The 284381-nt window shown below is 43.6% G+C and overlaps 10 protein-coding genes across 24 annotated transcripts; 5 read left to right on the top strand and 5 right to left on the bottom strand.

The window, feature by feature from the left end:
• Nucleotides 1–9359: 9359 nt before the first annotated feature.
• On the bottom strand, nucleotides 9360–10472 carry GPR15 (G protein-coupled receptor 15). The gene has a single exon (XM_065656402.1). The coding sequence runs from the start codon at nucleotides 10470–10472 to the stop codon at nucleotides 9360–9362; it is 1113 nt and encodes a 370-aa protein (XP_065512474.1).
• Nucleotides 10473–17653: 7181 nt separating this feature from the next.
• Nucleotides 17654–27379, top strand: CLDND1 (claudin domain containing 1). 2 transcript variants are annotated; one of them, XM_065641816.1, is made up of 6 exons: nucleotides 17654–17717; nucleotides 18293–18469; nucleotides 22475–22773; nucleotides 23982–24089; nucleotides 24472–24609; nucleotides 24724–27379. In XM_065641816.1, the coding sequence occupies exons 3-6, from the start codon at nucleotides 22485–22487 to the stop codon at nucleotides 24942–24944; spliced, it is 756 nt and encodes a 251-aa protein (XP_065497888.1). In that variant the 5' UTR covers nucleotides 17654–17717; nucleotides 18293–18469; nucleotides 22475–22484; the 3' UTR covers nucleotides 24945–27379. The 2 variants fall into 2 exon arrangements, with proteins under 2 accessions (XP_065497888.1, XP_065497879.1); XM_065641807.1 differs by having other exon boundaries at nucleotides 22472–22773; nucleotides 24724–27378.
• An 18351-nt stretch (nucleotides 27380–45730) lies between these two features.
• On the top strand, nucleotides 45731–59626 carry LOC135992809 (phospholipase A2-like). Its single transcript, XM_065642245.1, has 4 exons — nucleotides 45731–45773; nucleotides 48962–49127; nucleotides 54715–54821; nucleotides 59463–59626. Exons 1-4 carry the CDS (start codon nucleotides 45731–45733, stop codon nucleotides 59624–59626), a joined length of 480 nt encoding a protein of 159 aa, XP_065498317.1.
• A 1474-nt stretch (nucleotides 59627–61100) lies between these two features.
• On the bottom strand, nucleotides 61101–69723 carry LOC135985152 (synaptogenesis protein syg-1-like). Its single transcript, XM_065628166.1, has 4 exons — nucleotides 69535–69723; nucleotides 64917–65360; nucleotides 62406–62546; nucleotides 61101–61226 (listed from the first exon to the last, which is right to left on the bottom strand). Exons 1-4 carry the CDS (start codon nucleotides 69599–69601, stop codon nucleotides 61222–61224), a joined length of 657 nt encoding a protein of 218 aa, XP_065484238.1. The 5' UTR covers nucleotides 69602–69723; the 3' UTR covers nucleotides 61101–61221.
• A 4219-nt stretch (nucleotides 69724–73942) lies between these two features.
• GRAMD1C (GRAM domain containing 1C) lies at nucleotides 73943–130319 on the top strand. Of its 11 annotated transcripts, XM_065647770.1 has the most exons (19): nucleotides 74770–74852; nucleotides 76420–76548; nucleotides 87599–87758; nucleotides 93554–93638; nucleotides 97456–97559; nucleotides 99236–99331; nucleotides 100636–100716; nucleotides 107260–107378; nucleotides 108497–108617; nucleotides 112496–112658; nucleotides 119738–119884; nucleotides 120652–120770; nucleotides 121741–121883; nucleotides 123601–123704; nucleotides 124412–124591; nucleotides 126106–126163; nucleotides 126667–126777; nucleotides 127635–127740; nucleotides 130074–130318. In XM_065647770.1, the coding sequence occupies exons 3-19, from the start codon at nucleotides 87642–87644 to the stop codon at nucleotides 130149–130151; spliced, it is 1932 nt and encodes a 643-aa protein (XP_065503842.1). In that variant the 5' UTR covers nucleotides 74770–74852; nucleotides 76420–76548; nucleotides 87599–87641; the 3' UTR covers nucleotides 130152–130318. The 11 variants fall into 11 exon arrangements, 9 of the variants coding, with proteins under 9 accessions (XP_065503859.1, XP_065503871.1, XP_065503807.1 ...); XM_065647735.1 differs by lacking the exons at nucleotides 74770–74852; nucleotides 87599–87758 and adding an exon at nucleotides 73956–74586 and having other exon boundaries at nucleotides 130074–130319; XR_010607237.1 differs by lacking the exons at nucleotides 74770–74852; nucleotides 87599–87758 and adding an exon at nucleotides 73958–74445 and having other exon boundaries at nucleotides 126106–126122; nucleotides 130074–130160.
• A 1301-nt stretch (nucleotides 130320–131620) lies between these two features.
• On the top strand, nucleotides 131621–135359 carry ZDHHC23 (zinc finger DHHC-type palmitoyltransferase 23). The gene is made up of 4 exons (XM_065657516.1): nucleotides 131621–131727; nucleotides 132027–132725; nucleotides 133495–133662; nucleotides 134499–135359. Exons 1-4 carry the CDS (start codon nucleotides 131621–131623, stop codon nucleotides 134764–134766), a joined length of 1242 nt encoding a protein of 413 aa, XP_065513588.1. The 3' UTR covers nucleotides 134767–135359.
• Nucleotides 135360–141883: 6524 nt separating this feature from the next.
• Nucleotides 141884–163029, bottom strand: CCDC191 (coiled-coil domain containing 191). 2 transcript variants are annotated; one of them, XM_065637005.1, is made up of 17 exons: nucleotides 162854–163029; nucleotides 162410–162448; nucleotides 161438–161579; nucleotides 158985–159116; nucleotides 158266–158444; nucleotides 157535–157758; nucleotides 156571–156727; nucleotides 154522–154712; nucleotides 153514–153763; nucleotides 151526–151980; nucleotides 150921–151015; nucleotides 149258–149340; nucleotides 147800–147901; nucleotides 146502–146645; nucleotides 145181–145333; nucleotides 144644–144798; nucleotides 141884–143167 (listed from the first exon to the last, which is right to left on the bottom strand). In XM_065637005.1, exons 1-17 carry the CDS (start codon nucleotides 163001–163003, stop codon nucleotides 143035–143037), a joined length of 2784 nt encoding a protein of 927 aa, XP_065493077.1. In that variant the 5' UTR covers nucleotides 163004–163029; the 3' UTR covers nucleotides 141884–143034. The 2 variants fall into 2 exon arrangements, with proteins under 2 accessions (XP_065493077.1, XP_065493086.1); XM_065637014.1 differs by having other exon boundaries at nucleotides 161438–161525.
• Nucleotides 163030–163100: 71 nt separating this feature from the next.
• QTRT2 (queuine tRNA-ribosyltransferase accessory subunit 2) lies at nucleotides 163101–176427 on the top strand. Of its 3 annotated transcripts, none has more exons than XM_065649367.1 (8): nucleotides 163101–163343; nucleotides 164501–164556; nucleotides 165581–165657; nucleotides 168376–168585; nucleotides 169514–169713; nucleotides 172346–172497; nucleotides 174034–174151; nucleotides 175133–176427. In XM_065649367.1, the coding sequence occupies exons 1-8, from the start codon at nucleotides 163147–163149 to the stop codon at nucleotides 175392–175394; spliced, it is 1272 nt and encodes a 423-aa protein (XP_065505439.1). In that variant the 5' UTR covers nucleotides 163101–163146; the 3' UTR covers nucleotides 175395–176427. The 3 variants fall into 3 exon arrangements, with proteins under 3 accessions (XP_065505439.1, XP_065505446.1, XP_065505453.1); XM_065649374.1 differs by having other exon boundaries at nucleotides 163295–163343; nucleotides 164506–164556; XM_065649381.1 differs by lacking the exon at nucleotides 164501–164556 and having other exon boundaries at nucleotides 163305–163343.
• Nucleotides 176428–188066: 11639 nt separating this feature from the next.
• On the bottom strand, nucleotides 188067–204257 carry DRD3 (dopamine receptor D3). Its single transcript, XM_065651914.1, has 7 exons — nucleotides 204215–204257; nucleotides 201451–201742; nucleotides 194627–194739; nucleotides 192222–192364; nucleotides 190904–191100; nucleotides 189646–189991; nucleotides 188067–188263 (listed from the first exon to the last, which is right to left on the bottom strand). The coding sequence occupies exons 2-7, from the start codon at nucleotides 201730–201732 to the stop codon at nucleotides 188067–188069; spliced, it is 1278 nt and encodes a 425-aa protein (XP_065507986.1). The 5' UTR covers nucleotides 201733–201742; nucleotides 204215–204257.
• A 50972-nt stretch (nucleotides 204258–255229) lies between these two features.
• ZBTB20 (zinc finger and BTB domain containing 20) lies at nucleotides 255230–282865 on the bottom strand. The gene is made up of 3 exons (XM_065640335.1): nucleotides 282682–282865; nucleotides 261282–262889; nucleotides 255230–256724 (listed from the first exon to the last, which is right to left on the bottom strand). The coding sequence occupies exons 2-3, from the start codon at nucleotides 262867–262869 to the stop codon at nucleotides 256306–256308; spliced, it is 2007 nt and encodes a 668-aa protein (XP_065496407.1). The 5' UTR covers nucleotides 262870–262889; nucleotides 282682–282865; the 3' UTR covers nucleotides 255230–256305.
• Between the last annotated feature and the right edge of the window lie 1516 nt (nucleotides 282866–284381).

Raw genomic sequence — 284381 nt, 5'->3', positions numbered from 1 at the left:
CTTGGTTTGTTTTTTGTCTGATAAAAATGTGGACATTTCCATGCAAAAGCTGAATTCAGCATAAGATGGACTGAGATTGGGTTTTGTTGTTGTTTTAGTTTAATTACAAGACTGAAAATGTATACTTTGGTCCCTGTTCACTATGTGCAGCGTTTTGGAAATCCTGTTTTTATTGTAATCTTCCTTTTTCACTTCCTCTGGACCTTTTCACAAGACTTGATTTAGGGCACATACTTTTCTAGCTGGGCTTAAGGCAAATACAGCTTTTTATTTATTTATATATTTTATATTTTTGAGCCACTTAGCCTCACTCTCCACCTCTGACTTTCAGGTATGGCTGTAGGGGGCATTGTCTGGGTGCCATGGCCTAGGGGGGCATCCAGGGGTAGAGCAGCACATCAGCTGTCACCGAGCTGCCTGTTGCCAGTGCCAGAGGTCTGGAGAGCCGGGCTGGTGGCTGACTGCTGCGGGAGGGCTGGGTGTGCGGGGATGGAGATGCTGCTGGGGAAGGATGGCTGCTTTCGTTTGACGAGTTGACAGGGTTGGTGTAGATGAAGAAATGCCAGTGTGTACTTCTGTGTCAGCTCGCAACCCAAACGTACACTCCCAGTGCCCTGAGGCTTGTCCATCCCGTACTGATAGTCCTGTCAGGGCATCTTTGCTGCCCTTGGCCTGTGATTGCTGCATTTGGGTGAGCAGGTTCACAGCTTCTGCTGTTGCATTTGCCAGTGCAAGCTGTGGTGCAAATGAGGTTTAAACCAGGCACAAACTGCAGAGGGACTTGCAGTGCTTGCCTGGGAGCAATCCTGTGCCTGGTGTTGCTCCCTGACAGTACTGGCTCACCTTCTTAGAGTCACAGAATGTCCTGAGTTGTAAGGGACCCACAAGGACCGAGTCCAACTCCTGTCCCTGCATAGGACAACCCCCAAATTCACACCATGTGTCTGAGGGTATTGCCCAATTGCTTCTCGAATACTGTCCCTGGGCAGCCTGTTCCAGTGCCCCAACTTAGCAGAGAACACAGGTGTCTAAATTGTCACAATCTCACTGTACACTTTATCCAGGTTGCTTAAAGGCAATTTAAGGAAGGTGCAGCTAATGGTATCAGGAAACGTAGTTCAGCAGCACAGCTGGGAGTATCTGTTCAGATCACTCTTCTACATAGATCAGTGAGGCCATATACTTAGAGGAGTTTCATGGGTCCTCAAGCCTTTTGGAGATGAATCATTAGCGTGAACTCTGAAAGAGGGCACACTAATCCAGCTGGGTTCGCTGCTGGGTAGGTGGTCTGTGGGTTAGGCTTTCCGACGTCTCATTCAGCCAAACCCCAACTCTCTTGAAGTTAATCGTATAATACTCCAGTTGATTTCAACAAAACCAGCAGTTTCCCCATTGACTTTAATTGGTATTTGGGTGACGGTGGAGGTAAGGACCTATAAGCATCATTAGTCTAGTTGCACGAGTTCTTAAAATGAGAATAATAAGAGGTTACATCTACTTGCATGAATCAGCAGGGATTTCAGATATTTTTAACAGCTTTAGGGTGGTTGCAGCCTCTAAAGTGGCTATGCAAATGTAAGTGTGCCACAGTACCACCCATTCATGCTGCCAAAACATTAGCCCTAGAAGCTATTGGATTATAAAGGTTGTTCAAGGTCTATTCTCTCCTTTTCTCTAGCTAGATCTAGTCCTTTTTGTGTGCAGCAGCTCTGGTCTGAAACGTTCTCTCAAGTGCTAGCTTAGTTTTTTATGAGTACCTTGTTTTAGCACATTTCTTATCTGCCATATATTCTGTACTGCTCTTGCAAAAAAAAAAAAAAAAAAAAAAGAGTGCTCTCCAGATCTCTCCTCACTTTTATTCTCTTGAGTTTTCCCTGACCCTTTTTCTCTCTCCTGGCAAGACAACCACAAGGGCTTTTCAGTTACTTAAGTGTTCCTAAGTGGTCTGAAGCACAATGTTCTTTGACTACAAATCAGAATATCTGGCACCTTATCTACAGCTGAGCTGGTGTGAGATCTTGGGCATGCCACTGCACTTTTCAGTGCATTTTTCTGCCCTCTTTTTGCTGCTTAGAACCTCTCTAACCATGATTTCGTCGTTAGTTATGAGGAGAGCAGAAGTTTATATACATATATGTGCTTCTCGAAAGCTATCAAGCTTCTGCTTTTACCTGTAACATTTCCTTAGGTGGCGTGATTGTACTTATGGCGGGTAACTCCCACAGATTCAAAGTTTTGCAAAACCGATTATGCACCTCTCTCTTTTCTTTTCTTTTTTTTTTTTTTTTTAATCTTTGTGTAATGGTTTGAGTGTTTTGCTGTGTGTGAGGCGTGGGTAGATGTTTCCGTGGTTGCCAGAGGAGGGAGGGTGAGGAGTGGGGGTGATGTGGTCGTGCAGGTGTTTAGGCAGTGCATAGAGGGAAGTCGAGTGGTCAAGTCAGGTGCATGGTACTACACAGGGCAAATATTTGCTGTGTGTGTATTTATACATGGTGTTCCTTGGTGGAAAAACTGCTCTTTGCATTTTAAGTCTGACTTTCGGATCGTTTTGCATATCAGTTTTAAAGCTAGGCTGAGAATTTGGATTGATTTAAAAACCACGGACCAAGTTTCATTCTCTAACTGAGCAGAGTGCCACACAGTTTCGTAGTCTTGGTTTTCTGTGCCTCAATTTCAGGGTAAAAGAAAGGGCATCATTTGATCCTTTGGGTAACAGCTGTTCTTCTATATTCATATTAACTAGTTTTATCAGTTTAGAAAGAAAGAAGGCATCATATTCTGGGATCTCCATTGCACAGTAAGAGGTGGGTTTTTTTCCAGAATTGCCTAGTGAATTTTGGAAACATCCATTTGTTTCCTGATATTATCTAATTCATTAATTTTTGAAGGACCTGCTGTTTAGAAAGTGAGTACTCAGCCCTTTCTGGAAATCAGTGCTTTGCAAAGGGTCTGAAGCTAGGCATTTACAAATGAAAGCCATTGAATTTAGTAATCACTTTGTGGGAAGCATTTTCTTTGAATATACATTCTTACCTTACCTCCTGTGCCCTACTCTAGTCCTCCAAGCAGTGAAATGCAGTGCAAATTTCAAGAGAAACAGTGATCTTTTCTGAGATCTGTTGTTGGGATGCCTCTTGTAAAACTCCATGTACTCTAGAAAACGTAAAAAGTAAACAGTAGAGGAAGTGTGTTCACTAACTAGACTTAGTGAGAGCTTCTGACTAAGAATATGCTCTCTTACTAATAAGGAAACTGTTTTGAAGTTTGAAAATATGTATTTTGGTCACAATGCATTATTTAGATGATTGATACTGATAATGTTGCGTGCTTGCAAACCATAATATGTGGCCTCTATTCCAAAGCCACTGCAATCTCTTGCAAAAACGTAGGAGGGTTGAACTGGGAAAATGAAATGTACAATTCAATTCATATTTAAAAATAGATATCAACCCAACCAGCCTGGCCTTTGTCAGGGCTTTCTTCATGTCACATGTGGAAGTCTGCCTTTCTTCTTGAAGGCTGTTGGTTTCCAACCCATTTCGCTTTCTCATCTCCCATAGCTTGCGTTCTTTTACTTTGTTATGAACTCCTGTTGATCCCTAGATGCCTGGGTGTTCGGAGCCAAACTCTCTCTGGCTTTTACCAAGAGTGGGGTACTCCAAAGCCTCCTGTCACTTGCAGCAAGACTCCAGCAGGATACTGAAAATACACATCTGCAAACTGAGCAGGTGCTTGGGTTATTGAAACGCAGAGTGCACTAATTGCTGGCTTTGTGATATAGCATTAAAATGCTATATGAGATGATATGGGCTTTTTCTGGTTTTCTAGGGCTACCCAGCCACCTCAGTGTGTGACATTTGGTAGCTTTGTAATTACTTCTGAGTCCATTTAATGCACCACCAGTGCATGTTTCCATCAGTTATGAATTCAGGTAGCTCTTTCTTTGTTTCTGTTCATTAATTGATCTCTCCCTTTCTCTGGTGACATGCAGAACGCTGACATATTTGGTAAGTAGCCTTACTAGATGGATTTCCCATTGCAGGATTGTCCTTAAGCCATTTGTGGTCACTGCTTCCTGTTCTTCACTTGCCATGAAATGTGCTCCTTAACAAGGCAAAGCCTTTTAAACAAGAGAACTGGAACTGGTTTTCAGTTAGAAATTTTGGGACATGTAATGATACGTGCTCACAGGTTGCAAATCTACTCATAAGTCCCTGTTGACCTCATGAATGTAAGTGATGACAAAGGGATAACAAATTCGTATTCCAGTAGCGTGTAGCTGCTGAAAGTGCACGCAAGTGTGCCCACCCGTGAGTTGACATCTCTTTGTAATGTATGCCTTACAAGCACCAGAAAAAAACCCTTCTTTTGTCAACGACCTTACTGTTCCTGTGCAGCGCTCAACAAATGTATAGTTTTGAGATCTTTGCGAAGTCAGGAAATGTTCTTATTGTAATTCAGTCTATTTGAAACCTGAGGCACCGCTGAGACATGCTGTGAGGGGTTTTTCATCCCATGAGTCTGACAGAGCCAGGACAAGACCTGCAGATGTAATCTTGATGCTCCTCAGTCAGTGGAAGTTTTCCTCTTAGCTTCCAAGAGCCAACCTTTGCTGCAGTACTCGTGGAGGGTCAGTCCAGTGGAGTAACAACACCACTTATCTTACTTGCTTGAAGCTATTAAGTTGGCCTTGCTCAATTTGGATTTGAGGCTATTCCCGGTGTGAATTTCTCCTCAGTCCTCTGCAACTTGAAGTACTATTTAGCAGCAGTGCAGTTGTCACTGTCGTTAGCACTGAAATGAAGGCTCCAAAAATTCTTTGCCTATCTAAGTAAGCATCAGATCTGGGTGCCATTTTTCTTTGTGTTGAGATGAAAGAATTTGCTTTTGAAAAATGCTGATTCATTGAAGCCAAATGGAGACCAAGACGTGCATCTAACTGGGTCCTGATTTATATCAAGTAGTAGAGGCATTTCAACTTGATTATGCACATTTCAGGGAAGTGCAGCAACATCTAGATTGTTGAGGGTGGTGCTGGTGGTATAGCTGTTTTCATGAAAAACCTCAAAAAGTCTTGATTTCGTTCCAAGGCAGTAAAAAAGCATCTCCGAAATCATCAAAAGGTTTGTGGGATGGGCAGATGAATGTTCCCATCCAGATCTGCTGACAGATTTTCTATTAATGCTTTGCTACCTTTTCATGACAACGAAAGAAGTTAGATTGCAAAAAAACAAACCATATTTCTTAGCTGCAATCATATTTGATTTATTTTAAAATAATAAAAGTGGAGGAAAAAAACAAAACAAACAAACCCAAACAGTCCAAATTACTTACCAAGGTCTTTGACAGGTGTCATATCATAATTGCACCACTTGCATTTCAGATAGCAAACCACTTTGTAGTCATTATGTTCTTTTAACACAGATAAAATGGGCATCCTGTTACATCACAATAATTTTTGTGTCATCCTGAGCTATATTGGTGCTAACAAATGAACAAAGAATATTGACAAGGAATAGTCAAAATTCCAGAAGTAAGTTTGTTCAAGCATAGGCTGCCTTTTCTTTGAAAGAAATAATTGAAAATAATGTATACACTGTTGCGAAAATGTAAAATAGATCTGCAGTTTACAAGAGTAAAATAAGCACATTCATAGGGTATGGTCTTTTGGATAAAAGCCTGAAAGAATCCAGAGAGTTTTGGTTTGTTGAATTAGTTATCTCTTTTGTATTTTTTTTGCTCATGTGGAACGTTAGCTGTGTCATTTATATGTGACCCTTTTCAAGCCTTGCAATATTTAGCAAGTTTATTTGCTTTTTCCAAATGCCAGTACTAAAGCTTTAGGCAATGGAAGGAGATCTTGGTAGATTTCCTTGTTCATTGTTCCAATTTGATCTGGTATTTTGAAGTACTAAAAAAACCAAAACAAAACACAAAATAATCCAGCAGCCCTAACTTAAAATTGTTTAAAGTCTTGAAGATTGATTATATTCCAAAAATACTATTCTGCTTTGGGCGGGAATTGAAGAAATAATGAATGAGTCTGACTTACTAAGATGTGATTTTTTTCTGTAATACAAATCACAGGTTAGTTGAAATGCAAGTCTTAGGCTTCTTTTTGTAATGGAAAAAAATAATTTTCCTGTTACGTATTAGTGAAGGTAGAGGGAGGATAAGAGATTGAGAAGAGACTATTGAGACAGTAATTAATAAGATTAAAATTTGAACTAAGAGTTTTCTGATTTTCAAGCACTGGAAGGTCTGAAAACATAGTTGATGCTCTTCATGCATTTGTAAGCTTGAAAAAGCAGTTTGGCCATTTGATGTGGGGAGAAAAGTCTGTCACGTGGAGGAAGAAAAACAAAATCTTTTAGAAGAGGTAGCAGGGGAGGAAAAAAAAATGCATGCAGTGAAGGGAAAGGAGAGCAGAAAGCTTGTGTGTGTCTCTGTGATGGCCCCCTTGTAGCCCAGGCACGGATCCCGCTACCTTACTGTGTGCCAGCCAGCATACGGTGTCACCAGCAATTGCTGAAAGATGCTTTTGGCTCCGCTGACCCTGTGGTGCCAGCTCTCCAGCTGCTCCAGGGACGCTTCCTCACTTGGCCTCTGCATACAGAGGCTGGGGAGCTGGGCGAGACGTCCGTGCCTGGGTTTCTAGGTTTGTGCCGCCCATGGGTGAGGTAGGTTTTTGTTTCTCTGCCTACATTAAACAGCACAACCGCAAGGTTCAATACAAAATGCAAATACCAGGATTTATTTCTAACACCCAAAATAGTCATCCCTGTTTACAGATCTTTAGAAAATACAAAGGTGTGAAAAGAAGAGCTATAGCAAATGTACTCACGCTGCACTTAGATTAGAGGGATACCTCTTCTGTTTACAATTTTTTTTTCCCCCTGATATCCAGACAGTACTCAGGTCCTCAGGGTTTGCCAATTTATCTCTCTTTTTTGTGAATTATGTTAGCTGGTGTAGCTGTCTTCCCTTTCAAGCTTTGTAACAGGTCTGCATGGATGTAACTGTTCACCATAAAACTCACTGTGTCCTCTTCTTCACTAAGAGGCAGTCACTCCTTTTGGTTAGACCGCTCCCTAATTAAATAAAAGTAACCTTCCATAGATTGGCAAAGTGCCTCATTGTTTTTCTAGGAATAATCCCCTGCATCTGATAGCCTAGCAAACAATTCCTAGCTTCAATAAAATTTAAAAGTCTCTCTCTTCTCTGGTGTTTAAAGTGACGCAGGGACTATTGCTGCAAATCTTTTTGTTTATGAGAGCCTTGTCCTGATGAGCTACAGTATGGATTTGTGTGCCAGCTTATTCCTTCCTTGGCAAAGCTGGGAGAAGGGAACACAGAACCAAACTCCTGAAACACTGCAGCACAGTAAAATTATATGGGATTTGCTATATAATAGATTTCATGCAAGTTGTTCCCAGCTTACTTTGTTTCTTAAAAAGTAGACTCAAATATGTATATTTGCTGACTCTTTCTTTCATTGGCAGAGTTGAATTTGCTTTATCTTACAGGGCTGTAAATACCATTAAAATCTTTTGCTTATTGCAATTCAAGATTTGTTTCCATGTATTTTGTTTTATCACTTAGTGATGACTTCTGCCTCTAGTCAACACCTTTGTGGGTTTTGTGAAAGCTAATTCAAGAGCTTCAAAGGCTAAGTGAAAAAGAGAACAGAGATAAAAATCTTTAAAAATCAGGAAATACAAAAGGAAGGCTTCTAACAGTCTTTTGTCTTAGTCACATTACATATCCTGGATGCTTTATGATACTGATTTATTACATTTATGACAAGCAGTATTATATTAGGCTAAACATTTAACAAGGAAGAGAACAGAATATTAGATGTTGCAACATAGACAAGGTATCCAAGTGCAGTTAGAAGTTTCACTCTTATTTTAAGGCTGCACTTTAAAACATTGTAACCTGGTTTCTTTGTTTTAAGCAACCATTTCTATCAACCATTGGCATTTAGAAGGAAATGAAAGATTTAATAAAAAAGGTGTCATTCACCTTTATAAAAGTCCAGTACCAGTTTTCTGATGAGCTGCTTAACTCTTTGTTCCACATTACAGCCTGTAAATCTAGGAGGTACTTCAGCTGTTAAAAATACAGAGCTTTTTCTCTTCCCCCACCTCATTTGCTGTCAGACTTGACACCAGTTGGGCAACTGGTGTCTTCCCCACAGCATATTAAATGCCAGATCTCTGCATTTCCCAAAGATTGCTGATAAGCCAAGTTTATAGAGCTGTTTTATTTCCAGAGTTGAACTCTATAAATGAACTAAGAGAGCTGTTTTATTTACAGAGTTCAACTGTTTAACTGAAACATTGATCCTTTTTAATTCCCTTTCTGTGAGCATCCCTGCACACAAGGTTTCTCAGCGTTCTCCGTGATTCCCTGGCTAACTTTGCTTGTTGGGGACATTTGCGTTTGACTGTGACTCCAGTGGGAGAAGGTAGCCCTACGGCATGTGTCTTAATATAAACCAGGTTCAGCTAAACCAAGCAGACCTGGGCTTTGAATGGCACACAATCTTGTACTATTATACACATTATACCGCAACTGAACCAGTCATAAATTGTGTCAGAACCCCCCAAAAGTTTAAAAAGAATGAGTGGAGTTTGTTTGTTTGTTTGCTATAGGAAGAAGTTAAATGCAAGATTTCTTTTGATTGTCTTTGGGTTTCTCTGCCTTCCAGTTATTTTTTTCCTGAAATTACAGGGGCTACAAACTAATTATTGTGATTAAAATGAAGATTTAATGCCATAATCAAGAAGCTGAGACTTGCAAAAAAATTGCACAAGACTCAAGTTCTGAGAACTAGTAACATGCAAATTCATTAAAATATTGCATTTCTAAATTCATAAAACTTCAAAAAAAACAGAACTGGTTGGGTTGGTTTGAGGATATTGCGACACATTTGTGGGTAAGTTAGGAACTAAAGAGAAACACTTGTGTTTTTCTTGCTCTGCGTGGAATAAAAACCTATGCACATTTAAGTTCAAAGCTTGATTTAGAGTGGATTTGACTGAATCACATGATTCTGTTCTGTAGTTTGTAGCATTTGTACTGAGGTTCCAGTGTAAGCGTTCGTGGATATTTCTCAGTACGATGGTTTCAGATTTACACCGTGCAGTGACACAGCGATCATGGTGAACCGTAATTCTGTGGTTAAGGTTTCCTATTCCATCTGTCTGCGAATAAAGGGAAGCAGCGTTCCTCCCACCTGGCTGCGTTACACTGGCACCTCTGTCACTTGTCTCTTTTTTCAGCTTCTCTCGCTTTATTCTTTTCCTGCTGTCTTTGGAGAGAGAAGTTCCTTCCTCCGCAGTCCTGGCTCCCAGTCAGAGGGACACAGAGCGCTTCCTCTTCCTAGCAGCATATTCCCCCACAACAAAGTTGGATAAGGAGTGGCTCAGGCGAGTGTCCAGAGTATCGGAGGTGCTGCCGCTGCTGCTGATCTTCACCCGCGGGCAGAGGCACCGGAGCATGGCTCTGCGGATGTAGTTGTCAAAGCAATAGTAGATGAAAGGGTTGGCACAGCTATTGGCAAAAGCGAAAGGGCTGCTCACCTTCATGCCCAGCTGGGCAACCATGTCGGGAAAACAGTCGGGCTGCTTCAGGAGTCCCAAAAGGATGGCCATAAGCTTGAAAAGATTGAAGGGAACCCAGGAGATAACAAAAGCTGCCACTACAATGAAGACAATCTTGATGGATTTCCTCAGTTTCTTATCATGTTTCCCCGCTCTCTGATAATGCACACAGAGTCTCTTGGTGATGGAGTAGTAAAAGGTTAAGATACTCAACAGTGGGAAGAAGAAGGCCAGGATTAAAAGTGTCAGTGACATGATCTGTTTGGCTTCTGTCACATCTTTGTCTGTGCAGTAAGTCTTTCCATATTGCATTTTCAGTTCTCTGGACAAAAGGGTTGGCATCCCTAAGCAGCAGGATAATAACCAGACACAGATGCAGAGTCCACTGGAATAGGATCTTGTTCTGACCCGTCTAGCGACAGAGGGATGCATGATAGCAAGGTACCGGTCAGCGCTCATACAAGTGAGGAGGAGGATGTTGCAGTACATGTTGACTGAGATGACATAGGAACTAGCTTTACAGAGGAAAGATCCTACCCTCCAGCTCCCGTCCGACGCCTCCTTGTCCACCCAGAATGGCAATGTGATGAGGAAGATGAAGTCAGATGCAGCGAGGTTGATGATAAAGATGTCGATCAGCCTCTGGACCCGTTGCTTGAAGGCCAAGGCTACTATCAGGACGGAGTTGCCGATGATGCCCACCAGGAACACAGCAGTGTACAGGATAGGGAGGAAAGTAGACATATGTTGCAGGTGCTGATACTGGCAGTTGTCATCATAGTAGTAGTAGTCGTCATAGTTGAAAGTGACTGTAGTCACGGGCGAAAGCTGAGTGAGTTCCATTTCTGGCCAAGCTGTCCCCATCCCTGCTCTGAGGAAGGCTCTGAGCTCCCCCTACCCTTCCCCTCAAGGTCTTCTTAAAAAACATGTTAGCAAGTGATGAGGGGAGGAGCAAGGGGAGGGAGGAGGAGAAAAGTGGTTTTGGAGGAGTAATTTATATACTTTTAGCCAATCACATAGGCAATGGACAAGCAACGAGAGTCTCTGATTAGTCAAAACCCTGTCTTCAGAATAAACATTTGCTTCTTTTTTTAAAATCAGGTTTAGTTTTACTGATTTTATCTTCATGTATTTGCCTGTACAAGCGAACCAAGTTTGGGTTTTGCTTTTATTTGGGGGGGAGGGGAGGTAGTTTTCAAGATTCTGAACTTTCTTAGGACAGGATATTGCTAGTTGGCAGATATTCGAGATTGTACCAGCTCAGCAGAAGTCAGAGGACAGTGAATTCTTTATCTTTTCTCAAAATGTTTTGTATAAATTGTTTTTTGGGTCAAGTTCAACTTTTCTGAGGCTTGGAGGTTTTTACTTTCTTTGTCTATTTGATTGTTTTCTTTTGAGAGTAATCCTCTCATACGAAAATATTTAGGGAAAAATGTTTTAAAACTACTATCTCCATTCTGCCATGTGGTTATTTGTTCTGTATCAGTCCCAGGCCCTCCCAGGCCAGTGCCCCCTTCCTGCTCTGCAGCCCCTCCACTTCCCCTAGCCCTGGATTCCTCACACTCAGCTTTATTAATGTGTTAGAAACTTACAGGACAGTTTCCAGTGTGTCGTATATTCTTCTGCAATTTGAAATTTGACTTGATGTTCCTATCCCCACACAGGTTTGCTTATCAGCCACAGTCCTGGTCTCCAAATCAGTGGTTTGTTTCTTCTTCTTCTGACTGCACAGCCCACATAGTTCTTGAGCCACTGTGATATATTGTGCTTGCTTCTCTTAAAGAACTATGATTTCTTTCATCTTTCATTTGCATTAGCAATATGTCTCCAGCTGTGGCTTACGTTACAGACAGCCCTTTCAGGGTTGCATAAATCGAATTAAAGTTCTCACTTTTTAAACTCCTGAATTCATTACAGCTTTGTCAGTGCATTCTAATTTGAAACTTCTACTACTGGTCTTCATCATCCTTCTTCTCTTCTGCAGATAAATTCATTTTCTCCTTGCACTTTCTCCCACTTGCTTGTTCACAGACCAGGCTCACCTTCAGGATTCTCAAAGCTTTGAGCAAATTGCTTACCAGAGCATGCTCGAGCCCCGGGCAGATAGACCACATCTGTGTGTGTCTCCACAAGCAAAGAGCAACTCCAAATTGGATGCATAGCAAATTAGTCCCTTTAGTGCACTCTGGATCCACTCAGATTCACTCTGCCCATGCTCAGGTTATGTGCTTCAGCAGGTACCTGATAGAACTCCAGGCATCTGGAAGAGCAACGAGCTGCTATTAAATGGGTAGCTGTTGGATCCAGGGATATTTAAGTGGGCACGCTTTCTTGTATAATATGCTGATGTCTAATAAAGAGCTCGTTGTATACAACTGCTTTCCTATCAGTAGGGCACTTGTGAACTCTAGCTGACTATTTTTCATGGAATGTGTAAGGATTTAATTATCTCAATAAGTGTAATTCAGCCATCACAAACTGAAAAAAGATCAAGGTGTTTAAAAACATCCTGGTTTAGATTACCAATTTGTATGCCACCAATGCAGGTTTGAAGCTGTAAGGAAGCACAGGCTAAAAATAATCTTCTTGCCCTTTGAAGATCACAAAACATATACGTACTTGTCAGCTAAGAGTTGTGTAACAATGCCCAAGTGTCTTAACAGTTTACAGAAATGAATTTTGATGGAGTGAGTGCAGAGGTGAGTTCGGCGTCATCTTTGCTTATTTCTGCTTGAAGGATTGTGGTTCAGGTCTTTTTTTTCTTCTAGAAGCACTGGGAAACAGAGGCATTCTCTTTCCATCAGTACTAGAGTAGAAGATCAGCTGAACCCTACAGTGTGCGGCACAATAGTTCTGCCTCTCTTGCAAAGATGGACCTACATGTTTTACTCTGCACTTGAACCCTAACAGCTTACATGCAGTTGCAAGCTTTAGAAATCAGGCACAAACTTCTCTCCCTCCATCTCACACAGCTACATGTTCCTTCTTGAAATTCACTCCTTCCCTCTCCCCATCCTAGAGCAGACAAAAAAAATGAGTAACTTTCAAAAAAGCTTAATGGAACCATAAAGATAAGCATATGTCCATGTAGTCTTGTGTTAGCAGTTCCTCACTTTGTTGTCTCCCTGTAGTTTAATAGCCTTACTTAGGAAAATAAAAAATTAGATAGTAAGGCTTTCCCAACAGGGATCAACTCTGTTCTCTTGAATATGCTCTGCATTTCTTGAATGCTCTAAATAGACTTGTGGATGTCGCTGTGTGTTGCCAAATTACAGATGGCACACTTCCTTATCTGGACAGAAGATTTGCAAAGATAGTACAAGGCATTGTCATGAGTAATGAAGCGATCTGTATTTATCCCAGTGAAGCAGCAGCAGGCGTATTTGTTGGTAGTCTGTAAGCCCTGTGGTTTTTTATGTGCTGTTGATTCACTTAGGATTTCATTTAGGGTCTGTCTCTTTCCAGAGCTCATTTCCCTGATGTACAGCCAGCTCTCAGAAACACTCAGCACATGGAAATTCCCCTTATAGCCCTTCTGCACAGATATTCCAGAAAGCTCAGCACGTGACATACTAAGACCCAAGAGATGTAGTGAGATGTTTTGTCACCAGGAGGACAGCCTTTACCCTCTCCTCACCCACGTCCTAGATTTCCCTGGCACTTTATTCTTCCCAGACCTTGCCAGACACATGTGAACCCTTTTCCTGAATAAATTTTCTGCTGAAGCCACAGCTTCTGGCTTGGTTTGGGTGTGCATTCTTTCATTCGGGGTACCCATCTTATCCAGCCCTTGATGCAGCTCTGAAAAAGTGCAGCTGTGGGGTGCTGCGTAGTTTTGAACACGAGAGTGAACCTAAAGCTCATGACTGTAATAATGGCTGTGCATTTGGCCAGTTCTGCTTAATGGAAGAAAAAAAAGGTATGTTTCTCTGATGGTCCTGCCTTTCTTAAAGGCACTTGTGAAGTTTGTCATGTTGGTGTTTGTATCATTCCTTAAATCTTCCTCATAGGAAACACCTAGGTGTTTCCAACAGTAGCAAGCAAAAAGATTTCATACCTTTTTTCACAGTTCTGTAATGCTTGTGACACACGTATTATGGCAGCCTTCTAATTTTGTGGCCAAATCAGTAAAAGAGACGTGCAGCAGAACAAACTGCACAGGAAGTGCGCAGGGTCATTGATGTCGTTTGTTACACACACACGCTCCCCTTACACATTTCTGCAGTTGAAGCATTTCTGGTAGCAAGGTGTAGGTTTTGCTTTTTTCTAATTTTTTTACATTCTCTGTTTTACTGGTAGTTTAAATGTGATCTTATTTGAACTTGTACATGTGAGTTATGTAAGCACAGGCAGCTAGGTAAATTAAGCTACGTATCTGTAAATTATTGGTGATGATAAATGCTGAGAAGCACAGAGGTTCATTTGGCTGTAAAAGAAAGTGTGGTACTTTCTAAATGATTGTGCTTCAAAAACCACCTGTAAGGAATAGAGATTTGCAGACCTACTTATAAAAAACAATGAAAAAAACCCATCAAATTGGCTGAAACTGTGCTACTATGCCATAACCTGGGTGAAGGCAGGCTCAGAAGTAACCAGATGAATGCTAACCAACAGAAGTTCCACCCCTGAACAAAGAGGGGAGAGGGTAGAACTGATTCATGTAAAATTGCAAGCACTGAACCAATGCATTGGGATAGGCTGAAATAGTTTGATGCTGAGAGCAGTGATCTTCAAAGTGGGCTGTGGGAAGTAAACTTTTTTGGTACACCCAATAAAATAAATATTTAAATAAAATAAATAAATGAAAATGTATCCTCTTTATCTCATCCTTTTTTTAGTTTATATTTTTGTTATATAATTTTTAAAAATTATACATGCAATGGGTTGCATGCTCAAAATGTTTTTACTGATGGCGTGCATGATAAAGAGGCATGGAGACCACTGACTTAAGAGGACAGGTGGGTATCATTAAAGTGAACCTGTGCTGTTAATTGTATTTGGAAGAAGTACATCTAAAAGGTCTTATTTCCATGAAAATTATAATTTTGGTAAGATTTTCTTAGTGTACCATGTTCTGTGCCACAGATTAAAAAAATACAGAGGGCAGAAATAAAACCAGGGAGACTGGATAAAGACATCTGAGGGGAATCCATGGGATTTTCTGCTGCTTTCTGGCTATATGAAATTCTCACGGATGGTGCCTGAAACACAAAAATTAAAACGGCCCTTTTTATTGTTACAGAGATAATATTCGTTGGGAGAGGCAATATCTTGTAGTAAATACCTAGTAGTATTGGAATAAACATGCAGACTTTTGAGCATCTTTTTCAGGTTTGAATCAATAACTCATAAAGTGAGTGGGATGCATGAAGGTTTTTTCATTTCTCATCCTCTCCCAACTTCTTTTAATACAGATAGTGCTGCCTCCTAGAAGTGTTTATGTATTTCCTTAGACTGAAAGAGGTAAAAACGACAAAAATTTTCTATGAAGATTTGCAACATACGAGGGTTTTGTTTGCTTGTTTCTCATTTGCAGCACTGCTGTTTAACTCTCTTCTCAGTGCCTGAAAATTTCTGTTAGAGGTACTGGCTAATCTTGCACATGATCCAGGTCTGCTATCTAAGAAACTTCACTTCTTCAAAAAGCAGGAACAGCTTTTAAGCTGTACCCATCAGCGTTAGTCCCTTTGTGCTTTCATGTGCAAACTGCCACAGTTCTAAAGCAAACTTTTACTTTGAAAACTTTCCCAAATGATCCTGTTTTGTAGCTAAACTGATCAACCAGTGATTCTGTTGAGGCACAATGAGGAAGTGTGAAAAGAAAACAACAACAAAAAAAGATAGGCGTTAGGAATGAATGGCTCTCTGCCTTGGTTTGTAGTGTTTTTATTGGGTTACTCTTACTATACAGAGGGGTATTTTTCCAGAAAAAAAAAAAAAAAAGAAAATAATCCAGGTGAAATCTGTAGATAAAATTTGAAATTAAGTAAATAAAATGAAAACACCTATTCCCTCTGGCTGTTTTCAAGCAGCTGCACACATTGTATTGATCACGGCAGATTATGAAGAAGAGGTCACTGTAGTCTAATTCAATAATGAAAGTAGCAATGGCTGCAAAATTTTCCAGAATTGATTCTCATTTTTACGAGACCAGATCTTTTAGGAGAAAAACCTGTAAACTTGCCAGTGTTAGATAATTCACTACGATTTACAGCAAATGATTCCAATTCTCCTTATCCCATGGCCTAGAATACAGAAGTTTGGGGGTTGTTTTGCCTTTTTAAAAAAACCAAAAAAACCAAAAACCAAACATTTTCTAGCTTCAACTTCTGCTAGTTTTGCCAAGTATACTGAAAAAAACTGTTATTGATTTTTTTGTTTTCTATTACCATGGATCTTATGGTTTTGCAACTCCTTAGCTCTCCTTCAATAAATTAAATTGACTGACCTTCTGTGATGTGTTTCTTTGAGAGAGTTTTTCTCATTCCTCAGTGATTTTCATGTCCCTTTTCAGGTTTCTTTCTACCTTATCAGGACATCAAAACGAGACATGCTGTTTCAGCAGCCAGCAGCAACTCCAGATGTGATATAACATTTTTCTTCCTTGTGATTTCTCTGTTTATACATCCGAGGTTGCAGGAAAGTTGCTTTTTTGGCCACAGCACCACCTTGCCAGTTGGCAATCCACTGTGACCCATTTGTCCTTTTCATTTTGTGCTTCCCAGGCTAAAGTTATGTCAGGTTAAGTATAGCCTCCACTCTTTGCTCTTAAATGAATGAGCTCATTGATGACCTTATTGAAATGCATGTTTGCTTGCCCCTGGCCACTGATGATCAGGTCACCCTGTACCAGTGCCCTCTCTGTTCATTATTTACCCTTCCATCAGGCTCCGTGTCATCTGTGAAGTTTATCAGCTATGCTCTGCTTTCTTCCAGACCATTGATAAGAATGTTAAATACTTCAGAGTCTAGTATAAATCCCAATCAGTCCCCAAAATATGTCCTTGCAGACAGTTACATTATGAGGTGTTGGTGAGACGGTTCCATGATCTGGAAAGGTGAGGTGTGTAGGCTAAGGTTTCTTAATTTTTTTTTTAAATTTTAATAAACAGATTTATTTAGTTGCACCAAGTTGGAGGAGTTTCTTACATCACTGCTTTCACTTTTGCCATCCTAGCTTGCCACCTCGCTGCAAAAATGTTTCCTGGCTGCTCGGGATGAGGAATTGGACAGGACCGTTCCCCAGAAGTCCTCAGAGATGTGAAAACCTCGGGTGTGATTCTGGTTTTTTCCAAGTATTTGTTTGCTAATTCGGATGTTGGTAAAATCAAAACTGGGTGTGGTAGTCACTCAGCAGGAGAGTTGTTAACGACTTTTGGGAGTCCCCTTGTAATTTGCTTGGGTGTATGTTCCAGGGATGGGGGTGGGGATTGTCCGGTTTGGGGTCTGGAGCCAGTGTCTTTTTTTTTTTTTTCTTACTTGGTGTTCCCAAGTTGTTCAGTCAGGATATTGTGACACCGTTTTTACACGCCATCAAGCAAAAAAGAAAGAAAAGTGAACCTTATGGCCGCAGGGTGAAACCAAGTAGTTGAAATTGCTGCAATGAGAGTTTGCAAAGTGTTTTTTTCATGTTTCTGTAAAAACTCAGGGCTGTTACAGCAGGTACAGGACCTTGGCACCATGACTCCAGATTCCCAAGCACCCGGTATCTAGCAGGTACGCAATTTAGTCATTACCTGGCGCCCTGCCTCACGCCGCTTTGGGGCCTGCAAGTGTCGGCGGGGTGACAGCCCCCAGGCGCCCTGCGGAGGGGAGGTTGGTTGCCCGGCGGCGGGCGCTGGGGAAGCCGGTGGGCTTGGCCTTCCCGGGGGTGGCGGGCGGGCGGGCGACAACAACTCCCAGCCGGCATGGCGGCGGTGGCGCAGGGGCGGGGCGACGCGGGGAACTACAGCTCCCGTGGGGCCGCGCGGCCTATGAGTCGTGGCCGTTGCGGAAGACACGGGGAGAACTACATCCCCCAGAGTGCCCCGCGGGGCGGGGGGGGCTGGCGCTGCGCTGGCCCTGGGTACGGCGGAAGCGGCGCGCCGGGGCCGGGGGTGCGAGGCGGCGGTGGGTGATGCGCAGCGTCTCGCGGGGCCGCGGCGGTTGCAGCCGTTGAAGGGGGCGGTTGCTGAGCGTGGGAGGGGGTAGCTCTCCTCGGGTTTGCCCCCCTGACAACGGCCCCGTGGGGCTGATCCCCCCACCTCGCCGGGCTGTCGCCTGAGAGGCCGAAGTCGCGGGGCCGGGCGGGGGGGCGTTGAAGCGCGGTCGGCCTGGCCCGTACCTCGTCCTGGCGGCGGCGGGTGAAGCGTGTCGGCACCGCTCCGGCGGCTGCGGCCGGGGCCGGAGCGCGGCCCGGGTAGCCGACGGGCTGTGGGGCTCCGCGTTTGCGCGGGGCGAGAGCCGTTCGGACGGTCGCTTACCCCGGCGGCTGCCGGCGCTGCCTGTCTGCCCGTGTGCGGGATCGATCCTGGTGGGGCGCGGTGCTGTTGGCCTGAGGTTTCCCCCTCCTACCCCCCGTACTTTTAAATATTTCTTTCTTAATGAGTAACACTGGGAGATTTCCGTTAAAAATTTTCAAAATTAACTTATGATCTCGAATGAAGCAATGGTCTCAAACTGTTTGGTTTGCTTTCTCCTTCTAGATCACTTTTTGTGAACTGGCAGTGTTGAAGAAACTGAATGAATGGAACGGTTAGGGCAGATAGGAAGTTTGCATTTCATGCTCTCCGCTTGCCACAAGACACAAACAACACACAGTCTCTGAAGTGACCTGGAATCATTGGAGCTGTGTGTCCTGGGGGATCTGAGGACCTCTGAAGGTAAAAAAGTGTTTGGTAGCGTTCTTTCCTAACCCTCCGTTGCCCTGAGTATTAAAAGGAGGATCCAGTTTGGTAGTGTTGCCAGCTCTCTCCCCACGTTTACACCTTCTTTTAGGCCTTCTGCCTATTCTGCTTTCCCAAACAGCAGTCAGGTTCAAGCGTGTTATTTGAGAAAATGCCAGCAAATGCAACCTTATTCTCCTGTGATGTCAGGTAAAATGAGTTTCTTAAATGAGGTGGCGAGCTGTTGGCTGAAGGGAGTGATCGCTATAATAAGATAAAAATACACATGTTCTTGTATTCCCTTCTGCCACGGTACAGTAACTTCTTAAAATGTTTATCAGCTCTCCAGTCTTACAGTTGATTTTTGGCCAGAATGCTTGTTTTTGTGCTGTTCTGTGGGTTTTTTTTCTTTTTCAGCTCTGCTGATTTGCCCTTTTTTTCCCCTTCTATGAAGTGCATCTAGTCATTCCTTTGAATGTTGCTGCTAGTTTGGCCTTTGTCTTCTCTTTTATGAGCTGATGCTTTGAAATTTTTGTGTCTCACTTCTTTCAAAAATGAGTATAATTACAATGTCCTGTGGAACACTTCTGCTTGAGTGCCTGTTTACTACTGCCTTGTGTTGTCTTATATTATTACATAGCATAGTTTCAGCCATAACTTGTTTGAAATAACTTCTATTGTTAGAATAAAATGTAGTGGCAGTACCATATGAACAGACCTTTTGTAAAAACAGTCAGGGTTCTTGCTGACAGCCTATAAAGGCAAAGCATTTCTATTTGTTATCTTTCTGTCTTTATAATTAATGTCATCTTTGGTAGTAGTAATGTTATTTTTTGGTAAGTAAGCTTATTCTAAGGCACCTCCTATATATTCTGAGTAGAACCTCTTGCAAAGTGTGGCATAATCTCGTAAACATGCAGTGTCTTTCTTCATGGTCTTCTCTTGTAACTGTGTCTTCCTGACTAAGCTTACTACTCCCATTGAGCTCTGCCTGGGGCTGGAAGGATGGTTCTCTCTTAAACAGAGCAAAGAGCACCTCATTTAAGTGAGGGCGTGTCCACTGTAAATGAAGATGCATTGGATATACACAGTGAACGGGAAGGGTAGTCAAGCCTACTACACTGTAGCAGGAAGAACTTCTAGTTCAAAATTTGCCTAAAGTGCTGTAAAGTTCTTAATCTCTTCTGTAAGTAGTTGGTTGAAGTTTTAGACAGAAGCATTGAGGAGACCTTTGTTATAAGGAATTGAGGGTGTGCTCTTGCCCTGGCCCTGTCTTGTCCATACTGAAAATCCATGTGTGTCCCTTCTGGGACAAATGATACACAAAGCCACTTGCCAGATTTTGGGGACTGTAGCCGCCTCAGCTGTTTTCTACCTATCCCTGGAGCTGTGCATTACAAGGTTTGAATGTCAGTAGCTAGACATGTCTCTTTGACCAAGTAGGTAATGAACAATGGACAGTGCTTTAATTTACAGTTTCACGTTTAACCATTAAATTTGCTTGTGAAGTGCTGTTGGATGCCAGCTGAAATCTACTCTGCCCAGTCAACTGTATGTATGAAGGCTGGCCAGAAGTGTGTGGTTGTGTTTTAATGATGCTCTGATAGGATTATTTCCAGCACCAGTATTCTGCATCTGCAGCAGTGGTGTTGTATCTGAAAGTTAGATTTTTGAGCCAGTTGTTTTCTTTCTGTATGTTAGGTACAAAGTTGATACATTTGTTACAATAACAAATGACTGCTATTGTAAGCATTTATATTAAAATGCAATGGCAGGAAAGCAATGGCCTAATAATGCCCTGGTTATGTTCTTTTTCACCAGACACTATTCTGAGGATGGAGCTTGTAGGTTCTTATGATTTCTCCTTCCAGAGAGCCCTTTCTGAAGAGAGGAGTCTGTTGCAGAGGGTTCTTCTTGCAGTGAATGTGACTGCAATATACTGGAAAATCCAGATCAGCCTGCTCACCAGCCTGTTCTGCTGCTTGCCCTGAGACTGAGTTCCCAGAGGATTTGCTCAGCTCTGAGCTCAGCTAAGCAGGGAGCCATGCAACACAGCATTGGCCCTGGAGACGCCACTTGCCCCGGTTGCTTTGTGAGAAGTTTGTGAAGGGGAAGGGCTCCCTCAGGAAACTCAGTGGGAATGAATAGTGAGGTCAGCCCTATTCAGCAACTTGCTCTCTCCCTATTCTGCTCATTCAATGTCCTCTGGACCTTGGGCTAGATGCTGGGGTATCAAAGGAGAATGGAAGCACGTAACCAAGAATTAAACACTGCACAGCGTGTTTGCTTTCAAGTCTAGATTTGATTCAATGTCTTCTAGATAAATAAGCCCAGATATGAAGCCCTCTCAGTATTTGTCCTAATTTACAAAAGTCCACGGCTTGTGGATTATTATTTCAGTACAGGTGTGGTATGCAAAGTTTGCTGTATTGTAAATGGGTGCTGCTCGTCAGTTCATCAAAAATCACTTATAATCATGCTCATTGCTAAGTCTGCAGTTAAATGACGCATACTCTCTGCAATATTCCTCCTTGAATATGGAAAATAAGCATAGGGAATGATATGGGTACACATCATTTCTCCTCCCCAACGCTGTTAGCCAGTTTCAACCAAATACACGAACAGATGAGAGGGAAAATAAGAATGACATTGTTAGCAGCAAATATCTGTTGGTGCCTTTGAAACTCCCTACTTTAATTTGCACCTTGTTTCAGAGTTCAGAATTTCTTACTGGCAGGTCTGACTTGAGCACTCATATTTTTCCTTGTTAATGTTGTGGTTTAAGGCATTTGTTGTTTGCACTTGTGGTTCATTCAGCTGCAGAGAAACTAAACCATAATATTTTGATCCAAGTATGTGGGAGAAGGGAGGTAGAACAAGCAATAGACAAGAGCTGATTAGATAGTAGCTGGTGTCGCCAGACTGGCTCTAGCTGCTGAGTTAACTTCAGTTGATTTTTTTTTTTTTTGGCAAGTGCATCAAGTCTGATTCATCATAATCCATAAATTTAATCAGGCACAGAAAACGCATGAGCACAACAGACATCTGAGAGTCCTCTGACGTATTGCGCTATCTGCAAAACATTCCATGTATTAGCAATCAATTCCTCATTAAAGTCATGGTATTTTCATAAGCATAAACATGTGTGGCACCTGTATTTTCCCATGCCTCCTTTGACCCTGAATTTATGCCATTTGTGAGTATGACCCTGCAAAGGATGGCATATGTGACCCCCTAATACAAGAAACCAGAGCAAGGTCCTCATGCCAGCATGTGAAGGCCTTTCAGTTTTGGAAGCTCTTGTCATCTTGTTCCCATGGAACAGGGCACCCCCGTTGCATTGTTTTAGTTCTTCAGAAATGCCACTGTATGTATTGTAGCATTATTGCAGCATTTACCATAATTTCCAAATTTGTCTTTCAGTGCTTCCTTCGTGTTCTGTCTCCAGTGCCTAGACACATTTCTCTGCTTCCCTAAAGGCATTCCAGCACCTTGGCATGGCTGCCCTTTGTGAACAGTCTGGAAGAGTTTTTTTGGCGTGCTTGTGGTTCTTGTCTTTGCTGTAAACACAAGCTGTGAAAGCCATATGGGGTGGCAGGCTAAAAATAACTTCTACCCTTGGTAATCTCATAAGGAAAGATAAGTCTTCTGCCTGGGCCCTGTGGATGGATTCTGTGCAGTTCCCTACAATCAAGATCACAAATGGCAGTGAGCTGTGCCATCTGCTTTGGGGACAGAGTCTCTGAGTCTCAGAGATAGCGCAGTGTGGCTGGGAGAAGGGTGATATCTGTGCCTTGAACTTGAAGATCCAGTGGATGCTGACTAGTACTGTAGACTTGTTCAGTGTTCTTTTGATTCCAGGATGTCGGAAAAGGAAGACGCGCATGTATCCTGAGGGAACATTGTGTAGGAGGAGTGATGTCATGGTTTGACACTGCTAGAATAACTTTGCGTTTACTGTCAGAGGATTTACTCACTTGGCTTTCTCTTTCCTTACAGCAGCAAGGGCGCAATGATGGATAACCGTTTTGCTACAGCGCTAGTAATCGCCTGTGTTCTAAGCCTCATCTCCACCATCTATATGGCAGCTTCCATTGGCACTGACTTTTGGTACGAATACCACACCCTGTCCCCAGCTGAGAATATTAGTGAAGCTGGTAGGAGCATCTGGGAGGAATTTGTCAGCGAAGAGGCAGATGAGAAGACCTACACAGATGCGCTCTTCCGGTGCAACGGCACGGTTGGATTGTGGCGGAGGTGTATCACTGTACCCAAAAACTCTCACTGGTACAGCCCACCAGGTATCTCCAGAGCAATTAATAACTTCCCTAGCTTGCCTGGGGTGGTATGTGCTAACTTCCTCACAACGTATTCATGCCACTTTTTTCCTCCAGAAGGCCTATTTCTAGCTTATGGGGTTTTGTTTGGTTTTGATTTTTAATAAAGGCAGTCTAAAATTTTAAAGAAGTGAAAGGCAAAATGGTCTGTGGCTGACAGTGCTACAGGCTCTGGATTTGACACATGATACTTCATCTAAATTTAGTCTGGTATTTCTTCATTTTGCTTTTGTATCTGCTGTCCAGCTGGGGATACCATTATAGTTGCTCTGCCAGTCACTGTCTTTTTAGGAGAGGTCCTGGGATCCAGCAATGGAATAAAGATATTTATCACGGGGGCACTTGCTCCTTTTGGCTAGTCATTCATGTTGCTCACATGTCACAAATGTCCCACTGTCAGCACATTTTGGCCTCGTACTGTAGTGTTGGATATAGAATGAAATATTTGTGTTCTTGTTCACAGTGGTTTGCGCCTAAAAAAGTGTGGTGTGCAATTATTGTAGTTGCTTCAAAGTAGATTTTGGACACATATTGCGTGTGTGAAGCCCTTCATTTTGAACCTGCTTAAAAATATACTTTCAAATGCTTTTTCTGGAGAAAAGACATTACATTAAATACTTTTTTTTTTTTTTTTTCCCTCTAATGAAAATACCTTGGAAGACACGTAAGCCAGCTCTGCTCAACAGTATTCTCTAAGCAAAAATCTAACTGAGGTGTAAAAGGAGAGGAATTTAGTGTAAAGAAGCAAATATTTTCTGTTCTTTAAAAAGTCCTTTCTATCCCATTTTTGAATGAAGTGTTTAGTATGATACGACATGCTGCACATGGAGATAAGCACAGCTTAGTTAAGCAACTCCGAGTACAGGGATATGTAACAACATAGTTGAGCATCATGTGCCACATTTCTTTCCCAATCTGTCAAGCACAGCACAGTTCTCTGTGGATAACCCAGGTAAGCTTGAAGATCATTGATGTTTGGATGCTATCCCTCATACGCTATGCTAACTACATTATGACAAGGCATCCTACAAATCTGTTTTGAGAGGTAATTTTTTTCTCTAAAATGGAACTCTGAGAAGCTTCTCAGCTTAAATGGTTGGGAAAGGAGGAATTGAAGGGTGGAGGGATGGGAGGGAGACAACTAATGGTAATTTTTTCTTTTTTTGCCTCAGAAACTGATTTGACTACAAACTGCATCAGTTTTTCCCTCTCTGATCAGTTTATGGAAAAGTACATAGAGCCTGGAAATCACAATAGTGGCACGGATTTGAATCGGACTTGTAAGTGTCTTTCACTTCTGGGAGGTAAACAAGTAGGATTAGAAAACCCAGATGTTTCTCAAATACAGTCACTAGTGACGAAAGCATCTGTGTCTTGCACTGCATTTATTGTGTTTTTACAGTAGTGCAGGCAGTAGGTCAAAGTTTAAAAGGAAAACTTAGATGTGTTAGCAAAGGTTTTGCCTGTGAATGCAGTGCAGGAATTTGGGAGTTAAGAAATGAAGTTCTTCCTACTTCAGTAGAGCCTTTGGTCCTTTTTAGCTATGCATGTAGAACATCTGATGAAGCAGAAGCAGCGTGGGTAGAAGGGAATGTAAGATGGTGGGAGAAGATCAGTTTCTAACACATCTTCAACAAACTTGTGTGTTTGTTTCATGTGCAGATCTCTGGCGATTGCAGTTCCTGCTGCCCTTTGTCAGCCTTGGTCTCATGTGCTTTGGGGCTCTGATTGGGCTCTGTGCTTGTGCGTGTCGCAGCCTTTACCCAGCCATTGCTACCGGAGTCCTCCATTTCCTAGCAGGTAGGTCTCCTGCCATCTACCACTTACTCTGGCCCCCACCCTCCAGAAGCTCACAGTGAGAACCAGAGCACTTCAGAGATGAGCTCATTGTGCTTTTTCTGCTTCCTCCCCTAGGGCTTTGTACGCTGGGCCTGGTTGGCTGCTATGTTGCTGGGATTGAGCTGCTCCATAAGAAGCTGCCCCTGCCTGATGATGTGAGGGGTGAATTCGGCTGGTCCTTCTGCCTCGCCTGTGTCTCGGCACCTTTGCAGTTTATGGCAGCCGCTCTTTTCATCTGGGCGGCTCGCACCAACAGAAAGGAGTTCACTCTCTTGAAAGCGTATCGTGTAGCATAAGTGCTGCTAGGGAAGTATGGGATTTCCATGTTATAGCCTCTTCTCCCACAGCCCTTACTACTTTTTTCTTTTAGTCAGAATTTTACGTTGTACTGCATGCTTCTTGCCAGTTGAGACAATTTAGCCTGCAGGCCCTGAAGACAAAGACCTCTGGGCTAAATGACCAAACTCTGCCAGAAGTCTGCAGAAATTGAACAAGTTTTAAAATTGTTGTTTTGGTTTTTAATAATATTATTATAATTTTTTAAGCTTCATTTTGTTGTTGAACATCCTCTTAGTTAGATGTACATGCCTAATTTTATTACTCTATTAGCCTGGAGGAAATAGAAATGGTTTTGTGGGGTGGAAGAGAGATAGGAAAATAAAAGAGGCAAGAGTGGGAGCCTCTTTGCACAAATAATAAATAATCAGGAGCTGTCTGCTGTGTGACCTGAGCAGGCAATACCCACAGGGGGCACTTTGGAGACATGGGGCAACTCAGAAACCTCCGTTATGGAAATAACTGTAGCTAAATCAGTCCTTGTAGCTTCATTTTGGGACTCTTACCCTCACTAGTTTGCTAGTTTTTCTGGCTTCTGCCAGAACTGATGCAGGCAGAGCAGCTGGCTGTGGGAGGGCCTGCAGAGCACAGCATCCCCAAAGCAAACTCCTTGCTTCTGTTTGCCAAGGAGCAGGATGAGTTGGCCCATGTGGAGCTTCATGCTGCTCTAGCTACACTGCTTCCAGCACCCAGGCTACTTTGGTATCTGCACTACGTGTGGTTGTGCACTCTAAATCTTAACTTGTGGTGCTTTGGCTTGCTGTTAAATAAGGCTTTCCCCTCTCTTGTGTTGAAAACGATTCCTCACAAGTCTTTAGTTTTTAATTTGGTTTAGTGTATGTGTGTATATGTACATATATAAACTTAGCTTTTTTTAAAGCTCACCTATTTATCCTATATAGCACCCAACAGGGTTTTTTTTAAAAGGTGCTGCTCTTTTCCCATCTTGCCCCAAACCTATTGTTTAAATGAAATAATAATAATAATAAAAAAAGCTCAGAAATTTTCGGCGTTCTATGAATCTGATGGGAGGGTGAGGGAATGGTCTGAAGTTAATTTTACTAGGGGAAAGAAAAGCCAATATCTAGATCGTTCTCTGTTTTCAGGGAAATCTCACCAGAAACAAGTAGTATTTTTTTTTTTTTAATGAAATTCTTGGACTTCTGCAAACTTAATTTTCTTCTGCTCATTGTTGTGGATGCAACACTCCATAATTTCTAATAAGTTCATAACTTCTGCACATATTTCTTCTAAATCACTGCAACTCTAGCCAGACTGGGTAGTATGTCTTTTCTAGAAAACAGTGTTCCAAGACTGAATTGTTTAATTCTGAGGCCTTAACTCCCCTTGTTTCCTTACTCCATGCTTAATATAAGAAGTATGTCTTAGAAGAAATAAATCCTGACAAAATGTGTAAGTCTGTGATGGCAAGGATTCTGTGAGATAGTTTTTATGCGAATGGCACAGATATAGGCATTTTTATAGTTTTTTTTAAAAATTTTGTTTTGCGAGGTTTTTTTCAGTAGGTACTTCTACCCAGGCTGCGTTTGCTGGGTCAGCAAACAGGCCTAGTCATGAGTTCCCTGAAAATGAGGGATATCCGCTAGTGTCATTTTTTTATCATGTATGTGATAGGGATCAACATCATTGGGATCTTTCCAAAATGGAGCAAAGATGCTGAAGGAAACCAGGATCACTGAAAAAGCAGCCATGGACCATTCAGGATAATCCTCTTTCTCCTGCTGTTGAGTAATTTTTCACCTTTCCACCTAAAACAGCTTTTCCCCTCTACAATATCTGGGCCAATTGTAACCCTGTGAGAGGGGGTGTAGTACTTTTGTGCACTATCTGACAATGAAAATCTGTGCCGCTGGTATGTTATTGATATGGCGCTTTTTCAGAGTCACTGGTTATCTCTGACATAGGTAGATAAGGCCTAACTGCTCAGCTTGTCTGGTTCCTCATTTGTCAGAAATAGTAGGGTGTGCAAGCCTCAGCTCAGATCAGACGGGCTGGAAGGTGCTATTCTGCACTTTGAGAGGAAACACTACTGGTTAATTTATCTAGTACAGTTTGGGTGGGATTTTTCGTTTTTCCAGGAGCTGGCAGAATAATCGTATTCTGTGATTTTGACCTGAACAATGGGAATCCTGTGTGCTTGCTTTCTTCTCTGGTATCAGTACTTATTTGTCTGAAGTGTAAATCTCAGTTTTTAAACATTAGCATTCTTGTTTCGAAAAGAAAGATTGTTATGGAGAGAAAATGAAATATTAGGGGTGCTGTCAGTCCTTTCTTGATCATTTTAAGTATCAGCAAAACCAAGATTGCTTGCTTTGGTCTGCCTCAGATAAATGCTCCTGGTTTTCTCTGCCCTGAAATGAACAAAACAGGCTTTAGTTGGTCCTTGATTTGGTACATTTAACTAAAATGAGTGTTGCCTTTCAGTTTTGGGGGTTTTTGGCTTCACTTGTGTAGAAATTTTTTCATCAGAATGGATTTCAGCGAGGGGCAGATTTCATACAGAAAGAGAACCACCCCTCTCTGTTTTCTGGGGTGCTGGATCTGCGTACAGCTATCTTGCTTTGTAACTGCTTTGCCCAAGGCGTAAAGGGAGCAAGACTTCTTGGACTGCTGGCTTGGGTCCGCTAAATGGTGTTGAAGAAGGACAGAAAAAGCAAGTAGACACTGAGGATGTAGGAATTCCATTTAAAAAATGATTAAGCGCACTAATGAGGCAAATCTTGACCCAGGATGTATGGTACAGGCCGTTCATACCAGCAGATCTTCATGCCACATTCAGAGGCTGCATTCAAGAGAAGCTTGAGGCCTGTATGTGTGTTTGTGGTCACATATGTATATGCAAATGCGACACCCTTGCTCAAGGAAGTGAAGAGTGCTCCAACTCTGGAAGACAGTGGTGAGATCGAAGGCTGATTTGTGTTCCTCAGTATTTCATGGTCTGACTATGGGAGATGTTTACTGGTACTGGTTTAATGTTAGAGGTACGGATGAGGCAGATATACACAGTGAGATCAAAATAGATGAAAAAACGGAATGTCCTTATGTGTCTGTGTGCTCAGGGGAAATGTCACCCATCTGTAACACTTTATGGGCCGGTAAAAGTGAAGGCATATCGAAGGACAAAGAGAAACAAAAGAGGAGCAAGAATCCTATCATACTGAGTGTAACAACCAAGGACTCTTGACGCTGCATTGGAGCAAGCTCCCAGGACTCCAGCGTGAAGTCCTGGTGTGGTACTGTGTAGGCAGCACAGCAAAGGCTACCTCTGCTCCTCCACCACCACCGCCTGCCTGCCCATCCACAGCACCATCACAGTGGCAGCATAAGCAAATGAGTGAACTCTCCTCTAATGAGAAGCCCATAAAGGTTCTGTCTGCCAAATCCAGGGTGGGTGAGCTGCAGTTGTCCTTCAAACGTGTCCCTGTATGGCAATGAAGAAGAACTTTCACAGGCTTGGGCTTGTTTTCCTGCCAACACTGCAAAACCTCTAGGAAAGCAGGACTAGCAGAAAGCTGCACAGTGCAGTACAGTGTTGTGTTTAGGTAGCAGCTGCTTCTTTTTTCCTTGAAGTGACATCTGCACTGTTCTCCCACCTCAAACAGTTCTCAGAAGGGGCTGGTCAATGAGGCTGTGGAGAGGGGTTTTATTGTTGTGGCTGTAAATATAGCTCCCACTGGTATCCGAGGAGAGATTGCTGAAACCAGGAGAATAGACAATCCTGTTTCCTTACTTGAATAAAAGAGCAGTATAGAGCAGACACACCAAAAAACCTTGTGTAAAGGGAACGGTTCATCACTTAGGAAAGGAATAATATGTTGTGGGCACAAGTGATAGTGGAGTCATGGATGACCCAAGAGGCCCTTCTAATCTCTTGTTATGCCAGAAGCTATATGCGATGGTCTAGTTTTCCTTCTGGACTGTGTGCTGGCCAGGTGGTCTTTTCCTCATGGAAGATCTGTTGCAGTCTTTTTGCTACGGTGATAATGAATGCCTCCTCTCCCCTCATCTAAAATGCTCTGAAGTGTGTTTTGAGAAAGGTGTTTGGGTTTTTTTTCATATTTTTTCTGTTCTTTGTCACTTACAGTTGGCACCAAGTTACATACCAGCTCACAGTCTATCTCTTAAAGTGCTGTTTTAGTTCAGTGATTGAAGGCAATGACTTCTGAAAAGGTCTTTCCTGCTCACTAGTGTTGTGTGTATTCAGCCAGCACCTGCTGTTCAAAGAGAAAATCTTAAATGTCAGCAGCTTGTTATCGTTATATCTCGGGCTGATTGTCCACCTCTATCTGTGTGTATTTCCTGTTTGAGTAGATGGTGTATCTCAGCAGAAAGAGGATAACATCTTGAAGCAGCTTTTTTTTTTTTCCTATTTCCTCAGGAATAGCTAGACTTTTATGTATAGAGCTTCTTTATAACCTGTTTTTTAATTGGAAAGGATCAAAAGTTTGAGTGTTTACTCCTAACTTCAATTGCTGTAGAATATTATTCTTGCCCTATATTTTTAAACTATAGCTTTCAAAACTACAGAGTGCGAACTTTGTTCAAGTTGCGGTTCAGATACATGACAGTGGAAGAATGGATGCTCTGTGACTGGAAGACTGTGTAGGTATCTGGATATGGCAATAATGGCCATGTGCAAAATTACACCTAACAAGCACCTGTCTGCCTGCTGATACATGGCAAACCTTTATACAAAGCGACGACCACTGAAAAAAATCTGACAGTGATAATGTATTCCACTCCTCTCTCTCTCCTCCTCCCTTCTAAAATTACTGCTTTTAAAAATAACCATAGGGACAATGTTTTATTTATTGATCAGGTTAGAGCATTGAGTGTCAGATATCTCTGTGCTCCACGCTTTCTGTGTATAGACAAGAGTGAAGATGATAATTGATTTTTGCAGAGGATCCAAGCATCTCTCTACCTTTGGGTTTTCTGAGGTGAAGGCTGAAAAATTTCAAGAAAACTAAAAGTTTTGTTTAGTTAAAATTAATTATTACTTAATCAAAACTCTCCAAAAAAACCCAAGTTAGTGATTTTTTTAAATAGCCTTTTTTATTTTTCCAGCTTTCTCAAGCCTTTGATCTGCCTCTTTTAAATTTTCTCTTACATTAAATGGTTTTAGAATATTTTTTCAGATTGATGTTTGCGAAGAAGACAATCTACTACTGTATTTTGTATCACTATCTCAGAAGAGGAAATCCTCACATATGTAACTCTTTAATGGAGGTGCGCATTACATCTGTAATTTGGGCTAGTTCTCAATATCAGACATGCATACTTCTTTTTAAATTTGGAGTACCTACTAAAAATAAGATTGATCCAAACATCCTTAATAGTCTTTAAAAAAACTAAATAATGCGGAAGTGTTTCCAGAACTCTTTGTTAGCAAGGACTCGTTCTGTCCCATGGTATGACCTACCAAGTGTCTGGACCTTTACAATGCATCCTTTTTCTATTCAGATTCCACGGCTGAATGCATGAGTCTATTTTGCCGCATGTTAACTTGATTGAGCCGTGGCTGAGGACCATTCCTTGTTGTAACTTCCCCTTTTAACATCCTCATGATAAAAGGATTACGGTACAATGCCACTATTCTTAGAAAGATGGAAAAGCCCTATGAAGTAGCAGCACATGGTCTCTTTGTGGAAGAACCATCCTCTGTTAGCTGTCTGCCTGGAGGAACGCAGCCAGACCCTTCCCGGTGGAAGGAGTCCCACTCTGCCAGTGCCCCATCATGTTTCCGTACCCATCAGCTCAGCGGTGGAGACTCGTGTTACCTGTAAGTGTCAGCATGTCCTTTGCACTGTGTCAGGTGAGGGTGATTAGAGCCTTTCCCAGCAGTGTCCAACTGTGATGTGCCATGAGTACGCTCTTGGGCTAAGCTATCAATACTGCATTGAATGTTGGCGTTTTTCCATCCTCTGAGGCCAAGTGCAGCTTGTACCTTTAGCTAATTTGATTCTCTGGGAGATTACTCTCCTGAGTCTGATAGCTGACGCTGTTGGCCAAGTGGCCACAGCAGTACCTTTTTTACGTTAAATGGTTTCTATGTAAATTCACTGAGAAACCTCCTTCAATCCTCAGATTATTTGCCTGTGACAGACGCACATGTAAAGAGCAGCGAAGCTGACCATCCCATATGTTTACACTGATGATGACGTAATAATTGATTGAATCCACCAGTTAATGACTGGACTGATCCGTTTGTTCGAACTGTTCTATTTTGGAGTGCTGGCTGGATGAGAGCAGGAGTGAGCTGAAGCATGGCAGCACACAGTGGGTGCCCTTTTTCTGTGATGCCTCAGCTCTGCCGGAGCCTTCCTGCCTGCAGGCCATCTTGATAGCAGATGCTGGAGAACTGGTTCCACAGCCTCTCCAAATCCTTCCTGGGTCTCAGCCCTGCACTGTACTGGGCTCCCTTACCACTGCCGATCCCCTCATTTGAAGAAGCTACCTGTGTGGGTGATTTTGTGATCCCCGTGACTTTACTCAAGTAATTTCCTCAACCTTCATTAAATTGCTTTGGTTAAGAAAGGGTTGGGGTTTGTCTTCATCAGAAATAAGCTCTGCTTTCTGAGTGCCTTCTGAAGCTGTCGAAGTAGTTTCTTTTGCAAACAAAACCCTTTGTCATGCACTCAAGTGACCTGTTTAACTGATTTGCATTTTGATGTTTACTTCCACGCAACAGCAGCAGTGGTATAAAACCACAGTGTCTGTCCAGTGCTAGAACTGCTTGGGTTCACTGAAGGTCTTCGAGTTCTGGGAAGTGATAAACCATCCACAACTGAGGAGAGGATATCACGAATGGTGTCAGTAGTGGGATGCTGCTGGAGGAGTCACCCCTGCCTCCCAGTGCTGAACTGGGAGATGAGGCAGGAGAAGCTGGTGGATGCAGTGGGAAATGAGCAGTCTCTGAGAGCGGTCATAGGTTCCGGAGCAGCTTCACTATCTGCTTGAGCCACTGCAGACCTGCCCAGGAACAGCACTCACACAACTGTGTCAGCCGTGCGAGACAGTGTGGAAAATACATAGTGATTTCCCCTGCAGGCCTGGGGTTGAAGAGGAGGCTGTAGCAGCCAGGCCTGTCCTCTGCAGGGAGCACAAGGAGGTGTGTAGCGTTATGGGGAGAGGAAGCCAAACCTGTTATGGAGCAGACAGGTGTCTTTTACCTCCAGCCACCTTTGTGAGCTGACAAGAGTGTCATCATCCAGGCGAGACAAGTTCTTCCCCTTCTGTGTCTCCTTGCTTCCTTCTCCCAGCTCCTGCACTGATTCTCCCCTCTCCATTCTCTCTCTTTCATAGCCTCTTTTACCACAATTAATAAACCAGCTACACACTTTAGAGGCACGTTGGGTCATACTCAGAGGACCTTAAGTCTGTCCACATCCCTGTTACGCACCCAGTTGGGTGTGTCTGGAAGCCTGAAGCCAGCTAATTGGGAAAGCCGGGCACAGGAACATTTGTTAGGGCATGTAGCTGTGTCCCGGAATCCTTTTAAAGCACTGGCACCCTTCCTAATGTGGCCTGGATGCTGTTGGCTCTACTCTGCCAGGCACTCAGTTTATGCTTTAAATTATCTGTGTCCAATGTTTACAGAATGAGAAATCAGACCTTAACTTGCAGTAAAAGATTTATGTAGCACAGTCTGGGCTAAAGGAGCTCTTTTTCCTGCCAGCTGTCTGCTTCTCTTATGCTTCCTACCCTGGGTCATCTTCACCCCAGTGGATGCCAGTAGGGAACTGATAGTTTCTTGATATTTGGGCATTGTTCGTGTTCCACAAGCAGGCAAGGAAACATGGATCAGCTGATGGAGCAGTAAAGAAAACCCCCATGGTGCCATCATGCACAATGCAAAGATTCTGGTCTACGGGTAAGGACAATTTGAGGGAATTTTTTTCTCCCATTTTTTCAGGGGCTGTATCACATATTCAGCTCAGGTTTTTCCATTATTGTCATTAACTTTTAGATTAACTGCTAGAGTTTCTAAAAATTATGTGGGTCACCTTTGTGTTCTCACTGAAAAAAATAAGATTTTCAACAAAGATGTCACTAATTTCAAACTCCCTAACTCAAGTCAAAATCCTGAGAGTTACCAACCAAGAGTTGCCAACCATGAAGATTCAAGAAGATTAATTTCAGGCAAAGGTGATGTTTTCTGGAGGTTTCCTATTCTGGGATGTAGTAACTTGGGAGATGCATAAAAGATGCAGGAAATAGTTGTTCTTCATCTGACTATATTCAGCCTTAGCTGATGTTGTGTCTTGAAGTTGTAGGCAGTTGCGGGTAACCTGAGAGGTGTGAACAGCATCTCTAGGTTTAGAAACCATAACCTACAAGATAGGGAGCAATGGAGCTATTACAGATAGGAAAGACTCTTTGGGTGGGGCAAGTAATGCTTTTTACAAAAGGAACTGATGTAGACAATGGCTACTAGTTGTCCACATCCACTGCTGACAGGACAAGAGTTAACCAGCTTAGTTTGTAGTAAAGGAGAATTAAAGTGGTGGACAGAAAAAAACTCTTAGTCTAGGCATGCTTGATCCTTCCAGCCCTATGCTGTTATATTTGTTGTTCAAACCATCTTCAGGAAGCATTCCATCTACCCAAGGGCTGATCTGCTGAGTGTTATCAAGAGATACCATTTCTGAGGAACTTTCTTGGCTAATTCTGTCATAGAATTTATGAAATACAAGTGCTGGAAAAGGTAATTGAGCATGGACCCTCAAATGACTGTTGTGAGATTCAGTGATGATCCATCTACTAGTTTTACCTGAGGCACTGGCTCAAGATGTGTTCTAAAAGGTCATTCATGTAGACTTTCCAAAAACCCATTTATTGTATTTGTTTGAAGTGTGTTTAGTTTGGGGCTTATTTAATCTAGTTTCTAAGTGAGACAAGCCTGAGGAAACGGTGATGTCTATGTATTCATGATTATTGTCCTTCTTTCCTCTTCAGAATCTGTTGGCCAGTTCAAGCAAGAGTTGCTGAAATACTGTTTCTTACAAGTTTCCTGTAAAGAGGCCTCATAGAGGACAGGGACTCTCTTAGTGCCTCCACCGAAGGAAGCATCACCATCTGAGTGCTTACTAGATAGAATAGTAGTTTGTCTAGATTACAGTTCGTGATCGTCGTACTCTTTTTAAAAATAATTGATGTCCCTGTTATACAGTGAATGAGAGGTGTTATGTATCGTGACTTCTTTAGGTGATTTTTCTAGAGCTGAATGAAATGCATTGGGACTTGCTTCTCCTGGTTTTAGAACAAACAGAAGACTAGCATTGAAATCCTGCAGATGCTTGAGTGATGCCATGCAGATTTGATCTGTAAAATTCACAGTCACATAGATATCTAACTGTTTTGAACCTTGGTGCAGCATTTTAAGGAAGCCAGTCACTTAGTGTAATGAGGAATCTCACCTACTGATTCACTTTTCACAATATATCTCACATTAGACTCCTGTCCCATTTATGGCATTTTCTGTAGGGGTGAAATGACACCACACGTACCTAGTGTTTGTAGTGCAGAATTGCTGTCTTTTAGGCATTGATGAATTAGTTCATGTGGAGTAACATTAAAAAATGTCATAAATAGGAGAATAAGAGCAGATGTTTGATCTGCAATGAGACTTCTTTTTGATGTTTGTTCTGCTGAGTCAGACTGAAATGAAAGCGATCAAGGGAAAGCATCAGAAATAAGAGATGACAGAGAACTTGACAAAAGCAAGGTTTGGAAAATAAGTCTGAACTGCAAATAATAAAGCTGATATTCCTTCTGGCCTTGCAGGAAAGAAAGCAGCTTCATGGTAGTCATATATTAATATCTGTTCTGAGATAATATTCTTCTTGAGTTTGTTCACGCAGAAGCACTTGTCAGCTGGTTCCCCAAAAACATCTTTGAAATTTGCCTCTGAAAATGAGGTTAATTAAGCAAGATTTCTTCATTGTTACTGATTTCTGAGGTGGAATTAATTACCTTTCAAATAGGAAATAATTTATTTCTCATCATATTCTCTTTCTATCAATAGATTCTGCTCTATCTGAATTGTGTCCTATCATCACTCCAGTCTTGAGCTCTTCTTTGTTCTCTTTGTTCTTTTTTAACTAAGGTTCTTTCCAACATACGAATGGCTTATCTCAGATGAGATCTTTGAACTCTTTCTCATTCATGTTATCGAACATGGCACAAATCTTCTCATAGTGACAAAACTTAACAAACAAGAAGAGAAAGAGTAATGAAGAGGTGAGTGCATTAAAACAGTGAGCAGTTAAGCCCAAACAGAAGAGCCAGGTCCAACTAGAAATAATGAAATTTGAAGCGAGTTGCTAACATCTTAATGCTACAGTCGCGGGCGCTTTATGTTCTTTGTGGGTACATGAAGCTGAAGTATATGAAGCTGATGCAGTAGCTTTCGTATTCAAAAGTTACAAGGAAATGCTGTGAGTTTGACTCTGGTATGACCAGATCACACATGTAAGGGCTTTAAATATAAATTAAAGGTTTTAGTTGTAGATGTTAATTTTGTTTCAAAATCTTTCCCTAAGGCTTGCAGAAAAATAAGAAGAAACTTGTTGCTTACCTAGAGTCAGTGGTATAGGGTGTTTGTTTTGAAACTGTGTTGTGGTTTTTCAGCTTATGGGGTTTGTTTTGTTTTGAGTTTTTGGTTGGTTTTGAGGCAAAGAAAGTCCTAGTGTGTGGTTCTAAGCAGGAGAAATGTCTCCCCAGGGATCACTGCACGAGCATGTTTAATATCTAGGATTACATTGCTTTGTACATTGTCAGAGTGCATTGAGTCTGACAAATTACCTTGTCTGAGGCTTTACCCTATGAAAGTTTATGAAAATATTGGTGAAGGGAAAGTGTCAACCAATTGAACATTTCTAATCCTTACTTTTTCACAATGCATACTTTTATTAGCCTCTTGAAATCAGGCTCCCAGTTACAGCTCTGTGTGATGGTACAGAGATCAGCAAACGTGGGGGACTATGGTGGGTCCGTGGATTCCCTGACAGAGGGCATGGGAACAGAGATCAGCCTTGAAGATATTAAGGCCTACCTGTGAGAAAGATGGGAGTAAAGGAGTATCTGGAGATATTAAGGTGTACCCGTGAGAGACAAGGGAGTAGAAGAGTAGCATTGATGATAGCAAAATTAGCCAATGAGATGTTACTGCTGTAACTTGTAACCAATAGTGAAGAGACACATGAATTGGTAAAACTGTATAAAAATGCATTTGTGGCAATAAATGGCATCTACTACTTTCATGCTGGAAGAACTTGGTCTATGTCGTCTGTCCGTCTCAACCGCGACAAGCAAATAACACAAGGGAGCCTTGAATATACAAGGAAAAATACATGCACAAGCACAGAACTACAGCAGTGAGCAAAACCTCAGACTTGATGCGATCTCCACAATTCCACATGTAGGAATGAAGAAATACAAATTCAGAAATGTTCTTTTACTAGCCAAGTACAGTAATTGTAGCCAGAAAAGGTATGCAGAGAAGAAAATGAAAGAGAACCCTCTTTTTATAGAAAGTAAGCAGTGACTCAGAAAACAAGATTTTGATCATATCTGGCATTAACATAGTGCAGACAAGCAAAAATTAATTCAGTAGTAGTCTCAGGAAAAAAAAGGCTCCATGTACAAACAGGAAACAAAGCACCAAACATGCAATTTGGCAGTAGTTGAATGTGTGAAGGCGTGCTCAGCGCTGAGCAAGAGAGGGTAGCAAACTTGTCAAGCCAAATTTAAACTAGACAGTGGCCTATTTATCACTCCACCAGGGGAAGCCAAACTGCAATACAAAGGAAAATATAAAGGTTAAAATAACAGAAAACACAGAGATTATGGGAGAAATACATTTTGATTGATGGATGTATTTATTTACAGTTAAACTTCCTAAACCAGTGAGAAATGCCACCCTCAGCAGATCTACAAACAAGTGCAACTGGAAGAGCATGCATGCGATTTTGACTTTTCTGTAACAAAGCTGCAAAAAAAATCAGTGTTTTGGAAAGAAAACAAGTAACATCTGAATAAGTTACTCCAAGAAGTAGACTGCTTGTGTCATTCACTTCAGCAGAACTTTATGGAGTACTTACTGAAAAAAAAAAAAAAAATCTGGATTTCCAAAGAAAAGGAAGAAATTAAGCAAATAGACAGAATCCTTGTCCTGAAGTATGTAAAGCCAGGTGACCAGCTCAGATAGCCCTAGGAAATTCAGCCAAGATGGACCTTTGCCTGGGCCCAACCAATTTAAACAAAACACCCTAAAGAGTTGATTGTTGGATGCATGCAACAAAATAAATATGACCTGATTCAGGAAAAAGCCACATTAGTCTTACAGTTTGGTGCCAAAAATTACTATCAGCAATTTGGATAGAGTGGTCCCTCACCATGTTAAGAACACTAGTAACAGGACAGAGAGGTTGAGAATGCTCCTGGGGACCTGATTTAGGGAATATATGAAGCCTCACAGCACAGTAGCTGTGGTATTAGAATGTCATCTATTGTGGAAATTTATATGACTGTGAGGACAACTGGCTGTGAATGATTCTTGTGTGTCCTAGAAGGAGCCAACAAAGCAAAACTGAGGAATAAATGCAGCATCATACATGGCAGACCTGCTCATCACCAGGGTCTATGACATAAGTCTGGAAAAGTCACCACAAAAAGCCCGTGTCTGCAGCTCTTGTCATATTGTAATATGCTGCCTGCCCAACAGGAAAAGTCAACAACCAAACAAATGTACGTCCTCAGTCCAGTAGAAGTAGGAGTAAATATCAGTCAACCCACCTATGAGCTTATTTCCAGGCAGGAGCCAGGAAGAAACTGTGAGTAGGCAAAGAAGTGGCACAAGCTTTACCAGTGTTCACACTTGTTCTTCTGACTGCAGGAAAGAGAAGCCTCATCTTTTTCTCATGTGTCCCAAAATATCACTATGGATTGAGTGTCCAGTATAGCACCACTTATTAAGAGAATGAAACCTTCATAAATCTTACGTCAGAGAGTTCAGAAACAGATTGCAGCACGTATCAGAGCTGTTTGGAATGAGAAAAATGTTTTCAGGCAGAGACAGACACTGCTTAATGTGCAAATATGCCTGATAGCGGTAAGGGACTTGATGTCCAGTGGCATTTATGTATGGGGCCAAAATGCAAAAAGAGACAATGAAAATGCACAACTTCCAAACATACAATGGAGCAAAGTGGGAAGGATGAGTGGCTTACCTGTGGGAAAACACACTGAAGTTGAATTTAGCAATTTTAGCTAGGGCTATACAGAGCTGACCTACTTTTTGCTGCCCAGCCTAGAGGGCAAGACACCCTACATGAATTTACAGGCTTCTTTATCATTGCAGATCTTTTTCTGCTAAGTATACAAGTATTTTTATTGTGGCAGTTTCTTGGTGTGCTGGGAACTGGGTGAACTCCTGAACTCCCAAGCGGCGACTGGCATCCCTGAAGTGATAAGGCATTTCAGCAGGCACAGCCTGCTATCTCATTCCACCATGCCACAACAAACAACATTCTAATGATAAATTAGCACTTAAAATTATAATTACGCTATCTATGTCCTTCAGCGTGGTCTTAAATTTACTGTAAGTACTGGGAATGGTATGAGAAACAGGCAGGAGAGCCAGGTAAATGTTGAAATTTTCCTATACTTGTGATCAAAAGACTACATGACATCATAACCAAAGTGCCTCGTCAGGATTATTTGCTCAATGTAAAAGAGGCAGTTTGACTGGCAATTAAGAAGATCTCTGCAAGTCTGGGAGCTTCCCATGTTGCAGCTCCTCGCTGTGGCTTGAGGGCTGTTGGTTGCACGAGACACTGGGCTATGAAGCATTCAGACCACAGCAGCATCCAGCCCTCACCTCACCTGTCCCCGGGTGCAAAGGTGCAGGCTTTGATCAGATAAATCCTTGTCATGTAAGGGAGAAAAGGTCTAGCACTGAGACCGCAGAAGTGAGTGGTTACCCACTACAAGCACAAAGCCTGAAGATGAGATGTAGTACACGCAGCATGTGCCCTCAGCTGGGGGCTGGTCAGACAGGAAAGAATCACAAAACAACTAGGTGACCACGATGACCAGCTTGAGCATTGCTTCCCCAGCAGAATAAATTGCAGAGCCGTCTACTCATCTCCTCCTGACAGGTAGAGCTCTTTTGACTGCCATGATGTTTTTTCCTTTTCTTTTTTTCCAAACCTATTTATATACCAAGTATGAAACCCAGAAGACAACAATTTCCACAACAGTGAGGAGGCGATGAGTCACAAAATAAAAACAAGGTTGCAGTGGGAAACACGAATATTGGTGCTGAGGTGTATACATGTATAGACAGAGAGAGGTTTTGAAGGGCCCGTGAAATTATATTAACTGTGTAAGCAGAGTACAGTATTTGAACTTGGGCTTAATAATTCTAATTGTGATTGGGGAAATAGTAAAGAAGAGTTTCCCAATTGGGTACTTTAATCAATATCAGCTTAGTCGTGTGTGTCTCTTTGTGTTAACAAAACCCTGGCCTAACTAACAGCAGAAGGATTCCAGGAACACTTGAAAACTTGCCATATACAGTGCCGGTTGATGTCAAGAAAAGAGAGCAGCTAAATCCTTTTTCTCCAGTGCCCCTCATAATAAATTTGCAGCAGTAACCTTGAGCTCATGGCCAACCTTCAACAGGGCTACAGGAGAGCAGATTGTGAATCATTCTAGTGGCACTTTCAAGGGAATGCTTGATTTCACATATCCTGTGGGAAATGTTACCCTATTATTGGCTTTCTCTTTATATACTCAGGTATCAAACATAAAAGACACTAGGCTGTATACTAGGTGCATCTCAATAAAGCAATCTGGATGATGGAGAGGAGGTAGTGTAACATATATCCTCTTTTCTTCAAGAAGTCTCTAATTGCCCATCCTCTTAAAACAGCGGAAGATTCAGAGCTCCCAAGTGCTCCATAACCTAGACAGGACTGACTGCTGTTATAAATGGAGGCCTTAAATAAAAAAGCACTTTTCTGTCTCTGTTGGTACCTGAGGCTTGAGACAGTACCAGTGTGAGTCCAAGGTATTAATGATGTTGTAGGTGAAAATGGCAGGTTAAGACAAAAGGTGGAAGGAGAGAGATGTGAGATGGCAAGTGCAGAAGCAGCAAAACTTTTAGCAAGTGGGGAAAAAAAAAAAAGGGAAATGAAGCCTGAACAAGGGGGAAATGAGAAGCGAAAGCAGACAGCATTTGGAGGAGATGGCTCACTGCGTGGCAGACTACATAGATGGGCAACACTGGAATATACTGGCAGAGCTGAGAGAGGACGGTAATCAGGATTGAAAGGTACTTGCAAAGGTGGAATAAGAATTTTATATGCTCCTAATCTGTATTACGCCTTCCCCACTCAGGTCATCCTTTCCTCTGTCTCCTGGCAGGAGCTGTGACCACATCTCTGTTTACATTATCTTTACAACCAGAAAAGAAAAATGTAATTTTGCTCTGTTGAGGACTGCCTATGAATTTAAACAACAGACTTCAAAATACTGACATATCAATACAAGTACTTCAGTAGGCTTCAGAGTGTGCATGAGTATCATGAATCTTGGTGTCATTGATATGAACTGGTATCATGGATCTTCCAGCTTTGTCTCTGAGAGGGGTACCTGTTAAATGGACACAGACATTTATTTTAGCCATTCCTTTTCAGGGAACTCAGAGGCATTTCAGGAACTTGTGTTGAATTTCAGAGTGTATGTTCATATCCATGTTTGTGTGTTCCCTGGGCCTCCTATTAGATGGAGCAGCCCAGCCTCTTGGTGGATCTCATAAACTAAGCAGCCTGAGGTGCTATCAGTATTTAAATAAGATGCCTTTATTCAGCCTGTTCCTGTTGTAGATGTACTTTAATGCTGGTTATATTTCCACTGTTTTAAGTGGCAAATATCACCAAGGCTCTAAAACTAGAGCCAGCTGTCTAAAAGTGCTCAGTTGATAAGGGATTCCTCTTTTCAGCCATCTCTTTGCACCACTACAGGCAGCACCTAGCGTGGCTCCAAAGAGATGCCCTTCTCCCTGGCTTGTACCCATGGCAATGTCTCCAGGTGATGATGGCAGCAGGTTCCTCATGCCAGGGCATACTGTGTTTCTGGTGTCCTGGGTACCTGTGCCATGAAAACCTTTTGCAGTCATGGCCCCACTGCCCTGGCAGTTGCGACAGGTGATGTGATGTTCACCGAATCCTGATGGTTTCTGGAGGGCACGAGAGCCCCTCTGTTCCCAAGCAGGCCTGTCCCACAGGCGCAGGATGACTGCTGGCGCTGCAGCAGAAGAGGCAGACCAAACTAGGAAATGGATATTTCTGAAGGCTTCAGCATAAAAGATAGTGTCACTAACACTTAGGATAAGAAGACTGTTAAAGTCAGAAAAGCCTTGACAGTTCTAGTGATGAGAGAACAAGGCAGCTGGGCCTGTCCCCACCTGCAGTGACTGCATTCCCTCACAGCCTGTCTCCACCTAATGAGAGAGCAGGAGGACAACCAGGGAACACGTGCACCCCATCTTCCTTCCATGGTTTGTGTCTCCTCTGCCCATGACTTGGGAAGGGATATGTGAAGGGATATAACTCTGGGTTTTGTGTGCTATGAACAGTTTGACTTTTAACAGATCCTCACAAGGGCTGGAGGCAGCCATGAGGAGGGAAAGGAGCCCCCTGCAGTGGTGTAACTCTTCCCTAGCACAATGTTTACCTCACATCCAGCAATGCTAATAAAGAAAAAGCTACTGCTCCATCAGCACCTCAGATCTACCGCCTGCTTCAACTACCCATCATTTCCTTTATCCCAAGCACAGGACTCATGTCAGCTCTGCATGCCTTCCTTCCAGCACCATTATATGTGTAGACCATGAGGTCAAATCCTTCGTGGCAGAACAACAAGCAAGTGTGTAGCAGGGGAACATTTTATGTAGAAACAACTTCAGAAGGGAAGGTCCCCCACAGTCAGCTCAGGACACAGCATCTTCTGAAACTGTGCTGCGAGAAAACTATGACAGCAAAAGCCTGAAAGAGGTGACCTTACTTCTTCATCACCTGGGGTATATAGACAAAAGCAGGCACTGACTTTGAGAGGGTGCTGCATGCTAGAGCCATCCAGCTTCACTATTCAGAAGTGCCACCATCAAGATGCGCAGCAGTGAAGTTCAAGGAGATACCTACTGGACACTCTCAAACCAGGAGCCACTTTAAAAACTTTCTTTCAAGGCTGAGTTATAAACTGGAAATAATAATAATAATAACAACAACAACAACAACAACAATAACGTCTTTCCTCATCAAAGTTCAACTAGGCTGTATCATCACTAAAGCACAGAAAGACCTTCTGTGCAAGACTATATAAAATAAGACTGTTTGCTTATATTGCTATATTGACTCTATTACTTCTGTAACTGGTTATGTCATGACAAATCACGTGGCAGCCTTAGATATTTTTTTCCCCTCTGGACAGGTAATGTAGAATTTGTTTCCCTTTAGAACTCATTTTCTCTCCTAACTCACAGTATCCAAACTGTCATTCTGTATCCATGAGTCTCTTTAGTCATCTTCCTATAAACCAGTCAGCAGGGGGGCAGTTCCTTTAGGGAACCTCTAATGCCCATGCAAGGAGGTTTCCCCTGCTCCTCATAGGAAAACCCTTTGGCCTGGGCAGCAAAAGCATCATTGAACCTGCTGGTGCCGAGCAGAGACCTCTTCTTCTGGTTAGTGGTGACAGCCACAGAGATGACTGGGTATTTCATTTGAGGAAGTACAGCCTCTATGGGATAAAGGACAGCCCAATTTCTCCAAGAATATCTGATATCTTTAACCTCATTGGGTAAACATTGTTAAAAACTGTTAAGTCCTTATAAATTCTTCTCTCTTTCAACCAAAGACTTTTCCCTAGTAGTGTCTTTCAACAACAAGAAACCCCAGAGCATGAAGTTGTATCATTCCTGAGGGCCAGCTGCTTTGGTGGTGCAAACCAAGGGAACTCTATTTAAAACAGAGCAGGTTCATCTGAAGAAACAGCCCTCCAACAGTACAGATTGATTGCCTCACACAAGTGACCTGAGGCTCAAAGTAAGTTTATTGCATGTGTAGTTTCAGACAGCCGGTAGTCTGTATAGCTGATTTTGCTGAGACAATGTCTAACATCCTTGTGTGCTGCGTCTTGCTACCAGTGAGAAATGGAGCTCAAGCAGGTAATGTGCAAAACGCACATGAGGGGGTGGGATTGGGGAATTAATTTTGTTTCCCTAAACAGTAATAAAAATGCCCTCATGATCCCAGTGCACTTGCCATAACATAGTAAGACCACGATTAGCACTTAATGCAATTTAATAAATACGCTGATTAATTTAGGCAACAGTAGTCAGCAACTGCACAGATAAATAGCAAACCTGACCAGACAGCAGTTCGAAACAATCATAAGTAAACAATACATTAATTTTGCTTTCCATTTTAAGGTTGAATTTGGACACCCCTCCCTGATATTCTGCAGAAGTCTTCTTCAAACACTGCAGATAAATTTGGCTATCAAAGGAGTCTGTATTTCTTTATTTTGTACTTATTGCTGAATGGGGGACAAAAAATTAATCTATTTTTTGGGGGCAGGGGGCTGTGAGAAAGGGAAGAATAGAATTAACTTGTGGTCTGGAAATTTATAATGTCTTTTTTGATCAGGTCTGTAATTCAGGAAGGCTTTGGAAGAACAAGATTAAATGTAGGTTCTTAAACCCAAATGACTCTGATAAATCCAAGTCATAGAGTAGACACTTTTGGCACCTGAAGGCAGTTCCCTGGGCTCAGGGACCCCGGGAATCCCATCAAGCATCTGCAGAGGTTCCTCACACCTTACCCTTGGTCCTCACTTAAGAATGGGGCCCATCAGGTATGGGGCCCCATCAGGGATGGAGCTTTCTCAAGCAGAATGTCTTGTTCGGCCAGGCCCTACACGGTGCTTCAAAGTCTGATGACTTCTTTGCACTTCCCATTTTGAGGACCTGCATCCACAGAGCCCTCAAATACAGTACACTTGCCCTCCAGCATCCTCCTTCCGCAAACTTATATTCTTAAGGTTAAATATTAGCCAGCAAGGGCTCACACATATAGGATTTGGCATTATTACTTGAGTAAATATATAAATACTGAAGGGAGTTTCTGAGGAAGGAGGTGTAAACTGTGCAGCTCCTCCTGGCCCGCTCGGATGTGTCAGAGGAGCAGGGGCTCACTTCCCCCTCCCCTGCTGCCAGCACACAGCCCATCACATGGACAGGGATGGGCAGGGAATTTCAGGCTTACAGTTGTCATGAGATTTACCCAACCCTGCCGTATCGTTTGCCGTGTATCAAAGGCACCTGATACATACCGCATCTTGAAAACGTGCCCAGCAAAGAGCGCCAGCTGCTGCGGCAGGGCTGGTCTCAGCAGAAAGCAGCCCCGTAAATGACTTGCTGCTGAACTTTGATTCGAGTACCAATATTTAGCAAGCAAATATTTAAAACCATGCCATTAAGAAGGGAAGCACAGCGTTACCATGGGAAACTCAGGCAAGGAGTGCTGCTGGGAAGGGTCCAGGCTGTGCAGAGGAAGGGGCAAACAGCCTGCTTCCCCTCTTATCCCTCCCAGCAGAGCAGCTGGCCCTGCCCTCTGTGCCCACGCCAGAGAAGGAGAAGACGCTTAGACCCCAACAAGGCAGATATCTGGCTGCTGTACCAAGCAAGGCAGGAGTTTTAAGGCCGTGGAGGGCTGGGTGAAGCTGTTTCAACCCCGAAGGCAAACCAGCCACAGTCATCCCTCTCGCTCGCCTTGCTCCCTGCACCAGACAAGTGGAGGCTGCGCGATGGGGAGGCCACCTGGCCGATCTGGCTGCCCGGTGTGACCAGAGCATGGCTGGCCCCAGAGGACTGGCCCCAGCCACCGGTCTGCTGCGGTGGCTGGAACTCACATACTGGCGAGTCTTCAGGAAATTAATTGGTCTTGGTCAGGTGCAGCAACAGGCTGAGAAGGTATTTTTCCCTCAGGAGTAGCACAGAATTAGCTCTGTTGGTCTGTTTATAATTAGATACCTGCATCTAACAGTATTCTTTCTGTTAGATTTTTATAGTTTTGTCTCTTCTTTTTTAAACATGAAAAATAATCAGTCTCAAAATAATATATATATATATTTTTAATTACCCTGGAAAGAGTGATCTATAAAAAGAGAAAATCCTTGCCAGGTGGATGCCACAGCAGCAAGCCCAAGCCGCAGAAAGCCTGGTTTCAGGCTTCCCTTTTCCGCAGCTGCTCAGAGGTTAACCAGGGTCTGTAAGCAAACAGCTTAAAGAAGGAGCCCGGCTTAGTGCCTGGGTGTCTCGGGCTGTCGCTGGGGCCACCAGCCTGATGCCCTTCCAGCAGCCCCTCCCTCCCAAAGGCGATGCTGGGCAAACAGAGCCAGCCTTCACCCTCTCCCTGGGCAGCAAGGAGCCAGCTGTGGGGACAGACTGGACCCGGGCTGGGGCTCAGGGAGGTGGCAGAAGAGGGTGTTTCACTTCAGACGGGCACAGAGCCATGTCTATATAAACCCTGGAGCAGCAGCAACCCGGAGGACTGTTAAGCACACCCAGACCTCAGCTCATTTGGCAGCGCGGCAAAGTGCTGCCAGCCGTCCCGGCGGCTGAACCTCCGGTGTAGAGGAGCACAGGAGCGACCTGCCCATGGGCTCCCGCCTGCTGCTGATGCTGATGCTGCTTCAGGCAGGTGAGTACCACCTCTGGGTCCCTCTCGCTCCCTACGCTTCTCCCCATCCCAGGACAGCCTCTCCCCTTGCCATCAGCTTTGTCTGCTTCTCAGCAGGCACCTCGGTGGGGTTTGGGCAACTGAGAAAAAAAAAGGGTTGCTTGACTCTTTTCAACCTTACAGCAAGGGGCTGTGTAAGTAATTGAGCTGCCTGCTCGCTTTGTTTCACTGGCAGTTTACATAGCTGGGGCTCTATAAACATGGGTCTTTTTCTTTTAGGATAGTTCTTTGCATCTTTTCTGCTCCAAAGTTGCTGGCGTCTGTGTTTCTTCAAAGACAGACCCTCTTTTTATACCACTGACTGTGGCGTAAGCAGTTTTTAATTCGTCTGAATTTAAATTAATTTTTAAAAAGCCTGTTAAAAGAAGCCATAAGTGTCTGCTAACATAAAGCCCCTACACACAGAGGCAACACGACACTAAATTGACAGGTCTGAGGTGGTATCTGCAGTACAGCTTTAAAATGAAACCCCAAACCTTGCCTTAATCTACAGCAAAGGCTGCCTGTTTAAGCAGGAAATAGAAAGTGTAAGTTGTCAGACTCACCTCCACTCAGCTCCCTGCAGGTATGTTCTCTGCTAAGATGTGCCATCAGTAGTAAAACTAATGATTGCACATGCTCCAAATGAGAGATGTGGCTAAATGCTATCGAGGATCAGACTTTTTCAAGGTTTTCCCAGCTGCCTTGGCTTGTCTGCCCAGCACAAAAAAAGCAATTTCAGTTCTCAGTCAAGTTATTAGCTGTGTACCTAAATATTGAAACATACTTGGCTAGAGCTGACCTCTCAGCTGCAATGACCCACCACCGGCTCCAAACCCAGCCAGCTTTCAAAGAACGAAACAGGGACATCAGAGGCTGCCTGGGTGCCCATGTTAATTCAAGCTCTCACAGAGCGTGCAGCCCTAAGCACAGTCATTTGGACTCAATTCCCTTCGGGGCTTTCTCTCCACTTTCATGAGCAGCTCTACACTGTAATTACAGTTCCTTGATCCTCAGAGATATGCCCAAGAGAAGAATGGCCTTTCTTCTTCTGGGCGAGGTGCAGTTACCTTAGATCAGCCTCAGCTGTTTTCAGACCAAATCCAGTGGATCTGGCTTAAGAGGTCAGCAAAAGACAGCTAAAAAAAATGCGAGCTGCTCGTCAGGAGGCCTGAATGTCTACAAAGAAGTTTTTGTCTCCATTGGAACATTTTCAGAGTCTGCAAACTGCAACAGGTTGGAAAAGCATGATTTTTAACCCAAAATCCAGAGCAGCTCACCACTTGTAATTTCCTCTGGGGTGCCTGAGAGCTGAGCCCACTTCTAACTCTGGAGCCCCCATTGTTTAGACAAGGGAAATAGCTCGTCTCTTTAGTCTCGAATAACACCTGTCTAATGTGTATTTAGCATGAAACCCAAACACTCAAGCAGTGTTTAGGTGAGCAGCACAGTTACATTTTCAGGAATGTGCATTTAATCCCCAAGGAATGCTCCAGGAAGCATAAGGAGGCTGTGTAAAACCCCATGATGGGACTGCCTGACACACTGACCACAGAGGCGAAAATAGCGGAGGGCAGCACTTGTTCCTGCTGAGGGCTCAGGCTGCAGAGAGGGAGCAAAGCCCTGCCTTGTCCTTCACTGGGAGAGACCCTCCTTATCCTCAGCGGGGGTTTGGATCAGGCTGGGAGGGCGAGCCAGCCCAGGAGGTGCAGGGAGAGACCCAAGCAAGGGGATTAGAGGCAAGATTTAAAAGGAAAGCAACTGTTTTAATAATAGTATTGAGTCCTTGGGTGGTTTAGGGGATTAATTGTCTGTGTTTGCACAGCATTTTGAAGAGGTCAAGTGTGCTGCAATAGCTGGGGGCAGGTGGCAAAGCAACTTCAGTGGTGAGTTCCCAGCTCCCAGGTGCTACCTCCCTCTCCATCCAATCGTGCCGCAAAGTCCCCCCATTTCAGCAGGCTTTTATTTTCGGAGTGGCTCTGCATGGGTGGGACGAGCGGATGAGTTAGGTAGTTGGTCTGAGGGGTTTGATGCTACTGGTGAGCATTTGCCATGCATGACAGAGCTACGCAAAGCACATTTGGTCCTTCACAGTAAACCTAGGCAATAAATACTCCTATCTGCTGCCATCATTAACATGATAAGCATCAGTGTTCACAGCTGAGCATCACAGTGGTTTGAGTATTAAGGGCAGGGTACTCTTGGTTTCCATAACAGTTACTGCAAGGTAGAGTCTGTGGTTTTTAAAAAAGTTGAGAATTAACATGTGAAATCACAACACTGTTTGAAAGACTTGTAACTCAAAAAAGTCCAGGCTGGCTTGGGTGGCTACCCGCACACTTCAGCTGACACAAAGCTCCTTTTATTTTTTTTTTCCAAATTAATGCAGCCAACTTCATGTTACGGCTTAAATGGAATGTGATAGCGGAAGTGGATGTAAGTGTTGCCAGCACGTTCAAATGCTCAAAAGAAAGCAAATATACATACATCTTGGCTAACGTAGGCACTCGATCCTTGACATAGAATACCTTATGAACTCGGGGACTTGTAGCCATCCCTGTATGAAAATTAATAGTACTGTTAGCTCTTTGCCATCTGGAAAATGGGTTAAAATATCCTAAATAGGAGAGGAAACTCAGTTAATATAAGACATCTTGGGCAACACAGAAACCTCATTTTTTCTGTAGAGCCCAGGTTAGGACTGACTGTGTGCTTGTTTTCTGCTGTTCCCTGTCCCACTCGAGATTAGAGTGTAAGCTTTCCCAGATTTGGGAGCCTTGGGGTACAGTAAAGCCCAGCTGGCTCTGCATGGTGCTGGCACAGGCCCTGCAAAGCTTAACAGCATGGGCTCTGTGATGTGCAAAAACTGTGCACTCTGCTCCCAGATGCAATATAGCTGCAATCGCGCACTGGCAGAGCAGAGCTAGTAAGTGTTCTATGAACTGAACTCCCTGAGCATCTACCTCCTGGATAGCTTAGCCCTCAGGTAAGGCCCCTGCAGAGTCCCCTTTGTAGGGCAAACATATAATCAAGGCTAATTAGACTGTCGAGGCCGCACCCTACCAACCAGTCAGGACCAAAAAAATTTCCCCTTTAAGGATTTTAAGAAAATCAGTGTCAGGCATGTTTAATCCATGTCTCTTTGTTTAATCCATGTTCTGTCTTTGTAGTTTGGAAAGATGCTCTAGGAAAATCCCATTCACTGCACACCCGAGGAATCATCGAATTGGCAGGAGCTATATCGTGTGGCACAGGACGGTCTCCCTTGGCATATATTGGCTACGGGTGCTACTGTGGACTGGGAGGACAAGGCTGGCCTAAAGATAAAACAGACTGGTAAGAAGAACTTCAACTATGTGTCCAGAAGCAGTGCAGATCTCTCTGTTTGTACTACTGTGACTCCACAGACTCGTTGCTGCCTTGTGGAGGTGGAACTTAGTATATATGAACAGCACTGAGGAATCGTGAGTCATACTCACATGTCACTTGGGGTTTGAAGGAGGGTTTAGCCACTTTGTGGATGAGACCAAAGCTCTTGGCACCTTGTATTATATGGGGTGGCCAGCAAAGGAGAAACCAGGATATGATTTCCTGAAAGAGATGCATGTTTACTCATAGAGAGCAAGCCCTGCCTGAATAAAGGGGAGTGATCAAGGTATTTGGAAGGTTATTTCACCCAGGTCCTGAAAATCACAGTGGTGGGAATATTATCGTTTAAACTCTGCGAAAAAATACAGATCATTGCAAGGATTAACCAAACCTGTTGCCTTCATTGCCTGTTGGTTCACACTGAATCAAGGAAGAACACTACCATGGGAGAGCAGGGTGTTATTTCCCCTTTTTTTCATTAGTGGGGAATATCCTGTGCTTGTTATTCCCAAGGCTAAGTGCAATGAGTCTAGAATGTGTTGCAATCACAGGTTTCTTTCTTGTACTTTGCAATTAGCATACACGTAAACCTTGAGCATGGCGGACTCTTGTGTGCTCTGAGCCTGTTATTTGCAATCTTGTCTCATTCTAAACCTCAAAGACAGAGCACACAAGTCTGTCTTTTTCTACAGTCAACATCCTCCATGTTACTGATAAGCAAACACTGAATTTAGTCAGGGCAAAGGCACTGTGCCACTCACTGGGAGGGAAACTGAGCTTTCCAGAATGCCCAGCTGTTGGAGACGTTTCACATTGCTGCAAAACCAAACTTTGCTGAATTGGCAGGACAGAAAAAAGGAAAAAAAAGGAAGATGCAAAGTTAAAGACCAACTCCTCTGTGGGCATGAAGAGCAAGTGTTCTTTAAAACTAGCGGAGTGAGACGTTTCACTGCCAATTCCCTCTTGTCACATCCCTGGCTTGTACCTATGAAACATTCCATCTATGAAACAGTCAATATGGGACTTACAAATGATGAGTAACTACCTACAAAGTGTCATAGCTTTCAGTGTAGAGATTTATTTTATTTTCCAGTAATATCTCTTGACCTGCTTATCACCATCTACAACAGCATCTGTAAGGTGGTTATTATTTTTTATAGCCTTTTACGAGCTCTCATAATCAGGCCTTTAAAGTAAAACATGACTTCACTAATCTGCAGTACTTCTTTTACTGAACTATTCAGTGGAGTCACCTCAAAGCTGTTTTCCATAGAGGTTGAGTGACCCCCAAGTTTAAGCGGCTCTGGGAGATGCAAGTGGTCAGCACTTCTGAAAAACAGACAGGGAGAGTAAAATATGGCCACGTGTTTGTCATCTAGTGTTTCTGTCACTGTGTGATCTCCATGGGACATGGATTTAATTCTCATGGCATAAAATGGGACTCCGCAACTGTAAATGCCTCAAAATACCAGATCGTTTGTAAAATGGAAGCTTGATCCTTTAAGTGCATTCATGATTATTCTTTAGCTGCAATACTCAGCTGCAAAAAAAACCCCAAACAAACAAAAAACCCCACAAACAAAAACCCTAGAAAAGTTTTAAGTTAAGTTCTCAGCTAGGGAGAATAGGCAATGCCCCACTAGATTTAGCCCTGAAAATTTCCACCTTATTTTTGCAAGAGGAATCTTTTGATATCTGTTTCTGAGAACTACCGCAAAAATCAGTCTGGCTGAGTTCTCCATGCCTGCCAAAGTGACTGTGTTATTTTCTGTATTTGCCATTCTAAAAAAGAAATAAGTCGAGTGGCAAAACTAATGGCTGCGAGTGACAAACACGGTTTGAAATTACTTACGTTGATACTTCTAGGTTTGTTACTGAGACCCTTACAAAAGGAGTAATTTTCTTGTGACTAATTCAGTCAATCTGTCTAGACAGGGCTAGACTGCTTGTAAGCACCTCTCTTTTATAGGAAAAGGAAAAAAAACATCGAGTGGGTAATCCTTTTATGAGGTCTATTCCACAGACTGACTTTGATGTGGCATTTTCAGTAATTACCTTTTCCTTTTTGTTCCACTCTCACAGTCCATCACTTCAAGACATGGCATCTCTTCTGCATAAAGTCAATAGATTGGTTTCTCCTTCCCCTTTCTGTACCCCTGGATTGCTGCAGCTCCCATTTATTAAAGCAGGACCTGAAGGCACTCAGCATCTCCCTGAAAATACCAAATGTTGAGAAAGGCAGGGTGGCATACATAGCTCATCTAAGTCCTGGCAAACTCATAGGGAAGACTAAGATTTCCTCTCAGTTGCTGAGTTACAGCAAAACAAAAGGACACACAGCGGTGACTGTGCTGTTAACATGACAAACACAACGTGACAAATTCTTACCTTAATGACATTTGCTAAACGGCAGGGGTCTGGGCAGATGATCCTTGCAGGCCAGCCGGAGCTGTCTGTAGCCATTAGGGCCATCTGGTAGCCCAGACGTGATGAATGTGTTGCTTACTAACTAGAAGACAAAGTTTTATTTGTTTTCCATACCTGTTGACCAGTGCTCTGCCATAGCGTCGGCCAGCTCTGTTTGCATTGGTCTAACTTGTTAGTGGGTTACTAAAAAGCTTAACACCACGCGCTGACCCAGATGCAGGAAGGGGCATTTGCAGACAGGAGGGGACCATGTGAAGGTGGCAAAGGACAATGATAGGTTTCCTCAGTCTTCACACCCTGGCACTTCTTTCAGCACGTTTGAAAGAAGTGTTTGTAAAATACGAGCCAAAGTCTTCTCGCTTTGTGTTGGCCTAAGCTACGTGTCATCCTGCTACAGTTATGGGTATCATCAGGAGGAACTGGTGTAAGGGGAAGCAGAATTGTGCTCCAGATCCTGTGGTCCTGCAGAATTTATGCAATCCCCCTAATTTTGCCAAGCCAGCTAAGGAGCAGTGAGTTCTCACATCTCACTAGCACACCTCTCCAGTGCTCATTTGCTTGTCCTTGCCTGATTCACAGACCATCTTTTGCCTCCCCCAAGATCTGTTCTCACTTCTTCTACCTCTTTTTCTGTTTGTTCCCTCTGTCTCTCCATGAAGAGCAATTTCATTCCCTTGGCACACGGGCTCCTAACTCCTCCCTTTGCCTATTCACTTTCATATTGTTCCTCCTCCCCACACTCCTCCATCTCTAACACTAGCATTGCTAATTTGACTACTGATTCACTCCCCAGACCTCACAAACCCTGCTGTTTCCACATCTGGCACTCTGCCTCAGCTCAGCCTGATTTGTGGCTCTCCACCATGCCCTCTTGTCCCATATACGGGACACCAATGATGGGCCTGCTCTGCAGCTTCAGGTACGTCAGCCAGGATGCCCTGGGCTACAGCAGCTCTTCCAGATGACGAACACCCCAGTTGTAGCTCAGTGCCATAGTCCATCTCTGTCGTATCTTATGACACATTGCACAGGGACTCAAACATTGGAGAAAGTTGAGACTTTCACACTTTCCACAAGCCTGTGATTTCTTCTCTCCCTTGGCCTTTCTCTTCCAGCCTCTTCAGGGCAAGCTGAGGAGTGAGGCATTACCAGACCAACAAGAGATCTGACTCACGGCCTGTTACTGCCATTGTGCCCAACAAAAGCACTTGGGCTGAATAAACTCTTCTCAATTATAGCAATTGCTGTAACTCTTCCTGGGAAAACTTGAGCTATGTATAAACCACAGGGCTTATTCCCATCCTGAAGTCCTTTGTGGAGGCCGCATGTAGGGTGACACTAGTCTGCTACTGCTAACTTATATTTCTAGATTTCATAATGCAGTGAGTAGTTTGGTTGTAATCGTCACACAGGTTTCATCTTTGCAAGCCAAGAAAAAAAAGGCATCTAGTTTGCAGACTCATCTGTGGGATTAAATTGCTACTTTAACTACTTAATCAGGAGCCCAATGAGTAGGGAAACCACACTGGACCAAATTCAGCCTGTATGTTATCACAGGGGCTACTTGAAGGCTGAATTTGATCTGACTGGTCTGATTCTGCTTTCCCTTTCACATGATTCACCTGATCTAGTTCCAGTCACTTTATTAGAATTTGAGTCAGTGGTAGATCTTCTTTGCACTTTGGAATTTTTTTTACAGGGTTTCATCACACAACCCACCAGCCTTATATCTGTAAACCAATTTCTAAAAGGACAAAATCCTCCTGCAGCAGAGGGTGATGAAGTTTGTGATGTTCCTGAGCTCTCAGATAAGGTACTGACAGCTCCTGATGAGTCACCAGAGAAGCCCCACTTCCTGCACAAGGGACCTTTATTCTTCTTACAGGATTGTTCCACTTTTCCAGAGGGATATAACAATGCATCCCAGACTTTTATTGGCTTTTCAGGTACACTGGCCTCAGGCCTTGAAGCTAACGATCGAGGTCTTCAACTGGATTTAGTAATTTGTGGGTAGCCAGCACAGCCATGCTCCCTTTTGGTCAGCTCATCAAACTCTTGAAGACATTTCCATCTAAGACTCAAGAACTTCTCTAAGAGCTGTGGGCTATCCATAAGAGCAGCCTGCCTCAATGCTTCCCACTTAGTAGAGTTGTTTCTCTATAATGTCCCTGTGATCTTTCAGGAACAGCTTCTGGAAATGCAGGAGATGACTCCTCTCTGGATCCAGCTTCTGACTTTGCGTTCTTGCTGAAACACCCTTTTTTATCAGGCAGAAGATGTCTCTAGCTGCTGAATCTTTTCTTGACATATTTTGAGTCACTAAACTATCAGAATAAAATTCAAGTGTGGTCAAGTTTTCCTATAAATCCAGAAGTAGTCAATTGTGGAAATTATCTCACTGACTAGTCTGCAGGGTGAATATCATCAGCTAAGCTAGTCACCCTCAACTCCCTCTATGGTCAATGAAAAGTAATTGCACTTTCAAATGCATCATTTTTCACCTATGTTAGCTCTCTGCAGTCTGATAATGTAAACTGTGCCCCAGACATGCCTAAAGGTGTTATAGAGAAATACCTTAAATGTAAATGTTTACATTTAGGGATCTGAAGTTAACTGACATGAATCCCACCATTAAGGCTGATGGGTTTGTAGCTTCAGAAACTGGATGGACCAAAGAGCACATGGCAGGTCCAGGTGAACTGAAAAGATAAAGCTGCTTGGTGATGCTGAAGAAGGCAAAAACCATCCTGACTCCAGATTCTGAGATGGGTCTAAGCCTAAGCTGGTGAGCCACAATCATGTACCTCATAGGAACGCTTCAGCTCCCTTTCTGTGGGATTACCATGTATTGTCCACACCTGCCTTTCTGAGGGCAAAAGCTTGGAGAAAGAAGCACAATGGTCATGGGAGCAAATAAGGCATTAATGAGGTCCTGAGCCATGTGAGCTTTCACCGAGATGCCAAGACGCTTGGTTCATCAACAGACAATTTACCGACAGGCTGGGGCAAACATTGCTGCTATGACTGCAGCATGAGTGGAGCACTCCTGGAGTACGTGCAAACACCCCTGAGTAAAATGTGCAGGATGCAGGAGGGTGCCCAAAGTTTCCCTTTTATTCTCTCACAGGTGCTGCCACAGGCACGACTGCTGCTACGACAAGGCAGAGAAGGAAGGCTGCAACCCCAAGACTCAGCGATACCAGTGGGAGTGTGAGCACAACGCTGTGCGGTGTGGTAAGGAAATGCTGGCTCGCGTCGGGTTCGTTTTGCTCCCTCCTCCGCTGCCTAGGCTGACTGAGGAGTTTTGTGGCTCTCAGAGGTAGGTCTGTGTATGCCGAGCTGCTTTTAAAGCTGCTTTAGGGAGCGACTGTTCTCTGAGCTCTCTTCCCATCCCTTGTCAGGATCGTTAGGCTCGCCAAGAGTCCTGAGCTGGAGCTGGGAGGAATGCTGGAGCCCCAGCACCACTCCTTCCAGGTAATCTGAGTCCTCTCCAGTCTGAAGAGTGGGAGTGGGGGCCATGGAGCCGACAAACCATCTCTGATTGGCAAGGATGCAGAGGACTCTCTGGAGGCTCTCTGCCCGCCCGTATTGCCTGTTCCTCACAGTTACCTTCCCACAGCTGTGCAGTGGTCTGCAGGGGTGGTCCTACCCTGGCAGTTTTGGCCCTCTCTCCAGCAGAACTGTTCAATTTTTTACTTATCAGGTATAAAAATGCCTGATGGGATTCATCTGAGGGTATTGAGAGCTGGCTGATGTCATAGCAAGACCTATCTCCGTGATTTTTCAACACTCTTGGGAATATGGAGATTTCTCAGTTGACTGGAACCTGGAAAATATCCCAATCTTCAACAAGGGCAGCAGGGATGACCCAAGTAACTACAGGCCTGTCAGTATCACTTCTGTGCCTGGCAAAATTATGGAGAACATTGTTCTGGGAGTTATTGAAAAACATCTGAAAGACAATGTGGTCATTGGTCCCAGCCAGCATGGGTTTGTGAGGGGAAAGTCCTGCTTAACAAACTGAGTTTCTTTCTATGACAAGGTTACACAGCTAGCTGACCAAGGGAAGCCTGTTGACATCATCTTTTTGGATTTCAATAAAGCCTTTGATACTGTCTCTCACAGCATCCTCCTGGACAAGATGGCCAGCATACAGTTGGATAAACACACAACGCAGTGGGGGAGCAGTTGGCTGACAGGCCAGGCTCAAAGAGTTCTAATAAATGGGGTTATGTTGGGCTGGCGACAAGTCACTAGTGGGTTCCACAGGGATCCATATTAGGGCCAGCACTCTTCAATGTCTTCATAAATGACTTGGGTGCAGGTCTTGATGGAATACTAAGTTTGCCAATGACACAAAACTGGGAGGAGCTGTTGACACTCTCGAGGGCAGAGAAGCCCTGCAGAGGGATCTGGACAAACTGGAGAACTGGGCAACCACCAACCGCATGAAGTTCAACAAGGACAACTGCCAGATTTTGCACCTGGAACACAGCAACCTTAGCTGTACATACAGACTGGGGGATGAGATGCTGGAGAGCAGCTCTGTGGAGAAGGATCTGGGGGTTCTGGTTGACGGCAAGTTGAACATGAGCCAACAGTGTCCCTGGCAGCCAAGAGGGCCACCCGTGTCCTGGGTGCATCCAGCACAGCGTTGCCAGCCGGGCAGGGAGGTGATTGTCCCGCTCTGCTCTGCACTGCTGCGGCCTCACCTGAGCACTGTGTGCAGTTCTGGGCGCCACAGGATAAAAAGGATACGAAGCTACTGCAGAGTGTGCAGAAGAGGGCTACAAAGTTGGTGAAGGGTTTGGAGAGGAAGCCACATGAAGAGCGGCTAAAGTCACTCAGTTTGTTCAGCCTGGACAGGAGGAGACTGAGGGGAGACCTCATGGCGGCTACAGCTTCCTCACAAGGGGAGGAGGAGGGGCAGGCACTGATCTCTTCTCTTTAGCAACCAATGACAAACACTGAGGAAATGGCAGGAAGATGTGCCAGGGGAGGTTTAGGTTGGACATTAGGAAAAGGTTCTTCACCCAGAGGGTGGTGGAGCACTGGAACAGGCTCCCCAGGGAAGCAGTCACGGCCCCAAGCCTGACAGTGTTCAAGAAGCAATCGGACAACACCCTCAGACACATGGGGTGAATTTGGGGGTTGTCCTGTGCAAGAACAGGAGTTAGACTTGGTGATCCTTGTGGGTCCCTTACAGCTCAGACCATTCTATGATTCTACCATTATGCACTACTAGAGAAGAGCCATGCTGTCATGCATGGCTGCAAGAAAGGTTAATTAGGGCATCATCCTGCATATCTGCCTCTGCCCTAAGGCTCCAGCAGGGATTCTGAAGCTTGCAGAATTGAATGCTCTTGAGTATCGCAGGCATACAGCGAGTGTAGGCTGTGCTCAGCTTTACAGCTGGTACCCAGTCAAGGTCTTGAATTGCACAGTCACAGCCCATCAGTGTCTCGCACCAGTTTGTTTTGACATACAACAGATGACTTGAGTCATAGAATTTGTCACTTCTATTTCTAAGTCTCAGAAATGTCCCTGATGGTAAAATCCATTGTAGAACACTTGAAAAGTTTGAAAAGAAACGTGAGAGAGTAAAACTGTCCCCATAACATCAAAGCTACTTGCTTGAACATTAAAAGACTATTTCTACCTTGTCAGAAGACCATATTCTACTGGTGTAATCCTCAGCCTCTCCAGCAGCTGAAAATGTGCCAGCAGATATAGGATGTGGCACAACACATCTGCAGTTGCTCTTTTCCAAGTGCCAGAACGACCTATTAAATAGGAAGTGCTGGCAAAGGAATGTGTTGCTTTAATGTATAGCGGCTCTCCCTCCCACTTACCTGTATTCCCATAGTTGGCTGATATTTTCTGCTAGCTCTTTTTATATTCAAAAAGAAATCCTGTTTCATTTTGCTATGAAGTAACAATCCTAGTTGCTGATGTAAGACGCATTATCGAGTCTATGAGGCATGTGCAAAGTAGGTCCCGCGAAAGTGCACAGGGCTGCCGTTGCTCCAACCTGGGTAACAAACATTAGTTAATCAAATGCCATTAATTCCTTAACTGATGCCCAGGCAAGGCCTGAGAAGCATCCACCAACCGGTCTCCACAAGCCCTCAGCAGACTTTGCTTCCCCTGACATCCCCTGTGGGGACAAATAGTAGAAATGCTCTCTGAAGGCAAATTTCCTACCCACAGCAGGTTTTACTGAGGTGCAAAGGTATAATGTCTGCTCTCATTCAAATAAAAGAGATGAAGAATTATATTTCCAGGCAGGCTTTCTGGGCCTAGGGTAACGATGTCCAGAAGCATTAGAAGCAGATCTACTTGCAGTGTCCTTTCTTTTTTATGCAAGAGGGAGTAAACACCTGTTGCCTGGCACTGTACCATAAACACAGATATTTTCAGGTAAATAAAACAAAAACTCATTTTTACCTCGGACTTCTCTTCCTTTCACAAATGTCAGGCAGTTTTATTTGTGGAATGAAAAAAATAGGCAAAACCGTATTTTTCAGTTCAGACATGCCATCACATGTAGGCAAATTCTATTCAATAAATATCTGGAATATAGAAAAGACCATAAGTTGTGGATGCTGGTCAAAAAAATAATCCTACTCTAACAGAAATGTCGGCCAAGCCAGACTCTTGTATTCACATTAGATTGACAGTGGTTCATACGGCATGGGAAGAACTCAAGGAGCAGAGGGCAAGGAGAAAATCAGGTAGGACTGGTAGCTAAGAAAAAAATGGATGTTTTGCTGAGTCCTCATCGGTGAGACCTGTGAAACACTTTTTACTGGTAAACATGTGATTCTCTTCAGAAAAGCTTAATACATATGGGCTCTTCTTATTCATCAGATACAGGGCTGATCCAGCAAAGTCCAGTGAAATCTGAAAAGATTCCTGTACTCTTAGCAGTTGGTTTTGGAGCAAAGTCCATGCGCACTGGCATGAATTCACACTTCCAACTTTGCTTAGTGCAGTGGTTTGATTTAGATAATCTGTAATAGCAGCCTCAAATAAACAAGGCACTATGCTTTGACATAATATTAGCCCATGGGCTGCATTCTAGCCACGAAAGATGGGATAAGGTTCATTAACCCCAAATCAGTCATTCGCAATGTAGCCACCTGAGCTAGTTGCTTTGATGTTCCTTATAGTCCTTACCTAGTCATGTAGTCATATAATTGCATTATAAATAGTTCCATACATATAGTTTCGATCAGCTTTGTTATCTGATGGCTCATAAAAATCAGGTACCTGGCCCTGCTGCAGAGTTCCTTGGCTCCTCTGCTGTGATCAGAGAGATGTAAGAGCAACTCATGGAACACAAGTGAAGGAAGCCCACTGGGTGCTTCTGTGTCCACAGGTTTCCAAATGTCCCTCTGGGAGACTCTTCCTTTCAAAGCAGCATTTTTGTTTTAAAATTTGTCTGATGTGCAGAGCGAGGAGTTAAAAGGGAAGTTGACTGACTGAAGGAAAATGGAATGTTTTTAGCCCAGGCTAAGCTAAAATAATTTTCTTTTTTATCTTTGGTCACTGCACTAAGTCCCCATTGTTCACACAGCTCTAGAAGCGGGGAGCACTCCGTTCTGGGCAAATTTTTATAAATATTGTCAATTTATATTTAGCTGCTACTTTGTGATGCTCTTGGTCACTGTTAAGGTCAGACATGTTGGCAGAGACAGGACAGGGGAGGGTTAGATCCACACACAATATGACATGTTGGCTTTCCTCCCTTCCTTTTCCCACAGCCTCTGTTCCCTAAGAATTGCTTTATCAGGCAGTTGTTCCTCTTAAAATTGTTTCTTGCCTTTGTGCGATACAGAATCTCTCATCCTCCACTCACATTTTCTTTTGCAGATAACCTGACAGATCGATGTGAAAAAATGGTGTGCCTGTGTGATCAAGAAGCAGCCAGGTGTTGGGGAGCAGCCCCGTACAACCCACACTTCATCCTCTGGCCAGACTTTTTATGTGGACAGACTCATCCCACCTGCCATTTCAGATATGGAGGAGCAGAATAGTCTTTTTGGGACCTTTCTTCTAACCCTTCGAATCTGAAGGTGCCAGAATAAAATTTTACTTATTTTACCAGAGCTAACAATAGTGTGAGAGAATTTCTATTAGGCCAGGGTTTATGGGGAGGAAATACATGGTAAAATATATGCTGAAATAAGGTTAAGATCCTGCTCTGATCACTGCCTTTGCAGAAACAGAACATTTGGTCTGCAAGTGCAGTGAGAACACATTACCCAACACCAAATGGCTTTTTTGTCTTTTCATATTGCCTGACCTTCAGCTTCCACACGTTTGCATATGATCTGTAAAATATGTAGGGACTTCTGCTGGACTAGTTTGTAAAAAAAATAAAATAGCCATCTCTGTGGAAAGATACACTGGCCTCCAAAGGCCCAGAGCATGCCAGTCTGGGAGCAGAGTGACCCACTTTTTTTTCCTGGACCTGCAGGAAGAGTGAGGGAGGATGGATGCCTTCTTATTCCTTATTTGTGCTCAGAGGAGTTCTGCCTTCTACCAAAAGGAAAAGCAGAGTCTGGCCTGGGGGAAGGCTCCATCATTTCTTGTGGGGTGCTGGTATGTTTTTCTTAGCTTATATAGCCAGCTGTCTTATCCTTCATGTTCCTGCCTCACAGCACTGGGGACACTTCTGAGGCACATTCAAAAGTAAGTGGAGTTACAGTGGGCTATCACCAATGCAAGGCCAGCAAGAGTTTCTGACGTTCACTAGTTGGCACACTCATACTTTGAGAAAGAATATATTGCTTACCTGACCCACATGGTTCAGAGCTGACATGCTACTCTCCTAACCAAGTATTGGCATATCTCCAGGTCACTGACCACCTGGGAATCAGTTATTGTCATGCCAGGAAATTGGGGCTGTGGATAACATTATTCATGTAAATGAATCTTTCATCTCTCCTTTTTTTTTTTTTTAAAGGGTATTAGGGGATTAAATTGAAAGACCACATTTCCTTCTGGCAAGACAAAATGAGATGCCATTCTTTCAGCCAGGGCTAGCTATGTTCAAGTGGGCCTTCTTTCCCTCTTTGTTATGAGCCCGTAGGCTGGAGCAACCCAACAGGACAAGAGCTTAAATGCTGAGAGGCACAGACAGACACAAGCCGTGGTTGAACCCCAGAAGCAATGCATTTGATTTCCTCAGGTGGGTTAGGGGGCCAAGGGGCCTGGGTAGGTCAGGCTCCTTCTGTCTCTTCTGAAGCACAGCTGACAAACTTGGAGTACCACCTTAAAAATAAGAAGTAATGGCAGGGAAAGACCCAAGGTACCTTATCAGAGTCTAGATTCAGAAATTTGTGGCCAAACTAAGTGGGGTTTTGGCAGATGATAATATAAATTCCTTTACAAAAGGCTGTTTTGCCCCATGGTGCAGAAGGATGATGAATATGGTACTGTAGCTGACAAAGCTGCAGAGAAAAAGAAACAGACTGAAAATAATTAAAAAAGAAAAAAAGTCAAAGATAACATGTACCAAGGTGGAAGGTTTTATTCAATCTAGAGCTCCACTTCTGGCTTCCAGGGCATCAGAAGGTATTCCACTTGCAGGCTTTGTATCTTCCAGCAACTTGTGTAATGCTGCGCCTCAGGCTACGTTGAGTAAGAAGGAGAGAGGGCGAGTGAGCAATCCAGAGTTAGTACAACAGAATGAACTCTTCCAATGCTTTCTGGCAAGTAAAGAAGTTGTGAACTCTGTTCAGGCAGAGGGTTTGCAAAGACATGACGCTGCGTGGGCAGCACAAGCCTGGGGGAGCGGGTACCCTTCTCACCACGGGCTGGAAGACCCTCCCCCGTACGCGGGGCAGAGCTCCCGGCCGTGTCCCTGTCCCTGTCCCTCCCTGTCCCTGTCCCTGTCCCTGTCCCTGTCCCTGTCTCTGCCAGGCTGGCCATCAGGTGGCGGCAGCACTCCAGTGCACGGCAGGAGCAACTCTTCCTTCATCTCTTCAGGGATGGGGATTTGTTTTCAGCCGGGCAAGATTTTCGAGTGCCGGGAGAAGAGGCGCAAATCACACGACTTCCTACTGAAAGCAAAAAGTCAGCTGAGGTCGGTCTGAAACGCAGACCACATCTTGGGTTGCACGGCATGGGAACTAAGCTGGTTTCAACGTCCAGCGTTCAGTGTCAGTCTAGCTAGACCAGCTGACAGAGGTGGAAAAAACAGGCAAATTTTCAGGTACATCAGGCTCTTCTCAGGTCATTGCTTGGGCTCATGTGTGACGAAAACATCTAGTTTTTCCAACCTGATCAGCTGATCTAATAAAAGATATTACTTGGCTTTACAAACCACACCTCAAACATACACTTAGGCCATCACAGGCTTTCTGTACACGAGCATTACAATATGGATGCAAACACGTAGTTGGTGGGAGGAAGAACCATCCTTCATTATAAACCTAAAAGAACCAAAGGAGACCCACGACTTTGTTAACAGAAGAAGCAGCATCTCATTGAGCAACTCTTTGCCAAAAGTGGAAATCAAAGAAGATCCTATTGTTTTGTTTATAGGTAACTCATTAGGCCCTTGCATGAAGCTGTATCCAACATAAACAAAGAACTATTTGAAAAATAGATGGAATATAGAGCCAGCCTTGTTAGAGTTTCATCCACACTGCTTATTTCCTGAACCAGATGCCTTGTGTGACCAGAGGTAAGTAAATGGCTAATTCTTCCTTCAGTTAAAAACAAACAAACAAAAAAGTACCTTTGGAAACAGGCAATTGGGTTCATCTTTCTAGCAAGGGATTCGAGATTTCGGGTTGTGTTCCTTACCTTGGCGAGAGCCTTGTCTCATGCAGAGGATGCACTTCCTCAGCTGTGGGGTTAAAACAATGATCAGAACCCCTACACCTCCAATACCAGCTGCCACAACACCAATGATGGTTCCAATGGATTCTTCTATACCAAACAAGCCTGTGGGAGAAGAGAAGGTAGAGGAACATAAAATGTCATCCAGGCAAACACATACAATGCAGCCAGCACTTCTTCTGCAGTGGCTGCAGAGGAAGCTACTTACTAAGATACCAATTGTGCTGATGTCTTGTCTGACATGCAGTCATGGGATTCTACATGGGACAGAGTGTATCGCTTTGTGGAATAATTGATTTTTTAAATTCCTTTGTAGGAAGCTGCTATACTTTCTCGGGATTTAGGGATAGAACAACCCCATGTCCCTAGTAATCGCTCTTAACAGCTGGATGCTATTGGGATGGCAAAAGATGCTGCTGCCTGAATGAATGGGCCTCATGCCTGTATGATGAATTTTCAAATGGAAAAAGAATACTTTGACAATTTTGAGAAAGTCACCAGTCTCCCTGTCTACCTCCAAAGGAGACAGCACCAGTGGGTGGGCAGAGCTCCATGCAAGTCCCTTCTATGATTCAACACTCTTTGGGAGTGCGGCATGGCAAAGATGGGATAATCCCATTTTCTTTCAGATAAGAGAACATCAGCATTATGGCTTTTTATTTGTCAGGACTGAAGGGTGATTCAGGAAGAGCCTTTGGTCAGGTGAGCACAGTCGGATTAACTGTTACAAGGGTTATGGGATGCAGCTTGGAAAGCATCCGTTCTGCAGTGTCGAGTCTGCCAGAGCAGGAGTGTCTCTTTAGAGAGAGGGAAACTGGCTGGACAATGGCACAAGACTGATCGGATCAGATGTTAAGTGACTGCCTCATACCCATGGTAGTCATTTTGCCGCGTGACTTACCCAGGAAGTATAATAAAAGAAAGGTTAAAAAGCCTCCAGTTTTATCTACAATAATCAGGCGTCCATTACCTATGTGGTTGTATTTAAACTTCACTAGAAAATTTGGACAGTTTTGCTACCATATTCACACACAGATTACAAGCAGGAGTAGCTGCTACTTTGTGCTACCTAGCCAAATGGATGGGTATCCAGAAGCTCACCAGTAAACCAGCTGTGGCTCATTGGTAAAAAAACCCCACTCCTCTCTTCTCACATACAGGGAGGTATCCTGTAGCTTAAACCCAGTTGTAAGGCTGCCCATTTCATCAGGAAAATGAAGGCAGTGAAGCTGCTGTAGATCCATTACTTAATTTATTTCAAAATATACATAATTTGCTTCCTGTAATGGACGAATTAAAAGTCAGCTAATTAATCCTTTTAATTTTAGATAAGCTTTTGGACAGTCTGGATTTGTGGCACTTCACACTTCCTTATGAATTGTATTTCTCCTATTCTCTTGTCCCTTTAATTCAGGCATAGTGAAGAAATTACATATGTCATCTCAGGAACACAGAAAGGCAATTACACTGGCCAGGACACAGACATTGCAAGAGTAATCTGCACTACTATGACACCAAGCCAACAAGAGACCCCATCAGACACATGACCAAGACCTTGCAGGGGGCAGAGTTTTCTTGCCTTGTTAGTGCCATGGTTTAAACTGGTTTTTATAAAAATTAGTAATGGAAGAACTCAGGCTCAAAATGGCAAAGGCTCAGTGAACCTCTGTGAGCTAGAAGCTTTGATAATGAATAGGGGGGGAACTACACTTGCGTAATTTACTCTTGACACAGACGGTGCTATTTTTTGTTAATTAGATAATAAGATAATAAACCTTTCAGATGTGTTGATTTGTTGGGACTGAAATGTGTTTAGCCTGCATAAAAAGGAAAGCTGCTTTGACATTTCCAGCTGGTAAAGGCAAAGTGAGTTATCTTCTTACTTAATATGCCTGGTGTCTATTTGTGAGGCTATGAAAACATAGCATGGCACTTTTAATGCAACTTTGATTTTAATGTGAATGAAGCTAAGCAGAAATTATATAATGTGAACCTCATGCTTATTGTGGGATTACTTCTGTCATCTAGATTTAAGGTATGAATATGCAAGACAGTGAGTTGGAGAGAAATAATGTCAGAAAGAAAGGAGTTTGAAGCTGTTGCCTAAGACAGAAAGTTGACACCTGTCACTCATGGGAGTTCTGCCAAACAGAGCTGTGAGTACAAGAGAACTTGTCTGACTGTTTCATTCTTGGCACTGACTTTTATTTTTGTGATAAAATTATTCCTTCTTTTTTTGGTTGTAAATGCCCCTCCTTATAATAATACCTGTGTGACTGTTTATAGAGGCAAGCCAATCAAAGTTAGCTGGCCTAATGAAAACAATGAGAAATGCTATAGAGAGCAGTTACACTCCGTGACACCAGGCCCTACCTGCTAGAGGCCAAATAGGCCAACTTCCCTCTTTCTGCAAGTGTGTAGACCAGCTTTGGAGGAGACAGAAGGAGAAAAGAAGTAAATAACATCAAATATTACCCAGAGCCCTCCTGATCCTGAGTTTCGTGCCATTTCCTGTCACCGCCTTCCCATCTGGAAGTGTAACCTCACAGAAATAAATACCATGGTCACTGGTTGTCACATTGAGGATCACCAGGGAAGCATCCCCATGGGACAAGTCTCCACTCATGAAAAACCTGGAGTTATTTGGCAAGACGGTCACATTGTTTTCTAGTAGGTCCATCTTCCCATTTTCATCTTCTTTGTACCACTTCACCATCAGGTCAGTGAGGGAGGGACGTCGTGCAGTGTTGAAGTGGCAATTCAAGACCACAGTTTCACCCTCTTTGGCTTTTTCCTTGGCTGGTGTTTGAGCCACCAAAAGGTGCCATGGTTCAGATGTTGTCAACAACAAAGGCTGTGCGATTATATGAGTTACAGCTGCATTCTCCTTGCTCACACTTCCACCACTAACACCAACATCTGTACCAGGAAAGAGAAAGAAGAGGAGGGTTGAGGGTGATGGGATGAGAAACTTTCTGGCTGCTCCTGACCTGTAATCAGTGCAAAGAACACCCCTGGAATTAAGACTTGAGCGTAGTCACTATTATGCTGATAGGGATGTTTTTCCTGCCTAGATTATGTTCACATGCATAGACACATATTTTCCTGATCCTCAGTTCCTTTCTACTGCTATATTAGAGGAAGATAATTGCCATTGTCCTATGGCTTTGGGTGAAATTTAGAGTCCATTCAGCCACATTTCCACCTGGCACACTAACCTCTTTCTTCCCAGCCCAAAAAGTCTCAGGACTTGATGTTCCTGCCTCAACTGCTTTTGAGGCAAAGCAAAATAAGCATTTACCCTTAAATGCAGGCAGCTCTGTTCTGACACGTACAGTGAATATGTGTGCATCCTAATGCACCTGCCTGCATCGCAAAACATAACGTGAACTTCTTAGAAGTTCTGGTATGCACTTCCAGTTTCAGGATAGGAAGTTTTGAAACTGCGGGAAGCATCTCCATTGACTGAACTCCCAACCGATGCTGTTAGCAACCTGCGGGATGGCACCTCAGCGTTCTGTGGCTATTGATACTGAGCACACTGGCACCAGTGAGTTTCCCTAGCATGATAACACTCTGCTCATGAAAGACAAAAAGAGATTGTATAATGCAGAAATTCCTGTACCAAGGGAAGCTCATGGTGAGAGGCACTGGCTGAAGTTTATTACATATCTGTTTTACAAATAGAGTGGGAAAGTACAAAGACGACACTTGATTTTCTGTTTGCCTAGCAGAAAGTTAGTCAAGTCATTCTGCCTGGGCAGCCCACTTTCTGTAAGTGTTGACAACTTTGAGTTGCTGTGAGTTTCAACATGGGAGTTTTGATAATTTCAGAGTTGTTGTGAAAACACTCAGCATATGAAATAGCCAACCCCATTTTGACAACCAACATCCTGCAGGACATGGAAGATGCACCTGAAGACACTGTCATACTACTATGTTTAAAATCAAGAGGCCTCTTGACAGTACACTGGGTTACATCTATTCTCTGTGAAGGGACCACATTGTCCTGCTACTCTTTGTTAGAAAAATATGGACAACATGCCTGTAGTAGAGATTTAAAGCTGCCTTTTCCCATGCAGCTGCTAATCATAGTATCGAACAGCCTTGAGCTAAGGGTAGTGTGTGTGGTTCTCATTTCTGGAAACAAGCTTGGGCTTGGAAGATGAGAGGAAGAGTTGCTGTCTCAAATCCCTAGCTGGAACACAAAGAGGGGAAAACAAACTCTTAAAAATAAGCCAACAGCAGTCACCAAGAAAGAGTTCGAACTATTTTTTTTTTTAAGTTTCTTCTGGTTTTTTATTTTCTTCAAGTGAAATAGTCCTCCTTCATGCTAGTTGGTAACCTCCCAAGCACTGCAGACCATCCCATGGTGAAGGTCTTGATTTTCCATAGTCTTGAGTCTTTCTTTGCCATCCCGAGGGTGTGAAATGCGATTGTCTGGGTCTGGTAAAACTTCACAATGACAATGGCCTGAATGCTCATGCACAATGTCTCAAGGCAATGGAAAACCAACCCCTTGAAGAGAGTCTGAGAGTTAGTTGAATGGCTCCTCTAGGGATGCTTATGTATAAAATGACAGTTGTATTCACATTTATTATTATTTACGACTCGTATGGGAGTAGCACTGACAATTTCTGTCAGACAGCACGGCCCTGTTGTTCTAAGCACCTTATAAAAGGATGGGGTGCAGAGCTTATAGTTTAAATATCAGATGACGGATAACTCATAGATGCAAAAATATAGACAATACAAGCCAGCTATGAAACTAGGCAACAACAAAGCATGTGAAAACCCTTCAGAGCTGTTTGGTGCTGTGTGTTTTTACCTCTAAGTAAAAATGTTGGTCTCATAACTGGAATACTGATCCATGGGCATTGGATGCCTGAGAATTAGGGACCTAAATATTATTGTAGTTCTGGATCCAGTCCGCTAAAATGAGTAGTCCTTATTAAAGACACTGGATGAAATATTATCCTCATGTTCATACATAATATTACCAATGAGCCCACTGGAGGTATGCGAGGGAAGCTGAGGTGCAGATTTTCCCTTTCCAGTTAGAACACACTATTTTGATGCAGTAGTCATAAAAGCTGAAGTATCTTGACAAGGTACTTTGATGAAGTACAAAGTATAGCTGAAATACCTGACAAAGCTGATGGTAACTTGATGTATTACAGCCTTTGTGCATCAAATATTCTGATGTGATAGACTTGGTTATTTGTTAGAGTGAATTTGAGCAGTTTTTTTCATGAGGACTCTCTTAAAATCTCTGTTCATTAACCATTGTCTCCACTGGATACTGCTGCTTTAGCTAGAGCAGTATGTGCTACTGCTATCTTGTTTTCAAGAAACAGCCACAGAATTTTTTCTGCACTATAGCTATTCCAGTGTCACACACCTGCAACAAAATTATAATTTTTATTCCTTTTAGTGAGGTAAAAGGTATCATTTTTTACACAGTCACTTAGTAGCATAGAGAACATAACCAAGCAGGAACAATGTGCTTTGATGTTGCGTCTGTTCATCATGAATTTTATTTGCATTTCCTATCATTAAATAACCAGTCTTTTAATCTGTGTTATCCCACATCTTTGATTAAATACATGCCATGTAACTTACAGCTAATTAGGAAAACCAAAATGCAAGAGGAGTAGGCTGTATTGTTTCACCCAGCTCTGTTTGGGGGTTTCACTGAGAAGGTCACAGCACAGCCTCTATTTTCCATTCTTCCTTTCTTTCTTTCTTTCTTTTTCTTTTGTAAGGTTGCAAAACTGGAACATACTAGTTCACTGGTATTCAAATACACAATGCTCTTATCATATTGGCATCTGGGAGCATACCATGCCAAATGCCTTGTTGACTCTGCTTCAAAGCTCTTTTTATGTCAATCGCTTCATTAGCAGAGTGATGTGTAGGTCCCCTCTCATGTGGGCTGTTGGGCTCAGTCCCCGATGGAGAGGAATGCAGAGCTTTTTCGTGAAAGCACTTGAGCTAGACAGGGTACAGAGAAATACAGCATGGCTGACCTTGTCTTGACCTGGAAAAATGATTAGATGATCTAATAGGTCATTGTCATATGAAGTCGGTAGTTCATGGCCAGTTTTCAGCCATGAGGGGAGAAAGCTCTCTGGGACTCCCTGTAATGTGACAATGTGCTCCACATTTGGCAGTACTAATAGGAGACCTACTAAGCTACCAGCCTTCCCTGTACGTAAACTGCAGGTTGATACTTTTCCATGTAAGGCCATATCGTTGGCTGTGAACACTACACACGACAGACTAGAGGAGGAGTGGTGACAAAAGGAAAGAATAAAATATACCTGTGCTCTCCTCCGGTCCTGGAGCCTCTAACTCACACTTTGGTGCTGTAGTAAACCCAAGCAGCCTTGCAAGCTTCTTCTGCCGCTGCCAACAGCATCAGGGAACCAAAATGGTGGGTGGAGGTCAGTGCAAAATTTGACCTTTCTCGTTGAGCCTCTTCTCTTTTATTCACACTCAACAGATGGAGGGGAGGTTGAGGGCAAAGAGGACTCAATTTCCAGCCCACATAAAAATCCTCTCTTGCTAGAATGACTGTCTTTCAGATGATTTTATTGGCTTTAGAGCTCAACTTCACACTCAGCTGGTGCCATAAGGGTCCTCTACAAGCTGTATCCAGCTCCCAGTTGTCTACGACTAAATGGTCAATGAGTGCACGTTGCTCCTCTTAATTCATAAGACTTTTGCCCTGGTCTGAGGTTGGCTTTCACAAATGGTTGTGAATAACTACCTTGTGACGATAACTGGTTGCTAATACATCAGAGAACCAAAATAGAAATGAAGCTTCTAGCAGTGATGATACACAGCCCTTCTTCTTGAAAATGATAGGCAAATATACACTTCCTGAACATTTCTATTAACTAAATAGGAATGTATCTACAAAGAAAAGCATGCTTTAGTGCAGTGCACAATACTACATACAGTTTTCCTGCATCCTGAGGAAGCCCTCAGTGGAAAGTTGCTTTTAGAAAAACAATGAAAGAACTTCTTAAGCCAGACTCTAGGAATAAGCTATATTTCTTCTAATTAAGGAATGTGGTTTAGTACTCACCCACCAGCAAGTAGAGGATGAATGAAGACACTGCAGATCTATAGAGCTTCTCAATGTGCTGGCTCATAGTTGCTGAAGAATAAGGTCTCACCGTCTCTCCCTCCGGTAGTACGGACAAAAAAATATGTGTGTGTTATTGCAACAGGACCTTGCATTCTGCCCAGTGAATGTCACACTTACTAAAGTTACCACAGCTTCGAGCTCTGCCTGCTGCCTGGATGACAGCCACGTTTGAAGTGACAACAATGACTTCCCGGGGGCTGTTCTGATCTCTCCCAGAGAAGATGCCGAAAACACTTTAAGAGAAGAGCAAAGATAATCCATTATTTTTTGCTTAGGCCTTGTATAATCCAGAACTCTGGGTTGAGTACAGAATATCCAGATATTCAAAAGGAGATCTCTCTTCTGATGAAGGCCTTGCTAGAGAAGGTGAGAAGGGAAAGAGCATTGGCTTCATTTTCTGAGCAGCCGGACCCTTATCGTCCTTATGCGCCATGAAAGGAAGTTATAGGTATTGAGTGTCTTTGTGCTTATACACACACTGTGTTTATAGGTAAAATGTATTCCCCAAAGTATTTTTTTTAGTGCATTCCTTATTTGCCAAAAGCTGATTACTTAAACTCCATTAAGTAAAACTCATCTATGCCACCGGGGGGAGGGGAAAACTGCTGAAGCGGGTGGCCTGTCAGCAGAATTACCAGGTGTGCTCTGGCACGGAAAGTCTGGATTTACACAAAGGTACATACACAGGCAGCACTGCTCTGTGGGAAGAGCTCCAGCAGCCCCAAACCCTCACCTGTGGCTGTGACAACCTTGAAGTGCACCCCCCATCCTTAGCAGAACAAAGGACCTTGTTATGCCTTAAACGTCTGGTTTTTGCTACTTTGGGAGGAAAAGATAGATGATGCCTCGTCTTATCTTTCCCAAAGTTTTATGGCCAGGGAGGCAGACACCTTGTAAGGTAAGGGCAATTAACAGTGTTGCTGTGAAAGGCCTCACGGCCTAATTGGGATGATAGAGATGAACCATCTGTCGGACAGCCAACTACCGGAAGAAACCACGAACAAACAGCTACCCCTGACGGACAAAACAACTCACTTCTGGCCAGTACTGTGAACTTTCCCCTAGTTTGAAGACCCCAGACCCATTTCCAGAAGAGTCTTCCTAATTAGCATGAAGAGCAAGCAGAGGGAGGAGATGAACCGCCCTCTCCTATCTCACACGTAAATGAACTGGGTTATAAAACAACCTCACGTATGATATGGGTTGGTGGCGTGTAAATCTTCAACGCATCCCCCCCCCCAGAGGTCGTCGTGAGACCGATGTACCTGTGGAGTGGTGATATCTTCCTCTCTCTCTCTCTCTCTCCCTTTCTCTTTCTGATGTCTTAGTTTTCCTTCTCTCTCTCTCTTTCTTTTTCTTGAACATACAAAAGTAATACCATTGTAAGTTCTGCTGCTAGAGTCTTGTTAAGTTTTGCATTACAGTTACTAATTGTTGCCAATCTACCGTTTTTAGAAGGGCTTTTGCAGTCAATGTATTGATAAGTTTCGTGTTACTATAACATACTTTTGCCAAGCCACTAATCGCCGTAATTTGTATACCACCATGTGCTTTTAGTAAATTCATAATTGGACCCCCAGAGTGATTGTCTGTCATTCACTTCGCATTGCCGCACAGAATTACCCGGAGTTAACTCACACCTGATCTCATCTGTTGAGTCAGGGCGCATGTCGCGTTCAGAGTTAACTCATCCCTCATCCCATCTGTTGGGACAGGACAGTGGCATCCAGCCCTGCCGGCTGTGTTATTGCTGTACCAAGCACCTGCCACTCTCCCTGGCTGGCTGACTCCGTTACCCTCAGATAGGGGATTAGGGATTACAGCAGACTTTATCAAACAATTTTGCTTATCTCTAGGACTCTTCAGATAATGGAATTGTACTTAAGTATCCAGTAAAGACTCAATTCCACATTTGTTAAAACACAAAGCACAATTCAGCTGAGAGAGGCACAAGCATTTCTGCCCCCTTTTTTTTTTTTCTTTTTCCTGTATTTGAAAGCAAAAAGGACCTCCCAAAAGCCCCATCACACCATGAGGAAATCTGTCATCATGCTACTGTCATATGGCTTTCTTGAATGTGTTTTAGTACATTCTGTGATCTGCACCTTTGCATGTGGATGCTCCACAATAACTATTTCAAGAAATTCCACATCTGATTTGCAAAACTCCGCTGAATAAACAATGTCAAGAGGAACAAACCATTCCTTGAGCTTGTTAGTTTGGCTTTGATGTGGTGTCACTGGTATCAGTGAAAGCAGGACAGGCTAGAGGGAGTATGGCTAAAGGAACTTAAAAAGCAAATATATCTTTTCTGAAATGAGCCGGGGGAGTGGGGAGACTTGGGATTACTGGGCAGGAATCACTCCGAAGTAAATTATATGTTAAGCATGCAAGTGGGACCAAGTGCAGAACAACACAGGACTTCAGTAGAAAGCTGGAAGGTCGATTGTGAGGATCTTCTGAAGAAAGTACTGCCAAAGTGTTAGTGAGCAAAACCAAAGTATCTATGAAAGGAAAAAGAGTCAAAAACAGCAAGGAGTTTGAGAAGGGAATAACCAGTAAAGTCAAAAGCACCTGGCAGATCAAGAGGAGCTGGGACTGAGTTACTGGCTTAGAGTACTGGCCACAACCGCATGTCAGAGAAGTCAGAGTGGGAAGGTGGAGCTGGACCCAAAGGCATTCCAAACAGTGTCTGTTTTAAACCCACGTATTTGATGTGTTTCTAAAAAGACCTTCAAGTGTGTTGTGATGGAAATACTGCCATTGTTCCAGCAAATGCTGTTTATGTTCATTTCATCCTGTAGTAGCAATTCTCTTGTGAACCCTGCATTAAACAGGACATGCCTGAGCAAAACTGCCAGGTCAGCCGGCTTTTAACAGAGGGAATACAAAAGGGTTTCAGTGTTGCTGGCAGCCAGCAGCTGAACATGAAGTTTCTCCCACTTGGATAATCCAGTAAGATTCAGAGAGATTCTCAACTTTTGGACAAAAAAGAAAAGTAAACTAGTCCCTTGAGTGTTGTTGAGAAAAGCCTGAAAAATTTGAGTTTCAGAGGTCCAAATCAAGAAAGCAAGCAACAAAACCTAAGTAAAACACACATTTGTTTTTACACTTTACTGTAAATTTTGGAGATGGTGGTGTTACAGCAATCATGTCTGGGCTGTTGGCTAGAAGGGGACACCAGCCCCAGAGACTTCTGGCACCTTTGCTAATGTATCAGCAGACGGGCTCAGAGGTGTCCCTTCAGGAAGAGCCTCATGCCATTTTCTGGGGAAGCGGTGAGGGAAAAGGGAAATCAGGAAGAAACAGCACCGTCACACCAGGCTGCTTCTACTCCACCTTCCCTTGGCTATCCAGCTGTCTATTCCTTTTCATTGTCTACCAGCCAGCCACCCAGCAAGGTAGAGGTTTCTTTTCATGTCACAGGGCTTTTTTTTTCTTCTTTTTTTTCCTGCAAGGTGTCCTGAGGGCACAAATCTGCAAGCCATCATTGCTCCAGTTGTATCCTCTGATTTGAGGGGCACTGTTTTGTGCTGTCTAACTTGGAGCCCAACTTTTCACACCCCTGGTTGCTCGCAGCTTGCGCAGAAAACACTTAGAATCATAGAAATTTTTTGGTTGGAAAAGACTCTCAAGATCATCAAGTCCAAACATGAACCTGACACTGTCACTAAACCATGTCCCCAAGAACCTCATCTACATGTCTTTTAAGCATCTCCAGGGATAGTGACTCCGCCACTTTCCTGAGCAGCACGTTGCAACACTTGACGATCTTTTCCATGAATAAATTTTTCCTAATATCCAATCTGAACCTTCCCTGGCACAACTTGAGGCCATTCCCTCTTGTCCTATTGCCTGTTACCTGGGAGAAGAGACCAACCCCCTCCATGCTGCAACCTCCTGTCAGGTAGCTGTAGACAGCGATCAGGTCTCCCCTCAGCCTCCTTTTCTCCAGGCTGAACAGCCCCAGTTCCCTCAGGCGCTCCTCATCAGCCTTGTGCTGCGGACCCCCCACCAGCTCCGCCGCCCCTCTTGGCGCTGCTCAGCAGCTTTGGAAGCCGGAGCCTGCGTTCCCGGAGGTGACACCCCCACCGCTGACTTCCGCTATTTCACCCCATGCCCTGTTCGGCCCGCACCGCAGCGGGGCGGAGGCCTCCGCCAGCCCCCCCGCACGCACCCGGGGGCAGGGCGGCCCAGCCCCGTCCGTGCGGGGTTTGGCCCTGGGCGGCCCCTCAGGGCGCGACTTCCCCCGGCAGGGCGGCGCGGCGGCAGCGCTGGCAGGCCCGGGGCGCCCCAGCAACGCGCAGCGGAGGGCGGGCTTCCCTTCCCCTCTCTCCCCCTAGGTGTCCCCCTGGAGCGGCCGCTCGGCGGCATTTTCCACTGCACCCCAAACCCCCCTCGTCAGATTTAGGAACCGCTTTTTCTGCCCGGACGCTGTTTAATCCGCTGCCGGGGCTGTGCGCAGGGGGAGGGCGGCGGGGCGGGGGGCTTCCCCTCAGGAGGGAGGCAGATAACGCCGCCCCCCCCCCACCCCCCCACGCAGCCAGGAGTTTTCCCTGCTACAGTCCTCAAACTTTCCACCGGCTCTGAAGCTTCGCAATTAACCCTTTTGGAAACCGCCGAGGCGCTTCTCGAGCTGGCCGAGGAGGCGATCAGAGGCGCCGCGGCCCTCCCCGTCCCCCCTCACGGCTTCCCCCTCCTCAGAAGCGGCGGCACCGCTCGCCCTTGGCAACTGCCTCGAGTCGGCGGCCCAGCCGGCGCCTGCCCCTTTAAATGGCGGCCGCGGCCCCGACGTGCGCCCCGCTGAGGCAGTTAGCGGGCGCCGCGCCGCCCTCGCCCCCTTCCATGGTAAGCGCTGCGGTCTGCGTGCTCCCCGCCAGCCCTCGCCCGCCTCTCCGGTGGGCTCCATGCCCCCGGCCGCTGCCCCGCCGCGGGCCGCCGCCTCACCGACCCCCCCGGCGAGCCGGCCGCTGGCGGCGGGCTGCGCAGGTAGGTGCGGGAGGCGGGAAGCCCCGCTCCTTCACCCGGCGGTCGGGACGGCCGGGCCGAGGCCGCGGGGCTGCCCCGGAGGCCCGGCGGCCGGGTGGCCCCGCGGGCAGCGCTAGGAAGCACCGCCCTGGGGTGTGGGGTGGCCGCGGTCAGCCCCGCTGCTACCACCGTCCTCCCCGAAAGTTTTTTTGGGGCGAGGCGGGCGCGGCCGGGGGGGGTGGCAGCGGCCCTCTGGGCCCGCGAAGCGCCGGCGCTGTGGGCTCCCGGTGAGGAGGGGCGGGCGGCGCCCCGCGGGGTTGCTGTGGGCCGCGGAGGGAGGGTCTGGGCTCCCGGCTGCCCAGAGCCGCCGGGTGAGACACCCAGCCGCGGGGCGGCTTTGGGGCTGCTGTGGCAGTCGCTGAACTCCGGTGATGTGGTGGGTCGGGAGCGTCCCTCTCGTGGCATTAGCGCGTCTGTCTGTCTGGAGAAAAGGAGAGTGAGGGGAGACCTCCTCACTCTCTAGAACTACCTGAAAGGAGGTTGTAGCATGGAGGGTGTTTGTCTCCTAAGTAGCAAATGATAGGATGAGAGGAAACGGCCTCAAGTTGTGCCAGGGAAGGTTCACATTGGATATTAGGAAAAAATTCTTAACGGAAAGGGTTGTAAACCTCTGGAACAGGCTGCCCAGGGGAGTGGTGGAGTCACCATCCCTGGAGATGTTTAAAAGACGCATAGATGAGGTTCTTAGGGACATGGTTTAGTGCTAGAGTTAGGTTATGATTGGACTTGATGATCTTAGGGGTCTGTTCCAACTGAAAAGATTCCATGATTCTATAAGCCGGGGTGGTGAGCAGCAACTGGTGGAAGTTGCAGCGAGTCTGTGTGTTTGTGTGGAAAGCCTCTGGAGAGAAGCCCCTTCTCTCACACCACACAGCCTGGGGTGTCTCTGCTTTCTGCCTCACCCCCTTGTCTTTTCTCAAGTGCCTTCAGCCTGGGCCATGGACTTGGCTGGAGCCTGGGAGCAGCACTGACCTGCTGGCACGGAGTGTTTGCACCCCTGACTAGCTGTGGGCATGCATGTGTGCCAACATCAGTCCAGTTTTGTGTCACTCTGGACTCGAAATTCAGCTTTGTGTATCATTGACGGATCCAGTAGTACAGGCAGTGTAAGTTAATGGTTAGGGCCCTGGACTGGTTTTGTCCCAGTTTGTTAGGTAGCGTGGGACAAGTGTCCTTCTGTGGTTGTTTCCCTTCTTAAAGTAAAACTGACCCCTCAGGTGAAGAGTATTGATATCAAGGGAGATAGCTACAGAAGAGTGCTTATCTGTATAAGCAATATGAGTAGAACTATTTGCCTATGAAGTGTTGCGCTCGTGTTTGTATATGACAACATAGACGATTTATAGTTCAACTAATATAAAGTATAAATATTTGATGTATTTGTATTATAATAATATATGTCAATCCTCTGGTAAATGCCACACCTGCATGACCTTTCTCAAGTTTTGAAAGTTCCCACAGATTCTAGAGACGTGCTGCATGTTGCGCACTGATATCTCATGTTGATGTTACTCTAGCTCTAAATGTCTGTGCAGCTTCAATGTGCAAGTTGAGGAGCTGCTGCAAAAATAAAATACTCCGATAAAAATGTAAGTAATAATTGAGTATAGTATACTCTGGAAAAAATGTAAAATCAGTGAAAAGCCTGTTGGTGGGAACTGTTTACATGCCACTCACCTCAGTGAAACTAGCATGTCAAGTTTTGTGTAATATATAGTTATTAAATGGATTAACCATGTTCTTATTTCACCTTTCTCCGTCGTTGAATTACATACCTTGCTTCTTTGTTCACAGGAAGTTCATGAAGTGGATCATGGTATTATTAGCCAGCTGCTTGCTGATTCAGAGGAGAGTCTTAGTTCGTGTACAGAGAAAATGCAGGGTCCTGCTCAATACAGCTGGAGTGCTGACTGGAGCTTTTGGGTAATGTGTTTTTCTTCTAACTTGTATTTTATTTATAATATATGTATATTTTAATGTGTATATTTGTGTATACGTACTAGCTTTATATCCACAGTTCTCAAGTTGCCTTGTAGTCATGAATTAGTAAACTGCTCTCCACCCATGTAGTGAGATAGGTAATTTTATCATTATTAGCCTACTAAAGTGTAAGCTGAGACTGAGGGAGGGTGAAGTTGTTTACCTGATGTCACATATCAAATTAGTGACAGGACTTATGGCTTCTGTGCCCATTCCTGTCTCCTAGTTCCTCGAATGGCTCATTAACCTATGCAATGTCTCTTTATGCCTTTAGAAATACATTGTTGATGCTTTTTAACAGTAAGGGCTGAATTTGGATTCTCAGTGTTCTTCTGATGTGCTTTCCTATTCTCTGTTTTTTGTCAAGTGAACACATTTGTTTTCCATGAGAATAAATAAACTTCCTGTGTTCCGTGTAAAGAATGGGATTTGTGAATAAGAAGGGCAGAAAGGAGGGGTCTAATTTTGCCCCTCTCCAGGGAGATCCCTTGCTGAAAGCGGAAGGTGTAATAATACATGCTGTCTTTAACACTCTTCTCATGCTTTTGGTGGATTTTTTTTTTTTAATGCTACGAGAGAATGTAAAGCTAAGGGCGTTAGAGCATATGTTTTACTGTTAGTTTGGTGAATGGATTGCTGCTGTTAGATGGGGAAGGGGAACAATTGTGCATGCAGCCACAGGCAGGGTAATGCCTGGTCTTGTGAGAGACTTAGATTCCCTTCCTCACAGCTCTGACAGTCTGACTCAGGTTCTGCATCAGGTGGCCTCAGTAAATTGGTGTGCTTCAGCTTGTGCATAGGAACATCATCTGGACTACTGTGTCCTTGTCCTGGTGAGGTCATCAGAATGTTCACTGTGCTCAGAAGGTAAAAGATTAAGTAATTAGCAAAGGCCATAGTGAATGAATCTGTGGCAGAGGTGTAAGAAGAACTGGGGGATCAGATTTCCCACCTCTTTATTTATAAATCTAGCTTCTATGTCTTTTCATCCCTCCTGTTCAAAGTAAGCAGATGTCCTAATGGTCAGAACATTGATTTTGCATCTCAGGCCCTAGCTTAAAATTCCCCCAAAATGCACGTGTACTTTTAAAATGAGCAACGATCTGGTGCCAATGGAAAAGGGACAGGGTGAATGAATCCTGGCAGATTGTAGAATTGTGTTGCTAGAGAGTAAGTGCTTGGATGGTTCGGTATTTTTTCCACTGTTCCTACAGTGACAAAGGCAGTACAGGTCTGTTCTGCCTGTGCCCGGCTGTAACACTGCGCTTGAGTCAATAGCAAATCAGGCTGCGCAGACATTGTAGCTACCAGCAATGCTCTCATTAGATGGCAAATCAGATTCTGTAAACTAACTCTTGATGATTTGTATACAACTGTTAATGCAGTTAGCATTTTATGTGAGGAAGAAACCTGGTTAGGTCTTGGGTTCAGTTTGTTTGACTTGCAGTTAGCAACTCAGTCTTTCCTTCATAAGCTTGGCAGTCTAAAAGTCACTAAAGTATAATATGTGAAGGATATAACTGTGTTATTGGCTTTGCATTTTTACATTTGAGACACATGCTGAAGGTTAGAAGTTTATTTGAACAGGACTTCAGGCATGTGTAGTGAGGATATTGTGTGTCCTTATAGTGCCACTTTGTTCTTCTCATAGTAACACATGCCTGTAACTTCAAGGGAGTGGAATTCTTCAGTGCAGTTGCAGCCGCGAACAGAGTGTGAGGTATTCTCCACTATGATTAAATGCTTGCCTTCTGTCCATGATTTATAACTTTATGACCTCAGTATTTGTTTGAAGTTAGTATTTATCTCATTCTGCAAATATGACCTTGCTGCTGAAACAAAGGAATTGTGTAAATACTTGCCTCTTGCAAGATAGCGCTGTGGCTTGTAAAGTTCTAGCTATACCGTTTATATCACTGATCAGTTTTCAAAACCTTTATCAGTCTAGTTATAGGAGACCATGGTACTCATATTCACAGCCTCAAGGGGACTGAACTTAGAAGTAGCAAGAGGTAGGAAGTCACAAATTCAAGGCAAAAATTAAGGTCTTCTAATTAAAACATGATGTCACTGGCATCTTTCTCTGTTCTTCTAGACAGAAAATGTGTGTTAATAACTTGCATGCTTGATGATCAGCTGCTGAGTATATAAACAAATTGCTGAAACTCCCTAAATACTGAGTCATAGTAGATGTGTAGGTGATAACACGGAAGGCAGCTTGTTACAGTGTGCAAAGTATGTGTCCCTAACGTTTTACAAAGGATGATCTTGGTGTACCGTGGCAGGTGTGGATTTGTTACGCTCATGCCAACTCTCAAGTCAGTAGAACTAGCAACAAGGCTAGCCTGTGGTAGCATCCAGGGATCAGCTTTGGTTGCCTGGGTTATTTGCTTTGAGAAGCTGCATGTTTCTGACAACTTTAGTTTGCTCCAAGGATTCATTTCTTCTAAGTATATGTATGCTTGCTTCTCTGATGATGGAAACCAAATGTGGATATCAGAGCCTGACTGGTTTGACTTCAATTTTTCATGGATTTGAGTGGGAGTAGGCAGTTGTGCCATGCCTCTGGAAGTCAGGCCTGGTATCACGAAACCTCAGTCGATGCTGTGAGCACGTCATTAGCAGCAAGCCTGGGCCGGGAGCCTCTGGGATATAATCTATTTCCTGACTATGGTGAGCAGGGAGAAGAATTTGCAGGGAAAGAAGAAGAGAATCCTATTATCCATGACTTTTCCCCATCTCTGAAAAAAAAATAATAGTGCCACTAACTGCTGTTTTTAAAGTGAGTGTTTTTTTGGTTTGGTGGCATGTTGTGCAGTTGGTTTCTTCTTTTTTGGTTTTTTTTGGGTGCTTGGTTTTTTTAAGACTGTTCCCTGGAGGTGGACAAAGCTTGACTTCTACAACCTCACTGGAGGAAGAAAAAAGCTTTCTTGCAGACTTAATCTCAGGCCTTTCCCTCTTTATTGCAACCTGTAAAGCTTGCATCTATTTTTGATGAAATGGTTCCAGTTTTGGCAACTGCAAATAGAAATGATGACAGTCAAAGATGCTTTGGAAATTAAGTTACATCTGGAAGCCCTATCTCAAGATTCTAAATTAAGTTTTTATCTTCTTCGTTCTGAAAAATAATTCTATTTAATGTCCTTGGAAGAAGAAACCCATGAAAGTCTTAAGTGTTCTCCTGGTGTAATGAAGAAGGTAAAGGTGAATGAGGAAGCTAATGAAAAGGATCCCTGCATGAAAAGTGAGGGTGTTCTGGGGACTCTAGTTTCTATTAATAAGCAGTCAAAGAAAGTTCATATATGTCTACAGTAAGAAGAATGCCTGTGGAAAGAAAGAACAAAAAAGTAAGTCGTTCCCTTGCAATGAAAAGGTAGGTGGAAAGAGTTGAAATCAAATGAGCATCTCTCAGAAAATTGATTTTGTCTGGGAGGCTTGTTTAAGAATTTGGAAATGTGAGGTGCCAAGGAGGTATTGGAAAGAAAATAATAAACAAGCTTAAAGACAGTTTGGTTGCAATGTAGTGTCAGTTTTAGCAGTTGGTTGGTGAGAAGGAGTATGAAAATAAAAGGTTTAAATTTTCACTATATCATTTGTTTGCTTCTATTTTTCATAAAACAAGAACAAGTGAGGTTGCACAAGGTTTGGAAGAGGATTTTGAATTTTGACAAAGATGGATTGAGTTTCTATGAGGAAGAGCTAGTTTGTGGGAGTGTGTGAGAGTATGTATGCCAAGAATACGATAAACATACATGACTCATACCTGCACAGGAGGGATGCAGGTATACACTACAGTTTGGAAGATAATTTATTGCAACACAGATGCAAATTGATGTACTTTAAGGCCCAATACTAGTAAGGGTTACATGAAATATTTCTTGCATCTCTAGTTGAATGTTCCTTCCACCTTTTTCTGAACACTCATGTTTGCTCTAGGAATAGTTTACTGGGCTTGTTAAATCAGCAACTGTGTTTTGGCAGGCTGCTATTTAAGTCCCTCTGACAATTGCTTCATCTCCTCTGTGTTGTATACTTGGTACATTACTTCTGAAGGAAGCTTTTCTTCTCATCTGTGCCTCCAAATGCTTGGGTTGTGAAGGAAAGACATCGTGGCTTGTGACACTGGAGAAGGCTTTTTAGCTCCTTTTTATTTGCCAGTATGAAGCAGTCTGCTAAGAATGATGAAAATTGGATAAATGCTGTATATCTCTGAGAATAAAAATCTTGAGCACACTTAACACTTCTTATTTTTTTTTGAGATGTTGTAACTGGAGTATACGTAGCTTTTGCTGTACTTGTAGTGCTGGTATGTTGTTTGTTTACCTATCTGGAGTCTCTGGAATAGGTGCTTTTTAGCCCTGTGATAGTGGTGACTATAGAGAATCAGAATGTTAAAAAGATAAACCGTAGTTCTGAATAGCCATTGAATATGGTTGATGAGTCCGAAGTGTTTTTCTCACTTATTTTCACCCCAGGAATCTCTTTATTGCTGTGGATGCAGCTCCAAACTGAGCACTGGGTAGGTCTGACTGCCATCAAGTTTCAGCCTGTTCTGAATAGACTCGCAGTTAGCTGGTGCCCGGTCTAAATAAGCTCTCCTCAGCTTCAGCAGTAGGAAGTTCTATATAATGTGAATTATTATTAAACACACCTAAAGAATTAGTCTAGAATCCGAAGGTTAAGTTTAATAGATGAGGAAGAAAATACTTCAGATTAATGTGGTTTACTTATTTTGTAAGTCACTGAGAGTAAAACCATCAGAAATGCAATATAGCTCAGAAAATCAGAGTTGCTTGAATGATGGTATCTGTTTAATGAGGGTGGAGTTCATAGCTTATGGAATGAAAGTTTTAAAAGACAAATGTAAGACATGGAAATTAAGCTCTCTTTTGGTCTTTGGTTTGTTTACAGCTTTGCTCGGTATTTCTGCAAACAAGCAGTGGTGTAACATTGTCTTTTTCCAGTCTGCTACAGGTGAGCTACTTGCATCCCTTTAGAGGGAAAGAAGACAGGTTAACAAAACTCTACAGGATATGATTGTTTGGTGATACATTTAATTAAGTCATTAGCAGCAGCTAAGAGTAGAAAATACTCCAGGAGATGTTAAAAAACAAAAATTGTGAAATATTTTGTCAAGTTTGAGATGATTTGAGACGCATACTTACCTATCCAAAAATGAGAGCGTTCTAGACAAGAGCATATGTCTTTTCTGCTATACCGCACCCCCCTAAAGCCTGTAGGGAAATGACAGATAAAGTCATTCAGGACTTCAGCTTGCTCATACAACTTCTCAGCTTCTCCTTTTGTTTTCTGCTACGCCTGCCTACCAGGACTCAATATCACCCCTTTTTCAGAATGAGGGGATGTATGTGACTAAGAACTGTGTGTATGTAGCTCTGATCAGCTCAAACTCATACAAGTCTCCCAATAGCTGAACCTTTGCATTCCATTTTTATATAATGTTGAAGAAAAATTATGTATGGTCTGTCTTTGCGAAGAATCATTCAATCAATTCTGATGGCAGCTCTTAATACAGAAATGACTAAGAGTAAATTCTGCATTTGGTTTCTAAGGTAGAAAAGGAAGTCCTCAAATCAGATATTTCACAAGAAAAATAGTTTGGGGGCAATTGCTTGGTGACTGCTATTTTCCGTGTAATTTCAAATGCAGTAGAGCTACCTGCAGGCTTGGTGAGATGACAAATGTAATTTATACCAACACAGTTCACTAGTTGGCTACAGTCACTACTGCATTAACTAGGTAACTACTGTTATAGTTTGTCGAATATGCTACTACCGGTTTTCACTGTAGTCCCAATCCAAAATATTTATCATTCTGTGAGTTGCTGAAAAGCAAATGGCACAGATCAGTTACTACATCTGAAGTGCTAACTGGAAGTGGAATATATCTTCTGAGAAGTCCTTTCCCCCCACCCCCCTTCAAAATATGTCTATCATTCTTACTACCAAGGGGATTGTTTGTTTCCTTCATGACCTTTTATCTGACCAGTATTTGGGGGGCTGTTACTAAACTTAAATGCAGATCAGAGATACCAGAGTCCGGTTCTGGGAGAATAAGGAAGGAAAAGTGCAACGGAGGTATGCTATTCTTTTACTTCCATATGTAGCTAATTTTGTAATAAGTAATCTTGGTTGCAGGTAAGGAAGATATGAGTTCAGAAGTAATGTCTTTTAGTTACTGTATTGTATGAGGTTATTGTTGTCCTGCCCAGCCCCAGTATGGATTTTTTTTCCCCCTACTTGGTAGATAGATCAAGTAAGTCTAAGGATAAGCAGTTTTAATTTTTGCATTACTTAGGCAGCCTGCAGTGAAAGATCAGGTGAAGGAACAGATGCTCTTAACAAATAACATTGGCTAATTGTTTCGCACATGTGCTGTAGGAAGAAATATGAGTCAGATGAAACTGCTGTTCAGAAAGGAATCTATTTTTCTTTTTATTTGAAAGGAAATCATCTTGACTGAGCTTTTAATTGCTGTTGCATTATGTTAGTACACTTATGGCTGTTGGAACCTGGGCAATGTAGTTACAAGACTTGAAATTAAACTGGGGAGCAGACAAATTATCTGAGCTAAAAGATAACTTGGTGTTATGAGCATGACAAACTCATTTCAATTAAACAATGTTAAAATAGTAACTGCAGAGTTCGTACAAACACACGTGGTTTATTTGTATTAACTTTGTTTTAGAACTTGATGTATCATGAGGTTTTGTTTTGTTTTTTTCCTAATCCTTTGAAGTCCTTAAACAAAAGAAAAAAGTAAGTTTGGGCGTGGTGGTTTTGGTGTTTAGTTTTTGTGGTTTTGGTTTTGTTTTTTTTTTTTTTCCTTTTAGTAATTTTATCACCAAATCTTTTGATAAAATTGCTAAAAAAAAAAAAAGCTGCATCTTTGAAGTCGGGAAAGTAGGTACAGATCCGCTTTTTTCTTAAAATGAAAAGGAGCTAGGCACTTAAGACACTTGTGATTCTGGCTTGTACTAGTGTCTTGATGAGGCAGTGTGAAATACAGGCCCTGGCAGAGGCATTACAGGCATAATTTTACTACAAGATCTAAAGAAGTTATTGCCAGCTATGGATGATATTGATGAGGATGCTGAGTAAATCTGAGATTAGAGCATCTTGCCTCTTGGAAGAGCTAAAAGCACCTTATTTTCTGGTCCAGAGTTGGGGAAGATGTTTTACGATGGAGGTGTCCAAATCTCTTGAACTTCTTGCTTAGCCTTATTTAAAATTTAAATGTTTCAAACAAACTCAGGTGTACTTGGCAGCAGTTATATAAATGATTCTCTTTGAAACTGAAATTATCAGCCTTATTGCTAATTGCAAACTTCCAGACTCAGCTGTTTAATCAGCTGACAGTGGTGTTATCTTATAAACAGGAAGTGCACTTAAATCACTTTATACTCCTGCTGCTTCTGAGGCCTGAGTCACATCGGTACCCAGGTTTCGGCAGGGGCTTTCTGAGATGAGTTTGAGTCCTCTTACTGTCTTTCTCTTGGAAAGAAATGGGCAATTAATGTTTTTCTGTATAGATTTGCCTCCCAATATCTTGATGCTCTTTCAGCACACAGAGATTCCCTGTGCTCTGGAAAGGCAGAAGAGTTGCCTCGTTTTTCTGGTGAAACCAGTTCCTGCTGTTTACATACGTAGCTGATCTTGAAAACAGATCTGCGTGCCATCTAAAGTGCCACCACCCATCTAGGTGCACGGAGACAACTGCTTAATCCTAGCAAACAGCTGTGGCCGGGAAAATGACACTAAATTTGGCCCCACTGTGTTCAATTATCTTCTCCTTTCCAGTATTCATATTTAAATGTGATTAAAATGCCTTGAAATGCATTTTTCTGTTTCTTCCTTCAGCTTCCTCGGTAGGGCTGTGCTAGGAGAGGGACCTCTCTTCCCTGCTGTTGGGCGAGTCATTAGCTGTATCTTCAGCCATATGCCCAAGGGGATGGGGTGTGTAGGAGGCTGGGCCTTCAGTGAGCCAGGTGGATGCAGCACAGAGACGCCCGTCCCTTTAGCTCTGAAACTGTATCTGTGTTGTGATAGCTTCTAGGGACCACGCAATCTTCTAGCTGAGGATAGTTGGGTGTTGCCATGAAGCAAAGAGGGGGCTCCACAGCCCCTCGCCACTCATGGTCTATGAGGGGCGAAGCTTATTTGTAGCCCACTGTTTCCGATGTAGTCCTCCTTGTTTCCAGAATGGCTCCCTGCACAGACTGCAGAGCCTGACTTCAAATAGTTCCTCACAAAAATGCAGCAGACATGTCCTAGGTAAGAGAGTCAAAAAGGGTTGGACAGCACAAAGAAAGCAGAATAGATGTGCTGTTCCCCTTCCAGAGCAGGCAGAGAGGTCTGACAGGTATGCAAAGCCCTACATCCCTTGCTTCACTGTGTCTGCTCCTTGCGTATGAAGAACTGGGCCCTGGGCAGCAGGTGAGGGGTGAGTAGTAGTATACTGATTTTGGCAGCTTGGGTGTGCATGAAGCATGCCCTGATCTTTTCTCCCTGCTCTGGAGGTCAGACTGAGAAGGTCTCTTAGCAGGGGCTTGACTTACAAAGAGGCCGAGTCTTGTTCAAGAGTCCACACTGGGTCCACACTGAGTTACCAGGTGTAGATGTACTGTGTCCTTAAGAGTGGTGCACAGTCGATGCATGGGCTGTTGCCTTCAGTGATGTGGAGGGGAGGAGCAGTGGGTGTTGAGTGCTCCATTCCAAGCTGGTGTTTCCCTGGTGATGGTACTTCCCTCTGCCTTCCCTTTTGGGACTTTTGTGGACTTGAAATGACCTATGTGACTGCAGTGTGCCTTCCAAAATCCATTTAGATCATAGTGATTTTAGATTGGAGCTGGGCAGCTCTACTCCCCACCCACTTCTTAAGTTTTCTTTGACCACTTGCTGCAGCATTTGTGTGCATGTTCTGCAAGGCTAGTGTGTTTCAGCCTGTTTTCCAAGCTGGCATGCAAGCAGAAGCTGGCAGAACACTAGTGAGCTCAGCTGGATCGTGTCCAGCACTGGCTCTGAGCAAGTGGGTGAGAGAAGGAGCAGCCATAGAGGCTGCTGGAGTGTTGGCCAGGGATTTGCATGAGTTGGAATAGACGGCAGGCAGCTAGAGGAGGAGGTATGTGTAGGGTGTGTGTGTCTTCTGACTTTGTTAGCTTCACGCTTCAGTTTTATTTCTGAAATGGAGCATATGCTTAGCTCTTCACTGTACATGTCAAACTTGAGATTTTTATATCCAAATTCAAGTTGTTACAAAGTACATTGGCTTCGCAATTAAAATTGCTTTAGAATGCTTATTTGCAGTAAGGAAGTACTGAATACTACACAGCAATTGCTTCAGAATAGTACTACTACAAAGCAATTGCTTTAGAATAAGCAGGGGCTGTTCTCAATCCAAGCTATGTTTTTTACTTTTTTTCAGAGAAAAGTCTATAATACTACAAATGACAAGAGGCTTTCTTATCATTGATAAGAAGGTTATGAGCTTGTTTCCCAAGGACCTTTCTGTAATAGCTTCAGCTGAACCCTGTTTCAGTGAAATGTAAGGCTTGTGAAACTGAGCCAATTCTTTTAGGTACTCATTTTTTAAACTGAAATTCTTTGTTACAAAAGTCTTCCAGATATTTTCTACTATTTTTCTCTAAAGAACATTAAAAAACCAAACCAAAAAACAAAAAAAAACCACACACAAAAGCCAAACAAACCAAACAAAAAAGCTTTAGCTGGTCGTGCAACTTAAAGTTCTCCAAATAAATACCTTTACGTCTTTCATCTTTTAAACATTAAGTCTGAATTTTCTTTCTGCTTAAGAAGGATGCCAAATTTTAAAATTCTTCACAAAAGTTGTACTTTTGTTCTATTTCTAGTTATATAACCTGATATTAGCAGCATAGTTTCCAGTATTTCATATGATGCTAAATTTTCTTGTCTGTCAAAATCGTAATTGTGACAACTTTGTGGATTTTTGTAGGCTTTTTTCCAAACCGTGCTCCAATAGGACTTGATATTTGTACTTACCTAGGCAAAGCTCAAGTATGAGACCTCCTCAAGTATGAGACATCTCAGAAGGATGAGGTGGCTGGTGAGGTGCGGGAGATGCTGAGGCCTTTTTGTTAATGGATTGCAGTCCAGCTCAGTTCATGTCACACTGTGGGGTAAACAGTTGTGATGCAGGTCTCCTGGTCAGTAGTCAACCAGAGCTGTTTTTCAGAAAAGCAGAGTCTTACGTGTCAGGTCAACGATGGCTTGGTGAGGCTGATGTCTGCAGTGGAGCTGGTGAGGGCTGGACTACTGTTGAGGTGCTGTAGGACACGGTGCTTTTGATGCACTAGACCAAGTCTTTAAAATTAATAGGAGTAACCTCCCCTTCAGAGGTACCTAATTCAGTCAGTTTCATGACACTGGGGGTTGGATACTTTGTCAGTGGGCACCCAATATTTCAGAAGCTCTCCATAACAAAATGGTTCTGAGATTTTCTTCCTACATGGATTTTTGGAAGCTATCAGTGTTAGTGGTAAATGATAGTCTGTCTAACATTTTTAGTGTGCCTATCCATGCATCTATGAGAACTAGTTAATAGTAACGCTCACTTCGGGGAGACTCAGGACTCTGTCATTAGCCTTGTTTATGGGATCTCATAGGATTTAAAAAAAAAAAAAAACAAAAACAAACCAACAACAAAAACAAACAAAACCCCCACAAACAACAAAAAAAACCCCAAAACAACAACCAACCAACCAAACCTCTAGAAAATACAGTAGCTTGAGTATTTGCTTGTGACCTGTATTTTAATATCCCTTCCTTGACATTTTACATGCTGTGTTTCCAGTAGAAGGAAGACATAGTTGCACCAAAAAGCTTACTGGATGTGGCTCTGCCTGTACACAGATGCCCCTGAAGGAGAACTGCCATTGGTTTGGTTTGTTTCCTGCTTAGTCACTAAGAAATGTTAAAATCTGTTTCTTCTTCAGCCTCTGCAAATAAGAGGGGGGCTGGACCACAGAAAGGGATGTAATGACCTTAGCGCACAGCCCTGTGCATCCCAGTGGCCCACTGGAAGAGTGCCCTGTGCTTATGAAACTCCACTCTCCAGAGAAGTTAAGGGTGAATGAAGAGCAGCATATGATGAATGTAAGTAAAATAGTCCTGGCTCCTTAAGCTTATCCCCCTCCCACTGTGGCTATGAGGCTGTTTCCATTTCCTTGAGAGCTTTCCAAAAGCAGGCTTCTAGGGAATAAAATGGCTGAGCCAACCCTGGCAAGAGTTACTTGTTTTTCTTTCTTTTTTGTATTGCTTGACATGCCTTGTATGACCTATGAATTAAATACCACCATGTGGATAATCAGGTGTTATCAAATAGCTCCTTATTTAAAAAAAAAAACAAGTGGACACTCTGTACACATCCACTCCCAAAGTGCACAGTGTACTGTACACAGCACAGTAAGTCACCCTTAGTAAGGTGCTGTTGCTTTTCAGGTCCCTGTGAGTGGCTCTTTCCAGGTGCAAGTTTAGTGGTTTTGTGCTTCAAGAGAAAGAAAAGAACATTAAGTTACTGTTAGTAAAGCTTATGAGTACTCAATAATTAAAAGTTTTTTCTGACTGTATTTTTTTCTGTGATTCTGTCGAGAAACGGTTAGTGAACTAGATCACTGTAACAGAGTGGATACAGAGTGTTGGTGACAGGGTAAACAGAGAACGAGTCTGACACTTTCGAAATACATCCTCGTGCTTGTTTTCAGAAGAAATGGAAAGCTGTGCCCTAGAACTGTGAAAAGGGAGACTGGTAGTCATGTGAATGTGAGCTTCCACTGTGATTTTGTGCCTTAAAGCAAATGTGAGTCAGATTTGTGTGTTTGCATGGACTCCTGCAATGCTACATCCAGCTCTCAAGCAGCACATTGAAAATAGGAGAGCATTCAGAAGAGCCATGAGAAAGAGTCTGAAAAAATATTTTTGCTGATAGACTTGAGAAGCTTAATTCCTACCCCAAAAGAAGATATGGGGTAACTTGCTCACAATCTGAAAATAATTCACAAAGTGAATGTAAGAATAACCAACAGACCCACTAGAAGAATTGTCCATTAGGGGTGACTTTCCATTTAAGAAGGTAAAACATTTTTTAATTTCCCAAATAGAAATTTGGTCACTGCTGCTTTGGTTTTAAAGCAGAAGCTAAACTGCGCGATAGCTGTGGCTTGTATGTTATAGATGAGATTGGATGGTCATAATGAACTTTTCTGGACTGAAGGAATGGCTGCAGTGGGGTCAACATTTCTCTGATGGAAAGGTTTGTCAGACTCTGCACACTTTACAGGTAGCCTCAGTAGAGAGACTGTCTTCTCAGAGTGCCATGGGAGTTGTTCTTGTGTTTGTAGATAAGTCTGTCTGAATCTTTTCTGGAGTGTGTGAAGTCTTAAGTTTGCTACATGAGGCTTTTGTTCAGGGCTGTTAACTTAGCTCTTTCCTAGCCTAGTGAGGCTTTAGGCTCGCTGAAAATGGAGTGTTGTTTTGTTTTGTTTGTTTTTCTCATTGTGTGTGTGGTGGGGTGTTTTTCTTTTTTTTTCTTTTTTTTAAAATTTCTCTCTTACCACATGAGTTTCAAGAATACTTGTAGTCTAAAGTAGTCTTTTTATATAAAATCAAACTCCTCTCTGACTGTGTGGTGTTCTTCTGGAGGCTGTTTTCTTCTTTCTCTTAATGCTAAGCGGGATTTTAGATGAATGTGAAGAGGGCAGAAAAAAATGCATTCTTCACTAGAAATGCAATCTTTTTTGCTAGGATATTTAATGTTTGTTTAAATGTGCTAGGGTAATATTAAAATATTTTCATCCTCAACTTACTAATATCTCCAAGTTTGTTTTTGACTGTGTCTAGGAACTTCATAGGAAAGTAGAGGTCAAGCTCTTCTTTCTTTCTGGAATAGCACATCAGGTGGTGTTTAAGTGGGATGTAGAGATAGTGGCATGGATTTGCTTGCCTTGTAGACAAAGGAGCAAAGCCATGAGTCTCATTTGCCATATTTTGATGGTTAAGTGAGATTTCTGAACATAAAAGGGGAGTAGGTTGGGCAGCTTGCTTATAGGCTTGTTTGATTGTGGGGCCCCACTCATTTGGTGGTAACTGATACGAAGACTGAAGTTCAGTGGGAGGCATGTGTACATCTCTTAAAATGGGATAATATCAGAGTTGTATTACTCTAGTGATGAGGTCAACTTACCTGCATTCTCAGCTGTCTGTTTTCATAGCTGCATGTCGAAACTATAGAATGCAAATTGTCAGGTAACCTGTGGTTTTTGTGGTGTCTCAAAACAAGGGGAAAGTGCTAACATAGAAAATGCAAAATTATTACTGTCGTTAGCAAATGTTAAAAAATGTACACACTGTTCTGTTGGGGTTGATTGACTATTTGCATGCTTAGTGATATGTGCAATCAAATAATTTCCTAATGATTAGCATTTTTGCTGTACTCCTGGGAGAAGGTGTAGCTTAATTTTCCTCTGCAGTTTGCTAAATGGCTCAAATTATTTGCAGTGTCCACACTTTGAAGATGTAAATGTGAAGGGAAGCTGTTTTTCATCAGGCTTCTATCATATAAATAACTCAGCTTAGCCTTATTTAGGTTAACTTTTTTATTTTGGAATATGACTTTATATAGTTGGACTCTGGTCCATTTCTAAACAAGGTATGAGAATCACTTGGTTATGTGTCTTCAAGTAGTACCTGGTTCTTACATAACTGTATTCTGTAAAACTTTCTGGATGATGCTGAAGTTTTTCTGCTTATGCTATTTTACAGGTTTCTGGTATATTTTGTGGCTTCAGATAAAGAATGCTAATATGTTGTTGGCTGGACTTAATAATTTTCTTGATGATTAAATATAGCATACCCATAAATGCCTAAGATTATCCTCAGGAGAAGTGTTTGCCTGATGACTTACAATTAAACTTAGAAATATGCATGTGCTAAAAATGATTTGCTGTTTTCATCTCTTAAATGCCATTCTACAGCCTAATTTATGCCTTCCTTCTTTTAATATTTGGTGTTGAGTTTTGTAACCCGGAGGTGTGTCAACTTGCCTCAAATGCTGCCACATCTTGGGTATTATAACAGTGATTATGAGAGATGCTGTATTCAGAGGAATGGGAATGCCTTGTTTTTTTCACTTTAAGGACATTGATAATGCCAGTAGTGTTAGAATTGCCCTGGTTGTTTCCCAAGTCCCTTGAGTGATCTCTTGATCACCAAGCCACATACTGAATACATAATAGCTGCAGATTTAAGTGACCTAGTTTTCATACAAAGTAAGGAAAAGATAAGGTTAAAAACTTCCAGTGTGCTCACTTTTTTTCTACTGACTAGATAAGGATTCAGAGCAGGCTCTCTATAAATGTCCTAAGAGCTCAGTAGAAATCTACAATTAATAAGAAGATTCCTTGTAGCTTGTTAGTCACCCATGACAAAGAACACTTCTAAATGCCAGCAAGGGTTTCTCAGACAAGCAGGTTTTATAATCTAGAAAAATTCATTTTCTGAATAAAACTCAAAATATCTTGAGTCTCAATTTGTGAAGCTGTTGAACTGGCTGATTCAGACAGTAATATAAATGTGTGTGTGATACTGTAATATTCCTATTCCTTTTGTCTTATAACCACAAAAATGCGAACTTCAGTGTAGCTCTTATCTCTTGTATACAGTGTGTTTGAAGAACTACTTCTTTCCTTAAAATCATGGCTTCTTAAATCTTGGATTTTGTACATCAAATTGTGAACTTTCTTCTGCTCTCATGGCAGACCAGGTAGTTTTTCCCTTTGTATGTTTATGTTAGCATTGTCATTGCAAGCTCAGACTTCAGTCAATTGAGGTATGAATGTGTAAACTGTAAGGTCTCTGGAACTACAGGTGGAAACTTCACACATCTGAGTTAACTTTTCATTTTCCCATCCCTCTTTCCAGAGTAATTGCAAAGAACTCAATTTCTTCCAAGCGGTGCAGTCACTGGATGCCTGTTTCAGATGATCATTTATAAGTATGCATTTTGGGGCACGATGTGGCAGGGCCAAGAAACCATAGCCTGTCTACAGTAGCAGATGACATGCTCTCCAAGAATGTTGTTTTCATAAGCTCAGAAATAGCTGAAATATAACTGGAAGCATACAGCTTAGAGGACATGTCTAATATGTTGCTCTGTTAGTTGCACCTAAAGCTTTCATGCTTACTTTTCTCAGAAGGGGAGAGGTAGATGTATTTTTGTCTCCCTCCCTCACTGACTTTGCAATGCTCAGAATATTAGTGGGCAGCGAATATGTACTCATTAGTAGTCAGACATAAAGACTTTTTTATTGGTGGTAATAGAAGGTAACATTAATTTTTTTTTTTTTTTTTTAAAGCTGAACTGTGTCAGGGTGACTTCACTCTCACCTGTGTTACATGCACTTAAACACCTGACCTCAAAGTAGCACTTCTGTTCTTGTGGCCAAAGAGCTTGATTTTCAAGTATAGGCAGATGACTGACCATCGTAAGATGTGTGCGTAGGGTAGTGTTCAGGGAACCTTTGAACTGTGAGAAGTGTGAATCTCTTCTGTGGGAAATACCAAAATGTAGGAATCTTGATGAGGTGGGGTCACTATTTGTGCTAATTTATTAAAAGACCCTCAAGCTGAAAATAAGTCTGTCTTTGTTCCGGGATTGTTTTGACAACAAGCACAGACATAGTGAAGGGGTAGTGACCAACTAACATGCTGTAAGAGTGTGCTGAAACTGGGTGGGTTTTTTTTAGGTAACATGCTCCAAGGTCATACAGTCAAAAGGGGTTCTTTGACTCCTTTCTTCTTTTCTTCCCCCACCCAAAATGTAAATAGCCACTAATCTTATGGTAGAGATGGGTTTAATGGTGACTGTTAAGTTTTGGAGTAAAGAGGTACTCAAGGAGAGAATAGCAGCCGTACTTAAGGTCTTTATAAAACTTAAAAAGTGTAAAAAAGGCTTTTATAGTATGTTTACACCTGGTTTTGGTAACACTTGAAAGTGACTTCTTCCTGTCTTAGCTATAGTCCAGCTAAGTCATTGCCTTATACAGCATTTAGTTAGGATGGCCCCTAAAATAAGTGGCCAACATCTGTTAAAAAAAATATAGCCTTGTTATTACTGCAAAATGAAAAGTAGGGATTTTACAGTGTAATTGTTTATGCTGAAGCTCTTTATTTGAATGGGAGCGGGGACATTCATTTATAAGAATGAGTTAAAGTCCATCAGGATTAATCTTCTTTGCTTTGAGTTTACCACCCAATTTGAATCTTAAATGAACCACAGACAGTGATCTTTTTAAATATAGAGTGAAATGCAGAACACGTCAGGAAATCAAGAGGTGATGGAGGTGCTGCTATTTATGTTTACTGGAAGAAACTTTGGCCTTTATTCCTACAGGCCTAATTATAGCAACTGAGGAAAAAAAATCCACTGTATTTGTAATATTCCTGAAATGATACTCCAGTTAGAAATAGGTATTCTAGGTTGTGTCCTATTGTCCAGCTAGTGGTCTGCACAAGGGCTTGATCTGCTCTGTCACCTTCTATGTTGTGGCCTTCCTGCCTCTTCCTTTAGTCTGTGCTAGAAGCCTTAGTCCTGGAAGGGGCTTTTGTGTCTTTATGAGTGGAGCAGGTTGCCATCATACAGCTGCGATGCCTTGTAATTGGCATCTGGCCTGACACAGGGAACAACTTGGTCCATGCTGCCCTGAATACTAGAAGCACACTCTTACATAAGCAAGCATAAAGTTACAGTGATGATCACATTTAGAAACCAGTTATTCTTTATTGCTCTTTGATGTTCATTTGTTCTTCAAGATAAAATTACACATCCAGTATGAACACAGTTGATGGCTGAAAATAAATCTGTTTGCTTAACCTTCTACCATTCTTTGTTGCAGCTCTCAAGTTCCACTTACAAATATAGGAGCGAGGAATTCAAGAGACAGTTTTCTCATCTGCCAGAATCGGAGAGACTCATAGTAGGTAAGATGTAGGGCTAGGGTGGTGGATTTGTTGTTGTTGTTGTGTTTGTTTTAATGGTGAAATCTAACTACAGCTGATACCTTCCTATTCTCTTGCCTCTGACCTAGCATCAAATACCTTCAGGAAAGTCAGGTCCATACTCTGTCCATGTACTGCCTGCTTTGTGAAAAAAGACAGATTTCTTTTGGGGGTTGAGAAGTGAAGGAGAGGATACAGAATCTTCCAGTTCATCTAAATACAGGATGGGAGCCTCTTAATGTCTTTTGCTGCCGCTGCTACTTAGTGTGTTTTTAGACAAGACCCTACCTGACAGCAGCAGAGATGTCACCAACAGCTGTTAGCTGACAAGCTGGAAAGGTCACCATGCAGGGTCAGGCTGAGCACTGAGCACATAAACTCAACGTATGTGTATTGGTGGGCTTGTGCAATGCAAGTGTGAGAACAGAGGCAGAGTTAAATCCTGAGTGCATCGAATTTATGTTCTTTTCAGTGCGGACAACCAACTTGCTGTACCTCTTGCAATGTCATAACCATTTATTTTCTATCCTGTGGGTGTCTGAGTCTTCTCTTTTACTTTGAAGAGGCAACTAGTTATGACTGAGTCAGTTACCACAGATGTTAGTCCAGGAGGGAATGATTCCACAGTTGTAATGGTTTGGTACTTGGCTACAAAAGTAAGGGGTACTTCTTCAGTGACTCTGTTAAATAAATCATCCTCAGCAGAAGCTTCTCCCTTGCTCCCTGGAACTAAGCCTAGACCCTTGCCCTAGGCACCTTGATTAATGTGACTTCTGGGGCTGAGTAACACAGTGGGTGTTTGTAATTTAAAAGACTCTTTTCAGAGACGATGCCAGCTATGTAGCATGAGGACACAAAACTCAGTACTTAAATGTGTCATTCCTATCAGCTATCATAGGAGATCGTTGGAAAACACAAACTAATCTTAATTTTATCCTGACTTATAATGCTGTGCACTTCGATGGATTTGTCAACATGGTATACTGAGGGTAGATAAAAAGGTTTTATGCCCCATACTGCCTGTGCAGTTGTAGTTACTGCCCAGGCTAGTGCTGACCATGAAGTATGTTATCTGGTGCTGTGCTGCGTAAATCTGATAGTTCTGGGTTTGCTCATGCCTGGAGCAGAGATTTTTCACAGCCCACTATACCAGCTTAGCTTATCCATAGGCTGATGACGTGAGTGCAGGCATAGAAGTAACACTCAGCTGAAGAGCAGAGGTGGCAAGAAGTGCATGGAGTGGGAGGGGACAGAAGCAGGTGGCAGAGAATATCAAACTGTGGTGCATAACTTCTTGACACTGAAACGTTCCTTTTGAGCTCTGACTTCGTTTTGCCCCCCTGCAAAATCCAAAGAAGAGAAGCATATAACTCTACCTCCTTTGCATATGGTGATGCACCTTATACCTTCTTTTATCACTTGCTTTGCAGGTAGGCCTGCCTGCACTGCTTGAGCATTGTGTAACAAATACACTGTCCAAGAATTGGATATTGTTTTTATACAAAAGTGGCATTGTGACTGTTTAAAGTTCATCTCTCATCTTATGTAACCTTTCAGGAAGTGAATAGTGAGAGCCTGTCAGTATATGCTTGCAGCATGCCAAGTTCTTTCCAGTTAATGGAAGAGAAATCAGAGCTTTCACTTGCACAGAAACAGTTAAATCCCGGTGTCCTTTTCCAGCTGCAGAAGGAGGCAATTATCCTCTGAAATGCCTTCTGCATTTTCAAAATACTCGAGTTCAGTACAGAAGTAAAACAGAACAAAAGGATATTACTTCAAAGCGTTGTTTTGATGTTTTCCCTTACACATGATTGATGTTGAAAGCCACTGAGCAAACTCTGAAGCACAGTTTTGATGAACAGACTGCCTAGGACTTGGAGAAAGACTTAGTAATGGATTAATCTCAACAATGTAGCACCTGCTCCATTGTAAGCAAAGTCATTATTTATATACATTTTTTTACTCTATAAAAACTCGTGCTCCTTTGGAAGGACTTTTTGCATCCTCCAAGCAAAGAGCTTTTCCTCTGCTTGATGCAGAGAAGCTTATCACAGGCTCTACAGCGCTCAAAGAAGCAATTACTTGCTGCTGTTCATCAAAAAAGCTGTAACTGCTCCTGTTGTTAACTTGGCTATTAAAAAAAGCCACTATTCCACTGTAATGAGCACAGTATATAAAGATTATAGGAAATATAAATCTTTTCTTATAATGAAAGAGCAATTGCTCAGGCTTTCAAACTGGGAGTTAAAGGAGTGCCACTAACTTTAATTTGCCTGAAAATGTTGTTGACAAGCAGCATCTTAGGTTACTGGATCTGAAAACTTAAAGGGAGAGATTAGCATTTCTCCTTCTGTTTTGATATTCTCTTTTGTGTAGGTGGGTCATGGTGGTGTTGCTCATCACTTGCCCAGTACTCCAATATTCATAAATTTGAATCCCTCTCTCTCCCATAAACACAGAAGTTGAATGCAGACTTCTTGGTAATGCTTTCTTCAAGTCCTTAATCTCAAACTCCTGCTGCCTTCCTTCTCCCTGCTCTCCGAGTATTTTGGTATCTTTAAACATGCATTTACAGCTTATTTGTTCGGATTTCTTTTAGTTTATGTAATTTCATTTGTAGTCATGTCTCCAAGGGCTTGTATACATGCCTCACTGATTGTTGCGATAAACTTAATTTCCACTTGATTATTTGAGGGGAAAACCCAAGAGAATTTTAAAAATAAGAAAAGATTCTGCAGATGCAGGCCTACCTTGAAGTTAGGATGGTGAGGGACTTCTGAACCTCTTGGTACTTGAACAAGAACTGTGTTGATCTTCTTGTTGTACACAAAATCAAAATTCTGGCTCAAACAATACCGGGTACAAAGCTTTTTCAAATAACAAAACTCTTTGATACTTCTGAAGTTAAAATCATTACTATTGTGTATGAATAGGTGCATCCTGGGTATTTTCTATACATAAGGTTACCTTCTTTAGGTTGGTGCTTCCAAAAGGGGTCTGTCTTTCTTTCTAGCAGTAGTACTTCTGAAAATTCCTTTTGTTTGAATATTCAAGCTTTGAAATTATGGAAGTTCCCTCAAAGAGGTTTTTACGAAGTGCAATCAAATAATCTGCTCTTGTTCTTAATTAGCAGGCATCTGATGATGGGTAATTGCATTCTAGATGAAATCTGTTTCTCAGTTGGGATGTTTCAGCCAGAGGCAGTACCATAATAAAAATAACATTCAGTTTCTGAAACTATGCTATGCCTGAAGAACTGGGTAGCTTCAAGGTGCCATTTAGTGTCTCGGTCTGCAGGTACTTTTAGCTAGTGATAGGACCTGTGTAGTGGAAAATTATCTTACTACAGCGTATGAACTACTGTTACGTAAGAGTTGACAGTATAATCTGTTATGGTATAAAACATTTGTGTATTCTGTTGTTTGGGTGCTTTGAAATTTGACTTATGAATATTTCTCCCATCTACTCCTGATCTTGCCTGATACCTCTTCTCTGAAAATATAGGGTAATGCACAGGGGGTTGATATAGGGAGTGCTGTCCTCACACAGATGTTTCCATCGGCTCTGGCATTGGGGAGTTCCCAGAACAATGGTCTGGATTGGATGCAACCCGGTACAAGTCTGCCTTCACAGACTTGAAGACTGATAGAAATGTGTAGTTGGTTTTGTTTGTTTGTGTGTTGTTTTTTTAATTTGTATTGTAATACCTTTATATACCTTCATCTCATTTTAAGTTAACAGGTTTGGGTCAACTGAGCTGCAATAAGTAATTAAACTTGCCCTTGCTCTCTATATGTAGATTATGCCTGTGCACTCCAGAAGGATATTCTGCTGCAAGGACGTTTGTATCTGTCTGAAAACTGGCTCTGTTTCCACAGCAACATTTTCCGATGGGAGACCACAGTAAGATCTCTTAGCTCACTTGAATCCCACTTCTTCTTTTGTCCTGGACTATCAGGATATGAGAGTCCCTCAAACAAATCCTATCCTGTCAATCTCATGCTAGTAACTTTGCGCTGAAAAGAAAGAGCCTGCATCCCTGGTGGAAATGCAGATCTGTTGCTCTGTAAAATGCAAGTAGCATTGGAGACATCTGAATGCTGAAGTAAGCCTGCTCAGTCAGTCATTCAGCATAGGAAGGAGGTCAGGAGTTACACTAAAGCTTACCCTTTACATTTCTGGATAATGATTTGCCTCTCCTTACCATGAAGAGTTGCTCTATAAAGGGTTGTAGCATGTAATGTTTTCCCATAAGAGCAGGAGGATGATACAGTTTATGGTGTTGCCCTGTTCAAAAACTCTCCAGTATTGAACCTTGACTTGATTTAGTCTTGCATGTAAATATCAGCATCCAAGAATCTCATTAGATGAATGAGTTAAAATTTTAAATTCAAGCAGTTGTTGCATCTGCCATTGAAATAGCATGAGGCAGTGAATGGGAGAGGGAAGGTAACCTACTCAATAGGTAATGGAGATGTGTCAAGATGTTCTGCAGCTGTGATACTGCTCACACTTTAAGTTAATCTCTTAAATTCTACTTCATGTGCTCTGAAGTTTACAGGATAGACAACAAATAGCTTGTGTTCTTAAGACAAAGACAGAGTGTAGAAATGCTTTAACTGAAAACCAAGCTTAATTTCAGCAGATGGATTTGATGATTGAATGTTTCTTGTTGTAGACATGAGATTAAAAAAAAATACACCCTTGAATATATAAACTATGCAGAGACTTTTTTTTTTCAGCTGAAACAGCATATGTTCTGGTAGCTTGTTCCTGTTTGTCCAGCAGAGTGATATCTTAAGCAAAATGTTAAGGCAATCTGAGCTCATCAGCTACAATGGTAGAGCCAAGTTTTGGGATCTTCTTAGCAGGCTGTTTTGATGCAGACAGAGAGAGTAAGTGGAGGACCTTCTACACTCACAGGACAAAGCAAGATCCAACTGTATGTTCTTCCTTTCTCTAAGCTGACCAGCAGCACAGCCTTATCTTCAGGGGAAGGAGCTAGGCTGAATGGAAATGGGTTGTTGCGGCCAGTCACACCATGCTCTTCTAAACAGGAACATTCCAAGAACTAATATGCAAAGCAAATGCACCTAAGTAGGAAGATTTCCTTGGAGTGTATGGACTGCAAATAAACCTCTGAAAATGGACTAGACTGCAAACTTCTGTGAGATGGCATAGCCAAGATAGTCTGTTATCTGATCTACATCCTGCCTTATGTATAGTGTACTAACTGGGACTGGCTTTCAGATCTGTGGTTTGTATGTGGTTGGGATTGTGCCCTTAATCCTAAAGTGTTGCTGGAGGAGTGCAAGGGAAGAAGAAAGAGCTACTTGCTTCCCTGGTCCTAGTGTGAAAGAAAAGGAGGTTACTCTTAAGTCGTCTTAATTTGCTTCTGCTTTGGAATGTTTGCTGTTAAGGTTAGCAAGTAGAGACAGTAATTGCCTTTTTGATCTCAACTGAATTGCATCCCAGGGTTTGGGGTTAGTTTGGGTTCCTCTTGCTTGTTCTGTGACTTTGTAGATTTTTAGTCTTAACAGTTATTTTTAATATGTCTTACAAAATTTGTTTCTGCATAGATTTCTATTGCCTTGAAGGATATCACTTTCATGACAAAGGAGAAGACTGCTCGGCTTATTCCAAATGCCATACAAATAGCAACAAAAAGAGAGAAGGTGAAAACCTGTATTTGAATGTTTGTCGTGGGTTTTTTGTTGGTTTTGTAGTTGTTTGTTTTGGGTTTTGTTTGTTTGGGTTTTTTGGTGTGGGATTTTTTGTTTGTTTGTTAGTTTGTTTTGTTTTTTAAATGATAATGTCTGGGGCACAGAGCACTTGTTGTAGTTTTAAGTTTGCTTAAGCAGCTTCCCTGGCAAACCTTTAAATGTGATTAGGATTAGAAGACACATTTGGTGTTTTGGTCCCTGTGCATGTTGGCTTGACAGTTGATCTTTAGTGGCAGAATCCTCTAGTAGTGTTGATGCAGTAATGAGAAAGTAAGGAAGATTTTGTCCCACTGATACTCAAAAGAAAGCCATTTGAAAACTGAAAGTTCAGGGCATTAGTTCAGAACATATGTTCTTGATTTTGATATTTTTGCGATGTTGCTGGATTTAAAGTGCACCTAGAAGAAAACTGCTGAAAACAAAAGGGCTGTGATATCATGGATTTCGAGTCATGGAGAAATCTACCCATAGAACACGCAATTTTATATTCTGGGAAGTGTAGTTTTTGGGTGTGTACTTGGGAAAACTGAAAAGCGTGATGCAGGATGTTATGTGCAACACACTTCATGATACTTATGTGAATGCCTTGAAAACAATAATTCTTAGCTAGATAGAGAGAATAGCTTTCCAGGGTGAATGTGAAGCTATTCCTTATGATCAGACTGCAATTCCTTGTATTTGACTGTTCCCTCTCAATTTATTAAATATTCACTTTCATCATCAAGGAAGATAAACTTCTTTCTCTGCTAGACACACTTTCAAATGGGAAAGATTTTAATACTGCAAATGATGCATCTAATTTGATCTCCTATTTTAATTATTTTAATTTCACATCTTCTCATGTGAAAAGATTAGTAAAGGAATATGTGGTGGAAAGATGGAAAGGGCTGTGGCTTGGAAGAAATAGGCATATGCGTTGTTTTTTTTCCTTTTTTTTTTTCCCTCCCTTCTCCCCACCTCCTATTTGGAAATGGGAGAAAGATGTAACACTGTAGTTAGTTAAGGACAAGCTCTTCCTTTATGCTAAAGGTACCAATGATTGCAATTGGATGCCAAGAAGAGCAATTGTCATTATAAACTATGTGGATATTGGGGAAACTAACTCTTAATAAAAGAGAAAATGTGTGGAGTGTGAGGAATATGAACCCGGGTTTGTTGAATGTGTGAGGAGCATGCCATTTATGAAATCATTAGGACATTCAAGATATCTTGAAAATACTGACAAATGAGCTTTTTGCACTTTGTTTTTCCTGCAGTTTTTCTTCACATCATTCAGTGCAAGAGACAGAAGCTACCTCAGTATCTTCCGCTTATGGCAGAATGTGTTGCTGGATAAGGTAGGCTTGTAAGTCCTGGTACCACTGGTTAAGTAACAAAATCATCTTTTTCTAATGTAAGCAGATGTGTCTTTGGAGGTTAGGAGACTACCCTTAAGAAATTATCTTTTTATTTCTGACACAGAAATCTAATTTAATTTTCTCCTTCAGCTCCTTGTACTTTAGATCCTAGATAACCTTCACATCCTTTCCTTCTCATGCTGCCCTCTACAACTTTGCTGTTGATGGAGAATTTTCTCTTTGAAGTTAGGTTGCATGCTTCTCTTCACTACAAACTCAGGCAGATGTTACTAAATTGGCATGCATTTGCTTTGCATTTTCTATGGCTAATTTGTGATCAAAAAGGCAAGAGGCTTTTCAGTTAAAGCTTTTTTCTTTTTAAGGGAAAAGCTGAAAGTCACCTTCCTAGATAAGTTAGCTGAACCTTTGCCAACCAACTCATTACAACTCCCCTGACCTTGAATAAACGCAATAAAGGCAGGCTGTATGATATGGAAGTGTATTTTGGCAACTTCTGCTAGTTAGCTTGATTTATATTCCAATTTGTGGACACTTAAGCTAATCTTCTTTCTAAAAATGTACCAACACTTTTGCAGAACATCACTGTAAGTAATGCAGTTTTTGTAAACCAATTCCTTCCTGTTTATGGCTCTTGTTGCTTAAATATTTTAACACAGTTGCAATGGAACACTGAAATATCCATATATAACTGCACTACAATGGTCCCCAAAGGCTTAAAGCTGTTGTACTAGTTATGTATTAATAGTACCCACACAAGTTTTTTGTTAAATTTTAGGGCAGAATAGAGGCACTTTTTGTCAAACAAAAGCTGAAAATAAAGTGCCATTTAAGGCAAAACCAATGTTTCCTGCAAATCTCTTATCCCTCATCAAATATAATACTATTTAACTGTAACATCATAACCATCTTGTCTTGAATCCAGCAGTAGCACTGCAAAAACCCACAATGTACTAGCTATGTCATCTTTTGACTGGAATGTGCAACTGGAAGTAACCTTGTTTTCTTTTGTTAGGCAACTTTGTCAGGAATGCTAATCGACTTACTTTGGTTACTTTGTGGTGCTTGGAGGGTGAATGTATGGCTAGCATTCAGGTATACAAACCTATCCATGTGTCTGGAACACAAGCAACAAGCTTCTGTGCTGTTCAGTCTTAGGGTTTTTTTGTGTGCATTTCTACTCTTTGCCACTTCATAGCAGTAACTACAGGATAGATATAAAAGTAGAAGGTTTGGACTGCATGTAAAATGAAATTAAGCCAGCAGGTTTTAGGGACCAGTGCACCTGAGTAGTTTTGGAATTCTCATCATTCTTTCTATCCAATCTTGCTATTAGCTTTCTTATATCCTTGCTGAAGTATGTTGAAAGGCAAGTCTGTTATGCGAATATCTACTTGGAGTTCTCGGTTGTAAAATGGAGCATTACCATGAAGTATATGTAGTTGGTATTGTTTGTTTGTTTGTTTTTTTAATGTGGTATGTTTGGAGCTGCTTCTTAAAACAGGATTCCTGTTAGGTTGAATTCCTGCTTTCTCAATGTAGTAGTGATGTCTGATTCTTTGCTAGAATGCATTTTGAGTCACCTGTCAGTCTATGATTCTCTATTCCTTAACCAAACTAGATCAAGCTATAGAGGGGCACTGAGGAGGTGAAAGTAGAATCTGAAGCTGTTAGAGCTGGGTCCACTGACTCTGCTATAATGACAGCCGTTCACTGACCTGTTGCCGAAACAAAGCAGTTGGTGCATCCAAACAGTTTCGTGGCTTTCTTGCCACCTCCAATATGGCAGGGACAGTATATGTTTGAAAGAGATCTCGTACATCTTGAGGCTCTGGCGTGGTGTGCAATGCCCTGAGTATATGAAAGCTGGGGTTTCTGGGCTTCAGTGGTCAAAAGGATCCTTTCAGAATTTGCAAGACTTGTGACAAAAAAAGCCAAATCTCACTCTAGAACAAATTCCAAAAGGAGCTGGTTTTAATGTTTCCCCTGCAGATAGCTAAATATTTTAAAGCCTATGGATAACTTAGTTTTTATTTGGAGTGTATCTGCTGGACCTGGAGATGATATCCAACTGTTAAATTATGAAATATAGTAATTCTGGTGTTGTCAGAAGTATAACTCTGAGTGCAGCTGCCAATAGTGCTGATTTGCACCACCTGAAGGTAAATAATCCCCAATCTGCAGAACTTGGATCCAAGGTATTGGAGTTGCACTTGCTTCAGATCATGTTTGTGCAGAGGTTGCTTTCAGCCTCTGGCCTCTTCAGTGCTTCCTGGATAGAGATTTCATGTTATGAAGTCTCACCTCTGAAGAGTGACCTACCTTCTTTACCTGATACACCTGAAGCTTTCATCCTCTGCAGAACCTTTCAGTAGGGTCAGCATGCCCTTTCCCAGATCTCCATCTTGTGGCCATTCTGCCTTGTACTGCTTAAGTGTCATCTGCCCTATACAGCTGAACAAGGAGTCTTCTGGAAAGTCTGCCTTTCTGTTAGAAATTACTTGCTGTTTACTTTGCATTGTGTAAGGAAAAACAGTAAATGGTTATATGCTGTTCCATGCCTAAACCTACTTAGGCTTTGAGGATGCTCTCTCCTAGCTTGGAGCCACTGTTCTGATAGGACTCCTGGTCCCTTTATCTGAGTTGTAATTCTCTAGCTCATAGCTGCTTCTTCAGATCTTCCTCAGAGTACAATACTGTGCATTTGGTGCCCTTCAACTTTGGATCGTCTGAGAATCAATGAGTACCTTCCTCTTATGATGGTCCTTTCTTAGGCTATGTTTTTAAAATATCCATGTAAATACTTTTTCTTTAAAGGGAAAAAAAAAAGTCGAATTTCCTATTACAAAATGTGCTCAGAGTCTCTGAAGTTTTTACTTTGCCATTGTTTTTTAAATGCTCCTGGTCAAAGGGGAAGCATCATGGAAAATGAGTCATTAATGTGGGTCTGGAAGAGACATGATACCGGTCTTGATAAAACAGATAGCTGCTTCCACATCCACTGAGGCTTTCAATAATACATCAGTTTATAAAACCAGCCAAAATTCCTGTTTTGCAGCAGACTTTTCAGATTGGTGAAACAAGTTTACCAATGGCTGCTGTTGACAGTAAAAGCAATGACATACCTTTGCTTTATTCTTCTAAAGATTATGGGTGTCAAATATCCTTTCAGTTTAAGGGAGAAGGAACAAATTAAAATCTAATTAGGCAGGTCATTCAAATCCTGAACAAACACAGTGCTCCTTATTTCTAGTGGAACGAGATCTTAACTTAATGGGTCTCAATTCCCATGAGTCCTCTTCCTTGGAGTTGGATTTATTTTCCTGTTGTTGTTCTTATGCTTTGCTGGGTAGAGATTTGCACCTGTCTCCAGAGACATTGTAGCAGGTAAGTCTAGAGGTGTGAGAAGGAACCAGAATTTCCGATGAGCTGTGCTGCTTGTGACAAACGTGAAACCAGGACAGCAGTTCAGCCTTCCCTGGCAGCTTCTCAAGGAAGTTTGTGAAAAGGAGATGTTTATTTGCACCTTAGTGTGCAACAGGGTTGTTTTAGTGATCAAAGAGGGCTTGAGTTGATTCTGACCTTCATGTTTGGGCAGTTAGAGCGGAGCTTGATGTTTTCCCTTGGGAACAAGCGAATTCCACATCAGAGTTGCCTGGTGGGTGTGTGTGGGGGGGTTATCTCTGGAGTAAACCTGTAGAGTGTCTTGTTCTTATTTCTGCATCTGTTTGTAGGGGGTAAAAATTGGTGTCTTTGCTTATGTTGGTGGTGTTCTGTAGTACTGCTTGTGCCATGCCACCACTTTGTCTAGCATGGAACCAAGTATTGATGTTTTATGATGTTACTGAAAACACAAAAATGTATCCTGGCTGCTTCTTGTAGTCTTTGTTTTTGTATACAAAGAGAACTGAGGGGGGAAAAGATGGTATAGACCATCAGCTTGTGAGGGCAAAGTAATTCATGTTTAGATTCAGCCTTTCAAGCTTCAGAGCTTCTGAAACCATCCTCTCAGAAGCAGAAGCCTGACCCAGAAAATTTGTGCCCTTCTTTGCCTTCAGAACTAATCCTTTCTGATACAATAAAGCAAATCTGGTTTGATCTTGGGCTGTGACCATTAACAACTAATTATATCTAGCTGAGGTAGGAATAATTGAGCAGAGTGCAAGAATCCTGTTTTAGAAGCAGAAGTTGGTAACATTGACTTCACAAAACCACAGGAAACAGTTTTATAGATTCCTAAAATGCATAGCTTAAAGTTTCTTTGCATTCCTCAAGCTGTTGAGCTCTCTGTGCAAGGGCAGTCTGATTTGCCCACAGACTGGTGCAGAACATGCTAGTGAATTTAATTAGCGACTTCAGCTATTTCCCAGTTATTTTCTTATGGTTGGAAATAAAGGCACTGGCAATACTGAGCCACGGAAGTGAAAGTGGCTTTGTTTCTGTGCTTTAATTTCTGTTTGAAAGGTATGCTGTCTAAAGATACGTACACCTCAATCATATTTTGAAACCATGTAATGCCTTCTCATGTTTTAGCCATTAATGCAAACAGCTGTAGGCAGTTGGTTGTGGTTATGAGTTTACTGCTCCAAAAGACAGCATGCCTGGAGAAAGTAAGGCAGCTGTATGTTGATGCATGTGTTTTTAGCACTACATTGCTTTGTAGAACAAACCCCCATAGCAAAGGGAGGCTGGAATTAGCTATTATGACCCTTGCTTTATTATGTGTGGTTTGTGTTTTAATGTTTACTTTGCCCTTGGTAGGATTAAATACCTTGAAACTGATCTCTACCAATAGGATGCTTGTGCCAGCCGCTTTCTGAAAAGCCTGAAACCTTGTTGTGCTGGAAAATAGCTGAGGGAAAAACCTGAACTGGGCTGGGTTTGCCCTGACCCTCGCATGCTTTCCCCCTCTTTGGCGGGGGAGAGCCTCCCTTGCGATGCAATGCGGGAGTCCCGCACCGGGTGCGCGGGGGCAGAGGGACACCCGTGGCTGTTCTGGCGACGGGGACAGGCGCCGTGGCGATGCCCTCGAGTGCCCCGCTCCCCATGGGGCCGTCCCCGGGGGCTGGCGGCGCCCCGGCCGGGCGGAAGGCAGGGGCTGCCGGCGAAGGCGCTGCCGCGGTCCCGCTGGCGGGAGCCGCCGCCGCCGGGGGAGCGGGAGGGCGGCCCCGGCCGGGCCCCGCCGCCGAGCAGGAAGTGGGAGCGCGGCAGCGGCCGGGGAGGCCCGGGGTGTCCCGGGAGCGGCGCTGCCCGGCGGGAAACGGCAGGTTTGTCGCGGTACGGGGCGACAGGGGCCCTCTGGGCGGGACACAGCGCGGGGAGCGGGAGGGGGGAGGGTGGGTTGGTGGGTACCGGCGGTCCCGAGGGGAGAGCGGTGAGGGTGCGTATGGTTGTGCATTTGCATTCCTGCTTGTGGGTCAGATGTTTTATGTCTGTCTAAGATTGCAAGTAGTATAACACTCTACAGGTGGAGCAAGGAGGTGGAGGGGATCATTTAAAAGCTCTTTAAATAATGCATGGGTATTTAATGTGATAATTTCATGCAAATAGTAAGCAGCACTTGTGTTACCGCCTCATTAGCACAGGTCTGTTCCCTTGATCAATATGGATTGTGGCTGAGGCACATTTTCCAGTGTTGTGTCTCTTAAGATTGCTAGTATTGCTCTCAGAGCTCTGCTAAATCCCAGAACCTTATTTCCTTTCCTTTCTCTTTATTTATCTCCTTTTTTTTTTTGAACCCTTTACAGCTGAAGTGGACTTTGAAACTAGTTGCTTACATTACTGATAAGAGTTTGTCATACTACCTTGACTTCTTGACTTTTCTCATGATCTGAGCGAACTTAAATATATCCCAGTAACTGTGAGAATTCATGGAGCAGGGCAGAGATATTATAGAGAAAGAAGAGCTAGTGAGGAATCAAGGTAACACAGTTACTGAGTAAAAGCAACTATTTTATGTAAAGGGGGTTCTGGTGGTGTTCTAAAAGCAAGGACCTCCTGTCCCACCTTGGCAAAGGGGTTAGCTGGCTGACCTAGACACTGGTGTCTGTAGTGACTGAAATGTTAGCCTCTCACCATTTGTAAAGCGCTCTGAGCATCCTGAGGAAACAGGCACGTATCTGTTAAGCTGTTTGCCCAAGATCAAAGAGGGAGTCCCTGGCTGTATACCAGTTACTGGTCTGCTGTATCAACTGAAATTCAAGGTGGCTACCTTGAAGATATCTGTGAAAACGCTGGAGATGTGCGAAGAAGCAAGTGGTGGCTACAAGTGTGTTTTCTTGAAATAACAATTTTTCTCATGTCTGATATTACTGGTTAAACAGCGATGGGTTGGGAATATGGAGTAGACAGGAGTACAGTGCCCCAAAATGCTGAAATCCAATCTTGAAATGTGATACCTAAATACTTTCAGTCCTTGTCAGAATTGAGGTTAAAGGCTGTGGCGTAATTAAAACTTCTTACTGTTTTACTTCTTGTGCCTTATTGTCCCGTACGGTAGCTCTTGACTAGCTTGCTTTCTTTCAGAAGCTGACCAAGCAGGAATTCTGGCAGCTGGTGCACCAGAGCTATGGCTCTGAGCTGGGCTTGAACAGCGAGGAGATGGAGAGCTTCCACTCATCGTCTGAGGACAACGGGCAGCCTCGGTAAGGGGAGGCTATAAAGCTTTATGAAATACTTGGGGAGAAGCAGTGCCCTCTTAAAAATTCTTTTCCCAAAGTGCTGCTGTAGCCTTACTAGAAAAGTTAATCCTGTAGTTAGAGGATGCAAAGAACCTAACTACGTAAACTGAGCGTGCATAAAAACCTCATTGTGTTCATTGTCTAAAAGAGTAGGAGCACAGCTGAGGCCCCTTAGAGGAAGGAGATAGGAGGACCTTGTTCTCCCTGGATCTGCTTGGGAATGTCAGCAGGATGGCTTACATAGCAACGTTTTGTCATGGTGGTGTCTAGTTAGGATCTGTATACCCTTCAACAATATGGAAGGACTGAATGGAATGGAGCTATATATAATGTTCAGACACTTTTTTCTCTCCTCTATGGAGACTGAAACACTTGTTTTGCTTTGTTCTCCTGATATCTGAGGTCGTAGCTTATTTTTGTATTGTCCTCAGCTTCAATTAAGAAGCTGGTATAATGTAATGGTATGTGGATTTTTTTAAAACATTTGACTTGATATTTTTGGAACAAATGTGAACTTACCTATGAACTGCCAGTGTCAATCTAAAAACAGGGCTTTAATTTTTGTATATGTATGTAAATAAGTATGGCTCTACAAAACCGAACAATGTAATTTATGTCTCTCGTCAATCCTGTGTTATCTGAGTATGTTAGAAAAAAAATAAAAATCTTAAGTTTGCTGCAAGTTGCAAAAGATGTCCTATTAAATACTTTGGGCTGGGGGGCGGTCCTATTAAAAAAATGCACTACTTTGCAACTCTGGAGTAAGGGATGCAGGAAAAAAATTGTCTCAAATTTTCTTGAAAGATTTTATTTCCAAACTTGTTTTAAGCTATCTCCATTTCCTCTTTTCCAACAGCACTCACTTTCTCCCTGCACCAGTGCTTGGTTTTACTAACTTCATGGTCAGAAGCTTAATCTTCTGAGAGGTGGCTAGTGGGAGGAGAACGGCTGGAGAGAATGAGCCAGATGTAGGAAGAATGAGTTGGTAGTTTTTAATATTAGCTGAACAGCCATGGTTTGAATGTAAAAATCACACATGAGAAGCTATCTCCAAAGCTAATCTTCCTTTTTGCTTTGGACAGATCCACTATTTGTGATGATTCTGGAGAAAGGGATGAAAAACTGCCTAAAGTGATTGGTTTAGTTCGGGAACCCACGCTTCAAACAGAAGGAGAATCACTCAATAGCCACACGTTGCCAGGAGTAAGTGCTGACACAGCCTTTCTTACTGTTTGTAACTGATAAGCGTATATGCTTAACTTGTATATCTGTGAGCACGTATCTGTAATGCATGTGGATCATAAATTCTAAAGAAGCCTGTGAGGATTCATGGTAGTCTATAAGACAGTCAGAAATTTAGGACGGTAGTCAGAAATTTAGGATTAATATCTTCAGGTTTCAAAAATATCTTTTTAATTTGGAAACAAATAAACTTCTCTATAAGAGGACATTGTCAGTGTGAGTTTCAGCCATGTCCTATCACAGATTCACTGCATAACCTGGCCAGAATGCTGAGGCTTATGCCTTGGTCTTCCCAGCTGTGAAAACAAAATTAATGATGATTTATTCACCTTCCTGGGGACCGTGTGCATTTTTATGCAAGTGCTTTATGAAACTAATGCCTTTGTTCACTTCCAGTGCTTTCTTGCTTGTGCTCTTTGTTGCTTAAAAATATCTCCTCTTATGCTTCTCTCTCTCCTATACATGTGGTTTATCAGAGGGTAGTTATGCTGTGTTCTCCTTGCCTTCAAAGGTCAGTCTGCTGTGAATACATGAAACCTTTTTAAAACTTAGATTTGTGGAAATAATTCAGCAGGAAGAGTAAAAAAAAACACACTTGGATATAGTAAAGATGAGTTTTCCCTTAATGCCTTGGGTTAGTACAACTGAGCAATCATGGGTGCTTCACTCATGGTGTTGTATGAATTTGTGAAGGTATTTAGCTGGTTGGGAGGGCAAGCACATTAGTAGCAGTATGAGGTGTGCACAGTGTATAATGCCATTGTTGGGACTCCTGGGTGTACTTGGGAGTCCTGAAAGGCTGCAAACATTTTCTTGTGATTAACAGATACTCCAAGGGAAATACCTTGAAAAAGCAAATAAGTGCTTGAGTGTTTCTTGTAAAATTCACTAGGTTTGGGTACCTAATTGCTGTTTCTGCTTTGGAAAATTTGGAGACGGAAAAAAGGAGATACTTGTAATAGTTTTTACTCACATATAAATCTTATGGCTTTTGTCACTTGCTGAAAATGATCTGGAGGTTAAGAAGGCTTTAAATAGTTTTGCCAAAATCCAGGTTAATGGCTGGAGACTCATACCCAGCAAACAGCACTGGCATTTGTTTGTCAGATGTTAAAAGCTTAGTGAATCGGATGATGCATATCCCTTATGGAAATCCTAGCAGTATAAACCAAGATTTTTTTAGAGAGCTGTGAGAGAGGTCTGTAGATGCTGCTGGAATTTGGGCTCTTTAGAATAACTAAAAATCTACCCAGGTAGTCTTACTTGGAGAAGAACAAGTCATGTAAAAATAATTGCTCTTCCTGGAAAAGTGGTTTGTTTACCATACTGAGTGCCACGCCCAGAGGTGTCTCTTACAGGTGCTAAATCTAATTAGGTCTGTTGGTAAGCAGTAATGCCTTGGGATTTGGTCTGTACACAAGGAAAAATACCTAGGATTCTCCTTTGAATAAATGGCTTTTAAAAAGTCCTTTAATCATAGTGTAAAAATGCAGTCTTGATCAATGTGTAGCTAAACTGTTTAGATTACTGTTTCAGTGTAGCTAAAATACATAATGCTTGTGTACAGCTAGGTGTGTCACTTGGCACTTCTCAAGAATATCAACATACTCTGTACAACCCCAGGATCACAGCAAATGCTGTAGAAGCACAGGGGGCAATAGGAGGATGCAGTAGTGCTGAGAATGCATTTATCAAAAATTATGGCATTGATGATACAAAACACATTGAATCATCTTCCAAAGACTGGAGAGAAAGAGACTTGACCCCTTCTTTTCTTGCTGTCATAGGCAAAGTAAGTCTCAAAGCTATCTTCAGGGGGAGATGTGAAATGATGGAGGTGTTGGCTAGAGTGTTTGTCCTGTCCTGGAAAAAATATTCTCGATAGCTATCTGTAGTTAATTAAAGAGTCTGTGTGCAACACCAATCATGGCATGTGTGTTCACAATGTAGGAATCACCTTATTGCCTGTCTGAATCAACTATCTTCCCTCCACGCCATGCAGGGAGACCTTAGAGTCTCCAGTCTTGGGGCCTGCTGTTCACAGGTTAAAAAGCTGAAAAGCCTTGGCACAGAGCTTAGTGGTACTTGGCTAGCTCAGGAGAGAAATGTACATAAGGAAGAAATCATGCATCTTTAATTCCAGCTGACAGATCTTAAAATCATTACTCTTTAGGGAAAAAAAAAATAGAAATGAGGAAACTACATTTGAATTGATCAATTATTTCAAAAGTTTTGGTATTAATTTCCTCTTCCCTAACATCACAAAAGGCTTTCTTTATAGGAGCCGTTGCTCTAGTCTTCTGACTTGAGCCTGACTTTTCTGCTCTGCACATGGCATAGTGGGACTGCTTTTGTACTACAGGTGAGAGCTCCACCTGTTCACCAGATCCCTAATCTTCGTCAAAATGCAATGAGATTTGTGCGGGATCTGTGTCAGTTCTTAGACTGTTTAACCACAACTAGCTCCTTTCTGTCTTCTGTATATTTTGGTAGAATATTTTTTGATATTGAAATGTTGGTTCTGTCCTATTCCAGTTGTGCAGCTGAGTATAACCTTAGGCATGGTTGCTCCTTTCAATAGAAGCATTTGTTAATTGATCTGTTTTTCTGATGCAGTCTTCCTTTTTTTTTTTTTTTTTGACCCTGAGGGAGTATTTTTGCCTAGGTATGCTGCAGTCAAATTTATGTCTGTCTGTCTTCTAGCCACCCATCTTCTACTAATGGTCCTGAGTTACACAAAAAAGTAAATGGTTTTTATTTTGAAAAAAGCCAAGGAGTACAGGAAGTACATGATGACTATTCAGGTAGTGGATGCTGTTGGTTTTTTGAATCAGTGCTGAATAATCTTTAGGGATGATGGCATTGCAGATGCATTTGAACTACTCAGTTGAGAAGGCCTAATCTTATTTATTATCATCTGTGTACAACTGCATATGGAGGGGACTGTACTACCAGCTGTTCCACTGGAGGCAATGGGAGCTTTGAGGAAAGGTTTAGAATGGAAACTATGATTCATAGCTGGTAGCCAAGCCTCTTGTGTGCCATTTTGAGATGTACAAACCTTGGGCATACAGTCTCACTAGAACTTTTTGAATTGTGCAATGGCATGTAAGCTTAGCCACCAGTTATTATAGTTTAGGGTTAAGAGCTGCGTCGTTGATTCAGTGACTGATATTTTGGAAGATGTCCTGCATATGTATTGGAGATGGCAAATGATACTCCATTGCTTTGTTCCTGAGAAGTAACATTTTATAGGTAGGATGGCTGTAGACAGTGTTTTAAAACTTTTTCATTTTTGTTGAAGGGTATTATGGTGCCCTACAAAATAAGAACACCTTTCAACTATATAATTGGTATGATCTAATCTTGCTGGAAAAAAGGGAGGCCCTATGTATTTCATTGTGCCTTCCCTCAGGATTGTTGGACTCCTTGCTAAACTGGCAGGAAAAAACTAGCCTGATCAATAAAAAGTAAATAATCTGTGTTAATGAATTTATAAATGCTAGTGTTGATGCAGGGAAGAGGACGAAACCGTGCTGGTCGGTGGATGGGGAGTAAGCTGTCCCTTTTAAGGTAGCTCTATGTATGACAGTACAGATGACCAAGTCTGTCACTTGTTACCGCACTAAAGTGAAAGTTTGAAATAAAGAGGAAGGTTGGTTGGCTTGGGTAGGGGTATGAGGGAGAGATTAGTGCTTGACTGTGTGGTAATTGAGCAGATAGAACTTGTGGCTTCCTTTATATTCCTTTCTTTTTTGACAGTATCTTCCTCTTCTTTTAAATGGTCTGTGATTATGGATGCTTTTTTTTTCTCTTCTCCCCCCTCTTGGTTGTTTCAGGTGGAGGAGTCCCTAAGTGAGAAGCAAATAAAGAGGAGCCCTCTTCCATCTTCAGAAAGAAAACCTGTTAAGCTAGTCAGGAGCAGGTCTCTAGAAAAGTCTTTGGATCTGAATGAGAATGAAAATCTCCTAGAGAGGAGCAGTGCCTCAGACAGTGAAGAAGGTAAATTTCTTAACAACTGGGATCTGTAAGACAACCTGACTCTGGTGTTCTATCTCACTTGTGGAGCATGTTAGAGAACTTTCTGATCTTATGAAACTTGTTTGCTCATCTGTTTCACAGAACTGCAGCAAAAACATCTTTATATCTTTCTTAGTTTCTAGGGAGAAAAAAAAAATGTTGTTGCGGGTGTTTAGAATGAAAACGAATTGTGGTTTGGCTTTTTCTCCTTTGGTGGGTAAAGAGTTGCTAACAGCTTAAACTAAAAAAAGTTTCTCAACAATGTGGTGGTGTTTGTTCACTTTCCATGCTCTCACAGGTATTTCAAATATTTTTCTTTTCTTTGTTTTCACTCTTAGGAACTGAGGGGAAATATTCCAGACTGTTCTCCAGTTTCTGAAAGATTACCCCCCCTTTCCTTACACTTCTACTTGCTTAAGGCATACAGGCTTTAATGTTATTGATGGAGTAAACTGAGGAAATAACTGAAAGTCCAAACAAAACAACTTCCCAGCTTTCAGAAGTATATTGTGCATATTTTGAATCTGGTTTGAAAATAAAAACACCTTAACATGTGTCTTGGAGTAGCTTATACTTCATGTGCCAACAGAGTTAGTATATTAATGGATCCTAATATATCATCCTCATAACTCATATCTCATTACCCAGTACAACCTGAGAAGAAACTTGGATACCACAGTAGTACAGAGATTGTAACTTGGCTGTTTTGTGCTTCCTTTCTTCTTCTCACCGTAGGAGAGAGAAGCACAGCTGTATGTCCCATAATGGTTTGGGTATGAGCATTCTTGCTACATCCTGGGGAGAGAGTAAGGCCAGAGCGTGCCTTCTGCCCGACTGGATTATAGTGAGACTTGTGCTGAGGTCTGTGGGTGCTTGTTCTGTGGTCCCACAGCTGACAAGTTCTCACTCTAAGTTGAGCTTTTCACTTACTGTGGGGAACTTTTCTGTGTCAAAGGGCAATAGTAATTCAAATAGCTCACTGAAGTTGTGGTGGGTGTTATGTTGAAGAGGAGACTGAGGGGAGACCTCATGGTGGCTACAGCTTCCTCACAAAGGGAGGAGGAGGGGCAGGTGCTGATCTCTTCTCTCTAGTGACCAATGACAGAACCTGAGGGAATGGCAGGAAGATGTCCAACCTAAACCTCCCCTGGCCTATAAGGGTATAAGGTCGTTCACCCAGAGGGTGGCGGAGCACTGGAACAGGCTCCTCAGGGAGGTGTCACGGCCCCAAGCCTGACAGCGTTCAAGATGGAATAGGACAATACCCTCAGACACACGGGGTGAATTTTGGGGTTGTCATCTGCAGAGACAGGAGTTGGACTCGATGATCCTTTTGGGTCCCTTCCAACTCAGGATATTCTATGATTCTACAATCCCAATCTTAGACTCTGTAAATGCCTTTAAAGCAAGGTGTGCACAGTCTGGATTGGTTCCAAAGTCGTATGGTGGTGTGCAAACAAAGGTCAGAAAAGCTCAACAGTAGCAGTATGCTCAGTAGCAGCTGAGTATTTCTTTCATATGCAAAGAGAACTTACTTTAATCACCTATTGGCGGGAATAGAACAGTTCAGTTAATTGAAGCCAGTTCTTAATCTGGCTGAGAAACTTTGCATCTCGTCTTTTCAGAGTTTGCAGCTGAAGTTGCTTGCAGGTGTCATTATGCTGGGACTGCTGAGATGTCCAGGAAAGCTTTCAAAGTCATGGATTGAATTGGCTGCCTGCAAATTGTGGTTGTTGCCTGAGGATATACTTTATATTCAACTAACTTTGCTTTTGTTCACCCACACTGCTCCTCTGCTCGAGTGCAGATTCAACTCGATGCATGTCAGGTTGTATCATTTTTGTGAATATACCTACTTGAACAGGCTGCTGTTTATGCCATACTCCTACACACTTAAAAAGCTTCACAAACTAATTGTGTATTCCATCGCAGGTTTATGTTTTAGAGCAGCAGAAAGTTTTTGGCCTTCAGGTGTTTTAGTTATCTTCCAGTTTTCCTGTCCTCTTTGTATCACATCTGTCTTCTGTCTCAGGATCTTAATTTTTTTATGGCAAAGGTCTCCAGTGAAACCGATTGAAAATAATCCTCTTGTCTTTCATGCTACTGTTTGCCTAAATGATAGCAGTAAGTACTCCCTGTTATCCCTGCATTGGTGATGTTGAGTAAATACAGAATGTTAAACTGGAGATGTCTCTTTAAAAGAGAACTGACTTCATGCTGCTTTTTTAATTTCTCCTTCCTTTCCCAAGACTAGTCTGTCTGTATTCAGAGCAGGATTTTCTAGTCCCACAACATTAATCTTTTCTCTGATTGCCTTCTTCATACTTAGAATATCTTTTTCCTCTGTTTCTCTGTCTGTTTTCTATTGCAGTTGCCCCATACTGTTACAAGGTGAATTCCTTCATGCAAACAAAACTAGCTTTCCCACATGGCAAAGGTTTACCCATGCGATTAATCTCTCTTGTGTCCTCTGGCTCATGCTCAGGCTGCCCATGGAGGTGTCCTGGCAAATAAGGTGAGGGGCAGGCTCAAGACTGTTTTTCTTCAACTCCGAGTCCACCTGACACCCAAAGCTGGAATTCCAGAGCCATGGCAACAATAGTTCTCTTGCTCTAAGCAATTCTCACAGCACTGGAGGATGAGGGAGTGTGCATCTCACTCTGCAGTACTGGCCTGTTGACCTACATCTTGGTGCTTCTGTTGTTTTCATAAATGGAAATAAAAATCTCAAGCCATGACAAATTTTTGGCTAAGCTAAAAATTAATATCTGCAGTCTTGGTTCTGAATTCCAGAAAACAAATTTTAGTTCAAGCACAGAATATATATTTCCAAATTAGAGCCAGGAGATTTTTGAATTTCCTCAAATGACTCTTTTGTATGTAGGGTTTCTATATGCACCAACAACATTCAGTGGCATAGAATACTTCAAAGAAAGAAGTGGGAACCAGGAAACCGAAAACAGTATTTTCTGTGAGAAAGCTTTATTGTATACAGGGACATCATAAATTCCTGATATGCTTGCATAACTTGACAGACTTACTGTATTGTTTCTATTTGTACTAATAACCACCACAAATGTGTGGTCTGCAGGAGAGCAGCGCTGCTTGCACTGTAGTGCTGTGAGATGAGTATAGTGGTGACTTGACTTTTCTTGGGATAGGGATATATGGGGTAGAAAATGTTTGAAGTACAGGGTGGTCATTAGTTCAGTCCTGTTTGTGTGTGGTGGGGGTTTTTCGTGGTGTTTTTTTTTCCTTCATCTTTTTTTCATCAAGTTATTAAATTTTGGATATAAAATGTATGTAAGGAAGAGTAGCCCTGTTATCTTGTTGGCATTTTAATCAAAATACCAAAAGCACATATTTTGTTGAATATATATGAATTATTTGTTGCTTTGGGATTTGGAGGATATATGTTTGAGTTATCTAAAGACAAACGGCATTACGTTTTTTATCCTGTGAACTGGAAAAAGGTAGCATTGTCACAGTACTTAGTACCTCCGCAAGTTAATTTTGTACTTAGTCTTCTAGATTATAGGGGGGCTCTTTGATAATGGTTAATATTGGTGATGCAGTCTTTAAATAGATGCTGCCTGGAATGTGTTCACTCTAGGAACTGATTTTATTGACTTGATTTCAGGTGTGTCTGGTTAAAGACATACCTTCATTCTTCCTGCAGTGTGCAATTTTTCCCCATCCTGCACTTGCACAGAAATCCTCGACAGCACTAAGATTTGTATATATATTTTTTTTCTTCTGATCCTCCCCAACTCCGTGGAGTGGAAAAATCAGTCATCTTATTAATTTGTTTGATAGCCTCTGCTCTTGTCAGTTCAGCTTTCTTAATTTGCTTGTGGTGTGTGTTAAGCTTTGAGCTGTTGGTTGTTAACGGGAATTTTAAGAATAATTTTTTTCCTGCTCCCTTTCCTCCCCCTCCAGTTTTGTCTTTTCTTGCACTGTAGATGTTTTCAAACCTTTGTAATCACTGCTGCATAATAGTATTATATTCCAACATTATTTCACAGCTTGCCTTGCAGTGATGAAAATGACCTTATGAAGTGCAAGGCAATAGTGGGGGAGGGAACAGACTTGTTATCTTCATGCTGAAGCAGGACACTCTGGATAATATGTTTGCTTCTGGATTTTTGGGTCCCTAGGGATCCTAACTTAAAGTCAGAATAATCTCATGTTCTCTTATCAGACCGTAGCTGCAATTCATCTATAAATATATCCAGGCTAAGAGAGTGGTTGATAATTGCATACTGCTGAGAGGTTAGAACAGCATTAAAAGTTAAGGAGTTAGCTTGGTATATTGAGACCTGCACAAAACATTTTGTTCATAAAGAGCTATTTCTAAGCCAGTCCTAGGTAAAATGCTTGATGTTGCTCTAGTACTGAGATAAATAAAAGGCAACAGATTTACTTCAGTGAGTTAAACAAAAGAAAACAGTGGGCAAATATACATATTCCTTTGTAGCAGAGGTGAGTGGTTAAAGCTTTCTATTCTGTTCAAATTATAAGCATGTGTACTGTAAGATTATTCTTTGCTGTGCTACTGTTTCTGCTCACCACTTCATCTAGCATTTCTACAGAAACTCTGAGAAGCCCAGATGGAAGTGACTTGAAGCTCGTAAAGCTCTTGGTGTATGCAGCGACTTGCTTCCACAGATGTGGAACTCACAGCAGCATTCATACATGCACCTTGCAGTCCCATCATCTGAAAGATTTCCAGGCTTTCTGAAAAACAGCTGTTTGAGTCCTAGCCTCTAAAGTGACTGGGCCTGATGTATCAACCCAGTTTCAGCTTGGTTTTTCTGAAAATACCGTGTTTTGGTTTTTTTAAAAAAAATTGTTTCGTTCCAGAGCTGAGAGGGATTGTAAGTAAAAAAACTATGTTTTTCAATAGATACTCTCATGGACTTGGCACTTTGACTTTTCCTTTTTAGAGAAATGACTAGACAGAAATAGTGTGGGTAAAACAACTAACAAAGTTTCATATAGACCCATGGACATTCTTGCTTAAGGTTCAGTATGAGGAGGACAGACTTCATACTTGAAGAGTAAAATATGTCAGCAGCAAGATCTGCACCTTAAGGGCTTTGTGCATATATCATAAGTTGCTGTAGCTTACCAAATGACCTCACATCAACAACAACATCGTAGCTGTCCTTGGGTGTTTCAGGTGAACATAGAGTTTTGTCATTTAGCTGAGCCTCACCAAGGCAAAGGTAGCTTGTATGACCTTGTGTTTGCTGTCAAAGCTTACCTGATGACTTGATCATGTGTCTAGGCCTTTGTATTTTTTTAAGTGGTAGCAGATTCCTTGGGCACGTCAAGATCCAGCTGAGTAAGACACAACCAAAGTAACTAGCTTTGAATTACTTGGTAATTCATGCTCCATGCATGTTAGCTAATGTGCAGTAGGCAAAGGAGATGTGAACATCAGTATCTGAAGCTTCTTGTCTCTGAGCAAAAGAGAGGAGGTGGGGAGGGCACTCTGAAAGGAGAGGTCTGTCATGTTGAGGTCTGGTTAGCTGAGGTCAAACTTACAGTTCACTTGGACTGCATTTTGCTGGATTTAGGTTCAGCTCTGAGAGGAAATACAGTGAACATAAGCTGAAAAAACGGGCTGAATTTCTGGCTTCTTATAGAATGTTTCAGCACAGCAGAATCTGTGTTCTGACACATAATGACTGCATCTTGACTGGTTAAATAGGCCTCTTAGAACATGTGCTTGCTTTATGTCCCACCTCACAATTGTGTAGACTTAAAATTGCATAGGCAGAACATGATGTGGGAAGGAAGTATATCTCTTGTGCAAGCACAAAAATGTGGCACTCACACTTCACATTTTTGGAGGCAGAGCTATAACAGGGACTCTGAGCAGGCTAGAAGCAGCACTAAAGTGGAAGTCTGCTCAGTCAGAATTGGATTTCATTAGGGACTGTTGTGTTTAGTTTCTGTATTTGCATTTATCAATACTGGCTGCTACCAAGCAGTAATGTTTTAAGTGCTGTAACCTTAGCCTCTAGGCAGCTTGTGACCTATAGCTTCATATTCAGGGTACCTTTGCATTGGTGGCTGGCACTGACCTTTGCTAGCTCTGAGCATTCATTTGTATCAGTTGAAAGGTTAGATGTCCTGACTTCAGTCTTGCTTCCATAAGATTTGCTTTCAGGCTTTTTGTTTCATTTTAGTGATGTGTTGGGGTGGCGGGGGGGGTCTTGTTTGTTTTTCAGTAATTATAGCTTAGGGTGGACTTGCTTCTGAAGCATAAGCAGATTGAGTTGAGGTTGGCATAGGAAACTGCTTGCCCTCCAGGATTATAATTCTGTCCCTTATCTCTTGCAAGAGTGGCTGAGACAACCACAAAGCTGAGTCATGCCAGCAGCCAACAAGAAGCAGAAATAGCAAAGATCAGTGCTGCAGCCACAGAACATCACTGGGGTGCTTGTTGGTGGTTTTGAAATAGAGAATAGCGATTAAGCATCTTGGTGCACTTCTCAGGACTGCAAAATGGAGCTGGGTACTTTTGGATTCCTCTCTCCATACCTATTTATAATAGGAGCAGTTTGAGGAACTGTTTGGGAGTCTGTACCTGGTCTCTTAGACTTTGGAATCAGAGGTCGAAAGCAGAATTCTGAAACTAGCCAAAAGTAAGAAGAAAGCTAGTATGGATTCATTGTCCTGCTTGCTATGCATGTGTCCTTTGTACAATATGCATACATATTAATGAAGGTTACAATAACTTTTTGTCTTGCCTGGTGTTTTCTATAGGATGAGTAGAATACTGAAGGCAAAACTAAACGGATAGGACCTTATGATGTTGGCTTATCAATTTATGTTTGCATAGGGAAATGGGGTGGGTGGCTAGAAAATCAACTCTGGACTTTGCTCCTGAAGACAACCTACCTACTAATCATTGCTGGGTTTCTGAGAGTGAGAAACAAATGCTGATGCAAGCTGGGGAAGGAATTGACCTGTAATAAAGCTTGGAATGTTATAAAGTTTCTTCATAATAGTGTTCTTTTCTTAACCTTGATTTCTCTACCTTTCCTTAGCAGTGAAGGAGACTGTCTCTGAGAATGATCTCTATGGGAAAATTTTTATAAACAGAGTTTTCCACATCACTGCAGAGAAGATGTTTGAAATCCTTTTTACCAATTCTCACTTCATGCAGAGGTTTTTCAATTCCAGGAGTATAGTAGGTAATACACTCTTCTCCCTTCTGTCCTTGTTGCAAAGTATCCTGAAAATTTTAGCCTCTGAGAAGTGTTGAATAGAGCTAAGTTGAATTTTCAATTTCTCCTTGCTTTAAAAGAATTTTGAATCTTTAAAGTTCCATTATGAGAGAGGATATTTAGAGCTAGCCTGTTGTTTCTGTATATCAGTCACACTTTGGAGGAAAAACCTTGTTTCAGGGCACTACAAAACTGCACCTTAATGCCTGAATTTTGGGTAGGCTGTTAAGTTGATGCATGCTGTGGTGTATTTCTGATTACATTGTGTCCCAGAAATAGTGAAATGTGTACGGCTGGCACACAGGAAAAATCATTGCATCCTTCTAAATGATACTCACGGGCTTTAATTTTCTGGATGAGTAAATTTTATTTACTGAGATCGTAAGAACAGAAAATTAAGTCGAGGAAAGCGAAGTGGCAAAAGCTTTTGATAATGCTAAATGAATCTATTCAGCTTTAAACAGGTGGGAAATGGCATATTTTCATTTAATTGCTTACTCTTTTCCCCGCCCTCAAGTCTCTTTCAGTAGACTCAGGTTCAGCTACTTAGTGCCTCACCTTTGTTTGTCAGTGAACTAGTTTCCCCCTTTCCTGCAAAAACCGTGACCATTTGGAATCCATTTTGTCTCCCCACTACTGTTCTTAAACTGTTAAGATATTAAAGGGTAGAGATAATGCCTTTTAAATAGTCTCCATATGAGATTTTACATAATTTTACATAATTTCTCATCTAGATGCTGTATCAACCCCTTGGAATAGAGATTCCAGTGGCAATCAGTTGAGGACTTTGACGTACACTGTAACAATTAACAATCCACTTTGTGGGAAGTTCACAACTGCAACTGAAAAGCAGGTACTGTGTGCATGTATCTGTGCCCTTCAAAGCAAGGCAGAGGTCAGCTCTATGATCTGTCAGATCTGACCGTGGATTAGAGTTCACTAAGCTGAATGTGGATCTGCGGTTTAAACATAGCATCTCTAAGGGTAGCTTGCTGCCCCCTCACCATTAGTGAGCAAATGCTGATGAAATGAGAGAGGCTTTCTGTCTTTACAGATGGCTGTAAACTTCTCCCACAAAGTCCGTGGGGAAAAGTATTAACATCTTTTATGAATTGGGGGGTGAAAAGATGCAGTGAAATGCTTTGTGTCCACTTTGGTCTCCCCAGTATGAGAGAGAGAGATAGAGTCCAGTGAAGGGCCACTAAGATGATGGAGGGACTGGAGCTTCTCATATGAGAAACGGCTGAGAGCTGGGACCGTTCAGCCTGGAGAAGAGACTGCTTAGGAGGGGCTTTTACAATGTATATAAGTATCTGAAGGAAGGAAGGGTGCAAAGAAGTCTGAGCCAGGCCTTCATCTCCAGAGGCCACATCTTTCAGTGGTGCCCAGTGAAAGGACCAGAGGCGATAGGCACAATCTGAAATACAGGAGGTTCACTGTCAACATCAGAAAATGCTTTTTTTTATTGTGAGAGTGATGGACCACCGGAACATGTTGCCCAAAGAGGTTGTGGAGTCTGCATCCTTGGAGATATTGTAAAGCCATCTGAATGTGGTCCTGGGAACCAGCTCTAGATGGCCCTGCTTGAGCAGGTTGGACAAGGTGACCACCAGAGATGCCTTCCAATCTCAGCCATTCTGTAATTCTGCTTTGGGAAAGGTCTCATAGGTCAGGCTCAAAGAAGAGCTGTGGTCATGAGTCAGTGGCATGCTCCACTTCACTTGGAGTTGGTTGATCCTAGTCTAAGGAATTTGGGCTGAAAGATTAAAAAAAAATCAGGTACCGTGAATATACCTTCTTATTTTTATTTTCTTTTATGGTAGATCCTGCATAAGCAGAGCCAGAAAGGTCAGTCTTACCAGGTGGATGCTGAGATACTGACCCATGATGTCCCCTATCATGATTATTTCTACACTGTGAACAGATACTGCATCAGCCGCACATCCAGTCACAAGTGTCGATTACGGTGAGCCTGAGTGGTGCACAGTGGGAGGGGAGAAGCCAAGGCACATGTGTTATGGGTTGCTGAAGTGTGCTTATCAAAAGATCTGCCAACAGCATAGAGAAGGTCAGTTTTTCTTGAAGCTGGGGATTTCTTCTGAAAAATAAGCTTGGTTTCTCTCGTGTCACATATGTGCTATATTTGGATCTCATGAATTCAGTGAGAACCAAACTCTTGTGTTGACTCTGAGGTATGGAGCTCATCTCCAAGACTGAACTGGGTTCTGACCAGCCTTGTGGTTTTGAGTGCAGCTGTGTGAGTGGGGTAAATTGTAATAAAACATCTCAGGTAGTTCCAGAGTTTTACAGGTGTCCTTGCTAAGGGCCTGCAGAGGAGGATGGTTTCACAGGAGGGGACAGAAAAGATAGAACAGATGTACCTTTGCAAGGAGGGTACTCAAGTGAATCAGGCTTCATTATTAAACTCTTAAGTCTTAAAAGGCACTTCCCTTTCTTCTCCTGTTTGTTGAAAATGCCTGAAGTGATCAAGTTCCATGTTCAGTGCATTTCCGTGACTTTCTGACTATGTAATCCTTGATTGTTTTTGTGCTGTCTTTAGTAAAATCTTTTATCTCAAGCTTTTACCAGTACCAAAGAAGGGTAAGCAAGCCCAGATTTTATTATGGCTTATCTCAGGCTTTTTATAGAGTGCTGAAGACTCCTACTCTTCTCAGAGGAGAAGGGAAGAAAGGTCTTGGAACGACTGTTCTGGATTATTTTCTTTCAGTGAGTCAATTTTTTCTCTTTGAGGGCTGTATTTGTTTTATCTGAGACACATGGCAGCCCTAGGGTAAGAGTAAAAGCCTAGGTTTCAATGTGGTGTACAGAGCATGCATGTAGAGAACAGAAGTCACGTAGTACTGTTACAGCTGGCTTTATTATACTGCATTTAAAATGGCTCCAAAACTCTATTTGAAAGATGCTGTTTTGTTAGACTAGAAGCACAGTGGACTTTGATTTGGGTGATTATTTGGAAATGTTGAAAAAAGTTTTCTGGGACAGTCAGTGTTCTTGACTTAAACAAATCAAAATAACAGGCTATCCTTTTGTCCTTTATTAAGAGCTTTGGGTTTCATTCAGTTGTTAAAAGCAGCCCTCTGGAGTATTCTACTCAAAATAATTTCTATTATGGAAGCATTATTGATTAGCTTGACCTGTGTAATTGCAAGGCAGGAATGTTACTTCCCTTCTGTCATGCTCACAGAAAGACATTTTAATTTCTGTCTACTCAGGGTAGGATCTGAGCACTTGGTGTGAGTGGCGATAATGAATTTCACGTGCTGTCTTTGTGGTGCCCATGTAATACATTGTGTGTACACACATAGAGTAAAAAGCGGGACTTTATAATCTGAAGGTCTGAAGCCTATTTTGAATATACATCAAAATGAGAACACTTCAGAGGAGAGAAGTTTTCTCCTAGTCTGAGTCTGAAGGAAAAAATTTAAAATGTTTTCCATAATTTGAACATTCAAATCTCCTGAAGCTTTAGCTAGATATATTGTTTTTGCTGCTGTCTCTTGCTTTGCTTCAGCGTCAGTGCTATCCAGTTGGAAAGCCAGGGCAGTTCCAGTTGGTATTTTAGATAATGAACATAAGATAAAGGCCTGCTTCTGATAAGAGATTTCTGCTATCACTGTGCTACCTAGAAAAGCACTCTTTCACTATTGCATTCTGGTTTTTAGGGTTTCTGCAGAAGTGAGGTATAAAAAACAGCCTTGGGGCCTTGTCAAGTCTGTAATTGAGAAGAATACCTGGGGAGGAATACAGGAAAACTTCAAACAACTTGGTGAGGCATTTTCTTCTCTGGTAGAGTAAGGAGGAGTCCTTTCCTATGTATGTTTTTGTGTCTGTCAAACTTGATTCCTTGAAGAATGGTTTGAAAAGAAGGCAACACCAAAGGAATCTCCAAGTCAGAAGTTCCTGTCATCAATATATCTGTCAATTCCAGGATGTAAAAGAAGCCTTGTAACTTAATGCTGACAAGGAGCTCTTGTATACCTTGTCATAACTGGTTTCTGAAGGAACCATGAGGAGCAGCAGGGAAGTTGTTACCCTCAACTGCATGTGCCTGTCTTTAAGTATTTCCTTGACTGCGGGTATGAGAAGAGATGAAGTGGCACTTGGCAGGCTCCCTGGCTGTGTCTGTTACCAGCCTGCCCAGTCACGGCTGCAGGCTCGCGGTCTAACACAATTCCTAGTCTCAGTCTAACAGTGTCATGAAGTGCTCCTCCAACTGCTGCCTAACGTAGCATTAAACAATCCTGCATAGGCTGAATGTACACTGTATCTGAAAAGTGTACTAAGTGCCCTCTAGCAAATAGGACAGGTACTACAGGTCAAGGTGTAGTTTGTTAATTACCTGCTTCACTTACTAGAAGGTGCACTCATTCCTCTCACTGCCACCCTCCATATCTCACAATTTAAGTCTTCAGTGCCAAGGCTTTTGAATTTTCCTTTTGAAACTTCGGTAACCTTGTTTTTTTCCCACTGCAGAATCAGATCTCTTAATGGAGGAATATGCACTTAATCAGTCCATAGAAGACTCTGGTAAATTAGTTGCCCTGAGACGAAGGCGACGTACTTTACACCGGAGTCTGGGAGAATCGCTTCCCAAACGCTCTTCCCAACACTCCTCTAGTGACATGGGAGTAGAGTCCCAGGGCAGCATAACAGGTAGGAATTTTTATATTGTGTTTTCCGAAACGTGTTGAAGAAAGCTTAACTTGTAAAATAGTGCAAGGGTAACACTTGTGTGTGTGTATTACTCTCATTGTCTTTAATTAGTGTGACAGCAAATGCTTTGGTGTGTTTAAGCTTGCATAAAATACATTTGGAGCATGCATAGTCACTTTTACTCTGAGTATCTCATTAAATCAAACCTAATCTCACACTCTGTTTTTAAAACAAACAAAAAACAACCAAGACCTAAAATGCTGCACTGTGCCTGCATAGGATTGAAAATTAAATAGGATCAGAAAGAGATTTAACCTGACTTTTGTGAAGCTGTTGAGAAAATGCTTTATTTCTTCAAATAACTGAACATGCAACTCATGAGTTGATTTAACTTAAACTGTCACTTGCCTCTTGGTCCTATCATCTCTTATTTCATTGTGGTTTTTTAATATTAAAGAGTCTATTTGCTGTCTGCTTCTGTAATTTGTGCATCACTGATGCATTTCTTGCAGTTCCGCTGTCACTAGGCATGGCAGACTTGGACACTGGCATATGCAATATTAGCTACACCTGCAGTGATGAGGAACATGCACTAATGTGTACCAGAGAATGGTGGATTTTGTGACACAAGTTGAATTGTAAACACTGAAGTAGGAACAAAGTGGTCTTTCCTAAAGGGGAAGGCAACACAGAGTATTTGGATCAACAGCATGTGTAATGAGCTCTTTACCTGAGATTACTTCTTGATCACTTAATTTTGCTACTGCTGCTTCACCTTCTCAGGTGAGCATGTCTGTCTCGGTATACACTACAGTTTTCATGCATGGCCTTTGTCCAGGGTGGGAAATGTGAATGTAAGGAACCATTATAGGAGAACAGGTAATTACTATTTGAAGACCAGCCTGTCCATAGTAGAAGGTGACTGCTGCTCTGTTTGGAGAGGACATGCACACCTCCTCTCCCTCACTAGTGTCTGGTCCCTGTTGTCTGAGGACTAGCAGATGTTCTTTTGAAAGACTGGCTTCAGGTCCATATATAAACCATGCCAGTAAGGATGAAACAAGTTACAGGAGAACTTGATTTGACACTGGTTGTCAGAAAGACTAATGTGGGCAGGAGAACAAGCAGAAGAGAACCACTATGTAGCCTGTGTCTGCTCATGTGTGACTAGCAGTGTATGCTTTGAATGAGTGTTTGAATGGACTGAAGCCTCCTCATGCTATCTAGGTTTAATGTGAGTGTGCTCCAGTGCTGTGTTCTCCCCAGCATACTAGAGTAGGGAGAATCCTGTTCCTGACAGAAGAGTCTGACTGTCCAGCTGTCCAAGATGACTGCAAAAATGCCTTGGTGAATGTTGGAGATGATCTTGTGCACCCACATGATCTGTTATTTTTTTCCATCAGAAGCTGTTGAACTATTCTGTGTGAAATGCTGGGCACTGGCATGTATCTGCAGGCATCCTTTAGGAATGTTCTTCAGTACTTTTTAACCTCCTTCTCTTCCATGCCCTATAGGAAGGAAAAGAGATGCTGTAAGTAGGACCACCACCATCATTGTAGTAATGAGTGTCTTGTAAGTACTCACTTGCATTAAAATGTAGCTTGACTCGAGCTCACCTTGGTTTTCATCTGTATTTGTATCTCACTCGCATGTTAACATTGCATGTAGGATGATAGACCCTAACTTAATTTGAATGGAGCACTTGGGTATAGGTGGGGAATGGATTGACTTAAAAAGTGACACATGGAATGAAAATGCTGACTTGCCAAACCAGTCTACCTTGCAGGTTTACGTAGGCCTGATCCTATTAAAAAGAAGTCTAGAATTTACTCTTTCCTCATTTTAAAAGTTCCGAGGGGAGACACTGTCATTCCTATAGGTTGTTATTGCACAGTTTAACACTAGCTGCTAAGAAATGTTTGAATAAATCTTTATTTTCAGTGTAGCACTGCCCTGCACCTTTTTTCTCCCAGAAGGATTCTCTTTTCTTAGCTGTTTTTATCTCAGATGTTGTTTCTGTAGCATTGCAACCAAAACTGTTACAGGACTTGATTTTTGTTCTCTTCTCTTTACAGTTTGCTGCTCTTGGTCTTGCTGAATATAACACTGTTTCTCAAACTGTCAAAGATAGAGCATGCAGCTCAGTCTCTCTATCATGTCCAGCTTCAGGAAGAAAGCTCTTTGAAGTAAGTTGAATTCACAATCTTTGTGTTCTTTCTTCCTCACCTTACATGAGAATCTGATCTAAATACATTTTTGAACAATTAAGCTCTCAATGGTAAGTTTTCAAAAGCTGCTGAGGCTAGGTGCTCTTCTGTGGTCTATGCTGATATCCAGTGATGTGTCTGACTGCATCTTGCAGTAATAAATTTGTCCTTTGATAAGCTGTTTTTTGGAGGAGTGTTAACCTTAGCTGGCATTTATCACCCTGCTGTAACTCATCTTCTGTGAATATCATAGTGCTGATCAGAGCACCCAAGTGCTTTGCTTCATCCTATGTGAACCAGCATGATCTCAAATGTAACGTTAAAGATGAATTTAGCTTTTTAGCCTCTTTCTGTGAGTCTCCTACTAAAACCTCTCTCTACCTCAAACTTCCATGTTAAGTGCCTTTTGTGTTCAGACACATGGAAGAGGCTCAGATGTTGCTTCCTCTCTTGAGTATGGTATCGGCAAACAAGTTACAAACCATAACCTGATCTTGAGTATGGAGGCTTGTGTGGTGACCTCCCATAGTCATCATCTCGGAACTGATTAGAGTAACTTTCTTCATAAGAAGGATCTTGCCCTCTGAAGTGTGAGAACTTACGTTGTAGATATCATGTGAGCTCATTAGTCTGTGGCAGCTGTTGTCTACAGAGGTCCAAGACAGTATTTTCAAGGCAATAGGGAATGAAATTCAACTGCAGGCAGCTTTTTATGTGGCTTCTGGGAAAGGATGCTTTTGGCAATGGCAGAGCAATGGTGGCAGATAGCAGTTGCTTTTAGAAAAGACATGGAGGTGCTTATTTCAGGTTTCTGATGTAATCTCAATCTCTTTCAGTATATCCCCAGAAATGGTATCAAAAGAGGAGATCCCTCAGTATAATAAGGAACAGGTTAAACACGTGAAGGGAGTTTTGAGAGACTCAATTGAAATGCTTGAGCAGGTAAGTCTGCTAGTCTTTCCTGGTAATATTTGTGTTTCTCAGCAATTCAATTTTTCTCCCTTAGGCTATCGTAGCTTTTGTTTGAAGCCTTCTAGTGCTAACTGAAGTTTTCATGACTCCTTGACCTGTTTTGTACTAGGCTTGAATTTGGTACATAGGTAATGTTCATGTTTCTGATGTTTTGGGTTGGGGCGTTTGGGTTTTTTTGGGGGGGCGACTAAGATTAAATATTCATGTCAATTTTCTTAAACCTGTCAAGTGCCTTTATGAGATGTGCTGCTACAGTTCTGAGTTGTGACAAAGCAAAGACTGGAGTAATTCAAAACAGATTCTCTTTTCTAAGAAGACTCAAAACATAGCTAAGTATTTGCCCACCTCATTATGGGTTTTCTTCATTCAGACTTATCCTGGCTTTTCCTCCCCATTACTCTTCTAGATATTGATGGGAGCTTCACTTAGCCTTGTGTCAAGGTTTACTGCAAGGCAGCAACAAACTGTGGCAGATGCTCTCTATTAATCCCCCCCACCCTTTTTCTTAAATAAGAAAAAGTGATAAGAAGGAAAAAGGGAGAGAGACTTCAAGTTGGAAAGGGTTTAAAGGCTTTACTAATGCTACTAGTAAATAGAGAAAATGATACAAAATATACAAAACCAATCTTGAATGTCCCGGGGTAGTGGCTTTGCCTGATACGGAGTTGGTGTCACTCCAGCGATGGCAGATCCGGGAGCTGGCGTGGCTCCAGCAGCTGCAGGGCAGGCACCTGGAAGTCCCAGGTGGGACTTCACAGCAAACTGGAAACTGGATGCAGGGATGTAGGGTCTCAGCCTAAGGTCGCAGGCATTCAAGCAGGGTCCTCTCTAGATGCTGGCCACGGTTGAAGAGAGTGAGACCCTCGTGATCTCTCTCTTATATAGGGTGTGTGATGTTTATGGGATGGAATGCTCAGTTGGTCAGTTTTAGTCACCTGTTCTGTCCGCCCCTCCTCAAACATGCCCCTCTCAATTATGGGATGTTATCAGAATTCTTGGCTGTCATAGCAATAAATCTAAACATGAGCTGCTTCAGCATTCCATTGGTCATCTTATTGGTCTTTGGAGTACAGTGTCCAAAAAACATGCAGGCAAAAATTCAGGAAAGTGCAGTTACTTAGAAGAACTTAGCTGAAAGGAAAATTCACTAAAAGAGAAACTGGTCTTGTTTTTAACAAAACCAGGACACCTTGGTATCAATGGGCCACCTAATCTCCAGTGAAAAATAAATGTATAGACTGTATGTTTCAGAGAAGCTTTGTAGCTATGGAGTTAATCTTCCTTCTTCCCAGTAATTTACACTTCCAGGTTCCTAGATACTATATAAAAAAATGAGGTGGTTGAATGCTGTTGTGTCCCTCTAATGTGGAAGTCCAGGACTGGCAAAGCCCTAGGCTGAAATTTCAATTCAGTAAGTGAGGGACAGTAAATTCATACTTATAACCTATGACTGTTCTGATTTTAAATTCTTTTATTAAATCTTAAAATGTGACAGAAGAAATTATTAGATTAGGAAAGCTGTGGGGGAGTTCACATGTACCTTTATCCATCACCAGTTCACTCTGTGTTCTCCCACGCAGTAAAGGAGGGTAGAAAAAGAAACCATTTTTGATACTTCTCATTCAGAGGTCTCTGCACACAAAATTGTTATTAATCTATTAACCATTTTGATCACAACTTGAAAAAGCTTAAGTGCTGGAAATTTAACTGTAGAAAGGAATTTCCTGGTTTCCATGCCCTTTTCAGTTTCTCTGCTTACTACCCAAAAAAATCAATTCTGAGGTGTTAAACTGCCTTCTGAACAGTGTTTTAAAAAAAAGTGATAATTCAGCCACCTTTTTCATCTCAAATAACACTTTTGTCTGGAAGTCATGACACATCTTAGTGCCTGTTATCCTGTGTTTTCTGAGGGTTGTCAATAATACAAACACACTTTGTGCACCAAAATGTGCTGGGAGGGCCAGATATTAAAATAAAATTCATGCTTTGCTGTCATGTTCCTTAGAGTATTTGCTATGAACGTTAACTGTGACTAAAAATGGCTGGTGTGGCTTATCTTCTGCACTATTGTCTGGCATGGAATTAAGACTTTATCATCCTGGACTGTTGGCAATTAGAAACTGTACTGAATATAATTGTTAGGAGAGCACAGTAAGGCAACTGTTTATAGAAACAGGGAGGTGGAAATTGCATGAAATCTTTAAAAGAAAAGGAGGAGGGAAACCTTATTTTCCTCATATCACTCACCTATGCAGCAGACTGACTTAAATAATTAGGGGAGTATGATGGTTGTGTTGTTACAGCTGAAGATGTCCCTTTCCATGCTGCAAAGAAGCTTTGACCACTTGAACAGGACACAGAGCAGCAAGACGGAGAGTTAATACCCACATCAGGTTTTCCATTCAGGATGTCAGAAGAAAAGATTTGTGTGTGAGGACTTGTGGGGTAGGGATTGTGCCTGTCACCTTTGGACTCTTTACTATTTGGCTTAAAAGCTACACAGAATAAAGGTTTCTGGAAGAAGCAAGCTGGGTTCTGCATTCCCATAACCTGGAGATCTGTCTCTCCTGCCAGCCCAGATTCCTGGGGAGTCTTGCTTACAAGCAGTGTGGAGCTCTCAGATCCCGTGGTGAGTGAGTGAGTGAGGGCAGTGGTACTGCTGGAAAATAGATCTGCACATTTCAGAGGAGGAGAGAACACCCTTGGCAGAGAGCTGGGCTTGTCTTTAATGAAATCTCAGCTTTTTATGTTGACTTAAATGCTCTTCACTGATGGTCATTTTGGAGGGAAAAAAACCCCACAGGTGGTGGTTTCAAAGCCACACGAACTTTATATGCTTTTTTTTTAGCTATGCGGACCTTGTAAAACAAGTCACCATCTTTAAGGATGACTGTTTTTAAGGTTAATTAACTAAACAGGAGAAATGCTTGCTACCTCTTTGCTAAATCTCTCACATACTGAGCTTTGGCAGGCTGCCTTCTGCCATATGTTTCTGGCTCTCCCAGAGAAATTTCAGCCCTCAGTATTTTCCCTCCATCAAGAGCTGCTCTTCAGTTCTTTAGCATGGTGTGCCCACTGATGATGAAACACCTTTTCTTATGCCTTCAAGCTTTTTCTAGGCAGACTGAGAGAAGGAAAATGGAAACAAAAATTGAAAGTAGGGGAAACTGCAGCTTTCCTATGGGCTCAGACCATGGCTGTAGAGTGGTGCAAACAGCCCAGCTCCTCTGTCAGCAGCCCACGGTAGGTTAGATGGGGAGGAGGGGGCCCCAGTCCCGAAAGGCAGGGTCCTGGGGTGAAACCCTACATAGGGTCGGTGGCCGTTTGTGCTGGGTGGGAAACTTTCCCCAGCCATGCGTGTCCAACCACGCCCATCACAGCCTTGTTTCCCCTGGGGGGCGGCGGGGCTGGGTCGAGGTCTCTTCCCGGCTTCGGGTGTTGGTGGGACCCACCCCCCCACGCGGTGTCCCCCCGCCGCCGCATGCAGCCGCCACCTGTTGCGCTGGCCCTTTAAGCCAGGTGCCACCGCGTCACGGCCAGCCCCGCCCCTCCCGGGCAGGCATTGGGTCGTTCCGCCGTCAGGTGGACGTGCCCGGGGCGGGAGGGGGGTGTCCCTCACTCGCACACCTCCGCTTTCGGGAGACGCTTGGGGCGCGGGCGGCCAATGGCGGCCGGGCTCTGCGCGGAGGGGGCGGGGCCGCTGTGGAGGAGGTGGTGGCGGGCGCGAGGCACCTGCGGCTGGGAAAGGGGCGGGGCGGCAGCCGCGGCGGCGCTGCCGTGCGAGCCGCGTCCCCGGCCCGGCGGCGGCTGAGGGAGGGTGGCGGGCAAGGGCGCGGCGGAGTGGGCGGCGATGGACGAGCCTCTCTGCTGCTGCGAGTACGTGGACCGGCGGGGAGAGAGGAACCACCTCGCGGCGTGCTGCTGCGACTGCGAGGACCTGGATGAGGGCTGCGACAGGTAAGGGCTCCGCGACCCCAGCCCCGCCGGGCCCCCGGCCTCCCTCAGCGCCGCCCGGCTGCCTGACGCCTTCCCAGCGGGGGCCCTGGGCGTCCCCTCGCCTCGCGTAAAGCCCCGTGGGCAGCCGTTGCCCCTCGCGAGCAGCCGTTGCCCCCTGAGGGGAGGGGATCCGCGCGCCGCTTCTCGGGAAGCTGGACGGGAGAGAGGGCAGGGGGAGGCGGGCGGGGGGCGCCCCGGGGCGAGGCAGGGGAAGGGTCTCGGGTGCCAGCCCGCGTGTGTGCTTCCCCCCCCGAAAACAGGTGGCTGACATGCAGGTCCTTGCCCCCGGGAGCGCTGGGAAGAATCGCCGACACGGTGGCGGACCGGCTGCGGGTCCCGTGGTTCGCCGGGGCCGTGAAGATCAACGTCAGCCTCGTGCCGCCGCTGGTTCTCCTGCCCGTCTTCCTCCACGTTGCCGCTCTGCACTTCCTGCTGGGGCTCGTCATCTTGACATCGCTGCCCGTGGTGGTGCTCTGGTATTACTACCTCACCCACAGGAGGAAGGAACGGACTCTCTTCTTCTTGAGCCTGGGGCTCTTCTCCTTGGGCTACATGTACTATGTGTTTCTACAGGAGGTGGTTCCCCGAGGCCACGTGGGGTTTTCCCAAGTGGTCGCGCTCACCTGTGGGTTAATTCTTATGCTTGCAGCCCTGTCTCGAGCCAAGAAAGACCCCGGCTACCTTCCAATCCCAGTAAGCAACGAGAAGTCATCACACCAGGATTTGCCCAAGAGTGTTAGAGGGAGCTACAACGGGCTCCATGGCGTCACCACATCAGGACCTGCCAGCAGCCGTGCTGTGAATGGGGAGGCCAAAGGCCATTCCAGGATGTCAACTGAGGAGCTGGAAGGTGTGAAAAAGGATTGGTGTGCTAAATGCCAGCTGGTCAGACCAGCCCGAGCAGGGCACTGCCGGCTTTGTGGCAGGTGTGTAAGGAGACTGGACCATCACTGTGTCTGGTAAGTTTTGGACTGTTAAGGCTATGTGTATTCTCTCTTTTTTTTTTTTTTTTTCCTTTGTCTGGCTTTTAAGTTAGTTTCTTCTTTTACAATCTCTGTCAAATGGAGTTACTGCATTTTTTTAAAGGATGGTATCCCACTTAAAATAGACAAAATTGTTTGTTGTTAAGTGGGATGACCTGATAACTTCTACCACGTACTTCAGAATTGCCTCTGGTTCTCTACTGGGTTTTTTTGTGTGTGTTTTTTTGTTCATTTGTGAAGTTTTTACTTGGGGTTTTGTGTGTGTGTGTCTGGTGGTGGTGGTGGTTTGCTGTTGTTGTGGGTGTTTTTTGTTTTGGTGGTGGTTGTTTGTTTTGTTTTAATTTGTTTGTTTGTTTTTAAGACTTGGTCTGTGGAGCACTAGCAATTCAGTAGTTAGCTTGCATTAGTGCTCTCCTGGGATAAGGGAACGCAGAGCTGCCTGTGGTCATGCAGTATTGTAACCAAGGAGCAGTAGGGTATAGGTGTGTCTCAGCAAAAGATATTACACTTGCTAAAAGTTGAGGCAAATGGTCCACCACCATTACCCTACTAGTCTGTTCACTTGTGCCTATAACCTTTCTATAAAAAGCTATAAAGCTTCTTTGAATGTGTTTCAAAGTTATGAGCCTGTGTCGTATAGAAGCACCTTGGAAATTAGGTTCTCTTTCAGCTGGGGGAGGGAAGAGACAAGGTAAGGCAGCTTCTTTTCTTTTTAAGCAAAATAATATCTTCTTTCCTTTTGGAGGATTAACAGCTGTGTAGGGGAGCAGAACCACCAAGCGTTCATCCTTGCACTCTCCTTCTTCATGCTCACCTCTGTGTATGGGATAACACTGACCCTGCATACCATCTGTAGGGGCCAAACTCCGTTTGTGGCATTGTTCTACTGCCCCGGGGCCTATTCTGACTACAGGTGAGATGTCTGTCTGGGAGAGAGGTGGGGTGGGAATGGGCTTGGTCAGGCAGCTTAGCTCCTGTTTTTCATTCTGTGCTCTAGGCCAGTGCTGTTGACTGTCAAACCTGACCAAAAAACACTCACTAGAAAGTTCTGGAAAGCAGGGTTGTATCACTGCTTCTGTCAAGGTGGGGAGCCTGAGACTTGGAGAGAGCACACCATTTATTTGGAAAAAGTTGTTGGAGGAGCTGAGATTTGAAGTCTTTATTTATTGTGTCCTATACATATACACCCTTAAATATGTTTGCCCTCCAGCTGCAGGTAACGCTCTGACAGTCTGAAATCCGTGTGCTGTCTCTTCTCTCATCCCTCACTGTTTATCTAGTGACTGTCCCTCTGAATTATCTGCTTAGAACAGACAGCGTTGATATGCCTTGTCTGGCAGAGAGGGTGGTGAGAAGTGTTGGACGTGAAGTTCAGAGACTGGCGCTACCACCCGTGTGCAGAGTACAGTAGCACAAGTGACTCTACTTTCTGTACTCCATTTCACCCTCTATCAAATGTATCATGTCCTTAAATAATGACTGAGTACCTTTACAACAGTAAGAAGCTAGGTAGTGCAATAGCAATGTGCAAGAGTAGCTCTGGTAGCGCCAAAAGCTCTCATTAAGTAAACCCTACAGCTTTAATTTTGAGGAAGCCTTTAAGGATTATCTGATGAAAGCAGTGAAGTGAGATCACTATGACAGATGTAGACAGGAATTTGAAAGGATAGTGATTACCAGGGAAAGTCACTGTAAAGCAGCTGCTCCAAAACTAAATGGCTTCCTTCCCATCTTTTTCCCTGCCGCCAGCTCTGCTCTATCGTTCACCTGTGTGTGGTACTGTGCCATTGTAACAGCTGGCATGGGATACATCCTCCTTATCCAACTGTTGAACATCAGCTACAACGTGACCGAGAGGGAAGCTCGGCTGGCTCTGCGGGACAACACTGGGCGCAGGCTCCTGGGTGGGTTAGTGATAGACACTGGCCAGTATAACAGGGGTTTCCTATGCAACTGGGGCCATTTCCTGAGCCTGGGGTCTTCTCCTCCACAGCACTCTGCTGAAGACATCGTGTGACACTGTTCTTTCTGCAGATGATGGTGACTGACTTTCTTTTGGAGGGGAACGGTCCCTTCCACTAGGACTCCCTCCTCCCACACCCTTCCTTTGTGGTCAGTGTGTGGACTGCCTATCCCATCACTGACCGCATCAGAAGCTCCCTCAGACAGAACGGTTCTTTCTGTGCTGTCAGCCAGCAATGGGATGCAGAAAGCAGTAAGCCATATGCATAAACCTGGAGAGAAGGAGCCTGATGCCTTTTTCCACTGTGGGGAACTTTGTGCAGCTCAGCTCAGCAGGAAGAAGAGCAAGCACATGGTTTTGAGAACTTGAGTTTTTATTAGGCGTGAACTCTGGCATCGAGAACTCACTGCTGGACTTCACTGGGTACACTGGTTCCTGCAAAAGTTAAGGAATAACTGGCTCGTACCCATGTGTGACACTTCAGAGATGCTGAGAGGGTGAGCTTTTGATACAGATAATAAATGGACCACTGCAGAAGCCAAGCTTTTTGGCTAAAAGAGGCTGTCTAGGCAGTCACTGAGTAGCTCCCTCCTCTATGGTGCGTTTTTGTTTTGTTTTTCTTTCTTTCTTTTTTGGTTTGTGGTGGTTTTTTTTGTGGGTGTTTTGTTGGTTTTTTGTTTTGCCTTTTTTTTTTCTTTGGTTTTTGTTTTTTGGGTTTTTGGTTTTTTTCTATTCAATCTAGCTGCATACATGCTTTTATTAAGTGCCTTTGTGAGCAACATTCCTGTAGGGCTTTGTAAGATCCATTCACCTCTTTACAGAATCCCTGTGTGGTCCAACTGAGTGAGAAGGCACTGTTACCTTTGATCTCGTCATTCTTTCTGCAAGCTTGGTCTGCGTTGGTTTAAAGGCTTGTCTTATCTCCACCCAAGATGCAGAAGCAGAGGGAAGAGCCTTTTCGTAGCTGCTGATGTTTTTAGATGGCTGTGCAGCATGCACAGATCATGCCTACCCCTGACTCCAGTTGTGTGGCAGGCAGCTGAGGGATGATGGCTGAGTGCGTTATCTCTGAAGAATGGATGGATGGTGCATGGTGCCAAAAGGTAGTAGTGCTGGGGATGTCCCTTGAGATGTCTGCCATATTTGGTGTGTGTGCTCCTGATTACATGTCTCAGTTTAAGGTGAAGACCACATCCCTCTTTGCACTGTTTCTTCAAGTGGCACTTTCTACAACTAGCAGATAATTGAGGAGCAGCTGCAATTGGAATGTGGCTGAGCAGAAAGCGTTACTGACTTACTGAGTGTCCATTACTCCCTCTTACCCCTTTTTACTCCATGAGCAATCCTTTATAAGGAAGTAGAGGGGACACCTCTTGCTTCCTGCATCTAACCAAACACACCAAGGTTTCTGACCACTTCCCTGGCCCTAATGTGAAGAAAAAGGCTGGACTGTGCTAACTGTTTTTCTATGACCTGACTGTTTGGAGCTTGGAGCCTGACCCTAGGAGTTGAAATTGATACAAAGACCTCCTGTCCACATGAGTTGTCTGTAAATGTTTCCCTGGCGCATACTCTTTGGTGGTGCCTGCTGAGATGAATTGGAGCTTGGCAACCCTGGAGGCAAGGATGGTGTGGGCTAGCAGGTTTGTGATCTTCTCGGATCTCATCCTGCTGGTGCTTGGGAAGATTAAGGCAGAATAACCTCCTAGGCTAAACGAAACCCCTGCAGTGGAGGTAGCCAACCTCTCTGTACCTGTGAGTTACATGTGTAGAAATCAATCACGTGCCCATGAGCTGAATGACCTCTGGGAGCCTTTACAGCTTGGAGATAAGTGGTTTCTCAGAGTCCTGCTACTCCTGGCTGTGAGAGAGCAGAGCAGATCGCAGATTGCTTCTCTGGCAGTGCCTGATGCCGTTATGCTCACTTTCTCTCACAGGCAGAGTTTGGTTACCACTTTGCAAGCTGTCTGTCCATGCAGCCTTGTTCCTTGTCTCTTGGTGAGCTCTGGCACGAGAGGTTTCATTTGAACTGCTTACACTGAGACTCTCTCTCTGGTGTTTTCCCAGGCAGTGTGGACTTTGGAATGCAGATTAGAAATAAAGAACTTTGGATTAATGTAACCATTCCATACCTTGATCAAGCCCGCTCCAGTATAGCGGGGGTAAAATGCTAAAATAAATTTTATTTTTGTACTTACTCCAGAGGGAACTAGAACCATTCAGGACACTGAAAGGGTTTCAAGGCTGGGTCTTTTTTAGGAGGAGAATGCAGTGCTGATTCCCCAGTGAACAGGAAGTTCATGTGGCTGTAATCTGCATAGCAATGGTGACTTCTTTAAGGACATAGCTTTTGTTTACCATCCTGGCTTCTTCCTGAGAGGATTTACCTTGTGAATGCCTTGGGAGATGGGAAGCATAAAGTAACAGGATACCCAAAAGGTATCTGAAAGGGCGGAAGAGTAGTGAGCTTCAGATGCATACTTCGGAGCTCTCCTTTTAATAGCCCTGAGAGTTATCCAGAAGCTCTTGAAGGGTAACACTCCGTTTTGCACTTATAGCAAGTGCAGATTGTTGTGATCGCTTCTGCACTAAAGGACAGTTTCTTTTCTGAGTATTTTATTGCTGAGCTTGTAATTGGCCATGCTGGTAGAAAAATGTTAAAACTGAGGCATAAAGAGTCAGTCTTCAGGCTCACTGTGTTAGTAGCTGCCTGGGTGTTTGAGCAGCGGGAGCAGGCTGCATTTGACAGGTGACTTGATGGTCTGTGTGTGTGTGGCCTTGAGGCAAGGACCAGTGTCTCACCTGTAAAACTGTATGCACATACCTGGCAGTGCAGAAAACAGTACTCTGCTGGCCCTTGGGAAGTTTTCCCTGTGGAAGGAGGACCCAGAGCTGGTCAGAAGCAGGGAAGGATTTTGTAATAGCTAGCGTCGATGTCTCTCCACCCACACATGGAAATGGGTTTAGCCTGCTTTAACCATGACCTTTTAAGAAGTATTTTTTGTTTCACAAATAGTGTGAACTTCTGCAAACCAGGGCAACTCTTAAGGGGCCAGTGTTCTGATGATGCTGCTGTTGTAGTGTTGAACCCTCCATGTCCAAATGCCAGCACTCTACTGTTTTGGTGACTGTACTAAGAACTGTGCACCTTTAGATACACCCTGTAAATGGTGGCTCAGCACTCTTTAACTGTGTCTTCTTAACATCATGCTTTTTTGTAGGCAAGTCACAGGTCCCCACATTGACTGTTTCTCCATTTGACTTGTACTGATGAGCCTGAGTTGGTGCTGCTTGTGACTCCTAATCACATTTCAGCCTTCATGCTATGATGGTGCTTTTTTTTCTTCAAAGTAGGTTGCTTTTAAGTGTCTTAATGAATCCATTTGCTGTAAAATTTCTTCTGAAGATAAAATGGATGCTGCCTCACTGCCAAATGTCTTAATAATGTGCTTGGTTTTTTCCTTCTATATGAATGTATATTGCCTCATTAGGGCAGGAAGTGTGTGTGATTATGAATGTGTTTTTCTGTATTGCTTTCAGTGAAGAACTCTACTGTTTCCTAATATTTTCTTCCACTATCAGGATGTTTGCACAGCGAAAATCTTTCTGTGGACAGGTGAGGTTCTTTCTGAAATAGAGGAATTCAGCCTCCCAAGATCTTGTCATTATGGAACTCCTGTAGTGATAATGTGAAGGATGATGGACTCTGAAAGAATTGTCTTCTTTCTTCACCCTAGGTTTTAGGAAGAAACTTTGTGAAACATATTTGTGAGCTTTGAAAGGAGTGGTGTGTATGTGCATGTTTGTGTCCATTTTGCGTTGTTATTCAGTGTTTCCAAATGGATGCAATTATGAATCAAAATAAATTACTAGGGATGATCTGTGGAGTGGACTGTTGATTTATGCCAGCACACTCAGCCAGGTCAAATGACCAAAAGCTGCCATCATCTCATGGCTATTTAGCTGTGAGTTGGACTTGGGAATAAGGGAGCAACAGGCTAAGGAGAGGCTAGGAAACAAGTGTTCTTCCAGTTCTGCAGAAGTTGACTGCTGGGTTTGTTGGTGTTGGGATGAAACAGAAACCTGCTGGCAGTTTTCACCACCGTGGAAACTAGGCATATTCCCCTGCAGTGGGGGATTTGAACCTGGATCTTGTATCCCATGACCAATCCATTATCAGTATCTGATCAGGTTCCTAGCCTTTTTCTTCAGTGTTTTGTCTTCCCTCCTACACCTGCCCACGCAATACCTCCAAAACCTTGAAAACGAGCAGTCTCTTTAAACCCTCCTCTAAGCCATGTTTGGAAATGACATGGATATTCTCTGTGCAGATACTGGGAAGAGATGTAGCCTTTGATTCTGTTGGTATCTTGGGACATCTGCTGAAAGGCAGGATGACTTTTAATGAGTAGAATCACAGGTGCCTTTGATTGTTCCCAGAGCTCTGCTTTGATTTTCTAGGTGGCACTTCTCTCTGCTGTTCAGCTATTTCTCTTTGAAGATTACTTTGCACTCGCTGACAACAAGGACCTTGTACTAGCAGTGAACCAGGTTTGTAGTTGGGTGAGAGTGGTATGTGCAGAAGGCTGTCAGACTTCCGATACCCTGACAGCCACCAGTTTCATTAACTCCAGTGCTGATAATGGGGACAAATGAGACTACTGTAATTCCCTGGCCATTATTTTTTCCTCCCTCTGTGGCTTGCCATGTTGCCCCTGCACAACAGGAGCATGTCTGGAGTGGCGGCTCATGTGCCAAGGCAGGCCAAGGTGCACCACTGCAGCTGGTGTCCATCATACATAACAGGTCTGCAAAGACATGAACTGTGGATCAGACTGCAGTGGTTCATGGACCCTTCCTGGGCTGACTACTGTCCCCAGCTACAGTCTCGTTTGCCTGAGGGGAGCAGAGGAAATTTATTTAATACTTCAGACACTGATGCAAATCCAGTTTGAACTGGGCCTGGGAGACTTTGAAGAGCCTGCTGCACAGATTTACCAAGAAGAATATATTTCTGTGGTTAAGGTTTTTAGGAAAGCATGTAAGAACTCTGGAGGGCAGGTGTCAACGGGATGGAGTTGGGGAGAAGGGAAGTTTGGCATCGCTTCAGGGTTCTGTGTTTGCTGTTGTAACAAAGTGCAAATTCTGCCCTCCCCCTTGCTCAGGAGAAGGAAAGTGGCTGTGCAGCCACCTCCCTCTTTTGCTGAGAAAAGCAAAGAGCTGACAGGCAGGAGTGTGCCTGAGCTCTGAGAGTGTGGGCTGATGACCAGTATTAAGGCATTGACATCTGCATCTAACCAAATGCTGGAGCAGGAGGGATGCTTTAGCACAGCTGCAGGCTGAAGCTGTTTCCTTGGTCTGACAAGCTCTCTTGTGTGTCGCCCTCCTGCTGGGAAATGTTTGCTGGAGCTTTAATTTGGAAAACACATCATGCCAGGGATTTTAGGGGTGTCCTGTGCAGTGTCTCAACAACATCATTGGGCAAAGCCTTGCTTCTGCCAAGGAGGTATGAATTGTTTCAGCCAGGTGGGATCAAATGGGGACATTGAGGGGCTTCTCATCTCCCCCTTGATTCAGACCACTTTCAGTATGAATGCACCTGATCCCTGAACACCATCCCTATGCCTCAGCTGGATCCAGCTCAGGCTTTAGCTCCATGATAGTATGGAAGTTAAATGTAGGCAACGGCAAAGGGGTGCCAAAGCACAGCTCCTTCTGGGATCCACAGCTTCCTGCTGTTGCAATTGTCCAGCCAAGGAACATCTTACCAAGAAAATATATTCTAAAGCTACTGAGAACAGAATAGAACCCTAAAATGTGAGCATATTGGAAACAGAGGCCAGTTTCAAAACTAAGTGTTGACTGTACTTCAAGTTCTGAGTGGGGGAAGCTGTGCTCTACATAAGCAGCATTATTTTCATGGATGGTGAGTGGGCACTGCGGTGAGTGGGAGCTGTTGGCCTTGAAGACAAAATGTGCAAGTGTGGCATTGCTGGGGGAAGAACTTAAAGTTCAGTAAACATGACGCACCCCTGAGTAGCCAGTGGGTTGGGGCACCCCTTCAGTGTGTCAGAGATGTAGATTCAACCCCTGCTCGGGCTGTTGCTGGAGTCACAGACCAGGCTCCATGTGGGCTCATCTACCCTACTGCTCCATACTCCTGCTGCTCCCCTTACAGCTGTGGTGTGGCCCATCTGCAGGTGCCTGTAACACTACCTTCTCTTTAGCTGAGAATACCCTTGTGTCCTCACCTTTCATCCTCTGGGTCCTGATCCTTCTTATGCCATGAATTCAGATGGAGGGTGGGCTGGAGAGTTTCCCTGTTGTGTTCATTGCCAAGCCCCAGTAAGGAGGAAGTCTGCCTCGGGAAAGGCCACCAGTAACATGGGAGCATATGGGCTGGCTGGGAGGTGTTCCAGGAGCTTGTTAAGTGTTACACAGGAGAGGCTTCCAAGGGGAGAGAGTGTACTAAGAGAAAGCAGATTGCTGCTGCTGTGCTGCCACAGCTTGCTGCTGTTAGCACCAAGCATGGCTCCTGGCTGCACTGGGGCATGTTTGGTAGCTCAGCCCCCAGCTCTGCTCCTCCCTGCCTCTTTGGCTCAGTCTTCTGCAAAAGATGCTATCCTTCTGCAGTGCCCATCCTTCCACACAAGCCAAGTTATTCAGCCCTCTCTCAGCTTGTCATTTCCTCTCACAATCTGCCTTTTAATGCAGCCAGATGGTCTGTACTCACCCACACTCCACGCAGACACCTTCAGCTCCCGGCACTTGGATCACGTGCTCATCTGACCTGCCGGTGGTCAGGTCTGTAATGAGCCTTTGGGAGACGTAAATATTAATATGTTAATATTAATATGGCTGGGGGAAGTAACCTGGGAGTGACAGTTGTCTTCAGACCTGCACCGAGAGTCCGCTCAACAGCCTGGCTTATGTGGGAAGGGAGGCTCTGACCGCGTCCCTGTGAGCTCTCCACGTGGACAAGCTCCTGGCGCTAAAGCTCTGGAGCCTGCTGCTGGGCTTGTGCACCTGACCTGTCCTATACCACATGATCTGCAGTGCTTAGTGCTGGTCTCAGTCCGTGACCCTGGACTTCTGTCTAGTGCCATTCAGTGAGCTTCTGACACAATTTGCACTGACAACTCAGCTGTGTTCATTTCAGATTTGGGTTTATTGTAAACTTTCAGTGCATATACAGGTTTTTAAAATTATCTGATACAACGGATAACAGTAAATAGTCTTCTTCCTGGTGTAACCCAAGTGCTTCATGTACTGCCAAATGCTTTTGGACAGAACTTTGCCTGTCTTCTTGTGAGGGGGAAGTGATTCCAGATTCTTGCCTTATGTTGTTGCTAAGACAAGACATACTGTACCTTAATGGCATTACCCTAGCTACATTATGGTGCAGGTTAAGGTTAAACAGTGATAAGAAACTTTCATTTTAATCGTGTCAGCTTTAGCTTATGTAAAAATACAGTCTGCCTTTTTTTCTTGGATTTTTTTTTTAAAGTGTTGAATCAAGTGAAAAAGCCCAGACAGGCTTGCACAATACATCCTTAAACACTACAGTTAAACAGCTTGGAAAATGTTTAAATGATAACAAAATAGAGGCTCACAAACTTAGAATCATCTCTTGCCACCAAAATCAAAACTCTATGCGTGTGACCTGGCCAGTGCTGTGAACTGGGCAGTCCCTTGAAAAAGAATCCAGGTTTTAGATTGTCCATATGCAGTGCTGTGATCTGGATCACTAGCAAATACAATCTGCGTAAATAGCTCTTTCCTCTCCTCCTCCTATCCAAACTTTCCTGGCACAGTTAACTAGAAACTGTTCTCTGGGTGGCCAGGTTCACAGTAGTGGTCAGGAGTCAGGTGACAGTCAGGTCTGTTCACTCTCTGATCAAGCTGTGTCACCCTGCAGAGTACTGGCAAGAGAAAAGCACCAGGTTACTGCTTAAGGAAAAATAGGTGCAGTTCAGTTCTGTGCTGCCTGAAATGGAGAAGGATTCATGTCAGTGCTGCAGCTCTGGAAATGGTCTTGGCCGGAAACATACCCTGTGTCAGGCTTTGGTTACCTAGGCCTCTCTGCCACCAGCCAAGATACCCCTATGGAGACTTCACATGAGGAGGGCCTTGTGGGGAATAACCTCCTGAAGTGCAAAGTGAAACTGTCAGATAAGTTTCCATACATGCTTAGTTTACAACAGCAGTGACCCCAGGGAGCTTCCTTTGGCTATTAAGACCCTTTGTACTGGACAAGATTGTTTCAGGCAGTAAGAAGATAGCACTGAACAGAATCTTTTTGTTGCCTTTGACTCTCTTCTGTCATGTTTGGAAGTTGGGGAGAATTTCAGCTACTATCCTGCGTAGCTTGTTTCTCCTTTCTTCTCTCTCTCTTTCCTTTTTCATCAGCAATGGGTACTGCTTCCATGTCTTGAGTGCATTCAGCATGAGTCTCCTTGAAGAAATTGGGGACACAAAGAACAAAGTGACAACATGCAGATGTTTGTAAAATGTAACAGGTAACCAAAAGATGACTCCTATTTGAGGGGAGAACTCCCCTAAAATAGCTGTGGGACTTTCTGCTGCTTTCTGCTGCTAGTCAAGGCTGTGACATACTAAACATCTGCACTCTGACTACCCTATTAATATGGCAATCATGCCAGGGAAAAATAATACATTGCCCTTCTCCATTCCCCTCCCCCAAGCATTTCACTCCTTTCTCTGAAAAGATTCATTAGCTGGTGTTTGCTTAGCACTCTGAAGATGAAAGATGTTTCTTGAAGAATAAACAAGGTCTCTGAAAGCAGTTTATTAAGGAAAACGCAGGTCTGCTTGGTCTAGACCAGCCACTTGGGAGCGCAGGCAGCTGGGCTCCAGTTCTTACCCGATTTTAATCACCCACCACAGGCGCCTTGGCCTGGGTTCCCATATGGGCAATAGGGAGTGACAGTCCTGTCTAAAGAATAGGTTGCTATGTCAAGGTCTGAACTGTCTTTTGCGAGTCAGTGCCACAAGAGGTAATGACGAGTGACAGGTCATTATGCTCCTAGTATGAGGTCATACGTAGAATGAATCCAGTCTCTTCCTGGGTCTAAATTTTCCCCAGTTCTTCCAGTTTGCTGGCTTGTTGGGTTAAATCATGCACTGTTCTGATCTTACGCATCAAGCTAGGACAGGTTTGCTCTACCACCTAAGAAGTGAATTTAAATTAATTCTTCCTTGAAGGTCCTGCAGATCCTGTTTGGGCTATGCACAGGCACAGCCTATTCATGACTGCATGCAGCTGACATGCTTTCATTGTGAGACAGGTGAACATGCTTCTGTTTTCTGCTGAACTTTGACAATAGTTTTTTCTTCCTGTTAAAATCAACAGCTAATGCAGTTGTGGGATAACGAGTGAACTGGGTGTGTCCAGCTCCAGTCATGATTGGTAGAACTGTCTGGCTGACAATGGCATAAACTGAAAGATTCCTTAAGTAGGGTTTCTAGTTGATCAGCTTTGGATTTGTGAACTAAATCATCTGCTGTGGACAAAACAATACAGTGTAATTCCTGCACAACATTTAGCTTGCTATAATTGTACTTAAAGATTTTCCAAAAGCAGCTTTTAGCAGAAGCTGTATGGCTGCTAATCAGCTTAGAAAGTTTCAGTGACTTATCTGCTTTCACTGTATTCTCTTTCAGCAGATTTAAAAGTCCTGTGAAGGGTACCCACTACATTTCCTTTTCCAGGCTACATGGAAAATTCTTACCATAAACTTCTGTTGATGTTGTCTGTGCATGTCACAGAAGCAAAATACCAGCAGTAAAGAACCTGTTTCACATGTTCTTGGGGAGCAGATAACTGACATGTTATAAGTAGTCTCTACAATAATCTATAGGGTATATTAAACCGAAGTAAAAAGAACTGCTGGCAAGGGAGTGCACTTACTTGTTCCTGTGTTCAGTAGCAACCTTCAGCTTCTCCCATAAGATACTTTTTTCCTCCATGGTCAGGTCAAACCATGCCCAGAAGTACTTCCTCATGAGGCAGGCTGCGTGGATGTTACTCACTGTCTCCTCCAGAGTGGAGAGATAATCCTTGTACTAGGGAAGAAGGACAGAGAAAGAGGTGAGAATGCCTTCTTTCTCCCAACCCCCAGCCCAATAAGCAGAAACAGAGCGGTGCTGAGGCTGCGTCCATGAGGCGTAACGGGGACAGAAGTGGAGGAAAATCAGCAGGGAGCAGGGTGACAGAGTGCAAAGGTGGAGGAGCAGTATATAGGAGAGTGTCCTGGGTGAAGAAGAATGATGGAGAATGGAGAGCTGAAAGAAGATCTCTGAAGAAAGGAATGATGTTGCTGGCATGGGGACCGTGTAACTCAGCAAAGGTTGGGCTGCAGGTGTGTGAAGTGGCAGTGTGGTGAGGGGAAAGCATGGCAGCAACTGGCTTGCTTGGTATCATTTCTCCACTGTGGTGTGGGAAAACCTTTAGCCAGTTCCTGAAGCCCCGTCTCAGCAACACATGGGAATAGAAGTCCTCAGCCCGAGATGCCTTCTCCATGAGGCTCCCCTGGGTGTCCTGGAGCCAAGTCATCAGGCATTTCCTCTGCAGGCGCAAGCAGTGGTGCCTTTGTGCCACCTGAGTAAAGACAGCAGAGACAACAGCTAGTTATTTGGACTAGTGACTGCATAAAGCTACAGAAAACTGGGGACAATAGAAAATGCAGATGTCTGACAGCTGGAATAACTTACAGGATAGGTTCCCACAAAAAGGGGTCAGCATAAGGAACAAGACCAGTCTCTCTATCAGGCCATTGTTGCATCACTTCTAGAGAATATCCTTTTGAATTAGATGCTCAGTTTAACTGATTGTGAGTGGAGCAGAGGCATGACCTATAACAATTTACTCCAACTCTGTCCACAATGCTGACCAGCAGGGTGGACTTATGGAGCAGCTGCTATCCCTCTGCTTCTCCCAGCTGGAGGTCTATGTGCATTTCATCAAATACCTTTAAGTAGCTGCAGTTCCAGTGACTTAAATTAAAGCTTGCCAACCTAGCCCTGGGCTCTAACTAAATCTTCAGGATACAGTTGAGTGCTATTAGTCCACCCCGATAAGGCAGGCCAATCCAGTCATATACAGAAATGTTTCATTTATGTGTCAAGGTCTCAGAAACTACCACTTGCTGTTCTGAACTGAGGATATGGCCAGGCTAGAACAGATCGCTGGATTATCACCTGTGGTGTCACACCTCTAGAAGTGGCCAACACTGTACCAGCAGCAACTCCAGAGAAAGGGCAAGCCCTAGAGATGGGCTGCGGTTAACCACAACAACAGTGGCTTGGCAGTGTCTTACTGATTCACTTTGCTGTGGGGCAAGAGGCTTGACAGGCTCATGTCATATAACTTCAATTTATTTTTGGCTGTATCATACTAAACTAACTCCCACTGTCTTATTGGCATCAAATCATGTGGCAGTTAGTACTGCAGACAAGTGGAGGCTAACAAAAGATGACTTCTCATTACATTGAAATTGGTTCCTTTCTGTGTCCTTTTGGTTCCTGTTTAATCAGCTATAAATGAGGATGCCACCCTTTGTGGGTTTTTTATGACCTTTCATGATTATTGTCAGATGGGCTAATTTAAAAAAAATATTATAATATAGGGCAGGGTGCACAGGGAGAATTTTTGCTTTTCCCATCTGTACCTGGCTTAAGAGCCTATTAAGGTTTTTGCTGAGTGCTGCATCCATTCCTTTTCCCTTCCTCCTGTGGCACCAGTCCTTTCCTTTATCCTCAGCACTTACCACCAGGTTTTCCTTGGCTTGCTCCCTCAGCCTTTTCCACGGGACTATTCCCCGCTTTCTGAGCAGGACCTTCTCATAGTGATCTCTGGCCTTTTTGAGGAGCTGCTGCTCTTTCTCCAGCCTCCTCTGCTTCTTCAGCTCTTTCTACAATACAAAGAGCAGTAGTTTTAATTCACTCTGGTTAAAGAGGATGTGAAGCAATGACAACAGATTGTCGTATTGGACCTAGAGGTCCTGACCTGACAGGGAATGGGGATCTACATCATCTTGAGCAGTGCAGACCAGACCTGACCCCATATACTAGAACCTGTGGTAGAAAGCAGAGCAAACCATCTTGAAAATTCTCAGGGAAGATGATGGTAAGTTTCTGGGCATTTCCTTGGGCCGTTTATCAACACTTGGCCTTTCCTCAGCACTGCAGTTTGGTGTTACTGTAGCAGACATATAATCTGTGGCTACTAGCAGTGCTGATGTAGCAGGAAACTCCTTTTGATGGGCCTTCATCAATGTGGGGAGGGGTGCTTGGGTGAGCTCGAGGAGAGCAGCTTTCTATCTTTGTAAAACTAGAGATTGAAACCATGTCCAAAAATGATTCTGAGTTTACACATGGGCCCTACCACTTAATCTAGCACTAAATAGTAGGGAAGTGATATGGGTATTATATAACTGTACAATATTACTTTTGACTGAGACTCAGGGATAAAGGTCAAACATCCTAAAACACTCAGTCCAAGTAGAATAGTAGTTGTAGGTCAAATTCCCACAGGGTTTCAAATATGCTATTTGGGTTATTAGGACAGCTCATTTCCAAGTAAAAATAATGAAGTGGGGCTATTCCTAGGCAAGCTCCAAGGAGAGGATGCTTCTGTTCTTCAGGTGGAAAGTTGCCCTCGATATATCTGTCAGGCTTGTCTACTTTTAAATTGTGTATTTGTGACTGGTATCATTGTGTGTGCTGGAGGGAGATACAAGTAGAAGGAGCACTCCGAAAGCAAGCTGAACATGCTGCCACTGTGGGGGCTTATGTGGCTATACCTCAGCAGTGAACGTCCAGCACCTGCAGCCTCTACTCCTGCTGAGACAGTACATGCTTCATAGCATATTTCATCCACAGCCCTTCCCCTAACACTGCCAAAAAGGGGGATGGTGGTGGGTTTATATAGCAGCTGTAGAACTCTGCTCTACTAATGAAGACCTTCAGTTCACATTACTCTGGCTGCTGACTGAGCGCTGGTGGGTAATGGCTCTTCTTCCCTATCCCTGCTAAAGGGGGGGAAGCAGGTGAGGTGTTTGATCACCAGCTTCTGCTGCCTTCTCTCCTCCCGTTGTTTTTCCCGCTGAGCTTCCTTTTCCTCGGCCTCCTTCCTTTGTCGTGCTTCCTCTTCAGCCTTCATTTGGGCCTTGAAATGGAGAAAATGGAGGAAGGTAAAAATTAATTTGGCACATGTGACCTTTTCAAAGAACACAGACCTCTAAGCTTTCCCAGTATTCCTCTAGTATTGACGAGCACCTGAAACTTCAGAGGGAAGCAGACATTGTCACATACTCCACATGATCTGTGCTGGTGAATGAACTGTGTATGTACCTATATATATCTTTCTTTGCCCTAAGTTATAGTATTTGCCCATTCTTCCCCTAAAAAATTTAAACCATACACCGAGTTATTTATTGATAACCTTATTGCTGAAGTCAGTTCTGAATAACTGGGCTCTGCTCTGAAGTTTTACTTCTACATGCAAAGCAGCATTATAGGTACTCACACAGCTCTTTCCCCAAACACTGAAGATCAAAGAAGTTTTTTTACTTCAGTACTGGTCATATTTGGCACAGTATCCTTCTCTGAATGTTTATCTACTCCCCTTGCAAAACCCACTCTGCTTTCATTTCACAGAGCTTTTGCTCTTGAGGTATGTATGCATCAAAGGCCTAAAATCCAAACCAGCCATCACACATCATTACTATGACTGTGCTTCCTGATCAATACAATCGTGGAAACTGCAGTTGAGGAAACCTAACCTGATACTTGTCTGTCCACTCTACGGTTAAAGTGTCCTCTAAGGCTGATTTCAGCTTCCTGCTTATGTGAGTGCGTTTTGGGGAAGGAAAAAATGCTGGTTGTTTTAGGACCACAGTTCTGAGCCTTCTTATTGACAGTAAGTTGCATTAGGATGTTTTCAGTAACACCTTAATGCCCTGAAGCTAAGAAGGCTCCTCTGTTGGATGTGTATCACAGAATTTGTGTACTAACTATGCAAACATTGTCAGTATCTTCTCTCTTCAGCAGAGATTTGCTAGAAAGAGGCAGGATTTTTACTAGGTGAGACTGCACATCCTCAAGCTGCACCTGACCAGACAGGAAAGGCAGTGGAAGCAAAACTCACCGTTGCTGGGTCCAGTCAAGTGGATTTCTGCAGGCACTTCCACCCTTCCCATCCTCAGCAAGGACAAGTTATGGTCATGGGGTAGGTGTGAAAGAAGGGTGGGGGGGTGGTAATGGAGGCTGCTTCTAGAACTGCAACTGCAGCAACATGAAGTGTCTGCCTGTGATATGGCAGGGTTAGTGCTGTCACTGTATGTAAATGCAGCAATAACTACTTCTTTTGATATGTGCTGGACATCTGCTTTCTCACAAACTATAAAACTCCTGTTTTGGATAAAGTGCCTTTGATTGGTCCCTCACTCTGGGGTTAAAAAGAGCATTTCTTGTAACTGGAATGGTGTGAAAGACACTTTATTTCATTTTCCATTTCCCTTACCAATTTTTCCTCTTCCCTTCGTTGTTTGGCTTCTTCTAGTTTCCTCCTCTGTTCTGCCCGCTGAGTTGCTCTCTCCTCCATAGCTACAGAAACAGAGGACATAAGGCTTAGTAAAAATGAGCTATATGATAATGGCAGAAATTTGGTGAATAAGGATGACCACTACACTCTACTGCCAAGCCCCCATTGACCTGGCAGTGCCAGCACAAAGGGACTTACTTTCTGCTGCCTCTTATGGCTGGCAGTGTCATGAACAAGGAACCCTTAAACATTTATGAGATGACTCAGAACTACCTCAGTTAGATTCACTCCACCCTCTTTGGTTGACAGTCAGAGCCATGAAGGCTCAGTTATGAAAGGAACTGTGTTGAGATGTTTTTATCCCTGTCTTCCCTGATTGAGTGCTGAGGCTCAGGGCACCTGATTTAGCAGCAATTGCTAAAAGGTCTCTGGTAAGCTCCAATTGTTTATTTAAAGAGCAGCTTCATGATGGAAAGCATCTCTGCCACAGTGACACACAGGTACTTGGTCCCACTAGTGAGAAACTGCTGCTTAATGCTTCTTTTGGGAGATAAATTGCAATGCAGTGATCTTGCTGCTATCAGCAAAGGTGTTACAGCGCTGATGTGACTACACAGAAGATGCAGTGGAGTTGAGAACCTGTGCTCCCTTCTTCTGAAGTCGCAAATGAAACACAGGCTGGAACGATCAATAACTGGTGGGTATTTAAGTGTTTTGATCACAACAGGTTTCCCCAGATTCCTTTCTCCTCTCAGCTGTCCCAGGATTCTCTGCCAAAGAAAAATCATCCAGTAATAACTTATTCACTGAATTTTTTTGAGATCTTCAAACAAAAGCACTGAGTGCTCTGAAAGTTTACTGTCTCTAAGGTGTGTACAGAGTTCAGGCAAATCAGAGTGAGTGATGGCTTGGACTAGGTAGCATTGGAGCTGAACACATTTAATGAAAGGCAACTATTAATGCCCAACCATCATGGCCAAAATGCTCTGGTGATCCCAAAACTGTCAAAAATCACAGTGATCATATTCCAGATAACCTTTCATGCAGACTGTAACCACCACCCAGTTGATATGGAAGAACATGACCCAGAGATATAACAGAATCTGATCTTAATTTACTTCATGAAAAGGCTGCGCTGCATGTTTAATGTGTATGTGCTGTTCTAGTGGGGCCAGAGAAGGGGAGATCCCTCAAAGAAAGCAGGGATCTGGAGCTCCTTTACTGACCTAGCTAGGCACTTAATTCCCTTTGAAATCTCACTACCTCTGTCAAAGTTAGATGAAAATGACTGGTCAGTTCAAGAGTTACTTGGATGCACAATGAAGGAAACAAGACTGACAATGAAAAAGCCTGTAGAGCTTCCTTTTTGAGTCTTGTCACAGCAGAAACCATCACAAGTGTTAGGAGTAACCACTACCAGAGCATGGACTTGAGGGGCTGGCAGTGGCCCAGGTTTTACAGATGCCTGACTTGGGCATGAAAACAGCTCACCCTCTCACAGCATTGGTCAGGCTGGGAAAGAGTGCTGAGGTTTGTTTGCATACTGTCATCAACCAGCAAGGCTGAGGCGAAGAAAGAGAGGTTTCCAGACAAGCTGTTGAGTAAAGACGTCTGGAATGGTCTTTGCTATCTAGAACAATACCTTTCAATATGGGATGAGCTGAGGTCAGCTGGCTGGAGGCCCTCCTGCCTTGCAACGCTGCCCTTGTGTTTTCTGGCCCATGAGAAACAGGTGGACTATGAAAGGAGAGAGTAAAGAAATTGATCAATGAATGTGGTCAAATGATGTCTCAATTCTACCACCTATGGCTGAGAAACAGGCCTTGTAGTTTCTATTCTCTCTTGTGCTGCATTTCCATTCTGAATCCCTGATACACTTTTCTTCTGCTTGAAATGGGACTAGTGATGCATCCTTGCAAAGGAGCTGAGTACCCAGGGTTGCTGCACGTTCTGAAATACCGAGGATGACACTCTCTTTTTCCAACTAAACAAATCCCTGCTGCTACTATGTGTGACACTAGTGTTGCAATTTCTAAGTGGATCCTGTATGGATCACATGGTGTCGAGCTATTGCAAAAAGGGAGAAGGATGGAGAACTGTGGGCAGCCTGATACTACCCTTGAGGCAAAGTCACAGGTGAGAGGAAGAGCAGATAATGCCAGCATGACTGAAGTATGCCTGGCAAATTGTGGCTCAACATGAGTAGGAAAGCTGACTAATTGAGCCTGCTTTATCGAGGGTGTATACCTCAAATGGGCTGTATTCTTGCATGTGGATTGTTTTTCCTCCCTGGTTTGTGAAGCAGAGTTGTTAAGCTGCTGGGTTATAGCTGTGGCTTGTGCTGCCTCTTCTTTAGCTCTGCTCAGCCTCCGATTTTCCTGCAGTTCAAGGATCACCTCTTGCTGTTTCTGAAGCTGCCGCCTCTGTTCCTCAATCAGACGTTGCTGGAAGGCATGACGGTGCTCAAAACGGCTGCCGTAAGCAGGAGCTGTCTTTGGACCAGGTGCCTGAAACTGCTGGGGGAGAGCGGCTGTTTGATTCCTGTACACAGCCTGGTCCTGGGCGCTTGGGGCTGCATGTTTTAGCGTAATTTCCCAGGCATGTCTGGGTTTTCTGTATGAATGAGACGTGTGAACAGCATCCCAACAAGAGCGGCCTTGGGTCTGGCCAGGTTCTTTCTGTATGAGGCAAGTTTCAGTTGGCTAGGGAAAAAAAAAATTAGGAAAACTTGGCATTGATTAAAACCAAGCACTCTTGTTCCCTTGCTACACAGAAAGTGTTTCTTTAGTGTAAATCTAGTGAGATGCCTGAAAAGTAGGGTAATCTCAGCTATGCAATCTTTATCCAATTCCTAGCAAGGGCAGAGGGGCCCTGTTATGCACAAAATGGGAGGCTGTGGGAAAGAACTGTTAAGGAACTGTGTGCCATTTCCCTGGGAGGAATAAATCCTGATTATCATAGCATAGTGTGGGTTGGAAGGGACCTTCCAAGGTCATCTAGTCCAATCCCCCTGCAATGAGCAGTGACATCTTCAACTAGATCAGGTTGCTCAGAGCCCCATCCAGCGTGGCCTTGAATATCTCCAGGAATGGGGCATCCACCACCTCTCTGGGCAACCTGTGCCAGGGTTTCACGACCCTCTTTGTAAAAATTTCTTCCTCATGTCTAGCCTGAATCTCCAAGAGGTCTGTTGGGAATGTATCCTGACTATTTTGTTAGGGGACACAGCTCAGGACAGCTAATTTCTCAGGGATTAGCACACTCCGTTTTGGACTGTGTTGCCTCCACTTAGCGCTCAGATGGAGAATAAAGGAAAAAACAGTTGTTGAAGCGATCTACATGGCTGATCTACTGAACAGTCCCTTTTCAGATGGAAGAGAAGTCTACAAGGTGCTGCTTTCTCATGCCTCTTCTCCAGCTTTGATAAATATTACCATGAAACTGGTGTACAGTGGGGAATGAGGCTGCACCTTTTCTGACACTTGGTCTTTCCCTCAAAAGGCATCAGATGTAAGGTCTGCTTTCTGATTCCTAGGTCGAACCCCAAATTCAGTCCCATCCTTCCAGCAAAAATTTTACCAGTGCATCAGAAGAAAAATAAGGGCCTAGTAGGATGATATAATCACTGTAGGAAATCAACTCTTGCTGTCACTTAAGCAAATGAAAAGCTTGACCCGTAGTATGTGTATGTGAACTCTCATGCTGGGATCTGGACACTGCTGTGGTATAGGTTGTATAGACAGAAAGGAAGGGCAGGCTCTGACCTGACAAATGACAATTTAAGGAAGCAACCTTTGATTCTCCTCTCCTATGCCCTTCTGATGTGCATTATCTTGAGACAGTGACAACATTTTTTCCCCACACTTAGAAGCCAGAGAGCTGCAGTGGCATGACAAAATCTCTTGTCATGCCGTCAAGTGTTATTCTTTTTCAGCCTAAGCAGGCATCAAAGATGTAACTAATCTCTCAGCAAAAGTGAGCTGGGGGTGGGATGCTCATTGCAACTCACAGTACATGAAGGGTTGTTCTCTGGCAGCATTAGAGATTGTTTTAAAAACTCATTCATTGTCTTTCATGTTTGCCTCTGGTTTTTAAAGCCTTCTCTCCTGAACAGTTGCAGGCAGGTGTTGGGGGTCACTCTGGGACAATGTTCTCTTTATTTGAGATTGCACACACAAAGTACTTTGTAAGAGTATTGAGATGCCAGTAGATATAACTATGTGGGAAGGATTTACCTTGTTCTGCTGCAAATCTTGACGATGGTTTACGTCTGCTGTCCCAGGCTTCTTAACCTCTAGTGGCCTGTCCAGACCACCCTTTCCCAGTGACACGGCCTCCAGCAGCTGTGCCATCTTTCTCTTTGTCTCCTCCCTCTGGATCTGCAGCTCTCGCTTTTCTGTCTCTGCTCGGCTCCAGCGCTGCCATGCCAGAAAGCAGCAGCGCAAAAGCCGTCGTTGGTTATGCTCCACAGACAGTTGCTTTTTCCTGAATGAGAAAGCACTTGTGTTATGATAGACGTGAGGCTTCTGCCCAGGCATGCCTGAAACAACTGCATCAAGTATAACAGTCCAGGCCATGGCATGAGTCCTCATAACTTCTCGAGTCTTTTTGTCACTTAATTCTGAAGGCCCTCCAAAGCTGTAAAGTGTTTCTCGAAGGTAGAGCGGAGGGGAGAAGGATGCCTGTTACTTTGAAGTAAGATTCCCTAGTTCCCATTTTGCAATTTCCTGTGTCATCCTTGGGCAGCAGGGTAGGTGCAAAAGAGGTATCCTGTTCCCTTGCAAGCTGCAGAAGGGGAAGCAGTGGCAGACACCTGCGAGAGCAAAATTTTCACTGGCTGGCAGAGAATTAATCCAACAGCCTCTTTAATGAAAGGCACTGGCCAAAATGATCTCTGTATACTACTGCTGAAATAGGAAACAACTATATTAATGAGGAATAAATATAGCACCTCATATTCTCTGGGGTCCAGAGCAAGCCAGGGTGAGATTTCCAGGAAAGATACCTACAGAGAGAACAAGATGAAGGCTTGTTGGACAATGCTAAAGCTCTTGTTTATCTCTGTTCTCCTTTTCATCTGTGCCACAACACCTCTGGCAGACTGCAGGCAATGTAGTAATTTTCTCAAAAAGCTGCTGTTTTCCTCCTGCTGGCTAATTGGCAAGTCGCTTTTACAGTCCCTAATTACTGCACTGCCTGAGTATTGCTGCAGTAGGAGGAATTCAACAATGTAGGGACACTACCTGTTTTGATCCTGGAGATGAACTTCCAATTGCTGTGCCTCCTGCTCTATCTTCTGGGCCCAAGTATAGTTTCTCCAGGCTCGTAGGGCCTTCAGTTGGCATTTCCAGTCAGCAAGGGCTCTGGCTTTTCCCATTTTAATTCTGTGCTCCAGAATGACTTTCAGCCAAGCAGAGAAATGTCGTTGCATGCACTGCATGGGAGAGTTTCAGAAAACCAATGAGCAAGATGTAGCCCATCACACAATTGCTGATCCTCTCTACCCTTCCCCTTATCTGACTTTCCTTTTTGAGATTCTTTTTAGAATCCTCACTTTGCACAACTACCTTGAGGGATTAAAAAAAATAAAACAGAGCACGTGCAGGTCGTCTGCAAAAAGCAAAGAGGGACTAGAAAGAGAACATCATAGAGCTCTATGCTTTTGAGTGAAACACAGTTCACCATGTGTAACAGGAATAAAATGGGTGAAAGAATACAGAATTTCTAGAGACGGGAAAGATATTTCAAAATCTGGAAAATATCTAAGATGCTACAGGTAAAAACACTTCTGTGGAGAACAGTTCACAAATACCTCCATGGACCACTTGTGGGGCTTTTTTTTTAACTTGGACAAAAATCATGATGCTTCCTAGTATGAATTTATGACATGACCTAAGCTCACCCTTGAGCCAGCAGGAAGCCAAACCATTCCCCTATTGTGTAATTAGACTCACTGCCTCTGGGAGTGATATACATTGTACAGAACAAGAATTTGCTATCTAATCTAACCCATAATTCTAGCTCTGTCACTGCAGATACTGTTCATTTTGATTCTCCAAGCAGCTCACAGGACTCTGCTGTTCCCCTTGTCATAATGCCTTATTTTAATTGCATTCCTCTCAGTCACTGAAATCTCCAAATGGAGACTTACAAAAAGGATAAAATGTCAATGCATTAGCTATTTCTTTCTGCTTTATGAAAATAATCAGTGTCACTATTGCTTAGTTCAGCTAAGCCATGGCTTCTCACATTATGCCAGCCCTAAATTGTTCTGTGGCTTTATTCAGGCTTATCTTCATAGCTTAGATTGTGCTGGAGAGAGGTGGTGTGCTGCTATACAGTAGCCAAACTCAAATCTAGCACGAGAATCACCATAAAAGCTACGGAATTCTTCTATTAAAAAAAATCCAGATATAGGTAAGTAGACATTAATGATGATGACCGCTCTATTAATTAAAAACATTACCTGATAGATGGCATTCGTACCTGCACTTGGGGAAATTTATTTCCTTTGCTGAGACTGCCCATATAAAATCATTCAGTACAAAAAGATTGCTCATTAATTGCAAGTATTCGATACAACTAGGTGTTCAACCCAGAGCTGGTCATGGTATCAGAATAATAAGGGTAAAAGAAACAGGTTCCTACGAGGAATTATTGAAGTCTACATATTTGCCTCACAAGAGCTGTTGCAATATCACAGAATATCCTGCTGCACCCAGTGGGAGCGGATCCCTGAAGAACCCATTACTGTGGATGTGCTGGCATACTGCAGCTCTTGGAGAACCAGTGCAAAATTCATTCCAGGCTTCAGCACTTCTCTTTCTACTCTCTGCTCCTGCATCAGGGTCTGCAAAGCAATCTTTAAAGTATCTCCCCATACACACAACAAGGACTTCTCAGGCCTTTTTGTGCCACTTTGCCTTAACTTCCTTCCTCAAGGGAAAACAAATCTTGCTCTGCTGTCTCCTCTGTACATCTGCCTATTTCTCAACTGCAGAAGCCTTTATGTTCACAACTGCCCTGAGCGCCGCATCTTATGCACAATTCTCAGTGAAACCTCCCACTGAGTACACTTAAGGCACAGACACACTGGGCATGTGGAGGCTCACGATTTCTTTCTCCTCATCTTACAAGATACTTTTACCCCTGCTCTTCAACTTTCTTGGTATCAGGAAAAGGGTTTGGAAGAAGTAAAAAATTCTGATAACCAGGGCTTTTTGCTTAAGTTTTGCAAATGGTAGCTGAGGGCCGGTAACTCAGCATCTCAGATAAAGAAGAGTAATGCTCACTCTCTGCTTATTGGTCTGAATCCTGCGCAACAGCTCCTGAGCCTTTTTTTGTTTCTCTTCTCCTTGCTCTTCTTTCTTCAGGACCAAGGGTTGTGATGTAGTAATAGATACCTCCTGCATTGACAGCTTCTGACTTTTTTCTTGTCTCTTCCTTTCCCTGGAAAGTGAACAAACATACAGATCTAATACAACGAGGAAAGTAGTGTAGCACAGATTTCACCCTCCTCCTGGCCAATGCTAAGAGAATCACCTCTACAGCTTAGAAAGCTGCTGATTATTTAACTTAGACTTTTTAGAAAACAGCCTCTGTCATGGTTTGGAGTCCCAGAGATTAAACACTCTGGAGCATTTCCAAAATACAGCAGGCAGAAGAAAATAGTAAGATTTCAGTAAAGCACTTGCATGATAAGATTTGGGATCTCAGGGCTGCCTAAGAAATGGCATCCCTACAAGTCACATTTCTGTGACAATCCTAGCTCAGCAGAAGCAAAATTTATGTCTCTACAGAATTCTCAGCCAAGAATGCTCTTAATTCTCTCACAGCACGGGAAGTATCAGAAGTGCTAGACTTTCAACAATGACTATTCTAGGCAGGCTAGCGATTAATTCTATTTTTTTGTGTGTGTGTACTGGCTTTCATGCTGCATTAGATGCTAACAAGGCTGGATGTGGCCACACAGTCGATGAAGTGAATGCACAGTAGTACAAAGATGCTCCTACTTCATGATTCAGTGTACGTGCTGGTAATGGCTGAGGGACTAAAAGGATCTTTAGTCCATCTTCCCACTAATGATAAACCTTGCCATTGAAGTTGGTAACAAAGGAATAAAAGGTTTTGGGAGAGTCTGGAGACAGAGGAATAGCAGATGTTTCCCTTGGGACCACCAGTTCTCTTACATTTAGCAAAAGGAGATGAGAACTGTTCTTTATATGGTTCTTTCCATGCCCCACCCCTCCCTCTCACATTCTCCATGCTTCTGCCATGATGTGCCTCTTCTCAGCCATTTCTTTTCGCAGCTTCACCATTTCCCTCTGGATCTCCTCCTCCTCCTTCTTGGCTTTCAGAGCCTTCTTTCTGTCCTCCTCCTGTGCTTGGAGCTTGGCCTCAGACAGAAGTGATTTCTTCAGGGACTTTTCTTGTCTCTGAAGCTCTAATGCCTTCTGATGCCTCATTCGGTTTTCTTTCACCTGGGCAGGAGGAAATCAGTAAAAGTCAAATCAGGCACAAAAGGCTGAAGAATTTGAGGTTCATGATACACTGACAGGTTAGGTCACAGTCCACCTTACACATGAAGCAATCAATCCTACCTGTAGATGGCACTGACTGGACTGGTTCTGCTCTCAAACCAGCAAAAAAATCCAGTCATGAGAGTGAGGTTAAACCAGTATTCTTTGATGGGAACAAACTCAGAACTGACTGCCATGGTGGCTTTTCCTGTCAGTCTTCAAAAAGGGGGAAAACCTGAACAGGTGTAGTGAAAGTTAACTGTGCAAGCTACTGTAAATGGCCAATGTGCACGCAGAAACACAGTAACGTTTCAGCCAAACTGTGGAAGAGTATCCTGGGGTATTTGCCTCCAAATCAGAGATTATTGAAGGGTGGGAGAGAATACTGGGGAAGTATCACTGAGCTTTTACTCTAATCCTATAATGCTACATCTTATTCCTTTTAACTGTGCAGCCTTGCCTGCTCACCTGTTTATGCCTGAGCTCCATGGTTATTCGTGGATCTACAATTTTTTGGTTCTCTTTGCTGTCTTGAAGCCTAAGTCCTTTCACTATCCCACAGTTCACAACTTCACTCTGCAAAAGATGCTGTAGGTATGCTTGGACAGAAGAACTTTCCAGTTCATGTTCCAGATAGCTGCACAAGTCTGAAATGAGGAATTCAGATTAACTCAGCCTCGTCTGAAATGAATAAACCCCTCTGTCTCAGATCACAAAGCCTAACGTAATTAAAGGGATCACTTTCCCAGACTGTGAATGCATTTCTGATGAAAGCAGACACACTGACTGAACACCATCTATCTCCAGAGTCTTAATCAGTCTTGCATTGAACATGCTAGAGCAGTAACAACATATTTTGTCCATTTTTTACTGCCTTGCCTCTGAGCATCTCAAATGGCTGTGTAAATTTGACAGGCCTCACAAATACCCATACAAAAAATAAATAAAATTTCTCTTTTACAAAGGGAGACATTGAATGTTTATGAGATGCATTTGTGTGGCCCTACAGCAAGCTGCTGTAAGAGCTGGGGGATAAAAATAATCATCTCTAATCTTGTTTCTACTGATCCCACTATCTTGGCCTCAAAGCAACTTTTCCCTCTCAGTCTGACAAGCCATGAGACATGGCTCCCTTTCCCAGCACATTCTCAGAAAGGAAGCCAGGAACTGCTTTGTTGTGCTCTCACCATCAAAGCGCTCATCCTTCAGAGGGGCTGCAGAAGGCTTTTCCAGGAGGACAGAGTCAGCTTCCTCTTCTCCATCGCTCTTCAGCTCCAGTTGCAGTTTGGACTTCATCCAGTTACTGAGCAGCTCTTGAGCTATCACGAGGAAAGAGACTGATGACCTCACTTGCTTAAAACACATACGGGTAAGTGTAAACTAGCAAGACTCCATCTCTGGGAGAGTCATATCACATGCTGGGAAGGCTGTCTAAAATGACTGAAAACTGATCTGCAACACAAAATGGAATAAGGCTAATAGTTCTGTTCTAATCTTCTTGATCTATAAAAGAAGAGGAAGAGAAGGTGGTAAACTTTTTCCCTATCACATATGTCACAAATAAATTCTTCTTCACCCCATTTTCCCTACAAAATTCTGTGGACATTTAGATCACTTGTGTGATTATAGTAGCATTTATCAAGAAGATGGAATTCACATGAGGTAATTTATAACTCAGCTTTCACATGTTTTACCACTGCACTTGCAGACGCTTAGATATTTTCCACCTGTACAGCCACGGTTGTCACGTGTTAAATACAAAAAGAACCTCTATTTGGACAAATGTTTGCTTCATATGTACAGGTTAACCTTTGCAAGTACCACAGCTCCAGGAACAACTGGTAGATCTAGATTACAAATGTGTCAGGTGGCAAGCCTCACCAGGCACTACCTGTACTCAGAATTAAGACTGCAACTACAGGAATGCACCCATGATGGATTTGATACACCTCAGTGAGCTCAAATGCTTCATGAACAACTGCATATAAAGTCCTTCTGTGGACTTTATTTGCATCTCCACTTTTCTGTAGAAAACCACAAAAAATCCTGTTTCAGAGCTCTTACTCAAAAGCCAAGACAGCTAATGTGGCTGCTGCCTCAACAAACCATGTGGTCTCACTGCATGGGTGGCCAAGCTGTTCCTGAAGCAGAACGCAGGGCTGTAAGCTGCAAGGCATCAGGAGCAGCCCCACAAGAAGCAGAGCCATCTGTGCGGTGAGGATGGGCAAAGAGCAGGGACCTCAGCAGCCCCTGCAGTGCAAGTCATGCCCTGTAAAGGCAAACAGAAGACACCCAGGAGGGAGCAGCTGCTCCAAATCTCCATTTCTAACACAAAATGAAGATGCTCCCATTGAGTCCTGGTATTTCTAAGCCAATAAAGCCTTTTTAAAACTTCCTTGAAAAGGAGTGGGGGTTTTTTTCTGAAGAAAACATGAATCTAATGTTTATTGTCCTTCAAATCACTTTTGTTCTCTTTTATAATCTCTTAGGCCAGCTCAGGAACAAGGAAATATATCTGATAACAGAAGGAAGATAGAAAAATGGCTTATCACTTAGAGAAGGTTTACTTTTTTGACTGGGAAATATGAGCTCCTCGTAACTGGAGTAAAACAGTTCTGGCACTTCTCAATACCTTTCTTTGCAAAGCGCACTATGTGTACTTAATACTGTTAAGTATTCTAATAATGGATTCCAGATAAAAGGTTTTCAGCTGAGCTAGGAACAATCCTGAGGGATTGGTAGCTATAAAAAGGAAAACCCTAGCTGAGAAGGGCAGACCAAAATAATAAACACAAGGAAAGCAAGCAACTTTTCATCAACTGCAAAGACAGCTCCTTTTGAGCCACTATGCTGTCTAATGCATTCAGACAGTGCACTGTAAGCAGATAGGTATATTCCCTGCTATCAGTAGAACCCGTGATGATTACAAGCATAAAAGCTGACTTCTTGTATTGAAGTGGATGCTCTTGAGACGTGTCTTCATTCCATTCTGTAAGGCACACTTTTGAGTCTTAAAAGAAAGGTTAACTCAGTTTTTAAAATCTTATCTCCTATCAGCTTCTTACACTGCAGATGTACTTCAAGCACTTGATGGGAAATAATTCCTCTCTCTTTTTTTTTTTAAAGTACTGCAGTTTTATTTTCAAATTTCAATAAGCACTTGTGACTCTAGGCATTACAAAAAGAATATTTTATTAGCTAATTAGTGAGGAAAATTTTGCATGGGAATCAAAGCAAAGCCACACAATTATTTGTAGATGTGTAAGTTACACAGAACAACTCTATTTTCACATCTGGCCTGCTATCAAAAATATGTCAGGTAATTTCATCTGGTTTCCTATAGCCCACTAACTTGTATTTGACCATACAATGTGTCCTCAAGAGCAGTATTCATCCGTGCCTTGACCCGAAATCTCCAGGAGACAGAGCTTATCCCTCTCTTAGGTATGCTCATTAAGATCTACCTTGAACTCCAGCAATTGATTCTTCTTATGCCTTTCACTGTTATATGAAAGACATCTTACTATCAGCTGTTTCTTATGGTCTCAAGCTTTGCAAGAGCCTGTTCAGACCAGAACCACACTGCTGGATCAAGAACAGTTCATTTTAGGCAGCTTGTGCAAGCAGTATCTCAGCTCACCTTCCTCATAGGCATCATCATGATCTTGCAGCTGTTCCACAGTTTCCAAACTCGTCACAGGACCACAAGGCCCCTGTGGATACCTTGACTTTTCAAGGGAAAAAGTTTCAGAGACAGCATACTCAGAGGCTTGGTGCACTCTCTTTAACGAAAGGAAAACACATTTCTAAGGATTGCTGGATATTCATTTTTAAACTTCCTATACCTGGTATCCAGGTTTCACCTCCAAAGAGAGCAAACATCAGTGGGCATGTCACACAAGACAGCATGGCTGTTACAAGAAATAGATTTATTTTGAAACACATTTCTCCAAATGTCTGGGGAAATTGGGCTTAGAAATGATTAAGCAATAAGCATTCATTTGGCAATTAGTGCCAATCATAGTGATTGGAGACCATGTAGGGAAAATGCAAACACCCAGCCCCTGGGGGACAGATAGAGACTTGCTGAGCTAGTTCCCAGCAACCACCAACTACAAAATTTGGTATCAGCATTTTGTCATAACCGGGCTGGCCACTCTGTTAATAATCTGAGTGATTTTCTGTCCCATATTCTTCTCTGAGGTGTAAATGGTCCTGACGTGTCACTGTGTTTTCACATGTAACACCTGTACCTCAGACAGCCCACATTCCTGCAGAGCTTCCTCCCTTTGTGCTAAGGCAACCAGAGCAAGCAGCTGCAGAAGTCAAGGAGGCTGTGTGAGGAGGCAGATGCACACTCCTACTTGCTGTAAGAAGCAGGCTGAGGGTGGGAGCATGAGGTTGCCCAAGGAAGCAAAACAAAGGGAAATTCACCCTAGAATTAGTTTTCCTTGATCTCAGGTAGTTGTAGATGCAAGAGATGGTGCTTTGGGATAAATCTCTTGTATTACATGCCCATACATACAACCTGCATTGCCAGTGACCCATGAATTTTATGCAGAGCCAACAAGGTACCTTACTCTTGAGTGAGTTACTGTGCAAGTTACTTCACCTTGATCCAGTGTCCCAAGTTATCAGAGTCAAACCTTGGCTAGAGAGGAAAAAAAACAAAACAAAACAAAACCAGAGTTTAACGCTGCCAAGTTTAGCGCCATTCACTCGAGCGCAGCAGGGCCTTCCCGTCCCCCGGCGAATCCCCCGGCCGTTGCCGCAGCCCTCCCCGAGACCTGCGACACCTCTTTCCTGAGCCCGACTCCGCTCCTAAAAGCGGTGGGGACCCACGGGGGCCGCCTCGCGTGTGCATAACCCACGCGGCCCCCTCAGCTGGGCTCATCCCGCCCTCCCCGCGGCCGTTAAAGCCGTTGGGGGCGTGGTGCCCGCCCGCGGCCCCTCACCCGAGAAGGCGCGCCCTGATTGGACAGCGCTCCGCAGGGCGCCCCCTAGCGCTCTCTCCGCGCCGTTCCCCGCCGTCCCGCGGCCCGTCAGGCTCCGTTACCTTCGGCCGGGCCTCGGCGGTGAGGCGCCGCCAGCGGTACAGCTGCGGCTTGTGCTCCGGGAGGGCGATGGCCGCGCCGGGCACCCTCGCCAGCCGCCCGCCCCTCTCAGCCTGTCCCACGGCGCACCGCGGCGGGAGCGGCTTCGCCATGGCAACGCCGCTCACCCACCCACCCGGGCGGGGTGCGGAAGGGCGGGGTCTCCCCGCCGGCGCACGCTGATGATGCCGCGTGAAGCGATTGGGGCGGGGCAGTGTGGAGGCCCGCGCCGGTTAACGACGCCTCGGGGCCGGCCATGAAGCTGAAGTTGTGCGGAGCGGGCGGCGGGCGGCTGGGGACGCTGGTGGAGCTGGGCCGGAGCGGGGCCGCCGCCCTGGCGCTGCCGGGCTGCCTGCTGTACACGCGGACCGGCTCGGCGCCGCACCTCACCCACGACACGCTGCAGGAGGTGGGCGGCGTGCCCGCCGTGGCCCAGCTGACCCTGCCCACCGTGTGAGTGCCGCGGCCGGGGAGGGGCGGGTGGGGGGCACAGCGTGTCCCGCTGGGGTTAGCCGGCCTTCTCGCTTCCCCGGGTGCAAGGCAAAATGTCGGAGTCGGTTGCCCCTGTGTTGCTTCCCTTTCGAAGGGAAGTGCAGGGACTTAGTGGGAAGCACGTGGAGTCAAGCGACCCAGAGGGCTGCACAGTTTTTGAGCGTGTTTTGGCCAAATTCCCTCTTAGCGACTTCACAGTCATCTTCCCAGCAGAATAACCAGCTTTAGAAGCAGCCAGCTCTCAAAGTTAGTTCGTTAGGTGGCAACCAAAAGGGAAGATTAACATCATGAAGCTTGTTAGAAGCTCTCCCACCCCTAGCTTGTGTAGTTGTTGAGTAATGCATGTTAGTAATGGTACCCAGAAAGTCACAGTGCCACTTCGTGTGCTCCAGGAAGTCAGTGGTCACTGGTCAGTGCGGGTAAAAGCTCTGACGTTTTGCCACAGAATTATGAGTGCCCTGATTTGTAAGCCGTGATTCTTAGGCTCTGTAAGAATTGATTACCTTGCCAATATAATAGGCCCAGGCAGGATCTCTCAGCAAAGCGAATTTTATTAACTGTTTTGCAAGACCAGGTGTTCTACCTAAAGGTGGGCACACGGAACAGAGCAAAAAGCCAATGCTTATATGCCCTCCAAATCCTGGCTGCGAATTCCTTCCCCTGTTCCCCATTGGTTGGCTACTCCAGGGTTTACAGACTACCCGACACCTGCCTCAGTTTATATATTTAATTAATCTAATCCTAACAATCCCCTTCCCATTATTGATCTATTTAAAATATGGGTTCCTGGCTCTTTGGCTCCCTTTCCCGCTAGATTAACTTTTGTAAATACAGGTATCGGTATACATTCCAGGATTAGGTTGAAAAGACTTTGTTTTACATTAAGGATTCATAGTCTGATGTCTCTCAGTCCTTCACCCCTGTCGTGGTCAGGCACCAGGTCCCCAGTTTTGTAAAAACAACATTCCTCCTTCAATGGCTCCTTACAGCTCTATCAGTGCTTAAACCAATCCAAGTTCACATAGCACATAAATAGGGAAATGGAAGCCTTAGTTATGGAACCACTAACTAAGTAAATGGCTCTCAAAAAGATCAGTGTGTTTCTGTATTTGATGTAGGGCAGAACTTCATGACGTCCTGGAAGAATATAAAGCAGGAGCTGCAAAATTTATAGGTAAAGTGTGTGTGTTTGTGTGTCTGGAGAGATAACACAGGTGGATCCAACTGATGCATTCTTAGGCAGTACAGTAGGGGGAAAGTTGTAGGCATAGGCTTTCCACATTTAGGCATTTTCTAACCCAAAGTGGCACTAAGGAGGACTTGAAGTAATATGTTTTGTATGTGCCAGTTGTACGTATATTATTAATATATACAATAATGTAAATTATTATAATTTTTTAAAATGTTCTAGCATTTTTGTCCTATATACTTAGGCCAAGCACTTTTTAAAAAAACACATTAAGATTTGGACATTCATTTTATTACATAAGCAAAGTTTTGGCTTGGATTTCCAAAGGAAGTTTGCACCCAACTTTCAATAAACTTCGACTGCCTTGGGACAACTTATTCCTTCAAGAAAGATTGAAAATCCCTTTTATGTGAAACTTTTTAGAGGCTTCACCAGTTTCACTGACTATCTGTAAAGAGAAAACTGTACGTCATTGAGACACACTATCTAGCTTTCTGGACATTTGAAACCTCCAGTCTGGCAGGGATGATAAATTTCTCATTTCTGTAGCTGATCCGTTCTCTCGCTATATGTTGTCCTTCCTTAAATGTTTCAGGCTTGAGGCTGTTGCTCGGTTTAGATTGTGTCAAATCTCAGATATCTCCAGTGTGTCAGTTGAGTGGTCAAGTGAGTCAGTCAATTTTAGTAGAAGGAGTATTAATCAAGAAGAAACATAAATAAATCTCAAAAGAGCTGTGTGGGTTGCAGAACCAAGGGGTATTATTTGAAAGTTTGTACTGATGCTGTGCTCTCTGCATTGCAGCTACTAAAATTGGGGAAAAAGTCTGCTGCCTTTGTTGCTGAGAGAACAAATGAACAATTTTTTTTTCTTTTTTTTGGTCAGGATGGATGTGCTTGTGTATGGGAGAATACCCTGTTCCCTTTTGCAAATTTACAAGCTGTGTATTTGCATTGGCTTTGTTTTGGTTCATGAAACTCTATTCAATCAAAAAACTCCCTCTGTTCCCAGGTATGCCAGACACGGTGCTATACTGCTCCCTTCATGACCCGGTCACTCCCTGTCCCTCTGGCTACAACACTAACAAGGTACAGTAACTGTGAAGACTTGCAAGAATCCACTTAAAGTTCCCAAAAGAAAGCTGCCAGTCTTCACCTCATCGGTGTAGGTGTGCTTAGACAGCCAGAAGATGTTTTTTATTCTTTATAGCAAGATAAGTCTTTGCACAAAGAGGAATGTCATTTACATGCTCCTACGTCCGAGTAAATAAAACCGGACATTTTCTTACTTGGCAGTGTGTTCCCTGAACATTAGGTGGCAATTTGGATAGAAAGGAGAGCTCTAGGCTCTCATGCCGTTGTGGTTAACATGGTAATAAAAGAAAATACATGTGTTGTAGCCTATATGCTGTACTAGCTTATGGTGATGCCACTGATAAGCAATAAACTGGAAACCCTGTGTGTGTGGTTATGGTTTGCTACAGGCCCACAGTGGGGAAGAAATTACTACTTCTGCAGGAAGGTGGCTTAGTGATCCAGGAGTGTGTGCTCTTGTGGATGTTTGCCCATTCCACCCCACAGGCACGCACGTTCCGTGCAATCCACACGCCACCCGCTGCCTGCCACAGCTTTGGCCTGGAGGGACAACTGGCACCTGCTCCCATGTTGTCAGTCCCAAGGCCTGTTTGGTTATGGTTACGTTTGGTGAAAGGCCACTGAATGACAGAGGATAACCACTGCCATCCAGCTGTTGGTGTATATTCTTTGTTCCTGGGAACCAGGAGTCCTGTCTCTCTGAGGGGAAGGAATTACGTAAAGCGTGTCTCTCCATTGTGCAGCTGTGAGGTGATAGCAGTGATCTAAGCCTGGATGTTGCAGGTTTGATTCCCCTTTTTCTTTTTTTGAAGCTGGTGAGGATTTTGTAACTTTGTTGCAAGGCCTTCTGCAGCTGGATCTGCACTGACAAATACTTATTAAAACTTTTTGAAAGCAGTGGGACAGAAAGCTCTGGATTCTGTGCCAGAAAGCCTGGCACAGGCTGGATTTAAATAATCATGGGGTAACACTCCGTTCTCTAAGCTGCATGGCTATTTTAGTTATTAAAGCAGCTTTTTACCTCTGGAGAGCAGAATGAAGGTAACCAGACTTGATTATGCTCTGTGCTCTTCGGCTCAAACAGTTCTGATTCAGCTGTTCCTTGATGCTCTCACATAAAAGGCAGCGGGTGCTAACTGGCCAACATGCTGTTGCAGAACAACATATAGATGCTGCGTTCCAGTTATTCTGCAGGTACTAATTTGAGGACTCCCTCCTTTGGAGTTGCTTTTTTATTTATTTTAATGGGAAATTTACAAACATGTTATTACTTTGGAGACTTCTTTCTGTTTCTTTGTTACTCAAATTTGGTAAAATTGGCTGATGAGGCCAAAAGTGACCAGGAGAGATGGATGGACAGACAACAGACGTGTGGTGTATTTGCACAATCCTTTTGTTTTTTGGTTGAGACCAGACAAAAAACAAATGTTCTGCTCACATTTTTTGCATCCAAATTCACTTTCTGAATTAGTATGCACGAGACCTGCACTGCTTAATCTGTCTGTCTGGCATAGACTCGGAGAATGTGTTTAAACCCTCAAGCCCAAAAAGGTCCCCATAACACTTCAAGCTATAAGCCATTTCTGTTAGCTGAAGATGGTTCCTCATTTAAAAAAGCACTAATGGGGTTGTAGATGAAAAGAACTACCCTCTTAAGGGTTCGAGCCCAATACTTAACCTACTTAAACACATTTTTAAAAATTTGGAGCAGCAGTGTCTCAAGTCTAACAATAATACAATGAAAGCAACTGCCAAGTTGCACTTGCAGGTTAATTACAGATTAATTACAGTTAATTACAGAATAGGATGAGACACGGTAGCGTGCATAGCTGCAGTGGCTGTGGTAACATTTTTGTGAAAATGAATGTGTAGCAAATTGAGTGGTGACATCTGCTAGCCTAGAGGTGTTCAGGTAACATAACCTCTTTGTGCAGATGCTTTTGTCTTGCTTTAAAATCTTTTGAGGGTGTTGTGGAGTAATGATGGATGATGGGGGCCTGTGTGCTGACTAGAATGGAAAGCGTGTGTAGAGACTGAGGAGGCTGTGTGCAATCCTGATGAGTACCTGCCATTTCTTATGTTTGGTTTGAAAGCTGTATGTTTCTTTTACACTTGATATTTCAATCCCTTCTTAAGTGCCTGGATTTGGGACCTAAAATAGCATTGGATTCTAAGATTAAATTGCCTAACAACCTTTTGTATTCTTTACAGTGTGTCTGTGTGGTTTACATATACATGTATATTCACATGTGCGGTGTCGATTCTCTGCTTGAAGAGGAAATAAACTTCTTGGTTTTGCACTGTGTACAGAAAATTAGTGAGCTGTATTTCCCGTTGCAGCCTCTGCTGTTTTTCTTGAGATGACAACATACATTTGGAAATTTAAATATTTTCTTATTTTTAATATTTCTTCCAATTCTGCTACTGATTTGTGTGATGATAGGCCAGCTGCTCTATCTCGGAGATTTCCAAACATGTTGAGTGTGTGTGATGGTTTCATCAAAGACTCTCAGAAATCCCAATTCGGTCATTTATCTTCTTTCACTTATTGTGTCAAGGGCAGCTGATTATCTGAGCTGTGCCCCTGGATGGCTTATCTATGAAGTATCATTCCAGTGTCTGGTGTTTCACCAGATCGATCCCTTCCCTCCTTTGACCTGTAGGATCTGTTAACCTTTGCAACTGACATTCATGTCTATTCTTCCTTGACAGACAGTGTCCCTGTGGGGAAACTCGGGGCGTATGGAAATGACAGCTTCTAAGTTCATGGACATACAGCGGGCCATCCAGCCAGACTGGTTCCAGTGCATCTCTGACGGAGACACCATTTCTGGGGAAGTTGGTAGAAAAAGGGCCAAGAAGTCTGTGGATAGGTCACTTTCCTTCCTGGATGCATGCCTTCAGCTGCTAGGGAAGTCACCGGTAAGGTCCCAAAAATATTGAGGCAAAAGCACTGCAGCTGCTTTTTGGTCTGTGCTGCATCCCGGGCCAGTCCCAGGATGTGGTTTAGTAGGAAATCGTGTCATACATATTTATCAGAGAATGCACGGGTGACAGTCCTGGTGGAGGTGTAAGCAGTAGCACAGTGGGTTTTCCTTTTGCCACTCTCTTAATAACTTGCCTCCTGTTCCAGGATACTTATCTCTACTAGTTGTGGAGAATTCATGGTTTTTTATTTTATTCCACTTTTGGACTGTTGCATTTCTTTTGCTACCTTCGTGCTACATACATGAGCAGACTAGGATCTTCTCATTCAGATTAAAAAACTACATCTTCTTGCTCTGAAGTCCCCTCAGTTCCAGGTGAGGGAGGACTTCCGAGGATTTGCCTGTGCTATTCTTTATTTCCCCCAGCAGGTTTAAAACTTTCTTCCCTTTTGGTGACATATTATCTGAGTCTGTATTACAAAGGAAAATAGGTGACAGGAGCTAATATTGGTATCCCTTGAAAGGTAATTCATTGTGAGATCTAGTGTCTGACAGCCAGGATAATGGCACCCATTTTGTATTCCGCACTGACACATGTGGTACTGAGGGGCCTTCTATAAAAAGCTGTGTACAAAGTGATCTGTGGTTATTGCCTTCTGTAGCGTGGTGGAAAGAATGGTACCAAAATTCTCAGTGAGTTAGTGTCAAGGTAAGGAGCAGAATTTTGTCTCTCCTAATACTATTTCTACTTTACACGTGGACTTCACGGTGCTGTCTGGGGGCTTGTCTTACGTGGGATAAAACACTGGCTCTGGGAAATTCCCGGGAATGCAGGATTTAAGTAGCAGGCACCTGGGCTGTGAGATGTCTTGCATGTCTTTGGCAGAGTACACTCTAACACTTGTAGCTTTCTCCTGGGCCAGGAACTACAAGGAAGTGTAATGTTTGGGGCAATCGAAGGTGGAGATATCTTGGAAGAGAGGCTCAGATCAGCCAGGGAGACTGCCAAGCGACCTGTGGGTGGCTTTCTGCTAGATGGCTTCCAGGGATGTGCCATGGCCAAGGAGACCAAGTTGAAACTGATAGCCGCTGTCACAGCAGAGCTGCCAGAGGATAAACCAAGGTAAGTTGTATGGGCAACATCCCAAGAAGTCCATCTGTCCTATTATGAGGAGTGTCTGCAGGCCGCTGTGTGGTATCACTGTAGGAAATAACTGTATTGCACAGCTCTGTGTGCATGCCAGGCTGCATAAATTCTACCACTTTCAGTCTTCAACCCTTGGTTCAATTTTTAACTGCAACTGGCACCAAGCTGAGCTCACATTGTGGGTTTAAGTATTCCTCGCATTTGGAGAATAATCAAGATTTTAGTTCAAGTAGTCTTTATTTTTTTTTTTTAGGAAGAATCACAGGTAGGACATGTCTGGGCTTCTCGCATTTGGCCTCTGAGGCCATCCATGGTTTACTTCAACTTCAGCTCAAACAAGAATGTTGTTATCCACCTATTTTACAGGGACCTCTTCTGAGAAAAAAATGTTATGTTCCAGTTCTCTCTGGTCTGAACTGGAGGAGAGCAGAAATGGGTGCTGAGAGAACCAGCCAATACTTATACGATCTTATGGCAGCCAGCTCTGACCTAGTTACCTGAGGCACTGAGCCTGTGAACTGCCAGAGGTGGTATGGCCTGGCTCAAAACATGCATCTTCTCTGCTTGGACTGGCATAGTTTGGGGACTGTTGTGCATTCTGAGGTATGGGCTATGCCCATCAGATCCATGTCAGAGATTGGACAGGAGTGGTGGCATTCTTGGCTCTTGTTTATAAACGACTAACTAACTAAAGACTTCCAGAAAATGTGTGCTAATATTTGCTAGTGGTTCAGAACTGAAGGGGTTTCTTAGCATTGGGTTGAGTTTGCTGGCTTTCGCGTGGGTTGCTCTCACTACTTCTGTTGCTACTGCTCTTGTATAGGTGCCTTTTTCATCATTTCCTGAAGAGAGTGACTCAAGCCCCATTTTTTTTCTGTAGCTGTGCTGCCCTCTGCTAGCTGAGCATTGCTCTGACCTAATGGTGTTCAAAAGGAAATAAAATGCGAAAGCATGTGTCTGGTGTTACAGCTTGTTCGTGCTTAGCGATGCCCAGGGTTTGAATTTTCCTGACAATTAGGCGCCTAGCTGTGTTGTTGCCATCCTGTCTGGTTGAGGTACTTAAAAAGATCCCCTGGGAGCATTAGAGTCCAATCTGCTGAGCTAACCTTAGTAGCTACAAGTGCATCTTCCGCATCTATCAAATTGTTTGCTTGCCTGGTTAAGACAAGTGTTTCTGACCTCTTTGTAGGAAGAAAGCTGGTTAGCCCTAGGGGGTCTTGTAATTACCTCAAGTGAATTTCAGACAGTCCTGCTTTCCTGAATCACCCTTGCCATTCTGGCTGGAAAAGTTGTTTTGGAGCAGTGTTCTTCAATATGAAATTCTCTAGAAGACAAACGCTTTTTGTGCTTCACCTGAGAAACGACTGCTTTTTCTGTGATGGTGAAATGATCTTGCAAATGTACTCCTAAGAGTACCTCTATGCACCTGAAGGTGCTGAAGTCTCTTGGTAAAATTTATTTTCCTTTTCAATAGCATCAGAACTCTTGCAAGAGCAAATGTTTGTCCTTAACTTGTGCAAAGATAGCAAAGGTTTTGATCATATATGCAAAGCCGCTGTTTTAACTATTGAGAATAATTTTCTCCCTGCCATGAGAGCCTGAAACATGACACTCGTGCTGTAAACTTCTTGCATCCTTATTCTGTGCTCATCAATTTAATTGGAGCACTTAGAAAAGTGACTAAAAATGGCACCTTGTGACTTAATTTATCAGCCCCTGTGTATTTTCCTAATTATCTGTTTAGATCATTGCCCTACATTAGCTTCTACGGCTGTCAGCCCAGACACGCACCTGCAGGAGAGCAGGCACTGCTCTGTTCTCTTCTGCTTCACCCACCCTCAGGGAAGCTGCCAGATAAATTTGGCTAACAGCAAGATCTCTATTACCATTGATGGCAATCCAGCCGGGCTCTTCCTGGCTCTCAGTGCCATGTCCCAAGGGCTGTTACAGCTGAGGTTTTTTTGGTAGATCACTTGAGCAGGTAGAGTGTAAAGAGGAGGGACGAATAAAGCAAGGAACTGCTTGCTATGACATTTCTCGTTAGTGCATTCCCCTCCAGGCAGTTCTCCAGCTGCTCTATGGCGTGTCTGTCACCTGGAGGCTTGGATCTTTGACCAGCCATCTACTGCTGTCTCTGCTGCTCTTGATCAAGTCTTTTTAGACTGTCTCCTAAACAGTCACTAAGCAAAGGGATCCATGTGTCTGGAAATTGATAGTTGCCTGGGGCACAAGCATGTCTAAGGAAAATATCTGTTCTACAGCAGAGATGTTAGATGAATTTTGAATCTAAGTCTATTTATGTGTGTGTGTGAAAGAAATCAAATCGCTTCAAACGTAATGAACAGAATGAGGTTATTCTGCAGTAAATGAGGGATTATCGCTGTCTTCCAAATGGCAGAAAAAGAAAAGCCTGCCATGTACTGGATAGATTGGAGGTAGAGAAATGGAAGCACACAGGATTCTGAATGATAACTGTTGTATCCACTTGCAGTTTGGTTAGCAGTTGCAGGGATAAGTTACACGTGACATGCATGTGTCTTTTCCTTCAGGTAACTGCTTGCTTCTACTCAGACTATTCTAGATTAGTCTTCTTGTGTGTCTCTTACAGAATCATCCATGGTGTAGGCAAACCAGATGAGGTGCTTGAGTGCATTGAAAGGGGAGTGGACATTTTTGAGAGCTTCTTTCCCTTCCAAGTGACAGAGCGAGGCTGTGCCTTGGTTTTCAGTTACGACTGCCATTCAGATTCTGAAGCAGCAGGTAGGCTTCTCGATGGTCATTATAATTTTTACTGCATCTTCCAGTATTGTGGCAAGCATAACTCCTGCTTTGGAGGAGTCTATATTTGAGGGTTTTGTTCCTTAAATAAGTGCAGTAACCACTGGAAAAACTGAGATTCCACTGTCAAGTGTTGCTTTTGAAGGTAGGGTATTTTGGTTTTAAACCTGTTGAGGTGAACTTGATGCCTCAACCTAACATCTAAATGCCTGATTAGCCAAAATATGCTCAAGTATTTTGTAAACACTTATTGACTACAGGGGTTTTGGTTCAACACCATTGACAAATTTTCTGTTACCATTAGCAGTTAAGGCTGGACCTATAATATTAAGTGGAGATCTATGATACTCAATCACTAGAATTAACTGAATATGTGTCTGTTTTAGTAATATATTTTTTAAGTCCTTTCTTTCTAGCTGACAAAAGTTAGGGATCCCATTTTTTTGGCAGCTTTTCTCTCTGTCCTTGCATTCACCAGTTCATATCAAAACAAAAAGATGTTCATAACTCATTACCTCATTACGCTGTGAGATGAGAGCATGTGTATCACCCATTAAATCATCTATCAAATGTGTTTCATGCAACCGTTTTGTTTTGGCCTATTAAATGTTTTAATACAGAAAAACATTTTACATTTTTCCTCCTGGGTAGAACCTAGCACTTTTCGTGCCTGGGTAATTCAAAACCAGCTGAATAGAACAGAACATCTTGTTTCTTTGTGCTTGCTGCTGTTTTTTTAACCCTTCTCTTTGTTTATTGTTCTTTACCTTGTCTCTCCATATTCTTAAATCGTAATATTCTAGGTAAGGACAATCTTTTTTTTCTGTGTCTGTTTAACACTTGGTACATGGATTGTGCAAACATTAATATTGATGTTTCCAGATACATCTCCTGCTTAAGAACAAGCCTAAAAATGCAAACCTACAAAATTATGGGATGATGTTTTATTTTTAAGATAGAGTGTTGAAAAGGCAGATGTAGAATCTACATCTGCAGTAGTGCTACCAGTCTCTTTTGATTCCAATTGTTTAAAAAAAAGACGAAAAAAATAAAAGTATCTAAATCTCTGAGCCTGATGACAGTATGAAAAGTAGAATGATTGAATGCAGATGAGTTGCCTGTCTCCTCTAACAAAATCTCAATAAAATCAATTTGTTCAGGTGATTGCCTTCTGTTCAGCATGCAGTTCAGACTGGAAATATTTTTGACATTTTATCAAGAATTTTGCTCTGTAGAGCAGCAAAAAGTTACACTGTTGCTTTAGCTCTAACTCTTCATTAGGTTTAGTAGATGAGTTTTCACTTGACTCTTGCTGTTTTGATCATCTAAAATTGTATTTGTGTTAACTAACCTATGACAATTAAAGAAAAATAGTTGCTTACTATAGGAAAGAGGTGGAAGCTTGAGGCAGGAGTTTTAATCTGACAAGAGAGTAGCAGAAATACCTGCTGTAAGCTTGCTACCCTTCCTCTCCCCTTGCTGTCTGTTCATGAAGGGCTGTTGTCTTTTTAATAAAAGTTTTACAGCAAAATGGGGCCCAGGACCTGGAGAAGAATGGCGCTGAAGAAAATGAGGATGAAATCTCCAAAGCTGATCCAGAAATGACACCATTTGAGATATTTCTGAAAGACAAAAGGTATGTGAATTTGTGAGGAGGACTCATGCAGCTGTATCACTACATATAATGCTTTCGTCCTCTGTATTTGATTGCATGTGGTCAGTAGCTGGAGGGTAGACTTCCTAAAACATGAAGGTGTTGAAAACAGTACTTCTGGACTTTGAATGGAGAACGATGGACAAGTGTTCTAGCTTGTCGTCAGGCAGCAGTGTATGTATGAAAGTGCAGTCTTTTCCCTGACCTCAGGCCAGGGATTTTCTCATTATTTATCCAGCAGACATACTGTGGTCACAACTATGTTCCACATGAAAGACAGTAGGTTCACAAAGGTTGTCAGGGGATCATTTTGGTCTTTTGCATCTAACTTGGGTCATCTTGAGATGCTTGATTTTATTTAAACTATGGAGAGCCTCCACTTTCTGACTCACTTTGGGCAGCTGCAGACCAATTCTGCAGTTTCTGGATACTTCACAAAAACTTTGGCCAATGTTACCATCTGTCCTTCCTTCTCTTTTCCACAGCTACCACTAGGCTGTCTGAATAGACAACTGTGTTGCTTTGCTCAATCCTCTCTCCGCTTTGTGAGAGTGGTGCATCTTGCTTTAGAGGGCAATACTGTTAATCAGTATATCCTTGTTTCTGGTAGCTTCCTCCTTCGTAGATTCTGTGATAGCTAATGAGGCATCTTGTGCTGCAGCCTCTCTGTCAGGGAAGGCACAGCTAAGGCCTCTCTGCAGTTAGCTGTGATGTAGTCAAAGTTATCCTCTTACTTAGATGTGTGGCCTTTTGACCTTGTAGTGAGTTCTGGCATGATATCTGAAGTCCTTTGTGCCAATGCTGCTGGTCTTGGATGTCAACACATCTTACAGCAGCTGGATTCAGGCTCTCAGGACTTCAAGGCTCAGGTCCTTACAAAAGGCCATGTAGTAACTGCATAAACTTTATTGCTTGAATGGGTCTTCTTACCTTTGATGTTATCCAACTTTGCTTCCTTCTTAGGTACCAAGATGATTTTGGTCCTTTGCTGGAAGGATGCACCTGTTACTGTTGTCAGAGACACACTCGTGCCTATGTCCATCACCTCCTCATGACCAAGGAGCTCTTGGCCGGTGTCCTGCTCATGATGCACAACTTCCAGCACTACTTCAGTTTCTTCAGTGCCATACAGGATGCCTTAAGAGACAATAAACTGGATCAGCTGAAGAAGCTTGTCTTCAGGCAGGCACTTCAAGGCCCAGCAAATGTGAAGCCAGGCCAGTGAGTTCGGAGAGGATAGAGGAGGTTGCAGGCTACGTCCTTATCCAGCGGGACTGTGTAAGGTGGACTGCCAGCAGGGTCACCTGGAGCTGTTAGTAGTAAAATGCCTTGCTTCCTGGAGGGAATTGAAGGAGACATTTGAAGAAGGTCTTGCTTCGTGGTGGGGAAGGAAGACCTTATTCAAATGTCCTTTGTGGTTAATTGGCTTGGTGCGTTCTTATAGCATGGAAGAGCCTGAACATGTCACAAGACCAGTATGGATAGCTTTGTTTTCAGTTATTCACTGTTAGTTTTCCATATGGAATGACAGAATTATTGAACTTGTGATTGAAGAATCAGGGCATACACTCAAAAATTGATACATCTGCCTGGAGGCTTAGCAGCTGTTTTGGGCTCTCATTCTATACCCAATGGATGTTACAGGTAATTATTTTTCCAGAAAATCCTAGTGGTGTGGTTGTCCTATCATGCAGCTCCTTGATGAGAGATCCCACCTCAGTCTAACACACTTTTCCTTGTGGCCATTGCCAGCATCTGTGTCCCTGAAAAGGACTGACTGGAAATGCTGCTGTGTTCGGTGGCACAAGGGACTGTGTGTGTACTTCCCTCTCTGGCTGCCTGCAGTGCAGGATGTTCCCTGGGCCAGGAGGAGGCCCTCTACCTCCGCCTGGCCTTGAAAACCCCTGCCTCAGGGCTTCCAGTCTCTGACATGAGAGCCAGAAAGAAGAGAAAGTGTTTAATCCATGTCCAGCTATAGAGGGTTTTTATGACTCTGTACCCTTTCACCTATATGGACTAAGATTTCACTCCCACACTAGCATGTGGATGATAATGAATGTACAACTCTTTCCAACTGTCCAAGCACTGGTCAAATAGCAGGCTACACAAATGTCAATGTGAGATGGAGATGTAGAAGAGATGTATTGCAGGAAAATGCATTTTAAAAAAGATTCTTGTGGCTCCTTGTTTTAAAATATGACTTAGTTATGTCACATTCCTCTTATTCAGGTTTTTTTTTTTATGCTCCTTACTTTGGAATCATGGATTTATTAATTTTACCTTGCAAAGCAACAATAAAAAATTTTATTATTCATTACACTGGCTCCTCAATGTGTGACAGAGGTGGTGTACCAGAGAGCTTGAGTGCAGTGCTGAGGAAGATGTCTCCGGGAAACTTGACCTAGCAGCCTGATGGAGGACAGTGACTCATCTAGGAACAGGATCCTGTCACAGAGCAGGGGTCCAAATAATTTGCTCCGAAAGAGTGCCATAATAGACCTGGAAATGTTAAAAGACACCCATCTATATGTCTCCCCATAAGAACTCTATTACCTGAATTAAGCTTAAAGAAATACTGCAGTTAAAAGTTGCTGACCTTAAAGCAATTAAGGATTACTCTGTGGTTTGCTTTTCTTCACCACTTCTTTAATGTTTTAAGTTTTTAATATCTCACATCGGAATGACTTTACTATAGAGTATAAGGAGTTTTTAGCTTCCCTGTCAGCATTGCCTGTGCATCCCTGTCTCCTTGGGCAGCTACGCATTGGTGTCAGAGTCCTTACTACCATTCCAGCCTTATCCACTGTGTTGCACTAACTACATTTCTGTTCCACAGGATCCTCAAGAAATGCTGCAAAGGCTGCTTTACTGTTGTCTTGAAACGGGCATTATGGGGAATGATTCCGCCAGAGAAACTACATAAAATGCAGGACTAATGTCCTCACTCCAAGAAGTACCCTGTGATTGTTAATGTTGTTGCAGCACTGTGAAACTTGGAGATGAGGTCCTGCCTATACTGCATGAGGTAGAAGGTCTGGCAGTCTTGAAGGTCTGGGAATTCTAATGAAACAGAAGTGTTTCATGCTTCCTTCAAGAGGAATGTAGGATACCGTGGTGGCGTTTGGCTCTTGCAATGCTTGTTTCTGCAGTGTCTGTTTCTACAGTGTTGCAAGTGTCAATGCAAAACCCTAGGGGATGGTGACTGTTTTAAAGATTCTCATTCACTGATGCTTTCGTGCCCACATACTATCACCAAAGTGCATGAGTCAGCCCAACACTCAAGCACCAAGATGCTTGTGTCCAAGAGGTCTGTCAGGGTCGCTCTGCGAAGACATAGAGGGTAAGGGATGCCAGCTATTGTGTCCTCCTCACATTGCCTGTGCTCTTTTTAGTTGGGTAGCCTTACTGCTAGTTTTAGAAGTGCCATTTTGTACCCTTTGGGAGCTAGCTGTGATCAGTCTCCCCATTCCTGCCCCACCTCTGTGAATCGTTAGGATTTATTTTTCTTTTTCTCCCAACCTGGGTGTCCTGAGAAGCTGCATGTAGCTGTATTGGGATCTTAGTGACGTGCTAAGGTAAGTGCCAATAATGTGCCATTCTCAACAACTCTTCTGACCTTCCAGTCTTCCCATGCTGCTGTGTTCCTGTTCATTTTCCAGTCATACTGATTGGGTTTTCCTGTTATGGTTCTCTGCTTAGCTTGTTCTATGTGTGCCTGTGTGTACCAGAGCTGTACAAAGTGAACAATTGCCTGTTTGGCAAAATTGGACCAGCTGTATCTTCTCATTATCTAACAAACACAGTTACGAACCGCACTAACCCTGAAACAACCTTAATATGTTGTATTTACACAAGTTTTCACTCTGTCTGTTGGTCCTTCTTGTTCACATTGTAAAAATTAAGCAATGTTTTTCATGCAAACTTAGAAAATTTTTAGTTTTGTTTCCAAGCAGAGATCTAATTTCTTTCAAAAACAGAACTCTTGCCCTAATATGGGGAAGAAAACTACATTAACAAAACTAAACTTTTCATGGAGAAGAAGTGAAAATTGAATAAAGAGTGGAAAATTTTCCCTGCCAAATTAAATTTACTTAGCACAGAAGACCACAAAAACATCCCTGACTGCCATCCATTCCCAAATGGCAGAGTACAAAAGAGCAGAGCAGAACACAAAAGAGATGGCGTGTTACAAAAACATTAGCCTTTAACATCTTTCCCTTAGCAACTTTTAGGCTAACCTTCCCCTTGAAGAAGAAAAATCTTTCATGCTCTTTCTGATGAGAATAACTGGCAGGGCCACATGTTAAGTGCTAAATCCTGCGCCTTTCTGACCGCTTCATCAGTATTCTGCTCAGCAACTTACTCCTTTCAGAGCTATTTTAATATTGCAGACTCTTTAGCAGTTTCAAAGGTATGCTTTAAAATGTGCTAAGGAAAAAAAGGTCGGACTGGTTTATCACAAAAAATATATTCTCCTTTCTTTCAGGTATGTAATTACTTCCCCTACACATTCACCCACCCCATCCATCCTCTAAATGACTAGGGCACAGTGTCCGTGACAGGTTGTATCAAGCCTTGGCTGGTGGTTTCTAGGTCTGCTCTTTTGTGGCTCTACGGGATTGCAGGAGCTGCCCAAGACTGGAAGTGTTCTAGTGGGGTGTTCAATTTATTTCTACATCTCTTAGGTCCAGAGGGCTTTCAGATCATGAGGTTTTATGCATAGAAAAATGGCTTCCACATATGTTGCGGAGGTACTTTTAAGCATTGGGTAGGCTGGTTGGTTGTGTTCTGTTTTGTTTTGTGTTTTTGTTGTTGTTGTTTGGTTTGGTTTTTTTTCTTCCCGAACCCTGTTGATTTTTGATTTGTAAGCTTAGCTGTCAGGCAAAGGGCTCCACTAAAATGTTTAAACCAGTAATTTCAGAGAGGTTTCCTCAGTGATATGGAAGGCATACACAAAATAGATGATGGTGCAGGCCAGTTTAATGGTCTTTTTTCGTAGTACTCTGGGGTGATTTACATATTTCACTAGAGATCTCTATCTTTTTTGGTAATGCAGCCCTCACTTCTTTAGACTATTAAAGATGTTCAAGCATATGTTACCATCCTTCCTTAAGCACATTCTATAGGCATGATAGGACTTTTCAAACAGAAAGAGAATGAAGTTAAATCCCTTTGAGAAGTTGGATCTAGACTGGCAAAGTTGGTGCTGGTAGAAAAGTGGTTAACATCCTCCTGCAGCAAAATATTCTTGTTTTTCTGTCCATGTTGCCAGTGTGAATGGCGTCTGTCAGAGCGCAGAGTCTCCTCCCTGGTGACATATTGGCTGGGAAAGGCAATACCTTCCCTTCCTCACAGGGAGGTGATGATGAACTGGCTGGTTACTTCTACATCTGTCGTCTGTACGATTTAATTAGATTGGTCAGGTGAAGGTGCAACACAGTGGGATGCTCTGTCATGCTTCTGATGTACCTTCTCCAGCTCCTGGCCTAGCTCACTCCCCGTCATGTCAAAAACTTCAGAGAAAGCCTGTTCTCTTTGCCAGCGCTTTGTGTGCCTGAACATCTTGCAGAACCCCTTGGGAAGCAGGTTTGGATAAGAAGGGGTTATCTGGTTAACCAGGGTTATTTCAGACTTTGGCCTGAAAATTTAAGATGTTATGTAGCAAGGACAGGGGCCATAAATAAAGAAATGATGAGATAACTAGAGGCACTTGATCTGCCAGAAAGCTCAGGATTAGCCAATTCCTGTCTTCCTTATCCCTCTGCTATTGTGTAAAGCTTTTTCTGCTCAAGGGGATGGCCAGTGTGCTGGGAAAGGCAAAGGCTATGGTTCATGCCTGTGGTTCTACAGGACAAGGTGCATCTCACCCATCCATACTTGCAGAGCAGGTTGATTTGCAGATCGGTGGTCAAGAAAAGAGCTGAAAACAACGGCCCTTAGATGTAATGGCCCAGCAAAGATTTTCACAAAATAACAGAGTGCTTTCCAAGTCCCTGGCCAGAGTTCCTGGAGCTGTTGCAGTGTGTGATACCTTCTGCTCTTGAGTTGCCTGCCTTTCTGAGAGTACTGGACATGTACTTCAAAGCATGACATGAAGGTGGCTTTGTAGCAATGCTTCGTGTCTGTTGCTCCCTCCTTCCACAGGCGAACGGCTGGGTTGCCTTTTGATGAGGTAATCAGGGGAGGTATTGAAGAGATGTCAGCAACATCTTGCAGGAAGTCAGCAGAGGCTACAAATCTGTCTTGAGCTTTTTATAATGCCCTTCCAAGACTGGAATGGAACTGTCTACAATGAAATGTCAAATTTAATGCTACAATGTGCTGAAAAACAGCTGAGGAAACTAATCCTTAGGAAAGCCAGATACTTTCCTCAGAAGCTGCATGAACTGGGGTGGGAGAAAACAGAGAGACTGGCCGGCAGCCAAAGCCTTCAGAGAGAGGCAGCATCTTCAAGGAAGGGAGCAGGAGATGGAGCATCTGGGAGGAAGGAGCACAGGCAAACAGGATGATTAGGATTTGGCAAGGCCAGCAAAGAAAGGAGTGGGAGCTGTGCAGCATGTCCACATGTAGCATTGCCAACACCGAGCTGCGGAAGACACTGGCATGTGCCTTTTTATATCCCTTGTTTTGCACAAGACTTGAGGAGGAAGAAGCGTTCTGTTGTTGTTCAGGAAGTTTAGCAATGGCTACTGCACTCCTGCTCACTGAGGCAAAAGGCTACAGAGTAATGCTGGTGGCCTTTTGACCTGAGGCTGAGGGGCGATGGGGTGCTGGACTCACCCCTGATACCTGGCTCACCTCTTCCCTGCAGCTGGTGCCATCACAAATATTCAAGGGAGTCCTACAGCATTAACGATCTGCCCATCTCCCTCTGCCTGTCCCTCAGGGATGGACAGAAATGCTGCTGCCTCCCAGCTGAGGCATAGCAAGGTGAGCAGTCCCCCTGCATCACAGCCCTTCTGCCGTGGCATAGGGTGACAGAAAGAAATGTGGTTAGTAGGGGTGGTTAGTAGGTTGAGAGAGGTTCTCCTTCCCTTCTACTCTGCCCTGGTGAGACCACATCTGGAATATTGTGTCCAGGTCTGGGCCCCTCAGTTCAAGAAGGACAGGGAACTGCTGGAGAGAGTCCAGTGCAGGGCCACAAAGATGATGAAGGGAGTGGAGCATCTCCCTTTTGAGGAAAGGCTGAGGGAGCTGGGTCTCTTTAGCTTGGAGAAGAGGAGACTGAGGGGTGACCTCATCAATGTTTATAAATATATAAAGGGTGGGTGTCACGAGGATGGAGCCAGGCTCTTCTTGGTGACAACCAACAGTAAGACAAGGGGTAATGGGTTCAAGCTGGAACACAAGAGGTTCCACTTAAATTTGAGAAGAAACTTCTTCTCAGTGAGGGTGACGGAACACTGGAACAGGCTGCCCAGGGAGGTTGTGGATTCTCCTTCTCTGGAGACATTCAAAACCCACCTGGACGCCTTCCTGTGTAACCTCACCTAGGTGTTCCTGCTCCGGCAGGGGGATTGGACTAGATGATCTTTCGAGGTCCCTTCCAATCCCTAACATTCTGTGATTCTGTAAGGTCCCATAGTAAGTGTGGTTCTGCCCAGTGAAAAGTAGCCTTTACTTCTGCTGTTCAGTTTGCCATGCTCAAAGCTGCAGGGTAAAACTTATTAAAACTGACAAGAGTCCCCAGGGTAGGGAACCAGAAGGGTCTTCCCCACATTGCCAAACATACAGCAGCCTGGTACTTGTCTCGCTGAGATGCTTAAATCATTATACTGAAATTAATTTTTAATTACGTTAGTTTTCTTCTTTGCCTCTAGGGGTTTTCTTTTTCTTTGCCTCACATTTCCAGAGGCATTCAGGGATGAGATGAGACCAGTGTCTGGCAGGAGGAGATTAACTGATGTGTGGCCAGAATCATGAAGGAGGCTCAAGAGAATTCCTTGCCTGGGTCTGGGAGAAAGATCATCTCTGCTGGAGAAAGGTGTGGTTGGCATCAGAGGTGATGGGCTCCCGTTCTGGTGCTTTAGGTGGTATGAAATAAAGGAAGGGTGGCATGAGTGATGCCAGAAAAGCAGAACAAGAAAGGTCACCACTCTGTCTTGAGTTGAGATTGGCTGTTTGGAGAGTAACAGAGCACAGCTGGATCAGTGACATTTGAGATTGAAAGGCAGGATTGGTCTGGGATACGTATTCTACCTCCTGTTCAATGTCATTCAGCAAGATGTATGTAGCAGCTGATGCTGGCTTTGAAGAAGTACTGGTTTGAATCCCTCACACCTTGAATTGCCTGCAGCCTCGTGAGCCTTCCTTTGCTCTGAAGGCAGCAGGTCATGTGGTAAGATACCAGCAGGAGATGACAACTATGTTAATTCATTATGGCTATTAGATAAGGAAAAGTTCACTTCAGTGGTCCACTCCAAGACTAATTTAGATTTGGGGTACTTGCATTGGTCTGAGAAAGAACTGATGTGCCCATTCTCTTTGGGAGATGAGACACCTCACAACCAGGAGCATTTTGCAGGCTGAAGGCTGCCAGAAACTGTCATCACTTTGTGAGCAAAACATCACACACTTGTCTGAAACTAATGAGAATGGTACCAACGTCCTCTGGGTGTCTGCAATTCCTATTTGTAGTTTTCTGAGCATCACCATATCAGCAGCCTGCAGCATGTTGATCCTTCCTCAAAATGCTGGCATTGATTATATGTTCTTCACAAACCATCACATTGGTAACACTGACTAAGACAGGGCTTTGCTTTGCAATAACCTTAAGCCAAGCTCCTTCTTGCATCAGGCTGCCCCTTCCAGAGGAGCTGCTAGCCTGAGCAGGTTGGGGTGACCCCAGCTGTGGACAGGGGACCAGCCTGGGGAATTAGGTCCCCAAGTCACTCTGATCCTCCTCAGAGAGGCTGCAATTTGGCAGACTCCAGGCATACTCCCCTCCAAGGGGGAGCTGCTTATGCTTAGCCCCACAAGCAGGGTCCAGCTGAGCTCAGCTGCATAGCTGGCCTGCCCATCCCCTAAGGAGTCTAAGGAGGATTACTTGGGGAAGTGAGGCTTTCAGCAAGACTTTGCTTTGTCCTTGTTGTAGTCTGGCAAATGTAGTTTTTTAGTGTCTGTTTGCAGCTGCTGCAAGGTGCACTGGAGCATGTTAGCTGGGCAGTGTCACCTGCGGAGCAGCAGGGCCATGTTGGCAGGTGAGACCTCGCTCCTCCATCGTTTCCTTGCCTTCCCAGCAGACAGCTTTCCCTCACGGAAAATTGTTTTACTTTCTGCTCCGTGGGCCTTTGTGCTCTCCTGCTTAAAGACTCCTGCATGACCTGATGCCTGTCATGCCTGCTGCTGCCTCTGATGGGAGAAAGTGGTTTATGTTTTCTTCTCTATGTTTTACAATGTAAAACTCAACATAAGAACTACTGATTTTAGCTCTGGATGGCTTCAGTTTGGCACCTGGAACCATTTAAGGTTTTAGTAACTTGGATAACCTCCGTTTTTGCCGCTAGACCTGAAGTTTAAATTGTGGCCCTTGAGAACACAGCCGAGAGCCATGGGGCGCATATGGGGCTCTGATCCGTGATGTTCATCTCCTGTTGTACCTGCACCCAAGTAAGCCACAGAAATAGTTACAATAACTACTGTATAGTTGCCTAAACAGAAATTTTTGGTGGTCTGTGAAGGGGTGACTGAGCTACGGAGATGCTCTCTGGTTGCTTCTGCCTGCTGTGCTTGTAGGAGTGAGAGACTGAGAGCTGCTTGGGATGGGTTGTCTTGTCTGTCTTTGTTTTCAGATGTTGGGTACCCACCGTAAATACCCTCTACCATGATGGCTACCACACAGCAGCCAGAGAGGTTGCCGATTGAGAGGCACCAAGGAGAGGAAGTTGCTGCCTGGCTGGCCGTCCTTTCCAGCCCAGAGCCAGGCTCTTACCACTTATTCTGAAAACAACTCTTATTCTAAACTGCAGATTTAGAATCCATTTTATTTATGTGTTTTATGCTCTAAAAAAAAAAAAAAAAAGTGCCTTAGACCTGCAGCCATCATGAGGGTCCCCCATGTCTTTCCAGCTAGGGCACTGGGAGGTGCAGGTACACACTTGGGTGGGTTGTATTGTTTAGGAGCCCCCAAAGAACAGCATCACAGGTGGGAGCAGCAAACTTGATGCATGCAACATGTGGCACACCTGCCACAGACATACCCCAGGTATGTGTGGAGGAGATCAGGGTCTTTGTGGCTTTGCCAGAGTCTGTGTGTGGTGCTTCATGTTCCTGCTAACCTGAGCGTTATTCCCTGTGAGCCTGTTGAGCCAGCCATAGGGGTACACGGGCCCAGCGGCTCGTTCATTCGGGCTTCAGCAGCTCAGCCAGAGCCTACAGCTCTGCGAGCTGGGACGTGTCTGCACGGAGAAACCGTGGAGGCAGGGGATAAATGGTGTTTTTCAGCCCATCTCTCAGACGTGCTGTAATTGCGTCTAGACAGGCAGTACTTTGGATGGCTGCCTTGTACCTTTGAGGGGAGGGCTGCTGTTCCCAGTGGGTTTTGTCAGCTCTCCATCATCACAGAAGGGTCTTAACTGCCCTCAGCTACAGTAGAGATGCTTCCTGGCTATCTTGCCTGCTGGCATCCATCATAGGGGACCTTAGGTACCCCATTCCTGCTGCGTGGCGGAGGCAGAGGGAAGTGGAGCACAGGCTGCAGGACCCCTCACTGTGCCTGCACATCTGCCCAGCCACGCTGTCAGAGCAGGTCTCCTGACACTGGGAATTATCTGCAGCCTGCGGCAGTCTCTGAGCTCCCACTTTCTCTCTGTGGGAGAGGGGCTTTCTGCATTCTCCAAAGGCTCTTCTACTGTGGATATGACCATGTAAATGAAACCCTGTTGTTCTTCAGCAGAGCAGAGAGTCACGGCTCACCTCTCCTCTTCCAGCCACTTGCGGAGCCATATGAAAAAAACAGCAAAGATGAAAACATTGTAGAAAATGAAGGCTAGGAGGAGGCATTTCAGTTAAAAAATGAGAGAGCGTGGATTATTCTACTGCAAATAATGAGTGGGGGTTTGTAAAGCACAGGTCCTGGGGGCTCCTCAGCTGTCCCTCTGGCTTGCTGGGGAAGGTGGAGGGGCATCAACTGGTTGCACCTTTGGTCGCTTCTGTTCCTTGGCCTTTCCTGTGAGGCCACCTGTGTTCGTATTGCCACAGTAAAACTGGGCATGGAGCCCCAGCATTACTTGAGGGAGGGGGGAGACAGAGACTGAGTTTTTTGGAGCTGACATTTTGTAATTGTGGGTGGGTTTTGTGGTGCACTTTTTTTCCCCCCCCATAGCAGGTTATAGCTCAAGAGGTTGCTGTCAGTTCTGTGATCTGATAGTTCCAATCTTAATTATTAAAGGACCACATTTTTAGATATAGAACTTTCCCCATCGCTCATAGCTGTGTGGGTACCAAAATACTGCTTGGTCTTCTGCCACACCTTGTATTCCTCCTCTCTATCCTGAATTGCCTTGGGTATCACTGCTTGAAGGACAGGTTCAAATTCAAGGAAGCTCAGACTGAACATGACACCTGAGAGATGCTAAGCCTGGACTTGAAATGGACATAGTCACACTTTAAAATATGTTTTTCCTTGTTTCCACCTTTCTGGCATCTTTCTATAAAGCAACCAAAACTGGTCCCTGGTGATCTGTGCTACGAAGCACCTTAATGAAAATTATTTGAGCAGCACTCTGTCCATAGGCTGATTCACTCGATTTATAGTCTCAATATCCTGTGTGCCAAGCACCTCCCATGCTGTCCAGAACGTTTAAGCAGATGGAGTAACACTACTGCACGCCTGCCTCATGTAGCTGGGAAACTAATTGGCCATATTTTCAGAATTCATCTACTGGAAGTGCTTACAACACCCAATGATTTATTTCCCAGTTGCAAGTAAAATGCAAGTAATACTAAAGGCCTCTTGTGGGTGTCCAGGTAGATGATCATTTTGTGCAGGGAAAGTGTCCAGATGGTAACAGGTGCAAAAAGGCTTATGGAAGGGCTACGTTCACCACAAAGGTACCAAAACTTCTGATTACATTCTTGTTTTATTAGAATAATGTAGTTACAATGCAGTATGGAGGGTACCTCCCCAGGCAAACACCACATGCTGTCCATGAGCATCTCCTCCCCAAACCCAGACAAACAAAGAAGAAGCTAGAGCTTTGCTATGTGCTCCAGAGATGGAGGACAATGGGTTTGGGTTTATATAAGGAAAGAGAGGAAGCCTTTCCCAGGTGGAGGAGCTGTGGCATGGACACAGGCAGAGACCGCACACACAGTTAGGCCCAAAGCTGCCAAACGAGTGCAGCTAACAGCATGGCTAAGCCTGGTCTAGGGAGGGAGACCTGGAGCCTCTGATCTGGTACAGCAAGGAGGGGAAAACGAGAGAAACGTGTTGAGGTTGTCCCAGGCCAGGTTTGGCTATACAAGGAGAAGAGCATTGAGCCCCTGACATGAGACCAGCTAACATGGGATGGCAGGGCTTGTCTGATGTTTTCATCCAGGAACTACTAGAAATGGCTTTGTAGGATACTACTGGGAAAGGAGACCGTGGCAAGGCTGTGTTTGTCCATCTCCTGGAAGCTGGAACGTATGGATGCCCTGTGCACTGACAGGTATGTGGGTGAGGGGAGCCAGGGAGGGTCCTGAATCTGATCATGAAGCACACACCCTTTCTTACTGGGAGGGATGTTACTGAAACAGCTCTCCCCCAGGCATGGGCTGTACAGGAGTTATCACAGCAGTCAGATGGGACAAACCCTTAATCTAGCAGTCCTCCTGACAGGGAGAGAAGCAGGAAGGGAGATCGGTTCCAAGGAGACTACGAACAAGTTTTGAGTCAGGGTGTATGCAACCTGACCCAGCTGGAAAAACAGCTTTGAATCTATTGCAGGCAAAACTGGAGCTATACTAGGCCTGGGGCCTATTTAGTGGCCACTGTAGATGACTGGGTGTGTGGTAGTTAAGTAGTGGCAAATCTATCACTGGTCCTTGGGTTAGGAAGAGCGGGGACACTGTGATAATCTTGCACTTCTCCTGTGACCTGACCTACCAGAGGGATGGCAGCCACCTCTTCACCTTGCAAGGAGCAATAAAATGCAAGCCGGCAGCACAGGAGATGGCTTCATTTGCAACTGGGGCAATTTTCTCAAGCACTGAGACTGACCCAGTTTTATGGGCAAAGCTTTTGATGGAGACAACAGAAACATCACTTTTTCTCAATCAGTGCTCCATTTCTAAGTTTCCTTGCAAAACTTTTGCTCTTGGCTCCTGATCGAAGTGATCAAGATCCTTACCAAAGAGGTCGTGTTCTGCCCTGTTATTAGGACTGCTGTGCTTGAGCTGGGTGCTTTCTGCAGGCTGAGCCTCCAGCAATGGGAGAGGAAATGCCTTCCCAGCTCGTTGATGGGCGAGATGGGAGATCCTACCCACTTGGGCAGGATCCTGCCTGCAGCTCCCAGGAGCGGCACGCTGCAGTGGCTGATCTTCCATCGCACGCCCGGGCCTGCCTCTCTCTGCTGCTGTGCCCAGCACTGAGGGACTCACTGGTTTGCCTCCGTGTCTTCTTCCCCCCCGTCTTCAGAAGTGGGAAGCACTTGTACTCTGTTAAGCAGGAGCGTCGAGGCTGGGTGTGTGAAGCCTGTGCGCAGGTGGGGCACATTCCTGCTCTTCACTCTGGTACAGAGGTTGTCTGGCTGTCGGCAGTGTCCATGTTGTGCCAAACACCACCGCTCACAGCTGAAGGGGGCACATCGCTCCCCACAGTGTGTAAAGCAGAGGGAGGGAAGGGCCTCTTGCCTTGTCCCCAGCCCCGCAGTCTGCTGCAAACCGCAGCCCATGCGGCCTGGTGCCAGCCCCACGGTCAGCAGCAGAGGATCTTGAGGAAGGCTTTGCGGAAATCCGTGTTGAAGGTTGTGTAGATGATGGGGTTGAGGGCGCTGTTGACGTAGCCAAGCCAGGTGCTGGCGCTGTAAAGCCCTGGGGACACGTGGCAGGACGGGCAGTGGGTGTTGAGGATGTGAATCAAGAAGAAGGGCAGCCAGCAGACTATGAATGCCCCTGGGTTTGGAGAGAGGGAGAAAACAATCAATGACTTTAGAGAAACAACTACTTGGAAAGGGACCTGCACCTGTGCCCTCTCCCTCCATCCTCTCACTATTTCCGTGCATGTATCTGCATTTGGTAAATGCTGAAAGTGATGTTTATTCCTGATACAGGGGGATTTGGCAAAAGCTCAGGCTCCTTGGGACCAGTTATGTGAATGGATGAGGCTTCAGAAGTGGCCTGGTGACAGACAAAAGCAAGTGGCCACAACTTAGAGGGAAATACTGCTGCCTTAGTTGATTTAATCAGCTATGATGAGGGCTGCATTATTTCCCTGCTACTACTACGTTAATGAGAGATGACCTGGTGACCTGGTGATCTGGTGACCATGGCAGGTGACTGGGGTGGGCTTCTGTCCAGCTCAATGGGCTGGTTCTTCTGCTGCTCCTTGCCTCAGTTTCCCCCTCTGTAATTGGACCTAAGAGCTGCCGCATGTATGGAAACTTAGGATTATTCCAACTTTACATTCACCGTCATCATCATCATCATAAAATAAAGGAAAAGGGAAAGCAAAGGTGTTGGCTGTTGCTCCCTCTAGCAGGGTATGTTGGCCACTGATTTAAAACAGGAGGGTAACAAAACATAGTGAATAAAACACTAACATACTTGGCTCTCAACATTTGACAGCACAACCCTTCTGCTCTGGTGAGACACCATCTGGAGTTCTGCATCCAGCTCAGGAGCCCTCAGTACAGGAAAGACACAGACCTGTTGGAGAAGGTCCAGAGGAGGCCACCAAGATGATTGGAATACCTCTCGTATGAGGACAGGCTGAGAGAGTTAGGATTGTTCAGCTTGGAGAAGGCTCCGAGGAGACCTTATTGCTGCCTTTCAATATTTAAAAGGGACTTATAAGAAAGATGGAGACAGACCTTTTAGTAGGGCCTGTTGTGATAGGACAAGGAGTAATGGTGTTAAACCAAAGGAGAGGAGATTCAGACTAGGCATGAGGAAGAATTTTTTTACAATGAGGGTGGTAAAACACTGGAACAGGTTGCTCAGAGAGGTGGTAGATGCCCCATCCCTGGAGACATTCAAGGCCAGGCAGACGGGGCTCTGAGCAACCTGATCTAGTTGCAGATGTCCCTGCTCATTGCAGGAGGGTTGGACTAGATGACCTTTGAAAGTCCCTTTCAACCCAGACTATTCTGTGATTCTACCCTAGATCTCTAAATGTCCCACAGTTTTCTCTCCTGAGTTTGTGGAGCAATGACAGTTGAAGTCTGGGCCTGGCTTGCATTTTTTTAATCTTAATACAGTACTAGGAGATTCCTTGCTCTGGCAAGATCCAAACCACCACCCCTTGCACCTCACTACACAGAATGGCTCTCACTCACCCAGGACAATAGCTAGCATCTGTGTAGCCTTCCTCTCCCGAAGCTGGATCAGCCGGGGCTGCTGGTGTGATAGCTTCAAAGAGCTGATGGTTCTGCCATTGCCGAGCCTCCGTACCTCCAGTCCTGGCTTCATGCTCTTTCTCCTCTCTTCCAGCCTGCTGTGTTGTGCAGTCCCTGGTGCCTTGGTGAGGGTTGCCTCGTGGCAGAAGCTGCGGTACCGCTGTAGGCTGAAGACAGTCAGCAACTTCCTTTTGGTAGATGTCTCCTGGCCTGAGCATTTGAGTGGGAGACAGGGGGAAGAGGTGCCTTGGCATCTGTTTGGCAAAGCTTTTTTCTCCGTATGTTCCTGCAAAAGAGGATGCCACAGAGGAACTGGGAACCATCCGAACTGTTCATTTGGTCAAAGGATGATGAGAAAAGTTGTATAAGTCATTCTTAGTTCCACTTGCTTCTTAGTTTTGTACCATATCCTCTGGACTGACCTTGGCTTATCAGAGGGGTAGACCAGCACCTTGACAAATCTCTGCCTCCATCCCACCAAGGAGAAGCATGAGAACAAGAAGAGAAACACCTGCTCTGCTAACCTTTCACTTGTATTTTTTGTGTTGACTCTTCTCCCCTCAACATCCCCACCCTTTTTAAATGTAGCTTTGCTGTGAGAAAATGGGTGAAACAAGCAGATATGCATGACCAGGTGATCCCTTTCAAACCATTGTGCTGGTTCCCATGGTTGCAGATATTTAATCTAGAAAGGCCAGCAGAACGAATACTCCGTGCACCATGAGCATTGTCACTTCTTAATTCAATCAGATGAAGAGGTTGTGGTTTTCTGCTGTTGTTTTTTTGGTTTTTTAAACAATCTAGGTTAAAGCCTGCAAAGCCCCGAGAACAAAGCTTCATAGAGCAAAAATCAATAAATGAAGACATTAAAATCAATAAATGGAGAAATTAGCCAGACTTCTGCATGGCTGAGAAAGCCCTGCTCTGAAGAAATATTGGAATAGGCTGTGCTCTTTTCTAGTTGCCTTGTTCCAGAGAGCAGAGATACACAGGGAGTATCCTCTTTCTAGAGGGCTGAAAAGGATTGAACTGGAACTTCTACATCTCAGATATCATGGAGTATGAGTGAGGGATGGGATGAAAACATGCCATATCCCTTCTTTATGCTCTCTGTTCTGTGCTTTGACCCTTTGAGGAGAAGAAATGATGCATGCCCTGTCCTTTTTGACAGCTTCTATGGCGTTTGTGTAGATCTTACTTTGTGTGCATAGCACGGTTTGGCGCTGGCGCTGTGGCTACCCTGCCGGGTGAGGGTTCGCTTCTTTTGTCTTTGTCTTAGCACGAGGTAAATCCGGACATAGAGCAGCAGGGTCACCATGAAGGGGAGGTAGAAGGACACCAAAGAGGAGTAGATGACGAAAATAGGGTTGGATATGGAACAAACACTGGGATCCCCTGGGGAGGAGAAGAGAGAAAGAGAGAGGAGCGGCTGAGCTGCTTCAGTTTAGTACAGGGATGCTCTGGTGCATTGGCAAAGCAAGTTGAAAGGTGGTCTGGGGGGACAAAGGCAGTGTAAGGAGTGTGAATATCTCCTGTCTCTGTTGTTGCAAATTATACTGTGGTCTACCTACTCACCTAAGTAATGCTTAAAATGGACTCTACCTAGGGTCATCTAGCATGACCCAACATGCCTGCTTTTCTGACCCACACCTCTGCGCGCTCTTCTCACATTTACTTCCATCCTTTCTCAGAGGATCCTTTTTCCTTTTATACTTTCTCCTATTCCTCTGACAGCCTCTGAGCTGTCTAGAGGCAGAAGTGTGACTTCAGCCTCATCTGCCTGGACCAGGCAGTGGGGGACAGCTGCACTTCCCTCCCCCATCCCCTTCTCACCTCAAGCACAGCACAGAGGATGGATGGGGAGCAGAGAACCTCTGCCTGTGGCTCACAGGGCAGAAGGCTCTTCTGTCCTTCTGCCTGCAGGGAGAATGGGCTGCCCTAGGTGAGGGCAAGGAGAAAAAACAACTTGCTTCCAAGGAGCAGGATAAATTGTTTGCTCTCCTCAAGGAATTAGGTGAGGAGGCAGACAGCCAGTTGGATGGCAAGGAGGTTTCTCACAAGCAGAGCTGATGTGCAGTCCGCGCTGTTTAGAAATGTGTCCTGATTCAGATTTAAAACTGTGTGTTTGGACCTGTTGATATTGGCAAGATGCAGTAAGTCTGATGTGTGTGTGTGTGTTGGACATGCTGCATGTCTGGAGATTCGTTCTGCATGCGCAGATCGTTTGGGGGGATCTGTAGCCCTGGACACTTTGATGGGCATTGATTTGGCAGAAAAGCAGGCAGATCTGTCCTCAGAGCAATAGCCAGTGTCTGCTTGAGCAAATGGCAAGTTTATAGACAAAAGCACATCTGCTCTCCAGCACTGGAAATTTTTCTGACCCTTTGTAGTGTGTTTTCCAGTTGCCTAAAATTTCCTGTAACTTGGAAAATCTGCAGGACCCATGACCTGGCCATACACAGGGCAGCTCCATTTCCAACCCCTTCCTGCATGCTACCATTTGGGACATCACCTACCTGTAGTATTGAAGCCGAAAAGGAGAGGGCACGACACTGCGAAGGCCAGCATCCAGACTATCACGATCATGAGAGAGACCCTCCTGCAGGAGCTCTGCCCAGTGCTGTACTGGTACTGAACTGGTTTTACCACTGCAGTGTATCTGTGGACCAAACCAGCTCCAGAAAGAGGAGAGGTAAGAATGGAGGGAGGAAGAGGACCAGGTTTTAAAAGGAGAAATTAAAACCACGTAGGGAACATGATGGGGAATGTGGTGAAGAAATGGAAGAGGAAAGGAGAGAAGATCAGATGATGGGATCGGCAATTTGTAGAAATGGTAAGTGGAGCATTGGAGGGAGGAACAGAGGAAATCAGAGTTAGTTGGAAACACTGCAGAGAAATGCTATGCAGAACTGCCAGCATTGTGAAACTACAAGGTTTGAGATACCAGATGGACCTAGAAACCAGGAAACCCCCATCCCTCAAGCCTCTAAGGTCATATGTTCACTGCCGGGACAGAGCAACCACAGCCTGCTGCACTCTGTGCCTCAGCTGCCTGCTCCGGTGTCACCCTCGCTGACAGCCAGAGACTTGCTCAGGCTGGGTGTCCAGGGCCTCTGGCTGCCGGGGTGCCCCAGGGGATGCAGCTCAGCAAAGCTAGGATTTGGAAGGCACAGGAGTCTCATCTTTAGGACCACCTGGGGGCTGCTGCTTGCAGACAGAGCCAAAATGAAACAGGGATAAAGGCTCCCATGGACAAACACTGGACCAACCCAGAGCTGAGTGCTGCTTCGTACAATTACCCTTGAACCTCATATTAGAAAGGTACAGCATGCAGTGTTTTTTCCTTCCCCCACTCCTTCGTCCTGACAGCACCATGTGTGCCGAGATCTTGGCTCCCAGCCCTTAGCATTGCTTAAAATAGGCTCAGTTTTAAGATGCTGAAAAACAGGGCAAGGTTGAAGATTATACAGCAATAATTTTCACGCCTCCCTATGTATAGGGCAGGATTTTATTTATTAAAACTTCATGAGTGAGGTCTCCAGAAGGAGAAACCCTCTTCGAGAGTCAGTGGGAATTAGATGACCAGTTCTGACTCCTGCCTTCAAAAAGCATGAGGGTATGGTCGACTACCTACTGGTGATGTTTTATTGCTTGTGCCTCTCTGACCTTAAGTGCAGACATCTTCTAACACGTGGTGGGCAGAGATATATGGCTTCAACTGGCTGAAGGAAAGAAGCCAGAAAGTCGTGGTCAATGGGGCAGAGTCTAGTTGGAGGCCTGTATCTAGTGGAGTCCCTCAAGAGTCAGTACTGGGACCAGTACTACTCAGTGTATTCATCAATGACTTGGATGAGGGAACAGAGTGCACTGTCAGCAAGTTTGCTGACACGAAGCTGGGAGGAGTGGCTGACATGCCAGAAGGCTGCGCTGCCATCCAGCGAGACCTGGACAGGCTGGAGAGTTGGGCAGGGAAAAATTTAATGAAATATAACAAGGGCAAGTGTAGAGTCTTGCATCTGAGCAGGAACAACCCCAGGTTCCAGTATAGGTTGGGGAACGACCTGTTAGAGAGCAGTGTAGGGGAAAGGGACCTGGGGGTCCTGGTGGACAGCAGGATGACCATGAGCCAGCACTGTGCCCTTGTGGCCAAGAAGGCCAATGGCATCCTGGGGTGTATTAGAAGGGGGGTGGTTAGTAGGTCGAGAGAGGTTCTCCTTCCCCTCTACTCTGCCCTGGTGAGACCTCATCTGGAATATTGTGTCCAGGTCTGGGCCCCTCAGTTCAAGAAGGACAGGGAACTGCTGGAGAGAGTCCAGCGCAGGGCAATGAAGATGATTAAGGGGGTGGAGCATCTCCCTTATGAGGAGAGGCTGAGGGAGCTGGGTCTCTTTAGCTTGGAGAACAGGACACTGAGGGGTGACCTCATTAATGTTTATAAATATGTAAAGGGTGAGTGTCACGAGGATGGAGCCAGGCTCTTCTCGGTGACAACCAATGATAGGACAAGGGGCAATGGGTACAAACTGGAACACAGGAGGTTCCACTTGTGAAGAAACTTCTTCACAATGAGGGTGCCAGAGCACTGGAACAGGCTGCCCAGGGAGGTTGTGGAGTCTCCTTCTCTGGAGACATTCAAAACCCGCCTGGACGCCTTCCTGTGTAACCTCATCTAGGTGTTCCTGCTCCGGCAGGGGGATTGGACTGGATGATCTTCCGAGGTCCCTTCCAATCTCTAACATTCCGTGATTCTGTGATATTATTAATAGCAGTAGTGGCAGTGACAGACTTGCAGGGAGGTTTTTGTTCCTGAAGACACCAATGCTGCCTGTGCAAACCCCACTCCTTGTCCCTGCCACCCTGGGAAAGGGGACTGACGGACCCCCATCTCCAGACTATCCCCCTAGGTGCTGTTGGCTCTCACCTGTCAATGCTGATAGCACAGAGGTTTAAAATGCTGGCTGTGCACATCATTACATCCATGGTGACGAATATATCGCAACAGATGCGGCTGAAAGTCCAGACTCCTCCGGTTACCTGCACCAGCAACCACAAAATTGTCAGCCTTGTTCTGCACCAAGTCCTGATAAGTTATATATAAGGAGGTGCTCACTCTCCAAGTATCTCAACAGCTAGATGAGTTCATGTCCACTGTGATGTGCAGAGGGAAACTAAGGCACCTATGTTGTGTGCAAAATGACATAGTGGTAGGTCATGGAGAAGGACATGCACCTTGATTTCAATGTTTTAGTTGCTCTTACAGAGGGAGGCAAGAAGAAAGGGATAGCAACTGTCCCTTCCCTTAAGGCTTAGTATGATAAATTGATTTAAATTTGATATCACCATATAGAACCTCTGATTAAGGATTATCTGAGAAAATCTAAGGGCTGAAAGTGTTTCTCAGCTTAGCTGCTGGAATTCTCTTGCAGGCAGTGAGCTGGGAAAATGCTGAAAATTTTATGCATTTATGTATGAAACAGAGACCTGAGACCCAAGGCTTTTCTAAAACCTTATTTGGATTCTTATCTCAGTTACAGATTTTGATTATTAGATCTGAGAACTCACAAGCTATTTGGATAAAGGGTTTTGGGTTGCTACCATGTCGAGCTTTTGTTCAGGTGGTTTTGAATTTTTAATCTGAAGTGTATAATCATGAAAGCTTAGCTGTGTCCAGTCTTTGTGATGGAGAAGTGCATTTTTTGGTCCAGCTGTCAAGTTCTTGAGAATGACCTTTTTGGTTGACAACAATAAGCTCCAAGCACTGTGTGGCTGTGCGGTCCTCGGGGTTGGGATGACAGCCTGACTCTGAGCGAGGTGGTCTGCCTCAGCACCTGCTCCTTGCAGCAGAAGAACAAGGAGGTAGCCTGCTCTCCAACAGGTGAGCCCATTGGGTGAGTACAGCAAACAAATCTAATGAATCTAATGCTGTGCTGGTTGAAGAAGAGGTGTAGGACAGAGAGAAGGAGGAAGGTCCTTGCTTGGAGAGAGCCCGGATTTTAGCCTTCAACCCCATCAATCCTGCTGGTTCAGTTGGATCCTGGGAAGCTATCAGGAACTGGCACTATTTCTTGATCTCTCTTCTTACATTTAGACCACATCTGGAGTCCTGCATCTTGTCTTGGGGCCCCAGTACAGCAAAAACATTGATAAATGGGAGTGAGTCCAGCAGAGGGCTATCAAGACAGTCCCTGGGGACTGGAGTTTGTTTGAGGAGCAGCTAAAGAAACAGAGCTTGTTCAGCCTGGAGGAGAGGTGGCTTTGGGAGGGGGCTCACAGCAGTCCTCTAGCGCCTAGTGGGGTGTTATTACTAATAAGACAGTTGGAGCCAGGTTACTAAGAAGATGGAGCCAGGTTTTTCACAACAGTACATGGTGGGAGAACAGGAGTCAACAGGCGTAAGTTGAAAAAAGAAAGGTGAAAACTGGCTATGAACGTAAACTTTCTGACCACGATGACAGTGAGGCAGCAGGGACAGTTGCTCGGTGAGTCTGTGCAAGCTCCATCCTTGAAAATTTTCATGATCCTCTCAAAAGCACCCATCCCAGATCAGGTTGGAGAGGGTGCCACAAGCAAGCTTGGCTTCAAAGGCAGTGGGTCAACCCTGCAGCACATGTTGGTGCCTGGGAAGGATGTGGCTCCCAGCAGAGAGAAGCACTTGTATAAATACAGAATTCACTCTGTGCGAGTTGTTTTCAGAACTGTTTAAGAAGCAATACTGCAAAATGTAAATGGTTTTGATTGTGTCAGCATCTCTGCAAATGGGCACAGAAACTCGCTGAGGTGAGCTGTGTCTTTAGGGTGTTCTCTGCTGGACCCAGCTGCTACGTGTCTGAAGTCAGGTACTGAACAAGGCAGTCTGCGATTAGACCCTCTCCAACCCTGAATGAATGCAGGGGAGAGAAATTGGAATTGGCTTGCAAAATGCAGTAGGGAACTGTGCTTTCATCTTTTCTAATATTTGTGGGAATCCTTGGCTTTCTTTTTAAAAAATCAAGCAAAGGAAAAAACAAACAGAAAAATAAACGAAACCCCTTAGAGCTTTTTGCCCAATTAGGTGGGCTACAAGATGTGCAAACTGAAGGTTGCCCCTCTGAAATTAGAGACCTTAATAGGTAGGTTCAGTTTTCAAAGACACCCCACACTGTTTCTGCTTTAGTTGCAGGTTTTGAGATCTACTTGACCACCTCAAAATATTTTTTAAAAAAATGCTGGAAGCCTTCAAAGTGGGATTCAGGAAGGGGGTGTTACTGTAGTCTGAGACAAAATGCAATGCAGCGACTGTGTGATTCATGGAGTATGAAGAATATTTCTCCAGGAGCTAGTGCCAGGTGTTCACATGAAAGCCAGCTGCCACTAGCCTGGCAGATGTGCAAGCACTTAACTGAGGGAGTTTCCAATGTCCTGTGCACATTAAAATGCTAAACCCAACAATTTGAACCATTAAAACTGAAGAAGGTGGTGGTGGGAATGTCTCTGAAGTGAACCCTCTCAGGATGACACATTCAGATCACACCATACTAAGATGTAGTTTGTGTTAAGCTTGTATTAAGAGGATGCTTGACAGACCAAAACGTTAGGGCTTAAAACCCATCCTCACTTCCACAAACCACAACTTCTAAAACGGGAAGCAGTTCTGCTGAAGTCAGTGAAGTGGTTAATATTTTCCTGTGGGGTATGCAAACCCAGAATTTATTCCAGAATTTAACAATGAAGAAGAGCCTTTATATTACAGGCCTCGTTCATAATTTTAAAAATTCTATTTCTGCTCTTCCTTTTATTGTTCTGTTCTGCTCAGTCTTTGCTACAGCAGCTAGAACGTGCTAGTGTGCATTTCTGGTTTCCATGTGCTGGCAGGGTACCTGTTCTTCATCCATCTGGTGCCTTTTGTCCAGGAATCTCAAAGCACATCAAAAGTATTAACTGAATGAATCCTCACAACTGCCTGGGTGAGGTGTATGGTCTAATATTATTCTCTTACAGCTGATGAGAGCAAACCACAAAGAGATGAGCTGATAAAATCTCTCATTACCACTCAGTGCCTGTGCAGCAGAAGTGGGAATAGAGTCCAGGATGAAATCCTGGCTCTGTCAAAGACAATCTAAAGCTCCCTATAGACTATTCAGGTCAGGTTCTCACCCCATCTTCCTTGATGGCCAGTCTGCTTTATCCACAAAATTGTGATATTATTATTTTTAACTTTCCAACACTATAGGAAGTCTTACAGTAAAAAACCAAAACCAAAACCAAACCAAAACAAACCCCAACTAAACAAACAACAAAAAAACCCCGACACCAAAAACCATTGTGCATTCATAAACTTATGCAAAACCATCACTGCCCTGAATCTCTAAAAATAAACAAAAGAATCTCTGTAAATCAGATATGTATGATGATGTCATATTGAGAAGTAATGGATGAGAAAGTATGAACACGATGTTGCATCAGGGGTGTAATTAGCGGTGCATCTAAGCATGTTCACTTAAGATTTTTGAATTTAAGATAGCGTTCTTCTTGGGGTGCTGTTAGTTCTCTGCGGCTGTGAAATGGCTGCTTATGTTTTTGCACAGTGGGAGTAACTAAGAGCATGTGGTTGGTCAGGCCTGCTGACAAGTGGTCAGCTGCTGGGCTGCAGTGACTCTGTTGTCCTCCCTTTGACGGTGGTCCGGCCAGCTCCCTGAGCTCAAAGAGGGGTTGTAGGTCTCGCTGCTCCAGTGTGGGAGCCACAAGAAGAGCAGACAGAGTTACTCTCACATGTTCTGAACTGAACTGCAGACTGAACCTCAGTTACGATCATCTTCTGAAGTTTTTTTTCCCTTTGGAGGTAGAACTGGATGTTGTGAAAACACTGAGAAGGATGCTCCAGGCCATGCTGCTGTATGTCCTACTCCATTTGTATAATGACTATAAGGCATGATGGTATTTAATGCCATCAGACTCCAGTGGGCAGGACAACCTAATGCCACTGTCTCAGAAACCTTAGTGGCCTTCAGTAGATGCAGCAGCCACAGCATCAGAGGTCAGTAAAGAACTGGGGTAGTAGCGCTGGTACATTAGACCTACCAGTCGACCCCAGAAAATTGCTGGATACAGTGCTGAAGAGAATTTTGTGACAGAATCTTCATTAGGTGGAGATGAGGATTTTTTAATAAAATGTTCCTATTGTTTGTCTGTCATAGCCTTCCCAAAAGACTTCTCAGAAAGAGACAGTTCTGGTCTGCATGGCTGATAAAATAATAAATTTCCCGGAGAAGGACCAGGCCACAGATGACTCTAAAAATTGACTGGAAAGTACGAAGTTCACAACTGGCATTTAAATCTGAGGTATTCATCCACCTTTAGCTTCTCCATAAATAATGGCCAGGTCTCAGATATCTGGTTTGGCAAATGTTCAGTAGATTAATAGGAATCGTACATGTTTTTTGGGGAGCGAGTGATTTCTTGGCAATTTTCAGGCCCATGGTGTACTGGAGCATGATGCCATTTTCACTTCATTGGTAGCATCACTGATCCATAAACAGCAGCAAATATCTACATGACTTTGGGGCATTTTGGACTGTTTCTTAAAACTTAGTCTTGCTGGAGTCCCACAGCCTAGTTCTCCAGGAGATACTGTGCAAAGCTGGGAGTGGTAGACTGCACTTGGGATGTGTGTGGGTTCTTCTCCCTGTTGTTTGGGTGACTCTTGGATTAGCTACTTTGATTATCCAAGCTCCACAGATGGAATTTAATCTTGAATGGGTCTATAAACACAGCTAGGGAATGGACCTACGGTCATGCTCACAAATCATGACCACAGCACTGCACGGGGGCAGACGCTGCTTCACAGATGTGCCTCAGTCCCATCCCGTCCACAGCAAGAGTGGTCTTTTCTAATGCAAAGCATATTGTGATTTCCTTAAAGACTGGAATATGCTTGAGGTGATGGACTGTTTCAGCCTGAAGTAAAATTTGACTTTTAATATTTTTTTAGTTGCAATCAAATTGCAGAGTCTAATTCTGTTCTGCTGGGTTGACTTCCCCCTACACACACTTATTCCTTGCTTTTTAATCATTCAGTGTAACACAACTGAGCTGTACACATCCTGCAGGCCAGCTCCAGGACTGCTCCAGGACTGCTCCACACAGATTAGTCTAAATGTTGCTACTGACTTCATTAGGAACATGATGACACGTGTGGTATCATGGTCCTGTCTTTGTTCTTTCACTCCACAGCAATGCTATATATAAATAATTAACCATCAATGTCCTTATTAATAATGCTTATACACAGAGCAAACCCTTCATTTATTTTAATTGTAGCCTTGCTGAGACTGCACTGGGAAGAGTTTGGGAGGGTGGTTTGGATTAGCACAAGGGAATTGCCTAGGCTGGGTGCCAAAGCTGAGCTGTGTTGCCTATTCAACACACTCTGGTGGCAGAGGAGGGCTGCAGGCCACTATACTTGATCAAATCTCCTTGTATCCACACAGTAGGTCTGGCATTTGCTGGTGTTGTCCTGTCTTGTCCTACTTTCTGCTCCTACAGTACACAATCCGTATGCACAAGTCAAAATCTCTCTCTGCTTCTGCTTTGTTTTTGCAGGAGAGAGGTCAGCCAAAGGTGGGCAGCTGCCAACCGAATATTTACCCTACCCTTCAGCCTGATCCCAGCTTGCCCCTTACAGAAAGTGCATGAGGCTTCAGTGAGATCGTGGCTCAGAGGCGTATTCTGTCTCTGTTAGCATGCAAACAGGGTACCAGGGCTTAGCTGAAAGCTTATGGCTGATAGATGTTCACGCTAATTTTTGTAGACCTATCCATTTTTGTGAATTAGTGTAAAAATGCTGAAGAGAACAGACAAAAATGTCAGCTGTAGCATACCTTCATGTACTTACTTTAGTAAAAATATTTGCCCCAGGAGTGGCTTCAGTAAATCAGGATTTTGCCATGGTGTGGGGGGATTTGGTCTTCGTCTTTGCTGCCCTATACCTGATGGAATTGTCCATACCGTGCACGGTCATTCCAGTACATTTTTACATTGGCTAATGTGCAAAGATCAGGAAAATGGAGAATAAGATCCCAAGGTCTTGCTGAGTCCTTTGAAGTTATTTTGAAAATGTTCACACGACTTAAAAAGATTTTGGAGCATCTTCCTCAGCTTCATCTCTTTGTCAGCCTGTTTGAGGAATGTTGCTTTGAGCTGACCTAACATCATGGATGTTAAGGCTCTTAAACTCCACAGGAGAAGAGGATTTGACTGCTCTCACTTGTTTTCTGGCCAGCAGAAGTAGGGATTGATCTGGGATCTAAGATGTGTTCCTACAAGGTATTTCCACCCTATTGCCTCCCCCCCCATTCCTGGATCATCGTGGTGCTCACTGGCACCCTTCTGGCTGATGGAGTCAACTTCAAGGATGCTCAGATGAAAGTGGTATTAGCACATCAGAATCAGAATCTACATTACTGGCTGTAGTCCAGCTGCCTTTCAAGCTCAGAGAGGCTGTGCTCTGCCAGGAAGAACAAGGCTCAGGGTATGTGCTGACAGGTGGGACTGTGGTGTGTTTGTCTGGCATGTATCTAGCCTATGACGACCACCTGTGTGACATTGTGGGCTGCCACCCACCCCACAAGTACCCCAGAGCTAGCTGGGAGGTTAAATTGTGAAAGGACTTAATCTGTACCAGAGTTGGCCTATCCTGACAGTGTGCACTGATGCTGGTGAACTCCTACAGCATCTAAATTCTGCTAATCTTTCCTAAGACGTACTCACCTCCAGATACACCACCCATGGCATCACCAAAGTAGCCACCAGCAAGTCTGCCACTGCCAGGCTCACCACAAGGTAGTTTGTTGTGGTCTGCAAGGTGCGTTCCCTCAGCACAGCTAAGCAGACCAGCACGTTCCCAAAGATGATGGCCAAAATCAAGATGCAGTAGCAGAGGGCGTAGTAGGCATGTGAGTGTGGCAGGTCAGACTCTGTAGTGTTGTCTGCCCCACAGGGGAGGGAGTCGGTGGTGTTGGGATGACTGCTGGTTCTTGTGAAGAGAGCCATGGGGATGCAGCTGCAAAGAGAAAGAAAGAGATGACCGAAAATCGGAGCTCTACAATAACTGTGGAGAACAGTAACTTCTGTGGATGGTGTATGATTTTCATACTTCCTTCACAAATGCTACTTCAAGCCAATTACAGAGGTATTCTTTTTCTGCTCAGATATACCCAGAGCTTTGCCTAAAGTTTTGCTCGGCCTGTTTTGTTTTTCATTGAATATAAACCAAGAAAAGAATGCAAGATTTCACCTCCTGTGTGCATCTGAAAGGTGCATCTTACCAACCAACACAGCTGTATGGAAAGTGGCAATGGTTTTAAGATGCACTAAAGTCACACTACAGTACAAATTGGTTGGGCAAACTCACAGTTTGAAAGACAACAATCTGGAGTGCTGAGGAAGACCCAACACAGTTATGCAAACTAGGGCTCGGCTAGAAGCTTGACCCTAGTATATTTTCTTCTGGGAAGTACCCTCCCCCTTCCCTCGTCAAAATACATCTTCAATAACTTCACGCAGTCAAGTGCAGAGCAGCCTGGCAGAGAGACTGCACCTGCAATGCTCCAATAGCCTCTTGAACCCTGGCTGCTTCGCAGTAAGCACTACCTACTGAATTTCTCTTTTCCTGCAACATGTAACGTGTTTCTGTCCCAGGCTTTTTGTTCAAATAATGCTCTGCTTCTGCCCTGCCTGCCTTGCCAAAGCTTGACTGTCAGTGCTGCCCCCATTTCATCCATACTGTGCTCTATGTTTTCCATGCCTGGCCAGAAGATGTACTTCCTGTGTTGAAGAGCAAATCGACATGTCATTCGGGATGAAATAATGGAAGGATGTTTGCAGAGTACTCTGCATTTCTTTTTCTTACAATGGATTTGTGATTGTGCTCAGGAATCTACCCTTTCTTGATTTAGGAGGAGGATGATTTTTTTTGAGGAATATGAACCCTGTACCAGGGTTGTTCTGTGACATTTAATCACTTGTATCCTTTTTTTTTTTTTCTTTGCTAGTGCTCCCATCTCTGAACTCATCATCAGGGTGACAGGTACAAAAGGCAAGGACGAAATGTTGCAGTGCCAGGGGTATAAATATTTCTTTGTTCCACCTCACTCCTTGAACAGCAGCATCTATGGTGCACACACTCCTGGAAGAGTAGCTGTGCAATAGGTATAAGTTGCTCCAGCCTCTTGGTGTATACTGATCCTTAAAACTGGTGTCACTTGCCCCTCCTGCTTTGTAGTTGGGAGAGGACAAGGGCTGAGTGAGATAGAAACTGAACTTCCCTCTGTCCCGTGAACTCAGATCCCCCAGGACAGGAATGAAGCAATCTCTTATGGCATATGTTTTGTTTGAAAGTGCCTGTGCTTGTCTCTCCTTCTTGATCTGTCTTCTGCCTGCCCCTGAGAAAGAAGTTAAGCCCTCCACTGGATCTAAAGGATTTCTCATAGCATGAGCGCTGCTGCAGAGTCGAGGACTGTTTATTCATAAAGCAGTTCAGCTGCAGCCACCCAAAGAACTAATTTTGCAACGTCCCTTGCACCAAAACAGCTCCCTCTCTGGGAAATCTGTATTGTCCAGGGCCATGAAAGGCTAGTTCTGTAGCGCTGGAAAGAAACCACATTAAGCAGCTGCCTAGCTGATAAGCAAAGCCACAACAGGGAATGAACAAAATATCACGCACAATATAACCAAAAGGCTTAAGACACCACATTACATGATTTGCCGACGGGTTTTCTGCCCTGTTTCCTGCCCCTTACGCCCTAAAGCAATATTTTCCACTGTCACCTGGAGGCCAGTCTTCCCTACCAGGATCCCTCCCAGCTCCCCACCACCGGCCCTGCCAGGCCCCCCAGCCCTGGACTGCCCCACACGCTCCCCGGACCTGATCACTCTGCCGGCGGCCAGACTGCTGCCAAACCTGGCAAATACCAAGGTACCGGGATACTGATGTGCCAGGGTGCCGGGATACCCACATACGGGGGTGGTGGGACACAGGGGTACAGGCACACCGGCACACTAAGGCACCGGGATACTCAACACCGGGGGCACCTCGGCAGCGAGCTGCGGCAGGGACAAGGGTCGCTGCCGTGGGGACGAGCAGACGCAGGGGAAAGGGAGGGATGCTCCTCCAGTAGGTCTCAGCCTCAGAGGGGTCCGGGTGCAGGTCGCGGTACGGATGGCAAGGTACGGACACGGGTTCAGGATGTAGCGTGCAGGGGAGAGTTCCTGGATCCGAGCACAGGGTCCAGGTGTGGCCGCGGCTTTGGGTCCGGCTCCGGCTGCTGCTCCGCGCCCGCCGCTCCCGCACCCGAGGGCAGCGGCAGCTCAGCGCCTCCCCGCCATGCCCACCCCGGTCCGCGGCTGCCGTGCGCCCCGGCGGTGTCGCGGGGGGCGAAAGAGGCTTGGGAAACCCGGAAAGGGGGGTGCTGCGGGGCAGGGGACCGACGGCACCGGGTAGGAGGGGAGCGGGAGAGCAGCAATCAGGACTTACCCCCGGCCCGCCGGGCCGTGGCACCGCCACTGCCGCCGCCGAGTAGGGCTTGGTCGCGGTGCTGGTCCCGCCGCCGCCTCCCGGCCCGACCCGCTCCCTCCTGCCGCCCTCCCGGTGCGGAGACGTGGGGCGGGGCCGGTCTAGCCACCTCCTTCTTCCCCCCCCGCCCCGCCCCTGCCCCGCCGGCGGCGGGCCGAGACCCCCGGTGCCCGGGGAGGGGGCAGCTGAGCCGGAGGCTGCTCTCGCTTTCCCGTCAAGTGCCCCAGAGGTTGCTCCTCTCCCAAAAGGACCTGACGGAGGGGTCTTGGCTAATTTCGGAGCCAGGGGCTGCTGCAAGGTTGTGTTTTGCTGCGGGACTGACCTGCTTCTGCCCGAGAGGCAAAGCAGAAAGCTGAGAACCCCAAATCCGGGCAGTTCGCTCGGCTCCAAAGCGCCCGTGCTGTGGTGGAGCAGCGGGAGATGCCTTGGCCGGAGCTGCGTGTGCTGGAGTGGAAAACCAACAGGCAAACCCCTTCTGGAGATGCTGCCAGTGTGTGGCTTGGGATAGAAAGTTCACGCTTAAAGCTTAAAAAGTTCTTAGTTAAAAAATGACCAAAGGAGAGGGGATTTTGAAAGGGAGAGAATTAAAGAAATATTTAAATAAGCTATCTTAAACCTGAGATGAAAGAGCGGTGGGCAGCTCAGGAGAAAGCTGGGAAAGAGTGTGATGTTGGGGAAGTGTCCTCCCCCTGTAGGCACAGCACACTGCACCTACCGTCGCTAGAGCATGACCAAAACCACTGGCTCTGAGATGTGGCTTCCCTTGAGGTCTGAGACCAGGTCTCCAAGACCCAGTTCCCCAAGGCCCAGTTTCCCTTCGGACTGTGGTCCCTGTGGGGGCTCTGCAGAGTAGGTATGATCCTGGTGGTCTCACCATCTACTCTGGCACTGCAAGTGGGGGCTCATTGAGGATTGAGGGTGCTACAAGCTCAGCTGCAGGGCTGAAATTTCCCTTTCCAGGTGTGCAAGAGTTGCAGGAGCAGCACTGCAGCTCCAGCAGGGAGGAGGAAAAGTGTTCTTCCCCTGTATGCACCTGCTGGTCAGGGTGTCCACAGTCTATCTTGTAGGTAGGCAAGAAGGGAAAGACATACTGTGGAAATGAGATTTTATGTATTTATTTTTAAGAAATTAGTTACCTTGACAAGCATGCCTTGGGACTCTGTCTGCCTGGATCTCATCTCTTCTGATTGCAGCTATTCAAGATGATCTCTTTGTGGGTAAGGGTTGTAGGAGGGAGAAGTGCTGTAGAGACCACTCATCCCTGTGAGGTGTGAGAATACCTGTTTTAGCCTGGCTGGGGATGGTGGAAGTGCCCATACTGGACTTGATGGGGACCAATTGCCTTTAACCAAATCTGTGTGACTGCCCTGAGGCAGGTTGGTGGATGCTGCTGGATGAGTCACTGCCTAGTCCCTACAGGTGACACATTTATAGGTGTCCTTGGTGGAGGACATGGCTTCCAGACTATACACCAAATGACCTATGAAGGACTCTACAGCCCCCTTGTCCCCTTGGGAGCTCCAAAACAGTGTGACATAGACTGCATTCACTGTGCTTATATCATATGTGTACAGTTGAACTTCTGCTGTCATCCATCCTATACGGCTCACCTTCAGGGAAACACATTTGTTAACTGTGCCTGGAGCAGACAAGGCAGGGGGGAAGCCCTCCCACCCATGGCCACCAGAGTCTTTTTAGCTGTGAGCTTGGAAAGAGTCCAACACGCCCACACTAGTGTCATTAAAACTGGAGGGAAAGGCACATGCAGTGATGCTTGTTCTGTCTAGCGAGGGCTGTGGGAGTTATGGGCTGGGTGTGAATGGCTCGTGAGCACGGCTCCTTGCAGTGAGGCTAGAGAGATGCAAAGAGCTGGAGGCATTTTAGCTTCATTTTAGCATTTTTTAAAATGCAGTTTGTTTGTAGGTGATTCCCAAAGGGTTGAGACCAGCAAGGTTTTCATAGCAGCTCTAGTGCACTGGGACCTCAAAGTGCTACTGCAATACGCTTTACTGATGTCCTCTGTTCAATGTAATGGCTAACCAAGGATCGATAAAGAGACATTACCTTGCACCCGCCCCCCTCCTCTGAGCTAGTGGGGATACAGCAGGGGGAATCCAGTGCTTCACCCACTAAAGCACCATTGTTCTGATTCACATCTTCATCTTCCACTGTTGAAATGCTCCCTGTCACTTTGCCTTGTGTGTCAGTGGAACCACTCCCAGGAGCCTCCTCACCCCTTAATCTGTGTTACACCCCATTCCGAGGGGCCCATTGCGAATGCCCCAGCCCTTTACCCTCCTTTGGTCCTGAGAGGTCTGTGGCAAACTGCCCTCATCAACCTGCTCAGTTTAATGAGACAGATGGACAGTAGGCGATTGTGAAACTTGTTTCTTGATTTACTTATTTTGATTTCTTTTCTTAATATTACTCTTGACTCAAGAAAAAAAAATCTAGCTGTGAATGTTGCTGTTCTATTTAAACTTGCAGTCACTAGTGCTCCCTCCGCACCTCCTTCCTGGGATGGCTCCCTTTACATCCTCTTGTTTTGTTTTCCTGAGGCTGGAAGCTCTTTGGGGTGGGGACTTAATGACTTTCTTGTTTTTTTGCTCTGTGGCAGAGGTCTTGTAGAGCAGGATAATAATCCATGTGATCATTTAATTTAGATTAGATTGTGCCACATGCAGAGGCAGGGTTGAATTAAAATTCTATAGGCAATCTCGATTGTGATATTTGCAGTGGTTTTTTTTTTTAACTTTACAACTTCTTTATTATAGTGCCTGGTGCAATGCCTCTCTCACAAACTCATCTCCTTCTTCCTACCCCAAAAGCAAGAATATGGCATATATTTGGCTCAGTTATACATTGGAAAAGTTGCAGCCCTAGTCTGTGGCAACATGATATCACTGGAGCATGGCAGAGAAACAGGTCAGTAGTGACTTGTGGGAACCTCCAAAGGAGGGGCTGTGCCACCAGGTTTCACATGGACATCCTAACAGCAAAGTCTTCTCAAACTCTTAGGTCTCCAGCACCATGACAGGCTTTCTGCCCCCACGTGCAGAAAATTGAGAGAGGCCATCATTCCCAAACCTGGTATTTTCCCTCTGGATGCCCTAGAGCCTGTTTCTCTGCCCCCACCTCCAACACTTACTTCCCTAATTCTTCTTTATATGTCTCCAAAGCTCTTTGATAAAGATTTCAAATAACTTAGATAAGTCTCAGTGCTCCCTTAACTTTCCCCCATCTCCTTGCCCATCAGTCCCAGTGTTTCTCTGTGCTAAGTTTGTCCAGTGAGTGTGCACTGCCAGTATCTTGTCTCTCTCTCTCTCTCTCCAGTCCACGCTTGTGGGGTTTTTTTCAGTTTCCAGCCATACTCTCAGCATCCTTCCCAGTTCCCAAACCTCTGGCAGCTCCATCTAGACCATTTGTCCTTTCCCATGACTGCTTCTTCCCATGCTCCTCACTCTCCACCTTGCCACCTCTGTTTGGGTTGCTAGTCCCCTGCAGCCCTGAAGCTTAAAAGATTGTTTACAAATGTTCTTTGTTGTGATATAATGCCCATGGCTGCTGTCACTTCAGCCAGTGTTTGAGGTGCAGTGTCTAATATGTGCCACTCGAGTGGAATGAACCTTTCATCACTCATCCTGCAAGCCAGGATGCCCTCCTGACAATGAATATTGTTAAAATACTCTGCATCCATGGAGTTTTTCAAGACCTGACTGGATAAATCCCTAATCTGAGCTCATAGTTGACTCTGTTTGGAGGAGGATGCTAGATTAGATATCTCCAGGGGACCCTTTCCAATCTGAATTACCCTATGCTGCCATGAAAATAATCTTGCCCACTGGACACAAAGTAAACAGAGCTTTCCTGTCTGGCACAACCTGCGAAAGTCAGATGAAACATAAGTTCATAGCCATATCATCTAAATAGGATACGCCTATTCAGCCTTGGTCACTTTAAATTCTTTACAAAACTCACTTCTTTTCACAGCAGTGACCAAAAAAGGAATTCAAGCAGCTTCAGGATAATGTATGCACAGCAGCTTGCAGAACCAGTGCAGATTCCTTGGAGAAATTGGAGGAAGCTACCACAGTTCACGTCAACTTAAGGTTCACAGGAGATTCAGATGCTGCCAATGTTATTTCCTTTCTGCTCAGCCTTTACCTTCCCTGTTCCCTCTTCCGGCAGCCTGGAAAGAGGTGGCACATCCCAAAACCTGCAGAGCACAGCGCGATGTGAGCTTAGCCCGCAGGGGATGTTTGTCATGTAAATCCCATCCACACAGGATTTTACACAGCAGAATAATATTACTGCAAGAGTAGGTGGTAGCATAACAACTCTCTTTCTCATCCGGTGTTGGGTACTAGGCTGGGAGTTTCAGGTCCAAATCCTTCTTCTGCCTCATCTAAGGCATAACTAGTAGAAGAGCTCCCAGTATTAGGAAGAACTGGGTCTTCAGTCTGATCGAATGAAGACAGGACAACATCCTGCCAAACTCTCTGTGAAATTACTTTCCTTTCATTAAATGTTGGTCATTTTAGAACACGTTTTGCAGTGTGTCCATGAAAGGGCAGATCCTGCTGCAGTTAGTTTTATTCTGCATCCAGTCTCGGGCAATTGGTGCTGTTTATAAGAAGACGGGTCTTTTAAAATGAGGATGGCCACTTCTGCAGGGACATCTGACAGAACAAGGATTGTAGAGGGGGCCAGGGGACCATACTGCTGTACCTCACGTTGCGGTGCCTCACCACAGGCTTCATGCTACACTGTGGAGTGCACATGGGGGAGTCGTCCCAGGAGATATAGGAGGAAAAATGCCAGAGGCCCAATGCATATGCAAGAAAAAGGGCACTGGTGTTCCAAAGTACTATTTTGCTCTCCAGGGAAAACTGTTCACATTTTCATACAAAGAAGCTGTGAAGCTGCAGGGCTGTCGTTACTCCTTCCCAACTTGGAAAACAGACCTGTCTCATCCAAGATGGCCTATGCTGCTGGGGCTCTCACCATGCCCTCTCATGAGGCACAGAATTTCAACAGCTGGGGCTGTCTAGCCATTTATTTAAGTGGCCCTAAATCTCAGAAAGACTGGTTACTGCTCAGTGCCTGTTGCAGCTGCATCTGGAGACACCAAGGGACATGAGGGATTTCCTGGGGTAGCATGATTGCCCCTTATGCATGGGACCACTATCCATCACTGGATGGGAGCAAAGCCCTGCTGGAGACAGGACCCGTTATGGAAACTGTTGCTCATTTTGAACTGGAGGAGCGGTCCTATGAGCCAAACCCAAATGTTAAAGCTACATTTGCTCCTCAAGTCAGTATCCTTCTTTCTCCCATTCCTCCCCTCTGTGACAGCCTGAAGATCCTCAGTAAGCAGGATCCCTCCTCAGCAAAGGGCTGCCGCAGCGTCAGCTCTTTCTGCAGTGCCTTGTGCCCCTCTTCTTCCCTCCCACCTCCTCCACTCTAAAGGGCTTTTGGGGTCTCAGCATTATCAGTAATGGTACTGATGCTTTCATTCTACACCTGAGATTCCAGCTCAAACCCAGCTGTCTGGCGCCCATGGCTCTGGGGTGTTTCTGCTCGTTTTCTGACCTCTTGGTTTCTCTCAGTGCTGGTTACAGCAATATGCTCATCTCACAGCTAGCAGGAATATAAAATCCCCTTTTCCTGAGGTAAGAGGCTGCGTGCACACACACATTCACGCAGGTGAGTTGAAAGGGGTGTTTGTGGCTCTCTCCTGTCACTGACTGGTCTCTGGCCCCAGTGTCCACCTAGAGTTACCCCTCACTTTGGGTGGCACAATGCTGCCACACCACAGATGTTTTCACCAGGCAGCAGCTCTGGCCACCTCTCCTTTCCAAGCTGTGGTGTGACTGACTGGTTGACATCCCTGACACTGGGGAGGATGTGGGGAGATACCATGATTCCTGCATGGACTTGGAGTGTCCTTATCACCTCTGGCCAAGATGCCCGTGTATCCCACAACACACACCAAACACTTAAGCCTCATGCAGGAGTGTTGCCTCTGACAAATTTTGACTTTCTAGCCCTGAGCCATGCTGGCCTATGAGTAGAGCAAGAATGCTCCAAGAGATTTAGTTTCTATTTTAAGAAAGACAACAGAAGATCCCGTTTCTACTTTTTTTTCTTTTTTTTTTTTTTTTCAGAAATGAGTTGTTACAGGAGCAGTGGGAGGAGCGGCTCTGCCCTCCCATAGGTTTGAGACCTCTGCCTTCCTCCCACCACCATAACCCCGGCTGCTCCTCTTACTCCCTGGCTGAGTGGGAAAGTTGTCCCAAGCAAGCAGAGCAGCACACTGGGGAGAGCCGGCAACAGCAGAGCCTGGTCTGCTGCCTTTGTCCTCCCCTTGCTGCTAGTTTGCGTAGGGCTTGCAGTAATGTCGTCCTCTTTAGGACCGCTGCTGCTCTCTCTCTCAGGCTTGGGTCACTGGGCTCAAAATCTTTGCTAAGGGCCAGAGAGGTAACATGGCTGCACAAGCCGTGTTTCCTTGAAAGAGCAATGAAGCTAAAAACATCTGAACCATTTTTACTTAAAAACACTGAGAACATTGAGCTGAGGCAAGACCGACAAAAGTGCAGCCTGAACAGTGAACCAAGAAATTAGACCATGTTCTGGTACTCTTCATTATAGCCTTTGGAGGTACTTCAGCTGTTATATACAGACAGACCATGAAATGACCTCAAGTGAAAACTGCTGGAGTGGATGTAGCATTTACACATTTCTCCATTGTGAACTGAAATCTCTCTACTTCCCATCTGCCTCAAAGTCAAACTTCCTCTCAGAACTCCCCTTTCCCTCCTGCACCCCCCTCAAATACCTGCTCTGAGTCCTACTCATCCACCCGCCTCAGTGAACCCTGCTTTACCTATGGTTCCTTGTGAACTTTTAGATGTAAACCTGTACTCTAAGCTCTCTGCCAGGACAGAAGATGGTGAGATTTTCTGCTGCCCCTTGGGTTTCCTACTCTGTATCCCTGAAGTGCACGAGGAGACAAGGAACGATTTAACGTGTTGTTCCTAATGGCATTTTCCTATCTCGCTGCCATGTGCATGCTGCTCAGGTTTTAAAACTTTGCACTAAGTGCTTTTCCTGAAGGAGCAACTAGCAACTTCATCAGAGTCATTTGCAGGGCACTTGCAGTCACACAAGCTTTATGGAGCTTCAGGCTAATTTATTTATTTATATTAAACCAAGCCTCTGAGAGCCAGAAATCAGGACCTTAAGTACGCTCTTATGTTCAATTTTGGGGCCTTTTTCTCCTGTGAGTCAGTCGCAGAGCAAGTGCCGTGTGCCCAGAGCAGGGCCACAAGAGCTCCATGAAGCCACTGAGTGGTTCATTGTGACTGGTGGCTGGTGACAAAGAACGAAGTGGGTTTTTGAGGGGGGAATGTCTCATAATGGAAAAATGCCCAGAAGCCGAAGTTTGACTAGCTCGATCTGATGAACAGCAGATATTTTGTTTAACATCTGAAAGCCCGCAATACTTCCACTGTACTCCTGCAGCAATGCTTACTGGTCACTTGCCCAACATGACCTGCTATATGGCCTTCTTCTTTGCTTCTTTTAACTGTGCTATTCAGAGCAACTTTCAATGCTAGTGTTAAGCTAGAACTAGAACATGGGGGAAAAAATGCTGTTTTGCCTTTAATGAAACCCCACCTATTAAAATTGAAGTCTTCTGTGGTTTAGAGCTCAGATTCAAAATTTGTCAGGGAATTGCTGCCGGACTATGGAGGTGCCCTCTCCTGCTCATGTAGGGATTTGTCTGATGAACCCCAACCCAGAGATGAGGTTGCACATACAGGTAACATCTCATGAACAGATTTGGGGGCTGAGTGCTCCAACTAGTGTATCTGCTCTGAAGGTGTGGAGGCTCTGCTGAGCTCCTGTAAAGTAGCAGGACTAATTACTTTTATTACTGCAGCATCTAGGAGGCCTGACTGAGATAGACCATCCTGAGCTGGGCACTGGGGATAACTGTCACAAGAGGAAGCTGTTTCTCTGTAGGCAGGCAAGACCTACAGTGTGGGATGGTTGCAACTGGAGCCAGAGAATCTTGACTCCTGATGGTGGACGGGCTGTTGAGGGAGGTGTGGGGCACAGGTGGCTGCCACATGGCATGTGGGGGTGGCAGTGGCAGAGTAGTGATGTGCCAGGGAGAGGTCCCAGCAGCCCACAGGTCTGTCTGTGGGACCTGAGGGGACAAGGTGTTTCTGCCTGGAGGAAGAACAAATCATAGAATACCAGGTTGGAAGGGACCTCAAGGATCATCTGGTCGAACCTTTCTTGGCAAAAACACAGTCTAGAGAAGATGGCCCAGGACCTTGTCCAGCTGAATCTTAAAAGTCTCCAATATTGGGGAATCCACCACGTCCCTGGGGAGATTATTCCAACGGCTGATTGTTCTCGTTGTGAAAAATTTCCCTTTTGTGTCCAATCAGAATCTCTCCAGGAGTAACTTGTACCCATTGCCCCTTGTCTTTTCCATGTGACCTTGTAAAAAGGAAGTCTCCGTCTTCTCTGTAGCCACCTTTTGCATACTGGAACATGGTGATAAGGCTGAACAAGCCCAGTTCTCTCAGCCTTTCCTCACATGTCAGGCTTCCTAGTCCTTTGATCATATTTGTGGGTTTTCTCTGGACTCTCTCCAACCTGTCCCCATCTTTTTTGTATAGCAGGGACCAAACTTGAACACACTATTCCAGAGGTGGCCTGATGAGCTCTGGAAATGTATTTTAAAAGCGACTTTTCAGCTAGTAGGTGCTCTGTGGTGCTTGATACATTTCCCTGCCTCCATCCCTCCTGCGAGTGACAAGGCTGGACGTGTCCCACAGCAGCTGGTGGCACTGGAGCAACATCCCCCCACTCCCTCCTCCCCACGGAACGGCACCTCTGCCCGATCCCGGTGGGACACCCGGTGGCGATGAGCAAAGCTGCAGCCCCTGGCTGTAAACCGAGCAGCCCCGGCCCCAGCGAGCGCGGCCCCGCGGCCCCACGGACGGGGCTGGCCCCAGGTGGGGGCTGCGCTCCCGGGAGCAGCCTGCGCTGAAGGCACCGAAGCATCCTGGCAGCAGCCCTCAGCCAAAACCCAGCCCTTTGGGTGGGAACACGGCGAGCACCCACGCTGGTGGCTCCGGTAGTGGGGGGCAAACTCAGAGAAAATGCAGAATTACAGACGAACTTCATAAACCTGCACATGACCAATGCTCTAAGGAAAGAGAGGTTTCCTGCGTTGTTTTCCCTAACACAGCAGATGCAGTCTCCTGGCTCATATAAACACCAAGTTGTTGGGTTTTTTTTTTAAATCTGCCTAACCTCTTGATAGCAATGATACGGTGTGGCAGTGAGTCACACAGGATAATTATGGTGTTTAAAAAACAATCTGTGTCAGTGCTGAGTGTTTTCTCTTTTAATTTCACCAACTATCTTCTTAGGAGGGAAGATTAATGACACCTAATATCCTTAAACAGACTCCTTCTCAGGAATGGGCTCTGTATGCAAATCTCTTAAGAGATCATCACTGAATTACAGAATGTCGGGTTTTTCTTCACTGCCATAATGCATATTCCTGCATTGATTTGGCTACTTAGAAACTTTCAGTGTGCTTAGGCTCTGCTATACAATATTTATTTTTTTTGGTGCTGGCAGAATGAGCCCAGTCTGTAACATGAGGTGCCTGAAGAGCACCTCACATGCTGATCATCCTAAAGGCTTGTCCTTCCCACCCCACCCAGCAGTGTGCAGCTCAGCTGGTTCTCCCTGACCACGAGCTTTTTAAAGGGAAGCTCCAAGACGCCCTTCAGGTTTTAGCTTAGCTCAGTCAGTTCACCTGAATCCTCTGCACTTCACATTGGAGGGAGACCAGCCCCTCAGTCCCATGTCCCATGTGAGAAGGTGGCTGCTGCTACACCTGCTGCAGAGCCACTGGGAGACGTTTTGGTCCATGTGACAGGGAGCAGTGGGAGCAGGAGACCTGTCCCTGTGCCAGCATCTTCCCTGAGGGGTCTCCACGGAGCTCACAGCTAGAGGAAGATGCTCTGCCCTCTTGGAATAGCTCCAGAAGCAGTCCCATGTCCAATTTCAATCCATCTGCTGGAGCAAGATGATGATGGTCTCATTCCAAAAGGAAATAAAATTGCTAGTTCTGTGTGCTTTCACCTTCAGTACAGGACGAATACAAAATGATATTAAGTCAAGTGCTGCTTGTTAAACTGATCAGTAAAAAGCCAGTTGATGTCTAGCAGTTCTGACCGGCATAAGAGAGTAACAGTGAGATTATTCATACTTTTATCACTGACCTGGCTGTTCTTGGCTCTGATTATTCTGTTATTGGGTTGCAAGATGGTGCTGCCCAAAGCAAAGACCTGATGTTGTGATGCCCATCTCCTATCCATGTCCAGAAAGATTCAAAAATGAACACCCAAGAGAGGTTGCTAATATTCTCTCTTCTGTCCTAAAGAGAAGTCCACAAATAAATTGCATTTTACTAGCTGTTACAAAGTCCATAGTTACTGGTTCAATTTAAACTACTGAAACTTTAGTCTTGAGTTCCCTCCATTGAAGCTTTTGGTCCCATAGGGATGCCCAGGAGAACAGGCAACATCTCTGCACTGTAACACTGGGCAATCTCCAGCCTGGACCCCTCCTGAGCCAGTGCCCCAGAGCCACAGCACACTCCCCACTGGACTCACCAGCTCTCTGGAATGCAGCACGGGCCTTCACCTTGCTGGCAGTATTGTCCCAGAGGATCCTCTTTCTCTAGAGGCTACCTCTGATCGGCTGAGCCAGCTGTCTAAGGGTTTCCTCTGCCAGTGTGAAAAGTGGGGTGTTTCTGCTTTGGAAAGTTAATCTTCACGTTAATTGCAATTGCTCTCTAGGAGGAATCTCTAGGAAAATTTGAGAGCCCATTCTTTCTCCAGTTTAATATCTGGATTTAACGGTGCTGATATCAAAATATACAAAACAATCATGTTGCTGCTATTAATGTTTCTGAGGCAAACTCTGGGCTGTCAGCAACTCAGTTCACCAAATTCCTCCCACTGCTCATGTGGGATCGGTGCCTTCCCCCTTGCCTGGTGCATGTTACTGTTCCAAATAAGATGCGTACTTGCTATAGTGTGTTTGCATTGAGGAGTTTCACATTGATGGGATGATCATGTCAGTCAAAGCAAGGAAACTTTCAGGCATGCAGAAATAAGCTTTAGCGTTGATTAATGATACATATCTCAAAAAAAGTAAGGTAAGACACCAAATGCAGTGAGAGAAGAAAACTAATTGCTATTTCTAACCTTTTCTCTTTCAATGCAGAGCTAATCTTTTCAGTCCCTCATTAGAGATGTCTATGTGTGAGTTTGTTCCTATATGCCTTCTGGGAAGGGGTCAGAGATACTTCACGGTCTGTCGTGAGTGCTAGGACATGCTGGTGACACAGCTTTTGCACCCGTGCTCTGCAGCTGTGCTATCAAGCCAGGAGACCTGGGGTGCAGCTGGACTGAGGGGCTATCCACAGCCTAGGCTAGTGTTGTCTCACCGGAGAAAAAAAAAACCATGAAACTTCTAAGTGCCCAGAGTTTATCGCAGCACTGTGCAAGACTTGCCCTCATTCTGGGATGGGCTGGAGAGAACTAAACTGCTGTTACTTGCCTTGCTCGCCAGCTGCTGGTGCCTCAGTGGGTCAGCGCTCGTCAGTGTGCACCAACCATAGTACGATATTTGTGTAATTAATTCCTTGCCTTGGCTGTCCTTGGGGTGCTAAATATTTCCATAAAAGTTCTTGCTGTCTGTATGCCTCCCTCTGGATTCTGAAAGTATTTCAATGTATTAGAGGGAAAGTTAAATTGTTTCAAGAACTTGCAACAATAAGAACATTTGCAATTAAGGAAATACATGCCTTGGTGCACAGGAGTAAAGTACGCTCTCAAGTCATTTGCTGACATGGATTTCTAATGACAGGAAAGGGGAGACATTACTTTGGAGATTTCGCCATGAACTTTTAGAAACCACAGGTGTTGTGTTTGATAAAGATATCAAATATAAGAATGATAGGCACTAACTTATTTTTATCCATTGATAAGAAGGCAGATACTAATCTATTTCAATTATTTTCTTCTCTTTTGAAAAACCAGTACCAGGTAAGGTGCACTAGCAGTTTGTTCTTTCTAGTTAAGGCTTGTGGATTTCTATTTTCTTTTCAGTTAAGAGCTTCAAAACTGCGAAGTATTTGAATAGTTTGTAGAAAGAGCATTTTAATATCCCTCAACATCGCACAAAATACCAGTACTAAATTAGGGAACATAAATGGCAAAAAAACCCTTTCATTTGAGTCTATAAGTAGAAACTTCTCTATGACTGTAGGTATTTGATTAGTTCAAATAGTATATTTCTCATCTGTAGGATTTTACTTGTAGCAAACAAACAAATATTAAGCAATATTTGAGGTGTAGGGGCTTATCAACAAATTCAAAGGATAAGAAGAACATAGGAAAAAATATAACAAAACTCAGTGTGAGATGTTATCGAGAGTGAAAATGCTTTTTAAATCAAATCTTTAGCAGGCTGATGTTACACACTCAAATTCATATACTAACAAGCACCAAGGTGTACAGGTTCAGGCGACCTGTTCACGACCGTTTGTGTGCAACATGGAGGAGAAAGGACAGTGGCTATCAGGACAGTGGCTATCAAGTCCTCACCATGCCTCTCGTGTTTCTCTTGACTGTCAATAACAAAATACCTTTTGGACGGATGTTGAGGGAGGACACAGGTGTTTTTCTAGAATGGAACTCTGCTTACTTGTTCTTTCAGCGTGAGCAGCCATGGACTTTGGCCATGGTCTGCCGAGGCCCATGTGGATCTTCCCACTTGAAATCCCCTCACTGTTGTAGTCCTTTTCTGAAATGAAGGCAAGGTGAAAGGCCAGGGAATGATGAGGGTCAAGGTGGGGTGAAGGAGGGGAAAGCAGAGAGGAAAGATAAATGAAAAAATGTCGTTTGGATGGTGGGGCTAGAGAAGAAGGTGAAGAAGGATGTAGGTTGTGAGCTTGCCTCTTTAAAGGCATCAGTCAAGCACGGCAAGTGGAAAAGGAGCAAACAGGTGGGTAGATGAAGCTGCCAGGGAAGAGGCATCCTGACGTGCTTGTGGTGATATTCCTCAGGAGAACCACAGTGTCTCAGAGGGGCATAGCAAGGGCTGGGGGAACTTGGCCAGAGAAGGGAACTGGGGAAGACTGTAAGGCTACAGAGGACCTCTAGCAGGGAGAAGAAGACACAGGGGCAGAGAGGGCATGAGTGTTGAAAAGAGGGAGAATTTTGGGAAAATTAGAGAGGCGATGGCATAAGAGGCAGGAATGGGAGGGAAGGAGCTCTGGAAGCATCCAACTGACCTGTCCATCGAATTGCATATTCAAAGGTGGGTCATACCCACTTTTGCTGGAAGCACTTAGAGCTGAGGCACCTGATACACCTGGTATGGCAAAACATAACCACCGAACCTCCTCCTAAAACACACCAGGCTAGCTGGACTTTGCCACACCAGCTGGCTCAAGGTGGAGGTTGCCCCTTGGTCTGGAGCTCATCGTGCTTTGCTGCTGCCCTGGATTTTTTTGTGTTGGTTTTTTGTCTTGTTTTGTTTTGCTTTGTTTGTTTTGTTTTAAGGTTTTTTTGTTTGTTTTGTTTGTTTGTTTGTTGGTTTGGGGGTTGTTTGTTTGTTTGGGTTTTTTTGTTTTGTTTTTCTGGAAGAGAAACCTGCTGGCTCTTACCAGACCTCCAACCAGCATATACATTGTGTGGGCAACTGGGGAATTAAAGCTCTGGGTTCAATGTGCACATCAAACAAATATCACTGCTAAAGTTTGACCATATAGGTCTACAGCTGCTTTGGCTAGAGGACACTTCAGGTGTAGGCACAAAAGGAGGGATGTTTCCTGGTGACCTTTCCCAAAAAGTCAGCTCAAGAGCATGTTCATGTAGTCATATCGTTCGGACAAATGCTTTCAGGATCCACCCCTACAGAGTCCATAGCTTATGAACCATGTCTATAGGGGACTTACATATGCTTGCCATCCTTGGGTCCCTACAGATATCCTAACTCCCAGACATCCAAGAAAGAAGGTGCAGAAGGCACTGAGGAGTGCAGCTGCTCTGCAGTGCCAGCACCACTGCCAGGAACTTAGAAGGATGCCAGTATCTAAATTTCTTTGGCATTTTTTCAAATGTCACCCAAGGCTGGTGCAGGACAGTCTGGTAATGTTTTTCTGTCTCACATATAATTGCAGACTAGTGGCCTTGTTAAAATACTTGGTTTTATGATCTGTTTTTCTCCTAAGCAGCTGTTTATGCACTTTATTAATAGTGACTAATTAAGTCCCTTGGATAAAGTCCTTTGGAGGGTGTCCAAAGACATAAACCCAAATAAGCCTGGGCACAGTGATGAAACACAGTCACTAAAATATCTTCCCAAAAGCCATGTAAGCAGATTGCAAATGGACCAAAGAAAGGTCTGATGAAAAGAAATGGGTGGGAAGATATATAGATTCCAGTAGACATCATGTAAAATCTAGAGGAAGAGGGGGAAGGAAACAGGATTAAAATACCTTGAAGTTCCATTTGCACATGAGATCTTAAACTGGGCTGCTTGTATTTATGAGCAGCTCAGGTCGCTAATGCAGTTCTGAGCCAAGGGGCAATGAGGAGACCCGCAACCTTGAGCCGTCGCACCACTGTGTTTGCAAAGGCCACAATACATCCTGAAAGCCACAAGCAGCTATAAAATTAAGCTACTGACCTCATTGCACTGTACAGTAAATCCCCTTGGAGACAGCCTGGTCGGCTTTAAAAGGCATTTGGACAGGCAAGAGAAAAAAGGTTAAGAGCAGGTGAAGTTTTGACGTGCTGTTAAGCTGAGGGAAGGAAGTGGTGAGCAGTGTGAGCCCCACGGGCTGCGTGTGCCAGCAGGGCCAAAGGAACCCCTGTCACGGCTGCGCTCAGGTGCCCCAAAACAACTCATGTTTTGCCATACCTGTCCTGCAGCTTGTGAGGCAGGATGAGGGGATAAATGCATGAGAGGAGACATAGGTTGAGAGGAGGAGTGAGGAAGAAACATCATTTGGCCAATGTGGAGAGCTGGCAGCTGGCAAACCCTTCTTCCAAGACAGCAGTCACTTTCTGAATCATAGAATGTCCTGAGATGGAAGGGATCCACTGGGATCATTGAGTACAACTCCTGTCCCTGCATAGGACAGCCCCAAAATTCACACCATGTGTCTGAGAGTGTTGTCCAATCACTTCTTGAACACTGCCAGGCTTGGGGCTGTGACTGCCTCCCTGGGGAGCCTGTTCCAGTGCTCCACCACCCTCTGGGTGAAGAACCTTCTCCTAATGTCCATCCTAAACCTCCCCTAGCACATTTTCCTGACATTCCCTTGGGTTCTATCGTTGGTTGCCAGAGAGAAGAGATCAGTGTCTGCCATTCCTCCTCCCTTTGTGAGGACCACTTAGACACTGCTACACCACTTAGACACCCACAAGTGTATGGGGCCAGATGGGATACGTCCAAGGGTGCTGAGGTAGCTGGCAAAGGTGATCACTAAGCCACTTCCCATTATCCATGAGCAGTCCTGGCTAACAGGCGAGGTCCCAGATGACTGGAAGTTGGCAAGCATGATGCCCATTTACAAGAAGAGCTAGAAGGAGGATCTGGGGAATTACAGGCCTGTTAGTCTGACCTTGGTACCAGGGAAGGTCATGGAACAGATCATCCTGAGTGCCATCACATGACACATAAAAGACAACCAAGTGATCAGGCCCGGTCAGCAAGGGTTTATGAAAGGCAGGTCCTGTTTGACCAACCTCGTCTCTTTCTATGACAAGGTGACCCACCTAGTCAATGAGGGAAAGGCTGTGGATGTTGTGTACTTAGACCCCAGTAAAGCCTTTGATACCATTTCCCACAGCATTCTCCTGGAGAAACTGGCAGCTCAAGGCCTGGACAGGCATGCTCTTTGCTGGGCCAAAAGAGTTGTGGTGAATGGAGTCAAATCCGGTTGGCATCCGGTCATGAGTGGTGCTCCCCAGGGCTCAGTATTGGGGCCAGTTCTGTTTAATCTCTTTAGCAATGATCTGGATGAGGTGATCGAGTGCACCCTCAGTAAGTTTGTAGCTGGCACCAAGTTGGGCAGGAGTGTTGATCTGATGGAGGATAGGAAGGCTTTACAGAGGGATCTGGACCAGCTGGATTAATGGGCCAAGGCCAGTTGTATGAGGCCAAGTGCTGGGTCCTGCACTTGAGTCACAGCAACCCCAGGCAGTGCTACAGGCTCCAGGAAGAGTGGCTGGGGAATCTGGGGGTGTTTATTGACAGCTGGCTGAATATGAGCCAGCAATGTGCCCGGTTGGCCAAAAAGGCCAAGATCATCCTGGCTTGTATCAGGAATAGTGTGGCCAGCAGGACCAGGGAAGTGATTGTGCCTCTCTGCTCAGCGCTGGTGAGGCCCCACCTTGAATCCTGTGTTCAGTTTTGGGCCCCTCACTACAAGAAAGACATTGAGGTGCTGGAGAGAGTTCAGAGAAGGGCAATGAAGCTGGTGAGGGGCCTGGAGCACAAGTCTGATGAGGAGCGGCTGAGGGAACTGGGGCTGTTTAGCCTGGAGAAAAGGAGGCTGAGGGGAGACCTTATCGCTGTCTACAACTACCTGACAGGAGGTTGTAGCATGGAGGGTGTTGGTCTCTTCTCCCAAGCAGCAAGTGATAGGACAAGAGCAAATGGCCTCAAGTTGTGCCAGGGGAGGTTTAGATTGGATATTAGGAAAAAATTCTTCACAGAAAGAGTTGTCAGGCACTGCAATAGGCTGCCCAGGGAAGTGGTGGAGTCACCACCCTAGAGATGTTTGAAAGGCATGTAGATGAGGTTCTTAGGGACATGGTTTAGTTATTTGGTTTGGTGATCTTGAGGGTGTCTTCCACCCGGAATGATTCTATGATTCTATGAAGCTGTAGGGTGCAATGAGGTCTCCTCCAGGATGAACAAATCAAGTGATTTTAGCCGTTCCTCACATGGCTTCCCCTTCAAACCCTTCACCAACTTCATAGTTGTCCTCTGGACCCTCTCAAATAGCTTTTTATCCTTTTTATCCTGTGTCTCCCAGAGCTGCACCCAGTGCTCCAGGTGAGGCCGCACCAGTGCAGAGCAGAGCGGGACAATCACCTCCCTGCCCGGCTGGCGATGCTGTGCTGGATGCACCCAGGACACGGGTGGCCCTCTTGGCTGCCAGGGACACTGCGGGCTCATGTTCAACTTGCATGCTCAGTGTATAAACTGGGGGAGGGAACTGCTGCTTGGGAGAGGGCTGGGCATTGGTGGGTGCTGAGCAATTGCATTGTGCATGTTTTGCTTGTATATTCTTTTATTGTTATTATTGTTCTTGTTCATCTCTTCCTTTGCTGTCCTATTAAACTGCTTCTATCTCAATCCATGAGTTTTACTTTTTTTTTCCTTTTTTCTTTTTCTAATTCTCCTCTCCATCCCACAGAGGTGAGTGGAGTGTGTGGCCACAATGGTACACAGTTGCCAACTGGGGCTAGACCATGACAGATGCGCATACAAACCTGCAATAACCCCTGCTAGTCACACAAGCATTTTGCTGCAAAATTGATCATCTTGGTCTCATGTATTACTCTCCGTGTAAGCACCATTTTCTTATTACAAAAGGGAGCAAACTGCCAGTGCTTATGTACGGTCTAGCATCCTGCCCCTGTGGTTTGACTGCAATTCGGATACAACAGCCTGGTAGGCCAGAGGGTTCATTAGGATGATACTCAATGCTGCTTTCACTGTCCTGCGAGCTGATCCTGCCAATTTCAGATACAGTCTCAAAGCTGGCTTGCTTACAGATGAACCGCTGGCTTTGCTGTCTTATCAATCACATTCATGTCTTTTACTTATTTATATATAAGTAGGGAACCCAGCAGCTGTTAACACTGGTGAGCAGTTGGGGATTTAGTGTGGCTTGAATACACAGGTTGCTGGAAGGCATCTCTCTGCTGCTTCCCACAGCCACTGTGTTTGGGTTATGTCATGACTCTCATCCCTAATGTTTAATCTTTTTTTTCTTTTCCCCTCCCACTCTTTAAGCTTTCTGCAAAGCTGTCTTTCTGCTGCTCTGCCTGTTTCCCAAGCAAGTGGCCCTGAAGTTTTCATGGCTTGGTAGCAGCATGGCTTGGCTGCTCCTGCCAAGGGGGTTGTGCTGCTGTGTAACCAGCATTCCGATGCCCTCTGGTCCAGGTACAGTCCTCGCAGTGTGCTGGGATACAATGCCTTTCCTGAGGTTCAGGCAGGGAATAGGAAATCTTGGGGTTTTTCTGAAATGCTGGCATTCATCCGTAGTGGGGCCAAGCGGCTTTTATTACTTAGTGCTTCCTTCCATGCTGCAGGTCTCCAAAATCAGGCTAGGAAAAAAAAAAGGAGGGTTATGCTGTTTTCTGGGGAAGTTGAGCTCCTGTTACTTGTTCTCTTCTTTCTTTCTTTCTTTCTTCTTTCTTTTTCTTTCTTTCTTTCTTTCTTTCTTTCTTTTTCTTTCTTTCTTTCTTTCTTTCTTTCTTTCTTTCTTTCTTTCTTTCTTTCTTTCTTTCTTTCTTTCTTTCTTTCTTTCTTTCTTTCTTTCTTTCTTTTTCTTTCTTTCTTTCTTCCTTCCTTCCTTCCTTCCTTCCTTCCTTCCTTCCTTCCTTCCTTTCTTCCTTTCTTCCCTTCTTCCTTCCTTCCTTCCTTCCTTCCTTCCTTCCTTCCTTCCTTCCTTCCTTCCTTCCTTCCTTCCTTCCTTCCTTCCTTCCTTCCTTTCTTTCTTCCTTTCTTTCTTCCTTTCTTCCTTTCTTCCTTTCTTCCTTTCTTCCTTTCTTCCTTTCTTTCTTTCTCTCTTTCTTTCTTTCTTTCTTTCTTTCTTTCTTTCTTTCTTTCTTTCTTTCTTTCTTTCTTTCTTTCTTTCTTTCTTTCTTTCTTTCTTTCTTTCTTTTTCTTTCTTCTTTCTTTCTTTCTTTCTTTCTTTTCATTTTTTTCTTCAGTAATACTGCAAGTACTGTTATCGTGTACTTCTTCTGGCTTGGCCCAACACACTGTGCCAGTGTGTCATGGAATCCCCGTGGCACACAGCCTGTGAATTTAAAACTGGGTAGAAGCTCAGCCGCTGTATCAGTGTGAGGTTCATCAGTGCTGCACCACGAGGACGGCCCCTGTGCCACTAAGTGTGAAAAAAGTGCTGAATCCTTGCTGTCTACAATTTGCTGGCGACACAAGGAGTACCAGCAGGGTCTCACCCAGGGGGGCACATAAGCTGAGTAATTTATTCACCCAGATTTGATTTTGAAGCCCACTGTCTGCTGGTTCATAGGCACAGAGAGCTTTGTTGGCACAGCTGAATTTCCATAGACGCTTTTAGTTCCTTAGATTAATTATATTTATGCTTTCCATTCCTCCTGATATGACTCGGTCTGCAAGATGCACAGTACCTGTACGAGTGTCGCAGAGATGTCATTGATGATGATGACTACTAAAGGAAGCACCTGGGCCAAGGCCTTGAATCACAGTCAGTCTCATTTCACCAGGGCTGTGGGGAGCATCCCTGATACTCAGAAAGATGTGCATTGGGGACAATGATGGCAGTATTCATCTGGTCTATCCATGCAGTTGTATAAAGGCATCCTCCTGTGTCTCCTAAAGGAAATCACATTTTTTACTCCTTAGGTGAAATGACATTTCAATCTCCTGTTGTGCTTCAGACTTGGGTTTCAGTGCACAGACCCATCAGTGAATGGGTCAGCCAGGGAAAATTGCAGGAAAGCTTTCAAAAGGGACTGGGGCTCAGCTCTGAGGAGCTGCATCAATGCTTTGCCTCCTTTGAAACAGAGCCATATTAGAGACACAGAATTGCCCTCATGGACTTGGCCTTAAAGTGTCTCATAAATCTGTCCAGGCCCGCGAAATCACTGAGATATTGTCTGCAACTGTCCTACATCCCATGGGTATCCACTGAGAACATTAGGACTGCAGCCTTTATGAAAAAAGCAAGCTATTTTTAATGAAATTCAACTGTAATTTTTTACCAGCATGTAGCAAAAGTCACACTTTTGGCGAAAATTACTTGAACTTTGCACATTTTCATGCAAAATGGGGATTATTCATTTTAGTTTTGGCAGAAGAAGGCATTTCTTGTTTTAAAAGAAAACTGGCTGAAAAAAAAAATCGAGGTTCCTGGTTTTTAAAAAAGAAAATGCGTTCCACTTTCCATACTCTAAAGTATGCAAATGTGAAGCTTTAAATAAGCACTTCTGAAAAATTCTGATTTGGGAGCTGAACTGTTACCTGAGCATTGGGCCACAAATCTCCAGCCATGAATCTTGCATTTCTTTGCTAGTGTTGTGAACACTTACGCATTTTTATATATATATATATACATTTTTCTTTTTTTCATGTGGGGATAGTTTAGCCGTTAACCCCTGCAATGAAGGATCTTTAAAAAAAAATAATTAAGGCTGACCTTGACAGGGCTGCAGTCGTGTCTGCCAGCCAGCAATGAAGCTTCAGCTCTATGCTGGTGAGCTAAGAAGGCCTGTTGGCTGTTTACGGCAGCTCTGGAGGGGGTTGCTTGCTTCTGTGGCTCCTGCCTTATCATACGGTTTGATGTACACAGCTTGTGTAATCAATATGCTCAGCTATATATCCGTTCTGTTGTGTGTACGGGCACATAGGCCTGGATGGAGACGCCTGCAGGTGGCTTGTGTGGTCAGGCAATGTCTGGTCCCAGGCAGACAAAGGGCCGGAGGTGTTCAGGTTGGAGGTTACCAGGTGTCTGAGCTGGGTGTGATGGGCTGCAAATAATGTCCTCTGCCCAGTTTCATGGCTGTAAGGAGCCTGAGGACTGGAAGAAAGGCCTGCAAGGAGCACTCTTGGACCGTGTTTAGCTCAGGAACCTGACGTTGGACTCCCTTTGTCAGTCCTGCAGTCTGGAGAGGGAGAAGGAAACACACCGCTGGTGGCTTTAGGCTGCTATTTCATCCTGGCAGGTAAGGGAGAGGCCTGGCCATTGCCCAGCCCATCTGTGATTAATATAAGCATGAACTAACACAGCAAGGCAAGTCTTGCTAGTATTTGCCACCTGCCTCTGACCAGGGCTGGACCCATGAATGGGAGTCAAAGGCACCATGCAGCCATGTGGCTCTTACCATGCTGAGGGGTCACTTGTGTGCGTCCTCGTGCTGGGCTGAGGAACCTGCCGAGACCCTGGCTGAACACACCTGAGTCCTGGCTGCTCTCCCTGGGGTGGCACCTCACCAGCCCAGCTCTTGGCAGACCACTAGAGGATCTTCCCAGCCAGCAGAGTTTTTCTTGAGTGTTTCGAACCAAAACAAATATCACCTGGCCCAAAGTTTTCGACCTCGGCAAATCCGAATGAGGGTCTTGAACCCACTCTCATTTTGTGCTTTTGTGTTCACCTGCATTTTCTGATTCTTTTTGGGGCCTGAGGTCCAACTCCCTGGGATGGCTGAGCTGGGGCTGTGACTCAAAGCTTCCCTGGGGCTTTGGTTGAGGAAACCTTTCTAAGCTGTGTAATGGTAGGAATGAACATCTGCATGTGCGTGCCCATGTATGTTTACATGAGATGTCCCCGTGTCCTTCCAAGTGCTTACTGAGAACATGCTGTGGCTTCCCAGAACCATATTTCTAAACAATTTCCTACTTTTTCCACTCCCAGCAACTACAGGTGCAATTCTGAGGAGAGGCTCATGTCAGGATCCTCATTTCAGGCTTATCTTGTGTGTCTGTGTGTGCCAGCATATCTTACAGTTGCATCCCCAACCCATAGAGATGCCACAGGGGACTCTCCTCTCCCTCACAGACCAAAGGTGAGGGCACAGCCCTCACTTTTATTTCTTCCTTGACTGGGGACAGGTTTCCTCTAGGAGCTTCTCTCTCATCGACTGAGTCTGGGACACTCGAAGGAGTGCTCCAGCCTGTGGGGTTGGTAAAGGGACACATCTCAAATCAGTGCTATTCCCTGTTTACTCCTTATTCCTCCACTGATCTCCCACCCAAAATCGCCTCATGAGACATTATGACCCTTGGTTAAGTCATACCAACGCGTTGCCCAAACTCACTAAAACCCTGGTACCAGTCCTGCCAGCAGCCTGGGGAAACTCAGTGGTTTCGGTGGTCCTGGGGAAGTGGGAATGTGTGTGTGTGGATGTCTTCTCTGGTGTGGAACAATTTGGTTTGAGAAGGAAAGTAACAACTTGCTTTGCCTTGTAGAAAAAACAACCACCATCCGCATACCGCCATATATACCATGAAGGGTGCTTTTGAGAGACGCCAGGGGACCAGGCACCATGGCAGAGGAAGGAGCAGAGTCAGCCTGGAGCACCAGTGTGCACCAAACCTGAGCATTTCCATGCCTTACACTACAAAAGCCACATCAGTAGTGTGAGCGTTGCAATAAAAATGTGCTGATTTGGTGAAGAAGGAGGGAGAGGCTGAGAGGGGAGAGTGTGTGGACATGAGGTCAACCCTGTTGTTCCTGACCTTAGTTGCTCTTGGGATCCCTGACTCCTCTCAGGTCTGTAAAAGCAGGTCCAGGGGTTGGGAAAGTGTTGTAGGTGCATGAAAAGGAGCTGTTTGGTGGAAATGAATGAAACTACAGTGGGACTGGCTGAAAGGTAAACTGGTGGAGGGCTGGCTCCTTCTTGCAGGGAGAGTGAGAAGGCAAGAGACCACCACGTCATGAATGATGGTGGCAGCAAAGCCTCTCGGCTAAGAGGTCAGGTAGGGCCAAGCCTGGGTTCTTGTCATCTCAGCCTGCCTCAGGGGCAGGGAACATGTCTGGGAAGGCTGTGGCTTAGGCCACCCATGGCCCAGCAAACCAGTGTCCAGAGCTGATCTCTGCATGTTTGTCCTCCCGACTCTGAGGGAGCTGTGAGTTGCTAGACGTGAGACAGCTTGGCATTTTTGCTGATGGTGGCTGAGAAACAGGATTTTAGTTCCGTGCTAAAACGCTCCTTGGAGTTGTTCATGGAGTAGCTTATCCAACATGGTTTCTCCCAGGTGGGAGGAGCCCTTCCTTTCCACTACGCATGGGTCAGACAACTGTGGGGACAGCTGTCCTTGATCCCATTATGCAAAATGAAGAAGATAATTGTGTTGCACACATGACATGCAGCTGGAAACAAAAGGACAAAATGGTCCTAATTTTCACAAGGAGAAAATTAAGATAGGGTACCTTGGTCTCACCTTCGGGCTCTCACTCCGCTCCAAGCAGAAAACTAGTTATCCTAAAGTATACCTAGCTGCTCGTAATAGGTGACCTGGAAACAAAATGAGGAGCTTTTCTTGATCCAATATGGTTTTGATTAAGTGGGAGCAGTGTTTGAGCAGTGAGCAGGAGCTTAGTTTAGGTCTGCATGTCCAATTCTGGTTTGTACAATAATTCTAATTCTCAGCCTTAGCAGCCCCAGCTTGGCAATGTCTGTGCCCTGGTTTTTACATCACATCTGCTGTAACTTGCGGGAACCTTTTCCGTATTTCTACAGCATTGGCTCAAGCGTAACCTGAGAGTGAGTTTGGTGGGCTTGACTACTCGATGTTTTTAATGAAAGTCATCAAACTTAGGATATTGCAACTCAACGATGAATAGGTACCGGAGGGAAAAGCGTAGTGAAGGTATAGAAAGTTAAGAATGACATCCACTATGAAAATGGCAGGGCTGAAAGGACAAAGCTGAAAGGTAGCACTGCTTACATCTTCAGTAACTTTTAAAATATCATAGTTAACAAAATTTGCTCCATTTTGAAAGTTTGCTTTCAAAAGTTGCTTAAGTGTAGCACTGTGCCTGTTTCATTCAGCAATGTCTCTGTTGCACACTGTGCCTGGGAGATTTTGAGCATTTCAACTTTGGATCTGCAGGAAAAAACCATTAGTGAACAGCAGGAACCACCAGGTGTTATTTGCCACTGTTCAACAAACTAATTAGTAGCTTTTAGGGGCTGTCTTTTTAATGAGCTTCTTGTAATGACTGAGGGAAAAGGTTTTACTGAAACTAGAGGGCTGAGGACTAGTCCTTGTCAAGAAGGGGAAATCCAGGAGAGATGAGACCCTTCAGCATGAGTGCAGATCCCAAGGAGCACCTCACTCTTTCAGAGCCTGAACCAACAGGCAGAATCTGCTTCTGATATTTGGAGAGGGCTGGTAAGGGCTGAGCAAGCAAAATGTCTTGCTTTTATAGACAGTGCAGAGCTGCTTAAAACTGGAAGAATGGGAAGTCACTTTATCTCTGAGTAGTATCTCAGATACCAGTACTCCAGACTTCCAAGCATCTGGCTTCAACATAGAATTATAGAATCATTTTGGTTGTAAAGACCCTCAAGATCATTGAGTCCAACCATAACCTAACTCTGGCACTAAACCATGTCCCTAAGAACCTCATCTACGCGTCTTTTAAACACCTCCAGGGTTGGTAACTGCACCACTTCCCTGGGCAGCCTGTTCCGATGCTTGACAACCCTTTCCATGAAGAAATTTTTCCTAATATCCAATCTAAATGTTCCCTGGTGCAACTTGAGGCCATTTCCTCTCATCCTATCACTTGGTACCTGGGAGAAGAGACCAGCACCCTCCATGCTACAACCTCCTGTCAGGTAGTTTTAGACAGTGATAAGGTCTCACTACTGTTCGTGTTCAGACTTGACAATAATCCCAACACGACAAAGTTTTTGGCTGATCTTGCGCAGAGCCGCCAGCAGGACTCATGCCATGCGGCATCTGAGCTAAGTGGGGTCGGCAGGACACTCACCATCCACCTTCCGTGTCCTCCAGAGAAAAAGAAACACACAAAGACACCTGCCACGTTCTTTTGTCTTTTTTTTTTTTTTTAATTATTCCTTCATATTCAAACTTCACAAACAGTGTGAACTTGTACAATACCTCAGAAAGTGAAACTTACAAAAAAAGTGCTGGTAACATTAAAAAAAAACAAAAACAAAAACAAAAAACAAACATCATTCTTAGCAACATCAATTACTCTTCCACACAAAACAGAAACCTTGTAAAATTTATTTCCGTATTTTTTTAAGGCGTAATACTTCCGTATAAAGTATATGCAAGAGATAAAACTTCACAGTATTCCAAAATGTCACAATAATAATAATAATAATATAGTATAATGAAGCGCTACAGTTAATTTTCTTTTTTTTAATTTTTTTTTCCTGTTTTAAATAACAAATACAAGTCACAGGTAAATATACGTGAGAAAAATACGAGGCTAATATTAAATGGCAGGTAAGGATACTCTCACTGTAAGAAAAAACTGGCAGGATGTGTGTATTTATTCTATATTTTAAAGCACTTGATAGAAAAGGCGTATGCAAGGTAATTTTTTTTTTTTTAACGATTTTCTATTTGCTTGTTTTTGATAACTGACATACCATTTACAGAGTATAATGAGAGAAAAAAAAGGAACTTAACCCCTCAAAACTTTTGACCTGCTCTTCACATCGTCACAAACCATGTTTCTCCAGAGATGCCTGTACAGCGGTGGGGGGGTGTGTGTGTGTGTGCAGGCGGCAGCACACGCGTGGGGGTGTGGATGGGTGGGCGTGTAACGACACATACGACCAGGGCAACACGCGTCGGTACCGGCCGAGATCCATCACCTGAGGTGGATCTCCACCACTCTGGGGCCAAATCCTGAAGTCTCTGTCCTGGCATGGTGGCCCCTGAGGTGAGCGGCTGCCGTCGCCTGCATTGAGACCCCACGATCTGGTCCTGAGTGTGGTTTCCCATTCACTCGCCATCCAATGACTGTTGGGAATTTCTTTACCCCCAGGAAGAAAATGTCCCGTTTTTAATGTTTTTTCACATCTGCACGCATGAGTGCGGTGCTCTCCTCTCCACCGTTTAGCTTTATATTTTTTTCTTCCTCCCTTCTTCCCCTCCTCCTTTCACAAAAACAGAGCAAAGACCAAGAACTCTCTGCCTGGGTTCAAGCCGGTGCCGGGAGGAACGGGCAGGGGGCAGGTCGCCCCCTCCCCACCGCTGCAGGGCTGCACGCTCGGGTGTGCGTCTGTAGCGTTTTGCAGAAAGGCCGGCGGACCCACGCGTGTGGGGCATGGTCAGCACCCACCCGGCCTTGCCGTCGCCCCCCACGTGCTGGTGTGGAGGTGACGGCAGCCGCCGCTCGGCCCACGGGTAACGAAAAGACAGCAGATAGCATTAACACATCAGTAAGGTGCTCAAAGAAAAAAAGGTGGCTCCCACTCCTGGAATGGGAAGCCACGTAAGGTGCTTCAAAAAGGTTTTCTTTTTTTTTTTTTTCAGTTTCAGACATTTTTAAAAAAGGACTGATTGAGCATGTGGTACGTGAGAGCAAGGCCAAGAGTTTTGAGACTTCTGACATCCTCCATAAACAAGAGCTTCCTCAGGGCAAGATGCATTTTTGTTTGCTTCTTTTTGTTGTTGTTGTTACTGTGGTGGATTAGTCTAGATGCATTCTTTTTTCATATAAAACAAAAAAAAAGTAACAAACCAACCCAATGTGAGAATTAGCATAAAAGTCAAACTGCGTTATTGGGCTGATTTTTTGTTTTTGTCTTTCTTTTTTCCCTGTTCATTCAGTTAGCACCGTTCCTTTTTATTCTGGTTACAACCCAATTCCTTCTGTAATTATTGAACATACAGAAAGGACCAAGTAGTTGTTTTTATTTTTTGTGATCTGTTTCAAGAGCCCAACCGTAATTCCTCTGCTGCTGCTGTGTTTGTGTAGCATCTGGTTTCATGACCTTAAGGAGAAAGGTTAGTCTGCTGATATTTAAGGTTGACATGTGTGTTTGTATGCATACACATTGTTCTATACATACACACTGCATGGAGTACATTTTAACTGGAGATAAAGTGAACTGGGTTCAAACACATATGCACTGTCTTCCCCTATGTATTTGAAACAGTCTGGAGCTTTGATTTTTTTTTTTTTTAAAGTGCATTTAAAGCAAAATAACTGGCATTCACATACCCCAAGGAAAACACGATAGCAGTGGAAAGCTTGACTATGCTGAACTCCTCGGACTTGACAACGCCAAAAGCAAATGGGGCAGTGACAGGCCTTGGTGTAGGCAGCTATTCTTGGGCAGCACCATTGGCAAGGAGGGAAGGCAGGAGGTGGTGGAAGGGAAATTGCTTTAGAGGTTGAATATTAGAACTGTTTTCAATTCCAACATAGCTGTGTCATTCTCAGTACAGCTTCCTCTATGATGATTAATGACTTCTGTCTTATGGCTGTACACATCTGACTCTCCCTAGTTCTGTCTTTCATTGTGTGTGTGTGTGTCCCAAGTGCCAGCATCTATTAGAAATAAGGCACTGCTGAAATTACAGTTTTACAAAAGATGCAAAATAATCCAACCCTAACAATCCTCACTGCCCACGCTGCTCTCCTCCCCCTCCCTCCCTTTTTTTGGGGAAATATTGCATGTGATAGAGGGGTTTTTTTAATGTTCTCTAAGTGTGTCAAAAGTAGGCCTTGGACAAATGTCTTAAGTCCATCAGCACCAAAGATAGGTAGGAACACACCCTTTTTCTTGTATATACATGCACACATGCAGATTGTTAATTGGGAGGGGGAAATGACTACAGTGTTCCTCTGCTGCTCCTCCCCGGCTCTAGAGCCCGGCCTAAAGAATAAATTTCCAGTCCTCCCTCCACAACATTTTCATTTACTGGACCATTCATGGAAGTGCTCAAGGGATTTTTCATTCCCATCACTCAGGTGCTACAGGTTTTACAGGTGGATTTCGGAAAGGGTAAGTTCCCGGAAAGCCCGTGTAGATCTCCCTGCTGTGTGGAAGAACAGCATGGGTGGGCACCCACCCTCGCGCCTGCCTGCCAGACAGACACTACTCAGGGGCTGCTTTGCGTCGATTCTTAAAATCAGAGAAGCCTCTACAGTGCAGCTGGCTCCTCCATGGAGTTGTGGACACTGACTGTGCACCTGGCAAGTCCACAGAGAAGCCGAGCAGCGGTTGGGTCTCTGTCTTTGCCCACGAGCAGCTGTGGATTGCAAGCTGCTTCTTTGTTATGCCAACGTGCTCTTTTCTCGCCAGGGTTTTGACCTGGGAACAAGCCATGTTCCAGTAACTGGGTGTGGTTCACTGGCCCTAAAGATACTGCAGTCAGCCCATCATAACATGCACGGCAGTTGGTATATCCTTCTCCTGCTAAAACACTGAAAAGGATACATCAATTGCCTTCCTTGAACTAGGATCTCACTGGCTCCTCTCACCCATCACCAAAGGGCAGGGCTGCCTCGTAAAGCCGAGAACAGAGTAGAAAGTAGGAAAAGCAAGCAGACAATAGGGGTTATAGCAAAGAAAGCATGAGACCAGAGGGTCTAGCAATTAAGCTCTAGGCTGGTCAGTTTAGCCACCATCGTTAAAATGCACTGAGATTAAAGGCGCCTGAACTGCTATGGACTGGGTTTTTAGAAGTGACACAAACCTCGGGCAGGAAATGAGTTGCCTTTTTTTCTTTTAGTGGTTTAAAAATCATCTTGATAAGGCCACAAACCGCATTTGTCTTGTCAATGTAACTGCTTGCAAATGGGATGAATTGAAAACCGAGTGAGTGCGTCACTCAGCCAGGACAGGAACGGGAGAGAAGAGCCACCCCATGCCCACTACGACTGCTCTGTAGGAGAGAGGAGCATCTGAGGAGGTGGTGGTGGAGGGTGTCTCCTTGGGAAGACCTGCTACGTGTGGAAAGGGAAAGGAGTCAATAGCATCTCTCCACTCTCCTTCCCCCTCACCACCACCTTACTGTTTTGCTGGACACCTATAGACAAGTAGCACTTCTGAAGAGCCTCCTCCTGTGTCCTTCACATGTGGAAGTTGGGGAAGGGGAGGAGGTTGGTATAATTACAAAAGGGGGAAAAGAAGGCACATGATTTTACTCAGTCCTGACTGAACCCACATTTTGAAAGCAAGGGCAGTTTAGGTGGAGGGCAAAAAAGTGCTCAGTGGAGCAGTGCTCACTGAGAAGAAATCTCAGGGCGAAGAAGAGGGAGAATAAAAAGGAAAGGCAGGAGAAATGAAGGCCACATTCAGCTTTCTGTCCGCTTGACAGTCTCAAGATTTGGCTGCATTATCATCCAGGAAGGAAAAGAGTCTGGTTGGTCTCAAACGTAGCCCAGTTACATATCTCCAGTTTTTGTTATGGCTGTTGGTGTCTTCCTCCTTCCCTTTTCTCTGGTCCCATGAGTGCCTGGAGCGCTGCTTTAGTCTTTTTAAGCCCGTTCTTCAAAAAGCGAGAACATGGCACACCTCTTTGGTCGCACTCAGTCTCTACTTTTCCTCAAATCCAGAACCAGTGATTAAACTGAGTAGTGCTTCCTGCCAGTCACTCCCACTGTTGGGGTGCCAAAAAGGCTTGATTGGCGACTGAAAATACAAACCATCCTCATGGTTTCAGCTGGGTTGGTGAGCTGGTCACAAAAGCCACTGGATGACGGGCAAACAAGGGGAGCTGTTGACTGAGAAACTGGGATGTCATTTACAGAGGCCAGCATGAGCACCACGGCTCTCAGTCACTTAACCCCTTGTGCATCGCCATGCCTTGGTACCACGGGTGACTGGGAGCCTTTCTCATTCCTGTGGTGGATGAGAGGAGAAGTAGAGCTGACGGCCTGGCTTTGGGATTCAAAAACACTGTTTTGCATTTTCCCCACCGAGTCTCTGCCTCAAAAATGCATTTAGTTTCTCTCTCTCTGCCCGCACTCCCCAATTTGCTCAGGAAATCATAAGGCAGAGTAATGAGAAGTAGGATCACCAACAGCTCTATGAAGACACAGGGTGGTAAAATGCTTCCACACAAACTCACAGTCCAGTGTTTGTGACATTTCATAAATAACTTTTTTTTTTTTCTAAAAAAAAGAATAACACAAGAACAATCCCTTTACTTACTCATCTCAAACAAAATAAACAGCAGTGGCTACAAACTTCTTCTTGTAACAATTACAAAAAAACTCCCAACAATACAATCCCCCAACTTTTAACACGCGCCTTGATTTTTTTTTTTTTTTTTTTTTTTTTAACCTCAAAACTGCAGCATATCCTTAAGGGCAAACTTTTCAATTAGTTTTTTCTTTCTTTTCTTTTTTTTTTTTTAAATAATGTGTTCACCAAAAAGAAAAAAAAAATTCCACAAAACAGTCTTGTACCAAGAAAATGCATTCAAAAATAGAAAATACTACACAACAAAAATATGTACCCTTCCTTTCCAAAAGAGTTTTCACAAAAATGTAGAAAAATGCCAACCTTTTTTTTTTTCCTTTCCTGAACACTTAACTTTCAACCTAGGGCACAATTATTTATTGACTTATAATGTCTGTTTTTGCATAAAATATGGAAGATACAAACCAACTATCAGGACTGTGAAGTTACAAACGACAACTCATTATTCTCCCCACCCCACATTCCCTCCTTAGGAAAACAAAACAAAACAAAACAGAGAAAGCCAATGTTTCAACGACTGATTGAAAGCTGTCAGGCTAGGAAAACCCATCAGCTGACAGGGGGATTCAAAGATGCTGGCATAAGAGGAAAATCATCTGCCTTTTAAAATGTACGCTCTTTGCATTTATTTCAAGACGGGTCTCTGTCTCTCTGTACGCAAATGACCAGGCACTACGGAGACAGGACACTGCCGGGCACAAAAAGATCTGGGAAGGATCTGGGGTGATGAGCCCAGGGACCGCATGTTGGGTGCACATGATGTTTTACTCGCAAAAGAACTGCTGCCATTTTGAAAGACAGAGAGGATGTTTCCATATGCCTTAAAAGTGCAAGGGCCATTTCTGGATCATAGTAATTAAATATGAGAAAGTTTTACTATGCTTAATAGTCAAGTCTGTTTTTCTGGCAAAGGCAGGTTCTTCAGCCAGAGTTAGATCGTTATCAGTTCCCGGCTGGGAGTGGGTAACAGCTGAAAGCTGGTAGGCAAAAAGTGTCACACCAAGGTGCATCCAGAACTCATTTATTCAGCGGGAAAGTGTTTTGCCTACCTTGAACAATGTTCAAGGGGTATTATGCGATGAACACAGCCAAAAGACCAACCGTTTCAACAGCAACAAAATCTAGCAGTGGGGACTTGGGTACTACGGGTAAGGCAGCTGTATCTTGCACGCATGTGGCCAAATCCATCCTTTGTGTACCTCCTTTGACTTCATCGCAATTACATCTGCTTGCACCAGGGATGAATTTGCCCCATATGGTTCTGGATTTTATGACCGTTGGCTATTTAGGAGCCCAACCCTGCAAAACACTGTGCTAAAATACTCCAGACTGCAGAGCTAGGATCAAAGAGGCTTCTCTCTTGTTTGAGATTGATTGTTTTCTTTCTAGTGTATCTTTTAGAGGATGCTTCCATAATAAGGAAGAGAGGAGCTTTTTCTTAGCCTTTTTCACTGTGTGGCTGTGTGTTTTCCTTTTTTTTTCAAATGGCAAAATGTGTTTGTGTTTACTTCCAGTGCATTTTTTTTCTCAAAAATTCAAACCAAAAAGGAAACATTACTTTTCCCATCCTTCAAAAGGAAAACAAAACCAAACCAGACTAATAAAGTACAACACAAGAAAAAATCAGTCATTATAAAAGACAACATGATGTGCAACAGCAATACCAAAGAAATAAAAATAAAATATATATATATATATATATATAAGGATACAAGTACGAACGAGCCAAGAAAGCTATCTAACCCCACTACTGGATGATTGGTAAGCATTGGTTAAGAAATAGGTAAGGCTATTCTGAGATTTCTAACTCAACACAGTTAACCACTGCTTCTCTCACACCTTCACTTCCTAATTTTTTCACCTTTCACTCACTGGTCTTTTATGTCTTGAAACTGATCTTTTTTCCTTTTCGTATTTTTTTGGTCTACAGTAGAATTACATGTTAATAACAACAGCAAAACAAAACTGAAGCTTGTAATGAGAGTAAGTTGGTGCCACATCCGTGATGCAGAAGAAAAAAAGACAGACAAGAGAACAACCGCATTCCGTTTTTCACACACTAAGCATATCTGAGGGCAACAGCACAGTTGACCAAAATAAGTTTTGGAGGGGCAAGCAGCAGAAGCTGCAGGTTTACAACCACATCGGCAACCAGAGCCTGGTCTTTTGCCTTCACTGGTGTCTTTGAGGACAACAGTAGCTCACTTGCCACGTGGCTTTGCCATTCTTGTCATCTGGAGCAACAGCTGACCTGCCATCTATTCACCACTAATTGCACTCCTGATGCAATGGAAAACCAAAAGGAAAGGGAAAGGTAAAAGGCTCCTAGCTGGGGCCAAGGCTATCTCTTGGTCACCTTGGCCAACGTGACAAATCAATGAGGGAGGGCACCTGGCTGGCAGGCCATTTGGGAGCAATCTTGAAGGAAACTCAGACTGTTTAAGGTGATGTGACAGATTGTTTAGCCTCCTCCATTAGGGAAAAAGTGACAGATGCAGACAGGATACTCTGGGATCATTCTGTTAGTACAAATTATCTTAATTCAGCAAAAATGAGAAAGCATATGCTCTCTACTGCTTTTGAATTGCCTTTGTAAATGTCAGCATCACCAGCCACCAGAAGTGCGTGCCCTACAAACTTGGCTACAGCAATGGGACTGAAGCTCCATCGTGATTCCTGGCATTTTGGTTTTTTACTGTGGAACTTCTGAAATGTAACATTTCCCTCAAGGGTAAGCTCTAAAATTACCATAAGGTTGAAAATATCACTAGTGTCTTATTGAACCATATCTATGCCACATAGTGCCAGCAAAAACTCAAGCTGATCCTCAGTAGTGCTTGTCAATGTCAAGGAAAGGAACATACAGAAACCAGATGATCAAATGGTACAGGGAAATTCTGTTTTGGATCTAGCTCACTGGCCAAAGTCATTTTCATTAAGAGAAAAGGTGCAACAACGAAGCAGGATGACAAACGGAGGAGAATTATGGAACTTAGTGTTTTTCCATCCCGAGAAAAAATGGGCCATCAAGTTATGCGGCATCTCTAGTCAGCAACATATGTTTTGGCTTCTTAAAATAAATCTCAAGTTATCCTTGGTTTCTCAGTCAAGCACTGTCTACATGGGGCTTTAGTACCATGCTGAAAAAAGATGAGTTTGTGCTATATTTAAATGCAGTTCCAGTTAAACTGGTTTCAAACTGACCATGTAAAACGGAATAACTTGTTTAAAAGCCATTAAAACTATACAATCACATTTATGTCCAGGATGTGATCTGGCTGAGCACTGTAAATAAGTGGGAACATAGCCTGGAATGTGGCTTTTAAAAACTGGTTTTGTTCCTGTTTACATGGACTAGACTGGTTTTGTTGAAACTGAGTCAGCTGGAATCGGGTTTAAAGAGGCTGAATTCAAACCCACTACTTCAGGTTGCAGTACTTTTTAAAAACTAGTGCAAATGGCATCTTATCACAGCATTGCAAGCATGCAGTGTTCCTCTCTTTGTCCAAACATGGTTGCCATCAGGTCACACCACAAGGGAGGAATATGCAGCAATCAGTCAGCCAGAAGAGCTCAAACTACAGTTCTTTATTTTACCACAGCAGGAAAGGCACTCTGGACACAGCAGGCTCAGTAAACCCTCAGCTTCACTTTCTTCTGGAGAAGTCCACTACTCCTCTTTGACAATGCAAATCCACTCCGACAGTAGCAATATATGCAGCTGCCTTAAACAAGAAAACAAAACAAAAACTCACCTGGACAAAAAAGGGGAGTATGGGCTCATAACCTGAATTAACTTCAGCAGACAGACTTCACTTCCTCCCATATCGTGACTCTGTAGCTGTCATTACTCTCACAGAAGCAAATGCCATTTTACAAATTCAAGGGGCTCTCCTGCCACTGTATTATGCTGGCTCTCAAATGAACTGTGCTTTTATTGGGCATCCACTGCCTCATTACTGGAAGATGACCTTCCAGTGGCTTTCATCTTATAGGATTCCTGCAGATGGCTCAGAAAGACACTGCATGTTCTACTGTCCTGCCTGCTTTGAAGAGAAGAGTCATTCAGTAGTTCATCTAACCTTACATGAGAGGATAACTCCAGTTCTTCTCTTCCAGTCCTTTCAAGCCAGCATGGATGAAATCTAAGAGTGGAAATCTCAGAGCTTGCCAGAAAAACACATTCTTCACTCCAAAGTCTCTTCTGGTTCCAGACAGACTCTTCCCTTCACACCCAGGACCTGCCTCTTGTATATTACTCCTCCTCTAGTTCTTGGTACTTTTCTCAACTGAGGCAGCCCAACAGACTGATTAGCAGCAATCCGCTTTGCATTGTGCAGCTCTGTGTAAGGTCTGTACAACCCATTCCTTGGTACTAATGAAACCAAAATGTCTTAGCTTCAAGTCTAAGAAGAAATTCAGGGCATGAGTAAATTGTTGACCACCCAATTACTCTAGACCTTCTTTAGCAACTGGATGACTACCTCTCCTTTTTTGTCCATGAAAACTCTATGTACATTAGACTGGCGGTCCCTACACCATAGGAGCAAAGCAGACGCACTCATGTTTTACATTCTTCTCCCAGTTGCCATACAGAGCATTTTTCATGATCCTGCTTTACCTTCTGGCTGAAGTTGTAATTCTAGTCTTACTGAACAAATTTGACACGAACTTTTGAGAGTTTATAGACCACCAAGAGCGATAGCAGAGACAGATCTTGCTGCACATTACTACTGTTTTCTTTTTTCTCATATTATGCTTGTTACAAGGTTAATGACCAAGGTATAGGCCAACATACAGCTTGACTGTAAAAATACTTCCCAACTTAGGATTCCATTTGGTTTCATCCAAAAGCCTTCATAATGCTTGACTATCTGTTTGAGGAGAGAAATCAGATTGAAGATCTTAAAATGCTAGACAGCTTCTTTGCTTAAGTAGGAATATTCCTTACTGGATTGAATTCCACGTCACCCTTTCTTGTCTACATGTCCCTCCTGCTCCCTCTGCCCCAAAGGCTCGACTGGAGCATCTTTATTTAACTGAATGTTCAGGATGACTGTTTATTGCACTGTTCCCATAACAGCCTCAGAAAGAAGTGCTTTTTTTGAGTGACCTTCCCCTTTGGTAAGCCGGCTTCGTGGCTTCACTTCTTGAGCCGAGAGATCAGGCTTATACTGAAGGGATGCTAATCACAGCTGAACCTCTCTGAAGAGATCCTATCTGACAATGCAAGTTTTGACATCTGAACTAGGAATTGGTATCTTTAGGTTGAAGCCTTAGGTTGGTTTTCACGCTGAGCAGTTCTCTTAACTCTCTCACAGCCCCAAAGAACTCTCTCTAGGAAAAGGGGGAAAAAGATCCCTAGCACCCTCACACCTGTGATGACTCTTCAGTTTCTATTATAGTGCTTTTTTTTCTTACCTTTTTATTTTATTTTATTTTTAAACAGAAGCTATCCAATACAGCTATCTCAGTGTCTGACTAGTTGCTTAAAGTAAAGGTAACCCTGGTTCTCTTTCAACCTGGTTAGGTTTACGGTACATCCTGTTTTCTGTGCCTGTCCCTTTCTCTTCTCTCTTCCTGCTTAACTGGCCCCTTCCAATCCCACCACATGTAAATACATTTCAGTAGTGCAATGCAGTGCAGTGCAGTCATACTTAGTGCAAAAATAAAAAGCCTCATCCAGACCCAAAAAGCACAAACTCCCTCCCCGTTGCACCTAGCCCCCAAGAAATCAGCTCTCAGTAAATGCAAACTAATGCCCCAAAACAAAGGGGGATTTGCAGTCTCCCAGCCACACTTTCACATGCCTCGTTTTTTCTCCTCCCACTCAATGCAGAGATCTCATTAGCAGGTAGGACTTTTATTGAAGACGTAAGAAGTTGAATGACAGAAACTGGAACGGAGACAAGCCATTGTTTGGGGGCTGCAGAAATAAGAGAGAACTAAATGGATACAGCAAAAAGGTCAGTAGTGGTTTCACACAAAGTTGTCAGATGTAAACTTTGCAAGGGCACACCTTGCAAAGGGCATGTGTAAGTGTGGATAAAAAACTTAAAAAGCTTCCCTGTTCCCAATATACAGTCTTTATTTTAACAGTGCCCAAGCTAAGGTTCTGTAGTGCAATCAACTCTCCAAAGCGGCAGCTCTCTATGGCCACCCTAAAACAAATGGACAGATCAACTCCAACTTTAGTTTTCTCCCTCTCACGCAGACACGCAGGTGCATGGACAACTCCCTCCTCCATCCTGCAAACACATGAGTATATATAAAGGATTTTTTTCACAGCTCTTCTAGGGCTATGATGGGAAAAGCAGGAATTTTAATGACAGGCATACAAGCTCTTAAGTACCTCAAAATGAAAACACATAAGAAAAACGAAATAAAGCTCACTAATAACAAAGGCAGCAGGTTACTGAATCCCAGTCAGCCCAGACCTCCTCTAGACCTCCTCTTAACAAAATAAAACATCTGCCACAGTTTGCCACTCGTTAAGATATCGCTTGGGAAAACACAACAAAGACTTGCGGGTACTCACTGGTTTGGAGATTAATTTCAGTTTGGAGAGACACAAGAGTCTCCATCTAAGCCTCATAACTACTCGAAAGGAGTGTGGGGAACCACTTAAACAGCGTAAGAGGTCACAACAGGGAAGGAGGAGCAAGAAAGGGAAATGTATGGAAAAAGGAACACATTAGGGCAATACTACTGCTGCTGCTATACTAATCTCACTGTAATTGCTCAGTATATAGAAGAGTATTGATGCTGCTTTGCTTAGGCTCAAGCACATGTTTCCTCATATCTTCTGCCTCTTCTCCCACTCCCAGTCCCTTGCCGAAGATGGCAGCCCACCCCAGAATGTAAACAGAAGCAAATACCAACAAATAAACCAAATGATAACCGAGAAGTAGGTTCTTCCTTTTTCTTTCTCTTGCAAAGACAGCACTGTGCCCTCACCTCCAGGCACACAGATATACTCTGTTTCATCCTAGTGCAGAAAAAAATTAACAGCGTTTCACATGCACAGAAATAAGGGAAAAACCTAAGAGAATCTAAATAAGGGTGCAAGGATCCTGAATAACAACCGCCCAAACAGAAAAATGCCAGTTTGTAAGGACTTTTGCTGTTTATCTTTACCAATGAGCCTATCGTGAAAAATAAAGAGAGCATAACGGAATCACTAGCCATGACAACGGGCCAGAACCTAAACCCAGCCTCTCTGGGTGCAGAGCCAGAGCACACATGAGATACAAAATGGATATAGCTTGCTAACTCTCCTGTGAAGTCTATAAACATAAATTTAGCCAGTATAATCAGCAGCAACAAATATTCTTGCTGTTGATCTGTGTGTACTTTGAGGGTGTTCTACCTGTTTGCTGAAATGCTAAGTTCACCCTAGACTATGCAGGTCCATTCTGCATATCCAGTGCAGTAGCACTTCTTAAAAAAAAAAAAGTCCTCAGGAAAGCTTGACGTGTAGTCTGAATTTGGGGTTATATGAGATATTACAAAGAAAGAACTTTATTTCACCTGCATGAATATGTGATCACCATTACAGAAAAGGCATGGCCAGAGTGCTTCTGGGTAAAGCAGTCAGAAACCTAGCATGAAGTAACTCCAAATATCAAAATACACAAATGCTTTTACATTGTTCTGGCAATAGAAAAGTGACACAGCAAGGGTGTAAATTGGAGAAAAACAATTGCTGTGTATCATGTATCTACACTAGCTCTTGTGGTTCACTATTTAATTATTTCAGACAAACACGCTCTCACCAATCAAACCCAAACAGGCTACATACTTGTAGAACGCAAGACTCCAGGCTGTTTATGACTCTCTGGACAGAAAAAGTCCCATGCCTTGTTCAAGGTGAAGCAGCTGTCCTGCCCTGTATAGTTCTTTTGAGTCAAGCCTCCCAGCAAGAAGGGAAGACTGTTTAATCACAGACCCCTCACCATAGGGAAAAACTGCCTGGTGGAGTGAAATAAAACCTTAAAATGATTTTATGAAGAACAGAAACTTTGGGCAGAAACATGCTAAATTATGGGGATCAGTCCTGTGACATCTTAAAGTGTGCATATGAAACTTGTTTTTAGGATCATAGCTTTCTGTAGGACTATATACTCTTTCTCCGCCAGAGAAACACACTGAAGTCAACAAAAGAGCACGTGGCTCCTGCCTGCAGAGTTTGGCCTACAGAGAGCTGGTCCAATCAGTTTTCAGGATGAAGTATAGGCCTCACTGATGGTGACAAGAAAGGTCACACAGTACATCCTGCCTGAACTGTGCAGCTTATTTATCTTATGTTTGACAACAAAAGCTCATTATGGGTGGAGTTTATGGGAAACCACCAATTTTATGCTTCATTTCATTGTAAGAATTTCTTTGAATCTGAACTTTGGAGCAACTATCTAGGAGACTGAATGCTCGGCACATATGAAACTGGGAATAAATTCCAGATTTAAAGGATCTCTATGAGTTTCATGGCAGTCCACACTACAACCTGGCATTAGGACAAAGTAAAACGGGGCACCTCAAAGGACAATGAAACCTGCTGAAAATACTTGTGAACAAGTAGTTGTGACTCCAATAAATGAAAGAATGACACCTCTTCCACCAATAAATAGGAACTATAAAATTTGTAAAAGATATTCATACATTAAAAAAAGAGCAGCAGCAGATACTGGGGATTCAGTCTTTGTCTCTAAGTGGCACAGGTGAAGAGCAAGTCCCTTGTACGGAGATCAAGCGTTTCTCTCTCCTGGGAGGCCCCCAGTCTTTGGTGCAAGCATCTCCAAGGTGGGGGACTCTCCTCTTATTCAACCTTGCAGCAAAAAGCTTTAAAATCCCTTTCTGTCCCTGTACAGTAGCATAGAGCAACATTCTCGGAGAACAAGGTTCTCCCTCTCGTGGTGACAGTGTTACCTACTTCAACTGTTGTGTTCCTCAAAAGCTGTATAACACAGAAAAGAAGTGCAAAAAGGAGCTGTTGACCACAGAAACACGAGACCACAGCTTGCATTAGCCCTGGAGTCTACTTGGTCAACGAGGAGTTGGAGAAACAAAAATAATAACGAAAATCATATACTAGAATAAAGCTAATATTTGGACAGTCTTGACGTTTCTGTCAGTTGAGAAAAGTCTCCAATACAAGAATCTAAACAACTCTAAAGCCAGTATCACCTTCTGTTTTCTCTCTCCTTGTAAAAGCAGAAAATACACACATATGAAATGAGTTTCTTAGAACATCACAATCCTCAAGATTAGTATTTCTTCAGAGAATGAAAAAGAAAGGATACATATTGAAAAAAGGCAAGATTTCTGGATTCACAAATGACTGACTGTCTTTTATGTAAAAGATATGTTAAAATAGTGTTCACCAGCTGATTATTTTGTTAGTTTCACTTTCCCTTAGGCAATTGTATCTGTACACACTGCATTCTAAAAGTATAATCTCTAGTGTGGATAATCTACCTGTTTGGTACCATCCTGCTTGTAAAACCACTTCTTAGCCTAAAAATATAAACTGTAAACTGTATAAGATGCAAAATGAACTGAGGTGTTTTAAAAAGCATTAGGAAAAATAAAAGGCAATGAAGAAGTTAAATCAAGAAACACGTTAAACTAGTAATTATCCTAAATGAATTACTGAACCTTACAAAGGATTAGCAAGGGAAGCGTGGAATGGGTATGCAGCCCGTTAAATGATCAGGCGTTCTCAGGGAAGCAAGAACACTCTCTATGAAAATATGTATGATTCAGCATTCAGTCAAAGGAAGAGGCAAAGACCATGGTCAGAAAATGTGGACCACAAATGAATAAGCACAGTTGCAGCAGCTAACTGGAATTAATTTGGGAAATGGCACCTGTTTGGCTTGATGGGACAAAGCCCATTCTTCATGTAGTAGGGTAATTAGTTTTGTTACCTGTGTAAATCATACTGAGGGAATAGTCTCTTCCTTCTCTTACAAAAAGGTATACACAGAAGAAAAGCCAGACTTAGAAGTCACTGCTGGAAGACCATAACTCTTAAACTGCAAGTAGAAAGAAAAAGGATGTGGTAGTGGCCTCCACGTAAGTGCAAATGGCAGATGACAGCAGTCTGTAAAGAATGCCAGCACTTGACGATTCCCATGCTTGAAGTTCTCATTTTATTATCCCAAGATGTGGCATAGGTAATTCTTGCCCTCTCTTCCCACTCCCAAGTCACTTTTAAGCTTATTGATTTGCAGTGACACAGATTTCCTCATTCTCAGTGAAAACACAGTTTGTAATTGATGTGACCATCTCTCATTCCTTCCAGTCTTCACAGTTAGAAGAAATGAGAGATAATGAATACCTCCTCCACAACCCTCATCCACTTGATTTTGCACAGTTTCACTTAGGAATGATATATTATCAACAAGGAATGAAGGTCAGCCTAGATGTACCTGAATTAGAAAAGCAAACATCAATTCCCATGCTCTTGTTAAGTTTGCACTCTTATGAAGTTTGGATTGAGACTTGCTGCCTGGGCCATCTGTTGCAAGATGAAGACACAGAAAGGACAGACACCCCAAGCCACATGGCTTGGGTGTTGGTCAGCTTCCTCTGGGCTACTTGGACCTAGATATGGACATATCCTTAGTGACATTTTTTCAGCAGCTCTGTGGTGACAATTAAAATCTAGTGGGACTGACCGAAAACTCAGAACAAACAGCAATGTGGACTGACAATGATAAAGGCAACACTCACCTTGGAAAACTTTTGAACTGAAACTCAAACTTGCAGAGGCTCTTTTCATTTAAAAAAGGGGGGATCAAGTGGATAAGTAAAGATGCAATTTGAACACATTAATAGCGGTGGATGGAGGTATTTTTTATCCAATTCCTGGCAAAATCCACTGGCCACATTAAGCATAACTGTATGGAGAATAAGATTTCTTCTACCCCACATTAGTGTGGAGGATAATTTCAGGAAATCTTAAAACTTTAAAGAAACAGAACCTGCAAGGAGTGAAAGACCACTTGTGGCATCTTTCTCCAAGGCTAGGAATGGAAGAGGAAAGCCTGACATACATTTTTACAAATGAAATAACAGGACATCTTAGAAGAGAGCTAATAGATAACCTTAATTGTCTTGATTAATTGTTCTTCTGATATGAAAGGGCAGCAGGGAACAATCTCTAACTTTTTGTAGAGCCTAATACTGTTTTACCTTTTCTTAAAAAAATTTCCTTTCCTACATCTTGCTACATAGAGATTTTTAAAAGTCTGAAAAAACAGTTGTAAAGACAACAAAGAAACCAATAATGTGAAAAAGCACACGAGCTGTAAAAATGATTGTTAAATGCTTCAAATAGCTGCAGCAGTTGATTGGGTTGTGAATGATACATGTGAAAAATAATTCTTCTATGATCATAGGCAGATGCAAAAGTTAAATGATTATACTATGTATATATATTGATATAGAATCGCTATATATATTGTGTACTGTATGTTCTAGCTTTCAGAAATACTGTATTGTAGTGTACTGTACTTAACTAAGCATATCTAAATAGCAACTTGTCATTTTCCACAAAGTCACTAGTACTGTTAACAAAAACCAAAAAGTCTATTTTCTCCCGTAAAAGAAATACATACTGTTACAGTCACAGACATTTTGACTATAGAGAGACAATGTACATTAACCAAAGGAAAACCCCAAACCAAAATAAGCCCCAAAATCAACCAGCCAAAACTGTTGCATTTATCATCTTATTCAAAAGGGGAAGGGAAATGCCACCAATCTAAGAAGAGGACTAACATTTACTCAACTTTTTATGAATGAAAAATGAAAGAAAAAAAATCCACCCCAAGTCTCCAGTTATCCTTTCCTGGACAAGGACAATCCCCCAACTGGGCAAAAGAGTTAAAATAATAAAATGCTACTTTCGGGGCCATCTCGATACCAAAATAGGCAGCTGTAGCTAAACGTACTTATTCAACCTACCAACTAAATGGGTGCAAAATGAGCTCTAGAAATCCTGCAGTTCTCATGGATTACATACTGAATACTCTGACTGCCCAATTTCTTCTCCTGACAATCTCCTGGTCTTCTAGACACACTAACCATATTCCCAAAAAGATTTTGGCAAAGACCAAGGGAGAGAAAGTTAATTGTTAATTGTTAGTGACTGCACATTTAGAATGGATTACTCACATTACTTGTAAATATGTTCAGAGTTAATATGTTTCAGAGTACGCAGAGTACGTGACGTGGGGAAAGAGCTGTTTGATATGGCGCTTTGGATACTAGAGACTCCAAACCTGGAGTATATCAGACCCTACCAATACACTGTGTTGCTAACTGTTTAAAGACTTGATAATTTTTTACTGTTCTTTTTAAGGGGAGCAAACAGGCAAGTTAGATTATTTCGCTTGGATTTTATTCCTTTGTCAGGTGAACATGTTGAAATTCAATGGAAATGAGTGACTGAGCTCAACAGTATTGTTCCGGAGCTGTCACTCCCCATGGATGCCCATATCTGCTGGTGAAGACTGCTGAGCTGGGCAGTTTTATTTATTTTGTGGGTGAAAGACCACACAAGGCTCTAAAAGGCACACTCCAACCTTCCCTTCAGAATGGGTACTCACAAAAATACACTGGACCAAATCTGGGTGTCATGTTTTGAATGAGGACAAACATCTTATTTGGGCAAATATCAGTTAAGAGCATTTGGCCAACAGAATGTTTTATGAATATATATGTGCATATATACTGTATAAGTAGTGTACTTATTTTTCATTATATTAATAAAGATTCATGCCAATGCTTCGCGGTCAATGTTGTAACCGTTGTTCCATCTAAACCCTTTCCTGAACCAGGTATGCCCACACACTCTATTAGCAACCTGTCTGTAAAGCCAGAAAGAGATAGCTTGCTATCTACCTATGTATGCACGCATACACATGCGTACTCACACACACATTCGCATGCACACACACACAGAGGCCATATGAGTTTTATTCAAAGACCCCATGTGTACCAACAGACTGTGTGACAAATGAAAGCAAAGGACTTCATGGAAAAAGTGAGAGGAAGAAAGTCGTGATGTATGTCAGGGCGGTTGGGTGAATGTAATCCTGCTTCCTGAATGTGATGGTCCTTTCTAGTAGAACTGTGCATATTCAACACGGGAGCTGATTCTTTAGGAGACTTCATTAGGTTCACTAAAGAACATGGTGATATCCAGGTGGCAAAAAGAAAAGGAGAAAAGTGAAATAGAAAAGATGCCTAATTAAATGCATAGATCTCAGAAAGGTATCTGTCCATTTTGTAGGAACTGGTCACTGCAGAATCGGACAGAGCACAACAATAAGTATCTAACCAAGGTCTGCACTTTCCTCAGGTGTCGTAGGACTGTGAAGTTGGCAAAAAATCACCAACAAGTCAACTGTATGAAGTGTGCACCCTGTAGAAGTCTGCAGTTCTGACTGGAAAATACCCAAAGCAAGAAATGCTTTGCCAAACTGACCAGATTTGTCAGGAGGGTAAGTCCCAGCAGAGATCTTATGAAAGCATACGGGCTACTGTAATACCTAAGCCCAACCTGACACAAAGCGTTTATAAAGGATGCTTGGGGTGTGGCTGCATGACCGTGCATGAAACTTTGCAGCACAAAGAGAGCTCAAGCGCTAATAAAGTTCGCATGAGGAGTGGAAACAAGAATGTCCTTATGGGCTGAACTGGATAGAAGTTCTCACACATGGCGGGATATTGGTGGTTCTTTTTGTTTGTATAATGATGCCATTGCAGCAAAAGGATATTGTTAGAATACATTTTTCTTGAAAGAAATCACAGCTAAACCAATCAAAGGGCCTGCATTTATCTCCAGTGACATGCAGCCATCCCAAAAGTGCCAATATAGGTTGCACTGATAGAAATTAAGAATTGAGTTTGTCACCAGCAAGCAGCTTTTCACTGGATTTCTCTCTCAGGAATTCCACTGGTATTGGCAAAGCTGGAGTCAGTAGTCACATCACACAGCCTTACCCCTGTATTATTCATTTGGTTTAGAAACAGGATTTACCCTCCAGTGTTCTACAGGAAGCTGATGCCAATGAACCCAATCAAAAGGAGGAGATCACTTTACAAGAGGGTAAAGCCTGGAACTGTAACTGAAGGTACGAAACAGTTGAGAAGCATCGTCCAATATGAAGAGATGACTATGCCTTATTAATACCTCTTTACCTCTTCCCTACCCTCTCAAACGGGAAAACACAATATAAGACTTTTTGTATGAAGGGAATGTTTTAGATGAAACTATGCTACAGATACAAAACATCAGTACACTCTATACTGCTCAGATACGTTTCTGTTTTAAGGCAGAAACTGTATGCGAGGCCGTAGTGTATTCAAGGCTGCATTGTATTTGCTTCCGAAAGAAGTATCTTACTGCTCTTTGCTTTTTGAAAAACAGTTGAGGACAAATGTGTAAATTGGAAGGTTAAAATACAGTTAAGAGAGCATTTGGAAGATGTTCTTGGTCTGCTTACCTCAATGTTACACTCCTTTTCCTAAGGGAAACATTAAGAATTTTCCCTGGCCGTATGTGGTTGTGCACAAAAATCTCAGCTCACTGACTGCAGGGAAAGGAAGTCAATTAGTGAAGTTGACTTAGTCCTGGTAGTGGAAACTGTCATCATGTATAACATGAAGAAACAGGTTAAAGTAGCACAGTTATGCATATCTTGAGTTGGCCTCTTATTATTTTAAAAGCTTTTAATGAACAATTATTGGGGAAACTGGCATTTAAAAAACATGACTGATTCTTTTCCTGATGTGACTTTGCTAGAATTATGTTCAGAATAAATCTGACTTGTATTTTAAAATAAACCCAGAAACTCTTTAGTTGAGTTACCAATTGCAACATGAATAGTGATTTAAAGCATATTAGGGGTTCAATTTACTTTTTTACCTTAATTGCAGAAGATCAGCCAACTCTGCTTCTCCTACACTTGGACTTTCTCATAATGCCTGGGGATCAAGCACTACTGCAGAGGCTAAAATGCAAAAACAAGCCAGCACTGTTGCTAAATATATCAAGAAAAAGTATATATTAATATTTCACTTTGTATTTTTTTCACTATAAACATAAATTTTAAACCAAAATTATCTAACAGTAACCTAGTAATTATAAACATTAATTCAGAGTAGGTATTTGTCCAGATACTGGCAGACATAAGCAAGGAAATAATTATGTTGTTCACCAAGATTTTGCATTTCTCTGTCATCTCTTTTCATCTTAGTTACTCCTGATCTACAACAGAGGGGGATCAGAAATAGAAACATTGAATGCGTAACATTTTCGCTGTTCCTAGAGGCACTAATCTAGTTGATTAGTTATCAGCACTGGGAATAATTAGATGGATATACACTATTACCTAACACATTTTGTTCCTCATTTACATATTTTCTTAGAAAAACGAAACAAAGATTCCCCTTGTGCTTCACAACAATAGGTCTAAGAGAGTAAAGCATTCTTATTTTTCAGACAGGTTATCTCTCTGTCAGCGTTCCCTTGAGGACCAAATCTCTCTGTTCTACACTAAAGAAAACATAACCTGTCTTTTTGTTTTGTCTGAGTTAGTTTGAAGAATACACACATACCTAAAATTCTCTCCAAATTTCACAGGTTAGTCATTTGTCAAAATCTGGGGGACTCCTTTGCTCCTGCTGAAATGAGCTGGATCACTGAGTAGCTTTTATGGAAGTCGGCTGAGAGCTTTTTATTTCTAGCAGGACAAATAAGAAGGTTAACAGCAACAAGAACACTGACTTGGCCTGGCCAGAACAGGCCCCTGATGGACATGAATATAGCCTTAGGTCACCTTCTCACACTTGGCTGTCTTACTGGACATACTGTAGAGACTCGGTGTCTCCAGTATATGCCCCTCTGCAAGGCCTTCCTACCTAATTTTAGTTTCTGTCAGTGGGACACTCAAGCACGGGGAAACGTTTTCATTGCATTTACAAACTCGAGACTCCAGATTTAATCTCATAAGCCTTTCTTCAGCAGAGCTGTGATCACTTAGGGGCCAGTTCTTACTGAGTGACAAGCCTCCTGGGAGCAGAGGAGGCTCAAAACCTATCAGAGCCAAGTTGTCATCACATTACACCTCCTTCACAAATTTTCACAGCCAGCATAAAAACAAATCAAGGAATGTCAAAAGCAGCTATTTTGCTTTAGGCTGATCAGGTGCTGCTTCAGTGAGGCTACCTGCTGATTCATTTCTGTCAGGTTTATTTCAATGGCTCAGAGCAGCTGGATTCTGAATTGAAAGGGTTGGATTACCAAGGTCTAGTTTTCCTTGACAGAACAGCCGCCAGGTGCTAATTTGATATTATACTTCGTTTAGAGCGGCAAGTCATCTTCGGCAGTGAAAGCTGGAGGATTTCCTTAGCATAAGACTGTCAGAAGGGTCACCAATATACAGTCCTAGGCATACTGAAGGTCTGGTTATGTTTGAAATGGTTTGGGTGGTTCTGATTTTGGACTGGACTCAACACTCCTGCAAATAGTATGTTTTGTACCTTTTCTCTATGGGACTTGTTTTCATTACTAAGAGAGCCAGGACATGCTAGCATAATACTTGCTAAAGGCAAGAGATTTGTTCCTCCACCATATGAATGATCCAGCATTAATCACGTAACTGAAGTTCAACTGAAATCAGTTTGGGGTTGGTAAGAAGTGAGGGGGCTGATGGTATGTGGGTTATTACTCTACTTTGGATGAAAAAGAAATCAAAAGAAAAATGGGTACCACTTGGCCTCTTTAAGCTTAGAGCAAGGGAAAATTTCATTCTCTTAGAAAGTCAATTAAATGCCACTCTTCTCTGTTAGCTTACTGTGAATTTGAGCTGGTTTTGCAAACAACAAAGAGCATGGGCCAGACGTGGGCCTAGTGGAAGCATGACAGTTGCTGAGAAAGTGTCCCCAGAGCAGCTCCTGCAAAATATCTGTAACTATTTCCCTTATGAGAGACTATTATAAGGGTTTTGTGAGAGGAGGGACCAGATATGGTATTTCACATCATATTACAACTTCTTAGCTGGTGTACTCTGCTGGTATGTTCCCATTATTTATGAGTTGTACTTGCCAGTCCTCAGCAAGAGATCCCTGTAGGAGAACCTCGCTAATGCACACACTCCACACACGCAGCCGCACACACTCGGTAGCTGTTCTCTCCTTACTGTCCAGCAGACACTGAAGTTGTGGTCCTGCATTTCTTGTGGATTCAGACTTCCAAGAGAGAGGCAGACTTCAGTGGAATGGGTAAGAGAAGTTTGGTTCTTTGATTTATGATTACACATAATAAAAGAGCAAGGGTGTTTCAATGAACAGCAACAAAATTAACCTGAAAAGGAATAATTACAATGTGGTAATTAACCTGAGGAACTCACTTCTGCAGGATAGCACTGGGGCCACCTAGCAATTAATAAGCTAGATCTTTAAAGGATAATGAGAATTATCTGCCACAATATATAATTTTTATATGGGATAAAATGTTAAGGCCATAAATTACTATGTCTTTAGGTTATAAGCAGATATATAGCTAATGAGGATTATAATAAATCTTCTCTCATGGGCTTATTACTTTGTAATTATCCAACATGGGTATTTCATCTTCATCCAAATCATCTGTAACTGGCCACGTGTCAAAGACAGAATACTGGGCAAGGTGGACCACAGGGCAGATCTGCTCTGGTCAATCCTACATTTTCAATTGACATCATCAGCCTCAGCAGCAGTAAGAGAAGGCACTTACCTCTCATTTACTCTAAGGCTTCCTTTATTGCACTTTTGCCTTGCAGAGAAGCCTTGATTTGTATGCTTATGTCCTTTCTAATGCCCTTTTCCATTGCCAAAGCAACATACGGAGAGAGAGCTTTAGGGAAAGTGAGAATCAGGGTCAAGGAATGCAGGATGTTGCATGCTCCGTCACTACAGTCTGCTCTTTCTTCTCTATATCATTTTATCAAGTGTTTTGAAAGAAACCTTTCAAGCATACTGAGAGGAATGCGCTCAAACACTGTCAACAGCAGTTTGTCAATCATTGGGACTGCTAGTGTAGCACAGGTATTCTTTAACAGGAATATTGTAGCAATACATGAAGCTTGAACATACCTGTAATATTCCAATATTGTAGTAGTTTCCAAGTAGTAAATAAATATTTCAACAGATGGAAGGAAGCATTACTTAAAAGAATTTAACGTTTTAAAAGATAAAGGGGTCTATGTTTGAGCTCTTAAGTTCACAGAAAGGCACCTAAATAAGTGAACTGATGAGCACTTTCAGCTACATTCGCAGTCATGCTGCAAGTTGCTTCATGTTTTACAAAATCAAGCCCCTAATTTTTGAGCCCAGAAGTTCAACAAAATCAGTTTATATTTCAGGCAGCCATTTGTGAAGACCTTGGCCTAAACGGTTTGACAAGTGATTCTGAACTCAATCTAGTATGCTACTACTTTAAGAAGTTTGTTTATTTTTTTAAATTGGCACCCTTCATTCACAACTGATCTTTAATTCACTTCAAATTTATTAGGTCCCATAATAAATTTGTATTTCAAAGATGATGCTGCTTTGATTTAGGGAAGGCTGAATAGATAAGATAGGATTTAGATTTTAGGTAGCATTTTTCTCTCTAAACACCATAGTATTCGGATTTAGGTGGACGTAAACCCTGATTCTTATTTCCTGCGTACTGCCATATCTCTTCTGGCATCAGAACCACATTCCAGAATACGCTACATCTTGACTATAGTTCACCAGATTTAACAATGGCAAATTAAACAGCTTTTCCCCAGGCCTCATATGACAAATGAGCAGCTACAGATTTGTAAGATGGGTAAAATTCTTCATTAATTCCTAATATGGGAGAACACCAAACTTCTTGATACTAAAGCTCCTTTCCTCAGAGAATGACCTTCAATCCTTTTGTATAGGTTCACCTCCCCCATTTTCTTCCACACCCTTTTCTCTAGAACCTTTATTTTCTGTACATATGTAGCGTGTCTTTACATGGCAGATATTAGTTCTTCCTCTCTGTCTCTTAGGCATTGTCTTTTCACTTCCTGGTTTACCTGCCAGCATTGCTTTTACCAATGCGGTTATGAGAATTATATTTACTAACTAACTTGTGCTCCTTCTCCAGCCCCCTTGAACTACCCAAACAAACTCGTAACAAAAAAGACACTACCATGTAAGAGATTCATTTGCCCTGGCACTAGCCTGAAAGTCTCTTTATGCTGCCTACTGCAGCTGAGAATCAGGGCTTCAATGTTTAGGATCTGCTGAACAATATCTTAAAGGGTACAGAAAGATTCTGAGACTGAACCACCTGTCAGGTTTTTTTTCCCCAAAATAAATCGGTAATGGAACAGGTGTAGAACATAGCAATGAGGTTACCCGTGCTAAATCACAGACATCCGATACAGAAGCTGCAGGTTTAAAGAACATGCAAAGTTGTATGTGGAGATCTATCAAGTCAATAGTTAGAAAGTCGTCCAGCATAAAAAAAAGTCTCGTGTGAAATGCTCAGTGTTCACAAGCAAAGTTTTGTAAACTTAAGAAAGCTTAATTTAAATATAGACACAAGTAAAAGCTAAACTAGCAATTTTTCTTTTTTTTTTTTCTTTTTGCATATTTTTGTTAGGTGCTTCTTCTCTGTCTAAAATATAAAGTCCAGAGTGCAGCTGGTGCAAATCCTAGCTATGGATTTCAAGCAAGACAAAGATAGTGTCAGACACTGATCCAGCTGAACTAAGGACCCCTGTACTTTGGGAGTTGGCTTTGGGGGGAAAATTCTCACACAGATACACAGAAGACTACTAGGGAGAACACCAGCCCAAACACAATAAAACAAAATACAAACCACCATGCAGATCAGGAATCAATCTTTCGCACTGATCCTACATTCCTTGCACAGCTTTGCCTATGCAGAGAATGCGGGATGTGGCCCTTCAGTTCGACGTTTTTGCAAATGAAGAAGGGAAGATAATTTGCAATGGTAACATTTTAAGTTATTTTGGCATCAGCACAAATTACCAGGGGCAGGATCAGATTCCCACACAAATATGGAAGCTCTCTAGCGAGCAAGGCAGGGATGAGAGAACAATACAGCAGATTAATTCTTGTCCAGTGACCAAAAAGAAGGGAAATCCTAGTTATTACACACTTCCAAAACTTTCATTACTTTTTAAAATAAGAAGAAAGAAAAGACTACAGACTCTATAATCCCTCAAACCAAGGGAACACTGCTAGAAAAATCTCTTTCTCAAAAGGAACCACCCTTCAGCAGAAATAAATTCTGAGGTGGAAATAAAAAAAAGAAACAACAGAACCTCGGTAAGAGCCAAAAAGAGAACCACATAATTCAAAAACAAAGTAGCAGTTCAAATGATACTGCAGGATGCACAAAATCTAGTAGATAATCTCACAGATGACTTCACAGAGCCCCTCATCGACCCAGGTAATTCTTGATTCCATTAGAAAAGAGAGAGAGAATAATACTAGAAAAGAAAACTAAGAAACATCCTTCCTCTTTTTTAAAATAAAAATCAAGATCATCTCCCCTCCCCCCCTCTATCTGGAAGCAGGTTAGCTAACCTTAACAGTCTCAATTTAAAATAAAATATATATTTATCTATATATTCATATATATAATAAAAGAGAAGATATTAGTGGCAGTGTACGCAAAACAAAAAAGAAAACAAAGAAAAATTACTTTTAACAATCTCACTTTTTTGTTTTTTTTTTTACACAAATACTGTTGTAAATATATTAAAAAAATCAGCATTCTATCTGGTAAACGTCACTTTTGCCCCTCTATAAAATTTTGAATTAAAAAAGTCCCAAGAACTCTTTTTTTAATTATTCCCCTCCCCACCCACCCTCTATTCCTCTTTCTTCCACAAGAATAAATCCTGATGCAACTTTTTTTTTTTTTTGCAAAGATTGTGGGAACTAACCCTTCTCTTGTACCTAGATCCATAGGTTGCAACCTCTGATATCTTTGATTTTCCTCTGTGTTTCTCTTTGCCTTCTGTGAAAGTCCCTCTTGATTGTGCTGAGGCCCTGGGCTCAGCCAAGACACTGAATAAATTACAAAAAAGCCACCGTAGCTCGTTGTCTGAATCTTCTTGGTTTCTGCTTTAAGGTGGTGGTGGTGGTATGGGAAAAGCAGCGGGGAGGGTGCACCAGAGAGCATGGCATGGAGCAGAATCCAGGTGAGGAACCTCTGATTCTTTTTCCTCACCCTGCAGGGACTCCGCACTATCCAAGCCACACTGCCTCGCGCTCCCCTCAGCCCTTTTGTGTGTTTGCGGATGGCCGTGTATGTGAGAAAGCAGACACGTGGTGGAAACCAGCAGGGCCTTGTTTCCTCTGGTTGCTGCTCAACCAGAAGCAAAATATTCCACAGTTCTAACTGGATACTGTGAAGTCCAAAAGCGGTCAGCATTGTGAATTATGTCCATCGAAACACTGCGAGCGGTGTACTTATAACGACAGTAGGCCTTGTAGATTTGTAATATATTTTGCTTTGTTTCTTTTTTTTTTTGTAGTGCTCTTCACAAGTGAGAATTTTTTTTTATTTTTTTCTGTCTGTTTTTTGATTTTTTTTGTGTTTTTTTTTTGTTTGTTTGTTTGTTTGTTTTTGTAGTAAAGAAGGGTTGTATTTAGAGGCCAGTAGCTAGAGATCCAACCAGTGGAGCTCATGAAGCACTACCTGGCCTTAAGGCCACCATCCGAGGGAGGTTGGGAAAATTCTTATTCACCCAGCCTCCGGAAATGTAATGTACCAGCAGGCAAAAAACAGTTCTTCATGTAGTACAAAAACAACAAAATGAAACGAACCCAAAAAAAGGAGGAAAATAAAGGTAAAAATGAAACAAAAATCATTTCTTAAATTCTAGTGCCATAGCTTTTTTTTTGTTGTTTCTATTTTTTTTTTTGTTCATAACAAAGAGAGAGAGATTCTACTTATCCATCTGATACATGCATCCTCATGTGGTCGTTGAAATGCTCGATTTGGTCAAACTTAGCTGGACAGACAGAGCAGACGTATGTGGTCCCCTCCGTGCAGGCCACCACCCCGGCAGGGACGGCCCTGGCGCCGGTGCCGGTGGCTCCAGGCGTGCCGTTGGTGGCACTGTGCAGAGCCACATGCCTCTCCAGCAGGGTCTTGTGGGAGAACTTCTTCTTGCAGATGTAGCACTCGTAGGACTTCTCCCCACGGTGGAGGCGCATGTGCACATTCAGGGAGCTCTTCTGGGTGAAGCGCTTGTTGCAGATGCTGCACTGGTAGGCCCTCACGCCAGTGTGCGTCACCATGTGTTTGATTAGGTAATCCTTTAACGAGAAGGAGCGCCAACAGATGCTGCATTGGTGGGGTTTCTCACCTGCCCATTACCAATGAGAGAGAGAGAGAGAAAGAAAGAAAGAAAAAGACAAAAAAAAAAAATCATACAATTAAACCAGCTCTTTATGACTCTTTGCAATAAATTGATGGTAAGTCTCACAGAGGTCTTTGGAAAGGTGCTCTGGTTAGGAAAGAGTAATTCTGTCAATAAGCATGTTTCGATATCCAAAATCTTTTGCAACCAGAGGTTTTACAACGCTTTGCAAAGGGGCTGTAGGTATTCCCATTCCACATACAGTAAAAAGCAGCCCAGATGATTTCTTCACTTTCACATAGCACATGGCATTGACAAAGACAGGACTAGATTAAAAGTTCACCGTGTTTTATCCCCGGCTTCAGTGGCATTGCCTCTCCTGTTCATCCTCCTGCCTTACCCCTTGCGCTCATTTCTAGACAGTTCTTACGTACCTTACCTTTCAGTGCCTCCATCTCCCTACCTGTACGCTATGAAGGCATGGATAAAGCTAGTGATTACTAGATGGCTGACCTGTAACACACTTGTTTTTGTCAAATTGCTTTAACTTTCTCAGAAGAGAAACGTAAGAGATTACCAAAGGAACTCAGCTTTCTATAAAAGATTTACATTTGTTGCCCCTTTTTCTGGTCAAATCTCATAGCTAAAGCTTGGTGGACAAGAGTAACTCAAGAGGGCACCCCAATACACAGAACTGCCTTGGCCAGCCAGCACCACGCAAAGGGCGGTCTAACAGATAAACTTCTGGTGTAACAGACATGAAATTTAAATGATTTAACTGCCAATTAAATAAAAAACCTTATCAGGTACACCAGAGAGATGAAATACTTATGTCATCTACCACATTGCCTTGTGCACTCAGGGTTCTTGTAAAACTGATTCTGGCAACTTGTGTAAGTGAACTCTGACCACATCCAGACAAACCAGTGACTACAAGGATGAACTGGAAAAATATAGCTTAGCTGAGCACATACAATCAGTTTGTCCAGATTACTCTTAATTCCTCCTCATGCTTAGACTTCTTCTGGGACATGATGCCATGGCCTCATGGTTCATAGTATCAAGCAATATTTTCATGATATGCCACTGTATTGATAATGTAGACAATATCCAATACCCTGAATGCTCCACCAAAAGCTGCTTTTTAATTTGTTTTCTGAATCACTGGCGGTATATTTCAGGTGTAGTAATTCATCATCCCCAAAGCTGTCAGGGAGAGAGATGGTACTAGAGCTCTGTAATAATCAAAATGATCCTCTGTTTCAGTGACTGAAAAATTATTTTCCTTTGGTCATTCCGCAATTTCCCCTCTAGTGGAGGTCCTTTTTTTTCCTTTTTTTCCACAGACATCCTGCTTCCTCCTTTTTACAATCTGTCTGGAACTGTTTTAGATCCTGAAGAGTCAATTTTCAGGGACCATCACATGCCTGTGTTAATATCTAATTTACCCTTTGTATAGTGAGATTAAAACATGCTGCTTATATTAAGTTTTAAGAGGAGATAATTAATATGGATTGGATGGGAAGGACCTACTTTTTATCTCCCCTGAGTCTCTTTTTCTTTTTATTTCACAGTTTACACGTATGAAGGTAATAACTGTGAATGAAATCCACACACTGCTCTTCCTTGCACCAATGATGAGCTTGTCCCTGGTTGGTGAAAGACACTTGGTCAAAACACATTAAGTCCTTACTTTCCTGCTGGCTTTGCTGAACACAGTAGTGTGTTGAATGTAGACAGACCAACACGCTCGACACGTGTTATGTGGAAAATGATAGTGTGTCAGTCACAATAACGTCTGATTAACTTACAGCAGACTGGTTTTATTTACAGTACTCATTTTTGCCTTAGGCAATATATGTCCCAGAGTTTGTAATAAGTCAGTCTCCTTGGCTCTAGACCCTGTTAAAGTTGTGCTATGAAAATACCCTGATTTTTGCATGCGCATGTTTCTGAGATACACTGGGTTCTGGCTTTCTAATCTTAGCTTCAAAACCTCCCTGGGATTTTTTCTCTCCTAAGAATCTCAGAAGTTTTTAGGTTTTCTTTTTTTGTATGCAAATGTATGTGTTTCCTAAGTAAGCACTGCAGATTCTTTATTCCCGCGACTCTTCATCTTGAAGTCAGAGAAAACATTGCTCAGTGAATTAAATGTGCATGTTCCCCCTTTTGGTTCTTTATTTCATATTTGGCTGGTTTTAGACAGCGATGTGGGACAGTTATCAAGTATTAATCACAACGTGATATGTACGAGAAGGCAATGATGGCTTATAAGGTGCATGGCCCCTGCATGCATTCTAGCACTGTGCTTCCACAACACTGCACGTCTTAGAGGACAGCACTCTGGGATACACTAAAGCCAGTGTGCAGGGTAAATGGAAAAATATCCATCTCTAGTGTGTTTGTGTCCACGTGAAAGAAGAGAGAAGGTAGGTTTGAGCCTACATTGCGGTGCTTCCATTGCATGGGAAGCTATGTTACAGGGCAGTTTTTGGAAGCAGGTTGTTGAATTCTTGTTTATCATTAGACTCCTCCATGGCTTCCCTTGTGAGCCCTCCAAACGGCAAGACTAATTCAAACATTTCTATCTCCCATACCTTTCCCTTTTTCCATGGATCTTCTCCAGAGCCACTTCACTTGTCTGCTTTCAACAGGGCTGAGGAAAATCATGCTGACAGTGGGAACAGCTGTCTCCTCTCAGTTTTCATAATTATTCTGTCCAGCACTAGACAAGGTAGTCATACTTCCTCTCAGGCTGTACTGACAAAGGTTATTTTCAGAAGGATTTTCTGAAGCCCTGCCCTCTGTTGGTTAAGATGCAATTATTCTCCCAGATACTCCAGCAGCCAGTTAGGTCCTAAATGAACTTGGAAATGACGTATCTACACAATTCTCTGCTTGTCACTGAAGTTCATTATTTTGAGGCATTCTCAGACCCACAAAAATAAAATATTAATTCATGATTGGAGATGCCTATCAACATCCTTGGTTGACTCTATGTGTAATAGCTAGGAATATTTAGGTCAGGTCTTCCAATATTATTCTATATCGGATTCCAAATACCAAATGCAGTGCACAGTTGGGGCTAAGGGAAATAAAGTACCTAATCTCAGTGAAGACATTTGTGAAAAAGCCTTTCTAGCTTTTAGAAAAAGGATGCAGGCAGATACATTTGACTGTGTTCTGAAAGGGATAATTTTCTGAATAAATACAATACTATCTACATAGTATATTACAGGTACTCATTCACAACAGAAAGATGGAGAACATCAACAGACACAAGAGGTAATCTTAGGATTCAGGATCCTTGATCCTTGCTATCATACATTTTGTACCAGTCCTGAGAATTTGACCTTTTTGTATATGTATATGTACATGTACATGTCTGCCTGAGATGTCTGGTAGAATTTTTCATTTAAGTGATAATTATAGATAAATGGAAGTTAAAATTTTACATATGCACTTGGAAGAGGAATCTATTGGATACAATGGGGAGGAACGACTTACATTCCTCCCATACCGTGGGCAACTTCTCTAGGTCCTGCTCCATGTATCACAAACCCAGCTTTATTTTAAGATCTGACATTAACAAAACCACTGCTTAGTGAGAGAAATATTTACTCTTTCTCTAAACTAGAATTTCTCTCCAATGTCAGACTGAGTCAAGGGCTAAAGCAAGCAAAATTTAGTCCTGAACCCAGGATAGGTTGCCCATGTAGGATACATACACCTCCTTGCTTTGAAGTCTTATATCTTTATAAAGTTAGAAAAGGCAGTTCTGGCTCAGCTGTAAATATGGATACCTATATCATCTCAAAAGACCATGTACAAAAGCAGTTACATTTTTAAACAAAAGGGTGCTGATGTATTCTACATATCTTATTTTAAATTCTCCTCATAGAGCCCTATGTTTCTGTACTCACAGCTAGCGAAACATCTGACTTAACAAGAAATAGTGGATTACAGCAATCAGTTTCAGTGAAGTACAGAAAAACTTCCTGAAAAAACTTCCAAATTTACTTTCTTATAGGAATATGTGAGATTTAGAAAACATATGGCAGTGTGTTTAACACCCAGGCCTGGACCTACTGCTGCAGCTCCACCAGGAATGAACTTGCCCTGAGCTCATGCCAATCATCATCAGTTGAGCTTGAATCTCCATAGCTGTAAAACTTACAGAGGAAAGCCCTTTCTTAGTAGATATGGTTTTCCCTTAATGCCTTATTACAGTTTCCTTATGCCACTTCTACTTAATGCTGCCTGGTCAGCTTGCAGGGGACAAGAAGTGCTTACCATTTCCTTGGATGGCTGCAGGACACATTTTATTCCAAGTAAAATGACCTTTTCTCCTGCACCATGAACAGTTAGGCCTCTATACGGGACCTATATGTGTCTGCAGGGGCTCAACTTCAATGCAGTAAACCTGGAAAGTGTTCAGTGACACCAGCTCCCTGGATAACTTCTCCCTCCTGCTTGTGCTGGGGGCTGGCAGGTTGGGAAACAGAATCTAAGTCCATATTTGTCAAGGACTTCATGTACAAGCCAAAGGGATGTAACTCTTACCTGTGTGTACAAACATGTGCTTGACGTAGTTCTGTTTGGCGGTGAAAGTCTTGTTACAGAGAGTGCACTCGTAAGGCTTTTTCTCGCCTTGCCCACCTGCTGTGCTGTGGCCCGCAGATGGGGCCAAGGGCTGTGGGGCTGGCAGCTGGGCAGTAAAGGTTGACAGGCCAGGCTGGGACACTGTCACAAACTGTGTCTGTTGGCCAGCTAAAGGCTGGGGCAAGCTGAAGAGAAAAGGCTTAGGGCCACTGCCAGCAGACTGTGTGGTGAAAAGGGCAGGCAGGTAGGTGTTGCCAGCTGTGCCAATGACCTGAGTGTTGCTGGTCAGAGTCAGTGGCATCCTCAGATTGCTGGTGAGGGTTTCTGTCTGGCGTAAGTAGATCTGTGTGGTTGGCAATGGTTGGGCAACAGTTGTGTTGACAGAAGGCTGCAAAGCCCCCTTTTCGGTGCTGTTATTGACTGCGAGCACTTTGCTGTCCATTTCAACGTCATTGCTTCTCTCTGGCGAGGAAGAGTTGGCATCTACATGCTGCTGCTGCTGCTGTGGCTGAGTGCCATCAGCGGGGACATCGTTTTGATCTGCTTGAGAAGGTTCTTGCTGCCCATCCCGGCCCAGACCAGTCATGAACTGCTGCTCCACAGAATCCGGTTCAGTGCCAATGGAGGAACTGACTCCCGAGTCAAAACTCTCCCCTTTGGGCTCACTCTCAGTGCCTTCTGCTTGGTCAGTGTCCTCAGTGCATTCCTCGGACTCATTGCGCTCAAGGATTTGCACTCTCTGTTGGCCATAGTAGTCATAGTCATCCTCCATCTCCTGCTTAATATGGATGTTGCCCATCAAGGTTTGAATTCGGACAGGGCGTGGCTGCTTGCGGCAGTGTGTGGTCTCTGGAGTGGTGGAGAGGTACCGCTCCATCTGTTGTGACCGTTCGTGGATCCGGGTAATCCAGCTGGGGTCTTCCATGTGATGGTCCCTGGGGAGCCCCAGGGCTGTTTCATGGTGGCTGACCACAGCTCCACTGTAAAAGGAGCGCTCCCCGCTGCCATTTTGCATGGAACAGGCATAGAGGGCTGAATAGATCCTGTCCACGCTGTGCTGCGAATGGCTCTGCAGGTAGCCGGATTCTGTGTCAGTGCTCTGCCCCGAGGTGCCTGATTCGGGTGTTCCCCTGGGTGTTTCCTGGCCAGAATCCTGAATCACGGGGTAGACCTCTCCCACGTTTTGTGAGACAATCCTTGTGCACTCATCAATCACAGTCTTGATCTGCAGGATGCTGGCAGCTGTGAGGATTTGGAGGGCCTCTGACTGTGAGACCCGAAGCACCCCGCTGTACATGAAGTCAATGAGCTTTTGCACAGACTGGACTGACACGACTGAGGGGATCTCGATGTCGCTGTAGCCCAGCAGCAGCTTGTCCTGGAAGAAGGGGCTGCCAGCCGCCAGCACACAACGGTGGGCGCGTAGCATGCTCCCGTGGATGCGGACCGTCACGTCACAGAAGTGGCCACGGTTGCGCTGCTCGTTGAGGGTCTCGAGCACAGAATTGCTGAAGTTGTGAAGGTTGATGCTATGAATGCGCTCTGTCATCCCCTTGCAACTGATGTTACCTGTAGCAAAGCAGGTGACAAAGAAAAAACAAAAAAGAACAGATCGAGTCTTGTCCTCTGCAGAGCCACAGCCAGGCCATTGGCAAAGGTGTCTGCCCAGTGGTAAACAAAACAGATTACACTGTAAAAATCACATACAAAGGCACCAATAAGAAGGTACCATCTCTGTAAGGCTAGAAGTAAACTTTGCTACTCATTTGCTGAACCTCAAATCCTAATTTTTTGGACAAAAGCAGGCAAAGACAGGTGTAGCTGGGCCTAAATTCCAACCACATTCCTGGGCCTCGGGCTTCCTAACAGTTTATCTGGCTTTAAAAAGCCTAGAGCCAGCCAATTGTAAACACTGAGCACACGGATTAAAGTTGGATTTTAGGCTGTTCAGATGTGGACCCATGCCAGAAAAGATCAGATTGTTACTTTAATGACCCTTTGCACCAAGTTGCTAATGCAAAGAATCTATATGAAAATGTGATTTCTATCTAGATTGGTATTTTAATGAATTTGGATCCTGTGTTTTATGGTATAGTTACTTGCATCAAAAAATTGGCACTTTGTAAAATCCAAATCTGGTTCAAGATCTAGGCTGTAAATGTTCCTAAAATCCCACACACAGTTTTGTCTGGGGTTGTGGTTTAGAACATTTGCTATCCAATAGTGACAAACAGTCCTCTCTAAGAACCCAAAGCAAAAAGTTAACATGAGCTGTCCCCTTCATTTTTAGCATATCCCGAGTTCTGACTGGCACCAGAATGCCATCATATAAAAACAAATGTTCTCCTGCTGTTATTTACTTGACAGGAACTGGAAAATTACAGACATTTACTCTAAGGAAGACTTTGTCTTAGTTTGGCTGAATAACCTAAATAGAGAACAGTTTAGAAAAGCACCTAACCAATTTGGGTACAGAGCCAACATATCCTTCAAAATTAACTTTTACAAGTGACTAAAATGTAATTTCTTAATCTGTTGCTCCACCTTTCCCTATCTCCATCTTGCTTGCTTCAGTTTTAATGCTTTTTTGTTTCCTTCCCTATTCTTTACTCATTTTTCATCTATTCAGATTTTGATGGGAAGAAACTGCGGTTCACCTTTTAACTATGAAGAACCAACTGTCCTTTGAGAGGTAAACAAATAAAATATTATTAATAATTTCTTTCTCTTAGCATTTGCAGTACATGCATCACCTCGGTTCCCAGAAGAGTATACAGAGAAAAGTAATGCAAAATCATCACTAGTATTACAGGCATTTTGTCTTGCATATTCCTACCAAAGCTACAACCCCTCTTGCCACAACTACTTGTTAATGTGTGAGAATACAAAAGTGAAATTTGGTAGAGAAGCGTGAGTAAATTAAACTAGCTTATTGTCATTGTCTGTTTTAGTAGAAGCACATAGAGCAAATAAATGACATTGAAAGGGGTTTCATACATGTCTTTTAGCCCAGCAATGTCCCTCTGCTCCAGCCTAAAGGGCGCTTTACATCTCATACACAGGCAGTAGAACACTACTCACCACAATTCGCAGGAAAATGTGACATCCTTCCCTGCTCTGCCTTTTCCTTCTCATTTACCCACTCCTGACATCTCACACCCTCTCTTCTGGTGGTTCAAGCAGAAAACACCTTGGACACAGTTTTGTTTGTTTGTTTGTTTTTGTGTGTGTGTGTGTTTTTAATTCTCTGAAGGAGCTGAATGATAAAAAGGAAGCATAAAGGTCAGGAACTGGAAATCCTGATGGGGCCAAGCTGTCTGAAGTCTGATGCTAACAGATGTAAACCAGCCAGTATCAGAAGGGTACTAATTTCCATGTAAGATTAGAGCACTGGGGGGATGCTCACATAGCAGAAATAAGGAGAAAACCACTAACAGTATCATGGAAGTTGTGAGTTACATCTGTTTTGTTTATAAGTTCTGCTGGAAAACCTGAGTTTCCTCCTCTGATGAGACTGACCATAGGACTGGAAAAATATCTTAGAAACCGAGAGACTTTCCTTCAAGGGCACTGTAACTATCATTACACAAAATAATGCACAGAAGAGATATATTCGCTCCTTCCAAATAGAGTCACTCTCCAGAGACCTCCAGGGCAGTTCCAGATACCTCCCTTGCCCAACATGTCAGATCACACAAGGATTCAAAATGTATTTACATAAAAAGACAGAATCCTTGATCTGAAAGGAAGAGAACTTGGTAAAAGCTTTGTACTGGTGAGGAAACAGAAGGGCGGAAAATTAATGCTAAACAGATGACACCTCTTTTCAAGACCTACTGTAGGCCATGGCAAGTGACTGCATAACTACCTATTTATCTGCATCTCCCTTTGAGTGGTTGCCTACCAGTGTGCTAGAAATCTTCCCATTAATAAGTATTGATGACTACGTGATTTGACCCTATGGTTCCCTTTTCTCACAAACATGCCTTTAAGATATGCTTCTGCAAAAGGGAATGAGCTCTAGTTTATGTTCTGCTTTGTCAAATAAGGTATTTGATAACGATAAGAAATACACAGCAGTCTAACTCAATAAAACAAAAATACTGCCTTGCACAAGCCCAAGGTGGAATATTCCACACATACCAGGGATGCTACGGATGGGTCTCGACTTGAGTCTGTGCAAAGAAACCTACTTTGTTCCTATACACCGTGGCAGACAAAATGAATTTTGTGAGTAGAACTGTGAAAAATGCATCCTCGGTACCAATTAGTTTCCAGAAAGGTGTGATGTGCACCAAGAGACTGGATGCTGTCCAGGGGAAACTGAATTCTGCCACTTCTAGCAGGGCCTGTTATGATAGGACAAGGGCTTATGGTTTTAAACCAAAGGAGGGGAGATTCAGGCTAGACGTGAGGAAGAAATTTTTGACGAGGGTGGTGAAACGCTGGCACAGGTTGCCCAGAGAGGTGGTAGATGCCCCATTTCTGGAGACATCCAAGTCTAGACTGCACGGGGCTCTGAGCAGCCTGATCTAGTTGAAGATGTCCCTGCTCACTGAAGTGGAGTTGGACTAGAAGAGCTTTGAAGGTCCCTTCCACCCCAAACTATTCTATGATTCTATGATTATCCATAGATCCTGTATAGAAAGGAGAAAGTGCAAGGTTCATGTCTAAGTTTCAGCAGCCTTTCTCAGGTTCTGGCTGTGGGAAGGGAGAGTCGTGTAGCAACAATGTATTTGGTCAACAGCTAACATGATGAAAACAGCCATCTGGGTTAATTAAGGCTAAAGAAAAGAGGTTTGTATGCGTTCAGGAGAGTGATGTGAACAGCTCTTCCATAGGAAGTAATCTAGGATGCACCTTGAGGTGTAGGAACTGGTCTGAAAGTCAATTGAGTCACTTCATAAAAGGCATGGAGTACATTTTGGTTGCCATTGGTATAACACAGTTTTTTCTTAAAAAATCCTCTCATTTCTTCTCCAAGTGAAATGGGAACGTCTACCACTTCTTCAACTGAGAAGCAACTGAAATTCACTACTTAAGGATAAAATGAGATGGGTGGGTGGAAGAGACACACAATAAATGGTTAAAAAAGCTAATACAGATTTTGAGGATGTTTCTTCTAGACCACTGGACCACTGTCCTATGCAACTCTTCTCCCTCTGTGCAGGAAACTCTGTCCAGATCCAAGTTTTGTGCTTGTCCCTTACCCTTACTCTCAGCTCTTCTAAGCTGAAAGTCAAAGGTGATGTTCTCCATAAAAGGTGGACTTGCCAATGCAGGTTTGATGCTAAAGTAAATGCCACATTCTGACAAAGACTATTAGAGCCTTGGACAAGCCAGAAAGTGTGTCAGCTCTTTGCAAGACGCAGCTACACACACACTCACTTACTTGTCACTGCACAGAATGCCTGGCTCAGGAAAAAGACTGCTGTCTCAGGCTCTTCTTAGGCCTGCCACTCTTTTAAATTCAAGACAGTGGGAACCTTTCTGTGAAATTCAAGTGGTCTTTGTTAAAGTGCCGTCCCCCTCCCTTTTTTTATCCAGTAAACATGATGTAGAGATCCCAACAGACTTATTCTGAGAAACTCCTGTAAAATGGTTTTGTCCCCTTTCTGTGAAGAAAGTTCTGATTGGAGGGGTATTCACAAACCTTATAGGAAAGAATGGGTGTGAAAATGCAAAGGCCATTCTTACCCAGATGGGCAATGAATAGGCGTTTGCCAGTTAAAAAAAAAAAAGGCAGAAAAAAAGAAAAGAAAAAAACCCTAGACAACTGCACAGATTATGCACATTTGCAATCCTCCTGGGATGCAATTTGAAGCTGGCATGGCATAAAGGTGAAACATATTACTGTGCAACTTTGAAAAAAGCTCCGTTTGCCCATATGCAAATGTACCGATTAAACTGTCAGGCTATTCACAGAAACATGCATGGAATTCATCCTCAACTAGTAAGAAGGAGCAAAACATGGATGGGAAAGCAAAAAAACTTTTGTTGTGTAATACATGACTGAATGCTTAGATTAGAGTTTCCCTAAATCTCATCCACCCCTCCTGCTGACTTTTATGCTATGGGCATTCAAAAGAAGGCAGATTTTACCATGACAATAACAATGACAACCTCTCCAAGTACAGTACCAGTGGGGAAGGCAATGGCAGAAGGGAACAGCAGGCAGCAGACTCCTGGAAGAGGCTATAGAGAATGTGGAAGTGCAGCAGCGAGACGTATCAAGCATGGCTTGAGGGTAGCTTTGTATTTGCCAAAGCTACCATATGAAGACCTACATAATGCTAGAAAGGTATAGCTCGCAAAGGTGATCTTTTGCTTGCCAAAAACATAGAAAATGATCTGTGCCAAACACAAGATGTAGTAGAGCTATAAAGACGTATGGAGTACTGAAGACTGCAGGCCACACACAAATGGCTATGTTGTACATTTGAAAATATATTTAGTAAGGGTTTTTTTCTACAGCCGCTAGATGTCCCTTTCTGCAAAGCCAATGCTTACATATCTAATGCTCATAACTGAAAGATATCAGGGAATTTGATTTTCTCTAGTGTCCTTTAAAATCACAGTATCTCAAAGCTCATTGCACAGTAATGACTACCATTTCCAGAAATGCAGTGATGATGAAACCACCACAGCTACTGTAACTCAGCAGTAGCTCAGTGCATAGTCTTCACCTGAAGCAAACTGCCTAGGATGCTGGAATCAAAGCTCTTTTTGGAAACTTACTGTGTGGTCTTTCACATCAATAACTAGCAGAGTGAACCCCAAAAGCTCTGCCTTGATTTCCTAGTTACAGGTCCAAGAGACTAATCATCTTACATTCTTGAGAATTGGTGGTCTTGCTGAGACAGATACGGATTGAGTTTTTGCCTCAGTTTTTTTGCAGTAGCCTTTAGAAAATCGTTTGGCAATCCATCTCACTGATATTTAGACAAGATTAACTAGAACTAGGTTGATATTGTTGCTTAGTTTGTCTTCCTGACAAGCTTCTTGGGCCTCGCACTGAGAAGAATACACACTTTGAGAGACAGTAGAAAAGTTGGAGGCATTATATCTCATATAGAATATGGTATCTTTACATTCTTATAATCAAAATGACAAGTGCCTCCCTAGGTGGGAGAACATCCTGGGATAAGACAAAGATGTGGAAGTTAGGATTGACAGGCTTTCTTCCTGCTTCTGGAGCTGTTTCTCTGTGTATCTGTAATCCAGCCACTAGTTCAAGTGAGCACCACAAACCTAAATAACCTGCTGCTGCTTGAGACAAACATTATCGTCTACTCCTTACTCTTACTCTACCATGCATACTTTTGGAAATCTCTAGTCCTTGGTCTCCACACCAAGTGCTGGATGACCACAGCCTCCTGGTTGTACCAAAAGGATGCATTAGGTTCTTCAGATAGTCATCTAGTCTACCTCTTCCTTGTGGTGGGAACAATTTACCTACACTACCTCTCTAGAAATTTGCCTAACATGCTTGCAAAAAGTAACAATGTGGGGGATTTCCACTTCCTCCCCAGACAGACTCTCTACTGTCTTCATAGCAAGAAAGTTTTCCTAGTATTTAGTTTTGAAACCAGTTACTCATCCTTTCCTCCAGCAGACACTGAGAACTATTGACCACTTTCCTCTTTATAGCACTCTCTCATATATTGGAAGGTGCCTCACTTTTCTTCTTTAGACCTATCTTTTCCAGAAAATACAAGCTCAGGTCTCCCAATCACCCTCACTGGCTATATGTACTCTCCGCATTCTTATCTTCTTCCATCTTCTATCTAGTTTGTCCTCTATCACTTAAAATGCAGGGCCCTAAAGTGGATAAAGTACTCTACCTAAGTGAGGTGAATGAAACAGTTGCCTGAGATACTTCATATACGATACTCTTTAAAGACCTTACAGAATAAATAAACCCAAGCAAACACGGCCCTGTTATCAAAATAAAACTCTAAAAATTTTCCTTAAGAAAGGCATGTTTCAGTAAAGAATCCTTAATTTGGAATGAAAATCTCAATTCTGGCATAAACGCAACAGTTCAGTGGAAATACAGCATTTCTGTCACACTATGTGAAAGCTACTATATCCCTTCAATTTCCATGAGAATTTTTCTCATTTCCATACATTAGTGTCTCCTGTTCCAAACTTAGCACCATAACCATGGGTGCTTTCTTCAGCTCCAATGACCTGATTTATCCCTAGTGATGAAGTTTTATTTTCTGTTGTTCTCAAGTTGGTTATTCTAAAATAAAAGTGGATTAACAGAGCAAAAATTCATATCTAATGTTTCCATACACAAAATTAGTCCTGCATCAGGTTCCAACTCTCTGGGACCAAATTTAGTGGAGCAACATTTTTTCCACTCAAGGAAGTGACTTGAATACAAATCCCGAAAACCTGGTAGTGGTTGACATCTCAGTACATCTCAATGACATCAGAGAGGCTGATTTAGCCAATCCTGCTCTGACTGATTCTCCTGAATATTTGGCCTCATTCTGAACAGGGGCCTGCAAGAGGAAAAGCTTGTATGGAGTTTCAGGAACACAGAAGAACATTTGTATCCTCAGCAGGAGATCTGACCAGGAGCAGCCCTTGCTTTCTGTTGCTTTAAAGGTTTGCTGGAGTTTTCACCCAATCATCTGCTTGAACATCTTGAAAATCAGTATCTCCTTCTATAATATCTATCCAAAACAAACACCAGATGACACTACACGAATTGCCCTAACCCTACCAGATTGTTGTTAGAATCAAAATATGTAGCAGTCTACATTTAACAGGAAGTACTGTATTTTTACCAGCACAACATCTATTAATGTGTCAGTAATATACTCTATGGAAGGAAGAATCACTGTGCTCTGAAAGCTGTCAAACTTCTCTAAATTTCATAGTCGAATAACTACGTTTATTTGAAAGACAAAAAGCATGCACACACAAACACAACCTTAATCTCCAAGGAGCAAACTTATTGAGTAGATGGCTAATATGAAAGAGTTTGCTTAGACTTTGTTCAGGAGATAGGCATTTTCTGCAGACTAGAGAATGTTCAGCAAATTTCCTATGGACGATTTATTCAGCTAATTGCCCTGTCCTTTTTAGCGTCTACCTAATGATGAGATATCCATTCTACATAAAACTGAAGACTAAACCATAAGGTGTTCTGTACATAAAATTGCTTCTACACCCAGTAGGCGTAAATCCCCAACGTCAAACATAAAATCCTCTATTTCAACTCACATGCTTGCAGAGTGGGCACTGAATCACCTTCCTAGAATCACCTTCCTATGGTTTGCCTGAAAGTCTGCAGGAGGAGTCAGTCAGCACTAATCCTGTTTGCTCTACAGTCTGCAAGGTGGCAATGCCTGTACCTGTTTGCTTCACGTGTAGAACAGGGACAGCATCACACACCCAATTCTCCGGAAGGACTGCTTGTCTTAATCTTAAGAAATTTTTCTGCATTCTTTTGATAAAGAGCACTACAGAAAGATCAAGAACTAACTCTATAGGTCTCTTCAGATTTTGTTCTCCAGGCTTACAAAAATGAAGTTCTCCTCTCACACTGCTCTAGTGCCCTGATTCCTTTATACCTCTTCATGATAAATGTCCTACTTACAACTGTAAAACGCCAGGTAAAATCTAGCTCCAATTCACAGCAGTTCGGTGACCAAGGGCTTCAAAGTGTTACAGCACATTCACGTATTTTTAAATTAATGAAATATTCCATTTTTAGCCAGGGTATTTACTTTTTCCACTTTCACTCCAGTTTGTGTTCTTGCTATTTTAGGAACTCCAAAGATACTTTACAGTATACTCAAAAGCCATTTTTATTCCCAGGCACATGTTTGGGGCCCAGTCCAATATACCTCCACTGTAAACACCAGCACACATATACACACACTCTGTTTCTCTCAGTTCTTCTCTCAGCCCTTGTCTGCAACCCCCCTGCTGCTACAGCCATTCCATCGTATCTTCCTGGAATAGACAGAGACTACATCAATGATACCTGCAGGTATCTACAACATCTCCCAGCAACATATACTACATTAACAGGAGAACCACCGAAGCTGCCATCACAGCTGCATTAACGGGTATTTCAACAGGCTGGCCATATTACAGGGGTGTTAATTCCTTTGCCCTGGCCAACTGTAACCTATTTATGTCAGCAAAAGATGGGATCACCGAACAGCATTTAATGCTGTTTTTCAAAATGTAAAGGGAGAAAACGGTTGGTACAAGTGCCCTCTTGTAATGGGAAACAGAGAAAACAATGTCGCCACATGATGGCACCATATCCTAGGAAGAGGAACGAGGCTGTGCTCATCCCTCTTCAGTAGGGAACATTTTCATGTTCTACATGAAAACCATTTCAACCGGGCTTGCTTGTTCCCAGAGAGCTCATGCACGATCCTGTCAAGCCCCAGCATGGCCAAACTGTTTCAATTGGCTATAAGTTTAAGGCACCTTGGCTCTTTAAAAATCTAGGTGCATCTATTGCTCGTTTCTCCTTCACAGTGCCAGGTGCCATTACTCAGAGGGCAGGCTGCACTAGTGGCCCTGCAGCAAGAGAGCCACAGAACAGGGAAGAGGTGAGAGGGGCCAATGATGCTTGTGAAGTTATGGTGTGAACACTCCCCACTCAGACAAAGAATACGGAGGCACTTCTTGGAAGAAAAAAAAAAAGAATAAACTTTTTGGGAAATGTAGGAAACCAAGGTGATTTATTTTGCTATTCTATGGTCCTGATTAAAAGCTTACTGTATTTCAGACTGAATACCTGTAAGGAAAGTGAACAGGGATTGCTTTTGGTCATCTTGCTGTGGTGGACTGTATACACTTATATCCTCTCTCAGAAGCACTGTTTGGGGAGGAGAAGGGGTTGGGGTTGGAGGAAGAATTAATTAGAAGGATAATAGGCGCAAATATATTAAAACATGTCTCCAAAAGAGACAATTGCTATTCCATGAACTCTTTCTTGTTTTCCCTGTATTGTTATTTTTTTCCCCCAGGCAGAAAGACAAGGAGGAAAAGCTTATCAGTTTGAGTGTGGTTAAATACAGCATGCCTGAAAGCCTGTGGGCTTTGGTTAAAAGTAAAATATAGATTAAAACCTCTTAAGATAATTACCTGTTTAGAAGGTATCTATTCAAGCTAGAATCCTCTACAGGGAGTGTTTGTAGCAGTCTGTTAGGAAAAGAGTGCAGTCAGAAATGACTGCCTTTGGCGGGAGAGCTGCCGCCTGTAGAAGAGCACTGCTTATAACCTCCATGTTTCCAGAGAAAGGCCTTTCAGTGCAGGAGATTTTGTTCTGGTCACAGAACTACTAGTTGATAAGAGAAACAAGGAACAGACAAAAAGCTGTAAATGCCAGTCCTCAGGGTTGGGAAAAGGATTCTTTTATCTCTTCCAGTGGCTGTGTATCAGCCTTGAGTAGAGAAAAGCTATCACATGAAAATGCCAGATTTGGTTTATTTTTTAAAAATTTATTAGTGAAAGGGTAATTGTTAACTAGTACAACTGGGTGCTTTGGTGAATATTTAAACTTAGAGATATTGTGAGACAGATATTCATACATACAGTTTTAGACTGTGGCTTCTTTATTTTGCATTTACGGGATGAGTGTTCAGGCCTGCTTATAATTCAGACTTAAATATCAGTAGGAAAAAGCACATGCTTATGTCAATGATGATGAAGGCCACAGGGAAAATTTCTGTCCTCAGCGAGACCTCTGCAATCCCTGGAAGCAGACTTATTTCCAAAATCACCTACTTAGTTTTGATAGGAAAATAAATGTATGGCAGCAGAACGTTTTAAACTAATAAATGAAGGCAATAAACAAGAACACTGCATTCATGGGTGGCTTGATATCATCAGATGGATCTGTAGCATTAAACGTACATTGCCAGTTCCAATGCCTTTTTTTTTTTCCCCCACAGGGAAAAGGTCCAGGAATTACATGTATACACAAGCATAAGACACCAACAGGTGATACTAACACAGTGTGTAAGAGTTATTACTCAGGTCTGCCTCCAGGCACATTCTACCCTCTACTCAGTCAAAAACATTGAAGAGAGCATCTGGGAGTTTTACTTTTGAATACAGGGAATATGCCCTGTTTTGAAATGCTGCATAGGATCAAAGCACAAGGTATTTTTGCTAAAGCTGACACACAGGCCTGAAGCTGTGGGGAGAAGTCCCCTGCTCTGTTTTTATTTCTTCTATCATACCCCTTTTCTGCACAAAAATTGTGGTTTTTTTCTCTATCTGTGTAACATCAATAAATTATATGTTATCACTCCTATCATCTACTTATAAAGAGCCTTTCAAGAGTTTTAATAGATGCACAATATTGCTACGCTTACATTTTCACTGGTTAAGAACTCAAAAATAGCTGTTGTGAGATTACGCTTAATTTATACTACTTCTCTCTTGTGGCCTTTCAAGAAGAAGCATTTCACCACATGTCACGGATTGATACAGAGTATATATTGTGCATCCCAGCCTGGCAGAGTTCCTTGCAGTGTTTAACACAACAAAGTAGGGATGAGTAGGGGGTTCTAGGATTTGTTTATCCTTTTTTCATAGGCACAGGTAATTCCTCAAGGAGCTATTTGCGATGACAGATTAACCAGAAATCTTGAATTGTCTTTGTATTCCAGTTCCTGAATTGTAGATACATAAGACCAGATCTCATGTTATTTTAGCCTTATAAATGGCTCCATGGACAATGAAAATGGGCACAACAACTGTAAATGAAAAGATGGCACAACGGCATTCCCTCTAGAAACAATAATAATTGTTTTCTTGGGGAACCCAAATGCACAGAGCCAGCCAGAACATGTCACTGTGATCTGCCGTGCATCAGGCTGAGAGGCAAACGCCCTGATGCAATGAAGGAGTTCTGTGGCACCCTGATGCCTTACAGTTGACTTTCTCCTATGGAGCAGATCAAACACCACATTTTCTTGTGGAAATACAATGATTTTCCCACCACGACATCTCCAAGCACACTTCATAAAGATTAGTAGGTAGTATTAAGCAGTATCTTGGTTTTATGTTTCAGGTTCTCTCCCAGTACCATGTTGAGGCTTCACTTCAAAATGTTTTGAATGAAAGAGCTGCCTTTGTTCAGCTGAGAACAATACAGGAATTGTTTTGGTTTTCCCTCATTTGACTTGTGCCACTGTACTCGGCACTGGTGAGACCGCACCTTGAATACTGTGTTTGGTTTTTAGCCCCTCATCATAAGAAAGACACTGAGGTGCTGGAGAGAGTTCAGAGAAGGGCAATGAAGCTGGTGAGGGGCCTGGAGCACAAGTCTGATGAGGAGCGGCTGAGGGAACTGGGGCTGTTTAGCCTGGAGAAAAGGAGGCTGAGGGGAGACCTGATCGCTGTCTATAACTACCTGACAGGAGGTTGTAGCATGGAGGGTGTTGGTCTCCTCTCCCAGGTAGCAAGTGACAGGACAAGAGGAAATGGTCTCAAGTTGCGCCAGGGGAGGTTTAGAATGGATATTAGGAAAAAATGCTTCACAGAAAGGGTTGTCAGGCATTGGAACAGGCTGCCCGGGGAAGTGGTGGAGTCACCATCCCTGGAGGTGTTTAAAAGGTGTTTAGACGGGGACATGGTTTAGTGCTAGAGTTAGGTTATGGTTGGACTCGATGATCCTGAGGGTCTCTTCCAACTGAAATGATTCTATGATTCTACGACTACTGCTCTGGCCCTAGCTTGTTCTAGAGTTATTGAGCAGACTAACAGCACAAAGGCTACATGGCTACTCCAACACAGGTAAAAAAGAGAAAACACGAGAAAGTGACTATGGAAGCTTAGATGAAAAAGAGCAAAAAGCTTCAGTGCTAGACAGATCACAGTAGTGAAAAGCAACACAAGGTGACCAAGTCTATTTTTACACCTGTAGCTTTGGAGTTGCGTAGTTGCAACACACTGGGCAACTAATGCATGAGTCTGTTTCTCCAAGCATGGAAGGCATCTCTATATTACACAAAGGACTAACCAAGAGAGATACAAGCATTGAGTTATGCGGGGTTTTAACCACACACAGTAGGACAAAAGGAGATGCAGATGTAGTTGCTTTAGTTTCCTTCAAGTAAGAGTCACCTGTCAAACACTGGAAAATCTTTTATGTTTGATTGCTACATGAAGTGTCCCTCTTCAGATCATATTAGGGAAATGGTACACTTGGTTTAGTCTGTTCACCCGATCAGAACAGAGGAGACAATAGCAGCAGCATGCACGGTTAAGACATGAAATAACAATGATTGGCATGATTATGTTTGACATCCTTCAAGCAGATCATATCAAGTGGCAGTTTTGGTATGTGCAAGTTCAGGAGGAACAACTATTACAAAGGAAAGAAAACAAAGAAAAGGAAGGAAGGAAGGAAGGAAGGAAGGAAGGAAGGAAGGAAGGAAGGAAGGAAGGAAGGAAGGAAGGAAGGAAGGAAGGAAGAAAGGAAGGAAGGAAGGAAGGAAGGTTAGAGTGAAAGGAAAAGATAAGGAACTAAAATCCATAAGATCATCAGGGAGGTGACATTAATAATACTTTTTTGGAGTCCATATGCATATCCAAGGACAACAAAAAAATAAGGCAGCAGAAAATGCTGCAGTGGTTAAATATCAAGGTATAAGAATTCATTAAAGTTGAAAATGCGTCCTTCCAAACATTGAAATCATGCCTGAGTGACACTAATAGAACTGGGCATGAACTGTAGCAGGCTAGATGTAAAACAAAGATCAGGTAGGGTGAAGAGGAAATCTAAAGAAAGAAAAAACACTAAAGCTATAAAGACATATATTGTAATAAAACATTATTTAAACACATCAGACAGAGAAAGCTTACAGGGCAATGACCGGTACCTAAGAAGTGCTACAGATTATGTGGATTGATAGATTAAGTAGGCAAGTAGTAGACTCAGTGGGTTAGCTAGACTACTGATCTATGAAAGCAGTAAAGGTAATCGAAAAGGTTACAGCAATTCTCCAGTAGAAATTACAATATTGCTTTAATTTTCAGAATGGAGGATGACAGAGAAGGTGAGCTAGCTCAAGGAGGAGAAGAGGAAAGCACTGTTCTGGAGACTGTTATTAAAAAAACCCAAACACATACAAAACCAACCAAACAAAAAATTCCCCAAAGCAAAAGAGTACTAGAACATCTTAATACATTGAACAGTGATAGATAGTTGTATCGTATTAATCATTTTGTGATATAGTATTAATCATTTCATGAGTGAAGCAGTTGAAATACTCATATACATATATATATGACTCACAACTTAAAGAATGGTAATAAAAATCTATAGGGGCCAGATTCTAAAGACAGGAACCAGTAAACTCAGAAACAGACTGCAGGTATCTTACTGGCCAGTTACAGCATGTCTCAGTGGCTGCAGCATGACTTACAAACAAATATCACAATACTATCAACTCACCTCAAAATCTTAAGAATGGAGGCTATGGAATTGTACAGAGCAATAAGACTTTTTATCCCTTTCCCTGGTACTTGGAAAGAATAGGTAGCCTGGGGACATACCTTCAAGTTCTCCCCTGATATCACAAAAGCTGGAAACTTGCATGGCTGTTTTAAGCCAAAGCTGAAACCATGCATGTAATCACTGAGAGTTTCCTAAATGGAGAGCAGTAGGAAAAGCACTGAATGCCACAGGAATTGACAACCTAGCATCAAGCCAGCATTACAGGGTCATCAAATGAGAGAATCAACATTTAGTATAATTAGACAAATTTTCAAAAGCATCTATGTGTTATAAATGTAAGTGATTTATGCATCAGTGAAACTTAGGTTTCAAAGACACGCAGTTGCTTCTGAAAACATACTCACTGACTTCATAACTGAAGTACCATATGCTATTAGTCATTTCTCATGAGAAGAAAAGCCCGAGAGACCAACCTGACAAAACTTACTTATTGTACTGATTAGGAATATAGAGACCAGTTCCTGTCAGTAGTACAACATTTTACACTGCCAATTCTTCAGTGTATTGTGATGGCTTTCTCAACAGAAGCAGGGTGAACTCGGCTTATAGTTTAACATACCTGTACTTGTATTTCTGTCGCTACAAAATTCAAGCAACATGTATCTGTTTCTAAGAAAACAGAAGTCATTCCTGACTGATATTTCTTTGATAATTTTACAAACAAGAATATTAACCTACAGGACATAAAACCCACTTACGACTATTACGAAGAGAAGCATTTACTAAACAAAATTTCAAATATTCTGCAAGACAAACCTATAATTAAAAGCCGTGACATCAGTATTTGAGAACTACGGATGTCCTTGCTTTCGATTTAGCTTGCTACAGAAAAGGCCTGTATCACTATTATTATATCATCTAAAAAAGATATCTAAACATACATTATTTCCTAGGTCGCCAAAACCAGTGTAAAAATATCCAGCATCAGCTAACACATTCTATACATAGACTAGCAAAATGAAATTACTACTGACATACGGTCAGCCTCTGAAAACAAGAAAGCTGGTAGAATCAGGGCCCCCCTCCTCCCCTCTGAGAGTGGAGATCATTTGAAAGCTCCAGAGCAGTTCCTAGGGAATCATAGCCACAAATTTTCAGAGGCAGAGGGAAGACCATAAGGGCACGTAACTGTTCTCTTCCTGCCACAGAACCTCAAAGAGAAACACAGGAAACCTAAAACATAAAGACAAAGCCAAACCAACTTCAGATCCAGCTAACCTCTATATTAGCCCCAGGCAAATCAAACTTGTTGATTCAAGGGAAGGGAATGGTGGGTCCTTCTAGCTGCTCAAGAAAATGAAAACTCAGAGTTTCCACATCCATTCTTGATGTTTTGTGGAGTTCACAAACTTTGTGAGGTTCCCTCTCTATCTTTCCTCATTATGCTGGAAGGCTATCAAGCTACAAAAATTAGAACTTAGAAGGAGAAAAAGAAAACTGACTGAATCAAAGTTCCCATCCTATGAAAGCTAAAAAAATGCTGGAATTGGACCAAGTCAGCCATATAACTTGATAATGTATGGACAAAGGGTTCAGATGTGGTCTTTCACTGACAGTATTTATAAAATGCATTCTATATAATGCACAACAACTCCCCAGTCCCTTGCTAAAACATAACTTTAGAAAGTCCTCCCTCATCTCAGTATCTTGTTAATGATTGTTTCATGGAGTTTTCAAAAATTACCCATGCCTTACTTTCCTTCTCAACTTTCATTCCCTACCAGAATCTCAGGTCTCTGCAAGAATTCTGTGTTTTCAAAAATAATAAAAATTGCTTCAGCATTTTTCCAATGATAGTCCAACCTGCCTCTTAGTCTCATGGAAGCTCTTTGGAAAGATGTTGCTTTTCCCCTATCTGGAACAAATTCCTTCACAGATGGACCATCCAACATCTAAGAATAACTCTTTAAACTATCAATAGAGAAAAAGAGATTCAGTTTCACTGTTCCCATGGGATTCCTTTGAGTCTGGACACATCTGTTAAGATGCATACATCAGAGCCTGAATGAAGTTTTTGTCTGATTGTATCTCTGAGAACTTGTGAAAGTTTCTGCCAAAACGATCTTATCTTTTGGCACTTGCAAAACATATATAGTTATAGACGCTTTCTGAAGGACTCCTGAAGTGAGTGGCCCATATAGACCAAATCAGTTTAAATACAGCCAAGTCCTGATGATTTCCTTCTGTCTCAGCAAAATCTGTAGGCACTTTACCTGACGGAGTTCAGCCTTCAAACTAGGACCCTACCAACTTTATGCATTCTCTATCCACAAGCAAGAAAGAATGTGGAAAACTGAAAATAGCACCAATCTCATATGCTTTCCTTTGCTTCTTTGTAACCTTGCCAGAACCTGTGTCTCCATGCTTGTCCTTGTAGCTTTTTGCAGAAACACCTTTCTTCTGGGTAAGCAGCTACATCTGTTTGTGACAGCTGAGTAGCTAGAGGTATAACTCATTTGGAGTTCTATTTGCTCACTCTATGACTTAATTCCAAATTAATTCAAAGTGCTGCTTTTTATCTGCCAAGCCTTACATGAAAACAGTTACCTCAGGAAGCACTCCTTCCTCTACTTTGTTTCTCCAATTGCATTGCATGAGCTAGCATTTCCCAAGACTGAAAGAGATGGGAACCAGACACAATGCATCCTAGGTCCTGGATTTTGCTTCAAGGATTCATCTGTGGTGGAAATATAATGTTCAAATCCAGAAATCTAGAACCCAGTCCTACCAGGGTCAGAAGTAATGCAATTTCATTAGGAATAAGTGGCACAAGAAACACCATGTGGAATGTACTACACTATAGAATTTAGCCATAAATTAAGTTGTGCATCACATATGACTTTACACATATTTTTTTGCTAAGTACTCATTTCATTAAGACTGGCATTTGGACTATTGCTTAGGCTTTCTTCACCTCTGCCTTTTACAGCTGAGGAGCAGATGGCTATCATAGAGTTTTTATTTCCTACGCTTGGAAAAAGTATTTTGATCTGAATCATTCCAAAAGCACCCTGATTTTTTAAAGTAGATTGGCTTCTGAATATTTCTCATAATAAATATGTGGTGGTGTTTTCTGCCAAGCACTAGTGACTGTGCATGCAAAGTGGTCAGTGAAGATTTCAAACTGATTTGAATAGGTGGCCCATAAAATCCAAGTCTTTTTTTCCAGATACGTGAACGAGGGCTTACAGAACCATCTGTACATCAGTACATTTTTCCAAGAATTGATATACCCTACCATGCTGACTCTTTCTGGGTGTTTCTGATGTTTTCAATGAAAATTCATCTCAAACTTCCTGTTTAATCCTAATTTTAAAGTATTTGGAAATTATTTACCATCTGCTAGAAAACTCCGCAGGAGAAGGAAGAATGTCCTTTGAAAATTAAATATAATGTGCCCATTTGTGGGGGCAGAGGCAGTGTGGTGGTCTGGGCCAGGGAGAAGAAACAATGTTGTAGTGTCCAGAAGGCAGAGAGGACTGGAAGTGCTGCTGGCCCAAAGAAGTAAAGTATCACCACAGGTCCAAAAGTTGAGAGGAAAAAAAGATGTGATGATGTAGCTTTGCAAGGAGGGGAAGAGAAGGACACAGGGATTCTAGGGTGAGAGAAAAGAGTCACTCCAAAAGGCAGGAGAGGCAAGACATAAGGAGAAGGAGTTTGTAATGACAAGGAAGCCCATCTTTAAATGTTGGGAGCCACAAATATTAATCTCTTGGGTCAATGAATGTGTTCCAGCACTAAGGATTGAGGCCATATTAAAAAATAATGCCACATCACATGGGAGATAGGTAAATATGCAGTAAATATTCATCACATCTCAATTCTAGTTCATGTGAGAAATTGGCATGACTATTTTGCAAGGGCATGCCAAGCACTCATTATGTGCATACCGGCCCAAACAAATACAGCCTGATAAAGGTTATAACCTGTCATAAATAATGGGAGTTTTTCCACTAGTTTCAAAGCACACAGAATCAGCTAAGAGATGAATACCACGAGATGTTGTATCATTTCTAGATTTTTTTCATGACTCAACTGTATTTTGGTAACTAAATTGCAACAATTCCTGAGACAGGACAATATTAATGCTGAAGATATTATTAAACTTCTTCTATTCTGAAAAAAACATCAGTGTGAAAGGAGCACCTAACCTGGGTTTGCAGTTTGTTCATAACAGTGTTGTGAATTTGGTAGGAATGGAAGGTGATTTGGGGACATTAAAAACTTTGGAGTCTAAAAGACTCCGTTTGTCCACAGAACAGGTAGAGCATGAAGAGCTGAAGGCTCCACCTCCCCTTACTGCCCTCTGCCAATATTCCTCACCCCTGAACTCGGCTACCTCAGAAAGCAAAAGCAGGAGTTCATTCTCCAAGTTCCCTACAATCCCTGCTGGCCTCTATCCTAAGGTTGCTTTCATGGGTTTCCATTTGTACTGTCAAAAAACATCAGTGTGAGGTTTCAAATCCCATTTACTAATGAACTCTTTCATCTTTGTGAATGGGATAAAGAGATTCTTTGTTTGAAAATAGGGATTATTTTTTCTTGTTCTTCTGTTCATTTTTTTGTGTCTTTTCACAAGCTTTTTGTTTTCAGAAAACATCACAAGACAAAACTGTACCCCCGTTTTAACAAGGAGCCTGGCATCTCCAATTTGAAGAGAAATCTTGCATATGCTAAATTGTGTGCTGCCCGCTGCTCAATTGTTTCACATCTCTTTCTTCTCCCCAGATCATCAGGTGAGATTCAGGAAAGTCTCCCCAATGTTTTTACCAGCTCTATTAAAATAAAGAATAAGTTCACAATGACTAAAGTCAGAAGCCAACAAGAATGAACTGCAGGTAAAGTGATTTTGATAGTGATGATCCCTATAACCTAGTTGCTTCCAAACTTGGCCCTGAGGCAGGATTTTTAAATTAAAAAAAGGATATACACACTTTTAAATCTGATTTTTTTATAGGCCTTTGCAAAGTCTGTTTGGCTTCTGAGCTCTTGAAACCTGGTGTCATCATCTTTCTTTCTCCTTTTTTCTCCCTTGTAAACTTTACAACACCTTAAAACTACTGCTAAAGATGTAAACTATATATTCTAAACCTAGTGAACGATGAGGTTCACATCATCCTGTATATTCTTGCCCAAGAGACTTCCAGGCAGTGACTGCTGTGAAATGACAATGTTTTGAGGAGCTGACAGGGTAAGTTCTGACTTTCCAAAATCCAGTTTTAATAATTTCCTCCCTTAATTTGTATTTTTTGGCAAAATGGAAAAGAACATCTTCAAAAGGCCAATGAACCCATACTGAGTAATCTGAAAGTGAATGCACTCAAAACAAGGGCCTTAAACTGGTACAACCACACAGGTCTACAAAGACTTTCCAGACTCTCACAGACTGATCCTCTCCACAAAACACTCTCCCACTTCTTGGTGGAAATCCTTTACAATCCTGGGTGTCAGAGTTGGACATTTGTTTTCTCCCATTGCAATACAGCACAGACTGAAAACCCCCAGTCAGTAGATATGCTTGGGTAATGAGAAGCATGTGACTACCTGGAGAGGAATAGCTATAGCTCTAGCTGGGAAGAGAAATGCTTGAGGAGTCTTCCCTTTTTAATGCATAAGAAGCAGCAACCTGACCCAACAACATGCTCTCAGCTTCCTCTGGCTGATTGCACTACCACGACCTTAACGCTCTGTTTCAGTGGTAATTCCCAAAGAAGGGAAAAGGTAAGCCCTGAGGAAGTCCTGCTTGTGCCATTACAGAAAGAGCATCCAACTGGAAAACCTGGTCTGCAGTAAGGAGCATGTTTTCAAGAACCCTGGTGCAACCCAGCAGCGTGTTGGTGTACTCACAATCAGATGACCCTGTGTGTGCGTGCAGGTTTGGTGGTGAATGTGGTGAGTGGATGAGGGCCGGGCTCAGAGACAGAACAGCTTCAAGGTTCAGGCAGGGAAGGCCCGGTTTGGCGCTGCATGCACCCGTCTGAGTAATCTCATTCTCCTCAGACGCCTTCTGGTTTTCAGCTGTCTTGGGTTTCTTCCTGAAAATAAACAAAGAGACCTTTGAAGGGACTGACTGCATATTTGGGAAAAGGCATTTTTAGAATCTGTTAAAGATAACTTTCTTCCCCCCCGCCACCTCCCTCTCTCCTCTCTTTTCCCTTACAGGGAGGGAGGCAGAGAAGACTTTCCTCCATGCTTCTTGTTTGGAAACAAGCTGCTCCTTGTTTTGACTCTGATGCAACGGCCCTGAGACTGTGTTACAGCAAATTGGCCAAGCACGAAGCTCCTCATTCTGCCCCTACTGATGACATATAAAATAAAACTTGTCCCAGTGTTACCGAAAAGGTAACCAAGAAAACTCTCCAAATGTAGTGATAGTTTAAAAAGTTGACATTGGTTTATTGAAGCGTTGGGTGCATCGGGCATCTCTCCTCTTAACATGCACACCAAAAATCAAAAGCACACTTGTTATATACATTACAACAATGAATATTCATACAATTTCTGAGAAGTCCTGCTTGTCTCCAAGAGATGCAATGCATATACTAAACTATTGCAAAATTATAGTTGCACACAGGATGTGTAGTGCTGTTATTGAGAACCATAGGATGTATAGTGCTGATATTATTAAATACAGGCCCGCTTTAACAAGAGCATTCAAGCATTTGGTATCACCATTGTTTTAGACAATTGGTGCTCCATTTGACAAATATTAACCAAGGCTGTAGCATTCTGAATAGAGTTATACGGAAATGTAATAGATTTGTCTCAAAAGCAAATATACAAGTTTCGTGTTCAAAACAAATCAGCACGGAGACTCGTTTTGTAGGGAAAAGCACTGAAGCAATTTTGAAATGCAGAGGTCATGTAAGTTAAGCATGAAGATTTGTGAGCTCCGACAACAGGCTATGAGCACAGTGCATGTGAGCTCTCAATGCCCCCCTCCATCCAGGACCTCTGAGCATTTTGTAAACACAAGGAATTAAGCCTCGGAGCAACATTAGGCAAGCAGTTAATCACCACCTTCATTTCACAAGCGGAGAAACTGAGGCACAAAGAGAAGTGATGGGCTTTGAATCGCGCAGCAAGCCCTCTGTACGGGGAAGCAAGTGCCCACTGTTTCCCCGCCGTTTTACAGGGGAAGGCACTCCCTCTGCTCCCCGAGGCAGGAAGCCACCCAGCCAGCTCAGACCGCAGCCTCTAGCCGGGGACATGGCCACCCTGCCCCACCACATGGCTGTGGTGCCCTAGTAACCACCCGGTAGCTCCCGCCATGCGGGGCTGAAGCCATCCAAACACAACGCCATTATCTCCTGTCGGCACCTGAGCGGCGAGCAGCGGCAGGCTGCCCTGGGAGCAGGCCCTTCTCGAGGCGGCACCTTGCGCTGCTGGGCGACCGTGGTTCTGGGGCAGAGTCTGGCCTGAACGAGGTCTGTCCCAGAGCATGGAGGTGCTGCTGGAGCCAAGATGGCTCTGCCCTGCGTCCGCCCAGGCCCTATACGCACGGTCCCAGCAAAGCCCCTCTCAACCAGGACAAACCCTCCTTCTGA

Source organism: Caloenas nicobarica, chromosome 1, assembly GCF_036013445.1.
Source record: "Caloenas nicobarica isolate bCalNic1 chromosome 1, bCalNic1.hap1, whole genome shotgun sequence".
Taxonomy (NCBI): domain Eukaryota; kingdom Metazoa; phylum Chordata; class Aves; order Columbiformes; family Columbidae; genus Caloenas; species Caloenas nicobarica.
This window is presented reverse-complemented; position numbering and strand designations above follow the sequence as displayed.

Excerpts from the sequence above, each read along its gene's own strand:
- ZBTB20 (XM_065640335.1), bottom strand. The coding sequence starts at position 262,869 with ATGACAGAGCGCATTCATAGCATCAACCTTCACAACTTCAGCAATTCT. Across the intron at positions 256,725-261,281 it reads GCACATGTTTGTACACACAG|GTGAGAAACCCCACCAATGC; the intron begins GTAAGAGTTACA and ends GGTAATGGGCAG.
- GPR15 (XM_065656402.1), bottom strand. The coding sequence starts at position 10,472 with ATGGGGACAGCTTGGCCAGAAATGGAACTCACTCAGCTTTCGCCCGTG.
- DRD3 (XM_065651914.1), bottom strand. The coding sequence starts at position 201,732 with ATGGCTCTCTTCACAAGAACCAGCAGTCATCCCAACACCACCGACTCC. Across the intron at positions 194,740-201,450 it reads CATGGGTGGTGTATCTGGAG|GTAACCGGAGGAGTCTGGAC; the intron begins GTGAGTACGTCT and ends TTGCTGGTGCAG. Across the intron at positions 188,264-189,645 it reads GATGCTAGCTATTGTCCTGG|GGGCATTCATAGTCTGCTGG; the intron begins GTGAGTGAGAGC and ends CTCCAAACCCAG.
- ZDHHC23 (XM_065657516.1), top strand. The coding sequence starts at position 131,621 with ATGGACGAGCCTCTCTGCTGCTGCGAGTACGTGGACCGGCGGGGAGAG. Across the intron at positions 131,728-132,026 it reads CTGGATGAGGGCTGCGACAG|GTGGCTGACATGCAGGTCCT; the intron begins GTAAGGGCTCCG and ends CCCCGAAAACAG. Across the intron at positions 132,726-133,494 it reads CTGGACCATCACTGTGTCTG|GATTAACAGCTGTGTAGGGG; the intron begins GTAAGTTTTGGA and ends TTCCTTTTGGAG.
- LOC135985152 (XM_065628166.1), bottom strand. The coding sequence starts at position 69,601 with ATGAGCCAGCACATTGAGAAGCTCTATAGATCTGCAGTGTCTTCATTC. Across the intron at positions 65,361-69,534 it reads CATCCTCTACTTGCTGGTGG|ATGTTGGTGTTAGTGGTGGA; the intron begins GTGAGTACTAAA and ends TTCCTGGTACAG. Across the intron at positions 62,547-64,916 it reads CAGGATCAGGAGGGCTCTGG|GCTTGTTTGGTATAGAAGAA; the intron begins GTAATATTTGAT and ends CTTCTCCCACAG.
- GRAMD1C (XM_065647735.1), top strand. The coding sequence starts at position 74,371 with ATGGCGGCCGCGGCCCCGACGTGCGCCCCGCTGAGGCAGTTAGCGGGC. Across the intron at positions 74,587-76,419 it reads GCTGGCGGCGGGCTGCGCAG|GAAGTTCATGAAGTGGATCA; the intron begins GTAGGTGCGGGA and ends CTTTGTTCACAG. Across the intron at positions 124,592-126,105 it reads GTCCCAGGGCAGCATAACAG|GAAGGAAAAGAGATGCTGTA; the intron begins GTAGGAATTTTT and ends CATGCCCTATAG.
- LOC135992809 (XM_065642245.1), top strand. The coding sequence starts at position 45,731 with ATGGGCTCCCGCCTGCTGCTGATGCTGATGCTGCTTCAGGCAG. Across the intron at positions 45,774-48,961 it reads GCTGATGCTGCTTCAGGCAG|TTTGGAAAGATGCTCTAGGA; the intron begins GTGAGTACCACC and ends CTGTCTTTGTAG. Across the intron at positions 54,822-59,462 it reads GCACAACGCTGTGCGGTGTG|ATAACCTGACAGATCGATGT; the intron begins GTAAGGAAATGC and ends TTTCTTTTGCAG.
- CCDC191 (XM_065637005.1), bottom strand. The coding sequence starts at position 163,003 with ATGGCGAAGCCGCTCCCGCCGCGGTGCGCCGTGGGACAGGCTGAGAGG. Across the intron at positions 147,902-149,257 it reads GAAGGGAAGAGGAAAAATTG|GCCCAAATGAAGGCTGAAGA; the intron begins GTAAGGGAAATG and ends CTCCATTTCAAG. Across the intron at positions 146,646-147,799 it reads AGAGAAGGCAGCAGAAGCTG|AAAGAGCTGAAGAAGCAGAG; the intron begins GTGATCAAACAC and ends TTTGTATTGTAG.
- CLDND1 (XM_065641816.1), top strand. The coding sequence starts at position 22,485 with ATGATGGATAACCGTTTTGCTACAGCGCTAGTAATCGCCTGTGTTCTA. Across the intron at positions 22,774-23,981 it reads TCACTGGTACAGCCCACCAG|AAACTGATTTGACTACAAAC; the intron begins GTATCTCCAGAG and ends TTTTTGCCTCAG. Across the intron at positions 24,610-24,723 it reads AGTCCTCCATTTCCTAGCAG|GGCTTTGTACGCTGGGCCTG; the intron begins GTAGGTCTCCTG and ends TTCCTCCCCTAG.
- QTRT2 (XM_065649367.1), top strand. The coding sequence starts at position 163,147 with ATGAAGCTGAAGTTGTGCGGAGCGGGCGGCGGGCGGCTGGGGACGCTG. Across the intron at positions 163,344-164,500 it reads CAGCTGACCCTGCCCACCGT|GGCAGAACTTCATGACGTCC; the intron begins GTGAGTGCCGCG and ends TATTTGATGTAG. Across the intron at positions 165,658-168,375 it reads CTGGCTACAACACTAACAAG|ACAGTGTCCCTGTGGGGAAA; the intron begins GTACAGTAACTG and ends CTTCCTTGACAG.